Raw genomic sequence first — 288,358 nt, forward strand, 5'->3', positions numbered from 1 at the left:
TGTTTGTGTTTAATCTTTCCTCTGCTGTGTCTTAGAAACACATGCTTGAGAGGTCATCATTTACTCGAGACAATGACAAAATATTTTATTATGTTTTATTTTAGAATTATCGTGAGGAAATGATGCCTCAGTCCACAGGGTTTAGAAGCTCATAAACCAAGGATTATTTAGAGCAGTAGTTGACATGGCAAATTATTTACCTTTGAAGGCTCCAGAATGGATAAGGGGTTGTTTTTATCAGTTTATAGTAAGAGGGCATCGATCAATGGGAAAAACTCACTTCATTGATGAGCAATTACTTAGCAGTTCTTTTACTAAAAGACAAAAAGTTACAGGGTGAGTGAGAAAAAATAATAGGAAATTTCTTCTCTGTGAGAAGCTTCTTTGTATTGTAAACATTTCAAGCAAAATAAAGCATAGATAGGATGCTGATGTAGACTCACCTGTCATGGGACTAGCTACCCTTGTCAGAGACAGCTGACCATCAAATACTGAACCACAAAATAACCAGGTTCAAAGTCTTCTTTAAATGTTCTGTACTTTCTCCAACCACAGGCTGTTCAGGATTTGTACAAAAGAGGGACATTCACACAAAGGGTTTGCTAGTATTATATATTCCTCTGCTTGCAGACGTTGCTCAATCTGCAAACTTGATTTTGAATTAATTATTCTGAAGTAATCAGTTGCATGCAATCAAGAATAAATCACTGGTTGCATATTTAATTTTCCTGTCATAGTTTGTCTTGGATTATAGATAATCCAAAGATTGAGATACAGTCACATTTCCACCTCAACAGAAGTAAAGAGCACTTCACTGCATAACACAAGGGAGAAAAATCCTCTTGCTTTTGTGGAAATTTCATTTATAGTGTAAAAAAAGACTCATGACACTTCTCACCCTATGCCTCTACTACAGGGGAGAATTTTTGAATCTAGGAGGAGATTATTTTAAAACAAATAAAAGAAGTAGGTTTTCTGCAGTGGTTAGGAAAAAAAAGATATAGATTGACAAAATGAAATGAGGAAACAGAAGCAAGAGAAATTCAAATTTGGAAAATATTTTTTGCAAAGAGCATGGTTAAATACAGGAGCATATTCCCCAGATATGTTATAGAATCTCTATTCTTGGAGGTTTCCAAAGCTGAGGTGGACAAGGGCCCAAGAAACCTGCTCTACCATTAAAGTTAACCATAAAATGCCCTGGAAGTTGGACTAGGTGACCTCTAGAAATCCAACCAACCTGTAATAATTGATGATGTTACTGGATGTTGTTGCTGAAAGGGGTTGAGGAGTACAGACCATATCAGGAAATTCAAACAGGAATTAGACAAATCCATTGACAATGTGCCCATAAACAAATAACAAAGAAAGACTATATGCCCTCCAACATCCCCAATGATTATGAATGATAGAGATGAACAAAAAAAAAGAAATGGATAACAATATGCTCATGATGTCTCTCTAAGCAGCATCCCTTGTTGACATAGCCAAGAGGAAAATACTTGGCAAATGAACATTTGGTCTAATCCACAGGACGTATCATTTTATCATTAATTCTTCTTACTTATTGGTCAGATACAGCACTACTGCTTCTGTGTCTCTGTTACATTTCCTGAATGCAGGATTTGAATTACAAATTGTGTTCAGTGCAGAAGATGTGAGCATGGAGATACAGACCTTGTCATTCTGGAATTTTCTGGGGGACAACTGAGCTCTCTATTTTTGGATTAAGCTAGTTTCTGATTTGCTAAGAGAATAGTTCTTGGTCACACTTCAGAAAACATCTTCAGATGTTTCAGAAAACATCTTCACACTTCAGAAAACTACACCTCAGAAATCAAGATCAAACCCAGTGTATGTTTTAAACTTTAAAAAAGTTTTTTTTTGTTCTTTGATAGGTTGAGAAAAAATCAAATCAAAATCTTAGGTAGCAGGCAAATACCTAAAAGCATATCTCAGCATATGTCTACTAGGAGAAGCCAGTAATCAAATGCTTGTATTTAAACTGGTAATGGTAGCGATAGTCAAGCTGACTGAACTAGCAGGCCTGAAATGCTCTCCCTGAGAAGCATTCTTACTTGAGCTGGGATCTAAAGCCTTCATTCTGTAAAGGAGTTTGGTCATACCCAGGTTCCTTCCACCCTGCTGGAGATGTGGTTATCCAAGCTATGGATGCCTCTGGAACTTCTGCTAGGCTAGCATGCAATCCCAGTCTCTCTGGAGCAGTCCCATCTGTCTATAGCATAATGACTCACACATTGCTCCTTAGTAAAGGGTAGAGAAAGCCAACACTCTAGGAATCTGCAATCCCCTTTGGTCATCCACTATGCCAGAGCCTTGACAACAGCTTTAATTATTGTGCTCTAGTTTTAATGGATTATCCTTTTTATTGCTGGCTGCAGTAGCAGTTCACAGAAATAAACCAAAATTATTCATTATATTAAAAAATTCCCTAATCTTCATTAATGTTGATCTCTTTAGTGTTATTTATTGAATGATATAATTACCATTAGCAGATGGCAACCGAAGTATATAAAATGCAAATGCCTACAATATCAAGGAAGCATATCTTACCAATAAAATTTAATGTAAGTGCACATCATGATTGGCCTTTTTTTGTGCAGAGAATGGAATATAATGGGGATGCCTCTCTTAGATTAATTAATCTATTTATTCAACAAAACAAGCTGATGTCACTAGTTAGGTTAACAATATGGAAAGATACATGATATTGGGGCATATGGGCTGCTGTTAAAATGAATTTTGTTGCTCTATTAATAGAACTTTTTCCTTGTGATTCTAAATTTTAATGGTACAACACCCAAAGTGCAAGGTATATTAGTGAATAAGGTTGTAATTGTTTCCCAGTCTTACTCAGAAGCCTCAATATTGTTTTACAGATGAGACTCAGAGCACTGAGATACAGATTCTAAATACCTGAATAATACAGAAAATGGTTTTTTTCTGGTCACTGGGGTCCTCCATATTTCCCATGCAGTTTGTTTGAACTTGTACACCAAATTCCCATTGATTTCAGTGGACTTAGGTAAGTATCAGATATTCAGAGCTGTAGCCTTTGCAGACTATAATATAAAGTTATTGGGAATCATACAGAGTATCCCCATTGTCTCATTTCCTGATTCAGCAGGATTTGTTCTTCCTTTATGCATCTAATTCAGCAGAAGCCATCTGAAAAGTCCTGAAAACATCAGGGTAACTGCACAGTGGGGATCCCCCCAAGCACACATTCTTTCTTAATGTACCTGTGAGTAGAAAGGCTCCCTCATTACAGAGACAAATGAAAAGTGCCTTCTTTGGTGGGAGTAGCAGTAGCAAAACCAATTGCACTTGCTGCATTCTTCATTGCCTTTCTAATCAGCCCACGATACTACAGCCTTTGCAAACCACAAAGCCAGCTGACACAGGGCACAGAATTATTCCTACTTGCATGAATAGAAATTTCTGATGCAACCTGGATGTTACAAGCTTGAATTTGCTTAGTTGCACATTGTTTGTGACAAATGAGAGAGCAACAATAGTGAGGAGATGGGGTATAAATGTTATGATAGATTTACTGGACTCTTTGCTCCATCTGCATATTGCGTGTCCATTGAAATGAAGGTGTAGGTGAGGAAGGAAAGAGTTTAGTTGCATAACAGGACAGTAAGAAGAATCAAAACAAATGTTTTCTAGAGAAAAAATATAGTTTTGCTGTGTATGGGGAATTTCTACAGTTTTAATGTCGGGGAGTTTTAAGATCAGACGTGGATCCCTCTACTTGGTGGATTTAATTTACATTTAAAAATTAAAGATCCTACTGCGATTGAACTGTTTTCAAAGTATAAACTATGGCTTCACGTGGCTGTGAGTAGACATGCCTGGCTGCTGACCATTTCCCTCCAGCTCTCCAGATCTCAGCCAGTGTGGATTGAAACATTTGAGTTCCTGGTCATAGCCCAGAGGCCACAGAATATAGAAAAGACAGGCAACATTGATTTTTTTCTCAGTAAATGTATATGGGCAGAAAAGGACTATCAACTGTGGAGCAGTATAATTTCTGCTTTCCCCTCCAAGTGATAAATTTGTGACTTGAGCTGCTGGAGAACCAGGGAAGTTTTTTTTGTGCTAGATAATTATAGAAAAGACAGCTGAAAACTAGACTGAGGCTTGGTTCTTATGGAGAGTCATATTAACAATAAGGTAATTCTTGAGAGAGTAAGGAATAAGTATTTACTTACAATTCTACAGATTTTGTTTTATAGCATAGAAGAAGAGTAGCTTTGTTTGCACAAGTTAAACAATAATTAACTAAATTTGACATAAGTCAATTAAATCCCTTCTGTCCATTTAGCTGCAACTTCTTTCACTTTAAACCAGTTGCTACTAATGCTATTTTTTTAATTGAGCAAAAAACACTCTTCTCTCTCAGCAGATTTTACAGCTGTACCATACCTACAGGTAGGTAGGAACAGTAGATTCCAGGGAACTCTCTGGTTTCACTGGTTTCACTGGCTGTGTCTAACCTCCAGTTTCTGTTGAATAAATATGCATAATTTACAAAGATTTGCTATTAGATCCCTGGCAACCAGGCTCCTGAATGACTGAGCATTCAGTCCACCTGCTTAGGAGGAATAAAGGGTGGTACCCGACTCCAAAGTTTAAGGATTGAGCAAGCACAGAGGAGCAAGGCTGTATGTGCACAGTCTACTGCAAAACTGTGAGGACCTACAAAATGCAAAATCTAAATACTGTGCCAAGAAAAATAACATGAAACTGTAGCTTTTAACGGCTTTGGTGGTGTGACATTACTGGGGCCAATAGTGTAATTTTGCTTTCTACCTACTGTACAACATTAAAAAGAAAATCAAGTGGTAGATACTGTGTCAGGTAAACCTTTGTGAGATCATTCACTTCCTGAAAGAAGTGAAATTAAAACCAGATTCTAACAGCTAATCATCATTCTGAGCTGTATCATGGAGTCCTAAAAGTGGGACCAGGTCCCCAAAGAACACCAAAAATGGTATTTCTGAAGTTGCTGTCAAAGATCTAGGGTATTATAACAATGCACAGGTCAGACATTAGCTTTATTAACTGTGATTATAGTGAACAAACATTCAGCCAGTATCTCCCTCTCTTTTTGCCTCTTATCTGCAAAGTGATTGCAGAAACCCAGCCTATGTACTGTTTAAGGAAAAATAAAAAACCTATAAATTAAAAAAAAAAGAAAATGAAAGGAAATACAATACTTTCAATATTAAAAAAAAAAAAAAAAAAACAAGTACCCATCCTGGGGAAGGTTGGACTCATTTAGTATCTTACTAACAAATAGAAGAAATCAAAGACTAAATACTGTGAAAACATGGAGAGTGGAGCCTATAGGAGTGGCACTGCCACTATTGTCTTTACTCAATATGAGGTGGAAATTGTCACAAACTGCTAGTATTTAGTCAGCAGGAATGTTCTTTTATTTAGAATAAACTTCTTAGCCAGATCAATTTTTTTAATAATAATAATAATAATAATAATAATAATAATAATAATAATAATAATAATAATAATAATAATAATACCATCTCAGTGTGACTGAATGTGGACAGGCAGAAAAAGCTGTAATGCCACCGAAAGTATTGCAGAGGGCATCTTGGTCAAATCCTAAGTCACAGACATCTTTTTCTGTTTAGGATAATTTTATAGCTGTGTGACTTGTCCTATGACAAGTCAAGGTGAAGGGACACTGGGCATACTAGAGGCACAGAGAAGGGAACAAAGTCATGTCCTGTTCCTGATGATGATGTTCTCACTCATGCTCACCTATTTAGTGACAACTGTTTGGTACTGGGAATTCACTCCTTTCCCTCCGCCCTCATTGTCTGGATATTTTAACACTATTAATGATGCTCCAAAATTAATTCAGGCAGGTGACTGATATTTGTCATATACTACTCATTTTTCTCCACCCCAAATTAGTGATGCTGTGTTTTGTGTGATATATACTGCTATTTTGATTGGATTTGGGTTTTTTTACTTACACTGAAAAATGTCTATATCGGAGAAGTAAGGCTGAAGAAATGCAAAATTTCGTCATGTCTTGGAAGAGTTCCTTCCACAGTTTTTGGACACCATGGCCTACACCTCCATGACAGAGTGTGGGAGACTTGTCCTCCTGTGTCCCCTTGTTTAGACACTGGGTATTTTCTAGCCCCTCATCTCTTCTGGATGTGGTGCTTGGCTGACAGTGGGCAGTGGGGCTGCTGCAGAGGTGCTCTGCTGTGAAGGTGTTCACAGGGGTTCTTTGATGAGGGAAGAGAAGAGGATATGACTCCATGTTTCAGAAGGCTTGATTTATTATTTTATGATATATATTACATTTAAACTATACTAAAAGAATAGAAGAAAAGGTTTCATCAGAAGGCTTAGCTAAGAATAGAATAGCAAAGAATGATAACAAAGGTTTGTGACTTGGCTCTCTGTCCGAGCCAGCTGGGCTGTGATTGGCCATTAATTACAAACATCCAACATGGGCCAATCAAAAATCCACCTGTTACATTCCACAGCAGCAGATAATTAATGTTTACATTTTGTTCCTGAGGCCTCTCAGCTTCTCAGGAGGAAAAATCCGAAGGAAAGGATTTTTCATAAAAGATGTCTGCGACACTCTGCTAAGAGCTCCCTGAAATGACCCATCTGGCAGGTCTCATTTAAGCTGTGATGAAGGGTAAGGGACAGGGCTGAGCCAAAACACAGGCTTTTTGTACTACTGCAGAGTGTGGGTATCAGATATTTTATGGTGCAAGAATTAGAGATTGAATGAAATCATACTTAAATCCCCAAAGTCACTCAAATAAATTTTCTAGTCTTCTCTGGCCTATGTTTCTTTATTTAAGGACAGTCACACTTCTACATGAAATTGCTTTGCAAACTATATATCAGCAGTAAGTGAGGGAATATTCTGAATAAAATCTCTAAGATTTTGAAGGCTAGGATATAATGAATCTTCTAGTTAAAATGAGAAATCTGTATCTTGTATTGCAAAACTGGTTTCCCATTGTATTCCTTGAGGGGGAGCTCCAGTTAATGAAAATGATGCAAGGTGAAATACACTGAAAAAAAAAAAACCCAACTCTACAAAGTAAAATAATATTTTCTAAAGATGCTAATAAGCCAATTGAAGGAATGACTCTCCCACTCATTTTAAACAGGTTTAATTTTCTAGCTGATACACTGCTTTTCCAGCTGTCCGCCTTCAATGAGTACAGAGTAAAGATTTGTAACCAAGATTTCTGTGCCATCTTCAGAGGAACACAACATTCTCCTGTATCTGCAGCTCATGCTCCTTGTGTGCACAGAATTTCTCAGCCTCTCCCAGCCCAGAATGCATGTACTACTTTTCAGTGGGTTCTCAGCCACTCTCTGAGGAATAATAGTTTTTGCTAAGTTAAATGTTAAAAAAAAATAAATTATTGCACATAAAGAGAAATGAATAAATTTTTTTATATTTTAGGATGAGTTCTTCATCCCAGCCTTTGAGAAAAAGGTAAAAAAGTGGTACAAATTCTGTATGGAGTTGTAACCCCAGTCATTTTGAACGTAGAATGAACTGCATTTTAAACTGCAGGTTCAGAGGTTCTCACAGTAAGGTAGAATCTTCCAGCTGTAATTTTTTCTACTTGGAACATGTAATTTTTTCTCTTTTATTGAAACAGATTGTCTCCTTCCCCCTCTGTGCCACTTCCCCCCGCTTAGGTTTGTTTTGTTTTTCTAGTTAGAGATTCGTTTTAACATGGAACTATAATTGCACTCTATGAGTGAACAGCTACATGATTAAAACCTTACTGCCTTTGAAATGCAAATAGATTGCCCTTGCAAGTGTGCCTGGGCATCAATTTTGCCTATTATGCTTAGGAACAGGCTAAGTTGTTAAACACTGAGACATCAAGGATCCCTGTTCTTGTTATCCTGTATTTCAAAACACCAAAAAATCCTAGTATTTGGATAAGAAAGTTATGAACCAACATATCATTGATTTGCCTCTATTTCCTCTGCAATACAAAAAAACCAAGCAACTACTTAAATAATTTTATGGCCTTTGTTAGTCGTGTAGTTTCTGTAATGCTGTTTTAGTCAGGCCTTAGACATCAGTGACCTTCAGTACAGCTGGAAAGAAAGGAATCTTTAAGATTCCTTAGAATCTTAAAGGAATCTAAGATTCTGTATATAATAAAATGAATAAAAGCAAGAAGATTGACTTTATTATAATCTCAATATGCTGTATTTTATCCTTTTTCATTTGCTTTCCATATACAATCATAAGGGAGTTGTGCAGTGGTAAGGCAGCCATAAGTCTAAAGATGAACTTTACCATCCTTCTTCCATTGTGCAGCATGTAAACAACATAGGCCCAGCTCCCTGTGATTGAAGGAAGATTTCTCTCAAAGGGCAAAGAGAGGTTGTAGGGCTGGAATGGGCCAGGCTTTCAGGATAACTTGGCATTGTAAATCTTGCCTCTCAGGCAAGTGTGCACAAAATGAGGAGCAAAAGAAAAGGAAGATGCACATTGGCCGGTTCACTGATAAAAAGTTACTCACCACAGGTAGCTGGGCTGGTAGTTTTTAGCTCCTACTGGATTAATGGAGCTCATGGCTGACCAAGCTGCTCCCTACTACAACAAGAATTTCATCTCTGGTCACTGCTGCAGTTCACTCCAAGGCATCACTTCCTGCCAACCACTGCCATCTGGAACAGAAGCTACGGCCTGAGGAAAAGCTTATCATCTGCTACTGCAGAGGTGGCAATGGTCAATGTTGAGGTCCTGAAGTGCTTTGAAGACAGCCATTTCCTTTCAGAAAGTGACTCCTGGTGACGGTCAATGCTGCTGTCAGCTGTACCACTGCAGCTAAGGCATATACTCTGAGTATGGTGGATATTGGCAGGGTTAACAATAAGAGGGGAAGTATGACATTAATTGAAATTAAGACCTTGGAGAGAGATTTCTGTAGATTTTATAGGTCCACCCTGTTCTGTAACTGTCTCAGCTTGGTGTTTTGTGTTGAGTATAAACAGAAGAATGTTTCTACGCCTTCTTTGTGACTCAGCAAAGCATTGATGTTCATGATCTGGTACAAATCTGGTACATATCCTGGTATGTACCAGAATATGACTTGTACTGAATGGAGGTAGCCTTATTGCTGCTTATCCCAGTTTTTCAGCACAGGATGGCTCCTCCAAGGGATTCTTGGTTTTTCATCTCCAAAGCATCTCCTTTCATTAGCTCTACCATCTGTTTTAGATTAAGCTAGTCTTAATTATGATGATGCCTCTGGTGCTATCTGTGATCATGGCCAAAAGACACTCATTCTTGGAATGTGGGAGAAGACTGAGACCTCCCTACTTCATCTCTTAGGGAACATAAAGTGGCAAAGTTACAGCTAGCAATAGTGAAGGAGGAATATGTTTGGCTTAGACCTGAAAAAAAAAAAGGCTGAGTTTTTTTATTTGTTTATGTGACATGCATTTTATCTTAAGCATATTGTACATATCATACACATACCAATAAAGAAGGTATCTGAAGACTGTTGCCACAAATCACTTCCTTGCCGTGAAGAGTTCTAGCAGCATGGACCATGGTGAGGCAGTGCTCTAGACTAAGACCTACCTCTGATTAAATTATTGATACATGAATATAGTTACATAGATAGAGTAGCCATGGCACTAAACAGGTTTCTTTCCTTGTAACAAATTCTTGATACACTTATTATTTTACCAATACCTTTGTTTAAATAAAGTATTATAGAACCCAGTCTTGCTCTTTAGATTTCTAAAATTGAAATAAAATTCAGTATAAATATATAATCATTTATTATTTCCTTGAACTGCATTTAAAAGGTACTTAGTCTGTATTGGCTGCTTTTCACCTTTTTCTGATATGACTTTTTTCTGCCCTCTATGTCCCACAAGGATGGGGTGTTGTTTGTTGTTTGCCACTGTGTTGTCTGATAAAGCTGCTGCTCTTTTACATTCATCAGTACTTCCTGCTATCAGTTGTTTCCCTGACAAACATCTCAGAAATGATGAATTATGTGACCAGCTTCCTCTGTAACTAATGTCATAAGAAGATGAGTGATGCATCTCTTCATTATCAGTAACTTAAACTTTTTTGTGTTCCTCATCCATGAACCAATGAGTCTGTTCATTTGGCTACCGGGATGTAAAAAACACCAAGTTAGTCTCCTCCAGCCTCAAAATTCTGCATGTATTTTGTGCAGATTATTGGAAAGTTAACATGAGCTTCATTGGAAGTATTCAGCTTTGATGAAAGATCTTGACAACCATGCCCTTGGGAGCAGTTATACTGGGCCTGCTTAGGACATTTCTTTCTACAACTATATCAGAAGGAAAAAGTCTCCTGACAGTGTTCCCTAAGTAAAAACATGACATGATTCTGTGATGACAGCTTCACATACAGTTCTTGCAATGCAAAGCTGGATCTAGTCTGGTCCTGGTGGTCTGCAGAGAAGGCTGGAGGATAGAATAGCATGTTAATGCTAAGTGCTCACACTGGTAGGGCTGGCTGCAGCATTCAGAAATATGTGAGCTTCTGTCCTACAGTACATATGTAGCATGGACAAGATTTTGACTTCATTTCCTTGGTTCTGTATAATTACACCTTTATAATCCCACCAGTGAGACCTTTGAGCACCTTCAGTCCCAAAGTGCTAAATGTACCTAGAATCTGGCCCTGCTTCCTTGTATTTCATTGACTTTGATGTAAAATGTCCCTGCAAACAATTCCCACTTTGCAGTTAGTAAAAATCATGAATTCCTGTATTTATGTATAATGCAGTAAAAATTGATAGTAAAAATTTAATAGTAAAAATTGATAAACAATAAACCTAGAAACTGGGAATCTAGAATAATTTGCAAACAAACATAAATTAAACAGAAACAAAAGGAAGCAAACACAGCTGAATTTTTCCTTATCTCTGTAGATGTATGGTTCATTAGGCATACTGTCCAAATAAATTTTAAATGTGTAAATATGACAAGTGTAAATATGACAAATGTAAATATATATTTTTATTTTAAATATAAATGTATATTGTTTCTGTGAATTAGTAGCTTCATGAAAGTATGCACTGGTCACATTGCAAAAGACTTCTAAAAAATATTTGGCTGTTTTTCTTTGTCTTATGAGTACTGCCAATCTTCAGATTTAGCTGATAATCACTTAGGTTGCAAAATACCTCAGTGATAATTGAGTCAAATTTATGACTGAACACCACCATGTCAACTAGACCATGGCACCAAGTGCCCCATCCAGTCTTTCCTTAAACACCTCCAGTGATTCCATCACCTCCCTGGCAGCCCATTCCAATGTCTACTCACCTTTTCTATGAAGAAAATCTTCCTATTGTTCAGCCTAAACCTTCCCTGATGCAGCCTGGTGCAATGTCTTCTTGTCCTGTCCCTTGCTACCTGGGAGAAGATAACCACCTCCAGCTGGCTACAACTTCCTTTCAGTTTTAGGAAGTAATAAGGTCATCCCTGAGCCTTCTTTTCTCCAGGCTAAACAACCCCAGATCCCTCAGCTGCTCCTCACAGGACTTGTTCTCCAGACCCTTCACCAACTTCATTGCCCTTCCCTGAACTTGTTCCAGCACCTCAATGTCCCTCTTGTACTGAGGGGCCCAGAACTGAACACAAGATTCAAGGTGTGGCCTCACCAGTGCCGAGTAGTGGGGGAAAATCTCTTCCCTAGTCCTGCAGATGACGATATTCTTGACACAGGCCTGGATGCTATTGGCTTTCTTGGCCATCTGGGCTGGCTCACGTTCAGCCAGCTGTTGACCAACATTCCCAGTCCTTTTCCACAGGGTGGCTTTCCAGCCACTCTTCCCTCAGCCTCTAGAACTGTCTGGGGTTGTGTAGGACCCAGAACTTTGTCTTGTTGTACCTCCTGCTGTTGGTCTTGACCCATCAATCCAGCCTGCCCATTCCTCTCTGCACAGCCTTCCTACCATCTAGCATCCCAACCCAAGTTGGTGAATTCCTCTGTGAATTTGCTAATGGTAGACTCAACCCCCTCATGCAGATCATCAATAAAGATATTGAAGAGGACTGGGCTGATCTCTGGGAGGCACCATTGGGATGGATGTGACTGGATGCCAAGTGGATGCGGCACCACTCATCATCCACATCAGAGATGAATCATTATCTCTTCCCTAACCCTTTTTTAAAGTATAAATTCTCCTGTGTATTTCTTTTGTGGTGACATTTTCTGACCTAATGTGACATGCTGGCATTCCAGCCATATGTCTGTTTGACCTTATGAACTTTTCAGTTTATATTTCACCAGCAGGCTCCAATTAATTTACATAAACAAGCTTTCTGTTACTGCTTTATCTACCACTTTCTTGAAGAAAAAGAAAATTATCTATAGATTCACACAGGAATGAATGCACACACTCTTGTGGACACACACACACACCTACACACACACACACACACACAATTTAATTGAGGAGGCAAGGCATACTTCACTTTGAATTCATTCAACACACTCTCACTGCTTCTATGAGTAGCTCAAGATTTTGATGGAGGCAATGGTTTTCATTTCAGGGCCCGCACATCTAAGCTGTTTTGCACGTAATTACCTAATACAGTAAGGGTGCAGAACAGGTGCCTTCTCTCATTTGGCATCTGCTTCCTTATCAGACTGAAGTTCAGCTACTGAAGCTGGAAGACATTTTGGACTTTGGTAAAAGTCCAGCAACTCTAAATGTCAAGGGAAAAAAATATAAAACGTATTTAGGAAATTGTTTTTCTGTAACACTAACACAGATTTTTGTAGCCACCAACTTCTCTGATTATGTCTCTAATTTATTACCTCCTTACTGCTGTACATCATCAGGCTCAGATGTTAATGAATTTACCTGGTATAACCTCTACACAGCATAGAAACTTGATTCCCACTTTGTTGAGAAGAAACTGAGACATAAGTGACCTGCCAAAGGTCATACAGGGAGAGTGAGGCAGAGCCAGAAATTCAACCCATAGTGCCTGACTTTTCAGAGAGAGCTTTAAAAGAAATATGAGCTTTTCCTTTTTTCAGCTCGTGTATCTTTTTTAAAAGTCAGTAATTTCTAGGTGGAATATCTAAAGTTTCAAACATAAATATGTATTTGTGAGTTCTTTCATAAATATTTGCTTTTCAGCTACTTCTTCATCTGCTGACTTGATGCTTCTTTTGAGACTTTTGTTGATGTTTTCTCTGCATCGTAAAATACATTCCTCAAAGTGGCAATACCACTTGTAAAAATAATCTTCCTATGTTTTACTTTTTAATTTATAAACTGGCATGAATATCAGTTTCTTGGAACAGTTAGTTTTTTAACCTTAAATAGGCAAACACATACGGATATTCATGGAAGTATTATTGTTGTAAAAATCTTATAGTATATAATTACCAGAAAAATTTCTTCCACTTTTCTTTCAACTCATTACTCTTTACAACCATTGTGAAACTCTGTTATACAGTCACTGAAATTTTATTATGCTATCTATATCCTTTTGGTCTACTGAAGATTAATGGAAGTCAACTGTCTTATTACCTTTCTAAGTGAGACATGATTATGCTTCATTCAGGAAGGTTGACTACTTTTAAATCAAGACATTTGCCTTTTTTTAAAGTGTTCCCATCTGATCTCTAAAAAATGGTATCTAATGCTTTACTTAAAAATAAGTTAGGCTAATTGTTTTATAATCTCTGTAATACTCATAGGATTTTGCCTTAATTAAGACATTAAACTAGTCCATTCTCAGTCACCAGAAGTCTCTGTTGAATATTGATTCAATGGTCTCTTTTAAAAACTTCCACTAAAATTTTCATTGGATAGTTAGTACAGCTGTCTTTAGAAACCCTGCATGTGACAGAACATCCCCTTATTCCTGGCTCATTTTACTGTAATAGAATGTTTGAGGTTTTAAAGAGCTATTGTCTATGAACAGAGATACAGACATGGAGATCCTGTCACATGAAGCAGCTGAAAAGCAAAGGATTTGAAAGGGATATGAAGCTTAGATCAGCCCCTCTCCTCTTGTCCTGCTTTGTCCTGCAGTTATTGTAACTTATTGTAGAGAAATTCACTCTACTCTTGGCCATTTGGTGCTATTCACAGCCGTCGACAGAGCTGTCAAACAAACCACTTTGTTGTGCTCTGTGTGATATATTCTGAGGCTTCTTCATGAAATAGATGATCTTGCTCTTCTGGAGCATGTGCACTTATTTTTTTCCCTAGAAATTTCAATCCAGTACAAACAATTTTTGACTCATCCGTGATATAAGAATCTTGACTGTTGGGATGGGGGTTCCTGATATTCAGCATCTCAAGTGAAGCTGTTGAGCCTAAGCCAGCTGAGCTGCCAGAAGTTTGGAAATCCTAGCCTTGCCAGCCTGACTGCTGTGCATAATGGAATAGCTCATATGCTGAAGACATTTGCAAAAGAACAGAAATATAGTAACCCCCAGACAGCTATGAAAACTACCCTGCATCCTTATAACTCATCCTGCAGATGATACAGGAGGGACTTGCTTAGTATCGTATAACAAAGTTGGAAGGAGGGATGGTGAAACTGAAGGAGACATAATCTAAATGGTCTTGACACTGATGGAGAAATTCTGCATAGAAGCTGATACTGATCTTTTTTTTGTGTCAAGTTCAATAAACCAGTGATGTATTTTTGGTCAAAATGACAATAAATACAATTATTGGGTAGCAGCAGCTGACTTTCTGATTATGCACTCTCTCACCAGTTTTTCTGCTATCTGGAAATAGCTGGGGAAAGACTTTTATGATCATCAGTGTTGATAAAATATTAAGTATCTTTGAACCATTGAATTTTCTGTGTTTAAAAATGAAATTAATTATTAAATAATTATGTATTTAAGATATCATATTAAAAAGATACACCACAGGAGTTATGCTCAATCTGATGAGCTTTACAGCAGAAATGCCCTTGGACAAAATGATGAGCTGCAGTGCTACTCATAATATATACATATAGATTGTCATTTTAGTTATGACTCTGGCCTTTGAATAGAAAACTGACACCTTTGCTTCTGAGTGATGAGCAGAGATGTCTCCCTCCAGCTCTGTTGGAAAATCCAGCGCTTACATTCTCATTTTAGTCACTATTATTGTTTTTGTTGCTTTTATTATTAGAATTATAATTGTATTAGTTCTTCAGAATGAGGACTACATGCCTTTGTAAGAACTTGAAGTGACCCAGCTATGAACCCACCTTAGAAGCACTTTCAAAGCAGAGAAGCAAGAGCCAAAGGCTATTCCAGAGAGACCCGTGTTCAGCTTGGCCACAATTACCTTTTCTATGAAACTGAAGTCTGCAGGTGGAGACCAAGAGTCCAGATCCCAAAAGCTGAGGAAATTCAAACCTAAGCATCCAGCTGCTGTGGAAGGTGCTTTTTTGGTCTCTCTGTAAGAGGTAAGCTGAGGGCAGGATTGCTTGGAAATTGCTGGGAACAGGGTAGAAAGCCCAGCTCTCACATGCTGAGCAGATTCTTTGAAATTATCCTCTATGACTTATAGAGGGAAAATCGAAAAAGAAATCTCCAGTATTAAACTGAAGAAGTCCACTTCAGGTATCTAATTCTCATTTACTTATCATATTATTTTCTCCTTTGTTTCATTTCTCTCATATACCTGTAAAGTCTTTTTGACTCCTCCTAAATACTTTGTCTGTTATTTACTAGTTTTGCTCATTTCCAATTCATACATTGTACTCTTAAATATGGAAATTGATTTATTTTCCCTTCCTATAGTAAATATATTTTTTTCATATTTGCAGCCATAGGATTTTATTCTCATTTCTTGCCAAGTTGCATCTGTGCTTGCTCCTATGTATTCTTTCTTCCTTTCTTCTCAAAAATCTAGTGCCTTTTTTCTATTACTTTTATTTTTCTCCAAGTTTCCTCTTTTTTTTTTTTTTTTTTTAAAGTGTCTTTTATTCTGAGAGGCAGAACCTGTTTTTCCTTCCAAGATACAAGCTACAGGATTGTAGCAAAGATTCATTTGGACAATTCAAGTTGGTTAGCTCCACACATAAAATTTCTCACCCACAACTTTTGCAGCCTGCCTTGCCTCCTGCCGTCTGACAAGTTTCCTATGTTAGAGAAAAAACATAATCCTTGCCTGAAAGGCATGCATTAACTGTACCTGAGTAAAATTCATGTAGGTCAGGAATCACAACTTGACCATTCCTGCTTTATAATAGCTCAAAATGTGTGGGGACATCTTCCTTCACTTGAAACCTTTAGCTGACAACTGGAACAAATTCCTAGTTACATGGTTAATTTCTCCTGTGCTTTGATTAGGAGGATAATAAACTGTCAGTCATGCTCATAGTACCTTTGACTTGACATACAAAGCTGCCTTTTCTGCCCCCCTGGAAATTTGGTAACTCATCCAGTGAGAAACCAAGCAAAAGGGCACGCTTTCTCTAATGTGAGAAGTCTTAGCAAGCCCATAACTACTTCTTTACCCAGCACACAAAAGTCACAGAGTCCCTTCTGTACTGCAAAGCGGCAACAAAATATGTGAACAAACTCTTATCAAAGCAAGAGATTTTTAAAACAGCCTTTAGGTGAGACAGAAAAAGACCCATGCCAGTGTCTGTCTCCCAGGTATACGTGAAAGAGAGAATAAGGCTTGCTCTGCATGTGCATATACAGAAAGGTTATGTAGCAAGGGAGAGACTTGCCTTATATCACTTTCGAGAGCAGTTCCCCCAGGAATCACAGCTCTTTACTAAACAATGGGACAAAGTGCATCAGCAAACAAGCCTGCTTTGCCCTTGGTCTCTACCATTGCAGATTTTGGTTCCTGCAGGAAGATCAAGCCCCTCTGCTAGCTGGGGAGTGCAACCACACTGCACCCACAGAGCTGCACTGAGGCTGCTTCTTAGCTCAGGAGCTTCCCTGCTTTCATCTGCTTGGTACAAGTCAGCACTCTCTACAATCACCCACACAGAGACACTGGATTTGTCATTATTCTGGATTTCTGCTTCCTTTCTGTAGAGATTATGGGGAGCCTAATGGTTTGGGACCTAGAGTGGAAAGGTGATGGGATAGATTAGGCAGAGGAGGAGGAGAATGGCTGCACATGTGTTCCCACAGGCGCTCTGTAAGTCCCCCAGGGAGGTTTCTGTCAATACTCAGGCCGTGGCAGTTCAACACCAAAGGACTTTTCCCAATCTGGGTGCAAGCAGAAAATTTGCTGAGATAGACTGGATATGCTAGGACCCAAATCAGTACTGAAAAAGTATATTTACTGCACAGCCTTGGCCTGCCTTTCATGATATGTTATTTTGAACAATGGCTCCAGCCATGTCATGGTCTCCTCTTTCTCACACCTGAAACTTCCCCCAGGAGGCAATCACAAAATTTGCTTTAACAGGGCTATTTCCCAATGACTTGGCTATACATGTGGTCTCTTACATAGAGGCAGTGGAGTTTTATCTTTGTGACGTCTGATTCTGTCCTGAGTTTGACTGAGTTTGACGTGGGAGAAAATTAGCTCCTTTTAGGTTCTCAGAATGCACTTACAAAAAGCTGCAGCAGAAAAACTGGAATTAATTGAATACCAAGTGCTATTAAACCTTCAGCTTGATTACACACAGACCAGTACAAGTTAAAAGGACATCACAGCTGTTGGATTGTAACTATTAATGTGACATAAAGGAAATGAAATGAGATCACCAGTGTTACTCAAATGAAATCTAATGCTGTTTTCATGATGCATTATCAGGTTGGACAATTGCTTGGTGGCTAATAGAGCAATTTCAGCACCCAAGCTCTTGACCAAACTAGTTATAGTGCTCAGGTTTCCCTATGCCATGTGAACACCTACAAAATGATTGCACCCTGTAATTCTCTATTCAGAGATGAAATATTGCAGAGGACCTGGTCTCATCTCTGTGCAGAAACAGTGGCAGTGTTGGTTTCCCTGTGCAGGCTTAGAGGGTTTTAAGTTGGCTGCTAACTTGCAGACCTAGACATGGTTTCACATGAGAGATTTGCAAGTTCAAGGGTGTCATTCCAAGACGTCTGGGGTAAGTGGGGATCATTTGTGCAATGTGTAAACTTTTAACCACCTCACAGATTTTGTAACACAGGAGTAGCTGCTAGGTTATTTCTACATGGGTAAGTGTAGTGCCTTCTAAGGATTCAGCAACCAATCAATCATGCCAGATATATGAGTATAGCCTCTTACCTCTCCAAGAGTTCGTGGCATCCATCCATTAGGCTTCTGGAGGAGGCTGTACAAGATCAGCTGGTGCTAAGCAAGCCTAGCAAAGAGTCATAGCACTCAACCTCGATTTGCCACTGTTTTGTCTGTGTTTAAGTGCCTACCTTACATTTGAGTTTCCTCAACTTAAGGAAATTTGAATACTTGTCTCCTGTGCTCAAAGAATATCCTAACTATGGTACAAGCAGCAACAGCCTCTGGGTGTAACTCAGCGCACTTTTGGGGTTGAAGAAGAAAGCTGTTAAGAAGAGTCTTGTAGACTTACACTTAGGAACGTCCAGGAAAAGAAGGTACCTACCATTTTAATCTACTCCTGTGATTATTTTTACTATTTTATGCAACATAAAAATGCATTGCAACTACTTTTATTTATCAAGTTACTTAATATTTTGTGCAATTGTTATTCAGATCCACTAAAATTGATTAAAAATAGAAATCTGAATTGTTTAGGTAGCTGAAAGCCTTGGGAAGATGTCTGCATAGTTATATTCTGTATTTCTTTTAATATCTAGGTGTCAAAAGTCAAAATGAACATGACAGCTGTGAAATACTCAACATCAATTGACAGCGCTTTAAAATAAAGCCTGTATGGCTTTGCAAAGGAAATTTTGCTGAATCTTGAATATAAATGAACCTGTATAACTAGCTCTGCTTGTTCCTCTTTTGTTATCAGTGAACAGAATGGCAGGCCACTGTGACAGGGAAGACCGCTTGCATAAAGGTGGAAACTTTAGAGCCCAGGAAAGAAATATAGTCAGACTTTTTATCTCATCAGCACTAAGTGGAAGTTTCTTCTCCAGTTAATTCTCGGGGCACTTCAGAGCAAATTGATTAAAATGAGCCTGAAGGTGTAATAGTAGCTGCCCATTGTATGGGATATGCATTGCTAATTACTACTGATGGAAATGATAATTACTTGTGGCTACCTCTTGGAAGAGTAGACTTACCATTCACTTAAAAAAAAAAAAAGAAAAAAGACGTTATTTCCTTCATCTCCTTGGAGCAGGCTGGCTGTTTCAATGCATACCAAATGTGAAGTTTTTAAGACAAATGATTATTTCACTTCACTAACCTTATAGGTTTGGGCTGCATCTTTGCAAGACACTCTGCTGCTACACAGCCATTCAGAGTAAAAAGGCTTTTTCTCTGTTCCTATAAAGCTGTATTACTGGTGGAGCTTTACAGAAAAGCTTACAACAACTGGAACAATTTTCTGAAGATGAAGTTAGTAACAGTGCTGCTTTTAGTTCCACCTCTTATGAAATGCCTATAACTTCTTTTCCATATAGTAGGGAATTGTAAATTAATTCTTATGTCTCCATGGGTTTGAAATGAAAACGAAGCCTTCACAGTTCAGTGAAGTGGAAGGTCTTTCATCAGAAGAAAATCAGCCAAGGAATTGGATGGCAAAGACCTCATACATTACAAAACAGTTGTTTGCAATTAAGGCCAGGGGTAAGATGTGCATGATTCTGTCATGTTTCCTTTTGTCTATTTATTCAGCCTGAGGCATAACATCAGATGGCTTGAAGTAGCATTGTTTCCTTGTCATATGCTATGTTTTTCTGTACATTATGTATACTGTATATGTACTGTATCAAAGGACTACAATCTGCTCAAAATATAGATGTTTCATATCCTGATCAATAATCAGGACACTTTCTCAAAAGCATTAACATTCTAAAGCAGTGAGCACTGCTGCTGAGGGGAAATTATTTTGGAGGTTGTTCAGGACTCATGTAGGAATCACAAGGATGTCAGCAGAGCTAATTTCCTTGTACCACAGCCCTTTTCTGTGGTCACAGTGGTAAAGACAATGACAGCCTGTGCTGATATTTCTCTTTCTGTCTCACAAGCCATACATTTCAGAGAGAGCTGTGGATCACTGTTCACCATGGGAAAAAGCTTTGAAATGAATAAGAAGATAATGGAGTCAAAGTTGGAATGAAAGTAAGCTCGACATAAACTAAAAAGAGTCCAGTAGTTTGGTCACCATCAGCTCCTAAAGTCATGCCATGCTGCTGCCAGTTTTACTAAAAATCTCAGAACAGCAGGTAATCTTATTTACCATATGCTAAGCACGGTGCAGCAGATGGACCATGGCATTCTAGTCTTTTCTGTGCTTTCCTTGCACTTGTCAATTCAAGCCCTGGGAAAAAGGCTGGTATCCAGATTGATAACACATGGATGTTCTCTAAGGGCTTGACTCTTTCATCAGTGCATTATTGCAGAAAGGACTGAAAATCCCTTCTCTATAAATATAAATGAAGTTAGGGATAGTTGGTGGCTCTGAAGATGGTTTATTATGTCTGTCTTAAAGTTGTCAGAAGGTAAGTCAGTCTTTAAAGAACAGATTAGCCAGAGCTGATCAGCTGGTAGAAGAGTGCTATGGAATATCACATGTAAAGTATCTCCTCAAATAAACTAATAAACAAAGGAAATCTCAACTTATAGGCACTGATGATGGTTAGTCTGGGCACATGCCTGTTTCACTAGTATGCATGAGCCTTCAGTAACAAAATTAAGTCTTTATAATGCAATCTGGGACTCACTGGATCTTATATTATTGAGTTTTAGATTGTTTTTTTCTTTGTGAAGTAAATTTTATGTGGCAGACTCTAAATTAAATAGAAAACTAATAACAGTGTAGCTAAGTAGACAGTTGGTGTCCTCAGAATTGAGGAGTACAACAACAAAAAATGTCTGAGATTACTATTAAAATCACTTTTAAAGATTTACCTGAAGTCCTTGTCTCTGTAAACAAGCTCTTTCAAAAGTGAAATTTATCATAATTTATTCTGCTTCTACAATCTTTTACAAATCTGAGGACCTGCACAGGGGCCTTCAATAAGTATAAAGTCTTGTGGCGAGTATTTTTTCAAGAAACTAATTAGACAGTCCATAGCATTTTCGAGGTGAGTTAGGAAGGAAGATAAAACTTCTGTTACCATATCTTTATGCATACTCTCAGATTTTAAAGGTACTATCAAAATTTCTCTGATTCACTTTGCAATCTATTCTAGTAAAATGATAACATAAGAAAGCTTAGAGGACAGCTTGGGAACACCTCTTCAGTGGGTTCAAGGTATTTTTGGCTAAGTACAAAGAAGAGGAAGGCACTCAGTGCTGTTACCTCTGAAGCCTATCCTCTCCCATTGGAGACATCCAATGACTGCCAACCATTCAAGCATGGAAATGTCTTTGTGTTTTCTTTGTTTCAGTATCCTGCACAAAGCTTTAATTACTGGCCACTACTAGTGGCAGATCCTGATTTGAAAAGATGTTTGGTTTAATCCAGAAGAGATTTAGTGACATTACTCATCTTTTTAAACTGGTTAGTTTTCTGCCTGCCTAGTGAACTGAAGTAGCTCCACATGGAAGGTAATCATGAGAGTCAGTGCAAAGGAGTGGGAAAGAAAACATTGTATGAGGACAGAGACTGGGACCTTGGCAGGTATGAGCTGGGTTGTCTTAAACTGCCATGGGATTGTAGACTCCTTTTACACACCTGGTTTCTAAAGTTATTTTTACACAGGAAAGAAATAGCATTTTGTCCCGTTTTAAATGAAAGCAAAGACACCACTCCCTGTAATATTCAACTTCTGTTCTCCCCTTCATGAAGGAAGGTCCTTTGTGAACACCCTGGTCTCTGTGGTCATCTCAGTCTGTACTGAAACTAGCAGCAGTGATCTGTAGCACTGCCATTAATGAAAGATCTCTCCTATTACAGGGTTCCAGTAAGTTGAACAGGCTCCCAGCATGAGTTAAATCAACTATCCAGGGAGTAAATATGTGCCCTGTAGTGCTTCCATACCCTGGGTTGGAGCAGTGGCTGGACTGGCTTATGACACTGGGGTTCCACTTTCTTTGTGTTCTGTACAACGCTAAACCAAACGGCAGTACTCGATAAGAACTAGATGTATTAGAGAGATTTTTCACAGGGTCACAGCATAGCTGAGGTTGGAAGGGAAATGGAACCCCCACTGTTCAAGCAGAGACACCCAAAACCAGTTGCCCAGGACAGTGTACAAATGACATTTGAAGATCTTTAATGATGGAAAATCTGCAACTTCTTTGGGCAGCCCATGTGCCATTGCTTTACCTGCACAGGATAAAAGTGTTTCCAGATGTTTAGATGGTGGTCCTGTGTTTTTAGCTTGTGGCCATCACCTTTTAAAAATCTTGGACTATTACAATGAAACATGTTGTTAAAAAGGGTGTGTCTTTTTTATTCTTAGAGACTGTGACAAAAAAAAAAGGAAAAAATCCATTTACATAGGGTATATGCATTTCCCTCATATCTATTCCACTTTCCTGAAGAAAATGCTGTATAGTTGGTTAATGGTAAATGAATCTCTGATCTCCAATTATCAATTCTTTATTTATCTATGTACTAATTTTCAAAAATACAATTTCAAATTAATCTCTGATAATCCATTATACTGCAAATTGTTGTCCTATGCATTTTAAATAGCAGCTGGGATAATCTGATAAAAATACACAGCAATATTGGCTGTTCTAATCCAAACATTTACCAGAGCTGTGAGCCTGTAATTTTAGGGTACAGAAAATAGGAAATATCCAATGTCTTTAGAGAACTTAAATGCCACAAGTTAACAGCTGCAACTTCATGTAGCTGTGCATCACTCTGAAATCATAATCTCAAGTTAAGAATGCTCTTCCCAGACTGAACACTCATGATCAATTTGAATAGAAATGATTCACTCAGAATTTGGGAAGCAAAGCAAAGATGTTGAAGTGAATTATTCAGAAATTACTTTTGAAGAGGAAAGTAATATAAGGTCAGGACTTCACAAAGTGGTTATGAACACTTAGGCAAAATCCTCATTAACCTAGGAGAATGCTTTGGGTGATGTGTTGTATCTATATATTATGAATCAGTTTTGAAATTTTCTCTTCACTGGGTTGTGTCAAATAGACTTGACAACATTGCATTGAAGGCTTAGTGAAAGTGAATCGGACTCTTGCTCTTTTAGTCTTCTTAATATACATTATAATGCCTTTGAACCCTCTTTCCTCCCCTGCTGTTCCTGACTATTCTTCTGTGCATTTTTGAACTGGATTTGTCAACCAGATTTGTCTAAGATATAGCCTAAATTTACCCACGTCTCTCCAAAATTGCAAATGATAAGCTGGAGTTAAGCCAGTTGACTTTAACAGGAATATGCGTAGTCATGCCTGGTAGATCACAGTCTCTGTGGCTCTTCTGATCAATGCAGAGATATTAATTTCAAATGCATATTTTGTGCTTGGAAGTAACTTCGACCTAACTAATTTGTCCCTTTCATTGAAAATATATCTCAGCCTTCAGTCAGTTTGTAGCCAGGACCATATGAAGTATCACCCAAGGTATCACCCAAAGCCGCCTGGAATCTGTCTGCCCACCTGAAGACCATGAAAATGTTAAATTGGATAAAAACTTCCTGTTCAACTCTATTAGATAAGTTAAATATCTGTCTTTTTTGTCTGGAAGAAGCCAAGATAAATGGCTCTTATACAGGGAAACAGTGAGTTGTATTGTAGCTACTGCAGAGAATTTCACATATGCTCTGCCGTGTTGTGCTGGCACAGCTCCGATGCAGCATGAAGAAAGGGCACATTGCTCACACTGTTAGCACATATGATTAAACATACAGCAAGACAAGAAGCAGTCTCTCAGAAGAGTTTTAAAAACCACTTATTTAGAAAAACCAATGCTTCCAAATCGCTGAACAAAATAAACAGCCCATGGGGAACACTTGATCTTATAATCTGAACTACCAGCCACTCTGCTGCCATAGCCCAGAACACTCAGATGTTCTGGATACCTTCCAAAATTTTTGTCTCCATCAATCTCTAGATGGTGGTTTTAAAGTGGTTGGTTTTTTTTATTTTCTTCACTTCTTTCTTTTTTTTTTTTTTCCTTCTTGTTTTAAAATACTTTTAAATTTGCTTTCATTGTTTTTTTCTTATGGAGCTCTAAGAGCCATAAAACATATAATGCATGAAAATATTAATTTCCTGAACTAATTTCTTGTCACTTATTGAATGGCAACATGAGCTATATGTTTATCCCATTAATAACAATACTCTGGTTGCTTTCTTCAGAGCAGATGCATGCATTACCAGATGAAAGCGAAGGTGTCCCAGCTGTTTTCTATGACTTCTGAAGCATCACCACCTTTTGGTAATGAAATCACCAAAACCTTTCTTCTGATTTTGTTCATCTGTCTGTTTTTTTGGTTTTAATGGGGACTCTGCTTTTTTGATATACTTGGTTACAGTAGGCTTTTGCAGTCATGCTTTAACCTCATGAGCAACTGCATTAATTATTGCAAAGTGCCACAACAAAGAGCAACAATGTTCTTTGAGGTGTGCATTACACCAGACTCCTAGAAGGGTGAGCTTTTTAATAAACCCCGCCTTGCCACTTTTCTCAACTGTCTATAAACGAAGCTTACCTGAGCAAATCTCTCTCACACATACTTATGACTGTCTGTGCTAAGGGACCACACTAACATACATCAAGCAAAGGTGAAAAGCCATTGCACATATAGGTAATTTTAATCCATTCCATTTTTAAATACCACAATAAATTTAATTTTCACAATAAATTAAATAGCCATATTCAGTTTACAAAATAGAATTACTTAGTGTGAAACCAGTATTTACAAACATTGTACACTATGTACACCATGTTTAGCTTTGCTGACACACAAGTATAGAAGAAAAAATTATTTGACCTTTTCTTGACACATGATTGACATGCTACAAGTGACACTATGGTCCATACAATAAAACAATAGTGCAAACTCACCACAGGAACTCTAAAACAATGTAGTTTGTATGAGATAAGATATTCATTTAAAATAATAAGAAAATAGTACTATTCACTCTCGTAAAAATTCAGCACTGTGTTTAAAGTGTCAGTATTCCTTTAGCAATACACATACCAAATATAGCCTCAAGATTATGCTTTCTCACAGCTTTACAGACTTTTAACAAGAATTTTTATGGCATAAAATAATGTTCTGCTTAGATCAATAAGTATGTCACATAAACACTTCACTAAGCGAGAGGAACACTGACCCTTTTTACAGTGTCTGACTTTGTTTCCCTAAATACTTCCTTTCCCTTTATTATTATATCTTAAAAGATGCAACTATATTGACAGTAAATTTATGTTTGTTACTACTCTGTAGAAAAAATCGATCCCACCGTATATTTGGTCACACACTGCATTATGTACACGTATGCATGAAAAAAGTTACTTTGCTAGTCGTATCTATGAAAAGTGCATATTTCAGCAGAGGCATCCTATTGCATACCTCAGGTGCAACAGAAAGTGTTGTATGAAGTTTAGGTTAGGGCCAGTTAAATGTCCTCCCCGTTATCTGGTAAAATTTTTGATTAAAAGGATGGAAGAACTTGCGCAATTTGGTAATGACAGAGGTGTCCACCTCTGGATGGATGCGTCCCTTGCTACCCGCCAGGCACTTGTTAAAGACAATGTTAAATCGCAAGCAGTAAAACCCTCTGGTGGCATTGAAGTATAAATTGTACTGACTTATCCTCGGAGGAAGATTTAGGAACTTCTCAACCAGCTGGAGTTCTGGCAGTGGTTCTGTGATGAGCCGGTCTCCATCCACAATATGAAACTGCTCGATTGGGAAGTATTTTAACCACCTCTCCAGATGTTTTGTGTAGATGCTGGTTCTCACTGCCTTGTACTTAGTGTTCACTTCGCAGGTATTAGGATCAATTGCCAGCTTCTCAAATTTGTAGTAAGTTTTGTTCTTTCTTTCCTTGCCTTCCAGCACCTGAGTGTAATCAGAAATAGCTCTTGTGGTAGGTTCCCTGACAATGATCAATAATTTGATAGATGAGTTCATTTTGTAAATCCTTTCAGGTACTTCCTCGGTGATAAAATACGCGGGGCTTTTCTCAATTGTTATTTGATGAGGGTAAGAAAAAGGCATTTTTTTCCGGTACCACTCAATTCCCTTGGCATAGTTTTCATCATTGTCAAAGAAGTGAATCTCTTGAGAAGCTTTGACCACTGCAGGGTGAAGGTTCAGCATCTCCAGTAGTGCTCGGGTGCCTCCTTTCCGCACCCCAATGATAATGGCCTTGGGAAGCTGCTGAACCAGATTGTGCAGTCGGATTTGTTCCTTAGTGGCATTGCCCTTTCGAAATTCATGGAGCAGACCTCGCTTGAACTGCAGGGCTCGCAAGGGGATTTCGTCCTGGCCACGGGGTCCAAAACGACCATCGATGGGGCAGAGGGGCTGCAGTCTGCAAGAAAAGTAAGAGGTACGTGTAAAAAGAGGATATCTCTCAAGACAAGTTTTATGTGCAAGGGAATCATGCTCTTGGGAACATATTCAAATGTAATGTGATGTGCCCATCTTTCAACTCTTATTTTATTTTGCCAATAGTTAAATAATTGTAAATTTTTTTAATTATTTAATCTGGAGGTTTTTTTGCTCTGATTTAGCTGGGAAATTCCTAACTTGACCCATCTGCCCTTTGCCAGCATAGGAACTAATATTACTGTTCTTGGGTCTTCTTGAACCTTGCCTAAACTTCCACATTCTTCATTATTTTGTGATGGGTTTGGGAGTTTTTAAGGCATTCTAAAATGAACTATATTTGGACATTTTGATCTGAAAATCCAGTTGATTTAAGTAATCTCTTTCCCACACTTTTCTCATTCTAGCCTGAAGTCTTTCCATTGTGTTGATCCAGAGATGGCTTTTTAAGTGAAGAGGAGGAAAAGGGAAAACCAGATTTCTAAGCATCTGGTTAGAAATTTCTCTTTAAATATTTCTCTTCCTCTTTATAATATGCCCAGTGTTTTTCTGCCAGTCAGAACCAGAAAGTTCAAGGTTCTGGTTCAGATAAGGTTAGCAAGGTACAAAAAGAATGGCAAGAAGAGTTTTTAAAAATGCATTTATTGCATTGTTTCATCAATGATTTTCTTATAATCACTCTTGTATCCTTCCACTGAAGGGACTCCTCCCACTGCATTTTGTACTATTCTTTTATATTCAGCTATAATTATTTTCCCTCTTTTCTACTTTCTAATTCTTTGTTTTTGTATCTGATACCACTGGATCCAAGAAGTGGTTCAGTAAGAAAAATGTTAAAACTTTACTTTACACAACCTTGAATAAACTCTCATGTCCACTCTCAAATCAGCACTTTGGACATTATACAGGCCAATGTTTCACTGAAGATCAACTTGGTGTGTACAGAGAGCTTCCAAGGTCCTACAAAAATATTATTACTAATTTTTTGGAGCCATGCTCTCCAAAATTAAGGATATGTAAGAACAAAGGCTGCCTAGGCAATTTTAGTGTGAGCTTGCTGTGCACATATATTATGATACAGTTCTTAAATTACACAGCCACATGCTATTATTTTTCACAGGACCCCTGCCTTAGCCAGTATACCAGATGGGCAATGCTCATTAATAGCTGTTTAGGTATTCAGTATTTATTCTAGTTTCTCAGCATGTGGTCCCTCACTCATTTACTGTATATTATTCAAACCCTGCTTTCAGGACATAATTATTTATTTCTTTGCGGATTTTCCATCCATCACTGCTTGTTGGGGTCTCTAATTTGACACTGATTCTAGGACAATGGATGGTTGGGACAAAGTAAGTCTGATCTCCCTGGCTGACCTGTTAGCTGCTTCCTTGATTATCCAGATGCTGAGAGATATAGCCTGTCCAGACAGAGCCAGGGAAACAATCCATATGACATTGCTGGGTTCACATGAGCTCTAGCTAAGTCCTGCAGACTAATTAGAAAGTGTGATGTAAAGCGAGTTCCTGTTATTTCTTTTCTCAAGTGTCTAGCTTCTTCTATTACTTTGCTCTCTGCCATCTACTGAAAATACCTGACTTGGTGGCAAAGACTGAATTGTTGAAATGCTGCAGTTTGGTCAGACTGTGGTGTGGCTGGTGGGAGCCTTAATGCATCAGCAAGGTGGCAATTAAAAACATAAGAAACAGAAGCTGCAGTTGTTGTCTCTGTTCTCTTCCCTGTCCTTCTGCGTATTTGTTATTTGTTTTCAAGCAAAGAGGATTCCACAACAGCAGTTTCAGACCCATCTCAACTAATTTTATCTCTTGCTCAAAAAGACAGCTAGCACTGCCTTCAGTGTAACACAACAGCTTGTCAAACAGGGTGGTTTCCTTTGAAAATAAATAAATACTCAAGATATCCTCTAGCCTAAGGGAAAAGATTCAATGTTGTTAGAAGTCCTTCCTCAGCCTTTGTATTTCAGGCTTTTTTACTCTTTCCCCCTGATTCTACTCTCTCTAAACAATAAAAGTAACACTTAAAAGATCTTGGCGGTGGTAAGTAAAGGGCAGATCCTCATAGTTTAATCCAAGATGTAACTATTTACTCTTATATTGCAACATGCTGATATTCTTAATTGTCTGAGTAACTTTCCCATTAAATAACAGTTCTCTGCTAAGAAAGAGTATATGGCACTTATTATATCACTGAGTTGCTCTCCCAAAACAGGTAATTTCTCAAGCTGCTACATTAAAACTCAACAATAATTTTTCTTGAGAGAACCCACAATAAGGCAATTAATCCCCAGAACCTGTATTTCTGAAAAGTTTCAGAACAGCTGGAGTAGGTCTGGGCAATCCTAATGAGCTGTCTCACCGGATCCAGAATACTTCCTAATTTTCTTCCAAGGGAGGTGTCACAGCAGCAAAAGATTATAAACCTGGTTCCAGCAGGAGTATTTTGTAGCATGGAAATCAGATGTGGAGGCCCCTGGTACTGCCAGTCAGGGATTCAGGTAACTCAAAGACTAATCCAGATATGCTCAGAATTGCCACACAATCTATTTGAGCTTCTACATGTGAAGCAGATCCATGCACTCAGGAGCTGAAGGAAGGTGGCCTCCCCTGGAGGAAAGTGCTCATCTTGTCAGATTTTATGACTCAATGAATCACATAAACTAGAGGTAATTTCCCTTTGGGCCTGAGGAAACTCAAGACACTGCCATTGGAGAGCCTAATCTGAGGCTATTAAACATGAGCCACCCCCAGCTCACTTGTTCAAATTAGATCAGCATAAATTAAGCATAAATGAATCTGGATTTCTTCCTGAGCAATGAGTTATTCCAAAGTCTGTTGAAGTCATTTAGCATCCTTTTACTGAAAGATTCAACAACGATCAGGCAGAAGAATATTTCCAGTTAATCCATCTGTGCCTTGTCCTTTCTAGTACTTCTTTCTCTCTCTATTTCATAGCAAGTCCTTACACAGGACTGCTTTTTAGCAGTGTGCTATGCTTCTACTGGGTAAAGCAGGAGAACAAAACTGAATTTTACTGCCATTGGCAACACTATGCATGAAACCAGTGGAATTCATTGCCTCAGGAGGTCAGCAAGTCAAATACTGTGGCGAGATAATTTTATAGCCATCAGTAAATTCTGTAGATGTGCAAGCATAGATAATAGAAGAAGGTTAATTAGACTTCATGCCTCTGAGCATAAAATATACTTTTGCAGGGACCAGTAAGGATTTCTGCCTCCATTTACAGAATCACATTAGTCTCGGTGAAATTTCTACTTCTGAAGTATCAGAGATGGTTTCACCATCAGGGGAAAGAAGTTCCAGTTTCAATGCACTTGATCCTAGATGAGTACATGGTCTCCTTCTGGAGTGGATTTGAGGAGTGGAAGAAGGCACTCAGTGACTGCCAATGGAGCCCACTCTTACCTAGCAGTGGGGCGTAGGTAGCGGTTTTCACTTTCCAAGCACCACATATTCACACAGCACTCTGTGACAGTTTTGAAACCACCTAATATGTTGCATCATTTAAAAGAAGGACAAGAATATAGCATTAACACTTGCAAACTGTCTACCTGATTCTGGAAATCGTGTAGGTTTTTTTCATTCGTGTTTCTAAATCAGCTTTTTTTCTTTTCTTTGTTGTTGTTGTTGTTGTTGTTGTTGTTGTTGTTGTTGTTTTTAATATGTTGTGACTTTGTGTAGCACCTACCATAGCAATCCCAGGCCATTTCAAAGCTAACAGGAACAGCAGTGTCAGTGCAGGTAGCACTACTGTTGCACTGTCAAAAACCAGTCAAAAGTCAGCCTGGTCAGAAGTGCCAAACACTCTTTGATTTTCTCTGCTGTGCTTTCTACTACTCTCCAGGAAATCATTTGCAGAGAAAACCCACTTATTTAGCACATTCAGCTACAGAAAATACCAGCTAATTAACATAGTTAAAATTCTCAAACCCTGAAGCAATCTTTCAAATGAAATAGTATTCAAAATTTGATGGGCTGCTCTGCAGGCTCATACTTAATTTTAACTACCACTGTAACACATTAATTGCTTGCTCACAAATTTAGAAAAGGAGATGTATAAATACATCATAACTGTTTTGCTGAAACTAGAGGTCAACACACAGATGTACACAGGCAAAATGAGCTACTGTAATGACATTTTTACTGGATGCTAGTTTATTTCTTTGAAAACAAGTGTCAGTGTGTTCAGAATACAAATGGACAAACAGAAAAACTTTGACAGGGATGACTGTGACTATTTTCCTACTCTCTTCTCCAAAGGGTAGGAATAAATAGTGAAAACCACTTTAAAATAGCCAGTCTTTCTGTCCTCCTGTACAAGTAGACTCTAAGGAAAAAAAAAAGAAGCAAACCAAAAAACAGAGCATGAAAGCAATCAAACCCTTGAAGCAGAAACTCAGACAATCTTAGCCCATTCTACACAAGAGAGCAGCTACTTAATGACTTACCTATCCAAACTCCCAACTCTGGCAACTAGATATAGTAGACTTCCAATAGCAAGGCTGCCTAGCACAAAGAGCTTCTGTCTCAGCAACGCCTGCTGTTTGAATAGCATGGCCCTCCATCAATCTTCAGGACTTCTTCAGTCTGCAGAGACAAGAACATATAAAACACTCCTCAGAAAGCATAGTATGTGCAGGGTGGTGTTTAATCAGGTGCTGCAGCTGATTAGTCCACACTTGCAAAATCTTTCCAAAACTGCAAAATAAGTAGTTAAACTTCTTTTTTTTTTTTTTTTTTTTTTTTTTGCTATTGTTTTTCAGTCCCACATGGCAATGTATCTGGAGTAGGATGATAATTCTGGAAGTGATAGTTCAGCTGCATACACCACTACTAGGGCAGCTGGATAGCCACAATGAAGGTCTTTACTGCAGAAGCTCATACTATAATAAGATACTTGTTAGGTAAATATGTTTAGATTTTAAGCCTTTTAGAATCAGACAGAGTTAGATTTCAGCAGAGATTTAAATGCCCTGATGTCAAGTAAAGCTGCAGTAACCAGGAGTTAGGCTTGCAGGTCCTGTGTACAGTTTATGGAGGCACATTTACATTGTCTCTATGATTATTAGAGGGTCTGCTGGAGAGAAATCCAAAAAAGATGTCCTGATTCATGCCAGCAAGTCAACTGTGACAGAACTGAGAAGCAGGTAGCTGGAGTAGGCACAATAATGTTTTTTTTGCATCAGTGTATTCTATCAGCTGTGTCTGTGCTGGGTGTCAGTCTCGTCTGTTCTATGGAGAGCCATTTAAGCTCCTCACCTGCATGACCCCAGCCTTGACTGTCACTAAAGACCTGCTGGGACACAAACTGTCACCTTTGAAACAGGCATGCCTATATTCCCAGTTTTTAGCAATACCAAAGCATATATTTTAATTTCTTTTTCTGATGTGCTCAAATACTATAGTTATTGAGGCAGTCAGGAGAAAAAAGACATGACCTTATGCCAAGAGGATTTAACCAGGAGGTTCCCAGCCAAGGTAGAAAGAAGTGCTGAGTAAAACTGTCTTTAGTTTGACTCTTCCTCAAACATTACATTTATGTTCTGGACTGGATTACATGTGTTATCTGTGAAGATCTCTTTAGGAGATTCAGACCTGGATTCTTAATACATTCTTACATGAACTGAGGAGAAAGATCAGCTCCTCCTTTCAGAGAACAGTCAAAGATGACAGGTGCTTCATTCTGTAACAGTTCTGAGCTTTCTTGTAGGTATGCAGGAGAATTAAGTTTCAATCCTCTCACTGGACAGGAGGGGTAAAGCCATACCATCTACCTACCTACCTAAAAAAAATGCTTTCATCACAAAATGGTACAAAAATCATAAATATAAATTGTAATCACCTGAAATATTGATCCAAAGTCTCATTCCCTTTATCAGGGAATATTTACTGTATTATGTAGTAGTTTGAACAAAAACTTTTTCTTCCAAATTTTGGCTGGACTTATTATGAACAATTTCTGATGTCAAGTTTCTTAAGTTTTACTACAGCAAAGTTTCTTTTGCAACACATTTTCTTCTTTTCCAGCCTTGGGATTTACATAAAGCAAGACTCGGATACATTAGTATAAGCATGAAACTATATACAGAGGTAGAATTTTCAGTGAGATTGCAAGGTTTGACTGGCCATTGCTAAACACAGCCTGAAAACATTTCTTTCCATTTCTGGAAACATCTTTTTCCATTTCTGCTAATGATGTTAAATTTTTGGCCCATAAATCTCTCTTTAGAATCCAGGATACAGGCAGGTAGATAATACAAGCTGGAAACCCTTCCCAGCAGGAAGCACTCATGCAGCCTGCCTGCCCCAGTGCTGGCTGTGCTTAAAGGTGCAGATGCAGGTCATTCCAAACTAGTTTTCTTCAAGTGTGGTTGAAAAGCCATTCTGAAGCACATTTATTTTACTGTTATAGAGAAAGCTTTCTAATTACAACCCACCATCTCTTGATAAAAGAGTCATGCAACGCTGAAATTCTGATCTGACTTGGTCTCTAAAGCACTTCCGCTGCAATAATAACAACTCCTTTTACAGCCAGGTCACAGATCAGGATAACCTATCATGCAGGATAACTAATCATACAGAATATATTACTTTTTACGTAGATAAAAGCAACTCTGTAATAAGAATTCTTAGATAAGATCTTTATTGCAACAAGAATAATATAATACACAGAGTAAAAGGAGTTTGCAATGTAACAGAGAGACAGAAGAAGTATTACCATCCTTTAAGAAATAAATGAGGAGTAGAGGTAGAGAGAGATTAAGTGATTTGCTCAAGGTCACAGAGAAAACCTATAACACCAGTGAGATTTAGTCTGAAATAAATCCTTTCTAGTGCTTAACTATATGGCAAACTTTTGCCTTTTTGTCATATACTTTTTTTTTCCATAAAAATCATGCATAAATGAGGAATCCTATACATTGAGCAAGGCAGAAAATATAGCCAAAGTTGAACTATTAAGAAAAATGCACAAATGCTGCGCCTCTGTGTCGATATATTACTGCTAATTACTCTTTTAACTATTTAACTTAAAAAGATTAAAGAGAAGGACATAAAGAAGGGGGTGAATTTTCATAGGTACCAAGTTTTAACTATTTCAATGCTGCTCCCTCCAAATGAAGGTTTCACTTCAGTGCTACAGCAATGAACTTTGTCTCTCAGAAAACAGATACATACTCAGCCCTCTATACATTAAACTAAAGTGCTATCTATGTGTTCTCCTTTGTACAGGCTCTTGGTCCCCTCTTCAGCCTGCCTGCAAGCCTTAATGAGGCTGTGGAGGTCATCAGGCCACAACAAAATCAAATTAATGACAAGCTGTTTCCTGAAATACCTTCTACAAGGCCTCATGACTTCAATATTAATGTTTGAAATTAGAGTCAATACAAAAAAAACAACCAACCAACCAAACCACGAAACAAACACAAAGCAAATCAAGCAAATCCACCAACCAAAAAAAGCCCAAATCAGTTCCAGTTTTATATTTGCACGTACCTAAGTACAGAAAACTTTTCCACAGAATGACAAGTATTAAGCACACACTAGAAACGTAAAGATGGGATTATTTATTTGTTTGTTTAATTTTTGTTTTAATTTTTAGCATGTTACTTAAAGGCCATGGAAGGAGTTCTATTCCAGAGAGATTATTTCAATAAAACTTTCCCTAGATGTTAATTTTTTCTTGAAAAAAACATAGAAAAATTATATCTTGACTCCAGAAAAGGCTACACCTTGCAATGGATGTACTGAGACAGCTCTGTGTGCCAGAGGAGAGGACTGAATAAATATTTCTATTTAAGACACAGAGTTAATACAACCAGAATGTGATTAAGGTGAAACTCCCTAAGGCGAAAACGTTGCTGGAGACTAACACAGCAACACTTAAATGAAATGGAAAGAAGAAATGAAAAGGAAGAAATTAAAATTCTGGGAAGTATTATCAGGTGTACAAAGTTTTCAGTTAGGAATGTATACTTTTAAACTTTGCAAGAAGCTGGAAGGCAAGATAAAATGTAATCCAAAGTGACAAGATTTTTAGCAGTTATTTGAGGCAAATAAGGGTGTTTTTAAAAAATTTTGCTCTCTTTTAGGGACAAGAGCTGAACTGTCACAAAAGGCGCTGACCAGTGGGAGGAGAGTTGGGAGACAGCTGCAGGCAGAACTTTCCCAGTAGCTGAATGCTGAATGTGGAGCCTCCCACCCAAAGAGATGACAGCACACTGTCACACAGCTCCAATGGGCTTACATTAGAAATATCTGTCTTGGACAATTTAGTTAAATAGGCATACAAGAGATTTTTTTTCCTGGCTATCTGAGAGAGTAATAATGCACAAAGAGCAACAAAAATTGCTGAATGCATGATTTCTAGAAATGTGTGAAACATCACATATATTTAAAAATGTGGATTGTAAATTCTGTGTAAGTTAAAATTAAAATGTGGTTTGTGATTTCAGATGTACAACTGATCTGAATTGTGAGACTGACATGGTACAGTTCAATAAAGAAACATGAGAAAGTAGCCTTACCAGTGTATTGATGTGAATGCCTCATTTAACCCCTTTCCCTACATTCCCATTTTGCTGGTGAGAGAGCCTGGGTTATTGAGTGAATTGCCAAGAGAAGACAGTACAGCTATGTAGAACTCTGATGATAATAATAACTGAAAAATAGATGGATTGTTCATGACAAGATTAAGGGATCATGTATAAAGGTAGATAGTGGGTATGCAGGACAAATAATGTAAATTTTTTGTGAGCTGTTGTAAAAGCTAGTTTTTGGTTCAAGTTAGGGGAAAGTCAAATGAGTAGGAGAAAACAGGAGAAGAAGCATACTAGTAATGATGGCATTACTGATAAAAATCTGAATTGTGCAGAAGCACAGAAAAGAGAATCTGCTGCTATAATCACTTCCAAATAAACAGACAATGAAACAAGAAATCGCCAGGAACTTGTTTGCAAATGACCAAAGGGAAATTTTTGGACACATGGAGCAGACATGAGAAGATCTTATAGATAAATGAATAGCATGTGGTTGATTATGGATGGAAGTATAAGAAACAACAACAACAACATCCTTTCTTTTTGCAAACAGGCTGAAGAGATACAGTCCTGGTAGAGTTATGTGATTAATCAAAATGAAGTACAAGCCAAAGGCAAATATGCACAAAGGAGGCTGAAAAATAATAAATAGGATGTGGTTTTTATTAGTATTTATTGTTTGGTGTGTTTCTTTTTTTTATTATTTTTCACACCAGCAGGGGTCAGCTGTTGACCAACAAATGTTTGTTGTCGTGCACTGCAGAAAGATCTTTTGAATTTATAGGAGATTTAAATACAGTGACAGGAAACAAGTCAGGGAACTTATGACTGGGAACGTTTGCATTATGTCTCTTGAATGTTAACTACAGTTTCTTTAATTTCTCACTGTCACTAAAATTCATACAAATCAAGCACTTAGAGTTTTTCTGGGGTATGAAATCATATGGTGATTGGGAAAGGAGGGAATTTGTGCCTCAAACTGTGTGCATTCTCACCAGCTCATGGTCTTAGTCATGGTCTGCCTGGAAGAGCCAGTCATGTTACTGCCCCAGCTTCTCCTCCAGGTCCTCCCAACTCCCTTTTCTCTGTCTCACTGCTGAGGAAGGTCTGGGCTAGCAGCAAGGAAAAGATAGAGTGCTGCTGTGCTTTTTCCCCAGTAGCCTATGCTTCGGTGGCTTCCTTAATTGCAACAGAACTATTGCACCACGTGAACAGTATTAAAGAACTAGAATGATCATGATAAAACAGAACATGATTTTTCATTAGAGAGAAGATTTTTCATTCCTAATAGCATGGAATAGTCTAAGAAGAGACAAAATGCTTCAATTTTTTGACATAGTAAAATGAAATGGATATGAGAAGTGAAAGAATTGAAAATATCATATATTTTAGGTAATGATAAAGTGCTGACCCTGCAGAAAAGGAACTTGGATTTTTTTTTAATATTTTCCTTAATGGTTCATATTTTAATATAAAAAAGAAATTTAATTCTCAGGAGTAATTACAGTTTTCAATTTTTTTTCCATAGCATATGACTGAAATGGGATGAAGTAAGATTAATGCACACTTGCTTGACTCAGGTTTCAAATAAAGAAAAGAAGGAAGTATAACATGGAAGAAGTTCACAGATTCAAATAAGTGTCCCTGTGTACTAGACCTGTCCTTTTCTCCTCATGACTCATATTGACTGGAAGAGTGGAGAAGAAAATGTCAGCAAAGCTGACGGAAAACAATAAATAATGCAGATAAACTCCAACATAAAGATTTCCTATACTGTTATGCCACAGCTGTGACAACAACCTAAAATACCCTTTTTTTTTGGTCAGCTATTGTAGATTTTAAGATTTAGGACTGTCTTTAAGCTCCCCTTGAAGCCAGTTATTTTTGTAAAGAAGTGGTGAAAGCCTTTCTCCAGAAAAGCTCCTAGACTCTGAGACCACCCACAAAATCAGCATCTGTATATGGATACTAGATAAGAAAACATATGTTCATTTATGTTCATTTCTCAGAAGTTAGCACACTATCAGTGCTGAAAGAGTATTTGTAACTCATAATCCCCCATCGGGGCTGGCTTGGATAGCCAGATATCTGTGTTCTCTTGAGTCTATGGAGTGGTAATCAGTATTTATTTAGTCCACTGCCCACAGGACATTTCACTCCAGACACATTGGAGACTCATCTACCCGTAATTGTGCTACCTCGAGGAAGCTGCTGTGTCAAGTGACAACAGTACAGAAGGCCATAACCAGCTCTTTATCACATTCCTTTCTCAGCCTGACCCTTCCCTTTTTTTTTTTTCTTTTGCATCTCACTGAAAGGCATTGAGCAATATGGTGTTGGGAAGAGAGAAACAACTCAAAAAGCTTGCTATTGACTTTGTGGTGCCCTGTGCCAAACAGATCTGCTGCCAGATTGTCAGAGCAGCTAGGAATCTCAGGCGCTTTGATGCCCTTGAGGTCTCAGGCACATCTGCTCAGGAAAGCTGCCTTATTGCATCCGAGCCGGCGAGGCGGGCGGCCGCGTTCTGCTGAACGATGGCTGCCTCGCCATGATCCACACTTAGCTACAGTGCTCCAGGAACATTTCCAAGCACATAGATCTTAATAGGACTTCATTAGTCCAAAATACAGTTGCCTGTCTCCTTGCCAGCATCCTGAGTATATTACCTAATACTGCTCTTCATAGAATGTGAGATTAATGTGATAGAGTTGGCCCTTTTCTTCGGATTAATGGTACTTCCCCACCTATTTCCCTCCTCTTCTTCTGAAATGATCACCTTCATGAAATGATCACCTTCCTTGTCTGCTCCGTTTCTCAGGAATGGTGGAGGTGATGACACTAAGGTAGAAAACCTGTGGAAATGCAGTTATGGTTATATAGAGATTACAATAGATAATAATTTCACCGTCTTTAAAAGACAATTAGAAACATCTTGTTTCTTCAAGATGGCACTAAAACAACTGCAACCAAAAAATAACAATAATACAGGAAAAAAGAAGTTGAGGAAAAAATTCAGTGACATAGAAGAGGGAAGCAATGACTGCAAAAGTTATAAGAGAAATCATAAAGAGAGGCCAATACTAGTGTAATGTTAGGAATAAGCAGTTTGCTTTTCAGCTCTGGGAAAGTCTTAAAGAAGAAGATTATGAGTCTTCTGAGAAAAAGGTAAGCAGGTAGATATCCAGAGCTTTCTTATTTTGTCCTTCCTTTAGGGTCCAGTCCTCATCATGAACAGTTTCACTGCATTGAACAGGATAAGGCGAGAGTTATTGCTTAATATGATTTAGTGGGAAATAAAATTACCTTTTGTCACATACTAGTAATTTTGACATGTTCTTTTCCACTAAGAATCATGTCCACAGACTATTGCTCCTTTTTTATCCTTGGAAAAATTGCCCTTTCCTAAATAATGTCACATCTGAAATAAGACATATGAAAGGCTGTTTGAATGTTCCCTAATTAACTAAAACTGGCAGATAATTTAAATTAAATTTCTCTTAGATATAAGGCAAAATGTATGTGGCCTTCTGCAGCTTTTTGCAGCTCTGTTTTCTGGTGACTTACTATCAGAAAAGCAGCAAAACTGAATTAAATTCAGAACATAAATAGGAGTCAAAAGCATTGATGGGAAACTAACAGCAAAAATTTAACTGAGCTGCAAATGTATTTTGACAGTACACTGCATTTACAGTAAATCCATCTCAGTAGATTTTTGCTCCTGGCTTTTACCCCCGTGAGAAAAAATATCATTGCATGAGAGTACCCCCTAAGCCTCTGTGCAGCTCATATCTTTATATAGTACACTTACTCATCTCTTTTCTCCTATTCAAACTCATATTCTGAACTATCCCATTGCTGATGAATAGACATCACACTGTCTAATATGAAGCACCTACACTTGTTCTGATCATTAGCATCTCTGTCATTTGCTCAGACCCTTAATCTGAAACATGATCAGCTCAGACTGCTCTCTGTAATCTCATATGCAGGCTAAATTTCATAACTTTGTCATAATTGTCCCAAAGATTCAGTCCATTACCCACCTATATAAGTCTAAGTTTTTCTTGTGTGCTCCCTTCACCATTTTATCCCAACTACTGCAGTGGTCTTTTCTCTGCCCTTGAACAATGTAACTGTGCTTCGTTCATATTCATTCTGAACAGAGCTGCTAAGGGCATTCTTCCATACCAGCTCTCTCAATACACCACTTCTGTCTAGGCACACTTTTACCACCTTCCCATTTTCTCTGTCATACCTTTCTGTCTATTTCTGTGCCTGGATATCCCATGGGGCTTCTGCTGGAAGAACAGGGACAAACAGAATTTAAAAACTTGACCCTGGAGATCATTATTTTTCAGAATGCAAAGTCTCAGTGCTTCCCCGGTAAGTCCTGACCACAACACTACCCTCTGAAGTGCTGACAATTTTAATGTGGAAATCTAAGTGAAAACATTAATGACAGTTTAGACAAGAACTTGTTAGTGTGCCTCAGTGAGAGAGGCAAATGCATTAACAGCTTTCTCTGAAAATGAAAGAGCTGGGATTTTCTGCTGTGCATGTGTTCTAAGGGCCAACCTCACACTGCTGTATTGGCCTGTGACAGATCACAGATCATTTGGGTGGAAAAGAAAGGGAAAACAAGAAGAAACAGCTTTTACAGTGCTATGGTGTTACAGAGCTGCCCAGTGCTGGAGAGCTCCCCATAAATGAGCTCTCTGGTCACTAGGCAGTCCTCTTGTTCTGGCATGGCCCGTTTATTCATTTTCCTCCCCTTGGCCAGCCTGAGCTGTAGTTTTGGTCTCCGTTCACTCTCTTACATGTACTCAGACTGGCAAATATGCCTGCTTCATGGTTTTAAATTCTAAAAAAAGAACATAAAAAGTCAACCAAAACGTCTTTGCACATACTTTACTGATAGGTTTCGGGCTCAAGCAAATGCCAGCAGAGAGCTGTGTGCTTCTGATCTTTGCTGGCCTTCATACCAGGAAAATTATTGAAGGGCTGCTCCTCTGCTGGCATGAGATGTCTCCTCTCTCTGTCTCTTTCCAAGCAACTTCTTAGAGATTACTTTTCAGCATACTATTCATGATCCTTATACTGATTTCATGTTAATGCAGCTTGATTGTCTTGATGAACTTAATTTAACTTGGGCTTCATGGAATAGAGAGGATTCAGTCCTTTCTTTGTGGGTGCTTGTGGCTTAGCATCACTTTCCTAGAAATGTATTTTTTAAAATTGATTTTGATTTTTTCCCTGACCCATCATAACCACATGGACTGTTCATATTTTTGGATATAGACATATTTTGTCTGCATGGTAAAATATGCTAGAAATGCAGCCACTAGAAGAGGCTGTCACTTGTTTGCCTCTTGTTAAATAGTTACTGGTGAATCAGTGAAAGAGACAGAAGGCATGGATCTATCTCGATGGAAAACTCATGTAGTTTATCCAGGAACTTGAAATAACTGGCCTATGCAGTTCACATTTGTAATGGTAATTAGTCAAGGTATCTCTGGTTTGGCTTTGCTCCTGATGCTCCTTTACAGAACCTACAACCTGATACCTTTTGGGATCAAGGGATGGCTGGAGCCTCAACCCTGACTATTAAGTCCAAATATGGAAAACTGTAAAATTACAGTACAAATTGTAACAACTGTAAAATTACAGTACAATACTGCACAATTCAAAAATGTCTTGGTTGGGTGAGAATTAACCCAAAATATCTCAGCATATTGTCTACTTGGCTGTGAAACATACAAAACACTACCTCATGGTCTAAAGGACCTTATATTTAAAGAAACTGGACCTTATATGTAAAGAAAGGACCTTTTATATATAAAGAAACTGCCATATAAGTATACAATAATGTTAAACTAGTTCTGTTTGTCCATGAAAGCATAGTTCCTAAAGGGTCCTGCTTAAAAATTTTACAGCTATCAGGGTGAGTGACATCTTATGAATGTCTCAACAGATGGAAGAGTTGGTCTAATAATGAAGAAAACAATACTCACAAATAATTTATTTGTCATTTGGTGGGGGAAAAGAAGAGTGAATAATTTATATGGTCAATATTATTCAATCATCAATAGAACTAGTGGAATAATTTATAAATTTACTTATGAATAATTCATTCATCAATTGATGGCAGGAGGAAATTAATGAAGTAAACAACATTCACATAACAACAGGCTCTCAGAGGCAGACAGGACAGGCAGGGAGTTACACAACTCCTGTCATACTTTCTGAAAAATCTCTTTGCCCAGGATTTCTCTCCTGGGAAGCTGAGAAGCCTCAGAGAAAAAGGAAGACAATATTATCTCATTTGCTTCTCCTGTGTTTTGCTGCTTTGGAATGTGGTTGGAGGTTGTTTATCCAACATGTGAATTGTTTTGACTTCATGACCAATCATGGTTCAGCTGTGTTGGGACTCTGGAGAGAGTAATGGGTTTTTCATTAGTATCTTGTTAAGCCTTCTGTGAGTATCCTTTCTCTATTCTTTAGTATAGTTTTAGTATAGCATTCTTTTATATAACATAATATTATAAAATAATAAATTAGCCTTCTAAGAACATGGAGTCAGATTCATCTTTCCTGCCATGGGGGACCCCAGAAAATACCACAGGGAGGAAGTGGCAGAATGGATCCCTTTTGTTGGGCTCAGAGCACAGGGGATCACCAAAGGGCAGCTGCCCCTCAGTCACTTCTGCAACTTGCTGGTAGCAGTGACCTTCTTTCTCACTTACCCACCCCCAGAACAACAAATCTGCAGAGGTGCCCTGAGAGCACCGTGTGGTTTCTTTACGTGTTTGGCGATGGTGGGAAGCCGTGTGGAAATTCCTGCTCTGGTGTTCTACCGTGTCTGCTGTGCCGGCTCAGGGCAGACACTGCTTGCTCTGACATATGGCAGCAGAGGCTGGGGGCCCTCTCAGCCTCCCAGCAGCTTGAAACTTGTCATGCAGCTGAGAAATGTGCTGGGCTCTGCTTGTTTACTCGGAGTAGGAGGCAGAGGGTTTCCCGCAGGAAGCCACAGGACACTATCTTCTGGTTTTGGTTACAAAAATTAAAACTCCAAGGAATCTTATAGAAAGCAATATTGGTTGTGTAACTGAATTGTTCTGTGCATAAAATCTGTTACAAATTGCTGACATGCAGAGTTGAAAACAACCCTTTTGCCTGCCATATCTCTTCAGAATGTGGCTTCACATTGCTGCAACCATCAAAATCATTTCAAGGCAAATCTTATCTGAATGTAACTTTTAGATTTCTTTAACTTAGAAAAATCTTTCCAATGTGGCTGTGGGTGGGGGAGGTTTCATTCTATGTAATTCATCCAGAAACATCCCACTGCCTTCTGATAGCATTCACTAGTTTGCTCTGAGTTTGCTCTGCTGCCATTGAACGAATCCCTAAGAAATCCAGTCTGAACATTAACCAACAGCCACAACAGAATAATTTTAAAACAAATCACCTGGAAATGGATTTTTGTGTTATAATCTCACATTGCAATAGCTGTCATAAAAATATAAATATAAAGTAGACATAAGGATGTGAGTAGAAGGCTTTTTTTTCTGTTCTCAATGTACTAAGTTTAATGGCAAATATATGTGCAGTTTGGGATGAGAACAGATGCCCTTTATGAATAGACTAAGTGGAGGAATCAGCTGGTTTATGTTCTCCTCTCAACTCTCACCAGGATTTTTCCACTCTGTTCCTTTGTTAGCTATAAACTGTAACTACTGAAAATCAAAAAATGAGCGAAAGTTTATGAATTATACACAGTCACAGTGTATTAGTCCTCCATGCTCATCCTCCTGGGAGACACTGGAGGAAAAGCTTTGAGCAATTTCCAAATTTTCAAATGTGTTCTCTATGTCTTTATCTCATTCAGTTTTTGATATGGTGCATAAATTATTTATTTGGACTACCATTATTTTGTTAGCTTGTGTTGTCCTCTGGCACCATATCTGCAGAATGATATTCATTTTGCATTTGCAATGAATAAACTTAAAAGAAATCAGTTCGTTCTTCCTCTATTCAGCTCTCATTCTTCAAAATGGTGTGAGAAGGACTGAGATGCGGACAGAATTCTTTTTGACCTTGAATCCTCATTACTGTTTTCATCCTGCCATTTCACAAGAGGATGTAAATAAAACTAATTTAAGAAATATTTCTATTTTCTTTTCTGTCTCGGTCTCTTTGTCTCTCTCTCTCTGTCATGGAAGAAGGAATAGGAAACAAATTCTTTAACACCATTAGAGCTCAGAGAATTATGTGCTTTGCTATCTAAATTCAGAGAAGGATCTCTTTTTGTATAAGTCTGTTACCTTCAAGTTAATTTTTGAGTCTGTCTCATAACTTCCCAGTTGCAATAACATCTGAATGGAACACCTTCTCAATTACTGCCCCTTACCACATATAAAACAGAGAGTAGTCCTTTTCCACACCCAAATGTACAATATGTTCTTAAGCAAATGTTTGTTATGATTGAATTCCTCCTTTGTTATTCCCATAACACACTTACATTCTTTCCTGCCATCTCTCACCCTGCTCTGCTGATATAATTACCAGGTAGCAGGCTCCCAGGAAAATTCTCATTTAACAATTTATATAGGTAGCTTTACAGGTAAAAGAATGTGATAATGCACTGGAGCCAGACCATAGCTTAGCCTGGTGGAAAACTTTGTCCTCAAAGAGCAGACTCAATTACACCAGTCCAAAATAATTTTACATCTGCTGGAAAGCACCCTTTCCTGCCCCTCCTCAGGGCTCCTTGACTGAAGCCCTCTTGCCAAAAAGGAGGATGTTCTAGTGGGAGTGGGCTGGTGGTCATTTCTGTCCAGCTGTGCAAAGAGGACCTGGTGATATCTGGTCAATAGTCCCAGTCTGTGAGGAGGTAACCACACTGAACAGCTGGCTGGGAGACACTTGATGGAGCTGCCTGTGCTTCAGGGCAGTGGCACATCCCCACCTGGGCTCCTGTCAGGATGGAGGATGGATGGCAGTGCCACAACTCCTTCCCCTGTGCTGACAGCCACTCAGGCAAACAATCTGCCTCTGGCATCTCTGCAACAGGCCCCATTTTCTGCAAACACAAAATCACAGCCTAGAAAAAGGAAACGATGTTACAGCATTACCTAACTCTATTTTGCTAATGTCAGCTGTGGATTAATTCACTGATGTCTTTCAAATTTCTGTCCTCTCTACAGGTTCACTTTAATCCTTCAGTCTTTGAAGATTCTTCTCTCATGACTCTATGAGCATTCCTTCTGCTAACTAACCACTTTACTTGTTTCTAACTATATTTGTGGGGTTTGTGTGCATTAATATACTAATATCCTATATTATTTTCTTGAGCAATTCTCATTCTTGAGAATGGCAGGCACTTTTACTCTTCTGTGCTTGTTTAAATTTAATGTATTTAGTAGTTCTGTGGTACAGATCACAACTAAGAATCCAAGCAGGTGTGATGATGTCAGTGTCCATGTTGTTATTATCAACAGAACCAGACTTTTGGAGAGTGTGCAATGAGATAAAGCACCTCTTACCTCCAAGTTAATGGTCCTAATGCTGTCTATTTAATAGTTGCCTGACAGACTGTATTTGCAGATGTCTTTATGTTGTATTAGGTGAAGGTAGGAAGTCACTAAATTCTATTTTATAGAACACATGTATGTAGTAAGTAAATGAAAGTACTGTGGAGTTGAAGTTTAATATATGCACTTTTGTCCTTCCTCTTTGTGTTTGTAGAAGGTTTTTTTGGGTTTTTTTGGGTTTTTTTGGTTTTTTTTGTCTCTGACAGATGCTGTTTCAGTACCCTCACCAGCTAAACCTGCAGAAAACAAGCCAAAATAGTAGCAGCAGCAGCAGATTTATCAAACTATCCCATATCAGAGGAACTACCCCCACAGTCTTGCTGTGACTCCTGGAGCAAGGCATTCAGGCAAGTACAGGTGTCCTGCTGATTCCCTGCTATGGAGTGACTGCTCCCCACTGCTCTCTGCTTCTCCCCAGTTTCCTGCTGACAGGAAGCCAGTCCTATGGAGAAGATGTGAGACTCCTGTCCAATCCACCCATGCTCCTGGGCCACCAGGGACAAGCCATACAGCTGGTAAGACCCAGGGAGAGGGTGTTTCCCTGCACCTGCCCACCTTGAGATCCTTACGGGCTCCCTGTGCTACTTATATCCACAGGTCATGGATTTCTAAATGGACTCTTAGGCTAGCATTACATAAAACTGGCACTGAGTCTCATTCTGCCTGACTTATCCCAAAAGGTGCCATTCCACATCAGTTTACACAGTGCCCAACTTGAGGCTTTATTCACACTGCTGTGTGAAGAGCAGAGCTGACTAAAAAGATACACACTCCATGCACATTCACACTCCTTATCCTAAACATTCACAGCTCTAGCAAGGTCTATTGGAAAAAACTAGATGTATGAATGTGTTTGTACCCTTTGATGCACCAGGTAAAAAAAAATAAAAAGGAAAAAAATCTCTTTTATCTCTAGGAATGCTAACAGTTTTTGTCCATCTATGAAAATATCAAACACTTGCTTTGAAACTAAGTCTGTAAGCTGAATATTATTGAAATACTAAAAAATGACTAGCATTTAGTCTGCAGTGTAAATGTAAAAGAAAGAAAAATTAAGCCATTGCTCTGTTGTCTCCAGCCAGTGAGAGATGGCTCTGCATCCTGCTGAGCATCCTGCTCCTTCCAAGGTCACTGAAGGGGCCAGCCCTGGCACACAGAGCCTCTGCAAATGTTATATCTGTTATTGCAGCCTCTGTAAAGATATAAATGTTACACAACAAGAACAGCTGCTGGGCTTATCCCTTGAACAAACAGAAGATAATGCAATTGAGTTTGCTTTTGGCCAAGAAAGGTCTGGCTTAATGCTTTAGACAGAAATGTGGATCAGATATTTCACACCAGTTTAACACCTGGAATTCTACAGCAGGCTCTAGCCACTATGTTGCTGCATTCCTACACGGTTTCCCCTGCAGTGCCCCAATGTCCAAGCCTTGAGGGCTGCAATGCTGTAAGAATTCTGCAACCTCTCCTGCTTGTAAATGTCTCTCAGGTTGCAGCTTTGAAAAGACAAACTCGTTCCACTGGTAACTTCTTCCTTTGTTCAGGATAACCATTTTCTTCTACCAAAGCCTTCCCTTGCCAGCTAACAGGAGTAATGGAGCTGAGACCTCTGCTGTGACTCAGAGTGCTTTGAGCTGTACCAACCATCTGCCTATTAGGAAAGCAGATCTGTTTCAAATTCCCATAGAAGAACAATACTATTATTACTGCTAATTAATAGTAGGCAAGGACACAAACCCGTTCCAGATCAAATTAAGTTCCAATCAAAAAAGTCAGCTGTGATTTCTAATTGATTGCATTTTAAAATCAATCAGTTGGGTTTTGTGTGTTTTCTTCACAAGATTCAGCAGCTTACTGGTGCTTGTCTTTTTAGGGGAGCTGAGATTCAAGTGGAACTGAGATGGTTTCCTTTTTTTTAAAGTGGAATTGACTTTTTAAATGGAAGATCTATTTTAATTAAAATTTTACAGTGAGATTTGTCAAGCTCAGGTTTCTCTGGAAGTTTATTATGAAGCTATGTGGAAAGAAAGATGCTCTACGTATTTATTCTCTCCCAAAAGGCCAGCTAAAGTTAAAATGAACCTCTGTGCCTGCTAGCACATACAGACCCCATGGGCCTCCTAAATTCCTGCTCAGCCAAGGCTGCTTCACACCGAGAAAAGAAAATTTCATCACCTCTCTTCATGATGGCAGATTAAGTTTTCCCTGGTTCCCTGTCTTTGAGAATCAGGCTCCAACATAACATTTATGGGTGCTAAAGAGCTGAGAGGGTTGGTCAAGTTTTAAACCAATAACATCAGCACTCCAACCAAATGGGCCATGATACAGTTGAGTTGGCTCACCCCCATCCCTTCTGTGTGTTATATTAATAGTTTAATTTAGTGCTTCTGGCATTCCTCTCGCCCAGCTTTCAGGGAACAGTTGTTGAATAGCAGTTACCTGCAATTGGCCATGAACATTCAGAATTAGGAGGAGGGGCAACTTGATCCAGACTGTGACATTGACAGTCTTGGGAATAACTAATATTATTGGAGTTAAATCTTTGATGCTACAGGGGAAAGCTATTAGAAAAATCTAAGTCTCCAAATTCCTGGACTCTGGGTAGATTATGACTGTATTTCAGAAAGGTTAGTAAGGAAAGAATACAATGTGGACTAAGCACTTTGTATTATGAAGGATGAAGGAATGAATCCCAAATGATAACAACCATGGATCAGAGGAAGTCTGATGACATATGACATACATATGACATACAAAAGCAATGCAGATAAACATGTCACTGCGTGAGCCTTTGGAAAAACAGGTCAATATTGAGCCCATCATTCATCAATATGGAATAACCATAAAAATGATGGGGTTCAGTACCAGAACACAAAGATTATGGTTAAAGACACGTTATATTAGTAAAGAAGCTCCAAACAAACAAGTCTACATTTCATTGAGACTGAAAAATCAAATTTATGTCTTGGACAGAACCAATATCAAACCCTTTGGGACTTAGCTAATGTAAAGAGTATCTTACACTGGTATGTACAATAATGGAGAGGTCACATTACCTGGGACCCTGGACAGATGTCTCTGTCCACAATGTACATTTTATTTTCTTATCATTATTCTTCATGTTGCCAAAGCACAGTTGGAGTTGCTGGAGAATCAATGTATATCTCCTTCTTGCTATTTCCTTCTAAATAGGAGGAAGGACAGAAACTGGCTTTGGTGTGTTATGTTTCAGTGTTACTAACCAGGTGAACACTGTGAGTTGAAGGCCATGCTCCTGAGGGACACTAAAGTGCAGACATTCTCTAACTTCAGTGCAGCTCCAAGACTCACCCTCCAGAATGTGATTTTCTTCTCTGAAGAACATACTTGTCAGTCAATAAGTGCTCTTCTCAACCCTTGCTTTTGGGAGAAGTGGAAAACTCATTATATTCTTCTTGCACTCTCTCTGTTTTCTTTAACTAAATCATATTTGCCACTGTAAAAGACCTATTGATTAATTTAATAGATCTTTTGCTCTTTCTACAGATTAACATCTTTTTATCTTACTTTTTTGGTGCAATCTTCACTTCAGTCTATTTAAGCACTCTGAAAGCTTTCTAGCATTTTTGAACTCTTCATTCTTTTGTCCCTTAGGTATCACCCTGGACAGGGGTGAAATCACACAAGCACTCAGCAACCACCAGCCACAAACAGGGCCCTTCCCCCCTAGGGTGGTGTCTGGTGCAAAGATGACAAGTGCCAAAAGCACTTGTCACTCAGAAAGCTGACATCAGGACTGCTGGGCTAAAAGTTGACTCCAAACCCCAATGGAGATGAATAAGAATACATAAAATTTTCTTCTTTTTATAGCAGAAAAAATTCTGACTCCTCTTCTCAGCTTTCATCTTTTCTTTGTCTAGAGCCTTTGGAAGTCAGTCTGGGTGTGAAGCTGCAATAAAAACTGAGGACTTCAGCAGAGGCAAGGGGGAGACAACTAATATACCAGTGTGATAATGTGGTGACTACAGAGTCAGGGCAGGAAAAGCAGGATGCAATGCTTAATGATACACGTGCCTCCTCAGTCAGTGCCCTAAATGTGGAAAGCCTCACCAAATAATTTCATAGAGACAGAAATCTTGCTTCAGAGCCACATTCTACAAAGTTACTTTCTTCCAGATATTAGTCTTAAACCATGACCTCGCAGTGTGCACTGTTCCCATTGAACTGAATATTTAAGCTTTCTCACAAACTTCCCATCTGCATAGAGCAATTTGTTTGTTGATGTTTAGACATGATTGACATAATTCGACAATCTGGCTTATTAGCTTGCTTTGTAACTATGTAAAATGCTGACAATGATTACCCCAGTTGACTGAGGACATGCTTCCTGTGACAGAGTAAACAAATGCAGCAAAGGAGGCTTTTTTCCAAATGATTGCTCCAACCCCCTAATGAGACTGCTAACTTATTTCATCAGGGTTGCACTACGCCAAGTGTCTTAATGAATCCTCAAGTCACAAAGCTCCGTTTCCTGAGCCTGAGGTACAGCAGCTAGAATTGTATGCCTGTGGACTTTTCCTCCTGTCTTTAGCTGCATGCTGCATTGTAATGAACCTATTTATTATACAGCCTGCAAAAAAAGACATTTCTTTTTTTAAAAAAAAAAGTATTTCGGAGACTTAGTTTCAAAACCTACCAAACTCCTTAGAGGAGTGCTTCCTCCCATAAATCAGTGCCTCTTAATGGAAAGAACATGATGAAAGAATGAGTAATGGTTGGTAAAAAAATAATGATAAATCAACCTGATCATTAACCTGCTTGCACAGTAAATTCTCTGTGCTCTGAAGGCCAGGATTTAAGACAGTTCCTCTAAATCAAAGGATTCTTATGAACCCTGTTCTGTAGCTCCCTTCTATAAGTTATGTTTGAGTAGTCAATGACCATGTGTAGGGGATGTTTCTCAGGTGTTCATAAATATCAGCACTGATTTATTTGAATAAAATAACACATGGTGTTCCCAGGGGAAAAAAATCATTACTTTAGTTTTGGTGCATCTAATTACAGTAAGTCTATCATCCTCACCATCTCTTCTGACTATCCAGGGAATTGGCAGAGTTTAACAATGAAGAAGAGAGTGCTCCAGTGTCCAATTAAGGTTTTCTTTGAGGATTAATAAATCATGTCTCATCAGCCTCACTGACCCAGAGGTGTTAATCTTCACCTTATCACTCTAATCTTAAAGCGAAATTCTGCAGATCAAGAGCAGCAGAATGGTTGAGTTAATTGTTCCATTAGGCTGATGAAGTCCTTATATCAGTATCCAATAATACACTATTCCTTAAGGGTGTTTTGGTGCTCTGCTACAGAGCAGAAAACAAACAGCAAAAACAACTGCCACAGTTCTTTGGCATGGGTGTCCAGTAGCTTGAGCTCCATACTCAGCTCTTCTGCTATAACTGAGCTGCAATCACATACTGGAACAAGGCACTGAGAAGATGAGAAATAGCCAAGAGAGGTTTTAGCACATCTAAATGCAGTTGCAAAAAGGAAACAAATCATGTAGTCAATAATGGAAAGAAGACTTAACAGTTATCTGCCCTGTAAACAATATCCTTGATTAGAAGACATAAAAATCCTGTTTTATTTAAGGGCAAGGATCCAAGTAGTTCACTGCAAGGAGTTTTTCTCACTGACAAGTCTACAGTAATCATGGAGAGTGTGGCAAATTGAGTTAAAATATGCTCCTAAGCACTACAATAAATTAGAAATCACATTTTAACTTGTTTCCAACCTACATTTATTTGCTTTTTTTCTAAGTAATCAGACAGGTTAAATTCTTTTGTCATGAACACTCACAAAAAATACTGAGCATACATTAAAAATCCATTTAATAATCATTACTTTTCAAACAGTTCCTTCTCCTGATCTGAGTTGGGCAGGAAAGGAAATGTCAATTGATACCTTTTAGGGTCACATAATTCTGTGCCACTGAATATAAAAGGGAGAGGGACAGGATTAAAGCCAGAATAATTTCATGGGGAGGTTAGAGGGAAAAGGAAGAAGGGCTGGATTTCTAAAGGCTTTTGAATGTGTGATCTATATTCCTATTCACACAATATATGCTTGCATATATCTGTCTCCTTTTCTTCTAAACAAAACACAAGACTTTCCCTTCTGTCTCCTCACTCTGTCACACTCCTGAAGCAATGGGACTCAGACTCTTCCCTTTTCCAGATACATGACTAAGGAGTTTGTGTTGAATTCAAGAGGTCAGAAGCATCTCCTTGAAAGTGCTAAAGAAGGTTAAAGTGTTGGGTTAGAGAGAGGAAAATGAGTAATTTTTTTCCCCTCTTTCTTTTTATGTGAGTCACATACTATTCTATTTTCTCAAACTCATGCAAAAACTCTTCTTTTACACTCTGAATTTACCCCTGAATGTATCACCTGAAGAAACAAAGAAAACTTTAAACAACGGATTTATTTATATTGTTTGTCAGAGAGATTTCGCAGAGAAAATGAACAGCTACTATTGCAACCATACTATTATTTAATATTTTTTGCATATTGGAGACATTTCAAAAAGATTAATCCAAAAATAAAAACAGATAAGCTATTATCATGTCTATCCTCTGTGTCCTATGCTGAGAAATGGAACATACCATTATACTGACTTCAAAGCATTTAATCTGTAAAAAAGACAAGTGGCTTACACATAAAAGTGTGCATCTTATAAAGCCCCTAGATGGGATCATTTAAATGATTAATTTAACCAATACAGATTTGAGATAAATTGATTTGCCTCTTTTCCCCTACTTATCATCCTCTATCCTGTTAAACAATTTAGCATTTAACAAAATACTACCAGACATAGAGCATTCCCAAGGTCACTCTACTAACCCTCCTTCAAGACCCACATTGAAATCCTCCTCTAGTATAAGACTATGAACAAAATAAAATTAATCCTCCCTTGCCCTCCAGCCTAAGAGGATTCAAACTCACATATCTCACCTCCCAAGAGAATTGCAACCTCTTCGTCTGTGTGCTGGTGTCTTTATGTATGCACATGCATATGCCAGTACCCAGAGACAGAGAGATGGACAGAGCACTTTGTTCAGCTCCTGAGAAAGCTCTTTTGTTTTACATTAAATAATTAAGGATTCCTTGGACCAGAGAGCAGGACAGAGCACGACCATAGGGCAGCAATTAGGGCACTCAGCTGGGAAAGAGGACTGTTTTCTGCTCTCTGCTTCAAAAACTACTTGCCATTTAAACCAGTGCCTGCTCTGAGTTCTTCCCTCTGCCCTGCCTGGTGAAGCGTGCAAGCCCTCACCTTCCAGGTGACTGGTTAGGTGAACCAGCAGGACTCCCAGGAAAAAGATCTTCCTTTGTTTGCTGCAGCTTGTGTCTGCATTGGGGCAGCCTCTGATACTGAATGGATGTTAGGTCATCGTGTGATCAGGTCACCGTCTTGACAAATACCCCAAAAAGCCAAACAGTATCTCAGAAAGCTCAGGCAGAACTCAGCTACAACTTGCTTTTATGCTTTTATGCTTTTATGCTGTTTCGGTGTTAGACTGACTTCTCTTCCCATGGGTTGGAGGAGATGCCAGAAGTGTGACAGTGCAAAGGGTAGGCTTAAACAAAAGTGGTGATGCCTCAGGTGAGTCCTAGCACAAATCAAATATCCCTAGTTCCTAAAGCTGTCTCAAACAAGACAACTCTCTACCCATTTTTCTAGTCATACTAGAGAAGTATGGTTCAGAGAACCATAGTATGGTTCTGAAGGCACTTCTCTGAACTAGGTTCAGAGAAGTGCCTTCAGAACATGTCTAAGGCTGTGGTTAATTACTGCCAACAAGTAGGCCACTCAGCTAGGCTATCAAGACTCAAGTCCTTGCTCCAGAACAAATAATTAATCACAAGCCTCTATTCACACTGGGTGAATGAATGAATGAATGAATGAAAGAAACATCAAGGAAAAATGAGAAATAACATGTCTGAGTCATAAAATACAGAAAGAAGGCTTGGCACCAATCTGTAAAGTAGGGTTTACAGTCAAGGATGTCAAGAGAAAGAAGATGTTTGTCTGGCCAGAGGCAGATGCTTCTTTCCCATTCATTTAATTCCTTATTAGTTCTGGTGGTTCCTGCACAATCCCAAGGTGGAGCACCACACCAGGGAATTGGGAGTCCAGGAGATGATAGCTAAATCCTCTGCATGTCAGTACCTATCTTCCAAATACCAGAGCACCTAAGAAGGTCTAACTTACAGTCTCTCTCCTGTTTAAGATGTACAGAAGAGGCAGGTGTTTACAAAGTTGGCTGAAGACACTCATATTCAATTGTTCCCAGAAAGGAAAAGTGTGAGACAGCACTGGAAATTGTGGTGCCGAAAAAATAAAATCATTTTCACAGAGAACATTATTGTGAGACAAGTAAAATGTTTGGAAAGTCGTTAATGCCAGATCACTCCTATTCATACACTTTTAAAACAGATTGATAAAATACATCCATTTTGTGAGTCTTTTGCCTTTCATATTTCTTATTAGTTTCTTCTGTTATGGAATTCCACCGAGTTACTATCTCTGAACATTATGTACAGAACATAGCCAAGCAGTGGAATAGTTTTATATCTTCTTGTGTCTCCCTCTGCCTGAATTTTAATAATAATAAATCTGAATGGATATAACACAAAATTGAAAGCAAGCTGCCTGACAAAGCAGGCAGAATGGATGAACAACATCAGTGTTGCCTTACTTTCCAGATTTGTGACAAATTACATTTCGTTTATACAGAGGATGTTATTACCCTTGTGCTTCTTCAAAACACAAACAAAAAATTACATTATAGTTATCATTCTGCTTGGCAACAAAATGTTAAAAAAAAGAAAAAGAAAAAAGCACATAAAAGGATCAAAAACCTATCTGAGTTGATGAAAAATAAAGTGTGAGCCATGTGTATGTCTCTCACTGAACAACTTTCAGTTCATCAGCCCAGGCATCCATTTATAACATTTATAACAGTTGCAGCCTTTAATAGAAGCCCAAATTCAATTTGCTGGAGCTTAAAAATGAACTTCTATTTTAATCAGCTGAACCTTAGCAACATGAAATTGATAGGAGCATTTCCACACACTTAATATGTTTGGAGTTGCACTTTTGATTTGTCACCAGTTAGTTTGGGGCACCTTTTTCTGCCAGTAGCTGGAAGACTGCCATTTTGCCTCTGTGATATTTTCTCTGGTTTCTTCTCCAAGTTAGAATTTAATTTCTCTGTTTATTTATTTTGAGTTTGAAATAGTTCTTTTGTCACCTCAGAAAGACTATAGTTGAGGTGATGATTTCTCGTGGGTAGATAAAGAGACAGGAGAAATGTTTTTCTCTCAGGGAAAGAAGCAAGCAGAGATGGGTGAATGAAGAGAAGAGAGCCACTGCCATAAATGAAGCACATTTTTTCTGCCCAGGAAGAAAAGCTACAAGCTCTGGAAGTATCCAAAACGCTTAAAAGTGCCAATAAAGTAAAAAACATGTCACAAGCCTTACTCCATACTAAATATGACCCTCCCTTGTGGATAACTGCTCATTCTTAGAAGATCAGAGCTGCAATGGGCTGTCTGCCACATCCTCTTGTCACCTCTAATTGAGGTGTAAAAAATTAGTTGCCAGATTCTGTGGCACAGATTGAAAAAAGATTATCTTGGCTACAGAGGAGGAGCTTTTGTCAAAGGCCTGTAAAAATATTACTTGCTAAGAGTTAACAAGGTAGAAATTTTACTTAAAAGAGCCTGGTTGCAGTTTATAATCTAATAGAAAAAGCTATAGCATTGTTTTTGAGCACAGCAGTTATTACAGTTTGCATCTGATTCTTCAGGGAAGAAAACATAGGCAACTGCTGGCTGTATTTTCTTAAACTGCTTTGTATATCCCTCACTAAGCATGGTGTGAAGTCAACAAATAATGTATTTGGATTACCCTTCAGGGATCACCCATTTCTCTTCTGCTAGTCTTCATGTGAAAGAGAGACTCTTGTAGGTCTTCCACCTGCAAACATCCTCTTTCTGAAGGGAACTCTTGCCAGGTTTCCTCCAGCTGAGTGCACACTCCTCTAGGGACAGCAGGATTCCCTTTCTACCCTTTCCTTGTCCTTGTCACTTGCTGAACATAATTTATATTGCTACACAAATCTATTGCAAGCAAAGACTTAAAACCAAAAAAATTGGTCTACTATGCAAGTATTAGACTGCAAGCTCAGCCCAGCAAATTTATCTTCTCTGAGATTTGATTTCTTCTCTGTCATTTCTTTTTCTTCACCTAACAATTTTCTCAAAAAATGAGTTTTGTGAACATAGCTGCTCTCAGCATGCTGTCCATATTACCTCAGTAAAAGAAGTAAATTTGATTTCTGGACATATGTAGTCTTGTGGAAAAGAATCTTACTTCACTTACTGACAAACCTAGTGGTATAGCTAACAGCATTTCCCAAGTGGGGTGGCCTTGCTCTAAAAAAAGAGAAGAAAAAAAAGAAAAAAAATCAATATTGACTCTTGACACATTTTCATTTACATCGCTGCATGGCTTTCAGACTGGGCACAAATCAATAAGCAGCTTTTAACACTGCTCAACCAGTTTGTTCTATGTAAAAGAAGAGAGATTTGCCTCAAGTGGCTTGTTTTTCCCCTTTGGGCTCCAGGCAGACTCTCCACCATTAAAAGTGTGTGATTCTCTGAAATGAAGTTGAGTTTATTTGACTGCTCTTTCTGTGACTGATCAGAGGAGCTTGAACTGTAATATTAATCACACAACATTTTCTTCATCACTACTTACAGTCAATTGACTTTGTACTTAGTGAAAGCCTCTCAGGCAGCCAACTCAATGTACCAGAGGGCAAGAAGTCAATAGGAGGAAGAAAGATTTAGTTTCAAAACACACAGAACACAGCCTGTGGAGCCACTGACACACATATATATTGGGCACTTCATCACAGCACAGGTGTGATGCTGTCGCATGTTTTTATTTGCGTGAGGAAGGCACCCTCATCACCTTTTGTTCAGTAGGCCCCCTCAGCTAACTGCAGCTTTTCCTTCAATCTCAGGGTTACGTGGAAGGTCTAGGGACCAAGTAGTTTCTCGAAATTGCACTGGGTTCAGCAATTATTTATTTTCAATTTAACTCTCTATATATTTCACCAAAGAACTGACCCATGAAGTAGGCACCTTCTGCCTGAGATATACTGGTGACTCTTACTCAGATGCCAGGCATATGTCATGCTAATAATACTATCCATATGCTTAATAAATACCAATTTGCCTAAGGCACTATTAATGCCATTTTAATAGCCACTTGCTTACAGCGGGCCTTCTAAAACCACATCATCACATATTGATTTTTGAATATAGACAAGAGGGAGTGCAGATGCCCAGGAGGTACAACATTATCAGTTTTGTTTCCTGGAGTCTCAGCACACCACCTCAGAGAATTTTTAGCTCATGAAGCCTCTGCAGAAGTTTTCACACCAAAGAAGTGCACCCAACATTGAGAACAAGAGCCTGGAGGATTCATTTATTGAATGTGATTCCTTAGAAATGTTCTTTGCTAGAAGCAGACTCCGTGTGAAGTCCAACACACCATAAAATGGGCAATTATGTCTTTTCTATGGCACATTTTAGACACGCATGATCAGAGTCCTTCCATTTGTGTAAAGCATCTTGTTGACTGCCTTCATTGCTTTCATGGGGATTCTCCCTAAATAAAATGGATTCCTCAGTAGTGTGGAACTGATGTAACACCAAGTAAAATGTTGTCTCATCTTCTCTGGGCTTTTCTGGATTAGATTTCTAATTTTCTACACAAATAGATGCAAGTAAGATTAAAATAATGTATAGTAAATGAGTACATGTTCATATTAAACATGTTTACTATCACTTTATTAAGCAAAAACATTGGTTTCTTTTCTATGACTGAAATAAAGTCTATTCAAGATTGTTTTAAGTGGATAAAATAATATCATTTGGGTGAAACACACTGAGAATATTTTAGATAGAGTTTTCTGGTTATTAGTTTTTCAAAATTTCCATAGGCTGGCCCACACCAGTATGAAATAGCTGCTGTCTTAGACAGACAAATCAATTTTGATTTAAACATCCAAGTTTTCTTGACACTTGTTTCCTACTAGTTTAGAGTTACAGGAAAATACGTGTTTCCCAGAGGAAAAGGATACAGTCATAGTCAGAATAAAGAAGGACTTTCAAGGACACTCACAGAGATCAGTCAAAGAAGACAAGACTTTAAATCTGTATTCTTATTCTGTTAGGAGGGCATTCAAATCAAATCAGCAAGTGAAAAAGTAAAATTAACTCTCTATTCAAGTCCATCCAAACATTAATATATATTGATAGTATACAATTCTGTATACTACAAATTTTGCACAACTCTTTAGCCCTCAGTTCCTGATGCAAATACAGCAACCACTTGTTCTCAACTTTATCCCCTGACATTTGTGAAATACTAGGCAAAACTAAATTAATTGCTCAATTAGGAAGCATAAAATTGTATTTCTCGTGGAACAGATCCATTTCATTACAGTTCGCACTCCATGTACTGTACCAGATACATAAGGCTTGTATCACTACTCACCAAAAAGCCCATTAAATGCCAAGTCCACAAGCATGCTCCAGCTGATCTCTACTGCTCCACCAGTGGGAACTGAGGGAAATTACCCTGTATGGTGTCATGGGCTGTTGCCCAGAAGCTACAAATGTAGGCAGTGCACAGGCACAGCAGCCAGCTCCATGGAGCAGCAGGAAGGTGAAGGATGAGGGCAGGACTGCTGGGAAGTCAGCTCTGTCCCTATCAGATGACAAACAGTGGGCACACCAGAAAAGCTGCAGTCAGGCTGACCAGCTGCCCCTACATCCCATCTAAAATTCACCGGCTACTTAGGTGCAAAATGTGAGCAGTATCTTCATCCCCAAACTTGTAGCAGGTGTAAAATTTCAAACCCGCCATAAGAATACTTGCAGCTCCTGATTTCTTTTGTAAATCTCTGATCTGTGTACTTTCAAACTTTATTCTGAATACCTACTACACCAAGTAAGAACAGGCACTATATTGCAGTTGATCACAAGAAAATCTGAGGTCTAAGAGGAAAGGTCACTTGAATAACCTTAAATCTGATTTTCCTGTCAATAAATAGGCTCATCCTAATTACTGAGATTACTACTGAAGATCTTTCACCAGGATAGAGGACCTCACCTTTATCATTTCCCCATTGTATAGGGGCACAGGCAGAAGGGAAATGGAGTTGAAGCATCTTGTTGGAGTTCATCTATCAGCCCAATGACCACGAGATCACAGAGCCAACCATGTCTCATTTTCCACTAGGTCTGTGGGAAAATCTGTAACTCTGGAGCTGAGAAGTCACTGGGGAGAGCTGAGGGAAGTGATGGATACCTGGAGCTGGATGTAGAGGGTAGAGAGAAACCAGACTTGCCTTTGTGAGTCTTGCATCTCTGTTGGATTAAGAACAGTATGACAGACTGTGTTTCAGCTCTGACTGTTCCAGTTTAGCAGCACAGTCTAGCAGAGATAATGTTAGGCAGGGTTTCAGTGGCCTTGGGGTGAAAATAAATTGTCCTAAACCTCCTGTAACAGAGCCTAGCACTCCCTCCCAGAGACCACACCACTGAAGTGCAGCATACGTTTAAGTGGACAGTCAGAGTTCAAACATATGCAATCATGCTGCTATTTCACAAAGGACTCCATTTGGAATGAAAAAGAACATGAGTATAAGGCCATGGGAATTTTTCACCATCTGTGATAATAACTCAGAAAAAGCTTGGCGTGCAATCTGCAAAAGATAATTCTCTTTTGGGGATAAAATTCTAGGATTTACTTCCAGGATTCAAGTATTAAATTTTTTTAACACCTTATGATCATTCATGGAGGCAAATGATTTCTGTGCATGGCACAACTCTTTGAACGAGTTGCTAATTGGTGTAAAACATTTGGCACAATGTATTCGGTCCAATATTTGCAAAAGACCAGACCCAATACCATGCTTAGGCTGATTTCCAATACAATACTCCACTATAAGTTGTCCTGTTTTTTCATATAATGTTTTCTGAAATCAGAGAGTAGAGGCTGATGTGACACCAAATAAAAATCATCAAGTGGTTTTCTGAGTATTTTTTTACACCTGTTTACAAGCATAAAAGTTTTTTAACTGTTAAGCAACAAATCTCTGCATGTGTTCATGAATTAGGATTCTCAAAATTACATTGTTAAAAATCTCAGAAACTGCCATTTGGAACCGGGATATTACCAGTCTAAGCCAAACTGACAGCTTGCCTAGGTAGGGGTTGTCTATCTGTGGTCAGGGGTTGTCTATCTGTGGTCCTCTGGGCAGGCTGGAAAGTTCAGCCCAAGTTTGGACCAGTGTCCAAAGTGCCCAATAAATAATATGTCCCTTCATATGGCATGCCTGACCCAGTGCTAACTCTGCTGCCTCTGGGCACACAGTGTCAGACCACTTTTCTCAGGACTGCTCTTTCCCCCTATACTGAGAGTATCTGAGCAAGTTATTCCTGGCAGTTTCCATGGGAGACCAAAGTCTGCTGGCCCCTTCCTTCTCCCTACTTCTCCCTCTCCCTGAACTGAATGGCACAAAATGATTAAGAAACAACATGGTAAAATGTGATCAAAATGTTCATTTGTTGATGAACTTGCTTAATGGGGAAATTAGTTCCTGGCCCTCTCAGTGATTAGGTTGTGCTCAGGATATGGTTCTTTTCTGCTTTCATTATTTAAAAATCTGGTGTCAAATTTAATCCTATTCAGTTTGTGTCCTCAATCATTTCTTTTGACAGCAAGATCCATTGCTAATAATTTATTCCTGAGTCGGCTGGGTCTTGCGGCACACTGGTTATTAATCAGATCGGCTTTTGTATTCATTAATGGTGAAATGCAACAGAAAAAGCATTTCCCCTGCCTCAACCAGACTAATTCCAGCAAAAATGTGGATGTGGATTGAAAGGAAACCCCCATAGAGCTGAGAAATTCTGGCCTCAGCAGGAACAGGACAAAATCCTGCTCATGACTCATTCTCTGCTTTGGCTTTTTGTGAAGTTCAGAATTGCAACAATTCTGATCCTGAGACCATAGAATGCAAGGGCAATCAAGATACAGCTAGAAGAAAAGTATTTGAGGAACATCTTCTTTTCCATTTTTTATAATCATTAAACAAATCTCATTTTTCAAATTTTTGTGTTGTATTGGTGTTAGAAACTGGAACGCTTTGTGTGAAGCCATGGAAACTTTGGACATTCAACAGTTTTGTTGGCCTGGGTGTTGAGATACTAGTTCTCATCACTGGTGTCTGGCACTTGTTCCTCCCCAGCCAGGCTGGCAAAGCACCAGTGTGCAAGTGCCTGACTATATTTATAATCCTGGCCCAGGCACACAATGGCAAGCAGGGCTACCTGAGTGTCACAGGTGGGGACATAAATAGGTAAGGACATGCAAAGGTACCAATGAATGTTGCACATCCTGTGCCTGCTGATATCTAAACCCTTTGATCTCAAGTAAAACTTACGAAACAAAATAAGGATAACAAACATCCCAGCCAGCATACATACCCAGCAATGTAAACATCTATAAGGGAAAGATACTGGAGTAATATTTAAACCTACTTTTGTGCAGAAAGAGAGTTTTTAAAAGACACAATTAACTGAATTCTGTATTGGTTTGCAGCAATTAAAAGCCTAATGCTGATGAACAAGTCTCTGTAGTATAGTGACAAAATTGCAATGGCATCTCTTCAGAGTCCAGGAACTAATATCAATAGCTTTATTTCTTTTATGCTTCTCAGGAGTACGAGATTAGGAGAACAATTTTCCTGCCACAAAGAGTACTAAGAATTACTGAGCACAATATTGCATCTTTATGCTGCTAAAAACCATTTTAAATAGCCCTCTAGAGATACAATTTAAGGGAGATGGATTTTCCACTAAAAGGTGCACATGCTTGCTTGTTTTACATGAGCATTTCTCCCAGTATATGCCCATAGCAGTCACACGCACAACCACGTGGAATCACTGGAAACACAATTTCTTCATGTTAAAGGCTGATATTCCACCATGTGGTAACACTACAAGGCAGAATGAGCATGGTGCCAGGAGGTGGTAAAGCCATGAAGTGTCATTCCTATAGCAGTATCCAACACTACATTGGGACTGGTAAATTAAGAAGTCCATCACCTGCTCTATAGCCTGTTCTCTTATCTTAAAAGAAGTTTGCAACCTGAAGGCCAAATACCTTTTAAATCAGGGTGACGCAGCTATTTTACTTACAACCTCCTGAACAGTGCTGGAACACTGGCTTAGGGAATTCTAGGCGACATGAACCCAAGTGTATGTCAGGGAGAATGCTCTCTGTTACTGAGCAACCATAGGACAGTGTTACAGCATCTGTCCTGGCACTGTCTTACCAGAGTGGGTGCAGCCCTTGGTTCTTGTGATCCTGAGAGAGTATATAAAATGAGAAGATATAGTAACCTTGGACCTGTACTGAGATCAAATTATCTAGGGTATAGGACAGGTGGAAGTAAGAAAAAGAAATCGGCTCTTCATCAAAATCTCCACTCATTTCTTGCCTGGAAAAGTTACACAATGATTACCAGGTACTACAACACTTTTATCACTTTTTGAAATTGATTTAGTGAAAGACTCATATTGTGTTGCCTGACACTAACTTATGCAGATGGTTGCTTGGTTTATGAGCATCAGGTATTTATATTCATTATCTAAGCATAAATATACATAAAAAAGATCCTTTTAAAAAAAACAAGGTTATGATTTTGCAGTACTATTGCAAAACAAATAAAATTTCTCCTGTGTTTAGCAGGCCTAGAAACAAACTTGTTGAGGACCATCAAATATATTCCAATAGGAAATAGATTTGTGAAAACCAAGGATAATTTTAATTCAATGGAATCATACTCTAGGAGGGAAAGATTAAAGTGATGTGTTATCTTGTGGTTTTTCCATGCAGGCTTTCTGCTAACAATCACTTTTTGATGAAGCGTCCAATTTAGTTTCAAAAATCTCTAATCAGATTTGCCCAGCTGTTCCAGAGGATTTGTGTAAGAATTACTGCTGTTTTTCAGTTCTTGCTGCTGTCTCCATCCAGAGGTGGATAATTTTAAAAAGTAAGATGCGTGTAAAACAGTTGTTTTGCTAGGTATACCTTAGTTCTTGTACAATATCTGTTATATCTGCCATTGTCACTGTTCATGCAGATACTGATCATTTCGGGCAAAGATTTTTTTTTGTCATCAGCATTATGATTAGCTATTTACAGAGTTGTGTGAATGTAGGCTTGTTGCAGAAAATATAGAATCAAGGAATCACAGGGTTATTGAACAATTTATGTTGGAAGAGATTCAAGATCATGGAGTCCAGCTGTAAGTGCAGCACTGCCAAGTCCACCACTAAGCCATGTCCCTAAGTGCCATCTCTACACTTCTTTCAGATACTGACTCTGCTAGTTCTCTGTGAAGCCTGTTCTGTGGTTTGACAGCGCTTTCCACTAAGGATTTCCCCAAATATCCAATTTAAACTTCCCCTGGCACAACTTAAGGTCATTTTTCCTTGTCCTAACAAGAGATGATCCTTGTCTGTAGAATGGTGTGAGGGATCATTCCTTGCAAACTGATCTTATCATGCTGAAGTTACCAGACTATCAGAGATATGGGGGGGCTGTGGGGCTGTCAGGACAAGCTGCTGCAGAGGCTGCTGAGTGAAGGCTGCTTGCATGGGTGCCCAGAAGGGCTCCAGCTGCAGGGCCAGGGCACTGCCAGCACTGACACAGCAGGAATCTCCCTTTTTCTCAAGCAGAGTGTGGGTACTGGAGGCAGCAAAAGCAGCTCCACCAGCAGCACTCTGTGCTCTCTACTTTCTTTGTTTTTCCCTTGGTATGCAAGGATGTTCCTTTCTTTTACCTGTCAAAAGTACAACTCCTCCAAGCAGGCTAACCATGCTGTTTTTCTACAACAGTGTCTGAAACTTCCATTTTTCCACCAAGCTCCTGAAACTGGGGTCAGAACTTGGAAATTTGCTCTGAAGAAATCAAGTGTCCAGTTTCTACTGTCCTGTCTTTAAGGTGCTGTCACTTTTCCTGAGAGCAAATGATCCCCTGTCCTGCTGTTGCTAGGAACTCAGTGAGTCCCATGCTTGCCTTGCAGCCCACCTTAAAGGAAACTGAAATACACAGGCAGAATGTAGCCCAAAGCTTTGAATTTTTGGAGGACAGCCACTTTCTAGAAAAAATATTTTGATAAATTAGTGTGTAGTGGGAGGGTGATATTAGGATTTTGTAATGCATCAAATTCCCAGATTTTTCTCTGTGAAAAATAGGCAGGTCACAGAGGACATCATATACATACATATATACACACACATAGGAAGAAAGGTCTGTATATATCTTAAAAATACTTGCCTGAAAAATTATATCTGTTTCTATTGAATTCTGGAGACACCTTATTCCTATTTGCTATCAAGATTTGTTTCAAGAGTATCATTCAATGTGGATATATAACATTTTAAGCGTGTAGCAGTACTTAGGAACATAAGAAAAATTCCTATATTTGGGTTTATGTGAAAATTTCTCCTGAATTCCTGCTCAAATATTTCAACATGTGCTATTTTCCTCTTACTCTCTCATGCCATTTAAAATGGTAAACCATTTATATATATATATTTAGAAAATAAAGTCACAGAGTTAGCTTCTGCCAACACAATTAAAAGGTATTTTTTAATCTACCCTCCCCTAATAATTGTTTTGCCCTGTACTTCCTGATACAACATGTGCTTACACTAATTGAATATCAAAATCAGGGTAAAAAATTTACGTGCTGTAGGCTCTACCTTCCAAAAATGCCAAATGTCACCATGTGAAATGACAATTAATGTGCAGATGAGAGAGAAAAGAGGTGTTTTAAATACAGGACAAAGAAACCTTGTTCTATCTGGTAGAACTGTGAACATTTGCGTGGAACAGAATATTTGGATAAAACACAGATAGGAAATAAGGTCCTTCTCTCAAAAAATTAGCATAAAAATATTTTTCAAGTTTCAGCTCCATCTGAATTACACCTGCTGGCCATACAAGCATAAAATTGCTGTTTGTAAGAGCTGGTTTTTCTCTTTGTATCCCACCTTCATCTTTTTACAGTGCATATTCAGTGACTAATTTCTTTTATAAATCCTTATTTCCTATATCCATGTGATTAAATAGGAGAAACAGAATAAAAAAAAACTCCACCCTACACAATATATCAGCATCCAATTGACCAGCTTTAATGGCCATGGAGAACAGCTTGCAGACAGTATTGATGTGTTGTCCAAAAGATAAGCTCAAATCTGATAGAAAGCCAATTTTTTTCAATATTTTTTAGCAAATCATGATTTTTGTGACCTGATTAGATATTCTGGCTGACCATGCTGAGTCCAAGCAAATCCAGTGTCAGAAGGCTGCTATTGAGCTGAGGAAGACTGTCAAAGGCTTGTGGTGGTGCTTTAAATCTTCTTCCTCGGTGCTGGTGCCCAAGGTTACCTCTCCACATCTGAGAGACTGCAGGATGGGAGATAGAGCAGATCATTGGAAAGCATCCCACAAAATTCAAACCTGCAGAGCACTGGGGTCATTACAATGCTGAGCAACAGCACTTTAGCCTTCATATAACATCAGCCAGCTTGATGCCCTGGACTTGTTGTTACAGCTTTTGAGGATGAATCAGGGAAATATAAGTTCCCTCTTAGTTTTCTGCTGCCGGATTTGCAGTGTTAAGTAAATAAATTGGTAACAGCACCTGACATCATCAGCTTGTTAATGGAAATTCTATCCTCTGGCACTTCTGGTATATCTTTCACCATTATGTACTCTGGCTGAAAAAAGAAGTACAGAGCAGGATAAAATGAGATAAAAAGAGGAATAACAGAATAAGGTGGTCATTAGCAGAGAAGGATGGTCACTGAATTTAGGATACTTCATTAGGACTCAGAATGTCCAAATGAGTTTCCCTTTCATTTAATGACTATTTGCTGACAGTAAAGTGTTTAAGAATATCTGTGCCCCAGCTCCCTGTCTTAAAATATGTTCTTTCTTCATTTCATCTAATTTCATCTAATCTGTTCAAGTTAGGGTATTTCTCTAGCTATGTACAGTGATTAACATGAAAAGATGTGTTGTACTGAGTGCATTGGCTATGTATGCACTAGTAAATTAAATAGTGACATCTAAATCTTTAATAATATTATCTTCACAGAATCAAAGAATCAGAAGGTTGGAAGAGACCTTCAAGATCATAGAGTCCAATCCATGCCCTGACACTTCAACTAAATTATGGCACCGAGTGCCAAGTCCAGTCTTTTTTAAAACACATCCAGGGATGGTTTTAAACACCTCCTGGGCAGACAATTCCAATACTTTATCACTCTTTCTGTAAAAAACTTTTTCCTAACATCCAACCTGTATTTCCATTGATGCAGCTTGAGACTGTGTCCTCTGGTTCTATCAGTTGCTGCCTGGAGAAAGGGACCAACCCCACCTGACTGCAATCACCTTTCAGGGAGTTGTAGACAGTGATAAGGGCACCTCTGAGTCTCCTTTTCTCCAGGCTAAACAACCCCAGCTCTCTCAGTTGTTCCTCATAGGGCTTGTGTTCTTCTAATAGTGGTCACATGTGCAGACTTTATTTAAGCCTTTAAAAAATGCTTAACATAAAACTGCATTGTCCCAATATACAGAAATCATATATAAGATGAAGTATTGTCATAAGGCTGTATAGTATACTTATATTTTTGCTCACTTTTGCTACACTTTTGTTACATTTTTGTTATAATTTTGGTATATAACTACATATTATATACATATATATGTAAAGAATTGTATATTAAATTAAGACTATGAAAAAATACTCCTTATATACAACCTCTATTTTCCTGTCTCAAGATGCAAAACTAGCTGTTTAGCCCTTATGTTTTAAGATTTATAAAACAGTGCCAGTTAATCTCAATCCAGACTCTAAACCAGAATAGTTAGCTGCAAGTTATAACTTCTACATATGGTACTTTCATATGTATGGTTTGATAGGAATTGTGTTTTGCTGTTTAATATTTATTAAACTAGTGAAAATTTTTCTGTCAATAAGATAGTTCTGGATATAAAAGGAATATGTTTCTTCTTTGTGTTATATAAGTCTTTGACTTACACAAAATTACAAGTCTCCCTCTGATGTAAATAAACTCAGAGCAGTTTCAAGGAAGATACTGTAAGAACTCCACACCAAACTTTGTGCAGTCATTTGGGGAAAGAATTGAAATTATTTCTGCCCCCTTAAAGCAGCTTCTAGTACTTCTATCTACTTCTGGAAAAAAAATGTGTAGTGGTATGGATTTGATTAGCTCATCTCTTTTTTTTGAATCAGGGACAGGGGAAATAATGAATGACTAATCACTTCAGGTTACTGTTTTTTACACTGAGGCTATTACAAAACCAATTTAAAAAGTCATACAGAAAGCTATAGAGATGTGATTAGGTTATAATGTTAATGCAGGGAATTGTGTATAGATAATTATTCTGCAGTACAGATAATTCCAACAAAGGCTAATCATAAGATATATCAAACACCTAACAATCACAATTTTGTCTGAATTCCTTTTAAATGTTCATTTTAAAAGCTGCAGATATATCGTGACTTTTTAAACAAATGTGCTGGGCTCTTTCCCTCCTTGCCTTGCACAACATTGCCATGCAGTTTTCACAGAAACTCAGTTCCCACTACATTTCTACATTCATCACAGCTGGGGTGTAATTCAAAGCAGCTTTGGACTTTCTTTAAATTCCACCAGCTGGTAACAGTTTTCTAGGGGCTAACCCAGAACTGCAGGCACAGGTCAGAGCTCAGCTGCTGAAGGGGGATCACACCTCTGCATCCAGGGCTGCTCAGTGAGAGGCCAGCAGGAATAACACATTTGCAACAGCCCAGGAGCAAAAGGGAAAATGACAGACTGTAAATCGAGATAGTGCTGTGCCACCCTTTTTGTCTGATTTCTAGGAATGGAGAAAGGGCTGAAACAAAGTTGTTTATACTGTTATTATCAAATATGGCTACTGTGCTTACATCATATTTTGAAATGCTGAAGACAAGTGCTTGTCATGTGTGTGTGATTCCTCCTGGCCTCCTGCACTGTATCTCCTTCTCTCCTCCCTTGTCACCTCTCTCTTCTGAGTCCTCTCCTCTGCAACTGTGCTCAGAATAGGTCCTGCATCTCCCTGCCAGCAACTCATATCTTATCTCAAAACATATGACTCAGTACGATGTCTCCTTCTCTTTTTCATTATTTATACTGTGTGCCCTACACAAAATCGTGCTACTCAGTTCTGAAAACCTCAGTGCAATTCAATTCACATCAAATCAGCCAGTTTGTCAGCTTCTCCATCACCTAAAAGCTCTATATTCACTGACTGACCTCCCTGAGCATATCTGCTACCTTCCTGCCTTCTGTCACATAAAAACTCCCAACACTGCTGCTGTGGTACTTTCAAGGAATTTACTGATTTGATATATAAATTGTCTGCTCCCTTTCTTCAGTGTCTGCTGATTATTTAGCTGTTTCTTCTTAACATGATTGTTCCTCAGGGCAGAAAACTGCTCAGAAAGCATTTAGCATGCATGGTGAACTGTTTAAGTCATGACTACTACATTGTGTGGCTGCACAAAGCCAACATTTATAATTCCTGTTTTATTCCAAAATGTGTTTTTAGATCAGTCCTTGAAAGGTTTCAAATAACAACCTTTTCCCAACAAACAATGCTCTGTGAAAATCTTCCAAATAAAACCTTTTAAGAACTGCTTGTTAGGATCCATTAATCAGCAGACATGTCCTATAGAAAGACAATTTGAAAAGCTTAGCACAGCCAACAAGGCTGTGAGCTCAACAAGGCTGCCATATCCTGCTTCTTGAAGTGTCCAACTGGAAGTCCTTTTCTGGCTGAGCACAAGCTGTGCTCATGAGGGTGACATGAGTTGTAGCCTGAAGTACAGTAACAACTTAATAAACACATAGAAAACTGCAGTCTTCTATCTTTCTGAGGTCGTCGAAAAAGATAAATTCTAAATACAATTAAGCCTTGATTTGACCTGTTTCATGGACTTTATCTTTCAGTAATTTTTTCCATCTTAATTAGTATTTAGCATTTATGCAAGTCTGTGTGATTTAAGAGGCTGTGGGATATATGAGTGCAACAGAGTCCTCAGCTGAAGGACGAGTATTTTAGTGAATGTGAGACCTGACCCAAAGGCTATTTGCAGCAGTTTGTCATTTAGTACAGGAAAGGTTAGGTAGGTTACAGTGATATATGATCTCTCATGCTCTGGACCTAGCAGCACAGTTGAGCTACTCTGTGACTTTTATTAACTCTGTGTAGCTCTTTTCATATACAGAGTAAACTGAAGATGTGACAACCCTTCTTCCCATGACTGAAATAAAAGGGAAAACTTCTGATAAGTTTGGTCAGTCCGTCAAAACTCTGTGCTCAGTCCATGTAAGCCTGAATGCAAATTTCTGCTGAGTTTATTTTGCACTCATTCATATACCAAGGGGGAGAGAGGGGAAATCTTGGCGAGTGCTCCACGTGGAGCACTGCCAACATGCTGCATTAAACACTCACCCTGGTGCAGGAGCAGCCCAGGGAATGCCAGGGAAAAACAGCACCTGCAAGTGCTCTGCAAATGGCATGGGGCTATGGAAGGGGTGGAGAAAGGATGTAAATGGGCAAAATATGATGAAAAACTGCTAGCAGCCACGGGCAGGCAAGACATATGGGCAAGTTTTCTGCTTCAGGGGACAAGTTAGCGAAACAATTCTTCTCTTCCTTTCATGTATACATAAGAAGTAGAGCTGTTAAAATTTCAGGGAGTGAGAAATGGACATTTTTTTCTAAACAAACAGTATTTTGAAAAATGCTGCTTTTTTTTGCATTGTTGCCATTTTCCCCCTCAATATTTTCCATCAGAAGACTGACCAAAAAAAACATAGAAAGAAAAGCTGGAAGACAATTATTTTTCTCTGGCCAGCTGGACAGGTACCAGCAAAACTAAATAAACAATCATATCAAGAGGCAGTTCATAATGTAGTTTGTAATCACATTTTCATCAATAATGCTTCTGGTTTATATGGAAAATCTTTTCAGTTGAAAAATTTCCAGGAAACTCTAAATATAATGTTGAGTGCCTGATTTTCCCTGTATTCTGGTGAAATTGTTCTGTGGAACTCTAGTTGCCTTGGGTAAAACTAAGCTGGGTGTCTGTTGTCTGCTACTACATCAGCTTGGGGGTTAATATATAAAAGTCCTTATTAGTGGCAGGCCTTTTAAAAATTCTTCCAATGCATGGCAACAAGAGGAATAAATGTTCAGGTATGAATATGAGCAAAAAAAGGAAGCAAAGGCATAGTAATCTTTCTTTGATGGCAATTTTATAATTTCTCCTCACTCCCAACCCCCCAGGTAACAGCCGAAGAGGGAGACCAGTTTTCAGGAAAAAACAAACTCAGTCCCAAAGGCAGAAAAATTCTAAGAGCTAAAAATTAAGAAAATCATCAACTGGTTTACAGAAAGTCAAGATGGGTGCAAACAAAATTTGTGTCCTTGCTTTCCATTCAGTCCATAGTAGGAATGGGCTGCCCCCATCTGACTCTTGCCTAACTAATGTCCCCTTCCACAGCAGGGTAGGGAGGTATTAAGGAGGAAAGCCATAACCCTTCTCCCATCCACACCATAACATCCTCACCAAGGCAAACCTGACAGTAGCATGCTGGCAACAAACAGTAAGAGATCCCTTTCTCTCCTACATTTACACACAGGCAGCTGATACCATCTGATATTAGCCCTGATATGGATCTGTCTGATGAAGCTCTGGGTGGCATCCACAGGACAGTATTGATTGTTTCATTCAAGCAAGTCATGTCAGTGAGAGCATGAGTCAGGCACAATGTGGAGGGGCACATGCCAGCTTTCAGCCTCTTCCAGCTGCATGGCATCAATTTGCTTGTGGAGCAGTGTTTAGAATCCCTTTAGTCCTGGGTAACCGTTTTCTATAATGATTTTACTAATGTGACTGAAATAAGCTGCTCTTGCTTCTTATTCCTGTAAGGCTGATTGTCACAAGTCATGTGTGACCTTGCAGCATGCAATCCCTCCTTTGCTCTAAGATGCTGACTCAGTGCCAAGTAAAGGATGAGTCAAATTCATTATTGCAGTTGCCTAAACTTCTGTAGCTTTGGAAAGCAGCTATTCCACAGTGCCTTCCACCCCCTCACAGCAGACATCTGCATTTCTTCTATATATAGACCAGAAAGAAAGCTTTAGAAGGAAGGAAGAGCACTGGAATAGTGAGCAGCTGGAGGAACTTATGCTGGGAAGCTCCCCTTTACATCATTGGCTACTCCCAGTCTCTGCTGGGTGTCCTTGGCTGCACTTCTCTGATGTCAGAGGGGACTGTAGCAGCACTGGTTGCACCTCTGTTTTTCTAAGACTTTGATGTTTGTGGCCAGCAGTGTGGCCTGAGAGGTAGGTACTGCCTTTCACTTGTCTTGGATCAAGGTAAAATTTTTATGCATTTTTATTTTTTTAATTAAAAAAAAATTGACCCTGAGGTTGAAGTACATTAGGCAGCATGATTTCTGGACTCCTTACCTGGCTCTGGTAATTCTGTAATTGTTACTTGGGGTACATAATGCCCTGCTTATAAAGGGAGGAGATATTCTTTTCATTCACACCAGGCAAGCCTAGCTCCTATAAAGACTCTAGCATGGGACTTTCCATGAAACAAATTTGCTGTATACTGGACTGGAATCTCAGACAAGAAACAACACTGGGCAGAGCAACCTGTAGCTGTGGTTTTCTGCATCATTTCATGCAATGTGCCACTCATCATGGTCAGGGACTGCCATGGTGCTGCAGGGAAGTGTGGGAATCCTCCCACAGAGTGCTGTAGTGCTGCAAGACCAAGGGAAACTTCCTCCACTTCTGCAGCATTCTTCTGAGGAGTCCAATATTCTTCGTTTACAGAAAAGCAATTGCAGTCAAGGAAATCTAGACTATAACTATGGTGCTTCTTATTAGATATCTTGCAAAAAGAGGTTGTGTGAAGATTTGAAGGACTGTTTTACCAGTCTACCTAAGGAAGAGTTATAAAATAACACTTGATAGACAAAGGACTCATTTAAGAATGTTACCAGTAACCCAAACCAGTGAAAACCACTTTTGAAGTCTCTGAAAATTAAAATGTCCCTGCTTTGCTGCACCAGTCCTCAACATTGCTTTTAAAATTCAAGAATTCTCTGAATTTCTCTTACCAATTTGTGACATTTTTACTATTTTCATGATATATTTCTTATTTCTAACCTAAATCTTGAAGACAGCTTTGCTGAGAAAATTCCAGCACACAGAACTGCTTCATGAAATTAGAATGGCCGTCAGGAATTAACAAATCTACAAGGCTTTAAATAATATATGAAACTCTGTTTCAAACTGCCTTTTACTGTGGAGTGATAAAACAGATAATTTTGGGGATTTAAGCCTCTAAATATTTTTCAAAATTTCAGCTTATGGAAAACACACAAATCTAAAATACATTATATGAGGGTTTTTTGTTCGCCAAAAAAAAGCAATTTGGTGTTTGCCAGAATAATTACCTTATCTTCAGATAAGGTAATTTTTTTCTTACCAGAAGAAAAATTAGTCTGAATTAATCAGAGAAATTAATCCAGCAGATTTTATTGACACAAAATGTCATACCTGTGAAACTGCTCTCTCTCATGACACCGAAAGTGAAGCCCGGTGTCTCAGTCCCATGCAGTGTCACACAAAGCTGCAGGGCACCACCCCAGATGTCACCAGGAGGTGTGTTACAGGTGGCTGTGCTGAGTGCTGTGGAAGGGGATGAGGTGATGGTGCTCTAGCATGGACCAGGAATAAGTTCTGAGGAAACACACTGCCCAGCTCAGGATGAGGGACCTGGTCTATTCCCCACCTACCTGCTGATGTTGGTTTTCACAGTAAATGATCAAGGTAGTGCTGGGGATAAGAGGCTGGATTGGTTTTGTCCTTTCTGTTTTGGGAATTGGAGCGCTCTGCAGCACGATCCAAAGGATTGAAGGCAGCCCTCAGCAGCTGGGACAACTGCTGGTGAGGGTAAAGCTACCTCAAGCTGCACAGCCAAATGTTGCCAAATGTGCTGAGAAAGGAGTTTTCAGCTTTCCCAACAGCTGTTTTCCAGGGTGCCAACCCTGAGACAAACCTTTTATCTGCAGGGAGCCAGACCTCTAGGTCCATAGGGTTTTCTCCCTTTGGTCCCATCTCTGCCTGGCCATCTTGTTTGTTAATGTTCACTTGTAGAAGGGGTTGAGAGTCATTAGCTCCCTTTGAACTCGCTATGAATACAAATAATTTAGCATCACAAGCCTGAGATGATTTTGAGTGAAATCCTGGCATATTTCAGGCAATTAAATGAATGGGTTGTTATTGGGTCTTTCGTCCAATTGATGCATAATTTTAGCACCTGAACAGGAACCTTCTCTGTTCGTGCCTCTTTAGGCATATCCCCTGTTCCACTAGAATGGAAGGACTTAGAGGTGGGGTAGAAATTGCTGATCCAACAAAAAATTTCCTGATATTTCCTAACAGCAGAGGATGCTTTTTGTGTCTTCAAACTCTCCTAGATTTTGAATGAGCAGGCTTGGGATTTCTGTCTGATGTCTTAGCCTTACTTTTGGACATGGAAATTTCATAATCAAAATAATTCATGAGTTTCAGAAAATGAGAACCAGCATTGAACTGGGCCTCAAAATAGAATAAAATCAGAAAAAGCGTGGGGAAGTTATGATACAAAGAAATGGGCTGAAGTATAGGAGCCAGCCAGGAGACTAAGTAGAAAAGTGAGTATGAAAGAAATATGCATGCCCAGATACAGAGCAGAGGATCTGAATTGAGTGCTAGCATGCTCATAAAGTGAAAATAAATTGTGTTGCCAGTTTTCTAGTGTATGTCTAGGAGTTATTTCATGCAGTCTTTTTTTTTAGACTCGTGCAAGGTGACTTGCAAACACGAAGGGGTAGGCAATAAAGGAGCATTGTGTCATCGTCATCTCTTCTTGATTGCACTTGAGGGAATATGAAATAATTGTTTCTTTTGCTAGTAAAACCCATCTCTGCTCTAAATATATTCAATTTTTAAAGTCTGTTTAATTGGCAATGGCTACTTGCTTTTTGAAAGTAAGAATCATTATAGGTGTGCAAACTATTAATTTTGTTTTAGCATGACTTCATACATCTTAGGGACAACTCTAATATGCAGACCACCTACAAGATTTGAAAAAGAGGGAACAATCACATGGAAGATTGAAAATTCTATTGAAAAAGAACTGAAGATAGATTGATTTCTTTTTTCCGACTGAAAAAAAACTTATGCTAGTTTTTTAATTGTTTGCCATTTTCTCAAATATTAAGCTCAAAATTTTAATCTGGAAGCTTGTACCAGTTTTTACTCTAAAATATATTCTTGACAACTGTCAATAGCAGTTTTTCGATTAGTATTTTCTCTTAAAATCTCTTTCCTCCTGTTTACTACTATATTTTATGTGTGCTCTACATATTAATATGTCTTTGTACTTGTATGGGCAGTAAAAGTTGAGTACCTTCCCTCATTACAGAGGAAATTCCTCTTGTTTCTGTTCATCATATTTTACTTACTTTGGAGTATTTTCATGACTTCACCTTAGCACAAAGTCCTTTCTCTTAGCATGAATTGGTCTTTTTTTTTTTTAATCTCTCATGGCATTGAACAAAGTCATTTCACTCAATGAAGGATTTTTGAGAAAGAAAATTATCTAAATATTTGCTTTCAAAGAAAAGCTTTTTATAAGAATGAAGGTTATCTGAAAGGATATTTGGAAAGATTGCTGTGAAAGCACCTGTAAAAACACCTGCGAAAGCAAATTAAGTGATGACTGTTAACTATGCTGTTAACGTGCTCCCTCATTGTGGGCAGCACATCAGCACATCTAAAATAAGAAACTCTTTTCCTTCACCTTTCATTGTTTCTATGTTAGCTAGACATCCTACAAATATAAATTTGCTTTTCCTGACACCACTCTCAGGATTTCTATTGATGTGAAGGTACATTGAAGAGATTAGAAGAAACACAGGGTCATAGAAATTGCTAAGGCAGATAAAATCAGAGGTCTATGTAATTCATTGCCAGCAAAAGGTATTAGATAATCCACAATCTTTAGGTAACTTTTCTTCCATGGAAAGTTGATGTCTAACTGTAAAACAAATTGGATGAGAACTGTGACCTCTTTCTTTGAAATGAAAATCAACATGTGAACAACCAATATTTTTTGGCAAGATATCTTAATGTACACATTTTTAAATATAAAAGCCTCTTGAAAGAAACCATTACTTTTTAATACAAACACAAACTCACACATATCATGGTTCATGCTATCAAGAAAATGACAGCTCTTTTCATTGGCATCTAGTGCTAGTTGTGTTTCACATTTTACATGAAAAATTATATGAAAAAATTCAGTTTTCAGTTCTTAGCAATCCAGTATTTCTAACAGGAAAAATGATGTGGAAGCCTTTAAAAAAGGCTGTTCCTAAATGTAAAGTCCATTACAGTTTCAACAGCTTGAAACGTTCTTGCTTTCCTTATTTTTGCGGATGTAGCTTCTTGCACCTACAAGATGAAGTATGCAGTACAGTCTTGTGATTTGTTGGAGAGAAAGATAAACTGACCCAGAGGATATGATACAACACACCTGGGACAAAAAGCTGTTCTTTAGATGTAAAAATTTCACAGAAATTGAATCAATGCAGTCTGCATCTTGCTGTCCATGTTCACCTCCAGATACAGACAGATTTGTTGGAAGAAAAATTAAATATTTTGTTTTTCTCATTCATGGTTTTGTTTTTTTTCAATACATAACTCTAAGTAACTTTGTAAAGAAGGTAACAAAATTCAATAAAACTTTGATATTTAACCCTAAATATGACTTCTAATGTTTTCCATTTTGATTCAGGCACACAACCTTTCCACATAGTAGAAGAAAATATTCTAATAAGAAAAATAGTCATTTTCTATACCCAAATTATTTTCCCTTTGTAGTTATTACAGACTCCTCTACCTTCTGTCAAGTTTGGTTAAGGGTTTCAAAAATATATAGGAAGGCATAAGAGCCTGACAGACAAATATGGACAGCATATTTAAGTAAATCACCTTATCTTCAGAAAGAAAGGGATTAAAAAGCAGATTTCATTTATCTTAAGGAGTAACTCACATAGCCTGTTGTGTTTGGCGTCAGTTCTTATTCAGGCGACATATTCACATACAGGACAGCTTTTTACTGAAGAAGTGTACCTCCCAAATTTCACACGTCAAATAAACTGAAAAATGCCTCACAAGTTTTTGACTTTGGTGGACCCCTGAGAAAGAGGTGTTTCTCATCTGCTGGCAAGGCATATTTGTCACATTTCAGGCAAGAGTATCTGACCATGTTTTAGTTATCTATTTGCTTGCCAGAAAGAACAGATGATGTTAATCAAAGCAATGATGGAAGAGAGCATCCAAAAAGTCCACATGGCTTTTGATTAAAGTGTGTTAGTGTTTTAACTTCAAGGCTTTGGTTGTTGTCACAGATCCCCACAGGGATGCTCCTAATACAGCTGTGCTTTTTCACCAAGTATTGTATATGGTACACTAACACTCTTGCTGTTGTTTTTTTCATATATCTTTTTCTATTTTCGTTCAAATGTTTGCTAGAAACAGTTTTGCACAACCCCCAAAATGTGGCACCCAGTCCAGAATGTGTCAAATGCCTTGCCCAGACAAGCTTTGCTGGCAGTACTAATAGGGTCTCAGAGGCACAAAAATTTTCATGGTGAGTGCAGCAAACAGAGTCCAGCTTCACTGGAGAGTAGGACTATGGCGACTTGGATTGGCATAAGGCTACCTGGAGTGACTGAAGGGCATCACCCCTGAATGCCCCCAATTGCCATTGAAAGCAATTAACACTGGTTTAATCCTAAATTAATAATGTGAAAAATATCATCTGCCTGGGGTGAGCGAACAGGTGAGGATGTGTCAGAGAAAGGAAACTTTGAGGATTTGGAATTCACAGAGAAACCCATCACAGACAGGTGGGAAGATAGAGCACTGTAAAATTGCAGCTGAATTACTACATCAAAATTCCAGTTCTTTCTGAAGAAGAGGTTTAATAAACAATAAATCTCTCTGGGGAGACTTTATTCTGATTTGTCATTACACACAGACAAAACTGACTTAGAAACTGTGTTGAATTGGGAGGCTGAAGAGTGAAACTGTTGGTTTCAAAAATTTCTGGAACTGTTAGAAACAAAAATTTCACGTTAGTCCAAAAAAACCCCTGATTAAGAAGAGTTGCAGAAGGAATTTTTGATCAAGCTAGTCTAGTGGAAACTGTACATGCCCATGACAGGGCTACTGGAGCCAGGTGATCTTTAGGGTCCCTTCCAAACCTTTCTATGATTCTATGATTCTGTGTATTTCATGGTACCAAATGACAGGAAAATGAGATGGCAGACAAAATTCAGTGGTTAAAAAGGCAAACTGCTGCATTTGTATTATACTTGTAGTTTACACGAAAGCACTACACAGTCATGAAAATCAGCTCTTGCTCAACAAGAGAAATGGATGCAAATAGCTGTGTGCCAAATGCTGACATTATCTTAGTGCTCAGGGCAGTTGAAATAGCAAAGAAATTGCAAGAAAAAAGGGATAATAACAGAGGAAACTGTGTGCCACTGTGTATTCCTGGTGTACCTACATTTTAATTCTGCAAATAGTTCTTGCTGTGTCACTTCAAATGAGACCAAGAAGAATTACAAGTTTTTCAAAGAAGCTGGGCAATGCCCTTCCTGTAGAGGTAATTGCATAAAGTGGAACTCTTCAGGTGGAAAAAGGAATATTGGTAGAAGGAAAATATTATTTAAGTCTATAAAATTGTGAATTGCATGTAGATGCTGAACATGACACTGATTATTCATTATTTTTCAGGACGTAAGAACTAGGAAGAACCAAATGAGATTATTATTATTAGGCAGTTTAAAATAAACAAAAGGAAGTACTTTTTCAAATAAGGCATAATTCAGTTGTGGAACCCTTTGTGAATGTCAAAAGTATAAGTGGATTCAAAAACAGACTGAAGACTTTCAATGAAAAATCCATCAAAAGCTATTAAACACAGTGAAGTGATTATAACATACAGCTCACAAAGTCTCTGAAATGCAAATTGCTGGGAGTAGCAAGAGTACAAGTTAAAGTATCCTTCTGTATTTGCCCTGTTTCCATGACTTTTTCCATAAGCACACTTTATTTATTCTTGTCAGAAATGGGATGCTGGAATAAATGCACTTTTGAGCTGATCGTGCACAGCTGTTCTGTGTGTAGTATATAACTCAGATTTCACTTAAGCCAACAGGGTAATTTCATTGATTTTAATGGGAGCTGAATTAGGCCATCTGAGAGAATGAGCCTCCCAGTCCCCTGTTTTGCTAAGGATGTGAAAACTAAACTTGTTAGATTGGTAAATGCAAATTCAAAGGAACTGACAGTTGCCCAAACCATGGAACGTGTGGAATTCAGCTGCAAAGAGAGACCACTGTAGGGATTTATTTCAAAACTGTATGCAAAATCTCTAAGTTTATGATTGATCTATCCTTGAATTTAAGTGACTGGTCAGCTGACTGCTTTTTTACTCTTCAGTGGTAGCCAGTCTGTTTGCATGGCTGTTCATCTGAGCTTGTAAAATGCACAGTCAATTCAAGGTCAGCATATAGTTTTATGGAATTACTATGATAATAGATATGGCCAGACATGTCACCTCTTTTTTCCCAAATTATTTGCTGTCCTGAGACACTCATTAGCAAGTTCACAATTGGATCAATATTATTTGGTTTTCTTTACTTTTAGAGAAAGAACTCTTTTAGAACACTAGTCATGTATCTGCAGACAGAATGTGTCCTTAACAAAGAAAGAAAATAAAACCAGACCAGAATATTTTAAGAGTGCAGCCCACAAAGTTATTGCTTTAGTCATACTACCATGAATAAGTTTGTTACTTAAGACAAATTGAATACCAGTGATGTACTAGCATATATAAATGTATAACTGTCCGATAAAAAATTTATTATTTGAAAGAGCAATATTTGAAATTTCCAGGAAATGTTGCTTTGCATATGCAAACATGTTCTCAGGACATCTCTCATTCAAAGGCTGTAACAGCGCACTTCTTCATGAGATCCACTTTATGCTACGTGGGGAGGAGGAAAAAATTCTTTACACTGCAGAGCCCTAAAATGTGAAGAGCAATGCAGGTACCTAGCACGGGTGTTTAGCACCAGTTGAGATGCTCTATGGTAATTCAGGATATGTGCATGATACTAACAGCTTTGACACAGGATTGATGGAGGGCTGCCAACTTACAGAGCTGCAATACTCTGGGGCACCACAAAATGTACCAAGGACATGTATTTTGGTATTTGATTACTTCAAGTGTAAGCTGTAAGGGCTCTTTCAATGGAGAGTAACAGGTATGTTCCAAAGGCAGTTCATTTCACACAGGTGACACCTGCCACTTGTGGAAGGTTGCTTTTCTCTGTAGCTAATGTGTAACTACAAATTCAGGCTTGACTCCCAGTTCTTCAGCCAGTTCCAAGAGAGGTCAGTCCTGCAGGGGGACCATTACACTATTACAAAGCAAATACTAACAATGTAATGAGATTTTCTTCCCTGACTCACAACGAGGTCTAAGGACTTATTGTGAAATATTTCTTTTTTTTGATGTGGGAATGGAGTAAGGGGATTGAAGTGACTTAACCCAGCCCCCTTGATAGATTATCAGCAGAGCTAGCAATGCAGTCTTTGCTTGAGAACAGCTAAACAGGGTGTATAAAATCTACTTTATCCTAATAGTGACTGGTTAGTAACCTGGCTCAAAACAGAGATGAAGCTAATTAGATTTATTTCATGTTTCATTAGTCAAATTTTAACAATAATGGATATAGGTGAATGAAATAAGATTCACAAAGATGTTTATTATCGACAAATTCAGGAAATTGAATGGGAAATAAGAGCAGTGGGTTTTACCTTTATTGTCTGGACTTACTGGGGAGGTGTCAATACAATCCACCTCAACCACATATCACAATGAAGAAAGAAAATTCATTATTGTCAGAAGGGATTTTATTAACTTTACTGCAGTCTTCCACCACTCAGTAGAATATCTTTATGAGGAGGTATGGAAGGATTTCTGCACTCTGGGAATACTTTGATGGCCCAAGTACAAAGGAAAATGTTTTGTTTTGGTTTTTTTTGTTTGTTTGGTTTTTTTTTTGTTGTTGTTGTTTTTTTAATTACATCCTATTATAATGAGTGAGATAAGTAGAATTGAGAAGAGTATTTCTACATTTCTCTGAGTAAAAAAAAATATTATTCAGTTTTACATTGATTAATGGTGTCTTTGTTTTGAACTTTTGTATTTTATTACATAGTAAGAAAGATGTTTAAAAAAAATCTCTTTATATTTTAGAAGAAAAGAGAGAGAAGGATATGTTGGAAAATGTAATTTTTAAACAGTGGGTGCACATACAAACCCATACTGTGTCTGTAACAAAAAAAATTATTTACTATGCATAGAAGTTTCAAGATGAATATGCATGGAGGTGATATGTACATGACAAAAGTGTTAATACTTCCATCTGAAGTTCCAAGAGGTGTCAATATCATATCTAAATGCAGTATGTGCCATATTTTTACCAATTTGGCATTCACTAAATGTATTCTTTGAATAGATTCATACATTGCTCAAAAAAGGACAGTATAATCTCATTTCTCATATGTCTATTTATGTTTTTATTTACCTGTACTCAAAAATGCAAGCTTATATATCATTGAAGAAAATTATGTAGCAAAATTAAAACTCATGAAAAGAAAAACATGTATCTTTTATTTTCTTATTCCCTTCTCTCTTCAGGAAAAAAAAAAATCCTTTCTATAAACTTAAAAATTTTGAATAAAATAGCCAGTTAATGCAAAATAGTTTAGATAAAAAAGCTTGAAAAACTTCTGGAGAAGCCAAACTATGTCCTATATTCTGTAAACTTAATTAAAACTAAAACCAACAACAATTTCTCCAGTTCTAAAAGCTCAGTTGAAATATGACCCGACATAGTCCTTTTGAGTTTAAAACCTGAAGGCTAGAATCACCCCAGAGTTCCCAATAGGCTGGGAAAATCTGAACAGCAAAAGTGTTGGCTGTCCTTTACTTTTTGAGTTTTCCAGCTGTTGAGCTCTTCTGGATCCATCTGTCCTTCTTGGCAAATGTTTGGCATTTAGATGTCTCCCTGGGTGAGAGATCAGACATGGTTTCTTATGCATCTGGAGATAGTGATGCAATATTTCTATATTTTTAAAGTAATTTTATGTTTATACATTCACATTTGTACAAACGCACAGTTCTTAAACTGAGTTTTTCTGCAAGCCCAGAAGCCCATAAGACTGCACACCAATAATGGGCTTTGCCAGCTCTGAAGACAGAGTGGAGCTCCTGTGCTGCTCTGATGCATCAATATGTAAGTACTCCATTGACAGCTGGATTAGTGCACAGCATGCATTTTCTTCTTTCTGAGTATTTTTTTTTTTTAATTCAAGGGTAAATGTCAAAACAATGCTGTAAAACCAATTAAGGAGAAAGAAAACAAGATTAGAGGTGCTACTTGAATTATTTATTGTTGTTCACTGTTGCCAAGTCTTTAAATAAGTACTTAATAGACCTTACTGTAACTCTCTGAGCAATACAGTAATTTATTTAATGCACAGTTCAGCAGTTTCTTAACATTCAACTGAAATAGTCCATACAGTATGTTGTGAGCCTTTGTGAAGCCTCCTAAACTTGGACTGTTTTCCATATGTGAGAGTCTTCATGCAGAGCTACATTTACTAATCTCATTCAATAATCTGATATATTAAACAGGTATTGATCTCTGTGGAGGGAAATATCAAGATTTATTGACCAGAAAGACTAATTTTGACCAATTTAAAGCCAACTTCAATATTTATTGTGCTGGGAGATAAATCTTGCTATTCAGGAAAACAAGAAGCCGCTATGTATATACTGTTATTTATTATTGGTGTTCTAACCAGAAGTATGTGGAAATCACTCCTCCATGCATTTGAATTTCAAGTATATGACCTTTTCATTATATTAATATGATAAAGTGGGAAAAAATATTGAGAGGTCTGGGGAAAAACATCTTTCCTAACTCTTACCCACTAACAACATTTCTAGGGAATAGAGTCAGAAAGAACTTACTTTTAAGGATGAGCAGGCTAGTCAACATAGCTACAGATTTACTGATTTGTGATCTGCTAAGTCTTGAAGTGCAGGCACAGCTCAGCACTGCTTAGGGGCCTCCTGAGAGTATCCACAAAGGCTGCATGTGAATCTTGTGGGGATGAAGAGGTCAGCACACCCGTGAGTTCCTGGATGAAGCTGGGGCACACACCCCCCATGGGGCACATGGGATCCACAATTTCACACAAACAGTGCCACCAACTTATCTCAGCTACAACAGAAGCCATGCTGTTCTCCTGCAAGAAAACCTTTCTTATCCATGAAATCACTCAATTTGTAAACTATTATATTGGACCTGTGGCTAAGATGTGATGCAAGGATCCAAATATTACATATTATGGACTTTAATTATTTTTCCACATCACACATTATGAAGATAAATTCGTCAGGGCTTTACCATCCACACTGCCATGGAAATCAGCCTGCGGAAACAAGAATGCAATATCTGTGAGGTGCTCAGGTTTTATGGTAGGTTTCCCTACTCACAGCCAACAGAAATTTCTGGTTGTAAAGGGGAAGAAGTTCTGGGCTTGAGGGAAGATTATTTCTGATGCCATTATCTGACTATTTGAGCTGTAGGTGTCTTACTCTCTAAACATTTGGGCTGAGATCCAAATCTTTATCTTTACATGTGCCTGCTTGAAAAATAGTGTCAGACACTCATTAGCAGTAACCTACTACTTTTGAAATTGACACCATTTACCTACAGGAAATTGTCTTTTTGAAATAGTACTTTGTACTGAACCATTCCGAGATAATTGTTCCAATTAAAAAATACATGGGGCATTGCTGTGCACCTCAGGATGGAAACTTTATTGTGCTGTGAAAGAAGTCAATAGGAGTTCAAAGTATTCAGCCACCTGCAGAACTGATGATAGAGAGCCAAAAAATTTGTAATTCATGCTGGAAAAAGAAACTGTTCTACAAGCAGATACAGTGCTGAAAAGGATGAGGGCTTTAGCTTTGTTTCTTCTCCTCCCCCACCCCATCTCCTTCTCTCTCAGCTTCCAAAACAAAAAAAAAAAAAAAAAAAAAAGGAAAAAAAAGAAAGAAAAAAAGAAACGATGAATTTCTTATGTCTTTGAGTATTGCTGAGCTCTACATAAATAGGAATATGCTCGCTGTAGGGAAACAGTGAGATTCAACTATTCCCATTAAAATGCTAATTACAGTCCTTTTATAGATCCGTTGGAGAGGATTTGGGGAACAAAAATAGCACCCAGAGATTATCACTGAAAGAAAAAAAAAATCAAAGAAAAAAACATGACATTAAAAAAATTTACTTCTAAATTTAGAAGCCCACTAAAGTGAGCCTAACCATTTATTCTCCCTGGAGCTGCTCCATATATTAAACTGATACTGAGAAATCATGAATTCTTACACTTAAAAGAACAGCTCACAATTTGGATTATTTTACTTCCATAGATTTTGTGTCCTGTCCAAGCTGTCACTGAAAACTGGAGAGAAACCCTCCAGTCCTTACTACATAGTAATAATTATTGTGGGGAAACAGCATTAAGCAATACAATCATAAAATTACCTGTTATTAAAAACAGAGCAAAATTTTTTTAGAGGGAATATATTACTCAGCTGTAAAATAATATGTTTGCCATTCACTCTAATGTTTCAATATTATGATTCAATCTTCTAAAAAGCTGACATTCAAAATAACGGTGTAATAAACCAATTTATCATAATGCGCAAAAGAAACTACTGGAATAAATTGGAATAACCTTTCAAAAACTAGCAGCTTTTAAAAGTATTAATTTCTACTCCAGATAATTGGAAAAGACACCTGGGTGGCCAAGCAATATTTTTTATGGGATTGCCCTGTCAGGGACTCAGATTGTCTTCAGAGTCAGGAGCGATCGTTTAGCACTAAGTGACAGTGAATCTTGCAAATGGGTCTTCCTGGATGCTGGTTGCCATAAATTACCAAACTGAACTCCCCTTCAAGGTCAACCATAAAAGAAGGCAGATATCAAATGGCCTTCACAGAAACCCAAAGTATCTTCAGGCTTCACATAAGCAGATGTTTGTTGTGTTGGATCCTATAAAAGTGACTTAATAGACACGCAACATAAATTGTTATCAAACTTTGAAGATATTCTTGGGAACTAAATAGCAGAAGAACACAATTGGAAGTTGTAGTTCATAGGAGTAAGGGCTAACACAAGTTTCTCCCCGTTACAGTGCAGTATGTGCAATGAAACTAGATTAATAACATGAGAATAGAAGATATCAATATGTTTCAAGGCACACATGCAAAACAGCTTCTTAAAGGAAAGTAAGACATCCTAAGTCTGTCAACTTCTTTTACCTTTTGCCTTTCACAAAATCTCTTGTCATTTTTTCTCAAAACCATCTGTGTTTACATAAGCACTGTTAGTTCCAGTGTTTCTTCTTTGAAGTCATAGTTTTGGGTTAAGTTTAGTCAGTTAGGTTTATAAAAGCAGCCACTAGTGGCATAAAACTGTGCTACAAAAGTGATTTTAGTGCTTTTTTTCTCTGATAGAGAAGGAATAGTTATAAACAATCTGATGTCTTGAAATGACAGGAAGTTCTTTATTATCTTTATTGTCTTTATTGTTGTCCCTTTGGATGACAATATGAAAACTGTGTTCCAACAAACATTAATTCATATTAAAAAAAAAAGTGTAGGCAAGTTTGTGACCTGGCCTCTTTTGTGCTATCTGCATTTAAGCAGAGCTCCTTGTCACTTACCACTGGAAAGTCTGGACTGATGGTGTGTTACAGAGTGCTGTCTTCAATGCTGCTTACTTGAACTTCTATTACCATAAAGACAGAGAAGTCATGCTCTATACTCCGTGTTTTTAGAAAGGCAGGGAAAGCAGGAGGAGGCTCATTGAGTGGCACAGTGCAGACAGCACCTGCTGCAGGGACACCTGCTAATCCATGGATGCCATGGTGCTGGAGGGAGCACCAAGGATCAGAGAATGGTAAAATGGTTTAGGTTGGAACACACCTCTAGGATTGCTGAGTGCAACCATTTACCTAGCATTTCCAGGTTTACCACTAAGCCATACACCCTAGTGCCACATCCACGCAACATTTGAACATTTCCAGGGATGGTTATTACACCACTTCCCTAGAAAGCCTGTTCCAATGACTAACCACCTTTTTTGGTGAAGTAATGGTGCCTAAAATCCAACCTAAACTTTCCCTGGTGCAACTTGAAGGAAGAGCCTCCTTTTCCCCAGGCTGAACAATCCTTTTTCCCTCAGCTGCTCCTCATAAGGAGCAGGTTGTGCTCACAACCTTTCACCACCTTCATTCCCCTTCTCCAGAGATGCTCCAGCGCATGAAGCTTCAACCCTTGATGTGTTTTGCTTCATGTCATGCACAGGGATGTCACAATCCCATTATACCCTTCCCACTGTCCCCTTTCTACTTCACTAAAATGTATCCTTATACTAATATGCTTTTAAACAATTCTATATGGTGTGCCACAGACTACCAGAAATTTTTCAGGAGCTGCTGCAGTGCACAGAGCAAAGCTTCAGCTAATGCAAACTGCTGACATGTTTTTCAGAAGCCTCTCAAAATGAGAAATTTCTCTTTGCATAAGTTGTACTCTTTAACCTTAAAGCAGCAACAGACCTTATGTTAAAAATAATTTGAAATAAAGGTTTGAGGATTTATGGAGTGAACTCCACCTTAACTATGCCACCTCAGCCAAATATTCCCAACAGCATTCCTGTCATAACTGTGTCATTTTGTGTAGTATGAACACAGTGCTTCTTTAAATTAAACTTTTGATAGTTTTACAATAGTTCTGTAAGAGCCCATGAAAGGATAGAAACTTTACTGGACAAAGCAAAGGCTTTTGAACTCCTGTGGTTACCCATATGAATTAGATGACTTAGAAGGTTTCATACCGTGTATGTATCTTTCTTTGCTCTGCAGTGCTGCTTTCCTCCTTCCCTCCCTGTACAGTGAGCCAGTCCTCCTTGTGTTATGATAATACTTTTGTGTCTGCTATGACCTCTGGAACTGAATAGCTGTTTCATATAATTGCAAAGCTACCCCACTCTTTCCCACTAGCTTCACCTCAATCCTGAGAAATGAAACAAAGAGAGATTCTCCTCACAGCCGCTCTTCAGTGAGCTCAGATGTCTGAGCCACAGCCAAAACTAGGTCAAACAGCCTGTTTCCACATCACATACTGACCTCTTAACAATTTTGCTCTGTGATATTCCTAGTGGGTCTTAGCACAGACATTTACAAGAAATGAGAGGAATAAAATCCTCTCCAACACTTTCTCTAATTTTAAAATAAATTGGTGACATAGTTTGAAGTTCAGTCTAAAGATGTGCTAATTATACAGGGAAAAATCTAATTAACCGAACCAGGAAACCCATAGCAACTATTGTCACATTCTTGTATGACAGAAGCATCAATCTGGCAGTCACTGGAGCATACGCTCAATAACTGCCTGAACTCAGATCCTTTTTCATCAAGACCTGCAAAGTTAAAATGAGATACCAGCTATGACAACAGTTCAGCTTCACAGGCCATATTGCATGAAGCAGCATTTCCTTCTCTCCTCTTTTCTTTTTTTTTTTTTAATCTAAAAAATAAATAAATATATAAGAAACCTCCCAAACAAAATACACTTAGCATACTTGTAGGTTGAAAGTGTTGAAATGTTATGAAAATGACATTCCCCGAGAGTGAAAGGGGATGAATTTGTAATAGAATGGAATATATATTTTTTCTTTCTGCAGCATTTAATATATTACACTGAAAAAAACCATGGAATACTTGGTAGAAGATAACAGGACATTAAAAGACAGAGTGAGAAAATTCCAGGAAAACAAAACCCAATGTATGTAGGAGAGATGAAATTGCACCACTGATAAAAATGATCACTTCTGCTATAATTTATCTCTCTCAGCACTCATTAGTCTGACTACAGGAAGAAGATAAAATATTATGGACATTTTGAAGGCTCTTCCTTCTCCAAAAGTATCACTAAAAATAGGAGGAAAAATGCTAATCTCAGAGGGAGCGAAAGACACACAACTTGTAAACTGTAATAATGCAGGACCTATTTAAATAAGTTTGGTACATATGTCTTCCTGAAGCTTTTAAATTTAAAAGGTTCAAACAGTCCCTGACATAGTTAGCATTGCTGATTAAACACTAGAGGAGGCTTTTATGGAATGTAAGGTGTTGTTTTATTTTTTTTAACCAGCTGATATTGCTAGAAGGAGCTTTCAGGCTTAAAAGAAATTCAATACTCTTAATGGTGTGAGAAGAATGATACAGGTCAACACAGTGTTTGGGAGAACCCAAAACTTCCTGCAAGGCTGGTGTATGTGTTTCTGAATTAGTCAGCTAATGTGCAAGATACATGTAAAGAAGAGACTGTCAATGAAACAGTAAATTCTCAGCATTGTTTGGCACAAGAACTAACAAAAATATGAGTCTGGAACACTGTAGCATCCCCAGTGAAAAGGCAAGATCTGAAATAAAGGTCAGTCTGTGGCAAGGAGCACACAAGGTGTTAGGTAGCATATGGCATGCAAATGCAGATTGGGCAAAATTTTGAAATAAAATCAATGAAAATGAGAAAATCTAGCTATACAAGATTTTTCAGGACTGATACAATGGTAAGGGGAAAAACTTGCTGCAAAGGAGGGTGAATTGTGTTGAGCTTTGACTGATCAGCCACATCTTTCCACAGAAAATGGCACTCTGGTTGGCGTTACTCTTCAAAAGACTCACCCACACTTTCTATGAAGAAGCTGAAGTGATATATTCTAGTTACTCATCTATGAGGGTTCACTTAAGGAAAATAAGGATTATAAATCAATTTCTGAGCATGTCTAGATCATAAACTCATTAAAACAGGTAATGTCAGAGTTGGATTTATATGTTCTATTTCTACTAAGACATAGCAAGGAAAACAGCACAGTAAAAGAACACAAGTATACATTCCATAGATTAGGGCAGATTTTTGGATAATGTATTACAGAAGATACTATCACAGGCTTGGTAGAAGACACTATCACTGTCACAGACTATCATTATAGATTCAGGAGGACTTGCTGCACTTTAAATACCTTATGTATTACTCACTCAGCTAAAAAAATTTTAAATGAGGAGATACTAACTTACAGGTGCTAGCAGAAAGTAAAGTTGCTGGTATGCCATGAAAAGTACTTTGCTTGCCACAGCAATGGGGTCTGAGTTATTTGTAAGGAACAAATATATATGAATTAATTTTATAGGGGAAAGATATAGTACCATGATCACTAGAATTATAAATCATTATTGCCATCCTTTCCTTCAATATTTTGGCTTGGTCTGTATGAAAAAAAATCAAAATGTGTATGTAGGTTGTCTTTGTTTATCACAACATCCTCTTCTTTGTCATTTTTGTCAAGCCTGCACTTTTATGTAACAAAAGACAGCATCAGTGTCTTCGAGTTTTATATTATAGATGAACAACCCCCTTTGGATTGTGTTGGATTATCAGTTATTCTCTGGAACCCGGGTTCTGAGAAGCATGAAGCCCTCTTACAGTAATTTTTAAGACAAATGATGACTTTGCTGCTAATCCCTGGTGCACAGAGTAGCTACCACTCAGTACCCAGGACGTTGCTTTCAGGAGGCACTTCTCACTATGAGCTCCAGGACACCAGTTTGTCTTATTTACAACCCAATGAGTAAATAAATGGATATGAATGAAATGTTCACTTTAAAACAGTGACTTCTGTAGCAACCTAGAAAGAAAAGAAACCCATTAAATCCCTCCTTATTTAGATAAAAGAAACCTGATCTTTGTTGTATGGGCTTGAGCCCAGCATACCAATGGAGGGCAGAATCAAATAATTTATTAATTGTACTCTACTCCCTGGTTTCAGGGCAGGTTCTTGCCAGTCATCAGCAAACATACAAGTTATCATTTGAGTCATCAGCTAGAGAAAAGTTTATGTCCAAGCAAGTCCATTCCCTCACTTACAGTGATTACAATATTATTTTCTTCAAGGTAACAAGGACATTATTCAATATAGGGAGGATTCCTCAGACCTTAATGAAGACTTAACACTTAATATCTTGTATGACAGCTCTTAGGTTTCTCCAGTAAGGCTTAATGTTGTATCACATCTCTCAGGATAATTTTCTTTCACAGGGGAATCTCCCAGGAGATAATTTTTGTGGTGCTTTATGCAACACATTAAATTCATTCAGCATTTACCGTATTTACTTGTGGGGTTTTTTTTCCAATAAGAAGACATAATTATGAATCTCAACATAACATTGGAACGTATGCAGCAGGTTTCTTTCAAAAGAATTAGAGTCATTAGAAGACTAGAAGCAAATACCAGCTGCAGTAATGCTTTTTTTTCTTCTAACCCATACTGGGGAGAGAAGGGAAGGTGAGAGACAACTTGTCTGGTTGACTAGCAAGTGGCAGTAGAAGGTATTGCTGTGGGTCTTAGAGGCTTGTGGCAATATCTATTATCAGAGATTTTAAAGACTTCAGTATTTAAGTAGCTAAGTTGTCCTTTTAAAGGTGTCCTCATATGTATGCTCTGCTTTACTGCATTTTGTGAGGCACCTTCTCTTCTTGTTGCCCTGGTATGTTTTTAGAACAAATTGTAGAATGTGTCCTGTAGAGAAAGGTCTCCACTTTGTGACATTTCTCAGTGCCTTGGCATTTTCATATTGGTTAGAACTGTTCTTCCCTGTACTGATGAAATAGAGGGTAATGCATCACAGGGAGATGAGCAGTGGGATTTTGAAAGAAATATGCATGTCTGTGTACAGGAAAATCCGTGATGGCAGAAATACAAAGCCAGTTCCATATCTTCCCCATATTGCCACCGAACAGGCAACAAGGACCAGCCACTTTCTTTCATCCTCTTGTCAGACAGATCCAGCATGTTCCCTCACATGAGATGGAAGAGACAGGACAGGCCCCTTTCCTCAAGAAGGTACCCACATTTCCATGCATCTTTAAATACCCAGAAGTATCTCAGAGACTGTTGTGTATGGTTTCTTTTCAATCACCATTTTCCAGGACGTGAAGACAGGCTGGATGCTGTCCTTCAGTGGTTCTCATAAAAAAAGTAACGTTTTAAACCTGAAGGAGCTAAATGACAGGCATGAAGGAAGAAGTTTTATCCAAAGTGTGGACATATCAGCTCTGGAGTCACTCCCAGGGCACACTGAAACTCAACAGAAGTCAGAAATTGATTTAAAAGGTCACTGGGAGTAATAGTCAGGGTACTCTGTGAATCACTATGAGAAATCCCCACAGATCTTCCAAAGCATCAGAGAGTTATGGAGGTGCATTTCCACAGCACCAACCACTCCCATAATGGAAAAATCTTCAGACCTTCACAGTGAAAAATTTGTCACATCCCAATAAAGCAATATTCCTGTTTCTGTTCTGATTTTTGTTGAGAAAGATTGAGATTCAATTTGGGTTTGTAGAAAAGATTTCTTTTGAACTGTCCTTCCATTCAGGATTGACATTACTATTACAAGTATTTTACTAAAAGTGTGTAATCAATTTAAAGCAGCTGCAGCCCAGAGGGCTTGTTTTAGACACTACCCTCAGAGTGCTGACAAGAAAATGTTCATAACTTTCTTGGGGTCAATCAACATGTTTTCACTTTTTTGTAATAAACATCTGGAAATTAAACACCTGTTTTCTGTAGCTGATCTGCTACAGATTTTTCTCTGGTATCTGTAATAGTCTAGGCACTCTTGGAGCAATACCTGACTTGCCTTATGGGGCATTCCTGCTGAGAAAGCAGGAGGCAAAAGCCTCCTTTAACCTGTGTTTCATTGACCCAGGTTTCAATGAGAGTAAAAACAGTGTAGTTTTAGATATAGGTAGCTGAAGTGCTCTGTGTGAGTGTATTGGACCACTGACTATTCCCTAACACCACTCTGTGATAAACTGGGATGTGATCTACACCCAAAGGTAATTCTGTTTGGCAAAGGCCTGACATAAAATAGCAAGGACTTATTTAATGAAGAGGTAAAATTAGACAGTGCAAACAATGAGCAGAACACCAGGTTTCTTTCACTTTTCTGCAAGGACTGAGAGAAGGAGTAACAAGCATAAGCATTTTCATGGGGTAAATTTGAATGGAATGATGCAGCTGATGATGGACTGCTGATGATAGGTAAGTTACAGTATCCTAAAAAAGGAAACAACTGGGAAGGGAGCAATAGTTCCAACAATAAAAATAGAAAGAAAATTGTAGTGTATTTTTAAATAACACTTAAACCAATTTTCTTAAATAGTCTAAAGTTTACACAGGTAAGATGTTCCTTAATTTTCTGTAACAAAAGCCTGTAAATGTTTTGTATTAAACCCCAATTCATTTACAAGGAAAAGTAATCAGGATTTTTTTTTTTCAGTTTTGGAAGGAGGACCTATCTGTCTTGTAAAGTCCCTAACAACATCAGTACTTCTCAAATGAAATATATATATATAAAGTAATTGACACTGTCATTGAGTTGTAGCCATTAGATCAATATTAGCTTGAGAGGTCCCATAATTCTTGCAGTTTTAACATTTAAATGACATTGCTGAATATAAAGAGTATCAAATGTAGATGATTTGAGTATTAATTCCTCATTATTGTGGAAAGGATGATTAACTTCATTGAACCTTCATCTGAATTTCTTTGGCAGGGCATTAAAAATTGATCTCTATTTTTGTATTTTTCTTTAGAAGTCCAGGTACAGATAATGAGTGTTCAAACCTTGATGGTTTTTTACTTATTTGTAGAGACAAAGACGCCAATTTTGTGATAATGGGAAATAATAAGGAATTTTATGTATTCTAATTTAAACTGCTGGTATCATTGCTGCTAATGAAGTCTCTTCAGTTCACAGAAGATGGTACACTATTTCAACAAGACCAGCAAAATATGCAAATCAGCATGTGTGAAACAAAAAGGGAAAAATAAATCCTGGTGCTGTCATATTTCCTTCTGAAGTTCTGCAACAAATTAGAAATAATTCCAAAGAAAGGGTTATCTTTTACTATATGACACTTTTATGAAATTGTTTTAGCTTTTCTCTTTAGTGCAGGAAAGAAATCATTACAAATAGGATACAAGTGACCTGCAGATGATAAATCTCCTGCTAGATATTTCTTTGTGTTTGGCTCATTGGGCATTATATATAATAAATACATTAATTTTAAATATGTTTACTTATATTTAATTTTGAAATAATTACTACAGCAATATGTAAGCCTTGATCTTATTGCCACAACCATTTCACATTCATAATTTATGAAACAGCTTATAAAGCATATTAAAGCTTTGATGATCAAAAGGCCTAGATGTAATCTGGCCTCTTTGTTGTTTTTGGCTGGTGATTGTCCACAGTAATCTGTTTATATTTGATACTATCATGATCCTCTAAGATACTAACGTACAGCAATATTAGACAACTAAAATGACTGTGGGATGGAAATTTCCATTTGCTCCAGAAAACATTCATCAACTCTGCAATGACAAAAACCATAATCACTGTAATTAGGTTGTTCAATATACAACAAATTTTGATTCATCATACTTAGCTGTATTTTCTCCAGTTCCCCCTACTCTAACTAAAATACATCTCTTTTTTGTTTTCTCCAGACATTTCTGTTGTTTCAGTGATTCTGTGAGATGCTTTGGAAGTAGCTGTGGTCATATTGAACCAGCTAGATATTTTAATATCAAAATCTCTCCAATTCTTAATATCATTGCAACTACTTCACTTTTGTGACCTGAATATCCATATAATTTCATGGGTTTGGTCACTTCAAAAATGGTTATTCTGCTTGCCTCATATGCCATTCAGAATTTTCTCTAAAAGAACCTTCCTTGGTGTTAATAATCTTTAGGTGAGGAATTTTGGACTGTTAGTTGGTTGTCTTTATTAATAGCATGAGGCTATCTGGACTGATCTGTTGGTAATGTCTACACTTGGGAAATCTACTTATGGGACAATGAAAGATAGAAATGGAGAATTTTTTGCTGAATTGATTTGAAAAATAATTAGTTCTCAAATGCCACAGTCAGTAGGTTGTGGTAATGGCAGTGGCACAAGGAGTCAGTCAGAACAGAAATTTTACTCAGGGAAGCAAAAAGTGCCCAGAGGAGGCCAGGAGGCATGTGCTGGGCAGCAGGATCTCCTGGCCCTGCCATAATCACTTGCACTTGGGCTGGCTGGCATATTTTCAGATGTGTAGAATTAAAAAAAGCCCAAATGAAATTAACAAAACAATCCACCACAAACCCAAGAGGAAAACATCCTTCCTTGGATTAAATGACCCAAGAACCTCAGCATACATTTTAACTCTCTATTTCTTCTTTAGCACATTGAAATGCAGTTAACAGTAGCAAGTGTTCATATTAGATAAGGGGAATTGTTGCTACTCATATAATTATGCTGTTTCTGTAGCTGACTCTGGCAGTGAGAGAGAGCAAGACATCACATCACATTGTCAGGACAGTTGGTGCCTTTGACTAGAATCCATTTTCCAGTGATCAGAGATGCAGTTTTTATAACTACTTTTGTGCAAACTCAAACATCAATGAAACAAACATCTTTCAGAAGACAAGTTCCTTTTAAACCTTTTTTGCAATGCTGATGTTTTTAATGTGTTTTTTAAAAACTGCAACAAAGACAAGTGTGCAGATCAAAAAGTGCATACAAATAGAATCCTTAATCTGTATCTGTAATAGGAACTGAGCTTTCTGAGAATTGCAGAGATATATTTTTTTAATGACTCAGACAAATCCTTTCCTAAGTATATTCATTAGTTTGGGGTCTTTTACTTTTTCCTTATCTAGCATAATCTGTTCAGAAATCTTGATATTTAGAATCATGTTCAAAGGCTGTTCACAGTAAATCATCTGGGGCACTCAAGGAAGTTTTGTTGTTTCAAAACTCTCCTCCCCCCTCCACGCAAGCCCCATTGCTGAGGACTCGTGCATGCCATCTGCTGGCACTTTCCAAACCATAATAAGCACATTCCTGTTTTGTGGCCTCCCCCTTGTTACTCCAAGTGACACAAAGCACCCCCAGTACTGCTGAGGTCAGGCATGAGTTACCGGTGTCCCTAAAAGGCAGCGTCTCCCCAGTGGGATGCCCAAATACTGAACTAATCACATTTACTAGGCACTTTGTCTGAATTTTTTTTTTTTTTCTCTTTGAAGTATATTTTTCAATAATGTTGGAATAACTACTTCTCATTTAACTAGGAAAAGCATTTTAATACTAGTTAGCATTTATGACAAATATTTTATTTCCATGTGATTCAGTGGGGTTTTGATATGTTTAGGATTCATGCCAGTGTCCTATGCTCATGGCAGGGCCCCTGGAACTAGTTGGTATTTAAGGGCTCCTCCAACTCAACCAAAACCATTCTATTATTTTATGATTTATAAAACCATTTGACAGTAAAGAAACACTGAAAATGGCATGCCTTTTACAAAATGTAAAACTGCACTTTCAAGACTACATTTTAGGTCTTTTCAATCACTTTATTAATATGGCAGTCATTTGCAATTTTAACCATATGCACTTTCAGTTACATTTTTTTTATGAATATGTTAAAAAATACATGTCTGTGCATGAATATGGAAATGCATGTAATTATATAAAGATAGATGTGGATGTTTGCATGTCCATGTGTTTCTGTAAAGTAAGCAAACCAGCTATGACTTGAAAATTTTGAGCACCACTGAAATTTCCTTGCCTTCAAAGGGATGAGCATACATGCATGCATGCACATACACTCATATAATATCCCTTCTTGTGTGTCTTGTAGAAGAGCAGGTAAACTGAACTGCTGACTTTGTTTCACATTACCAAACCAGTGTTCTTCAGGAAAAGATTGAAGCCCACCAGAGTTCTTGCTCTGTAATGACAGTAATCATGGATAGGGAAATTGTTAAGTGGCTGCAGTGGTAATTTAAAAGAAGCACTGCATAGCAAGGCTTCATTTGGCTGAGGAAAATATAATGTGATAAGACCAACAAAATAAACAGGGTCTTCCATCCTGTTTGCACAAAATGACTGCTAAGTCCCAGGGGTGGAGATGAGGACTTCTTTCTCAGCTCCTACACACAAAAGTGCCAATCTTATATGAACTATTTATCACATATTAATTTCTGGCTCATCAGCAATGCTATCAAAACAGGGATAAAAAAAGGCCATGGCTAACTTGAGGTGAGTTAAAGCAGTAAAACCTCTGAATATTCTTACTGACTTTATTGACCCAGCCCTCCTTTGTGTCTCTTTGAAGGAGAAAACATGCTTATTTGCTTTTTTGCAAGGTGTTGATGAAGTAGCTAGTTCTAAGGAAGGAGAAAATAAAAAGGCAAACAAACATGTACAACCAATTTTGTATAAAGAAAACATTGCAACACTCAGACTGATGCAAGGATGCCTGAATCACATTTCCTGAAACGCAAGACATAGCTTCCCTGAATCAGCCAGTCAATCTACCTCTAAGGATGCCAGTCTGTGGAAATTCAAAGCTTAAATGACAAGCATTCCAATCTAGAAAATATAATAGACCTTAAAAAGAGTTAAAAAAAAATCTCTTAAAACACTAGCATATGAGAAATAAATGATAAATCCTATAATACACATGTTGAAAAAATACAGGAAAAGCATAAATCTTCTAATCTCTGCCCCTCACTCTTCCTCCCATACTATTGCAACAATGAAAGCCTTACTTTTGGATTTTCTTGTTTTATTTAGGTTATCCCTGAAATGGAAAAACAACACACATTGAACTTACATTGGTTTCTGTAAATGAACATATTATATGTTTTTAGGAATTGGTTGGATAATCTTATGAAACATTAAAGTTAAGCCTCTTATTAAGATCATATTTGGAAAAATGTCACAGTGACATATTTTTGGGAATCTTAATTATGAGTAAGGACTGATAGAAGACATTATTCTTCACAGAGGAATAGAAGAAGTAAAATAAAATAATTTTTCTGTTACTTATATAAATCTTTTGGTGCAATTATAACGGTGTTCAAGGATTAATATTGGAATGTTAGAATAATAACATTTAAAATAATTGCTTTTGTTCCTTTAATCTCCTAGTTTCATTGTTCTTTCATCTTCTGCTTAAATCCAAATGGCTGCATTTGAAAACTTTTAAAAACATTTCACCAGAAAAGCTCATAGAGATATATTATCTTACTTTCATTTCTGTCCTGAGGCTATCATGTTTGACAGTGACAGAAAATAGTTTCAAGGACAATATAATGACAGAGATGGAATGAATTAAAGGAAACTATAAACTACTTAGTTGCAGAAATAATTTGCTCTTGTTACAAAACTGAAATCTGGAATAAATATTTTAAATTGGAAAAAAAAGCCTTTAAACAGGAGCAACCTTTAAAAAAGCTGCTACTATTTAATTCATGATGGCAGTGTTTTGAAGAATTCCTAACATTATCCAATTGCCACTTTCTCTGCAAACTATAAAATTTGGGTGAAAAGTTGATTACATATATATTCTGAAAGCGTTTAATCACCAGCAATGTCTTGCTAATCAGGCATAAATCGGAGGGATTAGTTAAAATCTGATGGTTGTTTTCTCAGTGCTGAAATGCAGCCGATGATCCTCCAGTCCCTACAGGGACCAAAGCTACTTTGGAGCTGGGAGCAGCAGACTTTTGCCTTGATACCTGAAGGTCTTTTTCACACCCTTTTCCTCTCACACCCTTTTCCTCTCCCCTTCATACCACACACTTTGGTGCCACTTTTGCTTGAGCAAAACAGAAGGAAACACCAAGTATATGGGGTAGGTGAAAAATCTCAGCCACAGCCCTGGATTAGGGCTCTCTGGCTTATGGGATGGAGAGGTACCTCCATGACCCTGAGACTGAGAAACCATAACTAAGAAAATGATTCAGAGTTAATGAGGCCCATACCAATAACCACTGTGTATCCATTAGGCCTTATCTTAGTAATAAGTTTGAAAGATACTGATTTATTTCAGATCGAAAGGTTGACTTTTCTAACTTTAATGTTTATAAGAGTCTGCTGACTGTGTTGTGGCTACAGCAAAGTAATAGTAGCGTTTGGTGGTTCTCTCTGATTAGAGGAAATTTTTAAATTCCCTTAGGCCAAAATCCTTTGGTGCCTCTTCAGAAACATAAAAAATGGATAATGAATTTTAAAAACTGAAATAAATGACAAGCAATTAAAGGCTTTCAGCACCTCAGAAGTGGCAATATGAATGTGGACATCTGTTTTAAAAACAACATTGATATGGAAGTCCCCATGACTACTTTCTGAGATCCATTCAAAATCCTTTATTATTTCTAGCTTTCATAACTAGGTTGATTTAACCCAAGGTATCCATTTTGCTTTAGTTATTTTGAAAGTCTCTACCATAATTAATAGTTTGTAGAGTAACAGCAAATGTGGCTGTTTATTACTTTAAAAAGAAATGTAAATATTTATGACCTAATACACCAAATTTGATTAATGATGTCAGGTAGCTAAGTTTACACACTTAAAGAAATCTGATATTAAATGCTGATTTAATACTTTGTGTTTTCTTTCTATGCATATCAAATGGACCACTCAGTGTGAGTTACTGACTGCTTTCTAAAGTGTAAAGCTATATGTCTTTCAATTTTTGATTAATATACATAAAGGTAGCAGTATGCAATTCTATTCAGAGTGGCTATGCTTGCAATGTCTAGATTAAATCATTTTGAAGATGTTATGAATTAAAAAAAAAAAAGAAATGACAACAAACCCAAGACATAACAAACCCAGAACAGTGTTACAGCATTTTAGAAATAGTTATTAATTTCTTTATATGTTTAGATTTATTGTGATTTCAATAAAAACACCAAGTAGAAAAGATAAAGACTTGCTGTCATGAAGAGAGGATTATTTTGGGGAATTGTGGCATAATTTTTAACTACTGTATGACTACAGTGTCTCTGTAATAATTACATAAATGAATCCTGCTTTATATCACACTGTATTCCCACAATGCCTTGCCTTTTCCTCAAGTGCCATACCCTTTCTAGTTTTCTTAATACTTTCCCAGTCACAGCTTCCTAAAAAGCTTTTAAATAACTTATGCAAACCTTTTTTCTTTAGTCCTTTTTTAAAAAATTAATCACCTATAGAACTGCATATTCTCTAGATACTATGAGATGAAGATTGCCCCCATTTTGCATAAATTGCTTTTTTGTTACTATTACAAGACTTATAGGCTCAGCTCCTTGTTAACATGTCTCACAATAAAACTGAGTTTGCTCAGGTCACACTAGAGACTAACACTTGCCCAAGGATATTTCTATGCTTATTGCCCTTTTTTCCCTGAGAAATCCTCCTCATTGAGCAAAAATAACATTGTTAAATTTGCATCCAGTTCACCTGGGTTTGCAGTCGTGGGCTTTTCTAATGTACTGCCTTCTCTTGGCTTCAGATGGGCCATGACTTTCACTTTCTAATTTGTTTTGGCTGACTGACAGCGCAGATGTGGATGAAGGAGAGGAAGCCTTTCTCCATTCACCCATCCATGAATTCATCATTGCCTTCAAACTTATTTCATTCTATGTCCTTCTGTAATTTTGGTTATGATTGTCCTTCCTGAGCAGTGACAAAGGTTGAAAAGAGGTCACTGGCAGGGGTAAGGCCAGGTCAGACACTGCTCTGGTGGGTAGCTGCCTCCTTGGCTGCTTGTTGGAAGGTGGCAGCAGGATATGGGAGGCTGATATTTCCTTTCCTAAGCTCAAGTTATCTCTGTGGTTTGCGCACCAACATCAGAAGCAAAGGTACAGAATGTCACCTAAAATAAAGCGTAAATACTCATTCCTCCACATACGACCACATACAAAAGTGTGTTTCCTAATTTGTTCTTGTTTCTATTCACACAGAAGGGGCTGTAATTCTTGTAGAAATCAGGCCTTTTGATTTTACTGACTTGTTACTCTGTTTTCTCATCAGTATCCTGATGTTTCTAAGCAGTATCCTTCAATTCTGGAACAATTCCATTACAGTGACAATTAAGTTGTGCTTAACATGGAGTGTATGATCTTTTCTAACTTCCCCCTTATTTGCAAAGTGGATTATAGATAAAATATATAAATTCCTGATTTTAATGGACATAACACTGAAATTCCCACCTCTCGCCCTCCTTGATACATGAGGTAAGCTTTAATCTCTTTCTGAACCAATATGTACCACAAGTAGAAAATACAGTCAAGTGAGAAAAAAATCTCATTGCTCAAATAAGAAAGATATGTATATTCATATATTCACAAAGAAATTCAGCAATGTTTTCAAAATGAGAGAGTTTTGGAGATTTTCCAGCTTTCTTCTGGCACTATCAGTAGGGGATATTTCAAACTGCTGTTTCTTCATCACAAATGCAGTGTCACTATTTAGCAGCACGCAAAAAGATAACTGAGCTGGTGGATCTTGACTGGTTCATTGTTTGATGATGGCATCATAGGAATGCAAACGATTCTTACATCTAGTGATGATGTAAGGCAAATTTCCAAAAAACAAATCAACCGTGCATTTTATTACACTAACAACTTTCTCTTGGTATTTAAATAGTACCAAGAAAACTTGTCTTGTGGACTGAAATCAACACATTAGATACAGCTTGTTAGCAACCATATCAGCTTCCTAATCAACACTACTTTGAGTTGACAGAGTAAAGCTAAGCAATGCAGACAACAGGGCACACGCAGAAAGACTCTGGGTAACATTGGGAAAGGAGGCATTACACGCTCAAATGAAGAAAAAGAAAAGGAAAGAAAAGACAGACAACTCTCTTCATACATCCTTTTGCTCACACATTGAAAGTGTGAAAAGGATATCCAAGAATCATTTACCACATGCTCTGAAGAGCAACTTTAAAAAAAATTGTCATTTTTTTTGTCACATTCAAGAGTTTTACAAGTATGAGAGAAAAAGCTGAAATCGGACAGCGGTACACAACAGATGGGCTGAATTTCACTTTCTACCTCTAATAGGAATGACAGCTTCCTTAAATGAAGATTTTTCTCTAGTGACATTCTTTTCAAAGCTCAAAAAATGTATCTTAACAATGCCTGTGTGAGATAAGAGTACTGCTAGAGTCCCACCACAAGACAGGGAACTGACCACAGGTGTTCCAGATGAATTGTGAAATATAACAGTGAACTTGAAAGTCAGTCTGAGAAGCCTTTAACCTGACCCTTTCCAATGGCATGACTGGGGGAAGCCTACCCAGGGTCTTCAACTGCAGTTGAGACTTGTTCACTATTTCTGCCAATAGGCCCCAAATATTTCCTTTTGCTCAGCCAAATTGAATGAATTGGGAGTAAAATGCACTTAGGGAACACCTGTGAAAAAATTTTGTCGCCTGCTGACCGTTACCAGGAAGCCTGTGGCAGAGGCCAAGACAGCATTCTCTCTAGGTATCTCTTCTTCAAGATAGAGTTGATGCAATCTAAGGAGTTGCCCTCCCTTGCTGTTACAACATCCACAGCCACCTAATGCCCTCACCAAGAGATTGAGTCAGCTTCAGCAAAAAGCCAGTGAGCTTGTTTTAAGCTGTTAACCATGAATACAACTCAGTTGTGAAGGCAGAAAACTTTAACTAAAGCACAGTAATGAACAGCTGGTGGGCAGTAACTGCTAAAATTACGATATCCACTTTTGAAGTCTCAGGTGTTTTAATTTTTTCTTTCTGCATTTTTCTGCCTTAACTGGCATAATTTCCATTTCTACTACACAAGACAGGCATCTTACAGAGATTAGCATATTTCTTCTGTGTATTGCTGGTTGTTCTCAGTGCATAGTCCCTCTTTGTGCAGTGAAAAAAACAGAGGTCTGAAAAAAACCTATATGTAATCATTAACTAAATACTTTGATATAACACATGCAAATAAGAGAAATGAATGCTTAAATAGGCTACACTGGTCCCTGGGTGCTTACCTTGGCTGCATTTCAGGGCAAAAACCTGCCATTTCTCCATGCACTCTTGCTTTTCATGGCAGAGAGCTCAGGACCTCATGTAAAAAAGCATGCTGTAGTGTTCTCCTCTGCGTGGGAGTGCTGAGAGGTGCACAGGAGCACACAGCAGCATCTCTAGGCCACTGCAGACCAGGACCAGGTTTCCATGTGGCCTCAGTCTTTCCTCCTTTCTCCATGTATGCAGCTGGAACCAGACTGTGCACCAGACCTTTGTGAAGGTCCCACCAGGGAAGAAGAATCAAATATTTCAGTAGGTGGAATGAATGATTCAAGTACAGATATATACTGAAATAAAAAATGCCAGTTTTAGTTCTTGCTGATTGTCCTTCTGTTACTGACCCATACACCTGCCTCCAGCAAGCCCTTGCCTCACACTGACAATTCTCATGGGCCTTACTACTTTTTCAATTTTTAAAATATACCCCTTTCATTTTCCCCAGCCCATCATGCCCCAGATTTTAGTCCTTGTAAAAGCTTGTTTGTGTGCTCTCCAAATATTCATTTTTGTTCAAAATTATTCTTCACCATCTGCAGTTAACAATAGGAAGAATGACCTGCAAGAAGATTCCCACTGTATTTTTTTCATATAATTAAATCACAGCCAATTTGTGCCTTGAAAAATCCACATTAATAACACATCTGTAGAGTCACAGAAGTACATTTGAAAGTGCCATTTCACTTTTATTTACACACTATAGTGGAAAACCTAAAGGCCAGAGGCAATAGAATGAGGAATACTGAAATGTTGTTTGCAATGAAATGTTGTTGTTGTCTGTCCTTATCTTTCCAAAAGGCTAAAATTATTATTATTATTATTATTATTATTATTATTATTATTATTATTATCTCTCAAACAGTAACCCTATGGATTTGCTTGTATCTTGAATTGTGAGCTTCCTATTTATGGCTTTTCCCAAGTTCCGTCATTTGCCTTGCTTGCAGTGTTTGACTGTGGAAGCTGGAAAAAGCTTCCTCTGTGGAGCAATTGCAAGAGTTGCTAAATATTATGAACACCATCCCACAACACATCTGGCAGTGAATTTATTAGCATAAGCTTGTTACCCTTTTGTATGAGGTAAGGTCCTGAGGAGATCGTCTTAAAAATGCTGAAAGAATATCTACTGATGATGTCTGGAAACAAAATATCCTCTAATGAAACTGGGAGAACTGAGAAAGGCTGAGTGGAAGAATAGCTCTTCATGCAATGAGTGATTCCAGCAGCTGAGGTGTTAAGAAACCCACCAAGTATCACGGGACTGTAGATAAGGTTTTAGGGATGGCAGAAGTGAACAATGAGTGAGCGGGGATGACTTGTGTTTGCAAGCCTTGCTGCCTGTTAGTGAGGTACTTACTCATACAGAGCTTGTCTTAGGTATTTGCTACCTTCATTCATTTTAACCTGCAGGCTGTAAACACATTCGTTATGAAAGGCATAAACAAAACAAAAAAAGAATTCACACAAACCCCATGTGAAGCCTCTGAAATCTGACTACTGGACTATTCATCACCTTCCTATCCTCATCACAAAGGCACTGCACTATTTGTTATTAGTAGAGTACATGAGAATGAGAGGAAACAAACAAAAACAAAACAAGGAGAAAAAACCAACACAGAAAAGAGTTGGGAAAATGAACAAAGGCAGAAGAGAGATACTGACGGTGTTGGAGGGAAAAAAGAGGAGACATGGTCATGACAGAAAAATGAGATTCAATTCAATAACAGACTCCTTTATGAAGGAATGCATTTATGTTTTCTCTTGCCTCAGTACTTTTCCTATTGTGATTAGATGAGGCTTTTGAGTAGGTCTGAATGTAGTAGTGTCATAGCAGTGATTATCAGAACAGTCTCATGTGTACTTTTAGCCAAATAGTCTTCAGAAGTTCTCAAGTCCATTTTGTCAATTCAATGGGAATTTTAATTGACTATTAAAATACAACATTACACAATAAAGACATTACTGAACTGCTGCAGAAATACCAGAAAATGTGCTGTCAACAGAAAAGTGATTCTCTTCTGTAGGCTTATCGGAACTGCTACAACAGCAGAAATAGCCTGGAGCAGCAGTAATTGAGGATACAGAAGAGCTTTCCTCACATGCTTTTCCCCCAAACATAAGCAAAGCAAAGCACAAGTCCAATCATTAAAACATTAATTTTGCATGATTCTCCTTTCTCATTACTTCATATGCAGTAGGTTATATTCCACTGTGTGATAGAGAATGATGGGAGGCCCATGTGTACAGCAAAGGGTAAAAATTACATGACTAAGTGAAATTGCCTTGAAGATAATGACAGAACCCAGATCTTTGAGCACATTTGTCCTCTTTTTGTTTTCCAGAGCAAACCTGCCAGTAACTGCATTGATTTAAGAGAGGAGGATTTTTGTGTCCTTGGCTTCATGAATTCATAGGGGAGGGCTGAACTCAAATTTCACCAGAGTCCTGTCCCACCTGATGGTTCCATCCATAGCAAGTTCCTCTGAACAACACTACAGGTGGAAATGTGCCTCAGTACTGCCCATGAGCTCTCCCACATGCAGGGCTCAGGTGATGTGACAGTGCACCAGGCATCAATGTCAGTGGCAGTGTGTACCAAAGTCAGCTCATGGGCCAGGCCAGTGAAGCTTGTCACAGCTCTGCTGTCCTCACAGAGGGGTGAATGCCACCGTGTGAACCAGAGTAAGTTGTAAACAGACAGCTTGTGCTCTGAAGAAATGATGTGTTCACAGCAATGGTAATATCACCACATCACAGCAATCATCTGAAATTGCCTTTCTGGAAATCAAATAAATGAAACTGAGCTTGTACTGAATCTGTGTAAAGAAGGGGGTAACCTCCATCTAATCCTGAGTTTCTCATTAAACAGCAGTTGAGAAGAAAGTGTGGTGGATTGACAACGAGTAGCATGAAGACCATACACAGACCAAAAGCAGTATGAATATTACGCCACTGCTGGTCTCAAAGGGATTTATTAAAAACAAAAGCATATAAAGTAGTTTCTGAACAGGATGATTTTTAATTGTGTCCTCCTGGGAAATCTGTACAATACAGACTTTCTTGTTTCTCTTGTATTCTAAAGGGACCTGACAAGCTCTGAACAGCTTCCCTTTGGTCTAAAATGAGTTACTGCTGGGTTTCTGGACTCTAGTTAATCTTAGTGGTGAATAATGCTTACCTGGTTCCAAAACAAATGAAATTTTATTGACATCTTTTTTGTACTAAAAGAAAAAGTAACCAAATACATTAAGGGTTAATTGTGACATCTTCCAGTTCCACTTCCTTATTAGCACAAATCTCTGAGCATACACAAACAGCAGTGTAAAAGCAGCACACAGCAGCCATTAAGATGATACCTGCAACATGCCCAAGTGCCATGGTATCAGTGACCAGCCTGCATTGCCTTACACTTAGAAAGGCAGATTACCTGTTCTCTGGTCTTTAGGCAGTGCAAGGCTTCTTGAGCTGGATCTAGAGCTGCTGGGCATAGCACTACAGTGCCACACCTAACACCCCCTCCATCATCTACACACTGTATCCTGTATGTAGCATAGGCAATGCATTAGGAAGGCTGGGAAGAGGAAAATCTGTAATAACTATGTTGGCTGAATAATGTGGGGGGAAAAAACCCCACACCCTGAAAGAGAAACCTTCTGCACTTAACCATGCTAAATATTTGGAAGCACCAATGGAAAGGATGTGACTTGAATTTTGATCCTGCTTCTGTGTCATTTTAGAACTTTTTCCTGGGCTGTCAGGGGTGCCTCCTTCCCATTGGGATTTACAGGCTAACATCTCTAGCAAGTTCAATTATTTATCACAAAAGATAACCAGAGGAGAAAGAGCAGAGCCCTATTCTACCACCCCTGGCTTATTTCACAGCTTTATAGCTAGTGCCAGACAAAAACCATGCACCAGACAGGCAGGACTCTTTCTCTGATGATGAGGCACCCACTTGGAAAGAGACAAACCAGGCTCCAGTGTCTACTTGGCAGAAAAGGGAACAAAGCACTCCAGCAGGGAAGCCTGGCACTCTTGTTTATGATACTGAAACCTCCACGCCAAGAGGTCTCTGAATGACAGCCTGTAACTGGACAGCTTCTACCAAAATTGGGTCAGCTCCGTTTACAGGCACCAGCTGAGGATCTGCCCTCCCAATTATTTATGTTTGCTCTGATATGGTAACGATATGGTACATTCCCCAACCATCCCATTGCCTTACATTGATCTCTCAGATGTTGTGAAAGATGATGAAAGTAGCAAGATGAAAGAAAAAGGAAAAGAGCAAAACAAGCTCATATTAAATATTCATAACTGGTAGTAATTACAATCAGAAAGTAGGAAATAAAGCAGTAGTGATTATGCAGTGTCCAAATCACCTACCCACAACTCCCTCCAGGAATTTTTATCCTTAGATTTCTGTTGCTGGAGTTGGAAATTGTCCCAATATTTTTGGCCTGTGTCTTTGGTCAAACTTTGCTACCTTGTTTATCTGATACATAAACATAGGCCAGGGTTAATTGAGAGTAAAATTAAGGCTCTCCACCTTATTTCTGCTCTCCAATAAAACTATGATGAACCTCTGTCTTCAGTAGAAACAAAATGGCATTTCTACTGTGCAAAATTTTGGATTTCAACAGCTAAACTGTTGTGTTGTCACTTCAGATGTTAAATACTGTGTTTTCATAAAAGGAACTGACCTCTAATTAATAAAATTTCTTAGTTTTAAAGTTTTTCTAATATGACTTCTGCCTTATTTTTAAAACTCAGGCAATTCTGATTGGCCATTATTAAGTCTGTTAACCAAAATCTTTTTTAAAAACTACAAGTACAAAAGGTTCCTTTTCAAATGTAGGATGAGAGAAAACTAGGAGTTTTATCTGAAGGCTTCTCTTTCATGTAAAAATTGATGAACATGCTGACTTTCTTGGAATGACCATTTCTTCCAACAACATAAAATCATAAGTTCATTCCATTCTATCTGTATCTCTAGGGTCTAAAAACTGGTGTTGCTTAATCAATGTTAAATACCAACACATATAGAAGAACCATGAAATATGTCTTAGGATGTTGCTATTGGTGAAGATGTGTTGGATTTGAATCTCACGTGTTAAACAACAAGGTGTTCTGTCAGATGAAGGGTGGAAAAGTTTGTTGAACTGCAGTATTAGTTTCCTGAGCCATACCAACCATCTCAAACCACAGAAGTCACAGGTAATTCAACCTGTTCCTACTTTGCTTAATTTCAATGTTCTCATGAAGTAGCCTTTCCCTGTGATATGGAACATCAGTTTATCGAAATAAGAAAGAATTCTACTTCTGTGGTGAACTTGTCAGTTTTTGCCATCTGAGCACTCTGCAGCTTTGGAGACCACAGTAGCCTTGTTAGGTTTCTAAGGCACCCTAATTACACACATCTGAGATTGCAGAATGCTTCAATTTAAGCCAGCATACAATCAAGTGCTGTGCTTTCACAAATATTCAGAAACATCATCTGCCAGGATCAAGAGAAATTGAAAGGATATCTACGGGGTTTTATCTGTAGCTTTGATGCATAATTTTTCATTTTCTTTTAGACGGGTTTAATACAAAGAGAGAACATGCCTAGAGTCCCACAGAGGTGTTTTGACATTAGGCTTAATAAAGCATGAAGAAGTCATTAATAAATAATGTTTTGCTGGTTAACAAGTAAAACTGAATGCATTCACGAGACCCAGAAGTAGATCACATCATGCATGCAGCCAAATAACTTGCTGAAATGACTGCAATGGTTCCTTTTTTTCCATTGTGTTTGGCATAGCCCGGCACAACATTGCACAAATAAACAAGCACTGCACCATATACACATGCACCTTCAATTACAGTGTTACCTGTCAATTTTTATTTGCACTCAGTGGGATTGAGGGGTTTGTAAACAAGCATTCATGAAAGTGACAAAGAGCTATTTATATATTGTTGAGCTTTGCAGAGATAGAGCATTGCTGTCTGGAGTTTCAAAGGAAAAAATCTCTTGTATTCATTGAGTTATGCATCATCCCATTCCTGTGTCAAAGCTACAAGCTTAATACATTTTACTGCAGACACGTTTGAGCTACAGCTTTCAAGGCTGTGTCAATATTTCCATATGTCCTTATTTTCCAAGGTTAAACATTCTGGCAAGTTTTGACAAAGGGTCTGAGGAGAATATCTATGTGCTTGGGGTCAAATACACAGCTCCTATCTCCTTTGGCTACAACTAGGTTTCATGTGGAATCTGGATTGGAAATGTGGCAGCATTAGGGTCCGGATTCACTCTCCATCATGATGACTTTCTCAGCAAAATTCCTAAGTTGGGAGCTGAAGTCACCTTAAACTCTCCCTGTGATCAGTGCCAAGAGACAAATGTTTCCAGAATGTGATTCAGATCTGGGCTTCTGAGTACAAAATCAGCTTAAAATGAGCAAGTTCTCAATTTAGAGACTTCTGCTACATGCTTATGCTTGTAGGCAGGAAAACTCCTCGGTCCCTCCAATGAGGCCAAGGAACAGATTGTACAATTCAAGTTTGGGCCTGTGAGATCTATGCAGTTTGTGAGGGAAAAAAAAAGATGGGAAAATGTTTCCTTATTTTATTTTTAGTTTGAGATATAGTCATATTCTAAATAAAGAGTCATGATATTCAGAAACAGGGACAAAGATTCCAAATGCATGTGTTCAAGTCTCCAGCACAGTTTGTATAAGCACAAAAATGCTCCAGTCCTCTATGTTAGTTCACTGCCATTTGTAGGTAGTGCAACTGTCTTGGAATGAACGTTGATTAAAAAAAAAAAAAGAATATTTATTTGATGTCATCTTTTTACTGAAAACCCAACTTCCAACATATTTAGTGTGCTTATGAAAATTAGATTATTTTTCACACCTGATTGAGCTGCCAGGTTCCAAGAGTTACTGAGAATAAGAGGATTGGAGGAAGCTATAATAACTTCTGAAAATGACTCAAAATCTCTGATATACGTGAGGAAAGGAATAGCTATTTAGGTTGGGCAATTTTTCCAGTTGTTTGGAGGGTTTTTTCAAGAGAAGATATGAAGAAAATAAACTTCAGATCCATGCCATTTTTAGAACATGAAATTGAAAAGTACCAAATCTTTTAATCTGAATCACAAATAGGGTGATTTTCCTATGACATTTTGAATTTTGCCAAAGTAGAAAAGCCTTTTTTCTAAACATCCACAGATTTAAGATGTTCAGGGAGCTGAAATATTAAATAAGCATTTTTGATATGGAACAGTAAGTAGGAGTGGATAAATTGCACGGCCCATTTATTTTCCATGTTTTTCTTCCATTTACCACTGAACATCATTTCTATCCATGATAACATAAGAATTCAAATGCATGAGCACAAGTCAGTGAAAACTGAAGTATTTTAGTGGATACACTTTCTATATATTATCCTGTGACTTCACAATCCCTGCTGACTTGGTGTTTGGAAGCAGAATTGAGTGTGGATTACCTCTAAAAATGAGACATAAATTTTACAATTCAGTCTCCATTCAACTTTTTTCCTAATTAAAGCCTAAATACTCAAACCAAGAAAAACATGCCCACTCTCTCAGGTGAGAATCACAAGATTACTAGGAAACTCTCACTATCCAAACAATGCAGAACACAAGTTTCTGGAGATACTTGTCTTGTGAAATCTGAACTGCCTGTGGAAGGCAACAGTTAGTGGATACACAACACAGCCCATACAGCAATGCTTCTGGGCTGGGTGATGACAGAATTTGAAGTGACAAGCTTTCTTGCAAGCTAAGATCCTTGTGAATCTTCAAATGGTGAGTTTCTTTATTCAGATTCTGCTTGTATTATACTTCTGGTATTTGCATCCTTCTAGGACCATGACAATAATCCTGAAGCATATATGAGAACACTGACTTTTGTTCTTAAGGAGATAATTTAGGAATAACTTAGTGTTACAAAACATTGGACAAAAAAATTACATCAGAAAGTTCTATCCATTGTATGAATTTGCATAGTTTTAGAATGCTACATCCACAATACAGATGTAATGTTAAAATAGCAAACATCCAAACTTTGTTTATGGTAAGCCTTTTGACTTCATGAAGGTGTAGCTGACACTCTCAATGTTCCAACAGATATCCACATAGAAATATGTATATATTATCATGTGATGGAATCACACAATTTAAACAGCTGTAAAAGCAAGTTCTTTATGGAAAGAAAATGCCATTACTACTTCATTTCTATGCCCATTAACCTTCAAGGAGGAAAAATCAGAGACTAGTATTTGTGCTACGAAACATAAAAGTTTTGTACTGTGCTACAGTAAAAAGAACAGTAAATCAAAAACAATAAGGAAAGGGAAGCTATTTAGGTTTTTTCCCTTTTTGTAAGTTAAAAGAAATTTCTGACTAAATTTTCGTAAGTATAGTTGTGGTATATTTGAAATATTAAGAGGTATTTGAAAAGCTGTTAAAGTAGGAATCACTTTGTGAAGCCCATTAAAACAGTAGTTTTCTTGATCTTCATCAAGATGCCAGCAAACTAATAAAGGAAAGAAAATGCCACCCTCTACCAGAACAATCAGAAAGGACACAGAAGGTATTTGGCAAGCTTTAGTATACGCATCTTGCAATTAGGTTGGTAACTCTCTTTTATGGAAGGAAGAATGATTTAAGCTTTCAAGTAACAGTTCAAAATATAGAAAAAAGCACCAACCAAATCAACAAGCATAAAGTCCCCAGGGAACCCAGTATTTTTATGGCACTATTTCCTGTGAGTCTCCTAGCAGATAAAAGCATGTCAGCTTTCATTATATCCCCTCGAGAGCAAAATGTTCACACAGCAGCTCGTGATTTGCAAAGGCTCCAGGAGGCAGAGGCTGATCAGGAAAGTGTTTTGGAGTGTTTACTGCCCTTTCTCTGCTGGGACTTCTTGCACTGACAGGGCATTTGGAGAGGGACAACGCCACTAGACCATGACATGGATTGGCTGGTTGTTCATTCCTTAGAGGAGCTGGGTTATACAGGTGGTCATGGAAAAGAAATTTCCAGATTTCTAGTGGAGTCCCGTGTGCCCTTTTAGCTGGTCAGACTGCTGTCAGGATTTATGATTATACCTTATGATTTGAACACTGAAACAGGAGAAATTCTGCATTTACATGACTTCTCTAACAAACTCTGTCTTTTAAGTACCCCTCTAGGAATACACGTACAATTTAGCAAAACAAATGCTTTATTCATGATGGCAATAAGTACAGCATGGCTGTGCACATACCAATTGAATAGTAGCTTTGCATTTTTATTTTATTCCTCCCAATAACTACATGTTCCTATGAGTGTTTCACAGGCATGCACTGAGTTTTTTACACAGCTTTTAATGGAAACATTTTAAAGAGTTTTCAAAAAGTGAATGAAGCTGTGATAAGCAGCACAGCTGGCAAGCCAACAAGTGACTACAAGGAAGGCATTACCAGGAGGAAAATGTTCTAGGAATGTATTTTCCCTGTGAGGCCCAAAGATTAACCAATCAAGATCAATGTTCCAGTTCATATACGCAAAACATACATGGAAAATTAACAGGATGACTTGAACACTCCCTGAATGCATCTTTGCTTTTGAGACATTTCTGAGAAATTTCTGAGAAGTATCCCCCAAAAACCAAAACTATGCAGTCATCAGTAAGAAAGGTAAAAAGCTGAAGATCTGTATTGTTATGTTATTCTTTCTTACTCTTAAATGTGAACTGAAAGAAATACAAGGGAAATATTTAGAGGAGCACATCTTACTTAGTCATATTGTGACCTCAGAAAATCTAGGTGACTAAACTGTAGGTGACTGCTTACACCAACAAACTCCTCAAGAAAAAGACCCCAGGATGCCTTTTTCTGTTCCCTGTTGAGGAAACTGAGTAAAAAAAAAGGATAATGCCTTCAGGTAGAATGTTCAAGGTTTTTACAGTGACTACCAAGAGTTTTACAGTTACTTCTCCTTCATAAAGACATTCATAATTTTTCATCAAGGCTTGAGACCTGGTTCAAAGACCTGCTCCATCCTGAAACTGGATTCCATCTTCCCCAGAAGTATTGTGTGTGGCTTTTCCAGTTGTGTGTTTTCATGGGACATTACTTGTTTATAGTTTTCATGTATGCTTTCATCTCTACTTTGTTACCGTAAGAGCTGTTGTATCCTGAAATATCCCTGATGAAGGATGTTTGTATGACCTCCCAGAGTTTAAATCATCTGTCTTTAACCTTTTTGCCCCCAAGAGTAGAAGTCATAATTTAAGCAGACATACAGGACCTCTGGAAGTAAATTCTTTGCTGAAAGGCTTCTGCAGTATGTACAGATCCTAAAAGCTCACCAGAAGAGAATCATTAAACCTCCCTCAGGAACCCTCTTTGCTCAGAAAGTTTCAGATTGTTTCTTGTAGAAGCTGTCCATTTGCAGGAAATGAAAAAGCAATTGTGGATATCAAGAGAACTAAAATGGCTGTACCTTTGAGAACAAGATTAGTGCTTACTATCCTGATGCAAATATGAGCCTTGGAAACACTGCACTGCAGGAGCAATGTTCTCTTACTGTGAAGAGCCAAACAGCCCTGGATACTGTGAGTTGTAGAAATGAAGCAGAGAGATCTTTGTGGCTAGGCCTTCTTCTTGGAGGTGTGTGAGCATTTTCTAGATTTTGTTGGTTTTGCTGCCTCATATTGTAAGCAAAGTGGAAACTAACACAGACTTAAAAAAAAAAAAACAAACCAAAAAAAAGTGTTGCAGATGCTTTTAACTGGACTGTGAAGAGTTCTTGGTTCATTCTCTGGGGCCACAGCTGAGCAATGCACTTATCCTGCCTTTTTCCAAGGATATGAACAGCCTCATTGCAAACTAATGCTTAAGGCATGAACATAGGAATCTTGCTCAACTGGCTGTCTGGAACATTTCTGTCTTTCAACCAGTATTGTCTGGATCTCACCCAAATTTATTCTCAGCCAGATGCTCTTCTCCAGGAGCCATTTTCCTCTAGGCAGTGCAACATCTTTATGATGGCTCTGGTTACATCTGCAGAAAGTGAGATATACACTTGGGTGTCATCTGCAAAGCCTGCAGCAGCTTAGCACCTCTCTGGAGTTTTCTGGAAGTATTGGAAAGGGATGTAGGAAAGGGATTTATAGTCTTATGGTCAGACTGCAGGTGCAGGATATTGGGAAGAAAAGGAAATGATGTTACCAGTTTTTCTGGGGTCCTACTGAAACCATAATTTGTGTCTGCAAAGTATACAAGATTGGGGTATATTCACTCAGCATTTAAAGGAGGAAGAGAGATAAGTAATTCTTTGCCTGAAATTAAAAAGTCCCTGCAAATTAATACAGCCACACCAAGCTGGATATTGCTATTGTTGTAATACTAGCAAATGGAAACATGGTGCACAATATAAGACTCCCTGCATAAAATAGATAGAATGAAGAATATTGTTTCTTACTGCAATACATTTTGGACACCGTGTATTTTACATTTAATTTTACAGTGCAAAGGATATTACTGAAAGAACAGCTTCAGTTGATAATTTTCTTGTTTGGTAGAGCTGATATATTAAAAGGTTAATGTGCTAAATTTGCATTTTTCTAGACTGATTATTTTTTACTCCAATCTGTCTTTCCTCATTCTTAACCTCTTTAAAAAGAAATGATATAAAATAGGACTTCTTTTTGACAATTTTAGCCAGAAAACCTTACTTTCCCTGCTGATTTTCATGCTCTACAAGCTTTGCCATCATAAACCACTTTGCATGTATTAAGGAGTATTATATTAGATGAGGCAATTTAAGTGTATCCCATTTCACTTGGTGAAACTAAGCAGCTTTGCATTATAACTAAGTTGAGCTAATGAGAACACATTTAAAGCGTGTGTTACCTGAAACTGAAGTTAGCTAGTCATTCAATACTGCAACCTGTGGGTTTGCAAAACGATGGCAGGAATCCTGCTGTGAGGGAGATAGGAAAATTATTATAATCTGCATTCCTAAATTGAATGAGTATTTTGCTCAGCAGAGGCCTCTTGACTGCAAATAGTCTGAAATTACATCCTGCTGTTTAAAATGCCTTTTTTCCAAGTAAGTAAAAATGCCCACATTTTCTTAAGTCAAATATTTTTTAAATCTTACATGAATTAAATTATTGAGAGAGGGAAAGCCATAAATCCTTTGCTACCTCTTGTAAAAAATGTTTGATATTCACATTTTTAATAGAAGAGACAAAGTGTCTAGAATTTATGGGTTTATGCTTTAATTATTTAATTGTTATATTGTTAAAGCTTATTATCATATCTCTCTCATTTTTTTACTGGAAAAAAATCTATGTTTAGAAGTTTTTTAATTTACATGGGAGGAAGTTGCATGACAGATATCAGAATCAGCTAATAGATGTGATGTCTAACATGCTACTAAGGTAAAATCATATTGAAAGTTTCCAGAAAAGACTATATACAAAAGAGAGCAAAAGACCATGAGTTTACAAGAAGACACAGGGGATAAGTTTCTGCCACAAGAGTAGCACAGTAAACATATCTTCATTCATGTCATTTCATTAAAGCCAGAAATGACATGAAAGGAAAAAAAAAAAAAAGAAAAAGGCCCTGGGGATAAGGATTAGAGGCCACTGTAGTTGTTTGAGCAATTGCTTTCTACTGTGAGAAAGCAATACATACTGCAAATACTTTTCATTACATCCTCTTTAAGAGTTCAAAATGGAAGAGGAGGTGTCTCGGCTTATTCTCCTCAAATTCTCTGTCCTTTAAGTGGTGACCAGTGAAAACATTCACGATAAAAGATGTCTGTGCTCCCACTGGAAGCAGTGGGGGCTTTGCAACACTTGGCAGGATGTGTGTTTCTAAGTTGAACAAACCAGGACTAATTCTCTTGCCCATAGTTTGAGTGAGCCTGTCTCTCTACCGCAAAAAAAAGGTGCCTGTATTCTCAGCTGCTTCTTGGAAACTGTCCCTTCCCTGCCTGCTCCCTGAAATCTACTGAGCATTTCATGGGACTGTGGGGCAAAACCAAGGAAACAAGTGAATAGATTGGATGGATGAGCAGGAGCCAGGGATCAAGCTCATTCCCAAGCCTTGTTTTGCTGTTACATTGTTTGTATGTAGCTTTATGCTTTCTGATAAGAAGCACTGGCTGAGAGGAAGATGAGGTCACTCTCGTGTGAAAGGTGGTTCTCAGGAGGACCAATGAGACAGGCAAAGGTGATGACAAGGGTCCAGACATATCTTAAACACAACCTGTTTTTCTGGATCTTAAGGGACCTTATGCTGAGTTTCAGTCTTGTTGCTTTAGATTAGGATTCACAGCTCTGACCTACTTCTGAAACGGTGGATAGATCACTTCTGGGGTTTTTTGTCACAAAATATATTTGACAGAAGACATTTTTGTTTCCACACATTAATTCAACCTCCTAGGACATGGAAGGGCAGAATTCAGTGTTTCCTGTGTCAGGGGACTCTCCTCCCAACCTCTGGGAGAAAGTTGTAGCCTCCAGGATACAGTCTGTATGCTGTAGGCTTAGCACAAAATCTCAAGGATCAGTTTTAAATCTCAGGTTATGCCAAATGTTCCCAGTTCACAAGCCTTTCCTACCCCCCCCGCCCCCCCCCCCCCCACTAAATGCACATTATGGGTACTCAATTCAGTATAACCATCATTTATTCACTTAAATCAGGGTATTTTCCTACTTTTGCTACCTAAGCTTTTGCAGGCCTTGTGTATAAATCTAGTTGCACATCTTCGATAAAATTCAGCCAGTAACAAAAATTAACCATGGAAAATTTGGACAGGTGGAAGTCCACCAGTTTTACAGTCAGTCAGATAATTTAGCTTATTCATTTTGATTTGCACTGTTTAAACAAACATGTCTATTACCTGTCAAAGACAATTTGTTCTCCAATCTATCAAATAATGTTTGCAACATTTTTGTGGCATTAGCCATGAAATCCACAAAAATGAAAAATAAAGGAAATTTTTTTACACCATTTTATATCCAAATTTATATCCAAAATACCAAATATTGGTATTAATGAATGTATGCTTTAGTAGCAATACTGTAAGCAAAGTGAAAGATATGGAGGATACTTAATCTCACGAAGTACAACAAGTCCAAGCGCAAGTTCTGGGTATGAGTACTGGGAGACAAACTCATTGACAGCAGCCGTGTGGAGAAGGACTTGGGGTTTCTCATGGAGGAAAAACTGGACATGAGCCAACACTATTCTCTCATTGCCCAGAAGGCCAACCACATCTTGTGACTGCTTCAAAAGAGAAAGGTCAGCAGCAGGTTGAGGGAGGTGGTTCTCCTCCTCAGCTCTGCCCTTGTGAGGCCCCACCTGCATGCTGCATCCAGGTCCAGAGTCCTCAGCATAAGAAACATATGGACCTCCCAGAGCAGCTCCAGAGGAGAGCCACTAAGGTGATTACAGGGATGGAGCACTTCCCCTATGAAGACAGGCTAAGAGAACTTGTGTTGTTCAGCCTGGAGAATAGAAGGCTTCTGGGAGACCTTATAGCAGCTTTCCAGTACCTTAAGAGGGTTTATAACAAGGAGGATGAGGGACTTTTTATATTGGCAAATAGTGACAGGACAAGGGGCAATGGCTTTAACCTGAAAGAGAGTAGGTTTAGATTAAATGTTGGGAAGAAATTCTTTATTCACAGTGGTGAAGTAGTGGCAGAGGTTGCCCAGAGAAGTTGTGGATACCCTGGATATATTCAAGGCCAGGCTGGATGAGGCTTTGGCAGCCTGGTCTACTGGAAGGTGTCCTGGCCCATGGCAGGGGGGTTGTAACTGATGACCTACAAGATCCCTGCCATCCTAAACCATTCCACGATCCTATCTTCCAGCATTATCTGTCCTAAACCAGCAAGGTTCTATCAACAACTATGCTGAGCTAGCCAAACCCATAATCCTATCCTTTATGTTTATTTATCAGTCACATACAGACCTATTACACAAACATCCCAGGCACAAACATACAATGCAGGAAGATGGAGTTTACAACACATTTGGCATTTTAACTCTGTAACTGAGATATTCATTAACCTCACAGTATACACACACACACAGGTATAAAAGATGTAATATTACTTAAAAAGTCCACATATTAAAGTTACAACATATGTTCTTATATCAATTTGATTTTCTTGGAAAATATTTAGGCATCACCTTGAAGGCACCTCACAAAACTAACACAGCTCTCCTCCACACAGCAAACTTTGTACAATCTTGCAACTCCTCTAACCTTCTTCTTTTAAATGGAGTCTGTATTTTTATACTCATCTTCTTGTTCCTACTGAAGTCTGTTACAAAGATTCTCTGTAACTTCAATAGAACTTAGATAAAATAAAACTGTATTGGTTTTTTTATTTGTTTTGCTTCTCCTCCTATCTGCAGTAGATATTTGGTGCCAATGGGCAAACTTCTTTTTGATGAGGGATGATATTTTTATCTTTTGTTTATTTTATATGGGGAGTAGGTGTTTAGAATACAAACTCAAATGCTAGCTAGGGTAGCAGATAGAAGAAGGCTGATTAGAAAGCTATTATTCAGATGATAGCACTAGAAACCCTCCACAAAAAAGAAAAAGCAGAACTCAATTTATATAGTTTAATTACATCAAGTTTGAGTTCTGTCCACTTTAGCCAATAGGTTTCCTGAAATTATTTTAATAGATTTTAATGGACTTAATAGGAGATGCTTAATAAGAAAAAGTAGTATCTGTAAAACCAGGGTTTTTTTTCAATGTCCCTATGAAATAAGATGAAGTTGACTCAATGAAACTGAAAACAACTTTTCCCCCTCTTCCCCCAAACCCAGACAGAGCATGAATCCTGAAGAATATTCTGCAAAAAATGAAAAACAGATGGCAATCATAGAATAAAATCAAGGTTAGGATTGTTCACTTTTCTTCTCTACTGCTCATAGCATGATCCACATCATTATAAACATAGTGGTTTTTATAGTGTTATGATTAGTGCTGAAAATCCTGATGTATCTTTATGATCCTGCTACTTTCCTTGTCAGTTATGTGTCTGAGACATGACTTGATGAGCACATATGCCCACACACATTCTACCACCTTTCTGAGCATGTATCTGCTTACAAAATTATTTCTTCTATGTTTTCAATCATACCATAGAAAAAATTATGTCAGTGAATTGTTCTGGTCAAGGTTGATTTCCTGAGATGGCAAAGTAGTGTCAGAATAATATCAGCAGATTAAATAATATTTTAGGAGAAATCAAAGGGTAGATGAAGCATATTATCAAAATCACACAGTTTCTGGAATATGAATAGCTGCCATTAATAAGAAATTAATTTTTTCCAACATGCTATGAATGTCTTTGGCATTCCCCTAAAGCCTCCATGCCATCTAGAGCAATCAAGCACACAGTTAACAAACACTCTGACCCCCACTGACTGTAAAGAATCATCTCATGAACAAAATAGAATATTGTCCCCTTTTTACAGGTTGTAAATCAAGTGAGAGTGGTTGAAATGCACAAAACACAAGTCTAGAAGAAATGCCACAAAATGATTAATGGCAATCGAGCTCAGAGCATGGGCACAGCTTTCTCTTGGTGGCCAGCTAGTCATTTAGAAGCCTTTAGGTTGCCTGACCTCACTAAGCACATTTATAATGAGGCAGTTAAAAGAATGATCACATCTATATAAATGTTGTGTTAATCACCATTTTACTCATCTGTGTCCCTGTTCAAGCAACAAATTGAAACATAGTCCCTGGTGCTAAAGATGGAATGAAACAGTCCTGAAACCTGAGGCTTTTAGGGAAGACACTGACCTTTGTGTCCTTAGGCACATCCAGAAAGTCCCGTACGTCTGTGTCTGATGAAGAACATTCCAGAAGGATTTAACTCATCTGTTCCAGTGTTCAGTCCCAAGAAGTCTTTAGTGGTTACTGAAAAGACCATTCAGGGAATAAAGCACCTCCAGGTATGCAGATGGAAAGATCAGGCATCTCTGCCGAAATGGTGTACAACTTGCTGAGCCTGTACAAAAAGAGAAGACACTTGCTGCATATTTGAAAATAAAAAAAAAATCAAAACCACCCAATAAACCAAAGAAATGAAATAACCCAAACCCTCAGTTTCCCTGAGGATGAATGAAAAGAAATTTTTTGCAGTAGGGCCCCAGAGGTAGTGCATGCCAGGTCATGTTTCTGGAAGTACTGTGTCAGTGTCTTGTAAACATTGGCAGCCTGGAATCTGGAGCACAGGTTAGAAGGGAAGGGGAAGGGGGAAGGAAAATTGCAACAAATGCATTTCATAATACTGAGTCCCAAACAAAAGTCATACCTAATGACTGAAAATGGCTAATTACGCTTACTTTAAGTGAGTTACAAGAAAAGGAATGTTAGATATTTACTGGAGAGAGGTAATATATTGTTCGTTCTACTGCTACTCTGCTACATTTCACCCTTGACATTGACCAGAAATGTATTTTGTAGCCATTTTGTAAATCATTGGAAAAACTACTTTTACACTGAGGACAATGCAAAACACATCTGGAGAAAATGGTAACAGCATTTAGTGAGAATTGTTTAGACGATCCTGTCTTTTTTTTTGATTTTCTGTGGTTTTTTGAGGTTTTTTTAATAATCTGACTATGCCTCCATATTGAAGACGTGGGTCACAGAGACAAATGTGAATATGGTATTTAATTGCAAACCCTGTACTACAATTTCTAGCTTCGGGCATGAACGTATCTACTTTCATTCAAAGTAAATCAAGTCTCAAGGAATTTGGAATACAGTTAAGCCCTCAAAATCATCAATGTCAATGTGACCTGCCAAAAGACATTAACTCTGCAATTATTTTGTTAGCTGAAAAAAAATACTTGTGAGTAGAGGATCAACATTAAATCAAAAGGTTTCTACAAAAATATTGCAAAGAACAACCAGTCTGAGCAACTTTGCAGTATGGTTGGAGTCTGAAAATTGCAGATGCCTTTGCACACTTGAAACTAAATTTTGTACCTATGAAAGAACATATAAATGCACAAGAGTCTTGTAAAAGTCTAGGAGAATAGTAGCCATCCTTTCTTTGCAATGAAGTGTTTATGTCAACATATAATTTCCATCCACATTACATAAACCACTTACTTGGCTCAAGAGCAGTTTACTTCTGACTGTTGTTGCCTGTAGGATACATGATTTGCAATGCTGAGTATTTTGTTTTTCCATCACAAACATTTATTCATTAATAATTTATCAGATAAATGGCTTCTGATTGAGCAATTTAAAAAATGTAGGCAAATCAATGGCAAAAGACACCAAGCAGCATATTATAATGATACAATAATTTGAGCTCATACATTAGACCGAATTGATAGTGTCCCAAAAGCCCTCTTTGGATAGCTCAGTTTCAGAGAGTAAATGTTCAGCTGAAATACCTAATAAAACATCTCAACTACTGCTCTGAGAAATCGTGCCAGTATCATGTACAGTATCTTTGAGAGCTAATAAGTTGGCTCTGGAAAGCAAACAAACAAACAAACCCTAGAAAACGCCTCTGTGAACCTATAAGCTCTCCCTGGGGGGATATTAATAGTCACATCAAGAAGACAATGAACTTGTCTCTCAGTTGTGTGAATGAGGCTTTGAAAATCATAATGGTCTGATTCTTTGATGCCAGTGATATTTAGAGATATAGATTGTAGCATTAGATCCAAACAGTGTTTGTTATCACTCCTATGTGCAGCAGAGACAGTGAGGGAAACAAATGTGATAAATCCCTTAAGAGGGAGCTCTCAAGGGTTCCTAATGTATCATGAATAAGACCTGCTCTGAGTTAAAGGATTTTCAGCTGAGTTGTTCACAAGGAAAATAAAATGCATTCTAAGGGCTGTGCCATGGCAATCATCACCACCTTTGAGGTTTCAGAGAAAAGAAGAGAGATTTGAAAACACTTTTGGAGAAAAGCTGCATATAAATATTTTCCCTCTTTCCAAGGTGTATTGCATGAAGTAAATGACTTAAATTTTTTCAGGGCAGTAGTTAAGCTCCCTGAGAATAATGTTGTTAAAAGTCCTATCATTTTACAGTCATTCTGTATCTGCAGAAAGGACTGGTTTCCCATCAGGCTTGAGGAGATTAGTCAATAATGTGTTGACAGTATGTAGATTTATTTATAAAATGGATACTGTTTATATTCTACAAGGAATAGATTGTTTTCAAACTCAGATGGAATTTATCTTCCATTATTTGATGAAGACTCATTAATTATATACAATAAATTTCAGGAATGACAGATCTACCAATAAAAGCCACAATTCAATGTGGAATATGCGTGAACATCAATATATGTAATTTTAGATAAATGATCACAAACAGAATCAGTTTATTTATTGTAAACAGTTTAAATGAATACATATGAAGTGAAAAATCAAATTAAATGGGATAATTTTTTTTTCTGATTTGATTTCTAATTTAACTGTTTCTGTTTGTGCTAATGTGAATGCTAGAGTGTCTTGTTTAATGACTATCTATTTTAAAAGTGTTTTTATCCACTCTACCTAAGACTAGAGTCTTTGTCCACACCAAAATAAGTCTTGCTGAAGATTACATTTGTTTATTTTAAATAATGGACTTGAGTTGATTTGCAGGTTTCCTTTTCTGAATCTGTTAGCTGCAGGAGAGTTTTGAAAAAAGAAGCACCGTGCAGAAAATATTATAAAAACAGATGACAAGAGTCTCTTGATCCTGTAAAGGAAGAATTTAAAAATAAATTTTCAAATATTTTATTTTGTTTTGGTTTTTAATTTTTTTTCTAGTCCAGAAAATAGCAAACAGCTAAACACTTGGACATTGTAGGTGACCTCCTCTTTATACGCATGAAAGTTATTCTTCAAATCATACACAAAATCCGGTCACCTGCCTACACCATGTCCATTTCAATGAAAAATAAAAAAGTTAGATTAAACCATGAGAGCTGAATCACACTTAAGACTTCTACAAAATTAGACAGAAGGCATTAACTCTGAAAGTGTCAAGGCTACTCTGGAAGGTTCAAATCACCGTCAGATTCCCTACAAAAAATGAATTTACCATAATGTCATGAAAATAGATACAGAGAGCCATAATTGTGTGACTGGAGACAAAGAAAAAGAAAATAAAATCAATGATCAGTCATTTACACATATTATCGTTTTCAGGCTTCCCCTGACTTCACTGCTTCATAAAAATAATTTTCAGAAAACCCCCAAATTTCTGAGCCTACGGCATCTGTTCAACCTTGATAATCAGACTGCCCCAACTTCTAAGAAGCCAGAGCTTCTAGCGTTTGTGTCTCTGGGATAAATCTTTCTGACAGACAGCCTTGGGGCAGTAGAGTTGGGAAGCCCTCCAGCACAGTCCTTCAGAGATGACTGCACATAGTCCAGGAGCTCCTGATGGAATATGGGATGAATTTTTACAGATTGCTTTTTCCACCTGCTCCATAAGTATGAAGCACACTTACCCTCAGGGAAATAACCCTCCATGCTTGCAAATTTTGACATGCCACATATTACCTTTTCAGCTGTTATTCAAAGTGTTTTAAAGGTGTGTGAAGCCATGGCAAGCCACAATGGCAACCCCACCACTGTGCTCACCATCAGCTTTTCAGGTCCAAACCAGTTCCAGTTCTGGTTGCATGATAGAATGAATTTCAAGCAGATAAATGATTTGCCACCAAAAAGGTGAACACTAGCAACCTGCATTTTTAAAAATATATATTTTTCCTTTTGAACCCAAATTTCAGTGATAAAACATGGCTGAGAAAATTTGCATCAAGATAATAATAGTTGGTAAACACTGTGCTAGTGTGTCCACATTTCAAAATAAGCACAAATCTCCTCTTTTTCCTCTATTTAACTGTCAGGCAAAAGGTGAGATCAGCATTCCACACTGAGTTATGTGTTACTATGGTGTAAACCTAGTGCAGTGAGTCTACACTGAGAAATTTATAACGAGTCAAAAAATTATCAGACTAAAATTACATTAAAAAAAGGTGTGAAATGTGCAGTAAATCTCTGGAGGTAGTAGTCTTAAATAATAAGGCTGCGTTGCAGTTAATATTTAATAAGAAAAACAAGAATAAAATAATAATGAACAAATATTCTCAAAGTAACATAGAACATGTACAGCACACAAAATCTCATTTATGCCTGAGTACTGTTCAAAGTACCACAAAAGTGCATGTATTTTCCTATAACCCACTATATTTCATATGTACAATAAATATGCACAATATACACTTTACATGGGTTCTTGTGCACGAGCTCTGCTACAATTATTCAGTACAAATTGCCACCTGTGACAGGAGTGGCGGCTTTACTGATGTAAATCCAGCACATTAGCACAACTGTACAGACAGCTACAGCAGCGGAAACTGGAGCATGATCTACAGAAATAGGTCAGCTTTATGAGGAAATCACTTGTTCTTGGAGGAAATAAATAATGAATTTCCACTTGGGGAGAGACCCCCTTGCAGAGGCAAAGCCAATGTGAATTTTCTTGGCAGGAAACCTGTTTTATCTGAGAGTCAGTAAAAGGAACAGCTAGTGGCCCAGCATCCCTGCCTGGGTGCAGAGATGCTTTTCATCACACTTACTGGAGGCACAGTGCAAAAGGGTACAAGGAGAGGATGGGGCTGTGACAGCACTCATATCACAGCCCTGGCAGCAGGGATACACTCTGCTCACTGGGAAGGGAAGGCTACAACACATAGTGACCCTCAACAGCCTTGTGTGACAGTGAGAAAATGACAGGGGCCAGTGGGACTCACACATGCTCATCAGCACATTACAAACTGACAACCCTGTCCAAAGATTTCATGAATGCAGTTAAGGGACCCATATCTAAAAAGAAGACATTTGTTATGAATTTATTACTCATAATATATGTATTTTTATGTTCAAATATATTTAAATACATGTATTCATAACAAAAATTATTTTTGAACAAAAGGAAATGGGTAAAATCAGCATTTATTATGATAACTGCTATGGATTTTTTTACCTTCCACATCTGTGTATATATTAATATCAGCTGCTTCATCTCTTCAGAGCTGCTTACTACATTTTACCATGGCATGCCTGATACAATCTGTAATTGAAAAGCTGAAAAACCATAATAAGGAATTCTTCTCTTCTATGTAATGGGTACTGTCTTTCCTGTTCCAGTTCAAAGGCAAGCTTTTCTTTATTTTAGTGTTAGGCAGTGGGAGGACAGCCATATTTTTGGTCTTGTTTCCTGCCCTCTCAAATGCAGCTTCCAAACATTCCAGTTATCCATCTTTTTAAACAAAGGCAAGAAAATCCACAGGAATACCCATTACTGCAGCCTATGAGATACAAGGGAGGGAGATGAGGGAACTGGGTTTGTTCAGCCTAAGAAAGGAAGGTCTGCAGCCACCTGAGAGGAGGGTGTGGAATAGATGGAAACACTTCCAAAAAGACTCTCCTCAAGGGTCCCCAGTGGGAGGATGAGAAGCACTGGGATGACATTCAGGTACTTGCTGTGTGACCGGCCTGTTTGCAGTGAGAGGTTGGACCTGAGGCACCCTGAGGCCTCTTGCCCCCAGGTGACTCTGCTGAGCAGAAGTCCTGGCTCTCCTGACAGATCAAACACTGCTTCCCACAAAAATGCTAGCCATTGCTCAGAGGAAAGAGCTTATCTTTCTGAGTGAAATCTACACAGCAGTACTCTGAATCCCAAATCAGATTTTATGCACGAGACCCAGAGAGTCTCAGCCTCATCAGCTTTCCAGAGGAAGTACAGTCCCACGCAAACGTAACTTCACAGACCTGAGCTGACTTACACAGATGCACAGATTGTAGAGAGCAGTAAATATAATCTGAATGCAAATATCACTATGACTTATCTTTTCAGTATATTTGCCCATTAAAGTAAATTCTTCTTGGGAATGAAGTACAGGCCAATTGTAAAATCAGTTAAATATCTCCCCTTGATCACTTTCACTCCCAAAACTGATAAGCGTATAAATTAGATGAATTAATACTTTTCAGTTGTAATTTCTTTGACTGGACAGCTTATTTATTTAATCTATGTTTATAGGAGCTTCACATCTTCTCAGTGTGAAGGGTTTTAGTATACTTCCAGGCAGGCAATGTATCAATGTAATGCTGCACTGAACCTCCTGGTATCTGCTTAAATGCCCTCCTCAAAGGCAGCATCCTTTGATCTCAGTACCTTAAATCTGGACCCCTTCTCTCTCCTGGCTGCAGCAGCAGCAGCCTCATGTGACACCTGCAGCTGGTGGGGAAATGGGAGTTTTCCACAGGCACGAAGAGGGACAGCTGCCAGGTGCACGAGGCAGCACTCTGGGTCTGGATTCATTGTGTATCAGTCTGTACACACTAAAAAAGCAGCTTATTGCTACCCAGTCAGTTGTTTAACAGAGTAAAGGCTGCTTTTTCAGAAACTGGTTCTGTACTTTGAGTGAAGACACTGTCAGCCACGAAGAATCCAAAAACTTGCCTGTGCTAACAAAATTATCTTGCTGGTTTCCTGGTTTCCACCATAAACACACACAGCAAGAGTTGGTCTGCACCATGTAACAGCCACATTAGAGATAGAGCAAAAGTCTTTATTTCCAATTTGCTTTCATGTCAGTCCCCATCCTGCCCAAATCCTGTCAACCATTATCATATTAACAGTAGATTTGAAATACATTTTTCCTTTTCAGAGCAGAGATATTCAGTCCAGTCTCAGATGACATGGTTAAAGTTTCACAGTGTTCTCCTGTCACATGTCAGATTAATTAACTCAGCCCTGATTAATTTAAACTCAAAGTTTCTTTCATTCCACCTTCTAAAATACCAAATTCCACAGACTTCCTGCAGAGATACACAGGCACAACAATTCCCATTGCAATCTATCATTATTCTTTACAGAGATGCTGTGCCATATTCCATATTCCCACTAGAATTGCACTGATGTGGCTGTACTGACATAGGTAAAATTATTCTTGATTTACTTTAGCACAAAAGAGATCAGCATCATGTCTACTGGGATAAGATAGTTCCTCCCCATGGTCATATTTACTTTACTTAAGACTACCAAAAAAAAGTATTTCTCAGACAGTTTCAATATACCATCTTTTCTCATAGGGAAAAAAAAAAAAGGAAAAATATAATTACAGGCTGCTCTAAGGTGAACTGCTCCTTTTTGTGGTTACCTGGAAGAATGAGCATGGTATCAATCCAGCAAAATATCTCTGATGTTTTGCATGTAGTCACGATATTCTTTATCTAATACTGCTTAAGAAACAATCAGGCCTGAAAAAAATCTTTCCTCACAAAAATGGAGGCAACTTTCATTACAAATTGGGAAAGCAACTGAAATGATAATAGTGTAAGCTGTTATTTATTTCTACACCCAAGTGTTTTCCAGCTTTAGCAAAACACCAGCAGATCCTCTAGAATGGATCACCAAGAATTGCTGTCTTTGGCTTGCGGAGTTTCATCAGCTAAGCAAATAGGATGGCTGGGGAAAACAAGTAAAAAAGAGGCATTTGAAAAATGAAGATTGTCAAGGATAGGCAAGCAAGTGACAGAAGCTGCTTCATTGAGAAAGGAAGATGAATGCTTCAAAAACTTTCTTTTCACATTGGTGAATATCTTCCACTATTTCTATTTAACATATCAAGATTAGAGCTATCTGAAAAATGAATTGGCTTTTTAGAAGCCAATTAGCATTAGTGAATAACCACTTTACTTCTCATGCATATCAGTTTTGGAAATTAAGTGTACATCCTTAGGGTGCTCAGACACCAGAGTCATAATAAGACCTTGAAATGAGTAGAAACTGCTCAATATGTAGACATATTGAAATAATGCTACTTGTGATAATGTTTCAAAAGGCTGTGGAGAAGAGTGATAGAACTTCTGTGGATGCACAGAAAGTTTGTTTAGCCACAAACCTTGGCCAATTCATCTTCTCTTTCAGCACTAGTTTGCAGCCCTAGCATGTCCTAATTAATCTATGAACCTAGAGTTACATGATGCAGCCAAGAAGACTTAAAGGCAACCTCCTAGGCCTTTCTCAACTGGGACTTCCACTAATATTAATGTGCATAATTTGCATAGAGAGCTTGAAAATGGGGTTCAAAAAGTTAAGCAGAGGCTCTGTTATCTCTTCATGCTGACATAACAAGCTGGACATGAAGAATATTGATTTAGCTACACATGTGTACTACTCAATCCATGAGATTCAAAGACATGCAGATTAAAAATTTTCTTAGGATTTCCCGCAGTGCTGTAGCACAAAAATCTTTTACAGCTGAAAAACCTCTTTTGAATTAAAATATAAACAGAGTATTTTCCCCTCCTCTGATAACAGAGCCATTATTTTCTATTATTTTATGGTGATCTTCCCTGTGCAGTTAGGGCATGCATTCTAGGTTTTACTTTTTCTATAACTTGAGGCTTATTTTAATTCATTTCACAATGAAAATTGAGGTTCTTATGTGATCCTTTGACTCTGGACTTTACAAAACTGCAACAAAATATCATTGTGCCTAAAGAACTCTGAAATACTAAAAAATACTGAAAAATACTGAAATTCTGAAAAACTCCACAAAACAAAATACTCATCAGCAAAACATCATCTTTTCAAAGCAGGTGTTTATGGAGAAGGAGCTCTCTTGCTCTCTTACAATCCCCCCTTAATTTTGCATAACAGCTATGGTTAAGTGGCAGATTGGGTGGATCTGACACAGCGTGACCCAAAAAGATCATCAATGGCCATTCTCTGAAACCTAAGGTGCTCTCTGCATACAGCAGCAGAGTCTGAAATGGATATCAGAGGCAGCTGGATGCCAGAAAATGGAAATAGTTGTGTGTGTCTACCAAAATGCTGATGTCGGCTCAGCCCCTTTTATCTCCTTGCACTCAGGCTGAAGTGACTTCTGATGTTCATAAATCCTTCACTTCTACCTCTGATTTTCTTAAGGGATCTACAGCAAGGCAATGAAAAAGGAACCAGGCAGAGCTGAATTAAACATGCAGGCATATTTTCAGCCATGCTCTCTACCCCCTGCCCTAAACAGGTACAGTTTCAGTACAAATAGGGACTGATACATGTCTGAGGAAGGGTTTAATCTGCCAAGTTTATTCCATTTAGGACTACTTTCAGGACTACAAAGAAAGGATCATTCTTAAATCAATATCTGGGAAGATCTATGTCCAATAAGTGCTTACTCCTTTCTTCATAATCTTCTCTGGAGACCTGTGAGACAGATGGTTCAAAGGACCTAACCCTCATTTCTCCAGAACAGAATGCTTTGCCCTTGGGCTTATTGCTGTCACAGTATGCATATAACCTCCACTTCTCTTTTTCTGAAGCTGAGCTTGCCCACCAGTTGTAGGCCCTGTGGTGACTCATATGGACAATGATTATTTGTCATCAAATAAGCTTAAAATTATACAGAGCCAGAAAAAAAAAAAAGAAAGAAAATAAAGAAAACAAATATTTAAAAAAATATGCAAAATTGTATCTTATTATTTTGGGGAATAAATTTTAAACTTTTCAAAGTTTTGCTGAAAAGTCTAAAGAGTAATCTTATTTGCAAATATGTATATACAAATGAACTGTAGCTCTCAAATGAGAACTTGCATAGACAAACTTTCAGGTTCAAGAACCCAGGTGTAGCAGCTGTGGTCATTTAATTTCTACAGACACATTTCTGATGAAACAGATTAATTTTAAAATGTGCAATATGGACAGAGATGCAGCAATTTACACTGCATTTCAAACAATTCCTGCTCAGCATTGCTAATTAGGAAATCCCAGCAAAACAAGAAATATGATACCTCATAGAACTGTCAAAAGGCTGAAAACCAGCAAATTTCAAACACTCCAAAGAGAAATTCTTAAGAACTCCCAGTGCAACAAATCTGTTCCATATGAAAGCTTTATAGATCTTGTTCAAAGCTTCAACAAATGCAAACATCATCACTGCATATAGGCTCTGAGTTGATGTCATTTGCCATACCTCCATGGAAGTCAATGATGATACATTGATTTCCACTAATGAGGGTCTGACCAAAAAAAAATTGCTGCATTCATTCACCTAAGAAATGTATTTTTCCCCCCCCATGTTCAAACTTTATTTAGCTTTTTTCCAGGGGTGCAGAAATGCTGAATTAGCATTAAATATATTCAGCATCCTCACCCAGAGCCAACCACATCCTAAGTTCAAGGAGGGAACAAGCAATTCACCACTGTGTCTCAGTCTTAGAATAGATTGAGATAATCACTGTCATAGAGATGATGAAAGGGCAACACAGAAGGTGTTCTGGAAAAGTTTTCAGTTGTCTAGGAAACCCATGGCAGTAATTGGGAAACAAGTTAGGTAGTTTTAGGACTCCAGATATAAGTACAGTTACAGCATTTAAGAAGAAGGAATAGTAGAAAAGAGTTAAGTTGGGTAATCCCTCAAAAAAATTTAAAGAAGGAAACTTCTGTGAAACAAGATAGGTTGGAATAATAAAAATAATTTAAAATATGTCCTGCTGTTTTAGCAGTATTTTTAGTCCTATCAGAGTACTATGTTTTTTCTGATAAAGTGAAGAACGGAAGTATAACTTTTCTTAAGAAGAGTGATGAGTGACCCAGTTTTAGAGGTAGCATTCATACTGTTATCCTCTGGTTTTATGTTTAAAAGATTATCTTGACATTAGTAAAGAAGCTTTACTGTATTTTTCCCAGTTAAGTTTAGGACTCTACATTTACAGGGAAAGCTAAGCTGATAAGAGAGAAGAAAAAAAGGTTTTCAAACAAGAGTTCCATTAAAAAACCCCAAATCCTTTTAAAGATACACATTTCTGCAATTTCCTTTTGGATTCTATTTCTTACCTCCTCCCCCCTCCAAAAGCACTTGTGGGATGACTTATTTGATACTATCCCCCATCTAGAACTCAAAAGCTATGCACAGTGTAGCTCCTTAGGTTGCAGCAATTTTAAGTAGGACACTTGTTCTCCCCACAGAGGAGAGCAAAGCCCCAGGCACCCAGTGTACTTTCCTGCCACTTGTCAGAAGTACTCACTTTGTTTGGTTTAGAAGCTGGGAATATACCAAAGATGAGAGTCAGGGCTATGACTATTTAAAGAAACCATTTTATTCTTGCACCTTGATAGAACTGGAACCCACATCATGGTCAGGTCATCGAGTTCTTTCATTAAAAAACATATTCTTTCAGCAGTGTCACAGATACAAAATTCTTGTTATCCAAGAAAGCAATGTATAAAAGTAATTTATGCAAGAAAAAATAATTTACCTATCCAGGCAACGGTTAAAAACATACCCATTTTGCTCACGTGCATTTCTTTCTTGATCAATATTACAAAGAAGGTCCTTGTTTGAATTTTTCAGTAATCTAAGTCTAGCTGGGAATGAGACTTGAATAAGATGTTGGCTGCCAGGCCAGATAAACAGATTCGTTCCCATTTCAGTGTTTCAAAGGTTGTTTGCAAATTGAATAATTGAATACCTTTTGTTCAGGGACAACTTGTTCTGGAGGGCTTACTGCAGTGGCTACAGCCTGCACTTGTTGACCTGAAATATACCACAAACAGCTTGATTTAAGGCCAGAAGGAAACTTGTACCCTTTACTTTCCTATGAGAGCAACTTAGACATGTAATGTTATTATAATATCTTTATAGTTTTGAAATGCAAAAAGCCAACCATATAATCATCACGTTCTATTCTACATAATTACAGTAATTTTGTAACATATCCAGAATGTAAACACAAAGGAAATGTAATTGCAGTTTTCCCCAACAGCTGGTAAAATCACTGTTTTAAACTTAAACCTACAAAGCCAATGTCATTCCTTATCCTACTGATGCCTGGAACAGCAGAAAACAATCTTTAAACTTTGTTGGTTTATTAAATATATTGATTAAATAGTTGACTCAAGTTAGAAATTTCAAATACTGAAACATCCCAAGTGATATAAGTAGGGTTTTGCATATTGTCAGTGGAACAAAAGAGCAAAGAGCAATTGCACAAAGTGGTTTTGATATCAATAGGCTGAATTGTCACAGCTATGAATCATCATAAAAAACTGCTGTAACAAGTAATACAAAACTTTGTAAGACATTCTTTAGTGAATCATAGATTTAAAAAATCCCAAAACTAAACCCCAAACCATTTAGCTTCTTTTATCATTTTTCCCCCCTATCAGAATAATATTACACAACAAAGAAAACTAATTTTCACATTCTAGTGCCCTATTGTACATTCCCTCAAAAGAAATATAATTGTTCTCTTTTTCTTTAAGGTAACTATGAATATTTGAGAAAATATCAAGACTAAAAACACCCTAGTATTTTGATTGATTGAAAGATTAGTATCCATTGAATTGTTTATATAGGTTTTTTTTATTTGGTGGTGGTTTCATAGTATCACTTGCATTTTATCTACCTTTTTGTTATTTTCTCAGAACATGCTTTCATATCTCTAAAAGGGGGATAAATAGTAGGTAAACAGTATTCTAGTTATTTCAGCTTTTGCCCTTAGGAAGAAGACAGACACTTTTGTGTGGGATAGGTGGGCTGCAGGGATACAGCACATCGGGCTTCCCATGGTGAAGGGAAATGTGACTGGTGCAGATAAATCAGACAAATGTTATGCTCTGTACCCATGCACAACCTTCTGCTTTGCCCAGCACTCAGGCTGCACCACACACAAAACTGATTTATACATATTTTAAAGAGGAGGTGAGGTTCCAAAGAGGCTGGGTGGCACGGACCAGAGCTGTGTGGTGGCACAGACATGCAATTGTTGGAGCAGAGGAGCACAGCTGATTTAGCAGGTGCATCTGTAGCTGCATGCAGGACACCAAAGATTTATTCCCCCCTGTCCCAAGGGAAACCTCAGTTCCAATACCAGCTGCTAGAAACATTCAGCTTTGCAAGTTTGGTTTTTCTAATATGACAATTGCATTAGGGACAGAACTGAATGATGAAACTAAGCAATGAATTTTTTTTCCATTATTGAATTTTTCTTCTTTGAATAAACTGGGATCTATTGTCTTATAAAATTGTAGAAGCTTTGCAGTAGTAAATACTATGTAAGACAAAACTATTTCTTATTCATGGATCTGCTGGCAGTTTTTCATGATCTTGGTTAGCTCTACAAAACAAGCATTTAAACAGCCAATACAAATTTCATGAGATTATTTGACAAATAACTACTTCTTTTTCTTGTTCTGGGCCACTTTATCAAAAATTCATAGAAACGAATCCATAACCCCATGGCTTTTAAAGACAGAAGACAACATTATAGGTTTTCAATGTAATCTGAAAACATATTAAGATTAATTCTTTCAAGAATTTCTATGGATCTTGGAATATGGTAAATGTAAAACCTCAAAATCTATGATGACAGTTAATCATCTAACACAAGGGAGTCCATTTCCTAAAAAAGACACCTTCTTGAACTGAGCTGCCTTACCAAGCTTTAAGCTTAGAGCTTAAAGATTAATTTAAAAAATACCTCAATGAAAGATGGTTTTGACACATCTTTAGCATCCCTCATGTCTTATGCAATACTTGGCAAGCATCACTGCATATTTAGAAAACAATAAATACAGTATAGAAAGCCAGCTCTGAAGGGATGCAAGTATACTTTTTGTGTATTTTGCATCTCTGACCTATTCCTAGGAAAAAATGCCACTTACTCAAAATTTATACTGTTTCTGTACATGTGTGTAATTGTAAATTAGTTTCAGTACAAAAAATACTCTTTAACTGTTGACTAGTAGCTGTGAGTTCTCCCAACAACACTGAAACCTGTGGCACTCATTTTAAGAATATGTGAAGTAATTCTTATACAAAGCTCCAAGGATTAAACAGGGAAAAAGATAGTTTAGACCTTTAGCATTCCCCACTGATGAAAAACTGTTTAGAGCCAAAGATTTAACTGTGTGAATACAATCTTTGGCCGACAATCATACCAAGAAGCTCCTGCACTGGGCACAGATGTGTGCAAAGCTCAGTCGTATGAAAAATAAATTGTAATGAACCCACAGGGGAGTGAGCACTGAGGAAGAAGGGGAAAAACACTCAACAGGTGTAAGATTGATCGAGGATGTGATCAAACAAAAAAGAGTCTAGGAAAATGCATCGAGATCAGAAAGCCAAATAGAAAATGGACCTGATATCTGCATAGACTGGGGTGTTAAAATTGATTTTACAATAATTTCTGCCACATTTTTTATGTCACTATAGCATAATTTTGAACTCAAATTAACTCTCTATTGTATCAGCTCTTACAAGCAGTTTTCTTGGTTCTCCTATCTAAAGAATGAGTCTCCTATATCTGTGAGTTGAATTTTCCCACCATATCCAGCTAGACCCTTCTGATTTCTCAGCAATGTGACTGCTCTGCTTGATGAGGGAAAGCTGAACCTCAACTGAGTTTTCACATCACATTCAGGGAATGCATACAGAAATGAATGCTGATGGTGAACATGTGCTCTGGGAGGTGGGTGAGGGCCATTCTGTGAAATCTGACAGATTTTACTGCCTTGCAGAACAGTTGGGTCAGCAGAAAGCACTCTCAACTCTCCTGGCTTACACGGGCTGTGCTGATAATGGTTGACTTTATTGGTCCTCCATCATCACTCTGTGACGTTCTAAGGATTTTTAACTGATTCTCTTGTCATATCTCTTCAAGACCAACTAGCAAGACTCTGATGGGACTTCCAGGAAAGAAAACCTGCAGGAAGTCTGCAGAAAGGGACTGGTCTAAGCAGATGGTACAGACAGAAATCTTCTTTGCTTCATTTTCTGGCTGAAGAGGATTTTGGAACTGTGTGTGTTGGGCAACACAAGGTAAAAACAATTGAGCTGAAGGAGCAGCATAACCCTGGCCATGCTCTCAGGCTTTCTCAGCAGAATATTTTTTTAGGCACAAAGGTGCTGTTCCGTCTCATGTCCTCCAAGTTGTTGGAGGTGAATGAATCATCTCAAGTCAAGGGGATCACCATGACCTACAAATTCTACAGCTTTTTAATCCTTCACTGTCTTAAGCACCTGGGATCAGAATTCATCCAAACAGAAGGGTAGACTCCTATTTTTCACTCATCTTTCCTATTGTGGCTCTCCTATCCTTCCTCTACCTCCCTTCAGGAATATAGATACCAGGCACATATTTTCCCCAGAACTCTTGCAACCCGTCCTGGATGAAATGACTTCTAACTTCTTTGAAGGTGAAGTGTTGAAGATTTGCACGTCAGACAACACTGAAACCTCACAAAATGTGACAAAACCTTATGAGGAGTTAGGCAATTTTTAATACAGACAAAAACTTCCCTTGTTTTTGTTTTGGTTCAATACAAGCTTATTTAGAATAAAACACTATTTTTCTTGAGCACTTACATCTAATGGTGTTCTTTCCTCCAGCAGTGTACCTCAGTAACATAGCACTTACCAGAAATTGATACATAATAACTTCTGTTTAAGAAGGAGTTTTATTAATAATTTCTTTTGGCTCTGGAAAAAAAAAAAAACAACAACCTATGAGCCCTAAAAGACAAGGACTATTTCCTTTGGGCTTTGATACAGTGTGAAGTCTTGCAGGAAATCTTTTAAAAACAATATTACAACAGGCCAAGCAAAAACAGAGAGGTTATTTTTTCACCAGTGGTGGTGCTTTTGACTCTTGTAAACTCCTACTGTTAGCTCTCTAGGACATCCCAACCAGTGATGTTTACTCCTTGTGCTTCCAGCTCTGGGGGCAGGCAGGAGCAAGCAGAAGTGTGGTTTTAGCAGAAGAACTAAATTGGAGACTACTCTTCCTAAACCATGACAGCTATCAATTTCACTCTTTTCTACTGCATGTATTTGTTCAGCAACAATTATTGTTTAAAAATCATAGAATGGTTTAGGTTGGGAGGGACCTAAAAAAATTATCTAGTTCCAAGCCTTCTGACATTGGCAGGGACACATCCTACTTGACCAGGTTGCTAAATGCCCTATCCAACCTGGCCTTGAACACTGCCAGGGATGGGACATCCACAACTTCTCTGGACAGTCTGTTCCAGTGCCTCACCAACCTCACAATTCTGCATACCTATCTAAATTTTCCCTCTTTCTGTGTGAATTCTTTATTCCTTGTCCTATTGCTATGGTTTCTGATCAAGAATTAAAAAATATTAATGAATCCTATGCTAGCAAGTCCTGTGCTCTTATGCAGTAGGGAACTTGCCCTTTTCCTGTATCTATTACTCAAGGTATTAAACTCACTGGGAAACTGGAGCTGCTCTTAGAGATACTGCAACAGATATTGCCCTCTAAAGCCTTGAGAAAGAAAATTATCCCAGGTAAGGGAGAAGATTATTATGGCTGTTCTGCTGACTGCTATCCTTTCACCTCACATGCAGGAAAACAGACCAAATACAGAAAAAAGTGGTTCTCTGAGGTACCAGCCCCACATCTCATGTTGCCCCAGCACAACTGGCCGACATCAATAACACCTTAAACTGGTGCTACACACAACCCTTCTTTCTCTGTGGATCACTGGCTGGTATCTACACACGTGGACAAGACAGATACATTTTTCCTAGCACTGCAAAGCTGATTCTGTATGGCTTTATCAGGGATAATGCTGAGTCAGCAGTTCCACTTGTAGATCTGCTCAGTCTGCCAGAACTCTGATGAGGGATATGTACATTTCAAATGCTCTAACTCACAGTGAAATATCTTTCTTCACAAATAACACTGATTTCTACTCTGCACTTTTCCCTGCTGCTGCTCCCATAGACAGTACAGGACAAGCTCTGTGACAGTGATTGTAAACCCTGACATAAACAGCAGGATTGTTATCTGTCCTTCAACAGATAGGAGCACTGCCAGCAGGAGCCTGTTTAAGCTTATTAAACAGGCAAGGTCATTTCACTCCTGTCAAAGTTTTGTTTTCAAATATCTCTGTGGAAAGAAGTTTTCTTCATTTCCATTATCATTCACCTGATGTTTTCATTCACTGATGAAACTTCTCCAAAGAAAGGATGAAATGTGGCAATTTTCATTTTAGTTCTTAGCTACATATGTTACTTCCACCTTATCAACAAATTTGTATTACTTTGCACAGTCATGTGTTAATCTCTATAGCAGCCAGCACAGGAGGTTAGGTAGTCATTTTTAGCACTCTGCAGATATGTGTTTTCCATTATATTGTATTCAGAAAGCTTTTCTCCCTGGGGGGGCTTCTAATGTGATATTTAGCTTGAATCCTAATGCAGCTAAGCTCCATCAAAACCATGCATATGGGCTCAAGGGTAACTGTAAATAATGCAGAAATAGATCAATACTAATCTTGACTTTTTTGTGTGTAATTCTCACAGAGCTCTCATGACTCCAGCCACATCCTGTGCCATGGATTCTGACTGGCTGCTCATTCCCAAGCTGTGGCAGGAGTATGCAGCATCAGCACTGCTCTTACAGATCATGTGTGAAATGTAAGGAGAATTGCATTCTCATTCTCTAAATATATATAAGGATATATGGGATATAATCTCTAGAATATATTATTTTCTAGAGAAGAATGAAGTTAAAGATGTAAAATAATTAACACTAGTGTTGCTCACTATTGTGGGACTTAAATTTCTGATCCTATTGTGTTGGGTGATTGTGTTTTATTTATCCAACTTTTCAAGAATAAACAGACTTAGAAAACAACTATGGCTTATGCTAAATCTTAAAGGAAGTAAACTGTTTTTCTATATTGTACCTGTTATGTTAGTAGACTATATTTGTGCATGTGTATTTTATGTTATAAAAAAGTCAACCATTCACAATCATGTATTGAAGAACTATGTGAATCCTAATATTTGTTGCACCCTATTAAATAATAATTAACATTTAGTTCTTAGAGTGTGTATTTTTACTTTAAAGCTGGAGTCCCATGAACAAGCACCTAATTATTCTCTAAAGGTGTTCTATTTTAAAATAATTCTGATTTATTCAATTTCCTGGACAAAGAACTGCCTTCACTCCTCTTCCCTTATTCTGTTTATCTGTTGTGATTTTTCTTGTTTTTTTTTTTTTTTTCCTATTCACCAGCTCCTTTTAGTAATACCAAGCAAAAAGCCACTTTTTCAAACATCACAAGAGCCTTATGTTGAGGAAATCAGCTCCTTGCAGGGTTCTAGAGGTATATTTTCCTCATTAGAAAGTAGCAGACAGCTTGCTGACGAAGGTTCTAATAAGCAAATTAAAGCATTAATACCATGAGCTCAGGGTTTTGTACAACACAGCAAACCGTATGCCGCAGAACTTGGGATCTCTTTCCAGCTGTCAACTGCCAGGATCCCTGAGTTCCTGCTAATTGGCGACACACCAAGGCAAACAAGTCAGCTAATTCCAGAGCAGTGAACTGATTAACTTCGGGTGTGTATACATATTTATAAAGAGAGTGTTGCTTTTGTCTCAATAATCAAAACTAGGTTTAGTTTCAATTTTAAAAGTTGTGGACTACAAAAGTAGTAACGGCACAAAAAACCCAACCCAGGACTAATTCTTTCAAGTAAATGTTTGAAAGCTGTATTGATGTTAAAAATAGAGAATGTGTATGTATGTAGAAAACTGGGATTGATCAGTCATTGTATCATTCCTGTCTACTCATAAAAGCAACACAATTATCTTTCTACTATAAGATAAAGACATTTTATAATATAACATTTTCTGTACTTTAATCCTGAACAATTAGATTAAAATAGACTGGTTTTCAATTTTTTACCTCTTTAAATTCATACACTTTTATCAGAACACCATAAACTGAAAAGAAAAAAGTCTTTTTAGATCTATAACACCATAAAGTATTTCCTTTGATTCTTTTCAGTGTAAATACGAACGTTTGGGTCGGCAGGTGCCACTCTCCACTGTCATGTACCCTGGGCAGTCTCTTGGCTCCACAGGGGAGGAAGAGGGTTTGTTTGCAGGGTACAAGATCCTATAGAGCATCCAGGAAAGCATCTCTACTCTATGACCAGAATTTTGTGATTTGGTAAAGAAAACAAACCTAAAGAAATCATAGAGCTGGGAAAGGAAAGCACATTGATAGGTATGCTGCAGAGTGATGGCATTAGATGAAGACAATAATAAAGCAACTTCTGAGTTTATTTGTCTCCCATGCATGCCTGATCTCCTTACAAATCAGAATGTGCATCTAAGGATAGGCCCATGTCAAGGTCATCCTTTTTTAAGACCATGCTGAAAGAAACTGGTCTCTTTTCAATATAAAGAAGCACAAAGAGTTCTGGAAGCAGAAGCTGAAACCCCGTGTCTGGTTAATAGCAGCACTGTCTGCCATTTTAAAGCAGGAATAGGTGTCTTGTATTTGTACTTCTGGTCCCATCATTTCTGCATTCCTGGTTTCAGTGTGGCTCAATTGGAAGAGAGAGCTGGAAAATGTTCTAGTAGTCTGCCTTGCTCTCCTGATAAAGGGAGCTATGATTTTAAACTCCCTGAAGATGGGAATGGCCTTGAGATTTGGCTTCCCAATTCCCAGCACAAATCAGTAGAATTCATCCTTGGTTAAAAGTAGAATTTTTGTGCTGATACATGGTCAACTATCACTGGTTTTTCTTATTTTTGAGAAAAAAAATCCAAAACCCTATTTTCCCCTCAGAGATGGACAATAATGTTTTAATCTATAGTTTGTCCTGGGTTTATTGGTCAGGTTCTCTATATATTTATTATTATGACTTCACAGTTTCAAATGAACTGCCTTGACCACAACTAAGTTTAAAGAGCTGGAAAGATTGGGGATATTGTTGTGTTATAGAATGGAAGATCTTATTCTAGTACTACCTCTCCATGACCTCCTTTATAATTTAGAGCAACTCCATACTAGCAAATAAACCTTCTGTGCCAAATCCTTGTTACTGTGAGTTTCCAAACAACCTTTCTTAAACACAGTTTCTTACTGGTAAAATGCTATACCTGCCAATTATTTTTAAGTGTTTTTTTTTTCTTCTTTTCCCCACCAAACTAGTCTTAATTTTATATGACATTCTCTTCCTGGAGGTCATTGTGTCCCTTCTGAACACTGTCCACACTCATTAAATTGAACCATTGTATAGGACAGAATGCTGCTATGGCTGCAGGCAGGAGCATGAATCCTAAAAGATATGTATTCAAATATTAAAAAATTATATGCAATATTTTCTGTTTCCTGAATAAGCAAATCAACAGAGGAAAGGGTTATGCTTATATAAAGTATCTCAGCTTGAGTGTGACAACATTAATTATCCACTGTAACATGCTGATTTATAATTATGAAATCAGTAATTTAATTGGCATCTAATGCAGTAAAAACATTCCTGCCACTGTCATTATCTGAGTGCCAGTGCTTGACGCTTTCAAACTTAGTTTAGCTGTCAGAAATTGTTATTCTGTTAAATGCATATACTTGCAAAACTGAAAACTATTTAACAAAAATGTTTTAAAAGGTGCTACTACATGACTGATGAAGGTGCCATCTACACATTTCAAACAAACCAGCCAACCTCACTGCTAGTCCTCAAACACTTCTCACTGTTGGTAGAAATAGCATTTATACTCCTTGGGAAGAGAAGCTGCCACAGAATCCCACCATTGATATTTGGATCACAGATGATGTCTATCTGAGTGTCAGAGCTTAATTCCTGGGTGTAACTTCATCTGTGTGTTTGTAGGTTTGTGATGGGTGGTATAAATGCACCCATCAAAAGCTGAGAGTGGCCACTTTGAATGAAGCACAGGTGAGCAGTACAAGAGCCGGAATCAGGTAAGCCAGCTCACTATACTCGAGGTACTATATGTTAAAGAGCCTGGGGACTAGTTTTGCTCCTACTAGTTCTTCACTCCTGAACTAGAGATCACAGCCAGAACAGCAGGCAGTTCTTCAACCTTGTAGACTTGGGTGAAGAGCCTGATCTTCACAGAGGGAGTCACACAAAGGAAATATATCAAAATAACCTTAACAGGACAGTGATCTGCATGAATGATGCTCTGTCAAAAGAAGAATCTAACTTAAAAACTGGGCACAGCAGGTGGTAGAAAGCAGAAAAGAGAATAAAAACCCAGTGCCGTAGTCAGTAAATCATTGTACAATGGTTTCTTAGCCTTGCTCTACATGACATATTGTGCCTGTGTAACTATTTCTGTGATGGAAGGGATTCCTTCTACTGAAATTGTTTTACATCTCCAGCTGCTAATGGGTCTGAAGTACCACCACTCTATGCAGTTCATTAAACCCAATGGGAATAAGCCTGGATAAGCTAGATATAACTGATGACATAACAACTTGAGCTGCTGAAATATTTAGGCATAATTTTCAGTTATTGCATACTGGACTATTTTGGCTTTGTAGCACAGTTGAAGTGCTGCAACTGCTGAGTGTGAACAAGACCATTTTCTCAGATCATTTTAGAAGAGTGTCAGTTCCTTAGAGAATATGTCATTTTGATATAAATAAAAGTATTCTACTAAAAGCTGCTAAGCTAAAGATAGATATAAGTATAACCAAGAAAAATATAGTATTACCAAGAGCATGGCCCATGAGGATTCCTGAAGGCAAATAAAGAACTTCACATTAAAAGTATCATGCTGTCAGATGTATGTATATGGAGTAGGATTCAACTCATATTAACAAAAAGTTAAACAACAAACTTCAATGGGAATCCCTCTGCAACAGTGGAGACATGCATTTCCCTGGGAAGTTCCATCCATTCCCAAGGTAGTGTTGCACAGTCTCTGTGTTTTCTATCACAAAGGGCTTTCTACTTGCAATTCTACAGCCTGTCTTTCACTTGCAGCTCAATTCTCTCATTGAAGTCACAACAGAAGTGTTTTTGCACTTTCTTATGACTATATTTTCTCGTTGTTGTGTGAATGACCACCACCATTGTGAGAGTCACCCTTCTTCCATCCTTTCCCAACAGTTTGGTTACTCAGTGGACCAAATGGTACACATGCAGACAGCTTAACTGGTTGCAGCACCTGCTCCCAAAATGTGCTGCCATCAGCACTTAACAGCATTGTGCCCATAAAAGCTGACAGCTCGAGCATGTCTTGAAGACATCTTGAAGACAGTACAGGTGCAACTGAAGCTTGTGTGCATGTGTGCTGGTAAAACACCTGATGCTGATGGAATCAGGACCTGAGCATGCTCAACTGTGGGTCTTGTCACTTGTCCCCACTTTTCCCCAGGGAAATTTTTCGTTTTCCCTTTTCTTTCTCTCCTGTTTTTATCTTTGCCCAAAAGCTACTCTGACTGCGATATATGCCACCAGCTATGGAGCCTGCTGATAAATCTCTGTGCATTTAAATGTCTCCTTTGTGCCAGAATAGGTGACTGATTTCTTTCAAACACCTAATTTTCTGGCAGCTGGAGTTAGGTCAAACAAATCCCACCCTCAGGCAGTGCTAAGATGGAGGGAGCTGGCAGAAGCCCTTTCCTAACATCTGACTTTTAAATACTTGGCTTATGTGCAGTGTCCTGAAGACTGAGCAATTCACAGTAGCAAGAGGATTACAGCCAGTGCTGGTAGAATAACTTAGTTGTTCATGCTCAGTCTTTCCAATATTTCCTACAGCTTCTATTCAAAAGTAAGCCTCAGCCTCACAAGCACTTTTAAGTATGTGGTAACATTAATAATCACAGAAGAATTGGAACTGTGAGAAGTAAACTCTCAAGTTTAGTACTTGTAAGTAAGACTCACAAGCTGCTTTGATCACTTTAAAGGTAATTAACTGGAACATAAAAAAGAAATAAATACAAAAAATATAATAAAAAAACAAAGTTATTATTTAGACAATTGAAAAAAAAAACCCAGGAAATGCAAAAGGATGTGGAATACTTAATTCAATTTCTTTGTGTATTTTTATTATCAATTGTCATCCCTAAGAAGATTCACAATGAGAGCATCATCCCAATTTTTAATCACTTTAAATACAGATTTGTGAAATATTACACAATTACCTTTATTCTCCCATTTCTCCCATAAGAATTATAGAAAAATAAGTGTTTTTAAAATAGCATGCTGCAATACATAATGGCCAAGTATTTATAAAATATTAACTGTTAGTGAGGCTCCTCAGAATAATGAATTGTTACCTATTGTCTAATGAAAATGAAGTCAATTCAAAGCAGTCACTGCTGCAGAGATACCCACCACAGCAGAGGTACAGTTTGTAATGAAAAACACGATGTCTTTAAAAGAATAAGAAAGAAATCTGAAATGTAAAAGAAGTTTCAGTTTAAGTACACAAAACACAAAAGTCTTCTGTTAAGGCATTCTGAGAGAAGCCTGACCCACCAGCCTTCCAAACCAGGCAGACAGTAAGTGAGACACAACAGAGCAAATTAGGAACACACAGACATAGTTATGTAGTTTCTGAAGCAGAGCTGATTCATATTCAGCCTGAGAGAAGCCTAGGGAAAAAGCTAGCCTGGCAGAAGTAGTCTGTTAAAACATTTGCTTACTCATTTTGCTATTAGATGTAATCCATAATTGAACATTAAGTAGTTTGCTCGAGACAACTCAGTGTTGAGAGTGCTCAAAACTTTTTGTGAGTGTCCTAATGTGCTTTTCCTAAAGAACTAGCTTCTAGGAGTTATTTTTACTTAATTGTTGAGTTACGATCGTTAGGCATATTTCTGGCCTCAATAGCTGTGCTAAATTTTGAAAATATTATCAGACGGTATAAAACCAGAAGGCAAATAACAAGTGCAAGTGTTGTTGGCTTGTTTGGACTTATTTTTACATTGTGATTTTTGAGCAGCAAGGATTAAGCACATGCTTATATGTTTTGCTAAACTTGAGTTGATGTCTGGTGTAAAACAGAGAAGAGAAGAGGAATGAATAGGAGACAAGTAGGACTTAAGGCTTGAAAAATAAGGGCTTTCTGGAATTGGGACTTGATCTGCCTTTTGTATGAGCTAATTTAGATTCTACTTTGCTAAAACACAACTGAGCAACATATTAATTTATTCAAGGTGTTTGAAAGTAATTAGTGAACAAGACAAGAAATAAAATTAATCAATGTTACAATATAGTATGTGTCTGGAAAAAAATCTACAAAGTATATAGGGAAAAGTAGCCTTCATTTATATTAAAGAAAACTCACTTCACATAAATAGTAAATGTCAGTTAAAGCCAAGGGAAATATGTACCATGTTCAACAGTATTAAAACTGACATAACATGAATGATTGTCAAAAACTGATGGTATCTGGCAATGTTAAGAAATATTAAATAGGCAAGAGATTTTTTTATACTGTTTTACCATTTTTGACAGTTTATATACCTAGAATGAAGGTTCATTTATAGTTGCAAAAATGCAACCTATTCAGTTTTGTTTCATATTCTCTGATTCACTTGAGCAGCTATGAAAAGATAATTTGGGCTCAAATGAAGGCTTTTGTAATTGCTGTCAGCTTGGCCAAATACTGTTTTGAGCAATCTGGACAAAAAATCTCACAGTATACTTGGTTCAACACAAAACTAATAAAGGCAACTGAAAGCAAAAGCTGCTTCTTACAAGGGGAGGGCAAGTGAAGGAACCTGCTATTTTCATATATTTTTTTCATCTTTCTCTCCTGTTAAGGACTAAAATCCATTAATTTTGATCTACAAGTTTCATTTGCATGAATGGGTGCCTCCAGGAATTAGCCTGTGTCTTAAATACCAGTTTTTTAAATGAAAAACAGAGTCTTTGACACTGAGTGTTGGCTCAACCCTCATAGACTTGGGGTTATGTGAACACAGCAAGTTGTTCTCTTCCATGTATATTTAATAAAATATGGTTGATTGTCACTTCCTCTTTTATCCAAGTGACACACAGTTTCTGTTTTCCAAAAACCAATCCTGCTTCTTTATTCCACCATCCCCCATCTTCTCACATGCCAGTTTCTATTCTATGAGATGAATGGCACTCAGGAGGGAAGCAATGGTATCAAAACTCCAATTCTGTGTCTTAAATTAGTTTATATAATTTTATTTGACTGTTAGGACCAACATTGGCTTAGTATTTATGGAAGATATATCTATCTGAAAAAGAACTTGTAGCTACATAAAAGAGGACTGGAACCAAAAAGTCCAAATTTCCCACACTTTTCCTCCCTTATGGAAGATAGAAATTTTGGCAGACTATAAAAAATTGAAGTATTTTATTAACCAAAGAAAGTTTTAGCAAGAGAGAAATGTTTGGAAGATGTTGCTGTATTGTCTGAAGCTGCATGTGAACTTCAAAACAGAAATTCTCAAGAATATGCACTATAAATATGCACACTGGAATGAGAAAAAGAAATTGAAATCCACAAGACCATTCAGAGCCACTGCTTCTGCTGTCAGAATTAATGCTTTTTTTCTTTCTTCCCTAAGAGTTGATTTCTAACACTGTACAGCACCAGAGGCTTCCATCAATGTGATGAAAAAAGAAGCTATTCCAAGACCCAAATCTTACAGTGCCCCTCTCAGAGTTGTATCTACAAGATCACATTCTTCAAATTAAATGTTTTCTGATAACTTTTGCATTACAATATCTTTTTTTTTTTTTTCCCAAAACACTACAGTCTGAACACCAACAATCCTTGAAAGGAAAGTAAATACAATCACATCATTTTGAAAACACACACACACACACGTACACACACACATAAAAAACATTCACAAAAACCACAGATATTTAAGAAGTAAAGAAAAAGGTAAAGTCAAAGCTGCAAGAGTTGTAGGAGTGTGAACAGAGCACCTCACATCAAAGGAATATTTGTGTAGTGTTCTTCTGCTGCACTCAGATACATGAGATAAGACCTATGTGTCACATCCTCTGGGAGAGGGATATGGTTGAGTCACTAAGGCAGGATGCAGAGGGCAACTGGCCCCACATCTCCCTGTGCCATTCCAGAGCAGCTGTACCACTCCTGCTATACAGCCCTGAACAGAGCCATAGAGACATCTCAGCTCACCTGGCATTGATGAATCTCAGCAGTTTTTGCTGAAAGAGCAGCTCAGTCTGCACTTTCCTTTGTAGCTTTTTTCATCCATTTTTGTCTGTCAGGAACCTAAAATATTATCCACTGAAACATCCAATTTTACTGATGCGTAAGCCTTTGTTATCTGGGTGACTTAATAGGACTGCCTAAAAACTAGAGACTTTTATTTGGAACAGCACCTCTTATTTTGCAGCAAGGACACATCACTGGAAACACCTTTTGCAATTACAGTTTTCCCCAAATTCCTTCCAGGAGGCCAGAAATCACCACAGTACCTTGCATTTACAACACAGGAAGACATAAAAATATTCCTCCAGAAAACATACCAGTGCACGCAACAGTGTATAAATAAATAAACAAATAAACACACATAAATAAAACATTATAAATAAACATTATAAATAAACAACGTTAACATTATAAATAAACAGTGTTAACATTGTTTATTTTTTGCTCAGCAAAATGACCTTTCTTACCCTAAAGAAGGTATCCAGAAACTGCAGTAAAGTTGGCAGACAGTTCTGAGGAGAGGTTGCATAGCTGGGGTCTCCAAACTAAATTAATTTTGTCCCAGGTTTAATTAATAAATGCAGTTTGTATAGGAAGACAGGAAGCAAATAAAGTGCTTTCAACATTACCTGTCTTAGAGAGGTAAGAATTTTGAGGCAATGTGCTCTAATGGGGTCTGGTTTATGTGCATCTCTTCAGTTACATAATGACAGCCTTTAGTTATCTGACTCACATCCTACCTCTCAGTGTTAGGTATGAATCAAATCCATCCCTGGTCAGAACAAATTATCTTTTGTCACTGGAACACCATCTGATGGAACAAGAATTATATAAACTTTCATTTTAGGCAGTTTCATTTTTTCTCTCAGTGGCAAAAAAATGTCTTTTAAAGTTGAAAGCAGAATTAATTATGAATTTACTCGTTCATGTAGAATAATCTGTCTTTAAAATAGCTCAGCATTGAAATTGCCTCAAAGGCAGAAACATCTGCTGCAGAGCAGAAGCACATACACCCTGGCTAAAAACAGAAACCTGAGATTTTACTGTTTATCAGCTTTGCCATTGCTTCCACTTAATATTGGTGCCCAATTGCATTGCAAGCACGATAGAAGTTTAATGATTACTCTGAGTGGCACCTAAAACAAAAAATGCAGGTAGGATGAGTACGTGAAAGCAGAAAACCAATGTCAAAATGCATTCACGTAAAATGTTACAGTCCTAAGAAACCTGCCTCTTCAGCACAAAAAGCTCATGCATACATAGATCTCAGAAGGATTGTATTCAAGAAACAGATGGAAGTTTGCATATTTTTCAAAATGAAAAGTGAAGAAAAGGAAATAGCCTGCAGAGAGCCAGACAGTCCAGATCGCTCACCAGTAGCTTACCATTCAGGGACTAGGAGGGCAGGGAAGGAAAAAAAACCAAAAAAAACAGTGAGCAAAATTTGCTCACCACAATAGACTGTAGTATTTGACACTGGGATTATTAATTTCCCTTTACAAGGAGGAAGGAAAGCTCACTGTGCTGGGGTGAGACACTAGCTGTGCAACTGAATAGTGCTTGCAGTAATGACTAATCAGCTAAAAGGAGCCTGCAGCAGGGAGCAAGTGTGTTACACAGCCTCTTGCCTTGAAACAGCAGCTGGGCTGATTTTGAGAGAGTAGAACTTCAGCAGAGCCTTTCATACCAATAAGGAAATGCACAGGAGCAAGTAAACACACAAATACACCACCTATGACCATTCCTCACTACTTGGAGGTCAGTGGGTGCCTGTGGATCTCTGGGAAGCTTTGAAGCTCTGCCTGTGTACTGCCCCGAGCCAGTAGCTCCCAGCTGTGTTTTCACCATGAATGGAGCAGTGGGGACTTGTTCTCCTCACAGAGACTTCTGTTCCTCATGGTTTCCAACCCTGCTCACAGTAACACAGGGTGAAGGCAGGTTCACCAGGCAACAGTTCTTGTGTTGGACAGACTCACTGGGAATTCATTGCTATTTGCTGTTCCAACCTCCTGCAAAAACACACCTGGTAGAAGCTCTGTTATTATAGCTTTCAGCACACATGCACAGGCATGTTATAAACAGCCTCTGATTTTCTGGAGTAATTTCTGGAGGGCCTCAGAAAATGGAAAAAACTTGAAGAACACAGATGATGTGTAAGTATACATATTCAAAAAGTAGGTGAGAAAGCAACAAGACAGTGAACTTAAGGGAAATGTAAAAACACAGTTTTGACTGTGCACGACAGACATCCTAACTGATGTGAAAATGGCTAGTGATGTTAACTGTACCACAGGTGACGTGATGCTCTGTATTGTAGTACAAAGCCTTGTGTCACCTGTGGTACAGTTAATTCCCAAGCCACATAAATTCCCTATTCAAAAGCAAATTTATTGACTTCTTTAAATTATTGGCTTACAATCAGGGCTCCATAACATATCTTTTCTGATAGCTGTAAAGTATTGCAACTTTCCTTCTCTCTCCCTGTACACAATAAAGGAGAGAAAAGAAGAGAAAATAAAATTTAAAAAAACCTCTCTTGTATACCCGAATATCAGAGTCTTATTTTGCCTCTGATAACAAACAGGAAAATCCATATAAAATTAGTCTTATTGTGATGTGCACCTGAGAAGCAGACAGCAGAATTTTTTAGCATAATAACTCACTGTTACATTTCCACTTTCCATGCATCAGTGACAGAGAAGAGAAGAAACCACATCTGTGCTTTTTAAATAGCAGCAAACTTAGAAAAACCCTTCTAGAAATAGGGAAATCCAAGGTCCCAGAAGGACAGAGTAGAAAAGAGCTTGTCTGAAGCATTTTAGCCACTGATTTAGTTCTGGCTGTGTTAACTGCTGACTCTATTAAATCAGCTAAAATGACCACCAGTATGGTCCTAGCCCATCACTGGTTAAGAGATTAAAGAGACTTGGATGTCCCTGGCTCTTCAGCCTGCAGAAGAGCTCCACTGCCTTTACAAAGGAATGAATGCAGTTCATGCAAGTGGAAATGAATAGAGAATGGTCATATTTAGCAGTGGATTTATACAACCCACTGCCTGATAAGCTGGAAATCAAGTTCAATTCAAGTGCAACCGTTTTAAAATTCAGAAAACCGTCCTTGGAAAAATCACTCATAAAGGATTTAAGCAGCAATCAAATAACAGGCTGTGGTACTGAGCCTATAATGACAAAACAAACAACACAGAGGAAACATACTGAAAAGCTACAATAACTGATAAGATGGAGTCACTGTTTGGTTTTTTCCCTCTCTTGTTTTTCCATTGCGTCTTCTGGACAAAGAAAGCAGAAAGCCCTCGCCAAGGAGTTCCCCTGTGTCACAGTTAGCTCAAGTGCTTTCCCCAAGTCCCACTGGTGTAAAGGAACATATTGGCAGGGAAGGGACATGGTTATACTGTTCTGGCAAACTCCATCTGGCATATATGTCCCAGGGGTGCTGCAGACAGCTGGCATTAGTTTTAATAGTCGAATTCAAATCTTTCTCTGGATCAATGTGTACAAATCAGACCTGTAACTCTGTTTGTTGCTGTGTTCCTGCATGAGGCAGGTTTTGCCACAACTGGAAAACACAGAGTTTTCTTATTTGTTCATTTTTAAACCCAGAATATTATCCACTTAAACACCAGTCACTCAGCATCATCTTCCCATTTTTGTTGTTCTTCTAGCAGAGAAAACAGAGTTTAAAGCCCTTTAAAGGGAATCTATCTCAATCTGTCCTAATCTGATGAAAAAGAAACCATTATAACCATAGCTCAATCCCTACAAACTCAGGATATTGAACTCTGCTAACAAAAAGATCAAGTCAGTTAAAATGAATCTCTTCTTCTGCTGGCAGTAGTGAATACTGACAACAGAATGGATCAAATGTCCCTACAAGGTTCTCCATAAACAAAATCTGGCTGAAATTATAGCTGAAGAATCTGTGTGCTATCTGAAAAATTTAAATAAAGAAAAAATTTTAAAAAAGCTAAAGCTGTTACTTCCTTCTTTTTCACAGTTATCCTGAATGAGTACTTTAAAAATTAATTAAATTAATTATTTTAATTAATTTTATAATCTAAATACTTATTAATACTAGAGCAAGGAGTCCAATAATATGTATGAAAATAGGTGTTCAGTGCAGACTGTATCATAATTCAAGTCTGTGGTACAATACCACAGAAACGTGGGCTACATAAATGGCTAAAAATGGTAATGGTGATTTAAAAAGATGCTTATTATCTATTACTGAGGAATTTTACTAGAAGGAAGAAGCATAGCAGCCAAAAGACCTCTTTCACAGCCCTACATCAGGAACTAATAAACTGTCACCCCAATACTACAGACATTAATCCTTGAGAACAGTCCCACTGAAATTCAAAACCTCAAATGTTCTTTTTGAATTATTCTTAAAAAGGTTTTGGGTTTTTGGTTTGTCTTTTTTTAGAAAAAGCAACTTTGAAATCATTCCAATATCTAAAACCATTGTAGGACAAAATTACTGCTTCCATATAAAATTCATTCTATCAGAAGAGTATTCAAAATTGTCTTTTGAAGTTTAAAAAATGCCTTCATTTATGTAAAAATTTTCTAATAGTAAGAATAATGATACTTAACTGGGTAGCAAAAATATTTTTTAAAACAAGTGTTGGGTTTCCCTTCATGCTGTTTTAAGTGACTATTATTCTCTTAACAGTTACATATCAGAGCAGCACCAATTGAGCATTAATTCTAATTCTTTCATGACTCAGCTACTTAATCTGAAATTAGTGTCAAATGTTTTTCTAGCAACAAATAAGGGTTTGTTTGAGCAGTTTCTATGTGGCATCATATATCCAAATTAGTCAATTCTATTACTTTACATTTTAAAATATGATCAAAAGGGTAATTGGTCTTGGAAAAAAAAAACCCAAACGCCAAAATACTCCCTCTTCTCCAATCCAATTTTTCTTCTCTCATGGCTATGTGGGAAGCTGTTCAAGTTTTACTCTCTAAGGAAACAAATAAAAGAATGAGATAGCTTTTTAGATCTGTCTGCTGTGGCAAGACAAAGGAGATACAGATTTTTGATGGTATGTTTCTTCCATTATCCATATACAAAATATTCTGGTTTATGTAACAGAACATTTTATCCCTCTCTGAGACACTGCTTAGAGTAAGACACTTGAACTGTCTCTCAGCCACCAATGTAGTACTTTTCTGATATATCCATCAAAACTTCATTGAACAAACTGAGATTGAAGGGGGTGAGAGTGTGTGTGTGTAAACTTTAAAAATTGAGTGAGGGGAGAGAGAAAGAATGAGAGATTGGCATAATGCAGTCAAGAGTGGAAAAAGAGGTATCTTTCATAAAAGTGGTGTCCAGAAGGTATCGAACTTGACTAATGACACTTCCTTCTTTGAATTGCAAAGGCATTTGAAGCAACCTTAACATTAGTTTGTTTCATTAATATATATTCAAATAATCTCTCTGCTTATCCCAAATTTTGTCAGTTTTTTTCCCCTAGATAAATAAAGTAATTTTGACAGGACTAAGGTAGACATTGCAATGCGAAAACTTAAATTGTAATAGTTGTGATCAAATTCCCTTGCCTTTGCTGGGAACATTTTCATTGACCTTGGTGAGCTTTGACTGAGATCTAAAGGAGATTATTAAAGTATTTTGATTCAAAATCTAACTAGAATGTGGAAGATTAAGGGACAGGTTTGTAGCTGCTATAAAGTTTCATAGCTCTATTGACTTTGAGAATGTTTAAATAATTTATACTAGCAGAAGATTTGCCTTCAAAATTCACAAACAACTTTCATTTCCCTTCTATTAATCTTCCACACTGTACATACCACATTTTGGTGAGTAAATATGAATGTATGGTCAGTACTTTGACTTTTATTTTTTTATTATCAGCTCTTGGAAGATGAATAAGTTGTGTCCCCATTGATTTCCTGCTGTTCTGTATGTGGAGCGGATAATAAATCTATATCACATCAAGTCTGCTTTAGAAAAAAATGCACTCTGGATCTTAGAGCACATAATTAGGTCAAAAAGGCAGCCTGGGTAGCTGGTTTGTCTGGAATCAAAGAGACTATCTGGAAACAAATTGAGTATAGCTTGTAGACATTTTCACGGACACGATGACTGAGAATTTCAAATTTGTATATATTTTAGTAAATCCATAAGTAATAAAGAAAGTAATTTGGGGATTTTTTTTTTTTGAGAGACAAAATCCAAAACTTTTGATTGCTATGAGTTACTGGTGTAGGAAACAAAGAGCTCTTTTTTATCTCAACAGAGAAGAAAGATTTGAGTGTGCTGGTAGGGAAAGATTATGAAGTTGGGAAGCATGCAGGTTTTTACCGGAATCATAAAATAGCTTAGATTTAAAAAGACCTATGGAGGTCACCTGGTTTGACTCCTTGCTCAAAGCAGGGCCACTGTTAGATTTAGATCTTACTTTGAATTTAGATCATGTTACTGAGGGTAATATGGTGTCAAGTTTTAAATATCATCAGAGAAGAAACCTCTCCCAGCTTCCCTGGGCAGTCTCTCAACAGGCTTGACCCTTGTTACTCTAAAAGGATCAAAAAATGGTGTTCACAGCATTTAACTGAAATATCGATTATTATAACTCATGCCCTTTTGTTTTGCATCTTTCAGAGGAGCCTGACTCCACCTTCCCTTCTATCAGCCTTTCCATATACCTCATGTGCTTCATCCCCTTTATCATTTTGGTGGTCATCCTCTGGTCTTGTTCTACCACGTCAACATCTTTCATGTGTTGGGAACCCAAAACTGGACACCTTTCTCCAGATGAAGTCTCACAAGCACCAACATGAGGGACAGGGTCACTTTACTTGAGTGACTGCAAATAACTTGGTAGGTAATAGAGTTTAGCCTTCATTGCTGCAACAGCACAGAGCTGACTCAAGCAGCACATTGCTGCCCATCCTCAAAAATAACCCAGGGCTAATCTTTTAAGTGTCAGGGACTGACTTTTAGGATGTCCCTTCCAGGTTCATTAGACATGGCTGAGTAAATATCTTCCCAGGCTCCAGCTTGACCTCTAGTCAGACTTTTTGCTTGTGGAAGGGCTGTTGCTTAAAAAGAAGGGTGAAAAAAAGATTGTCTATTAAAAAGTTGTCTGTTCCTGAGCTTGCTTAGCTGCTGTTTTAGCTTTTGTTGTGAAAGTTTAAAAAAAGATAGGTATTGAAATGCCTTTGAGATATACCTAGATTTTAAAGACTGTGGAATGTTAGACATTAAAACAACCATGGATTATTAATTGTGCAATAAATGGCTTTATTTTCCACCATATGGGTTATGAGGTTTCTCAAAGGGATAGGGAAATGTATCAGTAACATGTTCAGGATACTCATACAGGCACTGGAACTTGGGTGAGCACTGATATTAATAAATATCTGGAAATACAGATTGTCCCACACCTGTACAAGCTACATAAGGCTAACTAATTAAATAGATTTTTTTAATTTCTATTAAGTGTTCACATAGCATCTAAGTAAAATTGAGTTCTTCCACCTCTGTATGGTGAGATAAAAACATTTATTTCAGATAGGAGTGCTACTTCTGTTATCTGTGCCTTTGTCACCTTGAGACAAGGCTGCCAAAACAGAGCCTGTGTGAAATCACATATTTGTGAAATCATTTTGAAGCTAAAACAAGTTGTGAATGCCATTTCATGAATATTATGGGGCAAATCCTAATGTGAACACACAATTATAATAGTTCAAAAAATACACTGGCTGTTAATTTAAGAGATGCATTTGAACTTTTAATGTCTTTATTATTTAGATCTAGGTAAACTGTCTCTTTCTCTAGAAATTGTGCATAGATCTAGGACAGTGTGAGTCAGTTAAAGCTGAGCTATATATCAGCAACATTTGTATTTAGAACTGCTCAGTCTTGGACTCACTATTCAGTTATGGTTTTTTACCACACAAAATTATGCAGTTTTTTAAACTGTGGAAATATTATCAAAGACATAATTTATGTCATACATAGAAAATTTTTACCAAGCCAATCTGTTCAATGTGGAGATGACCTATGCAATTGTCTTTTAAATTTTTAAAAATAATTAATTACTTTAAAAAATATCTTCTTTTTTTAATCTTTAAACTTTGTTAGATTCTAAATGACAATGAGAATGATCTAGTCAAGTTAGAAATGCCTCTGGTTTACACACAAATATTTGCAAACCTATGGCTTGTAGACCTGCAGGTCTTTCCACCACAGTGGAAATCAGGGTGAAATTCATAACCTGATCTGAAGCTCATTGAACTTCTCATTTCAAGTCTTTGAAGTTGTCTAGTTCAAGAGCTTTAGGCTGGCTTTTGGAGGTTGTTTCTAAAAAAACAAATCTTTGCACTAACATACTTGTAACAGGAAACGGCCAGCCATCTGAGCTATGACAAATAGCAGCAGAAGACTATTTATAATATTATTTCCTTTGTTGGAGTGTTTTAGTATTAGTAGAATCACTTTGGGCTCTCCATACATAAAGGTCACTGATACAGAAAAGTCTCAGGGAGCAAGCACCTCTCCTGACAGCTCCCAGCAGGCAGCTGCTCAAAGGACAGGGAAAAGAATGGAAAGTAAAGTACTTTGACTCCAACAGGCTACTCTTTACATTAATATAAATTATTAAAGCTGGAGGTGTTCCTTGAGAATTGGAAGACTAAACTGGATTTTTGTAAGCTCCACTGTTTCACTTCCCACAGAAGAAATAGGAGATATCAATGACTTGCATTAACATAACTAGTGAAAATTTCTACTGCATTAGTCTTTACCTTTTAAAAATACAACCACATTACAGAAAATGGTATAAAAATTAGTTGTTGCAGTAGCTAAAAGAAAGCTTTCATAAGAAAGCACAAATCTAGCCTATTTTACAAACTTTCTAATCTCAAGACAATGTTGCTATACTATACAACAATTTTAAACATAATTTCTTACCTTGTAAGTCTTTTGTTCCTCATTTTACTGTGTGATCCCTCTCAATGCAAGTACACAGCAATTAAGCATCAGCATTTTCCATTCTGCTTATCTGACAACAACACACCTGGTCTGAAATCTGTAAACCCAGTCACCCACCAACCCACTGTCTCGCCTGAGCTGAGTCACAAGAATTCAAACCTGTCTTTTTTTTGCATCAGCAGCAGACAGACTATATCGATGGAAACAAACAGCTGCTGATTTGTCACTGACCCCAGGGAGAATACAGAGAAATTTGATTCAGTCTCTATAGTCTCCTGACTCTGAAACCTTGTTAAAGGTTTGCACAGATGCATATTACATAATCTCTTGGGTAGGGCATGGGTTTGCAAGATCATTTTTGAGATGTTCCAAGCTTTGGCCGAAGATAAAATACTGAGGAGATCTGTTCTTTAACTTCAAATTAGTAATTAGTGTTGTTGTTTACAAACACTGCATGCATGGTCTTCTTTAAAACAGCAGAAGGGAAAGCTGTGAAAACAGAAACTGGCTAGGCTGAACACACCATCTATGGCATTCTAGGCTTAATAATACTGGGGATCTCTGAGCCCTCAGTAAAATGTGTGGATATTGAGATTCTCTAGTGCAAGGTCCAGGACTTTGGTGCTGCTTATTTCTGCACCCCCCCGCCCCCAAAGCTTTGTTTGGCTTTTGTTTGTTTGTGGTTTGGTTTGGTAATTCTATATTACAGTTTGGGATGTTTTAGTAGTAAGCACATGTTCTTTTATTGGTATACTAATTCCAATAACATTTTAAAATATGAAACCTCTCTTTTTAATATTTTCCAAGCTGTTTTAAGCATAATTTTGAATGAAATAAGGAATTGCTTTCTCCTGTTAGAGACTGTTACATACACCAGCACCAATAATATCTGACCCCTTAATTTATGCCTTACTTGGTTCTTTCTGATTTGATGCCTTTGTCAGCTGTGAGGTTTTCATTTATCCAATAGATCACACAACACCTGAAATTCAATGTACCCTGGAAACAAACATACTAGAAAATGCAGCTCTTGGAGTGTAGAATACAGCAAAGTTTATTTCAAGTGGCACACTCAGATATAGTTGAAAACTGCCAATTTTCTAATGTGTAAAACTTTGAACACTGTTTTTCTGCTAAATCTAACTGGATAATCTAATTGTATTTAAAGATCAATAGGGTAAAAACTTCCTATAGGGAGGACAGGTGGCTAGAGGTAATTTCAATTCCAAAACTTTACAAACCCCAGAATACTTAAAAGTTTTGGATTTCCATTCCCTCAATGATTAGGAAAAAAAAAACAAAACAGAGTAATAGGGATTACTATTCATAGAGAGCACCAACTGTGGTTCATAGTCTTAGGAGAAATCAAGACTTACAACAATCTCTGCAATGCACAGTTTGCTCGACTCCCTTTCACTGGAAGAAAAGTGCAATTTGCTTCAGAATTTGTGACTCTTTATCATAACTAATTTATTGCTTTGCATTCCATATAGAAGTAAAACCTGCCCAAGTAATTTCTATGAGTATGTTATGAATCCAAGATACCAACAGTTGAAGAAAAGACTTTGTCTGTGTAATTGTAGTTATCTTTTGGAAATTAATTGCCAAACAAATCAATGGGTAATTTTCCAGATACAGCTAGAAAACTGAAATCTATGCTCTGCCCCACAGACTGCATTTTGACCATGCAGTAGATTTTATATAAAAGACTAAAAGTTTAATATTCTTTTATCTCTGTTTCTGTCAGAGAAGAATGTTGTAGGAGAATGGAAGAAGACAGAATTCTTCCTTTAGTCAATACTTGCCAAAAAATGAAATAATGCAGTACTAATCAGACAGCAAAATATGGTTTACCTTTTTACAAACTAAAATAAATGCTTATTGCTTTAGGCTATAGGTAATATAATTTAAATTTCATTTGTATATAGCAAATTAAATAAGTTCTAACAAGTAAACAGGATGAATAGGAAAGTCAGATACTTCCTCATGGGATTTGCCTTACTTTTCTGCTCCATTTTCCCCTGTTAGTGCTTGTGATATAACCACAACACAGAGCAATCTGTCTTCCACATGCCACTGTGAATTTTTACATTTTCATTTAATTTCATGATTCATTTCAATGTTTGTTATGAGTTTGATTAGCAGGTAGTGGTAGAGTAAATACAGATTGCTAATGAATATACAACTGAAAAATACATAAAAATAAACCATTCCAGTTTCGTTTCCTTGCATGTTTTTCCTAAGAACAATGTTTGTAAAGTTAAAGGAAAATTAAAAAATAAAAAGTGCCTCCAATGAATCATCCCAAACAGATGATTTGTCTTTCAGATGATGAAAGAAATTTTCTGCTGTCACTAATACATTGGCTCAACTCATTATTCTGACTTGTATTTATGTCATCAGAGATATCAAGATATTATAGAAAAGACTTTAGAGATCAGGCTGAAAAAAAAGAGTGGGGAAACTTGGTCAGATTTTGATTTTGCTGGACTTTGCACCTACAAGAAATCAATTACATGGTCCAATATGGATCTAAAATCTGCAAAGCCTTGATTTAAATTACTTGCATCTCATCTCTAGAGACTGACCCCATATTAGTCAATGTATTCATCAGAATCTTACACTCTTTGACCTTCCAAGAACAATGTACTAGTAAGTTTTCTCTCCTTTTGAAGTTCAGCTTTTGCCTGTCAACTTTATTGCAAATTTTTTTTTTCTGAGAGCGAGAGGCTTTTGTGTTCTTCCTAGCTCCATGTACGGTGTCTCTGCAGTCTTTATTTTGCTCCCATTTTTTTCATGGCGATCCAATCTATTTTTCCCTTTCCTTTTTTTTTTCTGCTTATTTGGCAGTCATTAAACAGCACTGGATTTAGCCATACTTGTCCCTTGTCCTATTTCCATAAGAGTGGAACAATTTGAACCTATACTTTTAAAATTACTTGTTGAAAGCTGCCTGTTCCACCTCCCTCCTTTCCCATTAGGCTTACTTCTCAAATCTCAGTGTTTGCTCACTGCCAGCTCATTTGTTGCTTGTTATTCTGCTCTCTGGGCTCTTTTCTGAGAAGCTGTGAACTCTGTCAATTCACTGTCATTCGCATTTGTGCTGTCTTCAGCCCTCATAGTACCAGAGAATATCTTTCTGTCAGCTGGAATCTGTCCAGAAAAAGGTCTCCCTCAAATATTTTCTTGAAGTTTTGTACTGAAGTCTTCTCAAAGACACGTTCCTAAAAACTGCTGGACATCATATCCCTGCAGCACTCTCTACCCACAGTCAAAACCCTCAATTGCCAGTGGGTAATTCTGCTACCTACTTCTAGAAAATACTCTCAAAATGTTTTATCCATTTGGTCTGTATTCAGTCTACAGTCTTCGAGGGATCTAAATCTGAAGTCAAAAAGTGAGGTACTAGGCAAAGAATATATCCCTTTTTCCAGTGTCTGCACTTGGACAAACAAATCTTTTATTGTAATATTTATGCAACTTGAATTAAAAGGGGTAATTGGTATGTCTCTCTTGTACAAATTAAATCATATTTTGTTCTTTTAATGGGGCTCCCAGCTTTTTTACTTTATTCCTGTATTATCTGCCCCAGTATATTTTTATGTATCTTTGAATTTCAGTAAACTGAACTGTTATCATCCTTCCTGCTCTTCTTATGAATGCATTCTCATTAATTTTTTCTTTCCTGCATTTTGATTTTACCTTTAGGCTTCCATTCCTCATGTGCTCTGTCCTTTAACCATTAAACCTCTTTTCAAAAGCTTTGTAAAAATGTTCTTTTTTTCTTCTTCCTCTCTGACCCACTGCTCTTGGGACTTCATCTCAGATAAGGCAAACTGAAGTCCCCTGAGTAGCATCCTCTGTGCAGCCACACACCAGTCTGGAGCTTCCAGGACACATCCAGTCTGCAGGTGTCTGCATATTGTTAGATTTTATGTTGGCTTTCACATATTTTGAATAGATCTAGGCTTTTATGCTCCTTAATGTGGAAACTTGTCACTTTCCCTTTCAGATTATTTCAATTAGTTAATTTCTCTCAGAAAACGTTTTCGTTTTCTGCCCTGATGAAATATTTGATTTCTGAGACAAGATAAAATATAACCCCTTGTAGATTGATTTTAATATACTCTGTAGTTGGAACACTCTCATATTTTTTACACATTAGACAACCATTTCAACCACTTTTACATCCTTTTATGACCTTTAAATTTGATTATATTTGTGGTTTTTTGGCATTCCCACAGTCTTCTGAACTCTGAGATAATCCAAACAATACATTTTATTGGAAGATCCAAAGTCAACTGAGTAGTCATTGGATCATCAATAAAAAAATAATTAGCATTACTAGGCTTAGTATTGATTGTTTGAAATGCCAAAGTATATGCACATTCTAAAACTAACACATTCAATATGGTGATCATAAATTATTACAAGAATTCCCAGAAAAAGTTGCAAAGTTTTGGTGTTTTTAATGTGATGCCAGCAATAACTACCACTTTAAAGATTATTTTTTTAAAGCATAGAGCAAATTCTGAAGTCTTGTATTGGTTTAAAAAAGAAATACTGAGTCCAGAAGCTGGCTCATCAGTACATTTGTGATGTTAAATACTGTATCTAACTGTACTGTGAGATTTGTTGTATCACCTAAAATTTTAAGACAAGTAAATAATGGTTATGTGTGAAACTCTGGAGTGGGTAATACTAATGATCAGAACCAGAAAAGACGCTAAGATTTCTTAATTCTGTAAATATCCTTACTTGTACTCCTAATTTTCAGACTGCTGTGAGGGTTTTGTTTGTTTGTTTAATTTCATCTATATTGTAAACTATTTGTAAGGACCAAAGACATCAGCCAGTTTGATTGAGTAAATGCAAACATGCATTTTCTTCAAATTAAATTGTTTGCCTTTAAAAAATTGTATCTTTCCCTACATAGGTCTTTATCTTGAGACAGCTTTGAAAATTCAGATATCAGAGAGAGTATCTGACAAATTACAGGGATTCTGATTACTTTTCCTCAGAATCTTATCCCAGCCCCACTGCTGGTAAAGTGAGCAGTAGACTCTGCTGCCACCTCCCTGAGTTAAAGACACAAGAAACAGACTGAGAACTTCTTGAAGATGGATCTTAATCACAGAAAGGTTCTCTTCTCTCATTTAGCATAGCAGACTCTGGTTGCTGATCTTGTAATGGGTAATGTAAAATGGACTCCTTGTAAGTAGCAATTTTCCTCTGTACTACCACAAGGAGTACTAAATTAAAATGGAATAAATAATATTACATTTACTGTTATTTTCTCCAGTTTTCAGTCCTGTTACAGTGTCTTCTATTTTCTTTTTTTTTTTTTTTCTGTTCAGAACACTTTTTGGCTTTCAGTATAAAATAGCAGGGATCAACTTGTGTTAAAATTATAAAAAGCACACTTTTTGTCAGTCTTCATGACTACATAAATTATTGAATCCAATCTCTCTGGTGGTGCAGCTTTCTAGTTTACTCTTATTTCTTACTAAATCTGTTGGCAATTGCAAATAATTCTTCTCTTTAATTCTCTTTAACCTCCACTCTCTTCTCTCTGTCATATATGTGCAATGACAGGTTGACATAAGAAATATATATATATAATACACATAAATCCTTTCTTGTACTTAGCTATTGCTGTTAAATTTTCTGGTTCAATCTAATTGACATTCAAAAGAGCAGTCTAAAAAGATATGCTAAACACTACATGAATCAGCTTTTAAAAATGTTCACAGTACCCAAAACAATAACTGCTGTATATCATGCTGTGGGCTGAAAATGACAAATACTTTGTTATTGTTCTTTTTGTAGCCTCAGAATAATTAGTAGTTGGTTAGACTTAAAAAGGAAGGGTCAAAGATTTCTTTCAGATACAGATAACAAAAAAATATTGAAGGAATAGAGTATAATGCTAAAGACCCTCTACAAACTATAACTGTTACCCTGAATTTTGGATAAAGCCAGTCCTGCATTAAGAAAAACCCAATCAGATTTGATAGCAAAATAAAGAAAAAAATATTTTAGCCAGCCTTTTATATACTGATACACACGCAGACTTCAGAAAATCAACTTAACTAAGAAAATGCATGTGTTGTATATTGTTCAATATCCAAGAAATTTATACTGTCACATGATTGGTATTTTACAGTATAAAATGTAAATTAGAGACAATATATCAGTACTCTTTGGTTGTGCAGATTAACTAGGAATCTACTTTTATTACCATGTAATCACAATGGTTACAGCTGACTTCTGAACTTGTTTCAAAACCCTATTGCAGCAAATAAGAAGAAGGGATCTTACTAATCAGCATCACTGAAAATAGCATTTCTCTTCAAATAGACCATAAAGAGTAGTTTGAAAAAGTGACAGTGACATACATTTGCATTGAGGGGTAAACCTTCAGAATTTATAGTCATTAAAAACAAGAACATTTCTTAGAAGGAATGCTCTTGTATTGATTAATGTTTTAGGACATATAATAATAATAGAGTCATTGGAGCAATTTTTTGCTTTAAGGGTAAAATTCAAACTTTGGATTTAGTCAGAATATATGACAATCCTAAGCAGAAGTGGACTTTTTTTCTGAAAGTTAAAAGCTGACTGAGGGATTTTAAATGAGCAACTCTTCACTACAGAAAAATTATGTTTATTTCAGTATAAATCCTACTGGAAATAATTCTGTAGAATATACAACTGGATTTGAAACTGATTTTTTTTCTTACTACACAATGGGACATTACCATAGAAAAGTTCAATATAAGTACAGATTCTTTTTTGTAAATTCAGAAAAAAATGTCTACATTATCAATATTTCAACAAGCTATACATTTTTTTTAATCTTATTGTATGTATAATTAGTCTTACAGAAGGCAATAACTCTGTAGGATAAGCAAACCATAATACCAATCTAATTTTAACAAAAACTTCAAAGGGGAGAAAGAATAAATCAGTGACTATGGCCAGCTATTTTTTTTCAAATGTACAATCCACTCTTCCCAAGCTTGAAAACAAATGTGAAGTATCAGCCACATAAATAATGACCATAACCTTTTGCTGTTGAGGATGCCACCATGGAGCTAAATAGTAAGAAGAAAAGAGCACTTCATTAATCATTCATGCAAGATTATAGCTAACATAAAATTATATGCATCCTCTGGTATATGCTTTTGTTTTGTTGTGGTTAAGTAGTCTAAACACCTGGACAGAGGTTATGGGTCCAGATGTTTAGGAATACATGAAAAAAACTTTAGAGCACTAGTGAAGTAAATATTAAAAAATGGAATTAAGGGGAATGAGGATTTCCAGTGTTGGCCTCTGCAAATTACTTCCCTTTTTAGCACAACAAACTGTTTAAAAGCTCCAGCATCAAAGTCCAGATCTAGCCTGCTAAGGCATTCTTACAGTAGGATGCTTTGATTACACTCTGATTGAGATCTTCTTGGCACTTGTCCTTTCCCGATGACTCGGGTTGGTTCTCCTCTCTCTAAATAGGTCTAACAGGATGAGGGAGGCCACCCACCTACCAAGACCCCAAGTGGAGAGCAAGGGTATGCTGACCTTACCTCAGGGACAGACTTGGGCTCAAACCCAAATCTGTCACTGCCTTCAGGGAAAGAAATAAGGCAAGCTTTGGCCCATGTTTTTTTCCAAACACTGCTGTATATTTCTTATGTTCTGTTTTTTTCCTTGGACTGTATTTTAGTTTTGGCTGTTTTGCAGTCAGTTTGTTTCTGTGAGACTTAAGGAAAATGAAGATCATTCTATTGATTAAAATAATGATCCTTTATAGAGTCCTTTTTTCCAGTGTGAATACTTATTAACAGTGCTGAGTTTACTTGAATTCAATAGGTCTAGTCAAACAAACGAGAACAGAGCATGACTGAACTAGACTGCAACCCCAGCACCCAGAGATTTACAAATCCTGAGGTTTTGCTGGTGAAAAAACATGCAGATAAGACACCATCCTTGGCACATGCTTTACTTAGCACAAGGAATGAATAACATCTTGATATTTCCTATGGTGTAAGGGACTTTAAACCCTCTGATGGGACAGCTACACACAGTGACAGTGCAGTTTCCTTCGCCTACTCCCACCTGTGGCACAGACTCAGCTGCTGGTGCTCATCTGACCCTTTTCTGAACCAGGGCAGCCCATCATCCCAGTAAAAAGGGCAAGTATATTTTTGACAGGGTACTAAGCATAGTAAAAACACCAGAAGGCTAGAGGGACACCAGAACTCATCCAAGGGAGGGGGCAAGAAAAGTGGAAAAGGGGGCAAGGAGTGACTGAGGCTGGGCAAAAGAGTGGGAAAACAAAGCAAGCAGATAGTCTGGGAGCCACACCTTTCATGATGTTTATGTGGCTACACTGCTTCAGCTCCATCATCTTTCTGCCATCTTTCATCCATCATAATATGATCTCCTGACTATTTTCTTTAAATTCAATTTCTGATCAGGAACCCAATGGGAACAGGAAAGCAAGTAAGGAGCTGATCCTGTGATGATGACCTGCAGACTGTGGTTTAACATAAACTGTGCCATTTTTAACAGCTCAAACACGATTCATCTTTTCTACATTTAGCCATTCATTCTAGTTCCCCCTAGGAGATTTGTCTCCTCTCAGTTATGCTGATTTAGCTCTTCACATGGCTGACCTCTAAACTGGACTTGCAAAACGAAGCACTCAAAAAAAAAAAAGTCTAGTCTTTAAATAAAAACAAGCTATTTCATCAGTCTGATTTATAGTCAGAGCAAAAAAGTGCAGAATTGGCATAAATAAATGTCAGGGCTCAAAGGGAGGCAGGAATGTGTGGCCACTTGTGGGGAGGGAGGGAGACATCTTACACGTGATATGCTCCTGACAGAATAGGAGCATGAAGAAACTGCAGGCTTAATTCAGGCATTAGTTTAGACTTGTGAATGGTGTAGACAGGCGGCAGATTAGACCACTTAGGGAGGTTGTGTAGCTTTCTTTGGTGAAGGTTTCTAAGAACAGATTAGACATGAGCCTGTCAGGATGTGCACAGCTTATCTGAGCTTGGGAGTTTGGGTAATATAGCTTTGTTTTCTACTAGCTGGTGGAATGTTCTGAAATATTGTCAATGGTTTTATCTGTTTTATCTGGTTTTATCTGGTTTTATCTGTTTCCCAAAACATCTTCAAAATAAAAAAAAAAAGTTTTTTGGTGTAGCTTTGTTGGAAGTAGCAAAAGTGTGTTAAAATATTGCATTTTTAAGGATCCTGTATCTCCATGAAGGCTCCTTTTAGCAAAGGGATAATAAAGCCATTATGCAAGAGCTACTTAATTCAAGCAAAAGAATCTAAAATGTTTTGAACTTGAATATCCACATCTATCTGTACTTGGCTTATGTCAATGTCAGTAGTATTGAATTGAAGAACCCCGTTGTAATTAAGCAGGCAATTTGCTATAGGCTGTCAAACAGCAGCTTTACAGAGCTGGGTGCACTGCAAATGTTAGGTGTTACACTGGGTGCTCACTCCAGAAGGCTTGGAGCTGAATTACAGGCTCAAAGTGGAGAGAGGCAAAATCAAGGTACTTTGGAGACTCAAAGATATCTGTATTTGAAATATTAAAAATGAACACCATAGGATAGGACAGACAGACATTTTAATGTTTCATCTAGAGAGGTTTGAGCTAATTTGGATGCATACTTCACTTTTCACAGCTGTCATATAGGAGATTATGAAGCAGATGAGAATGCCTTGTTTGAAAAGTTAAACCTTTTCCAGTTAGATTTTTTCCCTAGAGACCAATTTTTTAGGCATTCAAATACATACATACATATATATATATATATATATTTTTTTTTTTTTTTTTTTAAGCAGAAGCTATTTAGGCATGTGGAAATAGAATGATGGTACATCAGGGGATGTTCAGATTGGACATGAGAACAAGGTTTTTCACTGAGAGGCTGGTCAGTCACTGGAACGGGCTCCTCAGGGGAGTCACAGCACAAGCCTGTCAGAGGTCAAGGAGAATCTTCAGGATGCTGTAAATCATATGGTTTAGTTTTAGGAAGTTCTTTGAGGAACAGTTGGACTCCATGATCCTAGCTGGATCCCTTCCAGCTTGAGATACTCTATGATTCTATGATTATTACAGAGGTAAAACCAATCTGGTCACTTCAGGCTGCTTTGAATTGCTAAAGCACTGTTTCAGGGATGCTAGGTATTTAGGAGTCATATATGAATGTCAAATCAGCCAACTTTTTAAGTTTGGACTTTTTCCATATAAATAATGGATGTGATTTCATGTCTTTTTAGATATTAGAAACATAAACAGAAAAATAAATTGGATGTTAGTGATAAATTAGGTGATGAAAAAAACACTCTCCAGATTTTAGAACAGTGTAAGCTTCCTCATGCTCTATTTTTCATATTGCTTATATCTAACCTAAAATACAGACTTTCAGTTGCAGTATTTTGTTTTGTTTACTGAAACAGTTTGTACCAAGTCAGAGACTGAAGGGATGAAAGCCAAGAGGAAAAAGATTCATAAAGGAAAAAAGCCTGGATACTACTCCTCAGGTATTGGATGCCAAGGGGAGGAAAATAAAGGAAAGGAAGGAAGGAAGGAAGGAAGGAAGGAAGGAAGGAAGGAAGGAAGGAAGGAAGGAAGGAAGGAAGGAAGGAAGGAAGGAAGGAAGGAAGGAAGGAAGGAAGGAAGGAAGGAAGGAAGGAAGGAAGGAAGGAAGGAAGGAAGGAAGGAAGGAAGGAAGGAAAAGAGAAAGAAAGTAAAAAATATCATAAGTGAAACAGGATTATTTCTCCAGTCTTCTCTTGTGTGTACAGCATTTTAAAAAGCAGCAGCATTTTATAAATTTGTGCCAAAGCTACTGAGCTGTTCAAAAGATTCCATAGAGAGCTGATCGATTCTTTTCATGTCTTCTGCATACTTATTAACTCTACAACTATTAATCAGGTCATAGTCTGAAATTTGCTTCAATATCAGAAAATGTAAAGTTGCCTAATGCTTTCCATCAAAAAATCTTAACTTCTGTTGTTTGTAACCTCCCCAGATTTGAATAATAGGGGCTTAGAGCATTCATCCTAAGTATCTGTCTCAGCATGAAACATTTTAGTAAATTCCAGTTCTTTCAAAGAGAGACTTTGGAAATACCAATGCTAAAATAAACACTAAACAAACAAATAGAAGAAACCAAATAATGAATGCCTGTGGGGACAAATAAGTTTTTGGATTTTAGAGTCCCCAGTGGTTTGGGAGCAAGGTCCCCAGATATTGTACAGATATGAACTTAGTGCCAAAGATGTGTCTTTTATTTTTTCTCACAGGAAAACAAAGAATTTCACGGGAAAAAACAAAATCAATACTCATATTTAGCAGGTTAGATTTTTAGCTGGTGTTTTCTTTTCTTTATCTTGTTCTCATCTGGCATGAACCAGCTTTACACTGTGGTGTGGTTCATCCCAAGCACAGATCTGAGCCTGTGACATAAGCAGTCAGCTTGATGGGAGAAAGTCACCTAGCTCAGATGACAAGCAGGCAAAAGGTAGGTACACCCTGTGCTTGGGCATGTGGTGATGGAGGAGCAGCTGTGTAGCAGGAAGAATTTTTGAATGTCTAGGGGTGAGGAGGGAACCTGAACAAATTATGAGGCAATGGAACAGCAGGATATCAACAGGACAGCTCAGCCAGAGGGGCAGGAGATAGGATGAGGAGAGGGTTCCAGATTTGGATCCATTAAATGACCAGGATTTACTGGGTATCAATGGGCCTCAGAGGTATATTCAACAAGAATAGATGGAAAACCAAGCATGAAGCAGATGTGGGACCAGAATCTAAGTTAAGGGGGTAACAAGATAAAAAATTTGGAATGGGGTGTTGATGACAACCTTCAAGCTGAAGATGCTAAGGAAGAAGAGAGAAAGGGCAAAAGGATATAAGAAAAAGAAAAACTAGATGGGTGAAGAGGTAGATGCGCATGTGGTCAGGGAAACTGCTATGGAAGAGGGTCAGAGAAAGACACACCACAGTGTGGTAAGACTAGAAAGACTAACAAGTTGCCTTAAAAGAAAGAGAATGAGATGATCTAAGAAATAGCATTCAGAAGTCTGGGAGGATAGCCTGAAATGGCTGTCAAGGTGATTTTTGAAATCACCTGGCAGACTGAAGTGCTTCTCTCTCCTGTAATGCTGATCTATAATGATCATAGCTGTATGTTCTAGAGTGCTATAGAACTCTAAGTGGTCTCACTATCTTTATATAAATTAATATATCCACAAGCAACAAGGGAATAGGAAGTGTCTCAAGTCTGTTGAGGAATGCTTGAGTGTCTTTATGATGCCATAGGATCAATTTTTGAGGGATGAAACATATTATCTTCAAATTTTATTTCTGTTTTCTGTTTTAACAAGAGCCTGGTCTGATGACAAACATGCTTTACAAAGAACTCTGGAATATGCAGAGAAGACTGAGAGCTGCTTTTGTTTCTCCTCCTATGGAAGATGTCAGGTTCTATGCTATAGAACATATTTTAATGGCAAAGCCAAGCTGGAGATATGATTAAGTCACAGAATTTGTATGTGACTATCTGAGAGTTGTTTAAATCAGATTAATCTTTGCTCTTTTTTCCCTTGCTCACATTATTTTGGTGTCAGATTTGCAGAAATTCTGGCAGTAGCAGGTGCAAAAAAATCTTGAGTTTTGATTAATCAAACCACTGTATAATGCTACAAAAGGTCCATTTTTTCAACATCTCAAACAGGACTTCCTAAATAAGTGGACAATTTTAATTTCAATCTCCCTATGTATAAATTTTTGACCTGTAAATTGGAACTAATCCTTCACATTTTAGAGGTCTTTGCAAAGAAGAACTATTAATATTTGCAAATCACTCAGGCAAAAAGCTAAGGAATATCTGAGTAGGGAAAAGCACAAGAAAAAACACGCTATTACATTCAAAATGAAAATAACTTCTACACAGTTCTGGGTAAAGGCATACTGGACCATGAGGACAAAGAACTACCCTGTGCAGCTGCACGTGGTGGTCTTCTGTGCCCTGGAAAAGTGCACAGAAACCAGGCTGTGACTGTGTGATTCCTGTGTCCTGATACACAGTTCTGGGGAACTGAATTAAGATGTCATAAACACCTTGATTCTGGAATTTCCTGGGATGCCACTCCCACAGTAGGTGTGTTTTGAGTGCATATATTGTATGTCCATGTTTCTTTGCATTGGGATTTTGGTGTAAATGCCAGAATTGGTAGTTTTGTAATAGTGCAATAACTGACATAAATATGCTTCCACTCTCTCCTTCAGACTTTAATGACAGGACAATTTGCATGTCAGAACTGTATCTCAAAAGAAATTCTTTCTATATCTTGATTAAATCACTTTCCTGCATTCAAAAAAACACATTTCCAATATTCGGTGTTTTCCAAGGATTCCATAAATAATCATCCTCATTTAAAAATGGAGTATTTTTAAGAAGGGAGAAAAGACAGTTAAAAGACTAGACCTTAAATACTGAAGTTATTTTAGGATATGACAATAGAAATGGGGGTTCATTGTGTGCAGTGGCCATCGTGCGAAATGTTACCACCAAAATCTTAACTAGAAATTAAGAGATTGACTCTTACCGTAGAAGAATAACAGAGATTTTTGACTGGCATACATGAGAATCAAGTAGCCACCAAATCAAACAAATTTATTGATGGGACACTATCCTGCGGCTTTTGAGAAGTTCAAGTGAGGCTGCCATGCCAAGTGCATTCTGTGTGACAGAGCAGCAGCACTGCCAGTGTAGTGACAGGTCCTCGGTATAGGAAGAAACAAGCGAGGCTTGCTCAGGCTCAGAGCATGAGGATGTACTTGAACTCATCTACAAGTTAATTTCTGTGCTTCATACAGCAGAGTGGCCTGTACCCATGAGGAAGCCCTGTCTTCTTTAGCCTATTAACTATTTGGTTTGCCCCCCAGTGACTTCCTTGAACTCACTGAACAAGGTGAATTTTACAGTAGAGTAGGGAGGTAAATTAAAAACTGCCTGCAGTTAAAACAGTTTGCAGTGGTTACTTTATTCAAACAATTTGCAGCCCACAATAACTAGAACTCTCTATAAAGAGATTCCTTTAAATCAAGCATACCTTAATAATGACTGTAATATGTATACAGCTTTTGCTACAAATCTAGTTATCTGATAACTGATCTCCATGCAATATCTTGAGTTTTGCAATTCACAAAAAGCTGTCCTTGTCTTGAACAAGTTGTACTGTCACTACATTGTCAGACTTGCCTTCAGTCACAACTGGGAGATGTTGGCCTAAGAGGACTCCAAAGGCTGATCTTATAGACAGTATCTTCAAATAAAATTAAGTTTTTTCTTAGCGAATGTGGTCTGCCGAAATTCTTTCTATTAGTGGCATCTTGGCTTTTTACAATACTGATGTCATAGAGCCCTACAATTATAGGGCATTTATGTCTTCACATTGCCATTAGCATAAAATTTACTTGTATGGCCAAAAACAAGTTAATGATTTGGTTGAACCAAAATAGCTGAAGGAAACTGATACCATTAATCTCTCTGGACTGTTAAAAACATTTCTAAGAGATAAGGGATTATGCTTTACATTTAACTGTGCTTATATAAAGTATGCTGCTGCTAATTCTATGGAACCTGAATTTAAAATGAAACCATTTAATTCTCATATAATTTTCAAGCATTTTTTCTCCTTGAACTAAGGGATTCTGGACAGCTGTCCATGAGCTATTTTTTCCATATTTTCCATACTTCTCTTCAGGAGAAAATGCTGCCTACTCAGCAGAAAACTCATATGAAGATTAGATGTTTAAAAAATGCTTACTGTCTACAAAGAGTTCTTAAGAATATGAAAGTTCAAGTAGTTCCTGCATCTATAAAAATATTTAATTTACTTTTCTTGTGATGCTGTTAGAATCATGTGAATGCTGTCTATCTGCACTACCAACTACTCAAACAAAGGTGGCTGCCAAGTCACAGCACCTTCATACATCTGAACTTATAGTAGGAAAAGACAACTACTACTGACTTTTTCCTCTTTCTGAAGAGTACCCCAGCTACACTTCTAATTATGTACAGGTTATGCAAAGATAAGCATCAAATTGCTGATGCTTTTGTTGGTGTGCAGGTTTTCTGAGACATGGGAAGTGAGAATACAGTAACTCTTCCATGTTACATAGTTGAGTATAAATACATTTCAGGTGTGTGTTAGCAATGTCAAGATCAGGGAATCTTGTATTGGATGTTAATTTTCAACATGATACAATAACTACAGAGCCCTGTCTCTTTGTTGCATTGTGAAGACAGAGGATGTTATCACTTTTGAATTTGATAAATGTAGATATAGTAGCTTATAAATGAGATAAAGTAGCTTATCTTTCAGAAAAAGTGAATAAAACTATGTGGAATAATAACACTGTTAGCAGAGTCTGACGCACCTCTGCTAAGGCAAAAACAGTGAAGGACAAGAGTCCTGAGGATCCTGAAAGCAGTAGCTGATAAATTCTGGATAGAAACAAGGAAGAAATACACAGTATAGCAAAGGGAATCACTAAAATTCCAAAATAAACATGTCTGAAGAGACAGGTTTGCTTTGAGCATTTTCTTCAACTGTTGCAATTAAATTAAGCCTGTAGATTATGCTATTAAAAAAAACCATCCACAAACCACACCAAACCAAACCAAGCCAAACTAAACCAAATCAAACTTAAAAACCCAACTAATTTTTGAGTTTTATCTGAGTTCTCAGGATGCAGCACATGGATATGACCTCAGGCAAAGGAGGATACAGCAGAGGGGAATCAGAACATTGGGTGCAGTCAAAATAAAATCTTTATTTATTCCTGTTAAAAACCAAAACAAAACAGCAAAGCAAACCTATATGGCATCACAAGTTGACCAGATCAGAATGGTAAGTGCTTATGTAAAAAAGAAAAAAAAAGCAACCAGTTCCAACTTCCAAAGAAAAAAATTTGGGGCCTAAATATTGGCTTAGACAGAATTTTTTTAATACAACTTTTTTTTTGAACTTTTTTTAATAGAGCTTTACACAGACACTGCAATTATTACTTTAACTTTTTTGTGAAAGCAATATAGTGGTATAAGACCTGATAAGACCACTTACACAGTAAAAAGTAAAAAGTTTTTTCAGGTCAGGGGCAGTGTAAGAGTTGTTTGTGATAGAATATGACAAGCAAAATAACCCTCTTGACAAGGCAATTTAAATCAGCAAAACTGTATTCCAGCAAGTATACTTTACTCCAGAATACATTTCCTCTTCCTAGGATAAATAAGTTACCTTGAGAGCCTGGCTGCACTTAGCAGGTTTGGTGATAAGAGCTGCACTGATAGAATTACACCAGCCACTCATTTGTAGTACAGAAATAGATCACCGATAAAATAGCTTTCTTTGCCACTATAACTTAAGCCAGCTCCTTGAACAGAATAACATGTACTGTCAAAATAGCTTTTGTTGACTTTTTAACTAAAACTTCTGCCTTCTTTACTGTTTTGATCAAGGGTGTTATATCTAGAATGACCAGAAGAGTAACAACTTTGAATGTAGATTACTGCTGACAAAATCTTAAGATTCTTAACGCCCTTTTTACATATTTTCAGGTACCTTCACTTCTACAGTTGTGTCTACCAGATTGTGCACTGTCAGGCTTTTGGCTAATATAGATATGCCAATAAAACCTGTAATGTAAATTTGGCCTTAGACTGGTGTGACTTATTCCCTTTCCATGCAGGATAGAACTAATACATGCCCACTTACATTTACCACTGGGTGACTGTTTAAAGCATAGATTGTACCAATACAGATTTTAGTGTGCACTAATGTAGTAATCTTAACATTCCACCTGCGGGGGAGAATTGCACTGATTTAACTTAAATTGGATTTAAATCTCACATAAATCTTTAACACAAAAATGAAGTCCTGGGAGTCAGCTGCTCTGGCGTTCCTACGCATTATCTTACTCTGCAGCAGCAGCATCCTCCGAACATGTCAAGAAGCTTACTCTCCTTAAGGAGGGTAACCCATATCAAATACCTCCCATTTATCATGAGGAAATGGAGCATGCACAATGCACTGTTATCATGGAGCCACTGATGCCTGGTAACATATTGTCACCCGGCCACTCGCTAATATGTCAAAGCTGATAGTTATATTGAGATAGGCACCTGCATGGACATTAGAACAGAGTATGCCTAAATGCTTCACACAAGTAGGGTAAATTACCCTGTCCCAAGGTTTATGTTGCCATTACCAATGCAATTTAGTAGTAGTCTATAAAGTTTAATCCTAGATCTGTGTCTACATGGTACACTGGAATTGTCTCTGTAGCTGCGCTATGGTCATATCCTTTATGCCTCAAGCATAAGGATATATTAATTTCTGACAAGGAATGACATCCTTTCCCTGAAGAGCTTCAAATTCTTTAGAGTTATAAAGCAGCTTCATGAAGAGATGGGCCCCCACATTGCCCTAAATGATGGTTAATATAAGAATTTTTTTTCATGAGGTTAAAGTGATTTAGTTTATGCTTTGACCTCTGTGTCTGTGTTCATTTGTCCATCATTTTATATCAGTGAAAGGGTGATTTCATTCATAAATCTGGCCCTGCTGTATCATAAAATACACAGCTAAGATGAAAACAATATCCACAGATAGATCTTCACCTATTTACCAAGGTCATTTTAATTATTGCTTTTGGTTTGTAAGCCTAGGTAGCTGTTCTGTGTGGCCAAGGCTACAGAAGGAAATGCATATGGTAGAAAGAATTTTTTTCTTTTTTTTTTTTGCTGTGTTCTCTTTTTGAAGAGATAAGTGGGAAGAAGGAATTTGCATTTTTATTTAAAGCAACAAAAGTGAATTTGCATTTTTCCAAGAACTGCAGTTTCTTTTCTCAATGCCTAATAAAATATTGATATTAAAATAAACAATGAAGGCACTTGAACAAATAAAAAATTTTAATTAGTGCAGCTAAATGATGAATTCAATTTTCTTTTCATATTTAGAACCCTTTTGGATGCTTCCCGCTGCTCATTTTGGATTCAAGGAAATGTAGATTTTTAACTACTGCATCTAAAACAGAGGCAGAGCTTAAAGAACTGGAAATTAAAATAAATAAATAAATAAATTAGCTTTCTGCTGTCATGAGCTGGAGCTTCAAAGATCACATTTGAGCTTCAAAGAGTGACTGACTAGAAGGACTAGCAGCATGGGAAAGAAGGGTCACTGAGGAGGGCAATAGGTAAGAGTGACTCCAGGAAGGACTTGTGAAGTTTTCAGGAAGGTTTCTGGCTGACAAGAGGGAAGAAGACAGCATCTTGTTCTCTTTCTCTTCTTCTGAAATGAAAGATTAGTTTTGGCTGAAGGTGGCTGCTTTTTTCTTGGAATACCACTATTTTTTTATAGTGACAAAAGGACTAAATTAAGACTTTCTGCTCCTCCAGTTTTTGTAGATTGACTTCTGCCAACTGCCTTACCACAATTCCTTGGCTTGTATTAAAACTGGAATCTCCTGTTTCCCTTCTCAGCGCTAAATGGATCCAGCCATGCTTTACATTGAAGAGCAAATAGCAGTGTACAGTCAACGCAGTGAGGCAAAATGCCTTGATTTTAATTGAGATTTTTGAATTTGCATTACTGATTCCTTATTTCCAGATCAGTAAGACCAAATGGATAAGTCTCCTCCAGAAAAGAAAGTGAATACAACAAATGATAGATGGGGAAAGAATTCATTGGAGACAACAAAGAGCCCAAAGCAAAAGTAGAGCAGGTTTAAATAATGGAGTGTGCAGCAGCCTCTGCTGTGATTTCAAAAGGACACTTGCAATGCATACATGGAAGCACTTTTATTAAATTAATAAACACTGTTATAAAAATAATGCATTTTCATCAATAAATAAAGCAAGTATTTTAAAGGTATACTGGATGCATTTGATGTCCCCTTGGAGCATGGACTACACCCTTCATGTGACTCACTTACTGTGTGTGGGCAAGAACAAAGACAGTGTCAGCATTTGTGTTAGTGGTGTTCCTCTTTATAAAATTATTCAAGATTGTGTTAGTAGTGTTCTTTATAAGGTTGTAACATAGTTTATATAGCAGAAACATCTACATGAAGATTTTCAACCCATCGAAATTTGTATACCTAAATTTTTCTTTATCCAAACTGGCACATATTGAGATATCAATTTGAAAAGAGCTATGTTCAGAACTGCACAAAATTTGGACTTTTAGGGTTATGTCAATCTAGGCATACAGAAAAAATCAGTCATTATTCAGGTTGTGCTCTTCCAGCTGCTGTGCATCGTTTTGACATTTTCAATGTCAGAAAAAAATTAGAGATTCCTGATACAATTTTTTAGGACAAAAATGCTTTTGAACCTTTAGTGGACTTTCAGTTTGTATTGACCTATGTCACAGTTTATGGCCTTCTTCTATTGGCTGTATCCTGTGTTTTCAAACAGAATGCTTGCAAAATTGCTTAAGAGAAACTAAATAACACAGAGAGTGATGTGTCTCTTTTCTATTGCAAACCTTGTATACTTAGTAGTGATTTTTTATCCAATAGATAATATACTGACTACCAAGCCTCCTGTTTATGATGACTTTATAAGTATCATATCAATGTAAACATTTTCCCCTGGAAGACTAGCACATGATCCCTTAACAGGCAATCACTTCTTTGTCTCTCATCCATTGCTAGATAAGGATACATATAATTCTGAAAAATTGCAGATAAACCAGTTGCTTTCCTGTAATGTTATACTCACCTAGAATCAATACCTGGTAATCTCAAACCTTGATAAAATTTTGATAGTTGTGCTGCTTACCAAGTTGGACAGCCATATGAAAGGATTATGTTATACATAGTTTCAGAAATATCCCCAAAAACTGAGGAGTAGGAGGATTAAAAATAAAGAAGCAAAACATAAGATGAGAAGAGTACTGGAAACAAGCAAACAAAAAAACTCAGTAACAAGGGAGGCTAAGATGAAAAACTTTTCTTTATCCTTGTAAAAATTAGCTTGACATAAAAGGTATATATGTATTTGGTGATTGCTGTCAATGAGAATTATCTTCAATTTTTGGGTTTTCAGTGCCTCTTTCTGTTTTTAGCTTTCTCTCTCCTCTTTTGTGTTACTATTTCTACGTACCTTACAATTCTTGTAACTTGTTTATTGCCTTGATTGCTGCATGCAAGGTCATCTATTATAATAGCATGCTCCTAATCCTCCCACTCTGTACTTCACCAAACTCTGAGAACACTGTACAAAGAGGATATGCTATCTGGATATCTTTGCCAAACAGGGCATTATGCAGAGAGCCAAGTAAGCTGTACAGAGCTCTGAACTCCAGCAATATGCTGAGAGGGCAGGTGCATTATGGTTTTAGATTCCAAACTCCTGTGGACATAGTGTAAGTCAAACACTGAAGAAGGGCCCGATATAAGAGCTTCATGAACAGATTTTGAAAATTTGAAAATTTTGAAAAAAAGACTAGAAGTCAACTAAAAAAGAAGTGGCATAAAGGTGTTGGGTTTTTTTTTCTTTTCTTTCTTTTTTTCTGAATTGACATTGTGGAATAAAGAGCCCTTCGTTGCATGTCATCTTAGTGTAAAATTAAAGAGTTCTGGATGACAATAGGCATAGTAGAAGATGGCATCTCAACTGCAAGCAAGATTATCAAGAATCAAGGGCAGATCATAGGGCACATGTGACTATTCACATTATCGTTACTGTGGTTAATCTGAGTAGCTTTATGTATATATTTATGTATGCATGTATGTATGCATGCATCTTTAAGGAGCAACCAGTCTATGACACCTGACCTCTCTTGTCTCTTTAGATGCTAGTCAGAATTGAAGGAAATGTCAGAATTGAAGGAAACCTGGAATTTTCATGTCTCTGGTTTTGCTAAGAAATTTGTGCAGGAAATAACTTGCTCCATGCTATTCCCTGAAAGGCTCACAAGAGAGTTGTCTGGGAAGCTGTATTCCCCAGAGCAGTATAAAAGTTTATGCTTTGAAGAGTCATTTCAGGGAAGGGGAAATGCCACAAGTATGCAACACTGCAAACCAGGCATAACGGGCTAAATCCCTTGGATTTTAAAGAGAAAAAAATCCAACCTATAAAAATGATCTGATAATTATCTAATTGCAGTTATTTGTTGAAATCTTTAACATACAGGACCCTTCCCTGAATAACACTCCATAAATCAATTTGTTTTACTAAAAGCTCATCCCCACCCTCCTAAAATCTTTGTCAGTTGGAAGAGAAGAGGAACTATTCACTACCCCAGCCAAAGTAGGAGCCACAGAACTGCTGCTGACCTGGTGAAGTAAATGAGCTTTGTGTTTCAGCAGACAAAGGAAAATTTTTCTCCTTTCATACAGTTTTCCAGTTCCCCTCAGAAAGAGGGTAATGAGGCCTAGCAAAATAAAACCAACATTATCTCTGCAGAGATACAGCACTTGTCTTTATCTCTTCCAAAATTTTATACTGAAAAGTGCTGAATCCAAATAACTCCTCTGAGTTTTCAAGGGAACAATGATTTCTAAGGTCCTCAGAAAAAGCCCATGCTTCCCCAGTAAAGGCTCTACCCAACTCAATTATCAGAGGAAAGAATGAAGCTTTGACACCTTGAGGAATTCACTTTGACATTTACAGATAGATGTGTGGTATGTGGATTATATTATTATTTCTTCTGCAAAGAGAAACATGTGTAAGTGACATTGGAGTCAGGAAAATGCAGAAGAACAGAAGAAGATGTAACTTTTTCCTCCAAACATAAGTCATCAAGTCTCTCTTTTTCTTTAAAACTGTTTAAGTGAAGGCTCTGGAATGGACAGAAAGAAGATGACAATGTTGTCTGCAGTTCAGGAGATTTCTTACAATGGTGTTGCTAGAACAGATGAAAAGAAAACTTCTTCTCTGTCAGCAGGGCACAGTAAGTAGGACAACAACAACAACTGCTCCTGAAATACTGTTATGTTTGAAACATGGACTGGAACTTCCAGCTGTAGCTGGTTAGTTCTCACACTATGGGCTCACTTCCTCAGGTACCCACCTGTAAAGCAGCACACATCCAGTAAAGAAAGGGATCCAATGAAGTGAATTTTAATACTGAATATATTTATAAGCAGTGCAGCTGAAATCTGGGGAAATTTATTAGAGATTAAGCTGAAATTTGTATCAGTATGTAAATAACCATTAACTTATGAGGGCAGTGCTGACTGATTTAAAGCCTGACTTTCTCATTCCCTGAAATACCCATTGATATTAACAAAAATTTGGGGTATGCAACAATGCAAGATTGGGTCAGGAATACTCAGGCATAATTGAAATATTAAAAAGTTATTCCTGATATGTAGTGGTCTTGTCTTGACTGCAGAATCCTACAGCTAGAAGTACTTGGAAAGCATTTAGATTGTAGCAAATTTACTACTCGCAGCCAATGATTTATTTCATGCCCTAATGCACTAAAAGGTCAGTGCCTAAATTTATCTCCATGATTTCTAACAGATTATGGCTTCTACAGTGTGTTCATATATCAGCTACCTTTGGATGTTAATGTTCATTCTAATCTCCAAATTCTTCAAGTTAATGGGAATTCCTTTAGGTCTGAACTTAGCTTTTTTTTTTCTTCCCCTTTAATCTGAGCATAAAATCACCTTGCAGCAAGATGTTATTTTCTGACTTTTTGCCCTGTTTTGAGCTGCTAGTAACAGCTTTTAATTTGGAAAGACTATCTCAGAGTTTACTGCGCCTGACTGGTTTCAGCTCAATTGTTTCCTCAGCCAACAGAGCATTTCATTTCTCCTGAAGGTCACTGCAAGCTGCCAAGGCATTGAAACACATCAGCTTTTCATTCATGCTGCAATCTAATGTCACAGTACCATTAAGATAAATAGTAGTAGGCATGTACGTATTACTTTTTTCTAACAAAATTTACCAAATTTATTATAATATAAAGCAAATTAGTCCATCAGTGAATGAACAACTGGTAATAACTTCCCTTCTTTAACTCCAATGCTTTCTTCAAATCACTAGAAATTAATCCTTTTGTTACAGTGGTTTGACTGCATGCTGATAATTATTTGTATAAATTACACCACCATGTCATCTGCTAGTGGAAGTGGCTCCTCCAATTGCTGCACAACTAGTTGCGATAAGATGGTGATGCAGAAAGCTGCATGGATCCAAACCATCCCATAAAACAAACACAGTGGCCATCTGTTGGAGAAAGGGCAGCCATTAACTGTTTTAAGGGCCTGGATGTGGTCCAGTATTGTTCATTCTACCACCAAAATGAAATGACTATTCTAATCAACAATATGCATTTTAAAACTGGGTCATCATACTTCTCCAATGCCTGTGTTGTTTGGAATCAATGCATACAGTGCTGACTCACACTATCAAATGGCAAACTAGTCTGTTGTCAAGCTGGATGATTTTCGTGCATCTCAAGTTTGTGGAATTCCTTTAATATGAGATATTGTTAAAAAATTTGTTATGACTCAAATTCAAATTGGAAACTGGGACTAGAGAGTCTGCCAAAAGAAGCTTAGTTTCTTAACAGCTCCACTGGACATTTCACTATAGTAGTAAAATGAAGTTGTTAATAATGACAATAAGAATAAAGAATATATAAGAGACCACAATAATATTGAGAGTAAAAAAAAAAAAAACAAATAAAAACTTGGAAAAAAGAAAGGTACTGGAGTCTCTGCATAAGTTTTTCTAGTTTATTTAAAATTGTTATACTATAGTTTGTTTAAAAGAAAAAACAAGTTTATTTACTTGGCCTTCCATATTTCCAGATAAATATTCTGTTTAAATTTGGACTTCTGAGTGATTTTGGAGATTTTTAAGGAGTTCTTAGGTCTCCTGTTGCAGTGGTAGGAAACCCATTAACTGGATGTGAGAATAACATAATGCAGACACAACATGGCAAGTTTCCTCCCAAAAGCCTGCCAAAAGGCATAAAATGGGTCTATCAACACCTTTGTTGTTTTACAAGAGCTACCTTGGGAAATGTTGTAAATTATGTGTAGGTCTTTGATAGTCTTGTCATACAGATAAATCCTTACTACAATAAAAATAAATTAAGCTAATTTTACTCATCATTTCAGTCAGAACTAAGCTCAAACCTCAAGCAGTGAATAACTAGCACACTGCATGTCATCCAGACTGAACAGATTCTCAGCTGATAATTACAGATACAAGGAAAAGAAGGCTGGCCTGTTTCAGACAAATACTTTTCTTACATTTGTTCCTTATGTAAAAATCTAATTAATGAAATGTTAGACAAATACTAGAATAACTAAATATTGTTTGCACTTGAAATTCAGGCACAGAATGCTAGATCAAGCTTCCATGTCTGAACACTGGTATTAATGTATTTACAATGTAAATAAGAAAAAAATTAGCCTTTTATAGGATTTTTTTCTATCAATCCAACTATATTACAGATATATTACTTGCTGTAAAGATCTAATTAAGTGATTCATCAGTGTAACGGGTCTAGTCCTTGTCTAACAGTAAGGTTACTTTTCTCATCTGACTAAAGTTCTGAAATGGAAAAGTAAGCCAAACTGTAATCACTTGGGGTTGAATCATTCTCAAGGCATAAGGAAAACTTGCTCAGATACACCAAACCCAGAAGCACAACTCCAGATCATTCTTTTAGCTTTTTTCACAGAGAATGTATTTCTTAGCTAAGCACATTGAGGGAATGATAACTATTTTTTTGTCTCCAAAGGAATGAGCTAAGTCTGAAATTCTTGAACTTGTAGAGGAGCTGGATGATTTCTGATGCTTCAAGAGGGAACCTTCTTGGCCATAGGCACTGAAATCCTATTTTAAAGATGAAAGTTATACAAAGAAAGATTTTGAAGTTATGCTGGCTCAGGCAAAGAGGTCTTCTGTAAAGCTGAGTTGCAAGTATGTATCAGAGAAGAAATTATCCAAAATGAACTTTTTTACCTCACTGATATGTCCAGGATGTACACAGTGGATGCACAGCTAGAGTACCTGTAGGTTTTTCTACTCACTGTTGGGCTCATTCTATGTGCTTACTCTGTATTTCATAGAATTCTTTATACTGGGACAGTGGCTGAAAAATGTATTGTTATTACATCAGTATTTTGAAAGCTATATTGTTCTTATTTTTGGCAATTTGAACCGCTGTCCGAATAAGAAGTGAATTCAGAAAGGGGAACAAATGTGCATTTTTTTCCAAATACTTTAGTGTTTTATAAACTAAATATTCTATAAAGTTCTATGAACTTTATTTTCTATAAAGGAATAGAGAAACAGCAGTGTCACCAACTATTTCATTTCTATGTGTACAGCAGCTATAAAGAGCAATCATTCAGTGATACATTTGGATCTTTTCAGAAAAGAAGTGTGCCAATTTTAAGTAAGGTAATAGTAGACACCTTAATGTCAGCATGAACATTCGATTGCCATCAAACAGAAGAAGAGCATTTACAGCAGCCAGAACAAGCTCAGAACCAACACTGTTTTAAATCCAGCTTAACCAGAGTCTGATCTGTGCTGCTAGGACATTTCAGCCCCACTCCTTCCATAATCTTCCCCCACAAAAAAGACCAGTATGAATGAGTGTCTGATTCACTGGGATTCCTAGGTAAGTGACTGCCTATGTTGGTTGCTCAGATTAGAAATCTAACTCAGAGGAGCTGTGGGAGGACTGCTCTCCCTCTTCCTCTGACTGTGGATCAGTTTGCTCATGCCTTAAATTAGCTCTTGTTTAATATTTCCCAAAACAACTGGCTGCCCCTCCTACTGACTCTCCTGCTAACAGATATTTTGGATCTGTCCTGTTCACTAAGCACTAGCCAAAGGATACAGAACTAGTCCATAACTCAGTCTTGAATCATACTTGGGAAAAAATTGGATGCTGTAGAGCCACCCAAACATAATGGACACTGTAGAGCCAACCAAACATCCTGTTCCTTTTTGCTGATTTTTCAACTTTGGCAAAAAGCTGAAAAGTCTGATCCTCCTGCAGAGCCAACAGCACAATTCATACGATCGCTTGCTAATCCAATGGCAATAAAATCAGCTTAGTTCAGACTAGCAGTTTAAACTGTTTAAATAGCCTCTTTCACTCTGCTGGAAGCTGGTGAGGGACTTCTCACACCCACGCCACTCAGCAGGGCAGTGACAAGTGCGGAGCAGTGAGTGCTGCAAAGTGTTCCCCCCTGCATGAGGAAGAACCCAGCTGGCATCTCATTTCTTTCTGGTCCAAAGGTTTCAGCACCACAGAGACAGCAGGAAAAGAAAGAAAGCAAAAAATTGTTCCTATTCTTATGGAAAAATCGTAAGCTCTTATCTGAACTTTTACCTCATTTACCTTTTCACTTTATCCTTGCTCAGAAAGAAATAAGTAAAATAAGAAAACTCTCTCCTCTAGTGATTTGTTCTCATTGGAGTTCAGTCTTTGGCTAATTAAATAGCCCCAGGTGCCAGACAGAAACTTGTTTGCAATAACTTATCTTGTTTTGGTCAGTTCCTTAGCTCTGCTAGCCAACAGCAAAGCAACAGATACTTCTTTCCGTTGCTGTACTACGGTATAACAAAATTAGAGGTAATTAAACCTTCCATTTGAATCAGCATAAGTGGCATGGCATATCTCTAGGTCCTGCCATTTTCATTGCCTAGAGAAACCTTCAATACATACGGGAACTTCTCTCTTCAGACCATGGTTTGTAATAGTGTGGAATACACTCTGAATTAAATGACACAGCACTTGACAGCCATCAATAACCTAACATGATAAAAGTGTAATAAATTTGTTTCTCCTCATACTCTCCTGTCCATTGAAAGAGTTAACTCTGAGATAACGCATAAGGTGAAAGAACAGAGATGGCAAGTTATGAGGAATCTCCAGGATAACACATGTGATGTTATGTTGGTTGTGTATTAGAAACCTCCCAAAGGAATTTTGCAATATTTAGTCATAAGAGCAAACAGCATTAAGGACTTGGCAAAATATGAGATTTTCTCACACCTCTCATAAAAATATCTATTAGACACTATTGAATGAGATCTTGTTTTTTACTAGGCGGCACTGTCATCACACTGAGTTTGCTGTGCTGAATCCTAGGGAAATATCAGTTCAGATGGAATAGTATCGTGTTTCTGTCACACAAACTATGTCCCTTGCTCTGACTTTAGCCTGGATAATTTTTATAGATGTAAAGAATAATAAAATGGTCATACTGGATTAGCTGGGGAGACAGTGTAATCTGGTGGAAGAGAGTGTCCCACCAGTTGGAAGCAGGCTTTTTCTTTTTCACAGGCCACCCATAAATGAGTTAGAAGCAGAGAGATTGCTTTACTGGAAGAGATATTTGTTGGTTTGATAGAGTAAAGGCAGTCATTGGGACAATTTCATGCAGAGGAAACTCTGGTGTAACCACATCTCCAGTGGGCATTATGTTAACACTGGGTATAAATCAGGATCCCCCCAAGCACTGCAGTGCAACTTTAACACACTCAGAAGATGAGGGATGGCTTGGTAGGCTATAAAATATTCCTTGTCTGAAGGGTCTTGTCTGGACACAGATGTTTTTATTTATAAGTTATATAGGTATAGTGTCTCTTATGAATGTTTGCATTAAAAATGGTTCTGTTTTTTTTTTTTCACAAAGTTTCATATTGTCTGTTTAAATTGAACAACAATTTAATAAAAAAGACTCAGCCCAATTTAAAGTTATTAAAAAACCCAATTTAAAGTTATTAAAATGAGATAATTTACAAATTGAATTTAGATCTGTATACTTAGACCATTCAAAACCCCGTCTTTGCTTATACTAGTTGGCTTTCCCAAAGCTGACAAGACCATATTGTTTAACAACCGAGCTGTGCTCTGACTCCAGCAAAAGCTGATGTACTCAAAATTATGTGGGAAAGGTGCTGCACTCTTTTCCAGTGCACAAAGCAGCATGCACCTTGCTCTCTCAATGCTAGGAATAATTTCTGTGAACTTTTCAGAAGATTACGGAACCAGGTATTGCCTGGATTGCATTAAAAGAATGTCTTGAATATGCAAATTCTTCTATCTTCTTGAACTAAATACCCTCAAGAATTAAACATAGCAGTTTCTTGATAAGTAATTGACTTTCTCCCACCCACTGAAAAGGAAGAGATAAAGGCTCTGTATAACATATGTCTGGATACATTCAGGTCGTGCATAGTGACAAAACACAATATGCTAAAGATTACTAAGTAATCTTCTTACTGTTTGGCAGAAATGAAGAGAGGGAGTCATAACATTTTGGCACACATTCAGCTAGACAGCATATCTTTATTGAATGAATATACATATCTGATAAGTGACCACTCCAGAGACCAGTATAAATTGGCTGTATAGCAGAAAAGGTCCTCAGCAAAAGGTCAAATGAACTTGTTCCAAATATGACATGGAGATATTTTTATGTGGTCAATTAAGACAAAGGTTTTTCATTGGAGCTGATTCATAAGGTTATCAAAAACAAGAATTCAAGGATTGATGGTTCTGAAAGGCAGACGGCATTCATTAGATTTACAAGGGTTCTCTGGAAAAGCATTATACTATGTTATGAGGACCTAAAGAACAAAGTTACATGTCTCAAAACACTCCCCCCACAAGATAACCCACTACAAAAGAATTTTAGATGAGTGCAGACAGCACAGCAGGAAGGAGCTAATTCCAGGCCTAATTGAGATAAACTTTTGGTTAACATCTGGACAAAAATCCCTACTGTGGGAAGCTGTGAGAAAGGAAATAATGGCTTAAACCCATGCCAGCCCAAATTGTGGGAACTTCTGTGACCACCCCTTGGATACCTGGGGCTTGAACTGTGTAGAGCTGAACTTCCAGAAGAATGAATTAGGACCCCCCAATTCCAAGAAGACCAGAAGAAGAGGACCAACAGGACACTATTGGAATCCATGTGGTGGTGACATCTTTGCTTAATCTAGCTCTCCCTCTCTCTCTTTCTCTCTCTCTCTCCTCCCTCCACATCCCCTTCCTATTTTGATCTCTCTCTCTACCTCACATTTACTGTCAAATAAAATCTGTAGTGTTGATTTTGGCATATGTTCTCCCTTTCACCTTAATTCAGGCAGAGGCATCTCACAATGATCAGATCCTAACATTTGTTTATATTGGTAAATCCTGACCATGGAGATAGAGCAACAGCAAAAGGAGTTTAATTCCAGGAATAGAATAAGCTGTACTTGCAAATTGGCTTTTTTTGCTTTTTAAGAAACATTTCTACAGCCAGGAAGTTGCTATCATACTTATGTCATTCTGCATGGTGAAAACATCTCACTTCTTCTTAGCCCAGCTATGTCAGCAAATTGTTTTAAGGGCAAATATGGTCTAAGTAAAGAAACTGTCATAGGCCATTTTTTGGAAAGTTTTGCTTGTTTTAGTAAGACACATTGGAAATTATTTTGGATTTATTGTATTAGATTTTATTTACAAGGTATCTTGATAAATAATGTTTTGGATTTTAGATTTCTACTAGTCTATTTCTGCTTCATCTTTCATTCTTTTTCTAACATTTTCCCCCTAGACAAAACCATGCTGTCACTGGAAGTAGCGTTCAATTGTGGGAAAAGACACAAAGAATAATGTTCAACATTGTACAAGAAATCTATCTGCTTCCTGGGCTGCATACAAAGCATGACCAGCAGGCTGAGAGAGGGGATTCTCCTCCTCTAATTTGTTCTTGTGAAACCCCATCTGGAGTGCTGTGTCCAGCTCTGAAGTCCCTAGCATAGGAAGGATATGGACCAGCTGGAGTGAGTCCAGAGGAGAGCCCTGAAGACGATCGGAGGGCTGGAGCACCTCTCCTAGGAATACAAAAAAGAGAGAGCTGGAGTTCAGCCTGGAGAAGAGAAAGCTCCAGGGAGACCTTATTACGACCTTTCAATATTTAAAGATGACTTATAAGAAAGAAAGAGAAAACGTTTTAACTAAGGCCTGTCATGACAGCACACAATAATTTTAAATTGAAAGACTGTAGATTTAGATTGGCTGCAAGGAAGCCAGTCTTTACAATGAGTGTGATGAGACACTGAAACAAGTTCTTCAGAGAAACTGTGGATGATCCCTGAAAGTGTTCAAGTTAGATTGGATGAGGATTTGAGCAATCTAATCTAGTGAAAGATGTCCAGGCCCTTGGCAGGGGTGTTGGACTAGATATGTTTAAAGGCTTAGATGATAGAGATTACTTGTATGTTATCTCTATACAGAAGTGGATTTCATTATTCAATTCTAATCACAAAGTTGACATTTCTAATTTAAGTCAGTGCAAAGACAATAATGAGAGTTTCACACCTGATCTAGTCCCTCTAGGTTTTCTTTGTGGAGGAGAAACTTTGGTACGCATCATCCATTCCTGAAGTAGACATCTGAAAAGGGTCAAATGAATCATACCCTAAAAATGCCTCTTTCCTTTCTTCAACTCTAAAAACCATCTAACTAAAATACTGTAGTTGTTGAGAGTTACAATCAATCAATTTCAATCTTACTATCATAACTATGACAAGATAAAAGACAACAAAAAATGGAAGAGACACCTGGTCATAGAAAATAAGATAATCTGAGCAAGCTTCATAAATCCATTGGAGAGAGCTAAGCCTCAGTAGATAACAATAACTACCCATAAAAATGAAATTAAATTACATTCTATTTCTTTACTCATGAATGGAAGAAGGTAGACAGGAATATTTACTTTTGCTTACTGACCAACTATGTTTATAAGAAATCTGGTTGAACCTAATGCATTTCTTTGTCCATGCACTTTTGCATACCCCATGTGATCCCTGTTTCAAATTCTAGAATCAGTGGGCAAAAATTTATTGATTTCTCAGAAGAAAAAAATAAAAATCATAAAAAACTTTGTTTGCCATCTATTTACCTAAGCAGCTAGAAGCATCTTCCCAATTATTTTCAGCTCAAAGAATAGAACTAATAACAAATTAATGCTTTGCAGCAAAACTACTCCCACCTTGGCTCTAACCATCTTCCCTGCAGATTTTTGTTGGCTAATGCTCTAAAGGATGCATCTCTCAGAGGCAAAAATAAGTTTTAAAAGAAAAGAGGGACTAGAAGGTGAAAGAGCCACAGAGGAGAGGGTAACTTTCAGGCACTATTAAAAATTGCAGCTTCCATGGAAATAAGGAAAACAGTCCCCTGGCTCTCCATGGGAATGCAAAGCTGCGGGTACATGAGAACAGGTATGACAAATCCTGGCATGAGGATAGCAGAGACAATGGGAGTATTAGTAAAGGGAAAGAAAACTTGAGGAAGAACAAGGTGAATGGAATGTACAGGGAATCACATCAAGTGTTGAAAAGTGGAAACTTAGGATGGGAAGCAATGAAAAGCAAAGTGCAATCAACGTCTATAGGGACAAGCAAACAAAAAGTGATGAGTGGACTACAGAGCTTCTGAAACAGAAAGGAGATGTTGATCAGTTCACAGAGCTCACATCTGTTAGGGACAAAACATGAAGAAGTCACAAGTGTAAATGCTTTACAAACAGAGTTTGAAGAGGAGACGTTTTTCTGCCGTGGCTCAGGGTTTTCATAGGACATGTCTGCTGTTAAATCTTTAGCTCAATATCAAGCAGATAATTTAGCTTTAGCATATTTATCTTAAAAAATGTTAATGGCACTGTGCACTTAATATATTTCTTCAAAGACAGGTGGCAATCCAAACTGTTTGGCATTTTGTTTTCAGGACAGTACACTAACTTTTTTTGGTACTTTTTAAGAGGATTTATGAGGGTCTAATTATATCACACCTATCATCACTGTCAACTGCAGTGTCCTCTCAGTAATTAAGGAGTTTATTTAAGAGCACATAAAATACACTGGTCCAATCTCAGTAGAGTAAATCTTCAGCTTTATTTTAAGGACTTATAATTTTCTTAGGAAAATTAATTAATCTTTTGTTATAAAATATCCTCCACCAATTATTCATTGTAGATCCAGTTCTTAGTAAAGTTCTTACTGCTGAGTTCAGTGAGGAACAATGGAATACTTGGAACATGTTGCTTTGTTTAATATGATCTTGCTCTTTGTAGTTATAAATTTTTTAGCTTAAGGTGTGTAAATAAATATTTTAGAATCACTTCACAACACAAACTCTGCAGTACCTATAAGTTAAACTTGGTTTTGATTCTAAAATGTAATAAATATATTTTATTGTTTTCTAGGGATTTGCACATTGTCTGTGATCAGTTTACAAAGGCTTTGCATGTTATTGCTCCTAAGCATCAGCCAAAACTTACCCCAGCTTCCAAAAGCCAAGCTGTGCTCTTTCCTTTTCACATATCATCACTGGTAATAAAGATTCCAAAGGCAAAATTAAACCCCAAGACAACTCTCAGCCACCCCACTGTCTTTTAAAGCCTGCAATGACATCACATAGATATAATTGACTGGAACTTAAGTATATAATTCTGGTAGGGAAGAAAATGAAGACCAACTCACTCCATATTCTCAGGAAAAAGATAATTCTTGATTTTAACTCTTCACATTTCCTTTAATTATTAAAGCTTCTTTATTGGACTACCACTGTTAAATTTTGTTTTATACAACTGCATTGAGATAATTTCTATAAGAATTTTATTTTCCAGAAGTAACAAATGCATTTATTCATCTGTATGTCCTTGATCTATAATGAACTTGAAGATTCATTGTGAAATTTTCATTCGAGCAATTATTGCGATTAAGAGAAATTAACAATCGGCTTTAAGCACCAAGTTAAAATTAGTCTAAATTATAAATTATTGCAGAAATGCTTTCGACTAAACCAATAAATGAAAAGGAAAAATGCCTTTCCCAACAATTCTATGCTAGAAATAATGTAATTTGACTTTTTTTTTCTTACATAGGAAAATAAGGAAAAACTGCAGCTTTCTGGGATTCTATAAAAAATCGCTACATTGGATAACATTATAGACAACCTCAGTGCTGAGCAGAGCAAGCTATAGTTCACACTCCTGTCACTCTTCTCCCCCAGAAGATGTATTTGTTTCTGCCTAAAAGTGACTGTATAATCAACATGGCGCCTGAAGAATCCCGTCCAAGGCAATGGGTGAACTCCAGATTTCAAGATAAGAAAGGATGTAAGACACAAAGTACTAGGAGGAAACTAAAATCTCTTTGACACATGTGGCTTCTGCTTGGCACTGGGGATGAGAGCATGAACAAAAGCAAGGACCCCTGCAGAGATTATATAACCTCATTTTCAAAGTCACTGAACCTATACGTCTCCCATTCATCTTAGTGGAGCAACTGCAAGCAAACCCATAGGTCCAGGATGTCTCCTAAACCTTTGCTTTCAAAAAACTGTCTATGATCCAGTCCCCCTACCCCTATCTCTATGGATATCTAGGCCATTTCCACCTAAATTAGCAGCTGTCTGTGCTCTAGGAAGTCCAAAGGAACAATGATGCAGAAGTGTAATTTAAAAAAAAAAAAAGAAATTAATTAAAGCCTATTGCTGAGACAGTTGTGCACTTCTCTGTACTACTATTTTGTTGTTGAAGGTAGGTAAACAGAGATATTAGTTAAAAATGAGAGAGTAAAAGAAGGAGGTTTATACACAGAGATGGTAAATTCCAAATGGCCATGCAAGGCAGAAGAGATTGAGAGACAATTTTGATTCCCCCAACAAGGCTGCTCAGTTTTGTGTTTCATATGTTCTTGCAGCTCCTCTGTAATGGTTTAACCCCAACCATCAGCTACGTGCCACAGTCACTCAAGCGCTGCCACTAGATGGGCTGTGGAGGAGAGTCAGAAAAAAAGAAGTAAAACTTGTGGGTTGAGGTAAGAACAGTTCAATAACTGAAACAAAGTAAAATATATTAATAATATTAATACAGATGATTTCTCACCACCCATTGACTAAGGCTTAAGACATCGCGGAGCAGTGATCAGCGGCTCCTGGCCAACTCTCTCCAGTTTATACAGTGATCAGCGTGTTCTGTGGTGTGAAATATCCCTTTGGCCTGTTCAACTCAGCTGTCCCATCCATGCTCCCTTCTGGCTTCTTGTGTACCTGCTCACTGAGAGAGCATGGGAAAAGTCCTGGACTTAGGGTGAGGTTGCTGAACAACAATCAAAGCTTCGGTGTTTTGTCAACATTATTCTCATACTGAATCCAAAACTCAGCACTCTACCAGCTACTAAGAAGAAAATTAACTCTACCCCAGACAAAACCAGGACATCCTCCTAATAAAGCATTATGTTTGTAGGCTCTTCAAAGTCATTAGAAAAAAATCAATGATCATATTACAATGTCCACTTTACAGGATGAACCACTGAGCCACATACAAATTATTCCATAACGTCAGAGGAAAATACTTATCCCTCATTAATCTTCTTATAACTAGGACTGATAGAACAGTGAAAACATGGTTCACTTTTTTTTAATAATGGCCACTAAAAATTAAGCTCCAAGGGTTAAAAATCAGAGAAAGGGTTAAAAATCAGAGAAATGATGTGAAATTGTAGATGTGAAGACATGTGTTTGGCCATAACACTTCAAGTAATATTTGTGTCAGCATCAAGAAGTTGTCACATACATGTGATCACTGCCTCCAGGTATACAAGGCAGACCTTGAAGAGACATGTCAAAAGATATTTAAAGCTTTGTATTTATTAATTCGTTTGCTTGTTTTATTTTGTGGACAAAATTCAGACTTCTTTAGTTCAGTAATGAACATAATGCCTTTTGACTTTTGGACTGTCACCTTGTGATGAACCAGCCTTCTGGGCCTCTACACACCTTGGTAAACAAAAATGTCCTCTTCCTTAATATTTTAGTTATCTGTTGACAGATTTATATTGAAGTGTCAAAAAACTACTTAATGCATTCATAAAAGCCAGAAGAGACTCTCTTCACTCATAAAGTCCATATTTAACTGGAAATATCCATGTATAGAAGTTTTCTTTGTATTTCTTTTGTGCTGTTTTGAGATGCTACCTAGTATTGAAATAAAAAACAAACAACCAAGCAACACAACAGGAACTGAGGGGTGACATTCCTTTCAGGAGGGGGTTGGATGTTTGTGAATTTCCATAGGCATACAAGCTGCTACCTCACAGTGGAGTGACCTGAGAGAGGCAGCAGCTCCCAGCCCTTGCTGGGTTCCCCTGGAGCAGGCAGCCCCACACTGAGACAAATTATCACTCTATGAATAACATCATTAAGCAAACTCAGAGGGAAAAATAAATTGCCATTCAGAAAATAGGTATTTGCTAAAAGAAGCTGTAGCTTAATGTACCACCTCATGACAGTTCCTGCATTCACTGGCAAAAGTTTTCTTATTAAAAAATCCAGTAATTTTTTACAAAAAAACCCTCAATGGTTTTTCTTAAAAGCCCCACTAGTACTTTAAATTAGGATGAACTAAGGCAATATATTCAATTTTGTCTAATATCTTTAAATGCTTGGGAAGATATTCTGTTATACCTGAATTTAAAAGAGTACACAATAAAGCATATACAATTGTGCTTGCCTTAGATTAAGTACTTTCATAATGCATTTGTGGACTGCATAAATGTCTCTACCAGCTTTCAGTTATTCTGACTAATACACAAAATTCCACTACTGTTTCTGAATACATAATGGAATACAATGATCACAGCTATCATTAAAGTAACTTGCAAAATTCTTAGAGTTAGCATCATATAAAAAAGAATGTGAACTACTTTATGAAACTTTCAAAACTGTAGACACATTATTGATTTTTTTTACTACATTTTCATAAGACATTAGCCCATAATACTTTCACTATGATAAAAACATACTTTTATGTAAGGACTTATGGTTTGAAAATCTGTTTTTTCTCAACAGTAAGATCATTTACCTCATTGACAATGAGTGCATCTGGTTTTTCTTAATGAACATACGTAAATACCATGTATTTTAGAAACTGGGGCAATGGTGAGGGATGTCACAGGAGTGAAGTTAGCCCATAAAAGTTCTAGGGAGTGATACCCTTTGTGTATATTTACAAATATATCTGTTACTGTAAACTTCAAAAAGGGTATTTGAAATAAATTTGTTTTATGGTTAAAAACTAATAGTTATGGCACATAAAAAATGTTGACTGTCTGTCCTTTTCTGTTCTGGCCTGGAAAAGATAGCCTGACCCATAGCACTACCATTCACCTACTATAAGCTCTAGATCGAGAGAAAAAAATTAAAAATTAAAGGAAAAATGGTCAAAACTCTAAATATGGTCAAATACTGGGTATACAACAGAAAAAATCTGACCACCACAGCAAATCTCCTCTACATGATGGTAGCATACGACTCAGATAATTATACTCTCCCAAAAAAAAAGAGAGGAGTGAGTTGCGTTGGAGCACTGGAACCAGTCCTTTTGAACCTTATGCTTTGTGACAGGCATCCTGGAATTGTGCATCTGTCTCCAGACCCACCAGAGACTCTGGCACAGTCTGACTCCAGTGGCAGAGCCCTGCTCTGGTAAATTATTTCTGCTATCAGCTACACAGGCTCTGTGACCCAAAAGACAGGCTCCCATGCCAGCCACCACACTGGCTCTATCCCAGCTTCCCTGTGCACCACGTTTTGCAGCAAGGCTCCAGCAGCCATCCACAGCAAACTCTTCCCAGTAATAACCTGTGCCAAGAGGCTGGAGTTTTAAAGAGACTCAGTAACAATATGGGGAATTGATGACACTAGGTACTTATATCTGTACTGGAAGAATATATTGTTCTCTCTCTTGCTATCCTGACAGAGTGAGTGTAGAGAAAGAGTTCTGTGACACTTGCACTGACCCTTCCAAAGGACAACATGTTGTAGTAAATACTTTTTTTTGGGCTTTTCCGAGCCTGAACATTGCTTTGATGACTTCCAGACAGCAGCTCTGACCAATGGGTAATAACTACAGGGTAATGTACCTGGGTGTCTCAAAACCCTGATATTAAAAAGGCACAGTATCATCAGGAATCATGAAGATACTAAAACTTTCTGGCAAGAGTCATTGGGGTTTGGGGAGATAATGTGTAGGAGCAGTGGTCTATCCTTGCCTCACTGATCCTGCTGATAATCCTGCCTTGCTGCAGGATAGGACAGGAACCAGTTGCAGTATAATGTGGCGACAGGACCTCTGCTTTTCCTCCACCATCAGGTTTTTACCCCTGCTCAAAAGATGACTACCAGCCCAGAAAAGTGCTGTTTTACCCAAGTTTTTTTTATTTTCTACTTTATTTCATTCTCCAATAGGGAAGCAACTAGCTCATGGCAGGCTGTGCTGCCCAGACATATTATGGCCTCCTGCCTTTCTTATGTTATCCTTTTTTCTTACAAGGCTGTTTTCAAACTCTTTCTCCCAGTGATATTTATTCCTCAAATCAATTTCTTCTCAGTGTTCTTTAAAGGGGAGGTGACAGACAAGGACCAAGCCATCTAGTTGTGCTAAAGGAGGTGAGACACTCAGTTTCCCCAGGATTATGTGATTTTGATTTAAGACTAGACCTTGCCATTTGGAGACTGGCTCAGATAAAATGAGTATATCAAAAGCTCTGAAAATTCAGGTGCCAATGGGTTGGCAGCCCAAGCTGCTATATTTTTTACATATATCCAGGATGATTGATTGTTCTGGCTCAAGTATGACAAGGAAAGATACAGTAACCTCTTGGAAGCATAGAACACAATAAGAGGGAGGAAGCAGATGTCCTAAAGAGATCATCTGTAATCTTCCAGCCAAAGCCCATCCCAAATTCAGAAGCCAGATACTGACTTCAGGATCTGACTTCAATTTGATCCTAGTTATCTTGATGTGGGTAACTATGTAATCCAGAAACACATGGTATGTCTACAGGGTTGGCCTGGTTAGCATTTTACGACCCTGAGATGTATCAGAAACACTTTCTCTCAAAATCACATCACAAAACTTCTTTTAATAAAGATCCTTGAGCCACTATTTTCTTCATCCTACTCATACCAGTGGAAAAGACTAAATAACATTGAATATAATCAAATATAACATTGATTTTCAACACCTTCACTGTGAGATTACTGAGTACTTGTAGTTGAGAGATAAAAGAGAGTGGGAAAAGAGAGAGCTGGTTCATTAAGGGCATACTCATCCTTTGTTGTCTCCTAAAACACAAGATGAAACACAGCTGCAGTACTGCATTTTTAGTTCCATCTCTATTTATGCAATTATATGGTTGGATTTTGAAACTGTAAATTTGCTGCTATGGATTGCATAATTTAGTTTCTGTATTGCACTGGGGTCATTCTCAGTTCTATTATGCAAGTGACAGGTGTGGGAATCAAGCAGAACACAGAGCTTGTGGTAACAGGACTGCAGAGCAGCGTTGCAGGGGGAGCACCAGATGCTCTCATCTGCCCAGGCCAGCTGTGACATTCAATAGAGAGGCAAGTGTGTGCATCACCCCATCTCCCCCCAAGTCAAGAGCACCACTTAACAACCCTGAGCACATCTGTTCCCGAGGACTCTGATTACTTCTGTCCTCCTAGGGGTCAGTAAGGTCACAGGAATCTTCAAATCCATTTTGGTTATCTTTATGTGATAACATTGTCATGTTACTGTACTATATGTACTACACATGACTCATTTACAACTTGTTTTTTACATGAATTAGAATTTACAATCAAAGATCTGATATCCTGCAACAGGTAAGCACTGCTCTGAATAGACAAACTTATCTTCTTGGAACACACCAACACTTCCACAATTATTTTCCCTCAGAGTTGATGATGCTTCATGATACTAAATTGCAGTAAGAAATGCAGCCTTTTCTGCAGGGCAATATATGATACTCTGCTTGCTACTGGTCTAAATTAAAAACCAATCTTTTAATTTGAAATTTTAGAGAAACTATGCAGAATATTAATTAGTCAATCAGGAACATAGCCAAGACACCAGAGTTTAACATCCTTGCTCTTGTAAAAAGTAGCAAAGCATATTTTTCCTGTGACACTAGAAGCTGAGGATCTTGTAAAAGAATGTCCATATGAATACAAAACAAAGTGCCATATTGGGGCTTAGTTTCACTAGTTCCTTTGGGGATGGTGGTAGGAAATCAAACCAAACTAAACCAAACCAAACCAAACCAAACCACAAAGATGAACTACTAGAAACAATAGTATGCAAAGATACTGTATTAAAAAAAAAATCTTTAATTGCATCCAAATTGAGTAATAATTGGAATTTGATATTGTAATTAATAAAACAAAAGGCTCTTTCGAATAAAGAACTTGTGGTAGGAGAAAAGCCCTATACAGTAGCGATTTCTAATATGTGATATGTGGAAACAAGGGAATCGCAAACGATTATTGCAAACATGCATTACATACATCCAGCTTATTGATGAAATACATCACTCAAATGTAGAGAAAAAAGGCCTGTCATTTTAATTCCAAGAATTTTGAACTGATAATAGATCTTCAATATAGATCTTCTATGAATCTCTACATTTGTTATTTGTTAGTATTTTTATGGACATATAGACATGCGTTAAAAAATTAAAAACAAACAAAAAACCCCAAATAAATGAGCCAATCTGTATTTAAAAAGTTAGACCACCACTCTATTGTCATATATAATGCACCCTTATGAGAGGGCTGAAAACAAAGTGCTCTGGTTGTGACGTTTCCTAACATTTGAGCTCTTGGTTTCAAAGCCTTCCTAATAATTTTAAGAGTTTGCCATTTTTTATATGACTACTTACTTTCTTTACAGCTTGGTAAAAAGGTAAGTTACTGTTTGACATCATGATCCTTGATTTTAATTTCTTCTTGTTTTGGATGACTAAATAAGGTTTCTCAAACTGCACATCTGAAAGCAGTGGTTATTTTTAAAATTGTTCTCCTTTTATACAGACAAGCTGTTAGTGCACCCAACAATTATATACATTCCCCATCATTGTAAGATTGTGTAAGAATATACAATACAAAAAGGATTATTAAGAGAGCCAAAATTAGTATACTAATGATTCAATTTGACAGTTTCATTATGTATAATGTGGGTAAAACTGAGAACTCATTTAAATTACTCCTGCCATGTTCTGAACAAGACCACTAAACCAACTTAGAATAAACTAGCTTTTGTTTTTCTGTAATAAATTTATCATAATGGTACATATGTACAGAGCCATATATTTTTCTTTTTATACCAAATGTTCAGGACATTATTTTGATCTAATTATACTTCATCTAATTATAGTTCATCATGGTTAAAATATCAAATTTAATGGTATGTCACGGATTAACAGAATAATTTGATTTCTACACTGTTAATTAGAACTTACATTTACATGATTATGGAAAGTTATATGTGAATTAAAAAATTAAAACTTAATGTCTAAAAAAACCCTTCTGCATGTTTCTAAGAGGATCTATAGAACAAATGAAACCACTAAAGTACATATTTAGGCATTTAAGGTCAACTAATGGGTTTATTGGGGAACTATTGTCTACCATAGACATCATAAACTTAAAAAACTAGTTAATAAGAAATTAGCCACTCCTGGCTAACAAACTCAAACATAAACTTGGAACACCCTAGGGATTCTCTGGCTAATTGGCTCTCTTGCCTTTCTCATCTGATGCACAACCAGTCACTGAGATAGGAACATCCCCCATCCCCCAGGTGCACCCACTCTGCACTTCAGACACAAGTGGAAGCAAGAGTCCCTGGATGTGAGCAGGAGTCCCTGCTTCCAGGCTCAGTAGTGCAAAGCCACACATTTCTCATCACGCCATCATCTCACCGGTGGGAAGGACTTGACAGCTTAAAGAGAAAAGAGGTGTTTGGGATTTCCTAGGGCAGACAAGCAAACACAGCCTTTTCCACCCAGAAGATGCTACCAACTCGATGGAAATGGGCCATTCTGGCCTGCTACAGCCCCACAGCAGGTGAGTTTCTGCTGCCACCATCTGAAGATGAGCTGCTGGTAGTTGGGGAGATAAGTTATTCTGTGCCACAGGGCTGGGTGACCTGTGCTGCTGCCCTGCGGTTATATCTGCCCTCAATATTTAGATAGGAGGAGATCCTCCACCACTAGCTTCTGAGCTGAAAAAATTATCAGCTTCTCTACCTTAAATGCAGCTAGTGCACATTTCCCATGCCAGAGAGGGTGAGCATGTCAATAACATAATGGTGACAGTCACTTTGCAGGCTGCAGTCAGTCACAGGGGCATATGACATTATGAACTGTGCAGACATGTGCAAAATACTGAAGAGATCCAGCATTCATCTGGAGGGACAAGCAGACATTTAGTTCTTTCCCAGTGACATAACCATCAGCCCTGTATACAGATTCAATACACAAAACAATGAAGCCCAGCATTTTTATAGAGGGTGAAGAAAATCAGAAAAGGAAAGAAAGTATATTTTATGCATTTTTATTTATTAATGCATGGCAGGTTACATTTCTGTGGTAAATTACAGCCCACTGACATGTCAAGTGACATAGTGTGTAGCTGACTGTAAGAAAGCTCCACATTGTGGGGATGGTTTGGTTTTGGGTCATTTTAGAGTACTTTAACACATCACAAAAATAATTTCCTGTCCTTTCCTGCCTCTTATATTTTCCTTCACAAATTCAAGTACCAACTCACTATGCAAATTTATCTGCTGCCAAGATTTAGCCGGAATATCAGTTACTTGTGTACAATTGCTGAAGGGTTATAAATATGCAAAAGAAATCTAAGTACAAAAGTTTGTAGAGAAAAGAGGGACACAACTGGGTTCTTGGCTGTCATGACCATTTTCTGAGGTTAAAATCAGATTAGTATAGTCTAGTACAAATGACACCAAAAGAATAAGAAACATATTAAGTTTCCTAGTCCTATTTTTTTTTAAGCAAAGGCAGGATGTCTCATTCAATATCAATTGAAAGAAAAAATCACTTTCATTAGGATGATGTGCTTTTATTTCTTCTGCTATTGCACTGGACTTCTCTGAATTCCTCCCAGGAAAGAAAACTCATGAAAAAGTAAGATGAAAATATAATACAGTTAAAAAATTAAAAATTAGGAGTCATCTAGTTTGGGTCTTAATAGTATAAAATTGGAGTCCTTTAAATAGTACTGGTTCAAACACTCCTTTACTCCAGGAAACCTTGGCATTATATTACACTTTCAGAAACACTAGGATGACAGAAAAACAGGCGACAGGTGGAAAATATGTAAATAAGTCTTTTCATCATGTACTGACTGAACCAAATATCAAAGCCTGGATAGGACTAATTAGCTACCAAGGCAGCTGTTGAAAATTTGTCCTACCTGAGCATCTCAAAGGGATTCCTACAGTTCAGTCATGCTGGGAGCCCAGCCCATGCCACACACAGGATCACACGCAGGAGAGTCGTCACCCTGGAGAGCCTGATGTCTTCCCATGTTCTCACCCCAGGTGGGACCTACCTCAGATCACAGACACCAGGGGCAATGGTCAGAGAGAGGCCCAGCATCAGAGTTAGCTTCCTTACTGGTGCAGGGGATAATACAGACTTGAGCTAGGTTCACTTGTTGGTTACACATTGAAACTCCCCCCTGTTATGCCACAGGCTCTCTTGAGATGGCAGCAAAAATTATGCAGCTATCATTAGCAGATTGCAGATCTGGTTTCTTGTCCTCTGCCTCTCTTTCAATCCAGACACAAACTCTGCTTGGTAAATTATGCTTAGTCAGTTGGCACCTACAGGTCCAGCCAGCCGTACAGGATATTTTGAATGAAAAGAATCACTACTTTTTTTTGAGTTGACACTCTGCCCTTTTTCTGGCATCCTCAGAGCCTTTCCAAACTTTTCCTTGATTATGCATATTCACATTAATGCCACAGAGGAAGGTGTCCACTGCAGGTCCTCCCACCTGACCGCAAATGTTCAGATTGTCCCAGAAACTTATAAAGTAGCTTATACATCTTGCCCTAGACTTCACCTTTACTTCTGTATGGAATTGCTGTCATGGATGCTGCAGAAGCTGCAATTAACTGTTTGTATGATAAATCAAATCTTTACATCTCAAGATCTTCCAAAAACATGGCAGAGGTTCTGTGTTTAGTGAGAACAGTAGTCTGATGATGGGACCATGCTCCTCTTACCACACTGGGAATGGGGTCTGCAGCACTCTCTTTTTTACCTGTGCTGTAACAAACAAATACTGTGGAATACCCACTATAATAGAAAAGGTGTACCGTTTGTTCTCTTATTTTAGATGCAGGAAATACCTGAAGAGTCCTTAGGGTAGATATAGTAAAACTTAGGGGGGGGTTCCCCCTTCTTTGCTTTTAAAATACTTTTTAAAGCTCATGTTGTGAAAGAATTTCCTAAAAAGCAAATTTCTTATTTTGGAAATCATTATAATTTGATTTAATTATGGATAATTTCAAAAAAAATTAATTTGTTTCAGTTATTGGTCATATAGTCAACTGACAGGTGTGTGAACAAATATATGAGAAAGTTTTATGAAATAGTGTCTGTCTTATCAGAGAGAAGCCTGTGGTTTCAATAATATTAAAAAATTACAGATGTTGTCCATTTCTAGTACAGATATCTCTGTCCTACTACTAGAGTATCCTTTTTTACTGGATATTTGAACATTTTCAGTCCCATTATCTTTTTTCTCCTTATAAATAGTTGTAAACACCTTATTTTGGAAAATGAAAATGCCCAGATATATAAAAGGAAGGTAAATTCAATAACTCAGCTAGATGAAAGCCTGATTTGCTCAGCTGCACAATCTACAGGAATGTAAACAATAATGAGTTTTATTGATAGATAGGTGTAAAAAATTTTATTCCAATTTATACACTGGAAATGCCTGAAGTGAAATAAATAAATAAATAAACATATATATATGCAGACTAATATTAAATATTAAAGCAGCAACAGTTCAACATATTTTGAAATTTCTATGCCTTTGAAATAGAATATATGCCTGTATGATGTGGTTTATATATGTAAAGAAAGGAAAAGGCTCAAATATGAGACTAAGCATTTAATCTCATGTAAAATGTTCACACTGACATAGCCTATGAAATCCACAGATGTGATAATGTTCTGAATACATGACCAATTAAAAAAAAAAGAGGAGGTATTTTTAGAAGTTCACAGTGAAAGGCACCTTCTTCACATACAGTTTGGAGAGCTTCACCCTTCACCCTGTTCATATCCAACATTGAACACTGTGATAAGATCTGGTAATCTGTAGAATAATTAAATTAAAATATAAAATTTATAAAAAAACAGGAGGTTCTGGAATATGGCAGATAAATCAACTGTAATGGTTTTTGCAATAACTTTTTTATATATTTTATTAATTAATAACATACTTATTTCTCTGAAATGAATGCAACAAAGATTATTTTTCCAGTATTAGTTTCTTATCTAATATACTATGGAGTTATAGATATAGTTTTGGAAAACTACATTATTATTCTAGGGAAATATCCTGCATGTGAAAGAAATTCAGAGATGATACTGAAAGTCATGCCATGAGTTCATGAATGTCTATCACTAGGAAAAGTATATGAATGATGGGATACTGATTATTTTTGGAATCTCTCCTTATTTAAATTCTCTTCAAGTCATATTTCTTCAGAAAGTCTCCTACAGCACAGAACTTTTTTCTCAATTAACTGGAAAAAAAATGGGGTGGCTTAGTTTTGTGGTGGGCTTCAGGCAGTAAGAAATGGACTGAGAATTCTTGCACAGCACAAAGGCAATCTCAGGTCCAGTGTAGATACAAAGAGCTTTGCAATATGACTATTCACACCTTAAATTAGACTATATCAAATAGTAAAATTCAAGTGCCAGTCATTTCATTTAAAAAAAAAAAGAAAAAAAAAAGAAAAAAAAAGGCAAAATCTTAACTCTTTGAGGGTTTTATTAAGTTTTCTTTGTCATGGTCACAGCTAGAGATTTACGCTTCTCCCCTCTACCTTCACCTCACCCCCACCTTGATTTTCTGCTTTTATTTAAAAATAAAAGTTAAAACTTTTATTTAAAAATAAAAGATAGAACACCAGAGAATTGCTGTGCCAGGTTCCAATAAAAAATAAAATGTACTGACATAGATTTTAAGGTCAGGAGGAAAAATATGATAATTCAGTCTGACCTTTTTCAAAACACAGAACACAGAAAATTGGGAGGCAATACTTGCAATAAGTTATTTTTATTAAGTTTGCAGTTTTGCACAATGACAGTTTAAGTTTTCTCTCAGTAGTTGTTCTTTTAGTATGATTTTTCCACAGTTATCTGGAAATATTTTCAAGGAAAACTTGAAGGTAACAAGAGAAAAAAGGATTTCTTAGTTTGAAATATGCTGACTGTGTACTACACAATGTCATTTGACTGCCTGTATCAGATACAGCCTCTCCCATTTTCTGTAAGCAATCCACAGGATAGCATTCTTCTACAATGAAAAGCTTAAATGTGCATTAGGACACCCTTCATGCCAAACACAGAGGATAAATGATCTCTTTCATTCCTTTGAATGCTCAGAATACTCCAAACAATTACAAAAAAAATATAGAGAGAGCTACATTTATAAATAAATTTAGAAAAAAAATCTTTTCACTATATACTTTTTGAAAACCTGGAGCTCAATCAAATATCACTGGAATGAACAAATGCATTTTAAGAAATATATATTTGTATGACAGTTTTGGGTTTATCTTTTTCAGTTTTTCAGCTCTGGAATTTCATAGGCATTAAAAATATTCAAGTATTATGCTTTTTCATGATTTGCATGATTGTGGAGTTTTCCTCAGAGTTAAAAAGAGAAACTGTTTTCCTTGACCTTTTGAGGTAGGCTGATCCTGGAAATTTCTGTTCAGAGACGTTTTCAGGGATTCTAACCCCTTGAAAACCATCTTTTGACTCCTCAGGGTTATTAAACATAGCTCAGGTAGTTAGAACTTGCCCAGTGGTGACATTTGTATGGCAGGTGACACCAAGTGGTGCTGTCACAGACCGTGCTCCTGCTCTCTGTGTATGTACACACCTTCAGCCTTGGCTGAGTCAGGCCCCGTGCAAAAGGATTCAGCCTCTTCCAGCAGCTTTTCCCTACAAGTAACTAAGGAGTTGGTTAGCTACAGGCTCACTTGTTATCACAAAGCTGCCACCTAAGGACAAGGCAGGAGCTTAGAGCTATGCCTCCCAGTGACAATGCTGGATGTTTTTTGGCCAGGAGAGATATATATTTATTCAGGAACAAGTTACACTTGGGACAGATCTAGATTATCTGTCACTTGGTTACTTTCAGGTAGGGATGCCACTGCACCTCTCCAAACAGTTGTAACTCTTCATAAGCAGCACTGTGCATTCCTCCTGCCTGCTTACCTGTGCAAGAGCTGTATACTTTATACCCCTTGACATGTTATATAAAGCTTGAGAGGACTCGAGTTAATTAAAAAAGGTAGTCATGATCTGTTAGGTTTAATATGAAACCTTTAGAGTGACAATGCAAAATCATCCTGCAGAAATCCCAAGACCTCCACCCAAATGAACTCAGTTGATAACATTTATTGACAGAACACTGGTATAATCTCATTAATATTTGCAAATTTCAATTACAGGGAGGGCATGAGCCTGTTTAAGTAGTCATAGTTTTCCATTATGATTGAAACAAACACTAATTTATTAATTCATCTTCCAATTTTGAAAAAGGTGAAAGTGTGATGCTGCTAAGAATGATATATGGTGGAGTAAATTATTTTTGCATAGATCTAATGTTATTTGTTTCCTGTGACATTGAAATTCTGTGTCAAATTCTGGGAGAGAGGAAAGGATAAGAAAGCACAGGTCATTCCTCTTTTAATGAAAAATTGACATGGTTCACTGGCATTATGAAAGCAAGTAATACAGTATTGTGTTGTTCAAGACCTGAATCTTTTGGATAAAAATCGCAATTGCGGTTCATAAAAAGGGAGTTAATTGTATTTCCCAAGAGGAAGCAAAGGGCGATGAAGTTACATTTTTTTAATTTTTTTTTTTCAGCACAGATTTTCCCAAAATGAGAAAATGAACTACATTAACAGAACAATTTGTTTACTAAAGTAACAGTTTATTTCCTCCTGATTTGTAAATAATCTGAAGCATTATCATTACTTTCTTATTTGTATTACTTGGGATGTGTTTGTACCAAAAGTCTCCAGTGTGTAATCAGAACCATTGTCTACCTCAAGTAACAATCAGAGTCACCCAGTTCATATGGAGGCAATGATGTTAGACTAGGACAAGGATAAAATAAACCCTCTGAAGCAAACTGTGCCCTCCTTCTACTCAAAGAGCAGAACTGGTGTGTTTATGCATCACACATCTAACACAAAAGCCACCATTCAGCCCCAGAAAGAATAGCTTGCAGATGTCACTGCCAGGCACAGTTTGCTGTCAATCTATAAATAAGATACATGATCTTAAAAGGAGCTGAAGAAGCATTCCAGAAACTCTTTGCTAACTAGCAAAAGGCTGGACACATGGCAAAAAAAGCCTTTTCCAACACAGTGTAGATGGGAAGTCATTAAACCTTCTTCCTAGAGCTTGCTGGAGCACTCAGAAAAGATTGTGAGTTATCTGAGCAGCCAAAGAATTATTTTTCATCACAATCCAGGTATACAGCATGCTGCAAAAGTTCACTGTAGCTGCCATCCTAGGCTTCTTATTTCATTCTGCTCCTGAAAGTACAACACTGAAACACATCTGCTTTGGCATTCTTCATTAGATGTGACAAAAAAAATCCAACCAACCTAAAAAAACCCCTGAGGTTGGAACCACAGCCTCATCACCTATCATGGAAGATGTCACTCTGTCTCATCAGGGTGCACAGTGTGAATGGATCTGGACTCACAGCTCCTTGGAGGGAAGATGAATGTGTTTGGTGGCAGCTGGTAGAACAAGGAATATATTGAGCTCATCCTTCCTTTCCCTCTGGCTCAGCAAGACCTCCTCCCAAAGGAGAACAGCTCCAGTCAAGCTGAGTAAGAAGATGTGCTGTGAAATGGGAACAGTTTACAGCTTCTCAAAATCTGATTTCAAAACTGAGGATATAGAATACTTAGCATGTCTTTAAGGCTGCAAGCAAGAGAGGGTTCAGATGAATCAGGAAGGTACACTTGCTCAAGGCCTTGCTAAAACCTACCTCTGGGCAGCCCTTATCCCTAACGATCAGGCAGAACAGATGGCTAACGGGTTACAGTCCCTGCCTGGAAGCAGTGGGGTTTATTTTGTGCCCAAAATCTGGTCCCATTCCATGGCTGGATGCCCACTGCAATCTGCACTTTGGAAAGAGTCTGAGGGCAGGGTAAGATCAGAGGAGATGGGTGGTAGAGGACCAGAAGAGGAGCCCAATTGGTTGAGCTGGACAAGCTCAATTTTGCAATAGAAGAGGCCACAGCAGAAGAAGTGTACAACACAGGCTGGGGGTATGGTGAGAGTCAGCAACAATCCAGGTAGATCACTGGGAGAAGCAACAAATGCTAAATAAGCAAAATATGAAATACTTGCATAAATATTTCCAAAGGCAAAGAGGGGGTAATCTTATTTTTTTTCCGTACATACATGAAAAGAAATGGATGAAGAAGAGCCATTTGTTGAAAAATGGACCAGTATCTTTTGCCTTGCCTATTTCCAGACTATAAAAGAATCAGTTCCTATGTAGGTTTCAAAATAATCCCACATATTTGAATAGGCAGTCAGCGACAAAAACCAGCAATGCAGAACAGTTAATTCAGATGCAAATATTAACAATTACTGTAACACAGAACTCATATAGTTAGCACTGTAGGAACAGATACTCTGATAATGAAAACTAAAATAACTGCTGGTACCCATAAATTCAGAGATTCTTACCCTACATTTTTATAAAATTCAGTCTGCATATCAGTGTGGTTACTGAACAGAGTTAAAATTCTGTGTGCAGTCTTTAAGATAATTTTTGAAAAGGGTAGCCTTCTGAGGATAGTTATTTAAAATTCAGAAGGCTGCCCAGAATATCACAGTAAGTTCAGCATTAGTGCAATTTTTCAACCTGACCCCAGAGGCCTACGAACTAAAATGCCAGCAGATTAAAATGCCTTTTAAGAGCCATTCTGCACTAAGTGTATGTATGACAGAGTTATACTTTGAGTTATAAGCAGACTGTACCACTTTGGAGGCGGCAGCTGCCACAGGCAGGCAAGGACAATTTTGCTGTAGCATGTGTCAAACAGTTGCAGGATCAGGCTAATTGAGAGGTCTCCATCACTGTAACAGCAGCTTCAAGGTTAGTTCAGGGAGTGGGGGTCAGAGTCAGGCCTGCACCCTGCTGAAAGCAGTCAAGAGGAAGGCATATTTTGGCCAGAACAACATCTGTTTTTTTCACAGCTTATAGGAAGCTATTGGCACTGGTACCACATTGTCACCAAATGTGTCATGATCTTTCTCCCTGAATGTTTCAGCCTAACATCTGTTCAAAGTACCTTTGTCAAATGGACTGAAATATTTAACAGACAATTTATTGCTGAAAAATACAATCTTTTGATATTGAAGCAATCTGCAAAATTATTTGCAAAGCTGGATCTTAATTTGGAGCTTTTTCTAAGAAACAGGCTGGAGAAAAAAAACTTCATCTCTGAAAGAAAGGCACCTCAAGAAATCTCAAACTTGTGGTAAATTCTTTGTCTGACCCAGATTTGAGGCTGGCTACTGCTTCACTACCCATTAGCAACTGCTTGGTATGAATCCCTCTTTTTCTGGACTGCATGAGTTGTATTCATCCACTGAGAGCTATCATCCCTGCAGACCAAACTGAAGGGAAGGAAGAGATAAAGGCAGAGGCAGCAGAGGCATTGCAGCAGGATGCAAGGAGCAGGATGCTCTTTAGATCATGAATTACTGTTGTAGTTAGTAGACATGCTTCAGACACACACCAAAGAAGCTCCAGGCTGCCTTTAGATCTACTTACTTAACTATTCCTTTTTAAGTATCAGTGATAAATAACTTAAACTTTTTAGAACACTCTCAGATCTCCTTAATCATTATATGCCATACCAAGAGAAAAAAATAATTTATATTTAGGTGAGAGTATGCACAATATATATTAAATTATAAATTAGAAATCAATGAGCAGATGTGCATAATGAATAATCGTACAGTACCTCTTTAAAATTTTTACAAGGGATCTTTCAATATCTGCTCCTACCCTACTGTTTCTAAATATATTCATGGAGTTGCAAGCTACACATAATTTTCCAAGCATGAAGAATTTTAGGGAACTCAGTGATTTCACTAAACAAAGTAAGTGACTTATAGATCATCTCAACTTCCAAACTAAGCTAAGCTAAAAATCCTGGTATGCTTTGTTAAGTTTCAATTTTCTAAATAATCTTCACTTCTTTGTTGGTCAAGCCTAATAGCTCCTACTGAATAATGAAACTCATATTTGGCTACTGCCTATTTATCACATTCAGATACAGGGGGTTTTCTTAAGTTGGATACAGCAAGTTCATTATATATGTGCTTGTGCAATAATTAAATCAGACTCCTTGAAATTCTGCTAAAACCATCACTTAGAGAAAGAAATGGCTAAAATATTTAGATTTGTTCTTTCTTCTAATTTGAATCCTCCAGAGGTATTAAATGCAGCTTGCTGAAACCCTCACTGGAAGTAATGTCCAGAGAAGGCACTGGGACCTCATGACCTCCCCCCTGGGATTCAGTCTTACCACACACCTGGGGTCACAGCATTTGAAGGCAATTATTTCACCATTGATGGGAAATTATTAGCTCTCTGATAGGTACCTTTCCCCCAAGAGCACTGTAATTTACATATACAACTCATGAACCACAAAACTGATATTGTAGGACTATGCTGAGAAGTAGAGTCTCTTCTAGGCAGCATTTCAATGTATCCATACCCAAAATAATATTCACTGTTTTGAAGTTGTGCTATCTTGCATCAGAGAAAGAAAAATAAAACATTGCAAAAGTTCACCAATAAAAGATGAAAAAATATTAGAAAAGATGACATGTAGATGTTGCAAAAGATGCAGTGACGTTAAATATCAAGAAATAAAAAATTTTTATGTCACTCTAAATTGTGTTTTCCCCCACAACTAAATTAAATATTATTTTTCTTATGTAATTAGCTCACTGTCATTCAACTACATATTAAAACTGTCTAAAATATCCTGTCTAAACATAATTTCCAGCTAGCTAAAAGGTGTATATTTTAAAGCTTAAAGGAGTTTGATTTCTGAGACTCTGCCCTAAATTTGTCATTATTTTTGTTTTCCTGACACAAAGAATACTGATAATCACCAAATTAAGATTTTTGTGCCTGTTTGCCTTCTTGGCAAAAATTAATGCATCTTCTAAAAGAATTGCTAGTGCCCTCAATTTTTTGTACCTCTGAACAAACAGATTTTTCAACACTAAATAATTTTCTGAAAACAAACACACTGTAAATAGATAAAAGTTTTCCTATAACAACAATTTCTGGATAAAAGGACCTCAGCACTTGATAAGAAATGTAACTATAAGTAATGCAGAAAAGTATGTAGAAGAGTAGCAACCATTATCTAAAATATTTTTCCACACTCAAATCTTCCTCTGCTTTCAGAATATTATTATATATTCTACCATTAATGGCTGGTTGCAAACAAATATTAAACCCCTGCTACACTATTTGTTTAAATATTATGCTGTGCTGTAGTAGCACCGTTTAAATCAACCGAGTTCATTCATTCCTAGCAAGCAAAGTGAATAAACAGCATCTATGTGTTTGGAGTCACACTGACCTAAATAATACTAAGATTACATCTATGGAAATGAGTTAAATTATAGTAGGGCATGAATTCATGCCCTGAAACTACGTTTTTTTCCTAGAACATAAAATGTCAGGGCAGGCCTTGACACTCTTTTGATCTGGGCTACTTGACCAGCTGTCTCCCAAGGGCCTCCCAGGCACAGCTAGGGCACTAGCCCGGCTCTGGGGCTTTTCCCAAGAGGCAGGCTAGATGCAGCCTGTGCTTGGGAGGCTAAGGGAGCTTAACCATATGGATGTGGCATTGCCTAGCTGGCCTCCAGGCTAGAGGGAGGCCTTGCATCATTCCATTTATTCATAAAAATTACAGGCAAGGAGCAGAAATGCAGCTGTAATGGGAAAAAACCCCAACCAAACAAACATGTAAACAACAAACATTCCCAATTAGTCTCCCAACAGTAAACATTCCCAATTAATCTCTCATAATTACTGGAATAAAAGAGACAAACCCTGACAAATCTGTTCTCTTGTGTCCCTGGGGGATAAACAGACGCGAGTGGCCAGCTTCTGCCTACCAGCGCGCTGGGGATCTGCGCGGCCTCTCCGTGCCGTGCCTCCCACACTGACCCAGTGCACTGGTGCTGCTGCACAGCCGGCTCTGCAGGCAGCTGTCTGGCCCATAAGCACCACTTACTGACACGTGTCAGCTCACATAAACAACACCCATGCAGCTTAAGGTGCTCAAACACCACACTAAGTAGAGCAGATTTCTTTCTCCCAGCTGCGCACTAAGCTTTTAGCCACATTTTGAACGTACTTCCCGAGCCTATATATTGTTCAGCTGTAGGGCATTTTCCTCTTCAAAGTTTTTGAAAAGACACACTTAATTTCCCACTCACTGCTGTCTTTAGTTATGGCAAGGAGATGCTTGCTTTCCTCATGCTTGCTTTCCTCTTTCTTTCTCTTCGCACCTGAAGTCTTCCTTAATGTATCAGCTGCATTACCAGGAATAAAATAATCAACCACCACTAAGCAAGTACCTCAAAGAAATCACCCGGTTACCTTCCTAATTCTTCTACTTTGTCCATTAGCCTAAAACCATGATACAATGTCGTGTCTGCTCAAAAATGGGGCAGGGATTATTCTCCCCATCCAGAAAAAATATTTGGAGCTTTTCAAATGCTTTTTTCTGAATTTTAAAAAGTAAGTTTAAAATCCTCCAAATCTCAGAAGAAAGGAATTTTTATTGGGGGCAGATCAAGAACCTTGTGTCAATATTTCAGGGACTTCTTTCAGATTTTTATTTTTTCCTATTTTCACAAGAAAATCACCTTATAGATTGAGAAAAATGAAAAATACACCTTTTAATTAATATATTATCACAGTGCACAGAAAAAGTAGGAAAATATGTAATTTTTACAGACAGCTTAATTTTAAATTAACTTATATGTCAGGCAAACCTAAATTTCAAAGAAATTTGAGTCAGCTTCAAGTTTTACTTGAGACTTGACTGAAATATCATCAAAGACAAGACTTTTGTGATAAGAAGTTTTGATCCATTCTGAATTGACATTTGAAAATTGATTTTTAAAATTGAACAGATTCTTTCAAAGTGGTGAATGACAGAGGCATTTTTCAGATATATTTGCTTTGTGTAAAAGAGAAATTGTTTGAAAGTTTAGAAAATATTTTTATCCCTTTCTCATCTTTCTCTTATTTTTCTAGTTGAAATACTTTCCTGCTTCCACAAAAAAAGAGTAGTGGAAAATAAAAGAAAATTACACCCTATCATGGAAACTACTCATATACTTTCTGTTTCTGAAACAAACAAAGCAAAAGTTTCTAGTTTGTTTTGTTACAAAAGGAGAAATGACAAATCTTAATGACAGATAAATCTTTGCAATCCATTTTTGTTAAAGAAAATAATTTCTGTTCAAGGATAATGCTCACAAGTAAAGCTTCTGTCATGAAATTCATCCTTTGTTGATCCTTGCTCTTAAGTTGTGGAAGGTGGAGGTGTACAAAAACCTCTCTGAGGCATCTGCACCATAAATAGTCCCTTTATTTGCCAGGAAGGGAGCAAGGGCAGTTACAGCATTGTAGGTCCAAAATATAAGGGAGGAAAGAGCTCTTGCTTCGTGCTCACCTAAATCTACTTCACTGGCATGCAGGGCGCAGTCCTGAAGGAGCTGCTGGGAAAGCAACCAGAGAAATGAAATATGGTTTCAGGTGCATCAGAACGAAGGCCTGAGTTCCATTTTCTGCAGTTGCAGTTTGACTTTTTGAAGCCCATACCTTTTTTTTTGGCCATACCTGAAAGAAGCGAATTTCACTCTTAGCTTAGAAAGCACTGAATACAACATGCTGAAAGAGCAGCTAGCAATGACATTAGTAACCAGAATTTTTTCATATGCAAACTGAGAATTTCTGATGCCAGGACAAATTTTTCACTACTTCTCCTCAAACCTTTTCTACCTCTGAGTGAAACTCCGTGGTTGGTAAAAAGCTTATCAGTCATATTTTCTTTTTCAGAATTATTTGCCAAAAAGATCATAATAGATTATTTTATGCAGATTCTGCATCATCACTCAGGAATGTAATTTTCCACCAGAAGACAAATAAAGACATGTTGTTTGACTATACTAATAGATTCTACATTGGCAGACTTTTTTCCTGCTGCAAATCTGGTTTACTTTAGATTTGAGATTAATCCTTTTACAAGAGACAGGAATGTGAAATTATAAAGAGGAAGGATTTGCTGCCACTTCTGACATTATTTATACTTACATGGCACTTACAAAGGTAAGGGCATGCAGCAGCAAATTATCTAAAATATTTTTCCTCAGATCTTCCTTCTGATATCATGACAAAGTTAGCTCCACTCAATCCATTCAACAATCTTTTCAGCATCAAAATTTTATGTGAAAAAATGGTATATCTATTTACTGTATTAAATAAAATGCTGTATAAAATACTCCTCTGCTCCACTGTCATCTTCAGTTTACCTAAAAGTTCCACATTACATTCAGAGAAAATATTTTTTCAATTCTCCAGTATAAGACTGTAGTTGATTTTTCAAGTTTAAACAGGAAAACCTTGAATGTGATTGTAGGTGACACTAGCCTGTAGTTGGCAAAATATCTTTCAGATTCATGTTTTTCAGGACAAAATGTAACACTGGCTTCAGACACTGAAGTAAAGATTTATTTTGTTTTCTCTTTTTTCAGGATTTGAATACTTTTTGGGTTTTTTTTTCTTTTCTTTGGTTGGTTGCTTGGTTGGTTGGGGGGGGGGTTTGCTGAGGGTTTTTTTTTGGTTGTTGTTTTTTGTTTGCTTGTTTTTTTTGTTGTGCTTTGACAGCACTGCCTCTTATTTATAGCCTTGGGTTTAAAACATTCTGCAGGAGAACCATTGGACCCTACTGTTTTACCTTCAGGAAACAATTTAACCACTCTCAGCTATTTACTGTGCTGTCAAATCTTCCTCTGTAACTTCATGGTCAGATAGGAAGAAGAACCAGTAAATCCCTGCTGGGATGAGGAAGTCAGTCAGTAACAAAGATTATACAGATCTGGATATTAAAAAAGTATATACGTATGCACATGTATACACACAGATAAATGTGTATACAAATGCACACAAAATCTGTTAGGGCCATCTGGATTTCCAGCATGGGAAATGGTTATTTTCTGGCTTTAGTCTTCTTTTGAGGCTCCCATCCTGTCGTTATGTCAGCTTTAGTTACTTCTCCCATGGCCAGAACACGTTAGGTAACTCAACTTTCATAATTTTATTTTTAAACTCAGTTGCACTTCTTTTATGTCTTACTTCTGTCTTAGGGATCTTTTCACAAAATAGTGCACTTTTCCCTCTCTTGAAAAAAAACCAAACCAACAACATAACACATCCTTATATATATATTTTTACTTCATTTTGCTATGTCTTCACCATTTCCAAATTTGTTTCTAAGTTCATTCAGGGTTTTGCCAAACTCATTTTTGTCTTCGTACCTGGCAAATGTCATGCCTTCTATAAAAGTAAGAGGAAAAATAAAAACAAACCTGTCTGCAAAGAATCCAGGATGCAGTGTAAATCCATTTCCCTTGATGTAAAGTGACTTATCTCTCAAGAGATGCCAGTTTTCTAAGGCTGTCAACACAGCTGCAATGTCAGGTTGGAAAGGGAGGTTTTGATGTAAGTTGAATGTCCATCAGTTAGTGCAGAAAGTTTACACGCTGCCGAGCAAGCTTAAACACTTGTTGTAGAGGACAAATCCCTTATTTGCCATCTCATTTTTCACTTAATTCTACATAGAATTAATTCATTAATATTAATGTTGCATTTGCACACTCTAAAAGAAAACTAGCACATATATATGTATTATAAATCAGTTTATTAAGTCCTTTTACCCATTATTTTTGGTAATTTGCAGACACTTTTTACCATTTTCTGCTGTAATGTAAAATCCTGTCATCCCTTGGTAGACTCTGAATATGTGTCTGCTATAATAGAGTCTAATAGCTTTATTTATGACAGTCCTTTGGAGACTCCAGCAACTGTGTGCAGTCAAGATTGTTCAAGCCATTATAATACAAGATTGTATTACAGTGATTTGAATGGATAAAAGTTCTTTCATTTCCAAAAGGGAAATAAATTGTTAGACACTGTTCTGTAATGTATGAGGACAAATGTGTTCCTTTAGTCCCCCAGACACAGAGCTGTATTTTCTCAAGCAACACTGTTGCAAAAAATAAAATGCCTAAGGACTAAGAGGGTTAGTGAACAAAAAGTACAGGAATTATCTATTTATTTATTTACTTATTTTGTAGCGTGAAACATTGTATATCAACTCAGGTACCTTAAAAATTCTTTGTTTGGGGATATTCAACAGTTTACCCATGGAGACATTCCTTCAATTTGTCTCCTTGAAAAATGCCTGAATCCAAGAGAATTGGCTATTACAATCTACCTTGTGCAGTGTTAGTTCATTTTTATATGTAAAGTTCACTTTGCAGTAGTCCTTCATTATAAACGTCATCCCTCACATCTTATCTACAAAAGTTCATTTTGGCTAGAAATATGAAAGAGTACAGCTGTGCAACCCATTTTAAAACAGTTAATTGCTTCCAGTACTTCTAAAGTATATAAAACATTAAAAGAAAAAGTAGCAATATTTAAAGATTTTCCCCTGAAAGTTAAATTTAAAGCTGTGTGGTGCTGACAAAATTTTATAACTGCAGATTTACGCATTTGAATAAACTTGGGAAAACTATTACCTCTCATGGTCATTGATCACAAAAGCATCTCTGTTCAGCAAAATGTGATTAGGTCCCCTTGAGGTCAGCACATGCTTAAAGACTAATATTTATTTAAGGGTTTTGCTGATGTGCATCTTTCTGCAATTACCATTTCATCTGATTGTGTTAACAATGCACAGTAATGCTTGTTTGTTCAGGAAAAAAAAATTGTGCTTACAGACTTGTAATACTTGAGAGAGAGAGAGAGAGAGAGGGAGTGGATCTAACACAGTATTTATGCAACAGGATAGAAGTACATTTAAGTGCTATTGCTGTATTGGGCAAACCAAGAGCATAAATAAGAGCAAAAAACACAGTCCTGGTAGTAAGTGATGTCTGGCCATTTGCCTTAAGAGATTGAAATTTCTCTTCTTGATTTTTTTTTTTTATTTTGCATGCATTTGCGCTCTGCACCCAAATGGAACTAAGCTAGTTTTTCTTGTATATCCATCTTTTTATTTAGTTTAGCCAGTAGCATATCATTTCAGTCTGCATGCTTTTCTAAGGAAGATCATTTTATCAAGGAAATGTCCTGGTTGCCATAAGAGAAAATTGAACACATACACACACAAATACACACACACACATATGTGAAAGCAAAGCACAGCTGAGACTAGACATAGTCCAGTGATTGATATTTTAAGTTGCACATGATACTCTTTCCTTGTTCTGTTGCACTGCATTTAGATATTGTATGGCTCTCCAGACATGCTATGCATAATTTTACATACCATCTGCTTTACATGCCAGGTTCCATATGTACAATGTATAACCTAAAACCAATATTTTGAATGATTTGAGCTACAGTGGAGGCTTTTGTTCTTAAATTGTTGAATAGAAGAATATAGTCCTAAATAAATTATCCGATGAATGTGTTCTGAGTCTAACAAACAATAAAATTTATTTTGAAAGTGTTCTTAAAGGTGTAGTAATGACAAATTTAGGTGACTTTCAAGAATCCCAGTAATGTTGCTTCTTAGATTCAAATACCAGGAGACCTGTAAATGCTTGCTACCGTTCACTTAACAGCCAATACAAGGGCATAACCGTGTTTCAGAGTCAGGTAAGGGACAGCAAAAATAATCTTGATATATTCATCTGAATAAAGATGAACAGCATTTACTCCTCAAAACAGGATTAGGTTTAAATAGCTGCTAAAAGTGAGTAATGGTTATTCAGAATCATGTTCTGGAGTTTCCTGGTACTTCATTATCTGGCTTCATTGAACTCTGCCTTAAATACTCAGATCTTATAAAGTCTGTAGTTACAGGTAAGCCTAAAAAACCTAAATTTCTGTTTTGGAGATGCTGTCCACAGGATCTGTCTGAATGTCCATACATATCTTTGAAGAATAAGTACTACAACATGAAAAAACCCCAAAGAATTCCAAATAATGGCTTTCAGACAAACACAAATATTTATTCAAATAATATCTTCATTTTTAGAACTGCTGACAGAAAGAAGAGGAGCATTGTTTTGGACCTTATAAAAAGTACCATCATCACACCCCGCCATACCCCTCAGTAAAAAAATCCAAACCTCTTAATGTTGAAGTAATTACCATATTTTTCACATTTGACTTGAAATAGAAGTTTTGTGGCATAAAAATAGGTTGTGGCATTACAACGTGTTCGCAAACAGCAGATAGATTGGAGAATAGAGGAAGCAAAAAAGTAGCTCAAATAAAATTTTACTCCATGTAAAGTCCCATAAAATATGTACCCTCCACTTCCATATATGGCACATGATAAAAGAATCATTAGAATTCACAGGAAAATTAGAGAGACCTGCAATATGACATTTTAAGAATGAAGTGTCTGTCTTGCCTATGGATTTGCAAGGAGAAAAGAGATAATCAGTGAAGCATTTGTCCATTTTGCAGGGTTTTTTTCCCACTGTAATATGAACATCTTAATCTTTTTCACAGTTAAGTATTAGTGACACATTCAGTTCACTTCAATGACAATTCTACCAAATGCCTGCAAAAAAAGCTGCACAAGAGATGCAGCACTTCAAACTTTGCTTTTATATTTCCCTCTTAGCACAAAGTTGTACTTAAAAGGGAAACATCATTATTGGACCATAAATGAGAAAGGTTTTTTCTTCTTGTATTGTGTTAGTGGTGGAGGCTACAGGGGTTGTCTTCTGTGAGAAGCTGCCAGAGGCTTCCCCGTGTCCTACAGAGCTGATGCCAGCCGGCTCCAAGATGGACCTGCTGCTGACCAAGGCTGAGCACCATCAGCAATGGTGGCAGCACCTCTGGGATAACAGGTTTAAGAAGGGAGAAAAAAGACCCTGAGCAACAGAAATTGCAGCCAGAGAGAGGAGTGAGCAATAGAAACTGCATTCACAGAGAGGACTGAGAACGTGTGAAAGCAACAGTTCTGCAGACACCAAGGTCAGTGAAGAAGGAGTGTAAGATTGACCCCAGTGCAAAACAACTAAATAAACTATTTAGTGCAATACAACAGAGGAGGTGCTCCAGGTGCCAGAGCAGAGATTCCCCTTCAGCTCCTGGTGCAGACCATGGGGAGAACAGCTGTGCCCCTGCAGCCCACGGAGCTCCATGGTAGAGCAGAGATCCACCTGCAGCCCTTGGAGGAGCCTGTTCCAGAGCAGGTGGATGCTCAGAGGAGGAATGACCCCTTGGGAAGCTCATGCTGGAGCAGCTTCTGACAGGACCTGTGGCCCTGTGGAGGGAGGACTCCACACTGGAATAGTGTCCCTCTTTGGGGGACCCACGTGGGAACAGTCTGCACCTAAAGGTGGAAGGGCCCCACGCTGGAGCAGCCCATGAAGAACTGCAGCCCACGGGAGAATTTGTTGGAAAAGTTCATGGCAGACCATCTCCCATGGGATGAACACCACACCAAAGCAGGAGAAGAGTGTGAGGAGTCCTCCTACTAAGAAGGAAGGAGTGGCAGAAACAACATGTGATGAACTGGCCACAACCCTCATTCCTTATCCCTCAGAACCATTGGCAGGGAGGAGGTAGATAATTAGGATGTCAAGTCAAGCCTGAGATGAATGGAGGGGTGAGAGGGGGGACTGAGAGGGGAAGGGGAAGGGTGGGTGTTTAAGATTTAGCTTTTATTTCTTATTTTTTCTACTCTGGTAATAAATTAAACAAATTTCCCCAATACGTATTTGTTTTGCATGTGACAGGAGCTGCTGAGTGATTCCCTTGTCCTTATCTCAACCCATGAGCTTTTTGTTACATTTTCTCTTCCCTGTTTGGCTGATGAGGACATTGATAACACGGTTTTGGTGAATTCATGGCATCCAGCCAGGGCAACCCAGCACAGCTAACACTGTAATAGTCACATTGTTCATGAGCATGGACATATTTCTGATACTTGATAAGTTTTTTGACCAAATTCAGCATGTAGGAATGCTTGGGGGTTTTTTCAACACTCAGATTTGGAAAAAAAAAATTAAAAATCACACTTTCATTTTTAAGACATTCCAAGGAGTTGAGAGTGGTTAGTCAGGTTACAGGAATAAGTCTAGCTTTTGCCATTTGAATATCAATATTTGTATTTGGTGCTTCATTATATATCTGACTGCTCCCAATCTAAATACTTCACTGAACAGAGGATGTTCTGTGAACTAGATCTTCCATTTGCTAATGGAATTTTTTTTGGTATAAAATCTTCTTTGTAATCCATATGAATATGGGCATTTAAATTATTAATCAGAAGCATTCTTTCTTATTTGTATCTGTGCTGTGAAAGAGTTGGATAAAATGGGATAAAAAATTAATGTACATTTAGATTTTTCTCCTCTCTAGAGGGAGGGAGTTCATGAGTTAAATGCTTATGCAACACCTTTCCTTACAAACTGTACTACAGTTCTCTTGTTACTTCTCTATTGAGCCTTTCTGGGCCCGATCCACAGGCCACTGAAGTCAATGAGAGCCCATCTAATTGTCTCTAACTGCTTCCAACTTTTTAGTGAGAAAAAAGATATACTGGAAAAAGTATCAGTTACTAAGTAATATGTTATAATGTCTATGGGTAAAAAAATGGGATTCAGACCACTTGATTTCCAGCACATCAAGAAATCATTCCAGTATTCTCCAGTGAAAGAAATGGCAATGAAAATCTAGAAGACAATCCTGACACTGCTAAAACTCTTTGGTTAGAGAGCTAGCTTCTAAGAGGAAGTTTCTTTGATACATCTCTTCTGCTTTGCCATCTCTCCATCTTCTGCCCAGTCCCTTTCATTCGGTATTGACCATAATTGCCTTCCTCTGAAGTCAATTGGGAGTTTTGCCATTGACTTCAATGGCGGAGTTATCATACCCAGGATGAAAAACACAGTGAGATCATTGCCAAAGTACACACAGCAGAAGTAAGTAAAAAGATTTCAATGATTTACCAAAGTCCACTTAAAAATCGCCAGCAACTGTGCGCTTTCATATGTGTTTCCCACAAATCACACCAGGCAGTCTAGAAGAACAAAAAGCCCCTTGCACGGTGTTCCGAGCATTTGGTAGCCGGAGCTGAGCCCCTGCCTGAGCGGAGTTAGCCGTGCGCAAACCCGAGCAGAGCGGAGCCACCCGCTAATTGATAGCAAACATTTTACAAACATTACGCTTCCCTACGGGCCGAGCGTTTTCGCACCGGAGCCCTCTGCAGCGCAGGAGGACGGAGCACGCAGGACGGGGAGCGGGCAGGGAGCCGCGGGCACCCTCTCGCTGCGGTGCCGGGGCACCGGCCGGGGCTCCGCTCCGCTCCCCCGGTGCGCAGCACCTGGCTGCTCCTCTCCGCAGGTGAGGCGCCCGCCGGAGCTCCGTCCCCGTGTCCGATCGGTGCCACCGCGGCGCCCCAAACACCGGACGGCGCTGGCAGCCCCTACAGACGTGGCCAAACCCGAGGAGTAGCAGCGGGCAGTGCCCGGGGCGTACGGGGGGCACCGCGCCCTCCGTGCCCCGGTCCCAGCACGGCGCGGAGCAGAGCCGCCAAGGAGGGAGCCCCAAGCGCGGCAGGGCATCCTCCACACCTTACCCGCCCCCGGGGGACCCCGGCGAGGCGCGGAGCCCCGTACTCACCGCGGTGCTGCAGGCAGCAACCCGCAGCGCAGGCGAAGCGCCCCCGCCCCGGCCGGTGCCCGCTGCGGTGCACAGACCCCGTCCCTCGGCGCCCACATCCAAGCCCCGGTCGAGCAGCTAAAAGTCCTTCTGAGGAGCACACAGCGAGCCCCGCTGCCTCCTGCCTCGGATCGCTGTCACCTCCCCTCCCCTCGCCCCCCGCCCTGCGCCCCCCCGGCGGGCGGCAGCAGTGTAAGCAGTCCCTCACCCCTCACATCACGCACCGGCAGAGGTGCCGGTCCTCGTCGCTACTTACCGGGCATCCTTCAGAGCGGCGGGCGGGCGGGAGCGAGGGAGGAGGAGGAGAGAGGGAGGGAGGGATTGAAGAAGGGAGGGAGGAAGGAGGGAGGGAGGGGGCTCCGGGCGGGCTGCGCGACGCTGCGCTGTGCTGTTCGGCAGCCTGGGCAGCTCGGCAGAGTCAGTGAGTGAGTGCCTCCGTGCGTGACGGCGTGTGCGTGTGTGCGCGATGCTGGACACAAGCGAAGGGAGACTCAGGCACGGAAGGGCGGCGGGGAGCGGCGGGGGAGATCAGGGGGCGCAGCCGTCTCATGGCGGTGCCACCAGGTGCGGCCCAGCGCGCCCCCGGCCCCGCGGCCCCCAGCGCCCCGCAGCCGCGGCGGGAGCTGCCGGGGAACGGCTTGGGGGAGGCGCGCATCCTCCCCGCCGCCACACGCACCGCCGGGTGAATGGGGGGAGCGGGGGGAGGGATTAAAAAAAGGGTAATAAAAAAAGCCCAATCACTAGGGAGAAAAAAAGAGAAAAAACCGCAAAACTCTGTCTCTACTTCCCGGGCGAGGTTTGAGCCCCCCGCCCTGGAGCTGCGGTCCCGCGGCAGCGGTGCGCTCCCGCCGCGCCGGAGCCGTCACCGCCCGCGGCGCAGCACGGCAGAAGCTGCCGCTGCCGGTAGCGCCCAGCTGAGAGCCAGAGCCGCTCCCCGCGCACGCAGGAGCCTCCCTCTTTCCCTCCCTCCCTCCTTCCCTCCCTTTTTTCCATCCTTCCCTCCCTCTCCCTCTCCCAGTCCGCTAAGGCGGGCGACGCAGCCAGGTGCTGCCGGCTAGCCCTGCGGCCGAGGGAAGAGCCGGGCAGGGCCCTCCGCCGGCGCTGGCTCCTCCGCGGGAAGCGGCTGCGCCCCCGCAGGCACTGGGCTGGCGCTGGGACGCTGCCGCCGCCGGGACGCGGCTGGAGGGGCAGAAGCGAAGGGCGCGGAGGGGAAGGCGGCTGCCCCCAGGAGCCTGCCGGCGGAGCCCAGAAGCGGAGGAATGAAGCAGCAGCGGCGAGGGCCCGCCTCTGCCGGGCAGCGGTGCGGTGCCCCAGCGCATCCCTGCAAACGCCGCTCCCTCGCTCGGCTGCTCACCTCCCACCCGAGCGGAGTGACCCGCTGGAGAGGACCGAGGACGGTGCATCATCACTGCTGGATGTTTTGGGGGAGGAGGGGGGAGCAAGCGGAGAAAGGAGGGAGGGCATGATTATAGGAATCGAAGGGAAAGGGGGCAAAAAAAGCAACGCGCACACTAAAAAAAGCCCGTTCTCGGGAGAGAAATCAAAAATAGCCACAACAGCATTGAAAGTTGCTCGCTTAGTGATTTGCATTATAACGCTGCCGTTGCTGCCTGGCTCCTCCAACAGCGTGCGCAAAGAACATGCAATATGGGAGAGGGGGAGCTATGTACTTTTTCTGTGATCTCTTTCTTAAAAATCACCCAACCCAAACCAAAACCCAATCAATCACACCCCGCACACCCCACTCCTTTGATGGAGAGGTGGCTGCAGGTGGTGGTTTCGGAGTTCCGAAAGGAGTTTCCTGCGGAAAGGGCTGTGTGTAGAGGACCCGTGAAAGTGCTCCTCTGGGATTTTGGGCCCTGGAGTTTGGCAGCCCGGGGAGAGGGGGAGCCGGCTCTGATGCCCGGCCGGAGGGATGCCAGGGAGTGCCCGGCGGCTGCTAACGGGGGCAGCGCCCTATCCCGGGGCACAGGGCGGCGGAGAGGCCCCCGCCTGCTTCCCTTCGCTCCTCCTGCTGTGCCATTCGAGAACAGTGATAAGTGGCTCTGTTTTCGGGGGCAAAATAAAAAAATAAATAAAATAAAATAAAATAAAATAAAATAAAATAAAATAAAATAAAATAAAATAAAATAAAATAAAAGGATAAAACCTAATTTTTATTTATCAACGGTTCATGCCCTGATTTAAAAAAATAGCACCAAATCTTAACCCAGATTATGCAGTTAAATGTATGGCGCTTGAGGCAGCATGGCTCTTTGCCAGACCTATGATCCATTAACCTCTTTAGCTCATTGTTGGCAGGCAACAATAGCACATGAAAAAATTCTTACATTTTAAAGACAAGCCATTTTCTTTTCATAGTAAACTCCCCTCTCCTATGCTGCAATTAAAAATTGAGTATCAACAATAAAAACTATGAGAAAGAAATAATACTATGAGGTTTTCGCTACTTTGTGTCCATTTTATGGGCAAAAACATTGTACTATGGTTAAGGCAATATGAATGAAGGTGGACAGAGGCATATTAAAAATTCTTATTTTATAAGAAGAATTTTGGATAATTTTTACCTTCACTGGATTAAATACTACTTAGACTGTCTAGAATTCAAAGTTTTAGTTCCAGTTCTCTTTACGGAGAGAAACCAAGCAAAACCCTATGTAATCAAAATAAAAGTATGAAAAGAGGATATATAGGGTCTTTTTCTCCCTTTCATGTGTGGTAAATATATATACACATATATGGACTTTAATCAAAAACATTCTGTGTGAAGCTATATATTCATACATGAATGTTTGTGCATGTATACATGCTCTCTATATAACAATTATATAAATAACATATTTCAAAATAATTGAAAAATTAGAATCAAAAGAGGTAAAGCTACAAACACAGCTCTCAACATCCTGCTGAGTGCTATAAAAAAGTGCTACCACTTGGAGGAGAAGTCATAGAATCACTGATACAGAAAGAATATGAAAGTTATACCTTGCACCTTATTTTTCACACAAACAAGTTGTAGAAATACATCTGTAGAAAAAAAATAAAAAGGAAGTATACAATGTTTTCTGTGTTTCTCTTTTTTGTGTAGGACATTAGGCTGTGATCCTAACAGCCAAAATATTTGTTTTGGAAAGTCTACATTGGAAAACCCTCCTACATTCAGAGAGATTGAATCTGTCGCTGCTAAATCAGGCTGTGTCTCTGGGAATGGAGGATAGATAGTGTGTGCAAAAGGGATGACTGATCACATGAGGACCTGGGGAAAAAAGAATGGGATATGTGTGGGAATGGGGAGAAGGGCTAGCTGGGTGACAAGAGTGAGTTCAAGAATATTACAGAGGTAGCTGGGCCTGCAATCTCGTGTGGAGGAGGTAGCAGGAAAGAAGACCTTTATTCCTTTTGCCATGGTCAGGCTGTGCTGTAAAACACATCCTACTGCTCATTAGAAATGCAGAGTGTAAGACAACACTTACACCTTCTCAAGACCTCCACACACTGTTTCTAAATCCTCTGTGGTTTAGGAAAAGTCCTCTCAAATACACCAAACCTGAGATTCTGGGAAGTGATAAATGATCTGAGTTCATAGGACTCACCTGCTTTCGGAACGTTTTAGTGGTGTATTTTTTGTCACCTTAACAAGCTCCTCAGACATAGGCACCAGGCACCATTCTATCCTAGCCCAAGGAGAGAAAGGCCCAAGGCTCTTTATTTAATTCACAAAAATGTTGTCTTGATCCCATTTTCATTAAGATCAGTAATAAAATTAAGAAGTGACTGGTACATTAGCATAAAGTTTCGGGTGTGTGAGACTTCCTGGCTTCAAGAGCAGATCTAAGGGTTGGGAAAGAAGTGTAAATCTACACCGTAGTGTCAAACTTAGGCTAAATTTCCACCTGTTGCAGCAAGAGTAGTCACAAATAGCCCCAAAATTAATGAATGATTACTTCTACTGTAGATAATATGTCAAATGATTGAAAGCAGATATATTCTAGATGTTTGCTTTTTTTTCTCTGTTCTCTTCACTAAATCCAGTATTTTCTCCTTACTTAAGAGCCATGTACTGTGGCAGGGAAGAGTTATAAGATATCACACACACTGGTCCATCTTTTCATATGTTATGTAGGATAATCACATTGACATTAGCTCATGTAAAACTGTGAAGTGTCTGTCTATCCAAAATTCCCAACTTTCATGTGGTATAGAAGTAACAGGTATTCGGCAGCCAGAATTTTAAGGAAATAGAAAATTGAGACCTCTATTCTTTAATAAAGCTCTGTTTGTTTCTTTTGTATATTTTTCTACTGCAAAGCCTATTATCCAACAGCTTTACTGTATTCATTTTCAGTACTCTAACTTGAAGAAGTATGTACCATTTATTACAAACAGGCATTGATAATAAATACCAAGCAAAATTTGTCTCTACAAAATCAGATAAAAATGGCAAGACTAAAATGCCCTTTATTACACTTTCTGTATGGCTGCATTGGTTTGCAATCTCATTAACAACTTGAAACCAAGTGAGGTTTTGACACTCAAGAGGATTTTCTAAGAAAGTCAAAATGTCAGAGAAAGTGTTTAGATTGGTACGGGATGTCTACTCCTCTATATATAACACTATGGAACCAAGATTTTTAGTTTAAAATTCAAGTTTCACTAATAGTTCTGGGAATTGGACTAGAGCATTTCTTTACTTTTTAAACATCTGGTCTGTCATAAATGTATGTTTTATGTAATTGTCTCCCAAATTTTAAAACTTGCTTTCTGTTCCATGTGAAATGTCTCATATGCCAACTTTTTTTTTTAACTTATGGCAGGCTGACTTACTTTTTGGAAAAAAAAAGTTCTTTTCAAAAACTTTTTAAAAACTTAAGGTTTTTAAGAATCCCATAGGATTATGTAAATTTGTGCATTAAAATAATAGATTTCTTAGAATTTATAACCAATGTACATCTATTAGGTTGGAATTTGCCTTCATAACCCATTAAAAACATGCTTCACTGAATCAGTAAATACTATATGTTTGAGCTGTCTGCATATTATTGACTTTTCTGGTTTCTGCAAAGCATTACCTCAGAAGTCCCTTCCCCCCTTTGTTTTCATACCAGAAAAATCAATTCAAATCTTAGATATACAAAGCAACAAAGGTAATCTAACCTTGATATATTTTAGAATTTATACAATCTCCTTCTTTATTTTGTTGAAGCTCTGCTTTGCAGGCTTATCTTCAGCACCTGAGAGTTTTGACAACTCTTTCTGAATATATAGGAAAACATACTAAACAATAATAGGCTGAGAGGCAGCTTATTTAAAATCGTAGGGGAATGTGACTAGCATGTTAAGGAGAGACTTTCATTTTGGGGGAAATAAATTCAAAGATACTAGGCTTAGAATCAAATTCTGCCTTCAAATGTCCATGCATGATTCCCCTTAGGAGGAAAAAAAGATTATATGCAAAGACATAACATTAACTTTAGTGGAAGATCTATGGGTATGTGCAGAGCTATTTGGTCATTGGGCACCCACACTAGGCATCATTTTCACAGAGTTTTGTGATGTTTTTTCTACTTTGTTCAGTTAAAAACCAAAATACAAGGCCTACTGACTCTTGTTTTCCATTCAGATAAGTATTGACAGAACAGCTGAGGTTTGCACATAAGAGGAATAATTCTCAACTAATTTTTTGTCCACTCCATGTTTCTTCCTGACACTTACACTTCTTCCAGCTTACTGTAAGTTTGCTAAACTTCAGTGATTCAACCTGAAATTCTGTGCACTGAAGTTCTGTCTCAGGCTGCACGTTTTTAGCCTACCCAACTAAAATGGCTCAGCTATACCTGAGAATGAGATTGAGGAAGAATATTTTGTTATATTTCTTGGTAATATATTCATTTCAAGGCCTATTTTTTAAAGAATTCTAGCACCTTCAGGTAATGGAGAAGAGACTTACAGTTGGCAGGATTTAGTTGAGGATGACTTGGTATCTCCATGAAAATTCATTTACAGTTTTCCAGTTCATGAACATTTGGAAGCTTAGTTGACACAGGTGAAATACTGGTTTGTTATGGATATGCAATTTAATGCATATGTTTAGCTATTCTCCACCAAGGTACATTCAGAAATGGTCTGGAATTGTATCTCCCAGTGCTATTGCTCTTAAGCAAGAGGGTCTGTTTTTTCTCTGCTCTTAATTTTGTGTAGAGCCCAAGATGCACTGAGAAGTAGGCTGTTTCAGTGTTTCTGGAATGAAAGCCATCTTCCCTGGATTTCTTGGGACTGGGAAGCTGGCAAGGATGAAGTGACAGGGACTTCAAGGGTAAAAAGTATGGGAGAAAGTTCTGAGACCTGTGAGGAAGTGGTAAGGAAGAGACTGAATTCAGATGACTAACTGCTAGGTGCAGAAAAGGAGCATGGGAAGACACAAGGGATCTGCCTGTGTGGCAGTCAGATGGGAAAACTATGTGAGAAGCTTAAAATTTTGGATATGCTGACAAGGAAGAAAAAGAAATCAAAATACTGAAGACCGTAGCTGGCTAAGTGAAAAGTCAGGTGGAAAAAAGCCAGTGAAGATGTGAAGATGTGAATGAAGTCACAGAAGTGGGGGAGAGAGAGAGAGAGAGAACTGGAATAAGACATAAAAGCAGAATAAGAGACAGAAAAGTCTGTAGTACTGGAGCATACTGCCATGCAGATCTTGGAAATGAACCAGCCATCCCAAAACTCAGCATTTTACTGTTATCAATAATTATCTGTGAAAGCTGTTGGCAAAGTGTGCCCCTCAGTCTCCTCTGGTGCAGCTCCACACAAGAGGTGACCATCTGTTGCCATTGTCAGGCCTGACAGCAGCTCTACATGCAGAAACATACCCTGCAGGTCTAAGCTTCCCAACCTCAATGATGAATCTTCTTGGTGTCAGGTCAGGCCACTTTTTGAGATACTTGTGTTCATTCTTCTCTGAAAAGTAGAAAAGACACAGAAAATGGAAAAGAAGAGAAAGAGAAGGAGGAAAATGAAAGGGAAGAATGGAACCCCTTAATTCTTATTGCAGTAAAATGCTGCTGTCATGTGTTAGGCAACGTTAGAACTAAGATTGCCTTTACTAACTCTACTCAACTTCTTCCCTATTTGTGGATATACATTATAACACAGTTTAAAATTGCAAAAACATACTGTTTCATCTTTCATCAACACTGGATATCACTGCAAAAGATAAGTCCTGCTTAATGGCTAAGCACCTTTATTTTATTTTCATTGACTTTTGGGCAAATCAGACACTTTTTACCAATTTATTTAAACTCTATTGAGAAATGTATTAATTGCCTTTTCAGAAGATTTTCTATGAAACCAGTCAATATGACATCTGCATACCTCACAAATTATTAATTTACTTTACAGCGCTTCCACCATTCCCGTTGCAGAGATGAAGCTGAGACATAACCAATTAAAGAATGAGTATCCACCACTTTTGAGTGTATATGTAAATTATCTAGAAATTTTCATTTTACTCTTTGAAAGGTTACTGTGTGCTCTCTTCAGCTGAGAGGGGAGCACTTCTGCAAATGAGACACAGGCTTTGAAGTAGGGCATTCAAAATCAAAATAGCTTTTGAGAGGTAAATGACCAGCTAATTTTTGGTGAATTTTCTAGCTTATCACTAGAATTTTCTAGCACTGCAAGGGCATAATATCCTGCATTTCATGTCACAATTCAAATGGTTTAAGAATGAAACGTTGAATTGAAATGCATACTGAAACTTCTTTCGCTTTATATGGGCCAAAAATAGCAATAGTAATAAAAGGCAGTGAGAACAAAGATGACAGCATTGTTACAAAACTCATCCCACTTTGTTCCCAGAGGTGAGGATGAGAAGTTCTGCAGAAAAAAATAAGATATTTTCACAATCTGTGTGCAAGCTACCCTGGAACCCACTTATGCTTAAGACTGAGGTCATGACTGAGTGTAGGTTCTTCAAGCATAGTGAAACTCTAAATCCCAGAATAATATGTTACTGAAAAGTTTGCTGAACATTTATTTTTGAGCCAAAATGAAAAAGTTTGTCTACTGTCTAGAAGTGCCTGTAAATTTTCCAGCTTTGAAATTGACAGCTTACTTCCCTTTTGGTGTTGTGATCTCATTTTTTTTGAACACTTAAGATATTGCACTTATAGGAGGAGAAAGGATCCAAGCAGAGCTAGAGGAGAGGGAAATTGCTCAGAATTAGTGGGGGCTGGAAGCATTTCCTTCTCTTTTGACATTTTCTAACAACAATGCCAGGATAACCTTTCCTGTTTTCTGGTTTGGAACAAGCATCGAAGAAAAAGTAAAATTGTCAATTTCTCTCTTTATTGTCCACAATAAGAAAATTCTCTTGCTAAATTATGTCTTCAGGGGATTTTAATGGGACATAAAATGTTACAGTTATTTTCATACCCATTTTTGAAGGAACCTGGTAACCAAATCCATTTACCTTAACAAGGATTGATTGATATACATTAGGAAGGGGGGAGGGGTGTCAATTTCTTTGCTAACACTCACATGTGGGAACTTCTATTTGTAAAAATCACCCAGTGACTATTTCCTCTGAATTGATATCTTTTTGGTTAATATTTTTTTGGCAAGGAGTTCCTTTGCTAGATAAAAAATCATCTGATTATTCTGTAGTCCAAAACCAGGTTAGTTAAGGTCAGGCTTGTGGAGAATAAAGTTGAAAGCCCTGGTTTTTTCACCATGTCTGTAATCATCAGCAGTTTTCTGAGTTACCAGTTCTTTTGAAGCCCTACTACAGACTGCTACTCTGAACTTTGACTGATCCAGGTGCCTGCTTGAATCCACACATCTCCTTCACAGTGGAGAGGTGCTGCAGAAATGAGGCCTCTGCTCTTCTCCACAGAATTCAGAAAATGCATCATGCACATCTTGGCACTCTCTCGTGGCTGCTGTGTTTTCCTCCTTGAACTGTTGATCCACAACAAGCTTTGGACAATGGAAACAGCTGGATTTCTTTAACTCAGACCCTAATTTCTGGAAGAAAAACCAGTAAATATATACAAGTATGCATCGAATAACATTTCGAGTACTGCCCGTGAGCGTGACTCTTTACTGACATATTGAACAGGTTTTTTTGGGAACAAATATAAACACTTATAACCACATGCTTAGTAAATTTACAGTGTAGCTGGCAAAACTAGAGAAAGATAAGTGGCAACTGTATTGCAGGTGATATCATATAAAGTGGGCAAAGTCCTTCTAGATTCCATATTTAGAAGCTGATGTACAAATTAATTTTAATCTTTCAGGTCCAGCTTTGGTAATCTGATTTTTTCTTTTATTCAATTTTTTTTTAATGAGACACACATCAATAAATGGGTTCAGTCTCAATATATTTAGGTATTATGGAACCATTTATTACACTTTGAGAGTCACTTAGAAGCACTGATGCACCTGAAGTCTTTCAGGTGAGAGTGGAAGGGACATGTGCCATGTATCTCATTTCCCCCCTTGCTCAAGCAAATGCCAAATAATCCCATTCATAAGAGGCTACAAATAACTCTTTCAAAATCTTTCTTTGTATGTAATATAACTGAAAAAACCACTGTGAAATTTGCTTGGTGTAATGGCTAGAAGCTTTTTCAATTTCCACTTCAGCACATTTATGTCCACCTAGAAAGTTCTCTGTTTCAGTATTATGATTTAATGAGCTCTTTCTTCTTTATTCACTGACATATTTATAGAGCTCAATCACCTCCCTATCTGCTTCATTTTTCTATGTATTTTCATACCAGAAAACCATTTTCAGGGTCATCATTAAAACTGATCCTTTTCTCCTGTTTTCTCTCTACCTTCTCTCTACATTTTCTCTCTCAAGGTTACCTGCCTGACTAGAAATCTCAATGCTGGATTGCATTTGAGGTTTAACCAGGGCCTAGTACAATGATACCAGTGCTTGCCTGTCTCTGACAGATTCACCTTTTGCAACAAGTTTTCAGTTTCTGTTTGAGATTTTTATGCTGCATCACACTGTCAGTTCATTCATTGAGAAACTGACTGTCACATCCCATTTCTACAAAACATTTCCATCTGATAAACCTCCAGCATATCAGAGAACTTTTTATTATTATCTCCATGTGCATGACCTTGCATTTCAATCTACTCCTATTTCTGTTCATCTACATCTTTTGGTATTCACTTCTGATCTCCTCTGTCTTACCTTCCACGTGCATGGCTAACATTATGGATCTAAACCTGTGCCTGATTGAAAGCAATAAACCAGATGAGTTCCTGGAATGCATTCTGCAGAACTCAACTAGGAACCACCTTGATAATATTTTCTGAAACCTTTGTATGCTGCTCTCCCTTAAAAATATGTCTTTGCCAATTTTACAATGTCTATCTTAATTGTAATCCTTTTTTCCAGATATATTAATAATATGTCGTGTGGTCCAATACCAATTATATCTAGCCAATGACTTAATAGAAAAATCCACTACAACATCAGGGGAAAAAACGCTATCTTGTCAAATAAATACACAGATAAGGAAAAAATCTTATAATAATTCTTTAGGAGAGAAGGAATGGTTGTCACATTTTTTTATTGGTATGAGAATGCTTTTTCAGCTGCTTGGAAAAAAACCCCAACAAATAAATCACCAGATCTATTTGTGGCTGCTTAAATATTCATATAAAACTCTACTACCTGGATTCTAGAATAGATAAATACTTAATGATATGTGGTATTTTATGAAATCAAGGTGATTGTTTCTAGTCTTCTCTCTGCAAATGACTGTAGCTTTCTCAAAAACTTACCTTTTGAGCTGAACTTTTCAATGAGTTAGGTGACCCCAAGTTTTTCACTGAAATCCCAGGGTGATTTTCTCTTTGGTTGAATTAGAATCAAAATCAATTAGCAGTGATAGGTAAGGTACCTTCTGAAAAAGTGACCAAATCAAAATATGTCTCATCATAAGACAGAGGTGGTAGTCCAGGAAAAGAATAATTTCCACGGACATTTAATAAAAAACCAGTAAGAGCTCTAAAGGAGTGGTGACATAAAGAATTAAAAAAAGAAAAAAAGTAATAGAATTAGGTCCAAGAATTGGTCTACAATATGCAGTAACATCGTAAATATTCTCTGAAGTCACGTGAGCACCATCATTAAGGCAGACAGTCATTATACAATGTTCCCATAAGATCTTTTTCCCAGTTAATTTCACATCCCAGAATACACTTTCCATATAATAAAGGGTATATGTTGTTTCCTACCTGTTTCCATTATGTTTTCTGTCAACATAATTCATATGTCTGTATTTCATTTGTGACTGTTCATATATATTGCATAGAGTTTGAGATGGATTATTAAAACACTCATGTACTTTGTATAATTTCCTTTGTACACAGCTGTGTGAACTGCCAGCATTACCGAATCTTCAAGTGCTGTCTTTTTTCCACAGCCCAAGCTCTCTTTTTTAGCTTTTTATATATATATATATATTTCCCACAGAGAAACAAATGTTCTCATATGCAGCCTAAATAAGCCTTTTAGCAGGCATAAGTTTTGCTTATTCATGTCAGAGCAAAATTAGATATTAATCCAGTGCCAAACAGAGTTTACAAGAAAGAAATTCAGACACCAGATTGCAAAGTGCTTTTAAGTACTCCTGCACTATTTCCATACAAAGATTGGTCTCTTAACACTCTGAAGGGGAAGAGTTATAGAATGTGCTGTGGAAATATGGAGAGTATTTCTTCCCTGTTAATTTATTATGGTGAATTGACATAATGAAGGATGACAAATAGGCCTTTTCTTTTTCACCTGCACAGCGCTTCCCATTAAAATGTGAATATTTTTTATGTGAGCATCCAGAGTAACACATTTAATTACGCAAAAGCCATGTGTCATATGTTGAGAATATAATATGAAGAGCAAGAGAAAAGTACTGTGGAATAAAGTGTTAAAGGAGCCTACAATTCAAAAGAAGCTTCTCTGGTGTTTGAAAACATTGAGAATTTTTTTTTTCTAAAAGGTGGAAAAATGATATAAAGACTCTGTCTTGAGCTTTTCTTCTATCCCGTAGGATTTAACTTTTTGCTGTCATTACAAATTAGAGACTGGTGTGCTGAAATATCCATACCTAATATTTTTTAACAATAATATATTTTGTGTAATATAATAGTATATAATGATACTTTGTTGATACTATATCTAGACTGTACATTGTTCTCAATTTGGATATTAAATATTCGCACATGTTTTTAAACACATAGTAAAATACATCAATTCTTCACTGCATTTGAAGAAAATAAAATGGACATGAATTTATCTTTGCTTATTTTAATTCTTGTCTAGAAGTTTGCTGTGAAACTTCATAATTTGCCATGTTACTTGTTGTAAAGAAAAGTGACAGCCATTAGCATTGCTCATTCAGTAAAAAAACAGGCTCATATGAATAAATATAGAAAAGGAAAGCACAGTTTTTCTATGCTACATGCAGTTACAGATATTTGATATCTATCTTTTATCAGCAAGCCAAGTAGAAATAAAGTCAAAATATAGGGAAGATTTCAATAGTTAAAGCACAGTTAGGAGTGTTACATATAACATTTTCTTGTTTGATTTCATCGAGCGTGGCACAATCTTTATTGTGGTTACGTCCAACTGGGAGTGAAAATTGCCATACATAATGCAACAAAGCTTAATCTCTATGAACTTTGAAATAAATGCAGTATTAAAAAAAAGCAACAAATAAATTAAATGCCCTCCTTATCTGCAGTTTATATACCCCTGCATGACAGAGGTCATTTATGTCTGCATGACATATATGACATATGTTTCAATTTTTTTCCTTGCGTTTCTTTATATGTCAAGGAATAAGAAAACAAAATTGGTTCTTGCATGGTTGGTTAGTTTTCTTCTTTGCCTAAGCTAAGGTTTTTGTAAAGGGCACTGGGACTTCAGGACACACATCTACCTGTGGCTGAGTGAGCTTACTGAGGAGCCGCTGAGTCTACAATCCTCTTAGACCATTTTGTTGCAGAGTGAAATTTTGGTAGGATGCATGGAGCATTATTAATCTACTGTTTTTATGGAGAATTTTTGCCCCAGATTCAGGAGTTTTTTTATTCTTTTTTCAGGAGTTTATTTCTAGCTATTATGTTTTGCTTCACTGATGAGGGAGGAGCAGTTGTATTGCAGTGACAACATTACCAACATAAGAGCCCAACTTTCATTGCTGCCTTAATCTAAACAGATGTGTTCACAGGTCTTGCTAACAGCCTTGTTTGTATCTGAAAGCATTTTCTTTTCCATCATGTTTCTTCCCTCTGCTTTGTCTTGTTTAAAGACTCTCATAATTGTAAGGTTTATAGGGCACTACTACTTCACAGACTAGTTAGCTTAAATGAAACTGAAGCTAACATGACAACATTTGCAAACCAAGTGTCATTTAAATACTTTTTTTACTCCCTGCATGCACAACCTTACACAGGATTTAAAGTACTACCTGGATGCCTGTCTTGCATGTACAAAACACCTGACATGCTTTATTTTGGAGAATAAAATTACCTCTTCTCAAAGAATCAAGCTGTTAGAAAGCTTTACTATCCATCAAGATCCACTGGCACAGAACTTAATCAGAGTGTGGAAGGTTTGGCTTAGCAAAAATAAAACAATTTAATAGGTCTAGAGCCCTTGCTTTCTTCTGGTAGTTATTTCACTTTCTTTGCAGAAAGCAACATTTTTCTATTTTACTGTTCAGGGTTCTATATTTAAAGTGCTTTTTCATCCATATCTTCTATAAGAACTGTGTTTTGAGTGCTGACCCTCTGTAGTTCGTAAATCTTTTGGATTTATGTTATAACTTTATTTGAAGTCATCACACAAATTGGTATATTTTGGCTTAATGCAATTTAATAACACAAATCCTTTTGATCGCTTGTTCTTATTCACTTCTTTTGTGTGTCCACATCATCTTTTAGTGCCTACATTTAATGATTTTAACTGGATCTGAGTATATTAAAGTGAATGTACTACTACATAACAGCAGGAGTGTGTCTGAATGGCTTTAGCAATCTCTAAAATGCAGGGATCAGATTCACGCCATGAAAACCACAGACAGCATCTGAGGTCAAGCCAGTGTTTGAAGGTCAGAAAAATGGAAGTTACAAACCCAAGGAGATTGGGATAACCCAGCCTACCTACCTGTGTGGAGCCACACAGTCAGGGAGTTGTGAGTGCTGAGGGATATAGTTGGTTATGGGCGGCTGTGAATGGATTCAGCTCATTTGAAAGGGTTCCTGATGACACCTCACCCTACCCTGAAGAATAGGGTGCTCTTCACTGAATAGAAAAACCCTGTTGTTATGAGAGGGTTGTGTGTGTTGTCCCCTACTTGTGAGGCCGAGAGGAAACCCTGCCAGCAGGGTGAGGGCTGAGGAAGTGAGCTGAAGCACTTGAGCAGCCAGATGTGAGGATGGTTTTACAGCCTGACAAGGCACTGCTCAGCTGAGAGAGGCTGCCAGAGAGCACCAGGAAGCAAAATTCTGCATTTGCAATCCATATAACAGAAGGGTGGTTTTGTCCCCACCATTTCTTGACAATTTAACAACTAATACTGAATTGGTTTATTCTGTGTAATTAGCACGAGGAATGAAGGGTATGAATTCAGCAGCCTGTACTGGTACTGCAATGCATATGAAGCTCAGGCAGAAATGGTGGCTTGGAAAGTCACTGATACCCTCACATAGCAGATATCTAAGCCCACCTATCGATAAGGCCAGGTAGCTGCTGCTGCTAGATCAAACAAATCAGAGAGTTTTCTCTTGCAGCCTGAATTCAGTAAAATTTCAAGGGTGTTCACTTCCATTCTAAATAATAGTATTTCTTCATGACTGTTAGAAACTGTCAGCCTATTATGTTTATTTTGTGTCATATAGTGTCCTTTTATGTGTCTCTCAGTATGTATCTGTTGATTCCTTTAATATCTAGTACCATCATATGAAAGTATTTTAGTAAGACAAAAATCAAGGCAGAAAGCGAGCTTTTGAAACGTAGTGACAGGCACAATAAATTCTTATTTTTCATATTATGGTATGTATGTTTTCTTGAAATAATTATATATAGTTTTCATCAGCGAAGTGATATGCTGCTTAAATAAGTCCACTCAAGCTTATTGTAAATGGTATTTTTGTGGCTTACTTCCTTATGCTTTTGTCATTCTACACTTGATTTATAAAGAGATTCATGGAAAGTCATAATTATTTTAAGAAGGCAGCAGGGAAAGTGTTCTTTCAGCATGTCTATAAATCTTTACTTATGCTGTACAGAGAACTCTGCTCTCTGTGTCTGCTTTAACAGTGTACGAAGAGTATATCATAACGCCTTGAGTTGTCAGAAATTCAGGAATCTTTATAATATGAGACCAAAAGTGGAGACAATTTCATTGTAATAGTCCTGGCAACAATGTAAGAAAAGATACCAATTCAGCTGGCACACTGACATGAGAGCAAGAGTATATTCTTTCACAGAGTTAAAATATGTGTGGGATTGGAATGTGTGTGTGTGTGTGTGTGTGTGTGTGTACATGCAGACACACACATGCAAATATGTATATATAGCTAGGAAGCTAGTAAATTTGAGGTGTAGAAAAGAAGATGACTATCAAAAACATGGTCTATTTTAAGAATAATATTTCTGGGAGAATGCAGAATATAAACTTATCCCCTCACTGAGTGACAAATCTCTGTCGTTCAGAAGAAGAGAACACTTTTCTTCCTGATGAAATCCACAGCAGATAACACTTGCACTATTGCTTTTCATTCTCCTAAACACACATTTTCAAAAGACAATTTTCCTTTTCTCTTCTGCAAGGAGCTATCACTTTGTAAGGCTTACAGCCCATAAGAGAAAAGGTGTAGTTATGGTGGTTACATATGGACACAGATTTCTTGTGAAGATTAGGTAATCTCTTTCCCTGAAATTTGGACAGGTGCGTGGAGAAATACTTGTCAGGAGTTTTTTAGGTGCAGCTAATTCTGCTTTAGGAAGTAATTATGCTAAATGGTTTGTTATAGACCTTCCCCTTTTTTTAAAAAGCCCCTTATGAGATCATGCTGCTAAGCAAAAACACCTGAAAAGTGTTCATCAAAACCACTTTGTTTTAAGAATACAATATTTATGTCTCTTTTTATCTAAAGTCACCTTATAGCCATTTGTAAAGAATAAGTATTTGAGTATGGATGTCTCAAGGACCTGTCTATTGTTTTAGTGTCTGCTCTGCAAGACGGCTGCATTACACAGTAAATACTGTATTCTGACTGCATCTTATAGAATCACAGAATAGGGGTAGGGTTGGAAGGGACCTTAAAGATTATCTAGTTCCAAGCCTCTTGCTGTGGGCACTCACTAGATGAGATTGCTCAGGGCCTCCTCCAACCTGGCCTTGAATCCTGCCAGAGATGGGGCATCCCCAGTTTCTCTAGATGGGGCATCCCCAAACTGTTCCAGTGCTCACCATGCTCACACTAAAGAATTTCCTCCTAACATCTGATCTAAACCTGCTCTCCTTCATTTAGAGTCATTGCCCCTTGTCCTCTCACTATCTGCCTGTATAAAGAGTACCTCTCCCTCCTTTTTATAAGCTCCCTTTTAAGGTACTGGAGGTCTCCCCAGAGCCTTCTCTTCTCCAGAGCTGAACAACCCCAGCTCTCTCAGCCTGTCTTTATAGGAGAGGTGCTCCAGCCCTTTGATCATCCTTTTGGCTTCCTCTGGATTCTAACAGGTCCATTTTCTTTTACTAGGGCCTCCAAAGCTGGATGCAGCATTCCAGGTGGGATTTCACAAGGGCAGAGTAGGTGAGGAGAACCATCTCCCTCTACCTGCCAGCCACTCCTCTTTTGATACAGTCCAGGATGTACTTCTGAGCTGTAAGCCCACCTTGTTGGCCCATGTCCAGCATTTTATCCCCAAAAGCCCATGACATATTAGTGATATGGGTTGAGAATGAAATAGAAAGGACTAGAAATATATTATTTGTTGGATTCTGATGTACTGATATTTCATTTTCATGCCTTATTTAAAAAAACATAGGAGATTTGAATATTTATAAAAAAAAGTCTAGAGAAAACTGGGAAATTATCCTAAAAATTAGGATAGTCAGAAAAAAAAATGATGAAGTGTCAATACACTTTTGATGAGCTCCAGTCTACAGTTTTAAGAAATGCAAAAAAAATTGAATATGTTAGTGCTTACATAAAGAAAACTTAATCCACTGTTATTGCATATATTTAATGTAGCTCTTTATCTTTCTTTTCCCTTATTTGTTTCCATTTGCAGTATGACTAAGAAAAACAAAGTTCTGTCACACTCCTGCATCATCTTTTTTTACTGTTTAAGTATGAAAACCATATGTAGCTTAAGGATGTATTCTTCCTGAGTGAGGAGTTTGCAATAAAATCTATTTTATTTACACTGGGGTAAAATTTAAGAGTATTCTTTAATGTCAGTCTTTCAAAATGGTACTGCAACTAAAAAAACCCACCAACTTACATATAGAAGATTTATTCTTCATATTAAATCACTGTTTTTTGGGGATTTTTACCTGAATAAAATATAGAAAGTAATAATTTTGGTGAATATTTAACTTGACAGTTTATTAAAATTCCTACTCTTTTGGTTATTGCAATACAATACATTTATAATATTTAGTACTACAGAATGAAATGTTCCTCCTTGTAAACTGAATAATAGCATTTCTTTATACAAGGTCCATAGACCAAAATTAAATTTAATAGCAGATTTTTAATAAAAAAATACCATTAATGATTTCCTGGTGCCAAGTATATATGTTAAATATAGTTTATGTACAGTTAAATTAGGAAATATTATGGCTATCAAAAATACTATATATATATCTAAAGCCATTGAATAAAAATAATTTCTTTGCTATGTTTCCTCTTCTAATTTTCAGAAGCTTTTCAAAATCTCAGTAGAGAAAGACACAGCTGTTACAGTCCTCCTTCATGACTGTGCAGCTTTGAAGCAGCACGGATGAGTTCTATAATGTAAAATACCTTTGGCCAATTCATACCTAACCTAACTACTGCCAAGACAGGGAATTTGTCTCTAAAGACACTGTTTGACTGATAGAACAAGTGGAGAAAAAAAGAAACACTGACATCAAAGTAGAGCAGAAACTAGTTTAGTTAAGGCCTTTTTTTTCTGTGATAGGGCTTTGTTAAACAATATTATTAATAGCTTTCATTTCCAGTAATGTACAAGTAGAGGTGTTGGTGTCGCTGATTAGAGAGACTAGAATTCCTGAGATCTAGCCAACCCGATTGCCATAATCTTGGGACAGCTTGGTTTTGTAAGACTGTTGATACTTCTTCCTAGCCTAATTTGCATTTCTGATTCTATAATCCCTTTCCTATTATTGTCAATGACTTAGTTAGGCCTGGTCACTTCTGAAATAATGAAAATGTCCTGAGGTGTTAACTAATGATTGTTATGACTAGCAATATTCTACAGGAATCTGGTTATTTTCCATGTTCCTTAAAGTAAGATCATGATGTGTTTCACTGTCTCAAAACGTTTCTCATATCCAAATTAATTAGCTTCAGACATAAAGTTTGGGGGTTTTCTTCCTAAATGCTGTCCTCATATAGAACACAGGAAACATGGACATCCCATAGACCTAAGTCTGTTTATTAGTCCCAAACCTGAAAACTACAATAACTTGTGTCCATCTTGGCTCTGCTGAAGACCACAGGTAGAATCAAATCTGTCCACTTTAGGATTATGGTGTAGCTGCCATTCAGGTTGGGACACAGCCCTTCTCATACTCCAGGTAGATGTGCCAAAGAAGTATTTGTTACTTTGGGTACAAAATCATTACTGAAACAGATCCCTCACCAAAGTTAATGGAATTGCATTTTTTCTGAGGACTGAATACATAAAACATATGCAGGACTAAGATGTTTCCATCTCCTCTCAATCCTAAGTACTCAGCTTTCAAAAAATTACCAAGCTTTGCAATATATCTTCCTTAATATCTATCTAAGTGATGTTTTTCTTAATTAAAAAAAGTACAACCTGATTATATTTTGTGTGTGTGGGTAGATGAAAACATAAACAGAAGAGAAAAACCTTGTATTCAATCATAACAGGCTTTCAAAGCAAATTCAAAGAAACAAACATCATATGTCATGATTTTTTTTCTTTTTTAATGACATGCCAAGCTGTTCAAGTTTGGCTTTCCATTCCTCTGGTAATAAGATAGCTGCTAAGATCTACAGCTCTCCCATATTAGTGGTTTACGCAAGATTACAGTGTGGTGCACTCCAAATGGAATCGACAACCAGTTCAGAGAGAGGAAGAGGGGATTTCTAATATGAAAAATTGTCTGCTTCCTCAAATTTTACCAGTCATGTCAGGTTACTTTAGACAGAGTAATAGAACATTAGCTGTGTAATGAGACATGACTGCTAAAATGTAAAGGAGAATGCACTTTCAGATTGGCTAGTCCTGTTGAAAGTGATAGCTTGCATCTAATCTGCAACGCTTGTAGATATTATGCAAACCAGCTGTTTGTGAATTCTGGATCATTTGGAAATTGGAAGAAGTGTCAGATACATTATCAGCTTCTCAAAATATTTCTGTATCTTACTTTTTGTTTCTAGATAACAAAAGGATTTTGAGAACTACAATTATAAGTTATTTTCATTTAACATTTGACAGTTTTCTTACATCCTTTGGGTCAGAACTTCAATTGAATCAATCATAAGGGGGTTTATTTTACTGATGTCAGCAGAGCTTCATACATTTGTACATCTTTAAATCTACTCTGCTTTAGAGGTGCAGTGGCATAAAGTTTCACAATACTTAGCAATGTAGCAGCTAGCAATCTTTCTCCAAAAGTATTTTAACCTTGTTATGAGATGATGTTTAATTGAAACTAAAATATTTCATAAAAAAGACTTCAGAGAAATTTTATCAGGAAAGAGGAAGGTGAAAATTTTAATTTCCGATTATTTTGAGTAATGAGCTGAATAAAAATCTGACTCTTGAACTTTAATGTGTGAGGCATGCTAGCTATTGAGTTGCCAGATATTCTGAGGCATGTTAGATGTTCTCTGTTCCATGACAAATAACAAAAGGTTTTCTTTCTTTTCCCCACTCAACCACTAGAAAACAAGAACTAATTTCAGACCACTGATGGGTTTGTGTGCTATAATTCTGGGTTTCAGCTATATCACACAGCAAGTCAAACCAGCTGCTTCAAAGTCTGAACTTTTTAAATATTTAATCTTTGCAGTACTACTACTTATCACATAAATACACTGCCTCATGAAGGAAAAACTTAAAACTTGATCACATCCATACTTTTTTGTCTGGAAAGGGGGAACAAAATGGTTGGCAATGAACCCTTAAGAACTAGGCACTGGATTTATGTTTTGGCTGTTTTGATTAATAATAACAAAATAAATTATGAAAATAACCCCAGCAATGGAAATATGAAATTCATTTGGTCAGAAGAAAGAACACTTGAAAATTAAAAGGTTACATATATGGAAATGTACACCTAAAAAAATCAAGAGATGCAAACTTCTAATGCTACCAAATCAATCTGCTCATTATGTCTCTTACATTTAATATTTAGAAAAGTAACTCAAATTTTAAATACTTCAGTTTATTCAGACTGCTGCCATTTTATTTAGATATGTGTGTTAGGCAAACCTAGCTTCCTCTGAAATCACTAGGAATAGTCAATCTCATAAACAGCAACTCAGAACAGGAAAAATAAAAACATGAAAGAAAAAAAGATTGATTTTTGCAATGCTGATTGAAGATAAACATTTAGATGGAAAATGGAGCTGGCTGAGTCTATGAACTGCTATGTATGTAGTTTTTGTGAAAGTTTTTCATTTATTATTACTGTGCAATTACAGTCTTACATATCTCTACAAACCATAATTTAGCATCAGTGTAGATGAATTGCCAATACTTGGCTTCCTCTGAGCAAAAAATACACAACTCCTGAGCTGAATTATACTGTCAAGCAATGTACAAATTTTTAGCAAATCTTTATTTGCATCTCAAGAATCACATTGCTAAATCTTCACAGAGTATCTTGAAAGAGAACCCCTTTATGACTATATTTTTCCTACATATACTTTTTATTTAAATTGAAGTTGTCTCAACTTACATTTTTAATAGCAATGAAATCCTTTGGGTTCTTATTAGAAGGAATCTAAGCAAAAAATTCTCTCATCTGCTGTGCTGTACAGATCTTTGAAGGGTAAAGAAATCTCTTTTATATTTGCAGTTGTGGTTACAGAGTGATGTGCTTATGTCTTTGCCAAAATGACAGAGTTTTGTATGTGCAGTTGCAGACACTTTCAAACCAGCAAGGAAATGAGAGGAGAAACTAATGTGTGCATTTTCCAGATCCTGGTTTACATTTCTGCAGATACAGACCTCTTAGAATTTGCATTTACAGAATGAATCTTTGTTCAAGTTCTGATTTGATACCCTTTTTGTTTGGTTGTTTGGTTTGTTTTGTGGGGTTTGCCTTGATCTTAGTAGAAGTCTTGCACTGCAAACAGGTGTAGAAGTAGGACTAACAACTGGGCTGTGCTTAGGATCTAGGTAATGTACTTGTAAAGAGAATTTTAGCTCCAAACGACTTCATGCTTGGCCTCAGCTTATCAAAGACAAGAAGAAAACTCATTATAGAACCTGTATGATGATGACCAGAAATTGGTTAACTATACTGTCCAGAGTAAGTGAGACTGAGACAGCTTTCATTTATAAGAAAGAAAGAAGAAAAATTAAGTAATTTGGGATAAAAGGAGTAAGAATCTTGAAGTTATTAAGCTATGCAATTTCAGTATCTCTTTTCCATCTAAAATCTCATTATAATGATGATGATGACTATAATTATTATTATTTACACAGGTAGATGCACACACATTTTAGTTGCAGGAGATTCCATTTTAGGATTACTATTGAAATATGCAGTGATTTTTGTGAGAGTGTAACATTTTACAAATCACCATGCAATACAGAGATACAGACTCTTTCTCACTGAAGGCAATAAAATAAAACAAAAAACAAATAAAAAAATCTGGTCTACATAATTGAAGTTCCTCTTCATCATTCTGACATTAGCTAGCCTCAGGCTCCAGAATCTGCTCAATTGTAATGAATTGTTAAGATTTCAGTTGGACCAAGGAGAAGATAGCACCTCATTGTACTTTGTTGTTAGCAAGATTTTAACAAAATAACATCTGCTCTCTTATATTGTGGATGATTTAATTTTTAAACACTTGTTCCCAACCTTTAATTTTCTGCAAAACAACCACATAAATTATTAATTCATCTATATTTCCTCAAGGCGAGTTAGACTTAAGGTCCTTCATAAATATTTAAGAATTCTATTGCAAAATAAACAAAAACTTCCACTTAACTTTTAATTGCAAGTCCCCAAAACCAGCAGCAGCATTAACAACAGTAAAGAGAAAGATTTCAGAAAAAAACCACTTTTTTGTGAAAGGATTCAGCCTTATAAGTTTGTGGAAATTCAAGGTGGTTTTGCACCAAGTGTGCAAAACATGTATTTCATTAGCAACAAAAGCCAGGAAAAAAAAAAAGACTAGTGTTCAAATATGATCCAGTCTTGAACTGAAAATCTCCCTAGTGCTCGCCAGGAACACAAAGTGCAACAACCAAGTGTATATGCATTTTCCAGGAATACATCTGCCTGTATTCATATCGAGTGTTATCCAGGCCCAAATCTGAGCTGCTGTTTAATTCTGGCCCTGGATCTGAGAAGTGAAGGCAGACTCAAGCTCCAGGGCCAGCCTAACGAAATTTCAGCTGCCAGCTCCTCCCTTTTACCCAAAGGAATTGTGCTAATAACGACGGATCGCTGCATTTGCTGTTTCTCACCCTCTCCCCAGAACAGTTCTCACCTCTTGGAAAAACAGAGCTCTCTGAACCCTTTGGAGTGGTGCAGATATCACAGCAAAATTAAGATCCAAATTTTGTGAATGTAATAAATTTGTTTATATATACAAACAAACAAACACACACACATACAGACACATACACATATATATCTGTAAACTAGTTTCTTTTTGCAAAAAGTATGCTTTTTCATAACATTTGTTGGGATTTTTACCCATATCATTCATGAGAAAAATACTATAAAATTATATTTCAATGTTTTCATGTTTCAGCATTGCTTTGAGATAAATCTAATATTTTGAAAATATTTATTAGTTGAATTTATGTTTATAGACATAAAAATTATCTTAAGAATTTTTTTACCCATTAAGATAAAACCAGTGAATTATTTATTATCTCATTTCATGTAAGAAATAATTTTACAGAAATGTAAATATGTAAAAGTTTCAGTCATTATTCCAAAGGAAGGAGAAGAAAAAGACTCTGCCATAAAATTCAAAACCAAAATGTCAGCATTTTTAGATTTCCTCTAGAACTATAATACTGCCCTAAAAGATAAAACTTAATTAAAAATCCAAATGTGTGTGTAAAAGTGGAGAAATCTAAATATTTTGCATAATACAGAAGAGCTCAGCTCTGACAACCTTTAGTGTTTCCCTTCTCTTCCAAATTCTCATTTTGGCTGTGGTTCCCCACAGATATGGACTCATGGATTCCAACTGTGCTCTCTCCTTTTCCAGTGCTGTCCAGAACTAATTCCAAGGAAGTAAACATAATACAGGGATGTGAGAGTGGGGTAAGGGAGACTTAAAAGAGGCTCATGAAAGTATTCCTCCTGCCTTGCCATATGGATATTGATTTCTCCCCCTCGGGCTGAATATAATTGCCTGCTCTAATTTAGCATTGATCTACCCACCCAAGTTTCTTAAAGCACTGCACAGGCATCAATTAAATTGTTCCTAATACCTCCTTTGTGAAGTAGGATAGCTATAATGATTCACACTTAGATGATGGTGAGGGGTAAAAAGTGATTCGTCCTGAGCTATTCAGTGAAACAAGCCAGGAATAAAGCATGAGACAATTATACCCTGCCATGTGCCCATTATCAGATCATTCAGAGTTTTTCAAAAGGCAAAATATTTGCACATGTAATGACTTGGGATTCCAGTGAAACATACCTGGTTAGATAATGAGTGTACTATGACTGCTACTGATCATATTGGATGTGCCTCTTGCCTTGACTTCTCTCTTTTGTGGGATTTTTCCACTGCCTTATTTTTCATCTTTTTTGATTCCATCCAGGCTGCTTAAAATGTAAGAGGCTTTTATTTCCTATGGTACAGCTCTTGGCACTTGATTGTTGATTTGTTCTCTGATAAGAACTTTTATGTTTTATTACCTGCAAGAGATAACACCTCTTGCTGCTGAGGATGACAAACATGGTTTTGCTGCTCTACTTTTGAGTGTCATTTTATTTAGTAGTTCAAGAGAAATCAGCTAGGGTGCTGATGAGGAGAATCAAGTACAAAGTATTTCATACACACATCTGAGAGTTCAGAAAAATTAAATGTTCTACCATAGTAACTATGAAAGCCCAATGCTAAAGCAACACATAGGTTAGAAAATTCTTTGAATCACATAGCAGCAATAAACCAAAGTCCTACTGGATATCAGATTTAGTTTAGACATCTTCTCTATAAAATATGTGACTTGTAGTCAATGAAGAGAAAAACATAAACAACCCCCCCACACACACCTGGCACATTATTACAAGGCTTTTAATCTGCACATGGGCAAATATTGACAGATTTGTTCAAACGTAAGTTGGACACAACCTCTAACCTTCTCATTCAAGCTTTATCTGAAAGAAAATCATATTGATATTGGAAAGCTCTACAAAATGTACAAACTTTAATTATCAGCCAGGCTATGCTACCCAATGCTTTCACAGAGAAACCACAGGAATGTCAATAACTCAGTACATATTATTTGATCTCATTTTGCTACACTGCTTGGCTTGAACAATGTAAGTCTGCATTTTTGGCTAAGAATTTCTGGCTTCAAAGAATCCCCTCTGGGTGGCACTTAGGGCCCTGGGTTAACTTTAAATATGTTCATAATATGAGCCAAGTTGCTTTAGGCTTCACTGTTAATATTCTAGAAAATTAGAGACACAGAATACAAATTCCTTAGGCTGTTTCTTCTGAAGCATACATTTTTCAGGATAGGAGATGCAAGAGATAGCAATGAACTCACTCTTGACTCCTGATGAAGTTATGGAAATTAGGCAGAGTCCCTTGCTTTGACCCTTACAAATATTCAATGTATGCTAAAAAAAAGTGTGATGGTTGTGGATTTTAATTTTGTTCCATTTTTGTTTTCTTGGTTTCATTTGGTTTAAATTGACCCATAATCTTCTTCCAACAGACTTTAGTTTGAGGACATGTTTTTCTTCTTTGTGAGGCCTTTCCATGAAGGTAAGGATTTACAAGGGATCAAAGAGTTGCAGGCCCAGATTTTACTTTCTCCACTATATTCACAGCTATTTAGTCTCTGTATGTCTCTTATGTATATGATGATATATCTTACTGTAAGAAGTTTGGACTCTCTCATCCTTCCTAGTGGTGGGCCTTGGGGCAAACTGTCCCACTTGCCCACCGTTAGTCTACATGTAGAGCCTAACAAAACTGTGTTGTGGAGGAAATATCATTATTTTTATAAGCTTACTCATCTTACAACACAGTGAATCATGTCTGACACCAGACAGAGAAAATATGAGATGATCACAGTCTGTCAGTATTTGCTGCATTTTGAGATCTCCTTGAAACATGTCTGAGTCCCAAATTGCACAATTATCATGAAGCTCCAGCATGAAGCACTTGGTGAAGCAGCTTTCCATGGCCTTAGCATTACCAAAAAAAGGGGAAGGGAAGGGAAGGGAAGGGAAGGGAAGGGAAGGGAAGGGAAGGGAAGGGAAGGGAAGGGAAGGGAAGGGAAGGGAAGGGAAGGGAAGGGAAGGGAAGGGAAGGGAAGGGAAGGGAAGGGAAGGGAAGGGAAGGGAAGGGAAGGGAAGGGAAGGGAAGGGAAGGGAAGGGAAGGGCTTTTCCATCATATGTTGACTTTCTTACCTTGGCTGACATTTCCTTTCTCAAGACATGTAAGAGTTAGTACTGACCTTACACAGAAGTTGCTGTCCCATCTACCATGAAAGTCTAGGAAACAGGTTGTCTCCAGACTAACTGGACTAGGAGAGTGAATATTGCACATGAATTTGTTGTTTGGAAATAGTATTTCAGCTATAATTTTTCCCCTCAAGTGAGGTTTGGGGATATATAATATCAGTATTCAAATAGCACATTTTGTTTAAATGCTATTTAAAAAGGGATTTGTGCCTATAAGGGCAATTAAGTAAGAAATGGAGATCGTTGTTATTGTTAATTTTTCACTTGCAGAATGAATGGGGGAACTTAATGTATATCTATGTCTATCCATACACACAAAGGGAAGAGCAAGTAACTAAAATGTAGCAAGTCCTTTGTAAAAATAGCAGCAAAGAACCTTGTGCTTCGGGAGGTGGTGCTCAGGAGGTAAGGAAGATAATAGCTTTCCCTGATAAAAGTTTCCCAGTCAAAGAAAAAATTTAACACAGCAATAACTGAAGCCCATACTGTGCAACTTTAAGCATCACCTCAGCTGTGGAACAGCTGGACATATTTGTAGGGTTTTTTTGATAACCCCAGGACATAATGTGTGCTCTGATCACCTACAAGAAATAGAAATGCTTTTCATATGCATGACCCACCATGCATTTTAACTGGGAGAGGAAAGGTACTTATCAAGATAACACTGACAGGTGGCAGAGCAACTTGAACAGTACAAGATAGAAATTCTCAGCCAGAGGGTAGCAAGAGAAAATGAAGTAATGCTGACTGGTGTCAGCTGATATCTCTCCAGTTACAGCATCCTGACTGTGTGAAATAGGACACTGGGAGAGACTTGGATTGCTAATGTTGATAATTCTTATTTTCTCCCTATTGGAGTTCCTTTATTTTCCTTTCATTATTCTTTCCCACTGAATACAATCACACTTTGTTCAGGAACATTTGGGATAACTTTAAGCAACTGAGAACAGCAAGTTTTTCCTTATCTGCTCGCAAAAGAACAATCATTAGATTCTGAACTTGTGGCTCCAACTAATCTGCTTAAAGGAAGAAGGTATTTTTCAGGCATCCTGAGTCATGGTTCCCTTTTATATAATTTTCTCTTTGTCACAATTTCTTTTACCTTCTCCATGACCTGAATAAGTTAAAAATAACTTAGGGTTGGTGCATTATCCTTGGTTTCTTAGCGATTAAGCTTAAAATAAGTCCTCTATCTCATACTTTTTCACCACCAAACAAAATCAGAACCCCAGTTAGGCTTAGATCTGAGCTTATATTACAATGTTATGGTGGGGGTTGATTTGGTTTGGGGTTTTTTTGTTGTTTTGGGTTTTTTTATCTTTGTTTGGTTTTTTGGGGTTTTTTTTTGTTTTTTTGAGAGAAGTCAAGTATTTTGTAGTTGTAAAGAGATGGCTTTTCCTAAAGTTACTCTTCTTCAATCTTACTGCTGTGTAATGAAAGTGTTTCACTAAAGTTACTTTCAAATATCATCAGCACTTTTTAAACGCTTTAGACTATTTCTATAAATCAAAATAGTCAGAAACTCAACACCACCACTAACCCCAATCCCTTGCTAGCTATTTCAGATTTACAATTTTTTTGTTTTGGCATGAGCTATAGGACCCCATAGACATGTGAGAAAACAGGTGAATTTGACCCCATGTATTTTTGCCTAAATAACCAACTTCAGTACTATTTAAGTATTAGTAGCAAAAAAAAAAAAAAAGTAGAGGTGAGATTTCAAGTTGCTTTTAACTTCCTTTAAGCTTCATACTCACACATGCACATGTGAACTATTAATACACAAACATCTCTTGACAGATATATATGATTGCTAGTTTTAGTTAGTTTTTAGGGCATAATTTTTAAAACTAAAATTGCTTAAAAATGCCTCTGTATTATCTGATAATGTATGGTGTTTGTTCCATCATGTATTAAATGTGAGTTAAACTCTCACACAACAATGCTTTGCCAAGTCTCAAGGTTGGCTGTAGGACACAACGTTTTAGCTAATATCACTCAGGAGATCAGTTATTTCCCATTGTGATTCCCAATTGGCATCTTGCAGTGAGCTTGTTTACTACTCCACAGCAGAATGGATTGTCTGTCATTAAGTACAAAAAAGCTGCATGAAAATAGTATTAAGTCTCTGGTTTAAGCTGACAAATTCTAGGGAAGTCTAAATTAAAGATGAAGTACCAGAACAGCACTGGTTTTTTGAAGCAATATTACCTTAGAATGGGAAAGGAAGGCAGCATAGGCAGTAGCTTTTGTCTGGCCATTACCATGTCAGTCTTTCACTTTAATTCAGAAAAGTAAGAGCTTTCACATGGTCCTTGTTTTTCCTTTTCAGACATGAACAAAGCAGTGTAAGTGGGCCGGTACTTATAGGCCAGCTTTTGGTACAATTTTAATTTGAAATAATTGGGATATAAGAATAGTATTTCCAATTGAGATGTTGACTGAGCAACCAGGCAGTACATTTATTATACTGACAAGATGATAAAATCAGTCAGGAGAAGAGTAAACCTACTTGACTCGAGGGGTATTGGATTAACTGATTTCAAAGGTCTGACATAAGTAATCCAAAAGAAGCATTAGAAATCTGGTATAATGAAACTTGTGCTTTCTCTCTGTCAACTGAATCCTTAAAGGCAGGAAGTGAGAAAAATTGTATTTAGATATAAAACTAAAAAGCAAGTATGCCAAAGCAAACACAAAGAAAAATACATATTCTGGTTGGTGAGCTAAGAATAAATGGGTGGCAGGGGAAAAAGTGCTCTTCAAGAAGGGTGACCATGGAGCAGAAAACATCAAAGGAAGGTGGGCATGCCTGTGAAACAAAATAGGAAATAAGACTCCAAGAGGGCTAATTAAGAGGGAGAACAAAGAAAAGTAGTGTTTGTTAGATAAATTGTCTAGGAGAAGAAGTAAAAAATAAAATTTTCTTTCGAGGAAGTATTATGTATTTTGTTACTACTATGCAGAGAAAATGTAAAATGAAGAATAAATACAAGACAATTGAGATCTCTCCAAGCTCTTGGGTTCACAACAGGGCTAGACTAACCAAATGATCCCTATCCCACCAGCTGTATCTCTTCCCAGTACTCTTCCCAGCCATAGAGAAACCTGTGTTTGTCAGATGACAAACTCCTGAGCAGCCTTAATATGGGAAAGAATAATCATTCATCGAAGTGAAATATAGGTAAAAAGGAGTACCTTATTCTAAACTCAGCACACATAGGTGGAAAAAAGGAGACATTTGCAGAAATTATATTTCTACCAGTTGCTATTCTAGGCTCTGATTAAATCACCTAGCATAGACCTCTTAGTCGCTTAGATTTTTGTATGGGCAGCAGACAAAAAACACAGCACCTCAAGGCCACTAGTTTTCTAATTTATCTGTGGAAATGTCTTTCTCTCTTGGCAACTATGGTCCTAAAATAGACATAATCAACAATGTAAGGTGAAGGCATTTGAATCTGTGCTCTAAATTTAGCTAATTGTCCTTGCTCTTTGTCACCATGTTTATTCAGTTATAGTAAGATTTTTTTCTATGCGGTGACTTTTCTCAATAAAATCTATCTTTGTGAAGCTGCACAATTTCTGCACAGGTTCTGCATGCAGTAGTTGCTATTTTTCAGCCAGGAAGTGGGTTGAAGCTACAGAGAACAAAGTTTGGCTTCTATTTTCGAAGCCCGAGGCTCTGGTCTGCAGTTGAAGCCAAACTCTCACTGCTTGAGTTGTGCAGTGTTTAAATAAAAGTAATCTCAGTGTTAAATTCAAGCTCTCCAAGCCATAGCAATGAAAATAACATACTGTGCCTGGGAAGTGCCTGTAGGGATGGAGCCATGCTGCTGGAAGCAGGTGTGTGCATACAAATGGAAAGCAGGGAGAGAGGATCCCTCAGAAAGCACTGGACTTTTTTGTGGTTCCTGGAGACTTTGTGGCTCAGTAATTTGGTCTTTGTTGTGAGTGGCTAAGAAACCCTCCACCTTCTGTACATAGATCCTAGAAAGCCACTTAGAGAATTTTCCTTCTTATTTTCCAGCTAATTTTGTGTAGGAATGTTTGAAGCGCAATTAAACTGCTGTCACTGAACTAATATGACCCAATTTCATATTTATTTATGAATAGGTATTGCATATTGCTCTTTTTGAAATGAAAAAAACCCATGTTAATAAGAATTTTAAGTACTTGAAGAGCACAGCTGTACATGTCTGTCAAAATATAAGAAAAGTAATTATAAGCACATGCCAGAAGCAGCTTACTTAGCATTAAAAAAAAAAAAAAAAAGAAAAAAGAAAAGAGGATCTCTGTGTCAATGCCCCAAGGGCATCAGTGGTGCATAGTGTTTCTGACTAGCCTCACCTGGGACCCTCTGGCACCCTCTTCCACACTGTACACATGGGCCTGGGCACCTCTTTTCTGCTCAGCCTGCAGTTGCTGCTGAGCTAAGATTTAGCTGTGGCTGAGCCTTGTCCGCAGCTGATGTTGGCTGAATGTGCTGTGCTGACTTGACCTTGGACCTACCCGACTCGTCGCGTCATGTTTGTCTCCTTGCCACTGGTCTGTTGGTAGGATGCTCTGCTGTGACAGCCCTGCCCTGCTGGCCTGCTCAGCTCGTTCCAGGGTGATGCCTGTCGATGAGCTCAGTCTGTCCTGGAGTCCCCCTCACATCCTGCTCATCCTCCTCCTTCCCAGAGCAGCTCCTGCTGCTCCCTGACACTAACACTCCTTAAAACTCCTTATTGATATGAATGGTATTCAAGGCAGAGCATTCATAAGGATGAATATATGGATGGTATCTCACTAGAAGAGGAATGTGGAAGCAAAAGTCTGTTCTGAAGCACTGTAATTGCTGAAGAAAGCAGCAGTTGTTGATAGCGCTCATGATTTATCTGCACTTCTTTTGTTTTGGACATGTTTCTATAGAGCACCATGGGTTTTACCACAAAATTTAGCTAAATAGTTCCATAAAGAGTATTTTAAAAGCTTTATTTGCCATTTTAAAATTTTGTAGATTCATGATTGCCTTTATTGTTAGCAACAAAAAAAACTTATTAAGCAAGATGCTATTTTCTGCTCATAGATATCTACTCTGTGAGGAATGATCAGGAATATCAAAAAAAATATGGTGTCAGATCCCTTTTTAACTCCTTTTCATCAAACAGGAGAAAGGGATTTATTTTGGCCTTCTAGTCCTTGCATTTCATTTGTCTTCTAGAACCATCTCATTTGAAAATCCAAACAATGTTTTTGCAAGCAGTTGACACTGTCTGTAGTCTTGCACTAGACCTTTTCTTGTCATAATAGGGTTAGTCAGTGTCTGGTTGCAGCTCCTGGTTCTGAAGGCCACACTTAGTGCCAGGCAGCCCCAAGCCCCAAGTCTCAGATGTCCTTTCCAGGATGGTGCTGTGTAGCAGTGTGTCCTTCTATGAGAGGAAGAATTGATACATGGGGATCAAAGGAAGCTCAGATGTGTTGACTCTAATGATCTCTGGTGTAAGGGTCCCTCAGGTTTGCCATCTATTTGAAGCAGAAGCCTGGCCTAGGTATCTAGTCTTCTGCCTCTAAATAATTCCCTTGTCACCATTTATTGTAATTCTGCTTAGATTTCCACACACCTGAAAAGTCCTGTGTTTTGATGTAAGTTTTCAAGCACCAGAGGGTGCATCAATATACCTGGTTTCATGGTACAGATGATGCAGAGGTAATCTAGCTAGCACCTATTTCTGACTGAACCTTTAAAGAGGTTTTCAGTGGGTCCTTTTTTGCTTAATAATCTTCCTGATAAAGTAAGAACTATATACTTTTTTCTGAAGCCAAAAGCAGTGATGAAGACATAGTAACAGGAATAAAAAACAAACAAAATGGAGATGTGGTTGAAACCAACTTTTGGCCTTTAATATGTGCACTTTGAAATCAGATTTATATAATATTGTGTCATTAATGTCCCAAAACTACAACTGCATTGTTAGTAACAGTCCCAGTTGAACAGACTGGTACAGTGCCATCTTAATTTGGAATCTTTGGGGATTAATGTTGTGATGGGAGAAATAATATAATATATTTGCTCCTCTGTATTGTCTGGTAATCTTTGACTTTTAGCATTGTAAAGCCACCATTTCTGTTCATATTTAAATATTTATTGTCACCTTCTTTCAATATTTCTTTTAAGAAGTTTCTAGCTGGTTTATAATCTTACTTAATATGCACAGAGAACACCTTCCAATCACTGATTCTGCATCCCAAAATAAATGCAGGGATCCTTTCACTTAGAGTTGGGTTTATAAAGACTTAATTTTAGAAGTTTGAAGTTTTGATGCACTGAAATATACATCATTAAAGCTCTTGCATGCAACATCTGCTTACATCCTATAATGTCATCCTATTGTAAGTGAACATTTAATCCTAACTCATTATGCCTCTCCAAGCAAGCTGCAACCCTGAAACTTAGGAAGGAGATTTGCTTCTGTTCACAGAGATTGATGCAATCTGTAATTAGAACCCCATACTCTTCCCAGCTGCTGTTGCTGGCATAGTTGCATTTGAGAATGATGTAATATATCTTCTATTGCAGCACTTCCTACTCTTTTCAGTCAAATGTACAGGCTTACTAGCTTGGAGCTCACCCATGCCAGTCACTAGTCCTTATCTTCTGTTTAACTCTGTGCAGAGTGAAAAGGAGCTAGTGTTAGGTACTAGTGCCTTGCTAGCACCTTTTGCAGCAGTTCATTATTAAATGAAGGAGAGAGGCAGCTGAAGATCAGTAGAAAAAACTTGAAATGCATAGCAGTACCATAAGTTAGAATCATATTTGCATAGGTCTAAATCACTGAATCTAAAACTGAAGTATGTCCCTATTAGTACAGAAGGAGGGGCTGCAGCTCTGGAAAGTAAGAATTCCAAGAGGTGGTTATGGCAGACAAGAAAATGTCCTGTGTGGTGGTATATTAAAAGGGCAAAATTAATTTTAGATGTATAGATTCAGAAAGAATGACTCATATTCAGGATACATTTAGGTAAATCTACATCTGAATGTGACTGTCAGCTGCAATCTGCTCTTTTGCCATGGTTTCTAAATCTATGTTAAAAACTGTGGAGGAAAAAGAATTAGATATTTTTTTGTCTTCTACAGCTATGTGATTCTAAACTAGAGAAAGTAGTTTAAGGTAGCTTCTAATTAACTAGAATTAGCTGGGGATTAATGAAGACAGAGAAAGATGTTTTGTTTGTTAAAAGGAGAACTGAAAAATTAGGTGTTTCCATGAATAAGTTTCTGAGGGAGACAATGGATTGTAAAAGGCTAAAACTTATCAATGATAAGAAAGAAACCAGCCAGTTTCTAGAAACATAAATCAAGGGAATTGATGCTTGAAAAGCATAAATTTGCAAATGTCATTTTCTCACAGATTTTAATCTCTGAAACAACACACGTATCGATGTGACTAGTCCTTCAACTTCTAAGGTTATAAAATCAAGGTTGGACGCCTTTTTGAAAGATAAGCTTTAGCCAAAACAGGTTAGTGAATACACTGGAAAGTTAATTGGATGAAATTTAATATGAAGGCATTCAGAGTAGAAGCTTTAATGATTCATTTTGGCCATAAAAGTCTGTGAAGCCAACTAAAATACTCCAGTTGACCTAAGTAGATTTTTTTTTTCTGTAAGAATAATGAAGAGCATTAACCTTCTTAGGCCACACACCAATTATTTAATTACTTTCCATTCTCAGTAAACTTTCCAGAAGAAACACATTCTACCAGGATTAAATACATCTATTTTTTAGTGAAGAGATGAGTCTTCACACAGAGCAATACAAGGGATATTGAACTGTATATATACACAGGTGAATTACAGCATCTATATCCAATCAATGGACAATCTCTAGCATACATAGGAGGAAATGACTTGATGGCCTTCAAGTTAGTTGTACAGTAAGTTAGAAACAAGTCTGAATTCTGCTGGAAAAAGACATTGTGATGCAGTATCTGTTAGCTAAACAGTCATTTATTTTAATTGCCAGTCAAAGATTAACTTGCTTTGAAAGTAGCTCTGCATGATGGCACAACTGTGAGGGAGGTATAATATTTTGTCCATCCAAAGAGCTGAAAAAGCAAAACCTTGAATATTTTGCTTGTCAGCTGATATGAGGAACATGAGTTAATGGAATAAGTCTTGAGATTGTTTCAGTAAATGTCTTGCTAAAATAGGTTTCCTCCCATATACAATGTGAAAAATTGGAACAGAAGTAAGGATCTGTAAAACTTCTGTGAGGTTTGGATTGTTTGGTTTTGGGGCTTTTCTGGTGGTGGTGTTTGTTTTCTTTTTAACTAGATACCATATCTGCATATAAAAGTTTCCATTTTTCTTATTGTTACTGCAGAATATAGACCTGGAAATTATCCATAGACCATTAGTCATAATGACATTTAAAAGAAACAAGGGGACAAAATGAGCTTCCAATTCCTCTTCCTCTTCTTTTTTCTCTCTCTCCAAAAACACTCCTATATGGTATTGCATTAAGTAGAATAAATAGGATAGACTCTGTTCCCTGTTACATCCATATAGGGCCCTTTCGGTCTGTGGGTATCACAGAATTTATTTCCGCATATCTTGCAATTAATATCAAGTGCTTCTTTAAACATGTGGTTCAAACTCTGTGGGGAATTCTATAACAAGATTTTAGTTTCCTGACAGCACTTCAAACTAAAATAGTTTCAAATATACAGTAAAAGGGAAAATAGTTGCTGTGGGATGAACTTAAGGGTCATTTTTTAAAAGGACACATTCAGATGCAAGAGTAATGCTCTCTTCTGAGCTAAGGGACCTATTCTCCAGTCTGTGAGCCTGTATTTCCTGATAACGTTAATCAGAGTAATGTATGTATGCTGAGTGGAGGCTAAAACCTTAATTGTCCTAATGATACTGTTTGTAGTGAGGTGTTTTGGTGTTTTCTGGGATTTTTTTAATTTAACTTAATTTAACTTAATTTTATTTTATTTTATTTTATTTTATTTTATTTTATTTTATTTTATTTTATTTTATTTTATTTATTTTTATTTTTATGTGTTTTTTTTCTTTCAAAAGCCTAAGTGTTTCTTCCATTGTTACTGGATTTAGACAAATGCGTAAAAAGGAAGGGCAATGGTGCCCTATGGGACTTTCATTTACTGAAAAGGACGTTGACAGCAAGAAGCAAAAGAACAAGAATTCAGCCCTGATTCTAACTGTGAATCAAAAGCAAATAACTGCAAATACAAAAGCAGTTTTGCTTCCCTTAATGTAGTTAATTCAGAGGAAATTTGAAGCAAGTCAATACAAAAGTTTTATTATATGAATAATGCTGTCATTTAATTAATTAAATAAATGCTTAACACAGCCTCATTCCAAAATTCTCCCTACAATCTGCAGAAAAGGATCTAAATAAAAATAAAGGTATAATGTAGCTAAAACCACATTCTTTATATTGACCTGTGAGCAACCTGAATAAGGACTTACCAGTCTTTTTTCTTTTCACTGGTTCTAGATGCATGGAAGGTGTTTTCCATAATGAAAAAGCCTGTAAGCCTCTGTCATACTGTTACCCTACTCATTCTATCTACAGTACGAATGGCAAGAAAGAGTGAAGTCAGAGCAGGTATGTGCACATGGAGCCGTCACACCCTGTGACCTTGTCTAGATCTAGATCTTGTGCAAGCAAGGACCAAAGTCATCATGGAGCTGGAATTGGTTTCTCACCAAGGGACATGTCTAGCAGCTGCTTCCTACCAAATAAATGGAACTTGGAGCACAGAATATCCACTTTGATTTGCATAGATAGCAGGACTGATTTACTAGGATGCTATTTCAGTTTTATGGTGATACAAGCAAGTGAATCACTGCATGTATCTCAGCAGTTTATTTTCTTTTGGTCGACAGAGGACAGATTGTGTGATTCTATCTATATCTGTATAGGATACAGATTATCTTCTTCCTCCTTTATAGATTATTTAAAAGCAATTAAAAATTTATTTAAAAGCTGATTGACCCAGAGTGTTCAAGACATCCAGGTTTGTGACAGGTCAGTACAATACAGAAACTGTTGTGTTTTACAAAAAGCTCAGTCACTCTTTTTAATTTTCTGAGTTAGATTGTACCTTTCTTCAAGAATATACAATTACACCGTATATAGTACTCAAAACAACCAGCAGGCAGGATGCAGTGCATGTATGCTGAGGGATTAGGCTGCTATTGTCACCCCCTTCCTGCTTTTTTCCCAACAAGTTCTTGAGACAGTGGGGCAGATCATAACTGGGATTTATCAGAACAGCCATTTTTTATTAAGATTTTGTTACTAAAATAATCTTGCTGTCGGTATTGATACCAGATAGCTGTTTGCATGGTATATTCACTTGTTTCGTCACACAGTTCACAGTCAGTCACAGTTACCTGGTGTAAGCCATAATGAGGAGGCCAAATGAAAAGTGAGGCCAACAGAAGCAGAAGGTCACACTGAAGCACCAGTGGTCTCTTGGTGCAAGCTCAGAAAGTCCCCTAAGGGGTGGTGGACATGTAATCCTGTTGCCTTTGCCCATAGCAGCCACCACACTCTTCCGTGTGGTCTGTCATCACATAATCTGTTGTTCAGGTGTGTGTTGGCCTTCTATAAATTTGGCTAACCCTTGGTGTCCTGAGTTTGTCAGGTCTCAGATTCATCAGGAACAGTAGACTCCAAACTTATATATGTCCTTTTAAGCCCTTCCTGCCCACTCCCTCCCTTCCTGCTCTCACAGCCTTTTATTTTAAGATTAATAGGAAATAAAAGCAAAGTTGTATTATCATGGTGTTCTTTTCCTTCTTGGAGAAAATCTCTTTTCTCTTCTGCTAGGAGTTATTATGTCACCTCAGAATTTTTACTTTTCAGAAATTCCAGTAGAGCAGGTGTACATGGAGCTAATATAATGTGTTCTGGTAATTTACAAGTATCATTTTATCACTGATAAAAATTGTCAAATAGTCTCCAAGCCTTTTTGCACTCAGGAATCATGGCAAAGTTTCTCCAGCTAGGGAACTATGAATGTCTCCTGCTTCTCTATTCTGCAAATTACTGAACACAGTTTTTCTGTTTATAAATGTGAGACAAAACAGAAACAACCCAAAAAAATTACACAACTAAAAAAAGGCCCATTGTTCTGAATCGTAAAACTGCCAAAAAGGTAAATTGCAGGCCTGAAAATGAATTTATTAAAAGAAGATGGAAGACCTGTTTTTTTCAAACCTTCCAATAGAGGCACTAAATCAAATCCCAAATCTTCAGTAGCAGATATTAGACGTCAACCTTACAGCTCCCACATTTATCTCCCCATCCTCTGGGTGTAGCTTGGCTCAGTGCTGGAAAGAATAGGGCTGCTATAATTAAGATGCAAAGGCACTGCCTGTGTGTTCTTCCTCACACTATAGTCCTTGAAGCCTAGGCATCTGAGACTTAAACTTCATGTGAGTAAAAAATAATATTTATTAAAGTGAAAGCTGTTGACAATTTACAACTCATTCAGGAAATTAGAGCATTATGCTTTCACTGTTTCTTAAAAATGTTTTTATTAAGTTGTTATTCTTAAAAAAATAATTTGAAGTGATTCATCATTTCTTCTACTAGCTCATATAGTATCCTTCTGAAAAGGATTCCTTTTTAAATTGAAACACAAAGCTTTCTACTTTTCTGTTAGATTCTGCTGTGGATATTTCTGAAGAGTGATTTATAAGCTGTAGATTCTCTGGCAAGTAAAAGGATTCAAAATGAAAAAAGATCACAGCAAATAGCAAAGCTGACCTAAAAAGGTACAGTTCAGACCTAAAACTTTGATTTGGTAGGTTGCCCCTCATACAGGTTACAAATTGTTAAAACACATTTTGGTTGCTCTTCAAAGGCAAAGAAATAGTGTCAATGGAAAAATCTTGAGAAAGGATGCAAGAAGTAGTTTACTGGGATGAGGCAGAAAAATTAAAGTTCCACCTGTGGTATTCTGCCAAAACTAAGTAAACAAACTGAGAAGCGTCACAGTGATTGTAAAGTCCTGGACAAATGACATTGACTCTAACATCAAATGATTACATCTATCCAAAAAGAGACAAAGCTTTACAGAATGACTGTTAGTAGTACTGCAAAGAAGCCATCTGGAGAGAGAAACAGAAAATTTTCAGCAATCTGTACACCGCTGCAGAATAAATATTTCATAAATAGGTTATATCTGAAAGTGCAACAGTTTTATAAAAAACCTCAATTATTTTTCTTATTGTGGTATATGGTATGAGAATTAAGGATGGATGGCTCTTAGTTAATTTTGCCTTACTATTCTGTCCTGATTCTGCCTCCCAAGTGGTGCATTCACAGTTGCTTGATTTTTAGGTAGCAGACTTGACAAGCTCCTCACCAAAAGATGTTGTGGACACATGGTTTCATGGGATACTGGAAAATTTGAAGAAATATCCATTGTAGGCTACTAAACAGACAAACTCTCTATGATTCAGGAAATGGCCTGAGCTAAAAACTTTTGAAGTCTAGGGGATTAGTTGGGAGAAACAATGGTTACTAGTTCTTACTTCCCCTCTGCCCCTCTGGTCTGGGTTGCTGCTGGAGAGAGCATACTCAGCTGGTGCTGCCAAAGCAAGAAATTCTTGAGAAGATACTCCAGCAAAATACATGTTTGATGTATAAACTGCTTGCAGCTGTTGTTGCATATTTCATTTGTTGTATGTTTCTCTCTGAATTGCCATTGTTATCCAGGAGAGTACCTTCCAGTGTAATTTTGATAGAAATTACCGTATGGAAATTATCAATTAATTTATTTTTCCTAGCAAAATGTAGTACCCTTAGACTAGTGGTCTTACTTTATTATTTTTATTTTTTTCTCTATATAAATATATACTGAGCAATGCATATTGAAACAGATTGAAGGAATTACTCCTTTAGGAGACTTAGTTGCTGTACACATTGTGTTATAATGAACAGCGGTGCTCTTCCATCTCAATTAGTGTCCATAGCACAAGTGGAACTGAAAACAGGAGAGAAGACAAAGGCCTGCATCAGCAGTATCAGGACGTTCCTATATTTGAGTCAAAGAAAAAGGTCAATTTATCATTTTTATCAATTTCTGTGAGGAATGAAAGAGGAAGAAGATTGAGTGAAGTATGTGAAAAATAATTAAAAAACCAGGCTGAGTAGTATCCTCTTGAACACAGAGTTCAAAGGAGAATATGAGAAGTGCAGTTAATACCTATAGAGAAATGGTGATTAGTGAGAGCTCAGGGCACCCATAGAAGGATTGTACATGTCAGCCTTGTGATGATTTCTTCTCAGAGTACAAAAGAGAAGGTCTGTGGTTTATAAAAGTCACCAAAATTATTTATAGTTTTCCACCTTGCACTGTAATTTTGTGTTATTTGCTATGGACTGAGCTGAAGCATTTTCTGAGCCTTTTAAATGTGGTTTTATTTTTTTTACTGAATTCCCTCTTCTGTTTTTCCTGAAGATCTTAACTTGTAATTTTTCTTATTCTTCTATACTGGAAATGATGTACCACTATCTAGTCAGTGAGCATTCTTCCCATATGGACTTGTTGAGTCTCACAGAATTTGCCTGACAACAGAGACTGGGTCAGCTACAGTACCCATGGGCTCAGAAAGGTCATCAGAGAGAGTTTTTTGTGCACAGCTGCCCAAGAATATAGAGCTAAATTACTACCTGGGTAAGGGAGCATTGCAAGCAGCTGCATTTGTGCTCAGCCACTAATGCTGAGGTGGTAACTAGGATGGGGTTCTTATCACAGAAAAGTCAGAAAGTACAGCACAGGCATCTGCATAGACTCTGGGTGAGAGCAGCACAGTGGAGAGAGACAGGCATTTTTATTGCATGATTCATCTGGCCAAATGTAGCTGCTTAGTTCAAAAGATAGGATTTTCAGCACAGAAATGCCTATTTTTTGTGGGACTAAAAGCCTTTTTGTTCAGATGAATCTCATGCAGAGTGTCTGCTATGGCAGAGCATTGAAGGGTATCTTCACCCTGATTTGCTGCAGAGCTTCCTCTGAGTAGTAGCTGGTGCTTGGATTTTCTGCAGAAAAAAAGGAATAATTTTCAAGGGTTTCACTTGCTGGTTTTTTCCTGCTAATATTCATTACATTTTTTTTTCTCTCTGCTGTGCATGTGTGTCATGTATCAGCCATCCTAAACTAAACCAGAACTTTACCATGAATATATTTTAGCACACTTTCATTAATTTTTACCCCTCAAAAACTTCTATAAAGCAAGTTACTCTATTTCTTTAGTGGAAACAAATTTGCAGGCATTTTTGTCATTTGGCTGGGGTTTTTTTCTGTATTCTAAAGTCAATGAAATGCTGTAAAGAAATTTATATCTGCTCAAACATGTTTGCTGATGGAAAGTTCCTTATATACATTACTATATTGAAAATGGAGCAACCTCTGGAGAGTGTGATTTTTTCCAAAATACAGAGAAAGCATTAAACACATAATCCTACTCTAGTGTGATTAATTACATATCAAGCTGCATGAGACAGGTGTTTTCAACTTGCAAAAGTACTCAAGTTCAAAGCACCTGGGGTGAATATACTCAGAAATATGTAGGAAAAATGAATAAGCATCTCTTGAAATTTCATAGATTGGAGAGATAAATGAAATAGTATAAATGTTCTTCCAAGAACTAACATTTTATTTGAAATAACAAGACAGAAGGAAACAATGTCTCCTTGTTTGTCCTTGCATTTTATATAGAATGCTGCCTCACTGTGTGACCTGAAGGAGCTGTTGCAGTACAGAAAGAACATCAGTACAGCAAAGAATGCTTCATTTCCTCTGCAGGCCCTTTAAGTGTTAATATACATGCTAATTGACATTGCTATACTCTGCAATACCTCCCCTATCCAGTCTCTAATCCCTTCATGTCAATAAGCATGACAGGCCTGGTTCTAGTAGAAAAATAGGAGACTATTTGACTTGTTAACTTAGTAGAAAATATCACTCCAAAGGGAGAACTGAAATATACCCTATCTTCAAATAACCCTGCACTTCTTGTCATTAAATAGGAAATAATTTTTTTAAAAAGAGGCATTCATTTTTTCCATGCTTTTAAATATGTGGGTAATCTGATATTTTGAATGCTTATACTGGTGTCAGCAGAGAATTAATTCTTTCAAAGTACCTGAAAAAAGTCTAGGGAGAGGGTTTTTTTCAGCCATTTTCCTATGATTTTATAATTCCCGTTTAGTGAAGAAAATCTGCTTCATAATTTAGGATTATTTTTAGGATACCCTAATTTACAATGTTGCACTCATGGACAAGGATCAACTGGGTCTTTGCACATGGCATTCTATCTTTTCCAATCCCCAATTTTGCTCCTATGCTTCTCCCCTCAAGAATACTTTTTAGAAAGTCTGATCACTGGGAACTGAAGTAAGTGGGTCAGCTTTGTGCCACATCAGCAACACAAAAACTCTGGAATAAAAGCCAAAAGTTCTGCCCTGACTATCTAACTGGCATTCTCTATCAGGAAGATACTCATAATTTCAGGTAATTAAATGACTGGGAAGCTCATTTTGTGGTTGGCAGCCAAAATTAAACATGTCAAATGAACAAAGCCTGCTTAAATTAGTGAAATACTAAGGGCTGCTATTAATTTCAATTGGTTAATTAGTTTTAGGGAATATTTTGATAAATTTTTGACTGCTGAAATGATGTTGTAAATGAAAAGCCAACATTTTCTCATTTTTTCTCTTGTTAGGACTGGAAGAGAGGTTAGTTTGTATTTTTCTACTGCAAGAATATAGCTACTGAATGCTGGGTTTGGATATTTCTGCTTGTGACAAAATATCTATGACAAATTCTGAAAGAAAATAGAAAAAAGTAAGAATAATTGTTTGGTAAACACTTCTCAGGAAATGTGTTTCATTTTTCACCTGACATACTACTTCAAAATGTGGATATGTAATCCTTTTAGCCATTTTTAGAACACAGTTTAGATAGCTATACCTATTTAGTAAACACTTTGGACTACTGCATTATTCAATGAAAGAAAAGATTATTCTGTAAAAAGATTTTTCTATTCTTTAAATTCATGAAATAAAGCTCTTCAGAAATCCAGTATGTGCAGTGACCAGATCTGTTTTAAGAATGGTAAATTCAAAACAAGTGTAATAGACTCCATTATGTCTAAATAACGTGTTTTGGCAGATATTCCTTTTCTTGTGTAATGAAAAATATCTTCTGAGAGGCTTTGAAAGTTAATATACGTCAAATGGCTTACATATATATGAATATATTTATATGTAATAATATGCATTGGTCATAAATAATTTCATACTTAGAACAGTATTGATAATTTTGGCCCTTTGTTTCTCAGAAATAAGTGTTTTACTTCACAGTAATCCAAAGGGTTTGGGTTCTAAGCACCCATTAATTTTCCATTTTAAAACTTTGCTGGAAGTAAAAGCACAAAATGGATTGCCAGAATAATTAATTTTCAGTCTTTGCATTTTTATTATTTGAAGTCGTCTTATAAGTAGAACTTAAGAGAGAGGGAAATTGAGACTAAGAATTGCTACAGCTACCACTATTATAACTTCAGGTAAAGTAGTGCATTGCAGGAAAGGCCAGACTCTGGTTTTAAAGTATTTCTGAGATTGGATGGCTTGGTTGTGCCTAGTATGCTAGAAATTTTTGGAGACTTGGTTCCTAAAGGTGCAGCAAAATGATGGGCAAAGAAAGTGAGCACAGTGTCTGTTTGCTTTTGAGTGCTACATCTGTTCTTCCAAACCTTTCATGTTAGTTGGCCTTTGATTACCATCCAGCATGGCTGATTGCAGTGGCCTGCTTTTCCAACTTTATTCCTTTGAAGTGCTGGAGATGACTGTTCCACAGAAAATGTAAGTAGAAAGTTTCTTGTGTACAGCTATTGCACACAATTGCAAACAGTCCAGGGAAATCTTGGCCCTTGAAGTTTATACTCTCTAATCTCGTAGGCACTCGAATGTATATAACAAATATATTTTTTATTTGCACTGAACACGGTGGGTTGCACACACATGTAAGAGCTGAAGGGGCTTGGAACAGAGGGCTTTTAAATGCACTCACCATCTGATTTCACACTTTCACAAATGTGCTTTGCTGAAAGCATGATGAACTTCACATGAATCCCTTTGACACAATGATGGAGAGAAGTTGAGCTTCAGCCTGATACGGATGTGCACAGGCAAGAGATTTTTTAAATCAACTCAGCTCAATGAATATACACTGTGTCCCCTGCAGAGCTGCCAAGGTCAGTGAGAGTGCTGGTAATCTACTGTATAAATGCCAGATGCACAAGGTATAGTGCCTCCAGGCATTTTTAGTTCACATTGTTTATAATGGAAGTCAAACGCCAAGGTTCATTACAGTAAAAAGTTTAGTGTTTCTTCCTGTCTAACTTTGACATAAATCCAAGCACAAATAAATAAATAATGGTCTAAAGGCTCAGGCAGCATCCTCTTCCAGGCTGGCACAACTCTCTAATAAAGTTTAAAGGAGTCATGTAGAAGCTTTACATCATTGGGTATTTTTAAAACAGGTTACACAGCAGGATTTGCCCTTCTGCACAATCTCTTTAATTAAGAGGAAAATTTAAGAAGCATTTTGCAGCTGGACATCTTTACCTTTTCATTAAATGTTTGTTTTTATTTAGTTCCTCCCCTTCACATTTTGACCCATTAAGCCATTTTAGCCCTTTAAGAGATTCAATGTATTTTGGTTTGTGGCATGACATTTCATGTGCGACACATTTCCTTTGTTTAGTAAGAGAGGAATGGGCATTTAACCTAGTGTGGAAACTCCTGGATCTTTGGGTCCCAATCTCTGCTACTGCAGAGCTTTGTTCTTTGCAATCCCTTCTACAAACTTATGGAGTGGGCAAAGCAAAAAGTCTACTGAAAATATATTACAGTATATGGAATATCATTCTCCTAATGACTAGAAACTTTCTTCTGATTTCCACACTAGAATTATTTATGGCCAGTTTCTATCCATTTGATTTTGTGCCAATGCTGTTCTTTAGTCTAAACAGATCCTTTCTTGCCCTGGTGTTTCCCTAGCTGTGTATTTATAGAAAGTAATTCAATATCATTCAGCCTCTGTTTTATTAGATTACCCCAAACAAACCCAGTTTTATTCTTCTTCTCATAGTTCTCTGATACTCCAAGAGCCATTTTCTTCCCCTGTTCTTTGCTGAGTGATCCTAAATATTGCACGGTTCTCCAAAAGCAACCAGCAGTACCTTGTGTAAAGACACTCACTTGCCATGGATCCTCTGGAAATGCCTTGCCTGATACAAGTATGAATTACCTTTGCCTTTTTAAGAATATCACTATGGTTCATAGGCATATTTGGTAAACACAGATTCTCTTATTTTCTAATCTTTTGAGCTTATAACATAAGTTCTTACTGATAGCCCTTAAGTGTATGGCATTACCCTTTGCTTGATTGAATTTTTATCTCATTACTATAATGCAAGTCTCTAAGGTCATCAGGTCTTCCAAACCTCTTTTGTACTGGGGGTGTTTTCCCAATGTCATGACATCAGTAAACTCCATTAAAACAAGCTACCTTTTTGCAACCAGGTCACTGAAAGAAGTGCTAGCTAGTTTCCAGAAATGATGTGTTACTGGTAAGCTTCCTTCAGTATCTTCAACTATTTTCTCCCTTTCTCTTTGTCTAACTTCTGTAGTAATTCTAAACTTCTCCATGTTAACCAATTTGTTCTCCCAAAACACCATATGAAATGCTTACGAGAATATCTTAGAGAAATTCCTTGCATTTCCAAGGTAAATTACCAAATCAGTTTAGCATAATCTGTTTCATAAGGTTCTGCCTTGTTTTGTGACATTTTATGCCTTTGATTATTTTACACCCCCACTAAGAATTATTTTACAAGTTTTTATTCCATTCTTGCAATAATGCTTGCATATTATTGGGAGCTCATATTTGCCTGGAAAAGAAATCCTCTCCACTATACTTCATAATTTTTACTCCATGCCCCAAAATGATAATTAAGTGAAACAGAATGCCTGGGATTATGCATCTAGATGAAGTTTGTGGTTTAGTACTTCTCTCACAGCATGCAGCTGCAGCAAGTCACAATAAACACTGGCAAAGGAAGTCACTGGAGGACAACCAAGATTCCTAAACTGAACTTAAAATGAAATGCACTTTACTTTCTTAAATAATATTTGTAGATTCTAATTGCTAAAATGTGTTTATATTTTCTTTAGTGGGTTTTCTACCATTCTTTTCCTTGAAATCACAAAGAAAAAACTAAAGGAGAGTATAGAATTAGGATCCAGATTAGCTTTTGATACAATTCAGATAAAACATACAAAAAAACCAATGAAGTAAGTTGAATTTGTGAAATGCATTTCTCAGTATCTCAATTTTCCATAAAATATTGACTTTCTAATGAAAAGAATGACTTGGGTTTTTCCTTTTTAGAGCAAATGTTTGATTTCATTACAGTTTGAGAAATCTGGAGCATACTGGTTATATGCTGTGCTCTTTGGTTTTTGATGTTGGTTTAGATGGCACATTAAAAAAATAAACTAAGCAATGCAAAACTATTTATGCCATAGGAGGAAAAGGATATGCATAGCCTCTTTCTACTTTGTCAAGGAGAGAGAAGCAATGCCATAGTTTACAGGGGAAAACATATAATTTAAATAAGGGAATGAATTAAAAAAAATATTAAAGAGAAATATCAGAGACTAATAGGCCAGAGGGGAAACAAATACAGCAAAGAAACTAATATTTTTAGACCTAATATTTCCATTTTGCAATAATTTAGGCATATACTTTGCCATTTTAAACACTGTGAGCCCTACTCTTGGAGTTTATGAATTTTTCAATTAGTTAATCATCCAACATATACAATTTCATACGGTCTATAAATGAGTAGTACTTGATAGTCCCAGAGCACTGAAAAACTTCAGAAAAATTTAAGATTTGCATCCCTTCCTTATATAAAATACAGTCATTTCTTTGGCTTGAGATCTTCCTTGCTCATACTGCGAGATGGAAAAGCACAAATCACTTTACTGCAGTATTTTCTCCATGGCTGAGTTACAAATCTGATGTTTACCAAGTGTAGAATGGTCTTGTGGCAAAACAGAGCGTGGGAGTGAGGAAGTTCATATTCTAATCCTGGCTGTGCCCCAGGCTTCTGTATGAATCCATGGGCAAGTAGTTTAACCTCTTTGATCCTCAATTTATTTTGCAGGAAACTGGGGGGAAAATGATACAGTCTGTCTCACAAAGGTGTCAGGAGGGTACCTTCTGGCAATTTTAGATGGAATTGAGTGCTCCAGAAAAGCAAATCTTATTACCTTTTTGCCCACTTCTATCTATCAGCCATCAGTGGAGATGGGATCAGAGGCCTTAGTACTTGCCAAGGGAGGTACATGAAAAACTCAGTTGAGGATTTACCTAAATGTTCAACATTAACTATGAAAGCCTTCATTCATGAATTCCAAGTATAAAAAAATTCCTCTAGTGCCATAATTCGTTTGTACTTTTAATTATGATACCTGTGATCACCCAAAATAAATTTCAAATGGGAAGTTACTTATTGCTGCTCAGCATCTCCTCTCTGACAATTGTCACTTGGAACATATTTTCTAGGCACAACCCACACTTCAAATCACTTCAGATTTATAAACTAATGCCAATAGTGGAAAGATAAACTTGGCATCTGGACATTTGAAGCTGCCAGGTATATTGTATATATGACCACTGCTTCACTATGGTAACTGCAGGGGAAAAAAATTGAAAAAAATAGAGAGAGCCATTAAGAACTGCCAAGAGCACTAGGTTATTATTTTAATTACAAGGGGATGCTGATTTGCTTTGTAATGCCAAAGTGAAGTTTCTGTTGAATGTCCAATATATGTCTGAAATTAGGCTTTCATGCCAGTTTTCAATAAAAATAGAGGCTGCTATTAGGAAGGTTGTATAAGCATACTAAACAGCAAAAGAGAAAAGTAGAATTATCCCTTTTTGTCATAATTTTGGAAGACCCAGATCCATCCCTATGTCCAGGAAGCCATAAGATTAATACAATACAGGAAAGGGAGAACAAATCTGCAAAAAGTTATAGTCTATGGCATAACAGAAAAATATCACAGATCTCTGTCATAAAGACAATGCATTAATGTAGGGGCTCTCGTAATTATTTGGACTTTGTGGTATTTTTTCCAACATGCTGTAGAACAATGCCTTGTGCTGTATATGTATATATTAGACCAGTTTAAGACTCCTGCCCCTCAAAAAACCCAAAAAAGAGATGAATTTCGCATTCCCAAGCAGTGCCTCAGGTAAGTTGTCCATCTGGGACCTGACCAAGAAGCTCTTGAGTTTTGTTGAGCAGCACAGCAAGAGAACATCCCACACATTTGTTACAGTGGCCTTTGGGTGACTGCACTGAATGGGTTCTTTTCCAAAGTTTTCTTTTTCTGATCTAGGCAGGGATGTGACTTCAGCAAACAATGGAGGTGCTGAATTAAAAGAATATGTGTATATTTTAAATGCAACCTTTGTTTGCAGAAGAGAATTTTTACTACTGAGGTAAGGAAAGATGGTCTTATGACTGAAATTTCAAAGATAAATATCCAAGTCCTAGGTCTACGATTTCACATCTTGTCCTTGAGCAAGTCAACTGATTTCTATGATTCAGACAGTCATTTGTTTTCTTTGTTCTGCCTGTCAAAAGATACTTATTCCTGTGTGTTTGTACAGTGCTTAGCATACAGGACTCTCAGTCTTTCAACAGGTCAATGAGGTGTAAGTTATAGTTTGAATTTATGATATCAGGTACTCTGCAATAACTGCTTATACTTATGCCATGGTAAATGTAGGTAGTTTTCTTCTTCAGTGAGGAATAAGCTGTCTCACTTTTACTGCAGAGTGAGAACAAGCACTCAGACTGTTGTTAGAGTATAGCAAAAATTCTATAAATCTACATCCCACATTACCAAGTGAAAACTTATGCATGGCCACAGCTCTCTTCACAGAGAGCAGTAGGCACAACCTTCCTAGGATTTTTCCTGGGGAAGGCAGTGAGAAAGCTCAGAGAAGGGAATGATAAACAGTTCTTATTTCTATTTGCTGCTCCTGTTGTTTGGCACATGTGGAATGTGTTATGGAGATTGTTTACAAAAAGGGATTTCTTAACTGGACACTGGCGATGGTTGTTTTGACTGATTGACCAATCAGGTCAAAGCTATGTTGTGACTGAAAAGGGTCATGGGTTTTTCTTTAGTATAGTATAGTATTAGTATAGTATGTAGTGTAATATAGTATAGATTAATAAAGCAATTAAACAGCCTTCTGAAATCATTGGAGTCATTGCACATTTTGGGGGTCGCCTGCATCGATACTTATGCATGTAGCTGTCTTTCTGTGAAGGGATTTTTTAAACTCAGTTATAACCAGCACATGTAGATAACACAACTCTGAAATTATCAAATCTTAAACAACAGACTTTTAAATGTAAAATACAGAAAGTTAAGGATTTATTTATTTTTGTTTTAGATACATGACATCTTAAGTTTGTCATCTTATTTGCATAAGAAATTTGTTACTAAATTTTCCTCTTACTTTGATTGTTCTCAAAAGACTTGTGGTAATTTTTCTTCATTGTTGTCCTCCTCATCATATTCCAAACTTCTGAATCACAAATACACCAGAGGGGGAAGATTGTAGGTAACCTGTGAAACCTGCTCACAAGTGAAAGTTTGGTTATTGATGGTAGATAAAAGCAGTTAAATATTTCAAAAGTTAAGAACACTTCATGATAATTGAGGGTAAACTTTTAAGGAGTTTTACTGTAAGTATATTCAGAATTATATGTTTGTATTTTTGATATTTCTACTATGGATTTTGTCACTCAAGAATCAATGTTTCTTCTTTATAAATAACTTTTTTTTCATGTAGTTATTGAAATGGTGGAATGTTAATTAGCACAGTTGTGCTTTCTGACAGGAAATCATGGTCTGAAGAATTAAAATGATTCATAGAACATATAGATTTTTGACTGGTTGAACATCAATATTTATCATTTCAGCAAAGTCAATTTTGTTGTGATGTGTAAAATGCATCCTATTGAGTTAATGATTGCAATCACCATTTATATTAAATTAATCTAAAAATTTTAATATGTACTATTTAATGCAAAATGTAAGGAGTTTCTAGACTGAGTTGCAAGCCGAGACCAAAATTCCAGAATTTTCTTGATGAGACAAGTTCCTGCTATTTGTCTAGCAATCTAAATTTTCCACTGAATTATGAGTCATGTGATAATATCCCTATAGTTTTCTATTACATCTTGTTTTCCAGGCCCCAGACCTGATATGAAAGTGTGAACCACCAACCCATAGGAATATTGTCTTGTTTTATAGAATCTTTAATCTTTTAATTCTCTACAACCTTTCAATTTTCCTCTCCAGATTTCCTCAGTTCAAGAATTAGTGTTTGTCCTTGTGGAGGGACGGAATGTAAGAGAATAGTGCAGAAGGTAGTCTCACACCTGAGGAGTTGCAGCTGTACTAATCACCAAAGATTAGGAACAGGCCTGCCCTTAACAGGCCACAGCCGTGTTCGATAAGGAGTGCTACAAAAGAGTGGGTTAGCTGGGTGAGGAGAGAGTTAAAGTTTGTTGGTTGTGCTATGAAGAAGAAGGAGTCAGTGCTGTGAGGAGCTACACATGAGAAATCACTGAGAAGGTGTGGGAGCTTTGCAATAAGATGACAACTCGTCCTTAGGCGGAGTTAAAAGCTAATCTTCCTTCCCATCATAACAATAGAGAATGTTGAAAAAAGATTTTATGTCCTTGTATCATGTCCACGTAGTAGGCGATATCCTTATTCAGTTTGCATTATACTTAATTTCCATTTAACCTAATTCATACCTGGGCTTTGCTGCCTATATTTTTTTTAATCTTCAGACATTTGAAATCCAGAATGAATAAACACTGGCTTCTGTTACCAGCTGGGTGCTCTTATACTGTGTATGGCTTGTCACTTTCCTGATCAGGCTATTTCTTTTAATCTCCATATTGGCTGCTATTATGCTTTGTCACTCTTTCCACTCCCTTGGTCTCTGAATCTGCAATAGTTTCATCAATATAATTTCATCAACTTGAATTTCTTTGCAACTTTACCTAAGGGACTTCACCTTGACTGCTGTGTTTGACAAAGTTCCCAAGATGGTCTTCCTTCTAACACAACCTCTGTTTCCCTTTTAAAATGAAAGCAAGACTGAAGAATGCACCCATGCAAATTGCTGCTTTAAAGTTCATACCATTTATTTTTCTAATAGAATCATTATTAAGATTGTTCCTTCTCAATGTTCATTTCTCCTAAATGTTTCCTGTTATCCCAAATTAAAAGAGACAAGGGAAATTTGTCCTAAATGTGTTAGAAATCAGAACACCATGAAAAGCTCTGAGTAGTTCAAAGTCAAGAAAGGAAATTATATTTCCATGTAATTTTTAAATATTACAAACACATTACATACAGCAACATCTTCCAAAGGTTGTTCAATTGAGTCTTTGGAAATACGATTTGGTGGCTGGCTAAGATCTGATTCACCATTACCCCACAGCAGTGGAAACTGCTGAAGATAATCAGGGGTGTTATCAGCTCTGACTTTTATTGTTTCTATGTAGCAAGCTAGGCATAAAGAAACTGTAAACGCAGGATTTATTCTTTGCAGGGGTATACCTCATGCTTGGAAGATTAATGAAGAATTGCTGCTTCACTGTTTACTAAAGATACATCTATTCTATAGTATTTTAATTGTAAATCCCTTATTTGACATACTAACTAATAGCTCCCGCTGAATTAATAAAAGCGACATATTAACTTTAAATCCCAGATAAAGTAAAGATTGCTGTTTTAATATCCCATCCATATCCTTTATCTTTCTACAGGGGCTTTCAGGCCAGTAGTTTTAATAACATGCATGAATGAAGATGCTCTTTTTTAACACAAATGGTGGCAAGGAGTTTTTCCTTTATATTAGCAGGCAATCAATTCCAATAGCTTTTTAATGCTTTTTTAAAGAATCAATTTTAAAGCAGAAGCTCTTCAGGGGACCCTCTTAAACTTCTTCACAGCCAGTCTCCTAATTTTCTATTACAATACAATCTAAAGCAGCTACAAAAATAATACAGATAATGTTTGCTGGGTAATGATTTCCAATTTCCCCATTCCATGTACCCTGTTATTAGGAGGATCATCTTCACTGTGCAAATTAATTTTCAATTCACTTCAGGGGAACATTACAGTGATTTATTCAGCATTGATGCTGAAGAAAGTGTTGGGAGGTTTTTAGCAATCAGAAAACCAAAATCAATTTGTTTTTATTATTACCATGCTAAAAAATGTTAAGACAAAGTGTTCACAAGACTATTTTAGAGGTTAACCTACACCTTATAGAAGAAGTCAGTTTTATCCTAGGTTTAGTTACCTGACCAGAAAGGGCAAGACAAATGTCTGAGACTAGCTGGTTTCTCCCCATGTATCAACAGTATGGAAATACTGAGCATATCCTAGGGGTTTTTGTATAGATAGAAAACAAAACAGATCAACCTTTCTGTTACTAAAACTGTCTCTGGTCAGTGAAGAAAATGCTTGCTCTAAGGAACAGATTTTTTCAAAGTCAACTGTGTTATTGGTAATGATCCCCAGGATTTGGGAGAGTTCCAGGCTAGGAAGAAGGACTAGAAGAATTTTCACTTTCACAAATAAAGGATTTGTTGTAGAGCAAGCATCTGTTAACTTGTGCTCAGGGGACTTACACCAAAATGCTCACTTACTCTAGTGTTCATACCAGGTAAAGCAGCACCTGTAGCTGAATGTTTGGTTATTTTGATTTAGCTGTTGCATTTTTAAAAGTGAGATTTGTGTCCCTGGACATTCAATGAGCACAAAAGAAGAATCTGATCCACATGGGAGTATCTGTGGAGAAAAGAGAGAGAACTAGAAAATCTTCAGTCCATGACTGATTTGTCTAGATACCAGTTAGCCAATCTCAGGCATGAGTACTTCCCTCAAGTCACAGTAAAGAGGATCTGGAGTGATTATTTCAGACCAAGCTGTAGATTTTGATATAGAAGATATTTGCATTTTATTTACTGGTTTGTTTTGTTGTTATCTATGATATTCCAACATTTTTCAATAGTTTAAAGATCAATGGAAATATTCTTTTCATGTGAAATTCTTTGGGGGGGGGGGCGGTTGAAATGCCTCAAGTCCATCAGCATCAAAATGGAAGAAATTTTTAAAATGAAAGCAAGTTTGTTAAAAATTCAAACCCCATCCACATAAAACTGAAGCTTAAGAAATTGATTGAAGGCTTTAGGGATGACTACAAGAGAAAAAAAACCCAATAATTTCTGAATTGCTGAACTGAAAATTGCCAGTGTCTGTGGTTACAGTGGTAAGAAGAATACCCCAAACATAACCAGTATCATAAAATCCATTGGTCATAGTCCCAAACGATTTTTTTAAAAGATAATTGTGAGTTGTCACTATTACAAGTGTTTCCACATATCATGCAAAATAAAAAAAAAAAAATATTGAAGTAGAGATGCATAATTTGAAGCTGAAGGAAGCTTGATTTCGTTGGGACTTGTGAAAGATTAAGACAAAGCTGTGCAATTCCATTGCAGTAATGTCTTTTGGGCTTTTTCCTCCATATTAATACTATATTGGAGAACTGGAAAAGAATTGCCCTTTTTCTGTCATGTGGCTATAATCAGGCATTAAATGTATCCCAGTTATCATGCTTCCAGAATGCTAGTAGCACAGTTGTCACATCGAGTTTTTAACAGCATGTTGGCAGGGAGCCGAACTGACAATATTTATTAAAAATAAAACAGTAAGGAAGAGCAAACACTCGTGACAAAACAGCAAGTGGAGGTACTCATAGGACATATATCTAGGTTGCCTGATTTGAAAGAAACTGAAGACTTTTCTGAGTATATGATTTTGAAAATAAACAAAATTAAAGAGAAAACAATTATCTTTTTTTTTCACTGCGAGCCATTGTCAAATGCCTCATACCAGAGGAGTGAAACTTGTCTTCAAAATATTTTGTCATCTTCAGTGAATTAACCTGGTAGTCTAAGTTTGTAATTGTAACATACTCAAAATGTTATAGACCTGTACAATTGATTATCTAGAATTCTTTATGAATATTTTATGTAGAGGATCTTAAGAAAGTACACATGAATAGAAAAAGCACACTGCGACATGTTGCCTGAAATATGATAAAAGTTTTTGACAATGAGCTATTTGCAGGCTTCTTAGAAGAAACTATATCTGATATACTTTGATAAAAATAAATGCATTTTGAGTCTGCATAAACTACTGTCAACAGCAGCATGCCACTGAAAGAAGTCTCCTGTTTCAAACAAGATGATATTAAATGGTATTCCCTTTTGCTATTTCAAACTTTTTCCCTAATGAGCTTGTTCTATTCTTCCAAGTCATTTCAAGACCTATTTCAACGTGCAATTTCTCTTTTCCTACTTTTCCATACTTGTCATAATTTTATTCTCCCTCATATTTCTCCCTCAGATTGAAGAGTACTGAGTCCTTATCTCCCATAATATGTAAGCTATTCCAAATATTTGATTATCCCTATTGATTTTTTGATATAATTTCTGATAAAAACTTGGTGCTAAGTAAAGGGGACCTTAGACAAAGAGAAATATAGCAAGTTACTTTAGATGTCATGAAACCCACATCAGTGCAAAGCTCTGTTGTATTTTAAATTTAAATTGTGTTTTTCTTACTTTGAAGTTATTATCATTGTTTGTGTTTTTAGTAGACAGTTTTATAGTACATGTTCTCACCTGTAATAGTAGCTTTGAAAAGAATGTTGTTTCTGTGACTATAAATTAAAGTAATATATGAATTTAATTTCATTACTCTAACTTGTAAGCATCAGTAATATGAGAAAATTAGAAGGAAATCGATTTTACCTGAATCTGTCTAGGCATCCAGTGACTCTCATCAGTGCTAGGTGCCTACTGCTTCCTTTACAGTCAGTGGAGAGAAATAAGGGCATCTCTGGAGACCTATTCATCCCATTTTAAGAGAGATGTTTGTGTTATGTGGTCTGAATTGGTCTCCAGGGGACAGGAATAATTGCACTATGGAGGTCCCTCCCTTCTATTCCTCCAGGCTCTTTCAATCATGGATAGCAAGTAATAACTTTGATTAAAATGTGAACTTTCGGATGACTAATTAGATGAAATTTCCCCTATTCTCAGCATCTAGGTTTGTAGGGAAGAGACAATAAGACAAATACCGTCATTTGGTGTTTTCATGGACAGCAAGATGCAGTTAAGTAAAGGGATACAGGAGGAGTCTCCTTCTCCCTCAGTTCCCACACCTGCCTCAGAGGATAAGGAGAGCCTTTCCTCTCTGTGCGGCATGCTCCTCTTCCAGTGTGCAGCCAATCTTTCCGGGCTGCTTTAAAAACACATTTTAGCAACACATTCAGATAAGATTGCTCCCCATCTCCTCGCAGGGCACACGTTGCAGTGGCAAAGGAGATCCTCTTGAACTGGTAGAAAGGTTATTGGAACATGTCCCGCCTCACCAGATGCCACCATTCCTTCCCCAGACTCTTGCAACTTCCTCTTTTTTCCTTTCATGTCAGCAAAACAAAGAAATCATTTTTAGCTAGGCTCAACCACAAATTGGCAAGGATAACATTCTTAAATATCACTGTGCTATTATGATAAGCACAGCATATTCCAGGCAGAAAAACTGCATATTATGGCAATATTCAATGAGTATGGATAGTATTAAAAGTTAGAAGTTTCATTTTTTTTTTTAGCACCCAAAAAGCTATTAGCAAGCTTGTCAAAAAATAAAGGAGAACCTATCAGGATTTCAAATAAAAGAAATGAAAAATCCATTTTTGAGTCCTTATCTTCCAGATGCTCTGTGCATCTTAAGTAGAAAATGATATATACTTACTTCAGAAATATAGATACCATATTTGAACATTTGAGCTACATGAAAATACCAGAAATATGTATTCTTAAATTTTCTTCCAGTTTTATTTGAGACTGTGAAGGTGTAAAAAGAAAAATATGTATTAAAAATCTGTCATGATATGTCCTCCTTTCTGAAAAAGGAATATGACCCCTTCACTACTATAGTAAAGTCCTGTCTTGTCATAAGCAAAAATATTCATTCCATGCTCACTGCAAATAAGATTTGTACAAAAGTCTAGTATAGAATTTATCAAAGAATATTGAGAAAGAAGAATTACCACTTTGAGATTTTCTGAAGCTAACTGAAATCCTTTTACAGACTAAATTCTTGAGTCTCTTAAATTTTTTTAGTTCTTCAATTATTGCCCCCAAAAAGGAGCCGCTTAAACAAAGAATTATTAACAGACAGTTGCTCAGTAATGAAAGCTGAACTAATACTAATTATGAATAATATTTTTATGTCTTTATAGCAGCTTGTGCATCAGTAGATACTGACGCCTTTAGCACATGTAGACTACTTTTTCCTCGTACACAAGACAATGCCAGAAGAGTCAAGATTGGCCCCTTCTGTATAATTGCCCCCCATACTTTTCTAAGATTTCCCTGGAGCTCAAGGCTCTGCAGGACCCTATTCACAGAATTGCATAGGTTTGGATGAACTCTGGGAAACCATCAAGTCTGATCTCCTGCTCAGTACAGGAGATACAGGGTGAGCTTTGAAATTGCATGAGTCTGCTCAGGGCCTTGGTCAAGAATTTTAGGTATTTCCAAGGATGGAGATTCCATTCCTCCTTATGCAGTCTCTCCGGTTTTTGACCCTTATCACTGTGAAGAACTTTATACTGGATTTACTACTAAATCTGAGCTCAGCTAAGTTCTGACGACCCAAAAACCCAGCTGTGCTGTGTGGTACTAGAGCATCTTCAGGTCAAGAACTTCAGGAAGCACCAGAACAACTCTGTATTCCCTTTCCAGGTTACAGGGCACTAGGCCACTGGTCCTGAATGAAAATTCTGAAGGCTATTAAAACGTAATTATTAAGTGAAACACAAATTCCAGGCTAGCTGTGTGTTTCCTTTACCCTCTTGGCAGAACCTGGATTATCTTCTGGAATAGCAGAGCAGATGGACATTTCAAGAAGGATTGATATCAGGTTCCTTAGTTTCCACTTTCCTTAAAGCGTCTAAAGATGTCCTTGAAAAATTCCACCTCTGCAAATTACTTGAGGGTTCTTGTAGCAGAGAAACCCATCCAGCTGCGTACTATAAGGAATATTAGTGGTATAAGGTAAGGAGTCTGTCAGTGTGAGGATGTATTAAGGCATTAGACAAATATGTTTCTGGGCCAATTCTAGAGCAATGACGGGAAATGGGATAAACCTAAAACTTCATGATGGTTTAAGGGTTCTTAATTTTTTCTAAATATTGTTCTATTTAAAAAATTATATTCAATTAATGAAAAATAAATGTAGCTATAAAGGCACTGTAGATCCTAAAATCAATGAATTACCAATGAGACAAATAATATTTGCATTGCCTTTTGGTCACTAACCAGTCCAATGGGGTTTGCCTTCAGAAGCCATCATATGTGAGGCAAAAATGATATTTGTTAATCAAGAATAGGATATCAAGTTGTCCTCAAAGCAAGGTACATTTCAGTCAGGAAGAAGAGAAACACATAGGAAAAGTGAAGCACAAAATTAAATACTGTAGCTAAAAATATATTTTCATTTATGTTCTGAATGGTAGGGCAATCTGCTGTTGAGGTGGATTTAGGCTTTCTTTTATGTTTATTTTCTCACCCAGAACTGTTACTTGTTTTATTAACACTTTTTTTTCACAGTAAAGTTATACAGACAACACAAGTAATACTTTACTTATAGGAAAATAAACCATGACAAAATAAAATACATTTTAAAAACACTGTAACATTTTTAATTCCCTAAAATTTCAACATAATTCAGTAAAATAAAACCCTGTGAAGATTGTCTTTGTATAAAAATTGTAACTGATTGACTGCATTTGCAAATCATACAAATCTGCATGATTTCAAAAAAATTTTTAAAAAATCCAAAATAAATATTATTTTTTTATTTACAAGTGTCAGCAAAATCCAACTGCTTACTCTATCCTCATTAAAGTTTTGCAAAATTAAAAGGATAATGTAGTCTGTAATTATGTTTCTTTTTAAATAAAAATAAGTAGGTTTCAGTCCTGGATTGAAAAAAAGACCCAACAAAACTGTTTGTAAGCATAACAAAATGGCACCATTTTCATTAACACTCCTATCATAAATCCAGTTATTTTATCTTTTAGGAAATCAGTTTGGCACAGGTATTTTGAAAAAAGATCTTGAAATCTAATTGAAAACAATAGATAGGATGACTTTGTTTTCCTATCCTTTGTGCAATCTGAGAGCACAGCCTGCCATGCTGAAGAGGGTGGCCATGAATTGCAGTTTAAGAAATATCAGGAACAGCAGTAGTGACATGTGTCCTCTCTACACTGGGCTTTTGATTTGTAATGAAATGCTTTTTACTCAAGAGCTTTTGCCAGTCCAATGTGTGGATTAATTTTTTTCTTCTTGTATCAGAACCAGTTCCAAATAAAAGTGGGCCTATATTTTTGCAGTGCTCAGTGAGCTAAGAGGTGTGCAGCTGCTGTGCAAATAGATTAGATTTAATAATAGGAGCATATGTCCAGGGTCGACTTGCAGTTTTCTCCAATTTGATGAGATCAAAATACTAAGCATAACCATGTTTCTGTGCAAACTTTACACAACAGAAGCATTTTGTCATTAAAATTACAGTTTGTTTTTGGCTCAAATTACTGCAGCATCACAGCTGTGTTTTATGAGAACATGCATAAATTCTTTGCAATGATTTTGGGCTGGATTGACAAATGTCATATTTCCATTTCTCTTTAGAATGATGCCATTACAGTTGATTGTTGATTTTAAATTTTGATCTGAATGAGATCAAAAGAAAAAAACCCAACCAAAAAAAAAAAAAATCAAATGAGAAAAGCCACTCAAAATTAAAGTGAAACACTATGAAGGACACTTTTGGTTTACTAGTCTTGTGTCTGTTTACCCTGGAACTTATTGAGTTATATCTTCTTTCCAAAAGTCATTTCTGATGCAGACAAGATGGAAGCTATTCTGCAGCACAAAGACCATTAATTTAGTATACATGCATTGTAAGTAGACTGTCTTAATTTTCCTCTGTTTGTTACTATTGTCATTACCTTTTTTAGAAAAAAACAACCACCAAACCAAAACCAAACTTGAAACCCCACGTGTAAGTCTTTGTGCTCTTGTTTTGGAGACTTTGTGATAGTGTTTAGTGGCTAGAATATGGCACACTGAGAATGGTAGTGCTGAATTACCTTGACCTTTACAATGTTCTTAATTTTGGTTGGCTACTCATTTCACTCATCGACATTTATAGCCACACTCATTTCTGGAGAAGGCAGAGCTAGGTACTAAAACAGAAAATGTCAAACGCTCCTGTACTCCAAGGACATGCTAGACATTCAAATTCTCATACTTTATTATCATAGCAAAAGACTCCAACAAGAGTAGGAAATAACCTTGCATTAATCTACACACATGACAGACGGTAACAAAGAGGAGAAATGGCACAAGCCAGCCTATTACAAATCTAAAGTGTTCACTTTGTGGTTACCTTCAGATGCTGCTCATCCTTCCTCAGATGAGTCATAAACAGTGGAGTCACTGAACATGATTTCTGCTCTGTACTGCTGTGCTCTGCTGCTTCTCCTGCAGTCAAACCTGGAGACCACAGCGCCGCTTCCAATAGGGGCTGCACCTGCTGCCTGCTGGTTACTCTGGCACTTCTGGTTCTGCTTTTCATTGTAATCCATTTCAAATGCACTTTCCTATTCAATTGTCTAACCAATTCTAAGTTCTTTTTTTCTTAATTTCAGCCCTATGTTTTAAAGCTCACTTGTTTTATTTTCCTCCTCTCCTCACGTGGACTAAAATGCACTATTTGCACTTAAATGCACTAAAATTCTAGGAAAAAAAATAGCTTCAATAATATCATGACTGTATCACAAATTAGAGGGCAAACAAGTGATACAGAAATAAAGAATGGCAGAAAACTTTATGCAAAATTATTTGAATTATGCATTTGATTTTAATACACTAATCAGCTAAACATTTAGCAAGATAGTAACATTGAGATAGTAACACAAAAGTAATGTAGACAGCAAAAGCTCCTCCCACTTTCAAGAAGACACAGTAGAAAGTTTTTAAATTATGCTGGGTTTAAAAATCTTTTATACATTACAAGTGAAACATTTTTGTGCACCTCCATCCTCCTTACCAAATGTAAAATACATGCACTGAACTATAATATAGCCAGCACAGAAAGACAAAGGTACAAAACTGTATCTAATCCAGCCAAAAAGGGATTGCAGTTTGTCAATACCAGTTTGATCTAGTTAATAATTTATTTTCAATGGTCACCTTGTTTGTGCTATCATGAAAAAGTATTAAAGTGAAAATAAACCTGAGTAATTTATCTCACTGCATCAGAGAATGCAAACTCTATATCAAGGTACTCAGTCTCTGTCAGACCAGTACATTATTTCCCAGTCATCTTGATATTATTCCTTGGAGATAAAGCTGGATGAATATACTGACCCTGTTATGAATTCATAAGATTTTCACTAGACAAAACCCCTCAAATAGCAGTGAAAAATTGTCAGTAAACGCCCACCTCAAATAATGCAATCTGTATTGTCACGGTAAGTGTTACTACATCCAATTATAAGTTAAAATATCTTTTTGGTGCATAATACCGTATTTTGGGGAAACTGCTGTGGGTTCATCAATATATGTTATACAGAAATACAAATACCTTTTGTACAGATACAGAGAGTATATATATAACTTCATGTAACCTTATTTGTGCAGCGACAAAATCCCAGAACAGTTGAGGCTGGAAAGGACCTCTGGAGTCTATCTAGTTCAACCTTCTGCTCAAGCAGGTTCATTTCCAGTTGTGTTTGAATCTTGCCAAAGATGGTGACTCCACAACTTCTCTGGGCAACCTGTGTCAGGCTTTGGTAACCCTCTCTATAAAAAAGTGTATTGTTCTAGTCTTGTCACTGCCACTACTGCAAAGACCCTGGCTCCATCCTCACTGTGCTATCACACTCTCCTTTTGAATATTTATATGCATTAACAAGATCTTCTTGAGCTTTCTATTCTCCAGGCTGAGAATAGCTTCCCTTGCCTTTTGTCACAGACAAGATACCCCAGTGCCTTCAGCATCTTCATGGCTCTTTTCTGGGGTGTCTCCAATATGCTCATGTCTCTTTTATAATTGGGAGCCCAAAACCAGACCCAGCATCCCAGATATAACCTTGCCAGTGCTGAGTGGAGGGGAAAGATCATGTCCTTTGACCTTCTGTCAATATTTTGCCTCATGCATCCCAAGGTAATATTGGTTTTCTTTTCTGCAAAGGCCCTTGGTGTGTCATGTTCAACTTCATGGTCACCAGGATCCCAGGTCCTTTTCTGCTAATATCCTTTCCAGCTGGGTGTTCTTCAGCATATATTTGTGCAAAGGGCTGTTCATCCCTCAGTGCAGAATTAGGCCCTTCCTCCTGTTGAACTTCCTGTGGTTCTTCACATCACCTGATTTCTTTATTGTAGTAATTACACGTACAAGTAACCAAAAAATTTGACATGTAAATTTTCTGCAAACTAGGTTGCTAAGTACCAGAATAGGATCTGTGAAAGTGATGTCAAAATGTGGTGAAAATTTAATTGTCTAAATGGTATTTATTAGGTGCCTGCAGCCTGATCACCTTAGTTTACATTCTTAACAACTTAATAAAACTAAGCAGAGTTAAATTGTTGATTTCCTATTAAAAAATGAGAGAGCTATTTTATTTTAGCAGACAATCTGAACTAAATAAAGCTTGGCAAGCAGTATGTTAGGCAATATGTTTTCCTTGAGTAAATGTTCAGAATTTTTTTAAGTAATTCTTTCCTTGTGCATCAGTTTTACCTATTTAGATAACCACTGATTCAATAGAAAATGTGTGTAAAAGCAAAAGTAACCACTGGGAAATCAAGGCTTATGCACCATTCTGTTAGAGGAGATTTTTCTTACTTTTTACAATGACGTTGCTTGCATAAAAAAAATAGGTTTTGCTACCATTAAATACTCAATAAAGCCTTTTGCAACAGTACATCATTAGTCAAATAGTCTTAACCCTGTCAAGCGTTTACATTAGATTTAGTAAAGTTTTTCTTTCATTCTAGCTGTTGTGTTAATCTTAAAATCTTTTCTGGAACCGTGATGTGCACTGTTAGATAACTGCTCTGTTACATCATAGGAGGAAAAGTGAGTCTTGAAAATCACAAGGGGAAGGGTGTTAGGATGTTTAAAATTTGTATATCTTATTATTTTCTAAAATTAGCTCAGTGGATATTCTAGTTTTGCAAGATTGTGGTATAGAATATGGTAGGTTGCTCAGTTCAGGTTGTCTCATTTAAACACAGGTCATATCTGCATTACATTACATCTCTATCTAGTTCTGTAATGTAATGAGAAAATCTCAGGTAGAGAAAACCTTGAAAGGCCCAAATATTATTACACTTTTATAGCCATGTTTCCTCTGAGAATCAGCCATAAGCATTTCTTATTGAACAAAAGTGTTCTCTTCAGATGGCAAAGATGCAGATATTCAAGTAATGAAATATATTTCACACTTACTCATAACTTTTCTAAATAGTAAAATAAGCAACTTTTAAAATTCCCTCCTTGGATTAATATTGAAAGTAGAGAAGCAAGAATGAGAATAGGTTTGAAATGAGTTTTACATAGAAAGCAAAACAGACACCTGGCATACAGCAAACAGGAAACTATCAGGTAGCCGCTTCAGGAAGAGTGAACAGTCTTGTTAAAACATCAGGGAGTAAGGCTGAGTCCTATGTGAAATCATGGTTCTAACTACAGAGGGCTGGTTGAAGTATCTACTGTGTCACACTGCCTGTTACACCTCTTCCTTTCAGACTTTCTCATAGAGGGAACAAAGTCCAATTTATTTTCTCAATAATTATCTGTAAAGGTAATTATTTGAAAGAGTAGGTAAGTAGCTACAGTATTAATTTGACAAACTATCCTTTGTCAGAAGTTGTCTTCTAATGACAAAAGAAACTCCGTCTCTCTAATAACTTTCAGTTCTGTTAAAGAATTTTTTTTTTGCTTGCATTCTGGGGAAAGATATTAACTCATAGTCTTTTTGTAAGCTCAGTTTCTCCACTGCAAATCTCCTCTGGGGAATATAGGAATAGAAAAAGATCTGCAACAAGAGATCTATTCTTTCATGATGTGTTCTGTGAAAAACCTTGGACAAGAGTAAAGAATTCCCACATCCATAGGAGGAGAAGCAGGGTGTTGAGAGAAAAGTGATACATCAAGATCTCCTAAGGTAAAATAAGGTGTTCAGTCGATGGTGTGAGGAAAAACAAGTCTGTGTTTGCTGTTTTGATTTATTTTTTAAAAAAGAAAATGTACTAGTGAGTCACAGATTGTCTGTGACAAGGGCAATCTGAGGATGATTTTCAGTTACAAACCCTAATCTCCCAAAAACTTATCTCCTTACATCTTTGAATGTATCTCCCTGTATTTTTGTCTTTTTGAACCACAATCAAATATGCATTCTGTCTGCTTCTTTCCACCTCCTTCTATCCAGAAACCAGGACTTCAGCCATGAAGTTTCACATTTATGTGTCACAGCTTTCCTTGGTGCCCCTACTGCCAAGTTCCTAACCCAGACCTCACCCGTGTGCTGAGAGGAAAGAGACCACATTCAGTCATGGATGCTGACATTAGCACATGTCTGTGACCCCCTGCACAGGTCAGTTTGTTCCAAGTCAGGGAAATGACTCCTATCCCTGCCTATTTCCTATGTGCTGCCAGTCCTATCCTCTGAGGTCCTGAACTTCTTTTGGAGCACATTTTCCACAATCTGATGGGCAGTTTTCCTCCAACAATGCAGGATAGTCAGATATGAATAGTGAAGGGGAGGAGAAGAATTAAAGAACTAAAACTGGAGGACTGGAGACAAGTGGGAGGGAGCTTCTTACTTAAAACTGGGTAATTCAGTCCCTTCTAGATCTTTCAGCAGTAGTTATCCTAAGAAAACCCAGGTATTAGAACAGCAATAGATTTAGAGCAGACTTTCCTACTTGGATGGAAGTGAAGTGACTAAAAATTCTAAGTCAAAGCAAGATAAAATTTCTAATTTACTGTAAAGATTACTTTTGGCCATTTTCACACTTCCTGTGTCCTGAAGCAAGTAATTTTATTACTGAAATTTGTCAGTAAAAGTAAAGATCATGACTCAGCCATATATTACTCATCTGATCAGTCCTCTGTGTATGTCAGGACCCAAGGTAGAATTGCCTTTATGAGGAGGCATGTTTCTATTCAGTCTGAATCAGATTAGTTGACAGATTTTTTCTTCTCTTTTCACTTTATTCTTTACTTAATGATGAATTAAAGAAAATTTCAGTAGATGTATTTAATTTTCTTCTTTATCTCACCAAAATATATTAACTCTCAAAAAATTATTGTTTTCATTTATGTTACCCTGATGTTTATTTCTTACTTTATTTGACTTAGCTATGTCATTCAATTATTATAAATTTTGAATTTTAAGTGACTGAATCTGCCTGATTACTATTTCACCATCTCTATTTAATTTAATTGTTGATAGTTTTCCCCTCTTTGTTGTAAAATCAATAAGTACAGGGACTTGCACTAGATCAGGCTCAGGAATAGCTTATATTTTCCTGAAGGAAGCCAACTACAAAATAAATTTTGAATCTCGCATTCTATTTATTGATATTTTTATTTTATATAAGAACCTCATAGCAATCTCAAACGTACTATGTTCTTTCTTGTTTAAAAGGCTTCTTAAACTCCCTCTTGGACTGTAATACGGCTGTTATGCAGCTGAACTACAGACTTAACTGTAGGGAGTGTTGTAGTCAATTTGGTGTACAGTATTACACAATTTAATTCAATATTGTTTTTCCTCAAGCAAAACAATTTTCATCCTTTCATTCAGGGATGATCAGACTTGTTTAACTAACGGTATTAGGTGTGGACAGGGACTAGTCCTAATTTTCTCCCTGAGTGAGCTCACTGAACTTGTCTTGATTCACAGGAGGTCTGAGCAAAACAGCCCTTCTTTGGTGCATCCCCTGGTTTTAACACTGATGTGTCCTGCAGTTTTTGCTGAGGACTAGGAAGATAGGATGACTGCTGAAATTTTGGCCAGTGAGTCTTGGAACAAAACTTCCTACCAGCATGTGACCTGTCACCTGTCAGGGCTAATGGTCTCTTGTTTCTCTTGGCTTGTGGAAGCAGATATTTCAAACAAGAACAGCCCAGGCAATGTCAATAAGTGCACACACTTTCCCCAGAGAAACTTGGAAAAGAATTTAAAACTTCATACAAGAAAGTATTAAAGAAGAACTTCTTCCTGTAGAAGCAAGAGTATTTTCCCTGCCTTCAATCCACTAAATTTTTGGGACTCAAGTGATATCATGGGAATAGAAATGTTGTATTATGGTGGCCTTTTACAACAAGTAAAAATTTCTTTAAAAATCAGCTGTCATTTCACTTATCTGGAGCTAAACTAGGCTGCTACATTCAGTGAAAGGATCTAAGCCCCAGAGAGATTATCTTGTCACACTGGTCTACTTCCTCTTCACTCCCTGCAATGGAGGAAAGAGTAACATAGTCCTATATTTGGCAGAGAGAGAGTGTCCCTATCCACAGCCCAATTCTTTGGAAACCTGAGACTCCCAACCAAAAAGTCTCTGGAGATCCCTGAGACCAAGCACAGGAATGTTGTTTCTATAAAGAACCTTGTGGCTTAAAAAAGAAACTGAATTCCCTTTAAGCATCAAATGGAGTAACTGGAAGAGTCCCTAGGGTTATCTTAATATCAAAAACACCACCAACAAAACTCTTGACATTGAGCAGGCAAGTTTCTGTCACAAAGATGGATATTAGAGATTCTGCACCTAAAATAAAATCAATGGCACCCAAGGTGCAAATCTTCTAGGAACTGACAAGAAATGAGAAAGGTAGAAGCACTTGATTAACTAACTGAAGCTGGAAACAGCATAAGGAAGCTCAGATGCACTAAGGCAGTGATGCTTCCCTCACCTGTACAGGCAACATGGGTCCAGGGTCTACTTCTCAGAGCTCTGCCAAAACTGACAAAGGAAAAAAAATTGTGTAGAAACCACAGAGGAAACTGAAAACCCTGTAAAAGAGCCACAGCTTCATGAGAACTAAAGAAAAAAAGAGATTTGGTCCAAAGGTAGAAATCACCTGCATTAAGCAATTAGACCAGATAGAAATATAAATATTACTTCTTCTTAAAAAGCAACATGTGGATAGCAGCAGGCAAATCCCAATTTAATTCTAAAGGGAATCTCAATTAAAATAAATAGGGGATTCTCAGAAAGTGAATATTTGAGATAAAAAAAAGAAAAAAACATGCTGCAACAAAGAGAAAAAACTAATTTTTGATATAAAATCACCTAGCATTTCCTTAAAGGAATATTACAGCTGTGAAAACATGGATGATTCTTCAATGACAGTCATTAGGGTTGCATTGTAAATGCAAGGACCAGTTATTTTTCAAGATTTTCCTCCATAATATTAAAAAGCAGTCAATAAAGTTCTCAGCTCATTTAATAAAATTTATTGCTTGAGTTCCCATACAGGTGATATGATAAAAGCTGTAACCTTATGATAAAGCTATAGCCTTGTGATACAAAGAAAAATAAAACACATAACTTTGTTCATAGGTAAAAATCCATGATAGCCTGTAATTACGCTGAGATAAAAGGTCCTGAAGAGATAAAAGAACCCAGAATAGGATCTCTCCTGACTTGGCAATAGGTCATATTTCAGAAGCTTCACAACCTGAGAACTCCAAATGGCATCTTCTGCAAGGAGCAAAAGGCACAGGCAGCAATGAGGACTAGCAACAAAATATAAAGGAGGAAGGATAATTAAGGGAAAACATTAGAGGTCTTCTGGGATACTTAAAGTTCTAAAACTTTTTTTTAAATTTTTTTCTATATCAAGCAGTGCCGGTACATGAGTCTACAATAGCAGTTTTAGGTAGAGTAAGTAAAAAAGGATTTATCACATCTGACAACAAGGCAGATTCAGACTGAAGAGATAGCTGTGGGTAATGTTACTTAGTTGTATAATAGGAAGGGATGTGCCAGGATAGCTTTTATCTTCCCTATTCAGTAACCCACAGTGTTTTGCTCCTGTTAAGCTATGACTGAATACATAAGGGAGAAATTGATTCCTATTTTTGAGTGGTGTTTAAACAGATCATGAATAAAAATATTTATTTACTATCTTTAGTACTGTACAAAAAAATTCACAAGCTTATTTCAATCTAAGGATAATGATATTTTAAAAAGATGCTCACAAATGTAACTATTTACTTTGTTATTTTAAAAATCTCCAAATCTTTGGAAAACTAAAATTCCATCAAGGGTGATTATAGTAGAAAAGGATGGTGAGTTTACTATCTGACTATTTTTCTTTGAAGAAGAAGCAGGTAAGAGAATGAAAGGGAAAAAGAATGCTCAGATAGCATACAGTCACAAAAAATATGGTTGGTCTGAATGTGGGAATGCTGTAAACGGGTTAGCACTAAGGGGGAAAACAAGCAGTGAACGCAAAACTTTTGTGTTTGGTAAGGAAGCATTACAGCATCTGAACAAAAAAATTCTGAGATTAATGACATCTATTTCAGTGTATCAGTTCAAGGAACAGGGGCTCATTTAAAGAAAAAGTATCAAAATTCATTGTAATTCATGAAAAGAATTCATGAAAACAAAAACCTTTTCATAAGAAATTAAAGATGTAGGAGATAATGGTTGGCATAAGAGGAAACTTTGTGTGTTTCAAACTTAAAAGTATATGAAAAAGAGTTCAATCGTATTCTTTCCTATAGTTTATATTTGAGATAAAAAACAACCCTACACTCTTAAAATAAAATGAAGGTAAAATTTATATAGATGAGTGCAGAGGTAATAAAAAAGAACTATTTTCTTGGGAGAAATGCATAGATTTGAATTTGAAGACATAATTTTTGCTGATAAGATATATTAGACTATTAATATAGGCTGATACACACTTCTGAAAAGAGAAGATAGCATAAAGTTTGGGATCAAAAATTCTACATCCTGGGGGTGAAAAGTTAATCCTGTTTTATAAATGATTTCTCCTTATTTTCCTACCCTGTTCCAAAAAAAAAAAATTTTTTATGAAAGAACATGCACACTTTTTCAAGGCCATGAAAATGTTAATATCCATAGAAGAAAAAATTAATGCTCTTTGAAATGATACACTACAACAAATTTTGAATAGAATACAATAAAATCTAGCTCTTTGATGAATGATTATGTGACAGAGTCACATTTTCAAAGAGCTTGATAGACAGTTTCTAGAATATGATTATATGCTTAAATGTTTCAAGCATTATTTCAATGCATTTTGGAATTTTTCTTTTGGGGAGCTTTTTCTTTAGGATTTTTCTGGTTTGGAAGTCCAAGCTGCTGCAAAAATGTATATCTCCCCCTTGTAAGCAAAACTGTACAATGCATCCCACACAAAACTCAGAGAACGTGCCTTGGGTAAATTAACTGTAAACCTATGAAATTTGACAAATAATTCCATATACTTTAAAGAGGAAAATAATTGCATGCCCAAAACATAGGAAGAAAAATTTATTTTAAAACTAGTTTGATTTCTGGAATTCTAATGCACCAGGTAAGTCACCACACAGTACTAGAATAGCAAAATGTAAAAATAATAGTGTATTAATGGGAAAAAAATTTTTGACCTAAAAAATCCATACATGAGATGTTTTTCTGTTGGTTTTTAATTCTCATTCATACCTAAAGGAGAAATTGCCGAAGGAACACAATTTACCATAGGCTAATATGTTATTAGGTGTAAGATCATGTGCACCAAGTGAGGCTTAAAAGGACCTTTGCTCAAATGGTTTGATATCTCTTGTCTAGGCTGTCACAATATGTGTTATAAAATGGTTCCCAAAATTGCCCATTTGTTTAATAGTTTCCTAGAATCCTCTCAAATTCCAAAATCAATGAACAATTCACCGAAGTTGAAATCCAACAAAGACAAAATTGATTGCACCTCTCATGCGTCTGTGTCTGTAATAAATACTAATGCCCAGCTATTTGCCAAAGGCTTGCTAATAGCTTCAACTCTCAGTTGCAGCAATTAATTGAGAATCAAATAATTTATTCCAGGAAATCCTGAGTGAGGGATAATAATAAAATCATACAAGGATAGAGATATTGTCAGGGAAAATTTGAGAACTTCAGTGGCCCATCTCTACACCTTTTTAATAAGCCATCTCGGGGACAATAATTCTAGTTGGACGTGCAGCAGGAAGATATTGGCTGTCGAGAGCAGATCATATCAGACTGCCTCAAAATGTATGTGGAAATGACTTCGATCCCTCCAGCATAAGCAGTAGCTTGGTACAATCTATTCTTCTGTTAGATAACAATATAGGCACATAATGAACTCTGAAGATAATTAGGCAGCAGGAAGTATGTAACCTGGCATATTAAAAAAACTTTAAATGTAATTATTGTACCAATATAATAGATGCTTGTTTAAAGGTGATTAAAAATTGTATATTGAGGAATGTGAGTGTAGAAGATATTAATAGATTTTTTTTAAAAAAGAGTAATGAATTCTGACCATATTTTGCTGTTTCTGTTTAATGTAAAATTAATGTTTATTTCTCAGTTTCCTCTTCAAAATAAGTTTGGATGGATGCAAATTAAGACAGGATAGCCACCTCACTTAGGACATAATAGGTGAAATATAAAGACTTATAGAAGCATAATTATGACATTGTGCCAGCCAAGACAATGACTGCCAAAACCACTTAGGTAGAAAGTTTCTTAATCAGTCTTTTGAGATAATAAAAAAGAGGGCAATTGCCTGCCCTCCTGAAAAGGGGGAGGAAAAGAACATCTGCTCTCCTTTGCCAAATACACGAGGCTTCTGCTATTCCTCTTCTTAAAGCAAATATTTTGTATCTAGAACGATATGTCTCTTTATTGCATTTGCCTCTGGAAAATTATTAGTAGTAGGAGTAGTAGTAATAGTTTACTACTACTACTAGCTACTACGACTACTAGTAGTACTACTACTATCATCCAATTAACAATAATAGAATCAGAGAATGGGGTTTGGGTTGGGTTGGGTTGAAAGCACCTTAAAAATAATTTATTTCCAGTCCCCTTGTCCATGGCAGGAACATCTCTCATTAGAACACATTGTCCAGCACTCCATCCAACCTGGCCTCGAACCCTGGCAGGGATGGGACATATAGAACTCCTCTTGGCAACCTGTTCCTGTGCTTCATCCCCCTAACATCTAATCTAAACCTACTGTGTCTCAGTTTGAGGTCCTTCCCTCTTGTCCTATCTCTACAGTTCCTATGAGAAGTCCCTCTCCAGCTTTCTTGTAGACACCCTTTCAGATATTGGAAGATGGTTATGAAGTTTCCATGCATCCTTCTCTTCTCCAAGCTAAACAGTCTCAACTTTTTCAACCTGCCAATATCATCATCATCATCTCATCATCACAGCAACAATAACAACAATATAATAACAACTGGGTTAGAAGCCTTTTAACTCTGCTCATGTGGGCCTATTTCTAGAACCCAAACCCAACACCCTTACTAGGCTACCCATACTTTCAGATCCTCTCTTGTCCCAAAGAGTGTGTCAGAAGTTCTATCATTGATTTATTTTGCATTGGTTGATTTCACATCTTCCACTTGACCTTCCTACCTTCCCATGTACTCTAAAGAAAGTCAAACACAAAATACTGCACTTGATATATTTATGCTAACTCTTGTAACATCCACTATTGATCTTTTCTGAAAGCCTAATCAAAAGCAGATAAACATTATAATAAAAATATATGTGTATCCTAAACTAATTATTGTAATGACTAATAAGAAAATATCTGTCAGATTTTCAGATGGTAAAGGTGAATGGGTCATTAAAGATTTTATCATCTGATTGTTTTAATATTGCTATTAGTATTGCTATCCTTATCTTCTATTAAGTGGAAAATTTGCTACATCTAAGGAAAATTAGGAATAAAAGTCCATTTACTATAAAAACCCCTGTATTAACCACAGAAGTCTATACTTTGACATACTTTCAAATTGTACTGCTTCTGAACCAGAAGTCAAGAATAATTCCATTTATTTAAGCAGGTCTAGTACACTACTGCAAATATCACCAAAATCTAGTTCGTGATGATTGCATTTGTTTCCGTCATCAACTAGATGATTTTTAGATTCATCTTGTTGATGAATCTTGATTTTTAGAGTGAGAAGTTTTATGTAGACTATGTTTTCTTATCAGTTAAATAAATAAAAAGCCCTCCTACTGCAATACACCTAGTTTTAAAAGGTGTGATAAAATATAAATGTTGTTAATCTAGAATTAATTTAGAGTTCCTAAAACATTAATGCTTCCTAGAATCTGTATCCTTTTTGGCTATTTTTCCATAGTTGGTATTGAAAGGTTTAAGAGAGAAGAAAAACTTTGGGAAAGTATTATAGATTTTTATATTTGATTTCTTGAAATAAAAAACAGTTCAAAAAGAATATTGATTGCATGTGAAAGACCAAAACTTGATTCTGCTGTACTGTAAAACTGCTAGAGCAGATTTGATTGTATCATGCTTTAGTAAATACATCTTGGAGAAATGGTGGTTAGGTTCCTGATGTAGTTAGTGCCAATTGCTATTTCCAATGCCAAGAAATTTGTGGAAAAGAAAAAAGGAAAATATAAATGAAAGAACCACCCTCCACCTTCCTCACCCCCTCAGCCTGATTTCAGTGCCCGTCCTTTTCCCTTTATTTGGTTGGAATAACAGCCATTCCTATCCATCATTTATCTCCCCACAGTTGACAGATGCTGTAAATGCTTGCGAGGTCTGGGAAGATGATGAATTTTCCAACTGCGTCAAAAAGAATTTAATGCAAGCCTCAAGCAGTGAAGCACTTAGTAGATGCAAAAACAAAGGTTGCAAAGGATTGATGTTTATGGAGATATTTACTGTTTGAAGGCTAGGTGGCACAGCAAGCCAGACACACTGCTCACATGTGAAGACCCAGGCACAGGTTGCACCACTCTGGCCTGATGTACAAATCAGAATGCTGACAAGAGAGTGCCTACCACCGCAGAATTTACATATAAAAATGTAACTGGGCTCAGCTAATCAACTGTGACTGTCATAACAACAGGAAGGGAACAGATATACATGCTGTTGGAGTGTCTCAGTTGAGCAACATAAATCTCCAGCTGTAGGAGGTGTTTTCATTAAACAAACTAACTCACTCATCTGACATCACATAAACATACCCTCAGAAAGAAGCACAAAGAATTTGACTCAGAGTCTGAGGAATTTGCCTAAGCTCTGATAGTCAGTGTGACAATTAAGATGAACAGACTAAAAGGGACTGAGGGTTTGGAATTAGAGAATCCAAGCACCGATGGAAGGACAATTAAAGAAGGTGAGATGGGCAGGGACAAGAAATGCACAACAGTGGTTAATTATGGAAAACAAGGCCTAAAATTTCATATTAAAATTTCTAAGGAAAATACAACCACTTGCACAAGTACTGAGATCTTAAACCAGGAAATTCCTTGGTTTACCAAGACAATCTAAAGGCTGTCTATTCTAAAGCAACCTGTATCTGAGCAAGCAGAAGATTCACCATGGACATGAAAAATACAAATAAAATTACATTAAAATTTTCTTTAGGAAAATTTACATTACACAATGTGGAAGAAAAACAGACCTGAAAACACCTTATGATTAGATGCTAAATGTAGATGAGTTCCTAGGGAAGTCAAATGGGGTTTATAGGTCAAGATTTTGAGAATATACCCATAAAACAGCATGTTGCTTACTATGGCAGTTTTTTATTCAGATATCTCATATGCTTGCAGCTAAACTACACCTATACAAGAAAAAGCTAATTTTGCAACAACATCTATTTATAAGGAGGAAGACTGGGCACCCTGGAGTGTCTACTCCTGATATCCAGGATATTAGGTAAAAGATATTTTCCCACATATCAATATAGCTTCCTATTTTGAGACAGAGTAGCAGATTAAAACTACTACTTTTTAGAAATTTCTGAGTTCATCAGAATCACCTTCAAAATTTAGGCAGTCTGACAAGGACAGAAAAAAAAATAGAAAAAGAGGAAAAAGAAGTGAAGACATGGATTCTGTCTAGGAAAGTTGTAAGCAGAATTAGCATTTGTTACTTCTTCTCCTCTCTACAACTAATCCCATTTCAACAGCCATTCTAGAACATACTAATACAAAAAAGGGTGGGAGACAATCACAGAATCCCAGCACTGTTGGGATTGGAAGGGACCTCTGGAGATCATCTAGTCCAACCCTCTGTTAAAGAAAAACCCTCTGCTAAAAAAACCCAGATGGGGTTGCACAGGGTCACATTCTGGTGGTTTTCAATATCGCCAGAAGAGACCCCATAACTTCTCTGGACAGCTTGTTCCAATGCTCTGTCCACCTCAAAGCAAAGCAAAGAATTTTTTCCTCATATTCAGATGGAACTTCCTGTGTTTCAGTTTATGTTCATTGACCCTAATCCTGTTGCTGGTGGCAGCAGTTCATTTTGTCACATTTGTCCCAGAAGTTGACAAAACCACAAAGAGATAATTTTTTTTCTTGATTCCATATCAACATGTGATGCTTTTAATGAGGGAGCACACCAAGCCTTGTGTTTGTGTAGTCATTGGACTGATAATTTCAACAAGTAACTTCATGAAAATCCTTGTTCAGAAAGTTGAACTTTTAACTCACAGAGCACATTAATCTCCTTAATGCTGTTGCAGTCTATTGACTTCTACTCTAGGTACAAATCTGGCTGCTTTGTATTGTAATTAAATTTAATCTGGAGAGCTGGTAAGGAAAAAAAAGGAAGAAAAGTATCTAGAGTAAAATAGATGCAAATAATCACAGTCAAAAATATGTTTTGTACAACAGCTTAGACAACAAAAAATTCCTTGGAGCCAGCCTGTCTGTGATTGCTTGCTGCTAATCATCATCAGTTTAACCTTGTTCTTTTCCCCTTTGAAAATAATGGAGTGCTGCAAATTATTTTCATATTATAAGTCTATGTCAGGATCATGCCTTTTCCCCCTGAGCTAAGACAATGTTTGTTTTTCATTATTTGTACAGAAAGCTTTATATAAATCCAACTTTTGTACTATGTGCTTTTTTTGGTCCATTTTTGTTATCATTATCAAAGCAGCAGTGCTATGGATTAGCACAGTATCACAAAGCAAACAAATCTGTGCTCTAGTCTTTGAAAATCCAGGGCTTTTGGATTCCTTTTTGCTACTAAATTGATCACCACTCTTAAAGAAAATAATCAGTTTGTG

The 288,358-nt window shown here is 37.4% G+C and overlaps 1 protein-coding gene across 6 annotated transcripts; it reads right to left on the minus strand.

Annotated features, from left to right (window-relative positions):
- Positions 1-24,865: 24,865 nt before the first annotated feature.
- On the minus strand, positions 24,866-215,946 carry HS3ST5 (heparan sulfate-glucosamine 3-sulfotransferase 5). Of its 6 annotated transcripts, none has more exons than XM_054629564.2 (4): positions 215,926-215,946; positions 117,146-117,353; positions 31,119-31,257; positions 24,866-26,615 (listed from the first exon to the last, which is right to left on the minus strand). In XM_054629564.2, exons 3-4 carry the CDS (start codon positions 31,223-31,225, stop codon positions 25,685-25,687), a joined length of 1,038 nt encoding a protein of 345 aa, XP_054485539.1. In that variant the 5' UTR covers positions 31,226-31,257; positions 117,146-117,353; positions 215,926-215,946; the 3' UTR covers positions 24,866-25,684. The 6 variants fall into 6 exon arrangements, with proteins under 6 accessions (XP_054485539.1, XP_077031327.1, XP_077031330.1 ...); XM_077175212.1 differs by lacking the exon at positions 215,926-215,946 and adding an exon at positions 214,828-215,506; XM_077175215.1 differs by lacking the exon at positions 215,926-215,946 and adding an exon at positions 214,796-214,814.
- Between the last annotated feature and the right edge of the window lie 72,412 nt (positions 215,947-288,358).

Source organism: Agelaius phoeniceus, chromosome 3, assembly GCF_051311805.1.
Source record: "Agelaius phoeniceus isolate bAgePho1 chromosome 3, bAgePho1.hap1, whole genome shotgun sequence".
Classification (NCBI taxonomy): domain Eukaryota; kingdom Metazoa; phylum Chordata; class Aves; order Passeriformes; family Icteridae; genus Agelaius; species Agelaius phoeniceus.

Coding starts and splice junctions, on each gene's coding strand:
- HS3ST5 (XM_054629564.2), bottom strand. CDS start 31,225: ATGCTATTCAAACAGCAGGCGTTGCTGAGACAGAAGCTCTTTGTGCTA. Junction 26,616..31,118: donor AGAGTTGGGAGTTTGGATAG/GTAAGTCATTAA, acceptor CTTTTCTTGCAG/ACTGCAGCCCCTCTGCCCCA.